The sequence below is a fragment of the Papio anubis genome, chromosome 12, assembly GCF_008728515.1.
Source record: "Papio anubis isolate 15944 chromosome 12, Panubis1.0, whole genome shotgun sequence".
NCBI lineage: Eukaryota > Metazoa > Chordata > Mammalia > Primates > Cercopithecidae > Papio > Papio anubis.
The window spans coordinates 5505578-5760173 of NC_044987.1; the positions used below are offsets into that span (position 1 = coordinate 5505578).

The following is a 254596-nucleotide window of genomic DNA, read 5'->3' on the forward strand; positions in this document are numbered from 1 at the left end:
ATTTGAGAAAAATGCCTGTAATTTTGTAAGTAGTTGAATGGTCTCTAGTACTTTAAGTAACTAGTCATTGTTGAGTCCCATTTTTACTCTAACACTTTCTGAGAAATAGCAGACGAGCAGGCCTAATAAGATAAGTAGCCAGTTGCTAAAATTACTTCAGTCTCAAACCAACTTCAAAGTAGAGTGAACTATGCAGGTAAGGATACCAGTAAGTAAACGGCAGATTGAAAACATTGGATTTATTTACATTTCTTCAAGTAGTTTTGTGGGAGAAACTCTACTGAATTCATGGAATACCTTGAGCTTTTCAAGCCTGAAAAGTTAGTACAACCTTTTTTTTTCTTTTCGTTTTGCATAGCCTTACCCCTATTGATTTCATCCTGGTCTCTTCCTGACCTCTCCCCAGACTTTTCACTGAGGGGGAGTCTGCTTAGACCATTTGCTTTCTCCCCTGATTGTTCATTGAATTTACATTTAGAATTTTTATTTGCAGTATCATTAACATTAGGAGGAGGTCCACTAACAGTGGTGACCAGGAGTATGGTTATGTATAGTTTTTATATGTATACAGTTTATATGTATGGTAAGACCACAATTTTCTAAGGTCCTAAAATATGTAAAAGTAATATAGTGGATGCCTTCTGTATCTCAGTGACTATAGCATATTTAATCAAAATTTTAACTCAGGAAATATTATTTCCTTTAATCTAACATTATATATAATTTATATTTATAAATTATATATAATATATTATATATATTTATATATTATAAATATATATTGTACATGTATACATAAGTATATATGTAATTTTATATATGTAATTATATATGCAATTATACATATATAATTTTTTTTAGATGGCAGTCTCACTCTGTCGACCAGGCTGGTGTGTAGTGGCACAATCACAGCTCACCACAACCTAGAACTCCTGGGCTCAAAACAAGCCTCTCACCTCAGCCTCCTGAGTAGCTGAGATTACAGGTGTGCACCACCATGCCCAGCTTCTTTTCTTTTCTTTCTTTTCTTTTCTTTTCTTTTCTTTTCTTTTCTTTTCTTTTCTTTTCTTTCTTTCTTTCTTTCTTTCCTTTCTTTTTCTTTCTCTCTCTCTCTCTTTCTTTCTTTCTTTTCTCTCTCCCTCCCTCCCTCCCGCCTTCCTTTTCTTCCTTCCTTCCTTTTCCTTCCTTCCTTTCCTTCCTTCTTTCTTTCTCTCTTTCTCTCTCTTTCTTTCTTTCTTTCTTTCTTTCTTTCTTTCTTTCTTTCTTTCTTTCTGTCTGTCTGTCTGTCTGTCTCTCTCTCTCTCTCTCTCTCTCTCTCTCTCTCTTCTTTTCTTTCTCTCTTCCTTTTCTTTTCTTTCTTTCTTTCTTTTCTTTCTTCCTTTCTTCTTTCAACAGGGCCTTTTTCAACCTGGTCTTAAAATCCTGGCCTTAAGGGATCTTCCCGCCTCAGCCTCTCAAAGTGCTCAATTGCAGGGTAAGCCACGACACCTGGCTCAGCATTATGTTTCAGAATTCTCAATCTTCATTATTTTTACAAGAGCTTTTACTAAATCAGTTGTGATATAGTTAGTCACTAATTTTCAACACTATACTTTTACCTTAATTAACTGTAGCCCATTTTTTTCTTTCAGTTCTACAGATTCCTTTTCAGATAGAGATACGTTTTTAATATCCAATGTTCATTTAAAAAGATGACTAATTCTGATAAGTTTTATTCATGTATTACTTTACTGGTTGTTTTTTGTTTTTGTTTACTACATGTACATGTTGTATAAGTTGCTAGAAAAATTATCACTTGCCTCAGATTTTATTTAACCAACATATGTAATAGTTTTGATTTACTTTATCTGTAGATTGGAGGCAAAAACGAGTAGTCACTTAGACTGATAAGATGGTTGCTTAGCCAGTGAGAGGGATTTCCTGAGATCACTAGATTCGAATGTATCTGATAAAGCAAGTGTTTTTGTTATTTGTTGAGTCTGCCAGTGGAATTCTGAAGTTGATACAACTTGCTTGTTCTGTGTGCCCATAGCTAGGTAGATGTATGAATTGTTCTCTCTAGCCTCTGACTACTTTAATTTCATCCTTGCACAGGGGCCACGCTAATCTCTGTATCGTTCTAATTTTAGTATATGTGTTGCTGAAGCAAGCACTACTTGGATTTCATTCAGTAGAATCTGCTATGCTGGTAGCCTGTTTTTTTTTTTTTTGTTGTTGTTGTTGTTATTTACCCCTCCTTGCACAAGAGCACCTTGAGCTCCTTAATGTTAGAGCAGAGTATTTCTGAGTTGGATTTGTGACTTTTTGACAAAGGAAGCAATGAGACAAAGTGATGTGGCTTATGAATTCAACAGTAAATATTGGGTTGGTGCAAACCTTGTACTTGTAGATATTGTGGGTATTATATCTCTTTATTAATGTGGTTTAAATATCATTGATTTTGGTTCTTCATAGGTTAGGATGGGAAACATTTAGAAGAGAATTGACTTAATTCGTGATATATAAATTTATATAATGATTCTGAGATCTCGATATGAAAAGAATCTTTAATTTTTCTCATTTATATCACATACATGATTTTATTTTTTGCCTTTGCTTTTTTCATATTCTCTCTAATTTTGATTTATCTTGGTCAGTATAAGAATATTGCCTTCTTTATGCACATTGCCTTCATTTATTTTTGAACATACATTTCCTATTCCTGGTACCTAGATTTTTCAGTTGTTCAATCCTGTGTATTTATTCAGTAAACATTTTCATTGACTTCTGTGGTGTATAGGGTAGGAAAAACAGCATCCACCTACTCAAGAGAAGAGACTGTAGAGTGGATCTTTTAATTCATGCTGTTAACTTCTTTAAAACTAAAAAGTTAAAGTGAATACATTTTTATGTTAGAAAGTTAAAAGTATGTAAATAAGTTTAAAGAAGGAAGTAAAAATCATCTGCAGTATCTTTGTTATTTAGTTTTCCAGACTTTCTTCTTTGCATGTGTGTATTAAAAATACTATTTTTATTACCAGTATATATATGTGTGTGTGTGTATATGTATATGTACATGTTTATGTATGTGTGTGTACACACATACACACACACACACATATATATATATAAAAAAAAGAGAGAGAGACACACACACACAGACAGACAGACAGAGATAGGCTCTTGCCCTGTTGCCCAGGCTGGAGTGCAGTGGTGTGATTGTAGCTCACTGTAGCCTCAAACTCCTGTGCTCAGGCGATCCTCCCACTTCAGCTTCCTGAGTAGCTGAGTCTACAGATGTGCATCACAATGCTTGGCTAATTTTTAAATTTTGTTATAGAGATGGAATCTCGCTCTGTTGCCATGGTTGGTTTTCAACTCCTGGCCTCAAGGGATCTTCCTGCCTTGACCTCCCAAAGTAGTGGAATTACAGGTGTGAGCCACTGCACTTGGCTGTGTTTTTGTTTTTTTGTTTTCATTTAACCACTACATGTAAATGTTGTATTTTAGTGGCTGTTTACTTAGAAAAATCATCACTGGCTTCAGGTTTTATTTAACAATTATATACAGTAGTTTTGATTTATCTGTAGACATAAATAGTAGAATCACACTCTGTAGGGTTTTCTGATTTTTTTTTTTTGGTTACAGATATCAGGCTCTAGGGCAGTGGTTAAAAATTGTCTGGTGGGCTCTAGTTAGGTATACTGTAACAGTATTTTTCTACAATATTTACATGAGATGATGATTATAGAATGTATAATAATGAAAGGTCAGTGATCCAGTGAAAGCATAGGCTGAGATTATATATTTGTTGAAAGCAGTTTTCTACATTAATAAACATTACATACTTTTCAAACGTGAATAGCAGAAAGTATACTTATAATCTTTGCTTATTACAGTGAAAGATACAGGACTCAAAAACAGAAGACCATGTCAGTTGAATTTTGAGAGTTCTCATTCATACAGTTATGAAATTTCCACTTACTGTCACTTATTAAGAGCACTGGAAATGACATGTTGAATTGTCTTTTGATCTGATTTTATATGTACTTACTTTGTAATCCTTGTATTAATGTGATGAAAGAAGAATATGAATTTCTGTTGTAATTGTTAATTTGCCATACTTCACATTCATGGAAGGAATTCAGATAATTAGAAAATAACTTAATGGCTTAATAGGTACTTCTTATTTTTTAGATTAATACTCTCTTTTTAAGAATAATAAAAATTACAGAGTGATTATGTTTTATAAAAGCCAGAGATCAAAGATTTTTTTTCAATTTTTCTGTAATCACAGTAATGAAAACATTTTCTGATTCAGGGACAATAATGATGACAATGACTATAGTTTATTGAGGACTTTGTACTGTGTACTACTATAGTTTCATTATATGCATTGTTTCTATTTTATACATTAACATCATAAGGGTATTTTTTTTTTCTGTTTTAGAGATTACCAGACTGAGACTCAATTTAAGTTGCTTGTTGTATTGGTCCATTTTTATGCTGCTGATAAAGACATACCTGAGATTGGGTAATTTATAAAGAAAAAGAGGTTTAATGAACTCACAGTTCCATGCGGCTGGGGAGGCCTCACAATCTTGGTGGAAGATGAAAGGCATGTCTTATGTGGCAGCAGACAAGAGAAAGAATGAGAACCAAGTGAAAGTGGTTTCCCCTTGTAAAACCATGAGATCTTTTGAGACTTATTTACTACCATGAGAAAAGTATGGGGGAAATCACGCCCATGATTCAGTTATCACCCACTGGGTTCCTCCCACAACACATGGGAATTATGGGAGTTACAATACAAGATGAGATTTGGGTGGGACACAGCCAAACCATATAATTCTGCTCCTGGCCCCTCCCAAATCTCGTGTCCTTACATTTCAAACCAGTCATGCCTTCCCAACAGTCCCCCAATGTCTTAACTCATTTCATCATTAATTCAGAAGTCCACAGTCCAAAGTCTCATTTGAGATGAGGCAAGTCCCTTCTGCCTATGAGCCTGTAAAATCAAAAGAAAGTTAGTTAACCTCCTGGATAGCTGTTCCAAATAGGAGAAATTGGCCAAAATAAAAGGGCTACAGGCCCCATGTAAGTCCAAAATCCAGTGGGGCAGTCAAATTTTAAAGCTCTAAAATGATCTGCTTTGACACTGTGTCTCACATCTAGGTCACACTGATGCAAGAGGTCGGTTCCGGTCTTGGGCAGCTCTGCCCCTGTATCTTTGCAGGGTGTACAGTCTGCCTCCTGGCTGCTTTCACAGGCTGGCATTGAGTGTCTGAAGCTTTTCCAGGCTCACAGTGCAAGCAATTGGTGGATCTACCGTTCTGGGGTCTGGAGGACAGTGGTCCTTTTCTCACAGCTCCTCTAGGCAGTGCCCCAGTGGGGGCTGTGCATGGGGTCTTCAACCCCGCATTTCCCTTCTGCACTGCCGTAGCAGAGGTTCTTCAGGAGGGCCCCGCCCCTGCAGCAAATTTCTGCCTGGACATCTAGGTGTTTTCATACCTAGGTATGAAATCTAGGTAGAGGTTCCCAAACCTCAGTTCTTAACTTTTGTGCACCTGCAGGCTCAACACCATATGGAAGCAGGCAAGGCTTGGGGCTTGCACCCTCTGAAGCCATGGCCCAAGCTGTATCTTGGCCCCTTTTAGCCACAGCTGGAGCAGCTGGGACGCAGGGCACCAAGTCCCTAGGCTGCACACAGCAGGGGGGTCTCTGGGCCTGGCCCGTGAAACCATTTTTCCTCCTAGTCCTCTGGGCCTGTGATGGGAAGGACTGCCACAAAGATCTCTGACATGTCCTGGAGACATTTTCCCCATTGTCTTGGCGATTAACATTAGGCTTCTTGTTACTTATGCAAGTTTCTGCAGCTGGCTTGACTTTCTCCTCGGAAAATGGGTTTTTCCTTTCTATCGCATGGTCAGGCTGCTAATTTTCTGAACTTTTATTCTCCGTTGCCCTTATAAAACTGAATGCTTTTAACAGCAACCCAGTCACATCTTGAATGCTTTGCTACTTAGAAATTTCTTCTGCCAGATACCCTAAATCATCTCCCTCAAGTTCAAAGTTCTGCAAATCTCTAGGGTGGGGCAAAATGCCACCAGTCTCTGCTAAAATATAGCAAGGGTCACCTGTACTCTAGTTCCCAACAAGTTCCTCATCTCCATCTGAGACCACCCCAGCCTGGATTTCATTGTCCATGTCATTATTAGCATTTCGGTCAAAGCTATTCAACAAGTCTCTAGGAAGTTCCAAACTTTCCCATGTTTTTCTTCTGAGCCCTCCAAACTGTTCCAGCCTCTGCCTGTTAACCAGTTCCATAGTTGCTTCCGCATTTTCAGGTATCTTTACAGCAGTGCCCCACACTACTGGTACCAATTTACTGTATTAGTCTGTTTTCATACTGCTGATAAAGACGTACATGAAACTGGGTAATTTATAAAGGAAAGAGGTTTAATTGACTCACGGTTCCACGTGCATGGGGAGGCCTCACAATTACAGCAGAAGATGAAGGAAGACCAAAGGGACATCTTACATGGCAGCCAGCAAAGAAAGCATAAGAACCAAGCGACAGGGGTGCCCCTTATAAAACCATTGGATCTCGTTAGACTTATTCACTAGCATGAGAACAGTATAAGAGAAACCACCCCCATGATTCAGTGTTTCCTACCAGGTCCTTCCCACAACACATGTGAATTATGGGAGCTACAATTCAAGATGAAATTTGGGTGGGGACACAGCCAAACCTTATCACTTGTCTAAGACCACACTATTTGTAAATGACAGTTGATATTTGAGTCTAAGCTTGTTTGACTTCAAAATACAGTACCTCCATTTCTGGTTTTCTGGTTTTATAAGAACAGCTTTTTGAAAGTGATTTTTATTCATATACCTTGCAGTGGCGATGATGTATTTTTAAGATAGCCATTTTAACTTTTTTATAGAAGTATCATTTAGCTTTTTTGAACAGTTCAAAGTTAGATCTCCCTTTGAATACATGTGTTTAATGAAGCTAAATCTACTCTAACATGAAATGTTCAATTTTCTATTCAAGTAGACCTTTTCTGTTATGTTTAAAGTTACCTGTAGAGAGTCATGTTAAATTAGTTGGATTCTTTGTTTTTGATATTTTAATGAAATAAAATTGCCGTGGTATGTATAAGACTTGTTTCCCCTTTAGATACAGTTGTGAATTAAAGCAAATCTCAATATATAGTGATACAGAATACATCAGCGTTCCATAATAAAGAAGGAAACAGTTGTTTTTTCAAAGTTAATTATTTCAGTGGAGGAAACAGCTACAAAAATGATTGTTACAAAAAATCTAAATTTTGAATGAATGCATAGATAGTATAAAAATGAATAATGATGAATGGCATTTTTACATTATGTATATTGTGCTTCATACGTTTGGAGGAAAATCTTCAGTCATTGGAAATATTTTAGAAGGATGCTTAATTTTTCTTTCTGATACAATTATATGATATATACATATAAATTACACAGAACACACATATTCACATTTAGAATACAAAATTTGCTGATAAATTTTATATGTATATTTAGATTCATATTCATGAAGCAGTCTGTGGACAAAGCTTGGTGCCCAATTAAGGAGACATTATTGACCCTTTGGCTATGTGCCATGCATTGTATTGAACAGTTTTGAAAAAAACAGTTATAAGATTATGATGGGAGAACAGGAACAATGAAAGAGGCATCAAGATCTTGGTCCTACTGCTTTACAGTTGTTTTGCTGTGTGATATCCTGTCCATACCCCTCCCCGATAGTGAACCCAAATGTATACTGCATTCAGCCATGTAGATACAGGTATTGGGTGTAGAATTAGATGTAGGTCAGCATTTCAGCAGTATCATGGCCCATTCCCCAAAGAAGAGAAAATAAAAAAACTATGAGATCAGAGACATCTAGGCTAATGAGTGGAATGTGGACCAAGATGCAAACCACATAGTCTTCCCACAGAAGTAACATTTCATATGGTGTAGTTAGGTTTGGATTTTTGAAAAGTATTTGTATTTTTTTTGAGATGGAGTCTCGCTCTGTCACCCAGGCTGAAGTGCAGTGACACATCTTGGCTCACTGCCTCCCAAGTAACTGGGATTACTTGCATGCACCACCAAGCCTGGCTAATTTTTATATTTTTAGTACAGATGGGGTTTCACCGTGTTCGACAGGCTGGTCTCGAACTCCTGACCTCAGGTGATCTGCCTGCCTTAGTCTCTCAAGTGCTAGGATTACAAGCGTGAGCCACTGATCCTGGCCTGAAAAGTATTTTAATGCAAGCTTATGAACTGGATAATTCTGGAGAAATTATTATGCTAAGCCTCGGTTTCTTCACCTGTGATATGATGACTCCTGCCTCATGAGGTGGTTGTGAGAATTAGATGGTTCGTTACGTTTGGGCCTTAATCTAATGCTTGGCACGTAGAATCGGTGCTCAGCATATGCAGTCATCGCTTGGTATTCATGGGGAAATCGTTTCCAGGACACCCTGTGGATACCAACATCTGTAGATACTCAAGTCCCTCATATAAAAGGGATCACTTATAATAACTAACAATGTAAATGTTATGTAAATAGTTGCCATACAGTATTGTTTAAGGAATAATGACAAGAAAAAGCCTGTACATGTTCAATACAGATGCAATCATCCCTCTTTTTTCCCTGAATATTTTTGATTCAACCAAGAGATTGAATTCATGGACGTGGAACCCATGCATACAGAACCTGTGGGCCAACTCTGTTTGCTGTGATTGTTACTACTTACCACTGCTACTGGGAAAGTAAGCACTTTTGACAGTGTTTCTCTTCGAAAAGATTCATTCTGACTTGCAATGTTTAAATTGTTGCTGTAAGAATGCTTCTCTCTTTGCTGCTGTGGGATTAGGTATTTCCCTTCCCCTCAGGTCCCCTACCTCTTGGAGGCAGAAGATGAGAACCAGCTAGTTCGAAACTACTGCTGGTGACTCCTTTGGTTTAGGTCAAAGACTTCAGCTCTATAAAAGCTTGTTGAGAAAGTGAAGGCTGATCAGAGTTTAAACAAATCAGGAAGAAAAGGAGTTAAAACCACCTTGTGGTCTTCAGCAGTATCTCGTCGTCTCTCACACTCTAGTAGCCAGAGTGATGGACTCTGCTATGTTCCATCCCTGCCCCCGCTGCTAACCATCACCTGTTGATTCCGCTGAATTTTCATTTACTACTGGAGAAGGGAACAGAAAACAGAAACACATGTTGATTTTGAATTTAAAAACTTTTTTTTTCTTTTTTTTTGAGATGGAGGTTCTCTTTTGTCATACAGGCTGGAGTGCAATGGTGTGATCTCGGCTCATGGCAACTTCCAGCCGAGGCGGGCAGATCACTTGAGGTCAGGAGTTTGTGACCACCGTGGCCAATGTGGTGAAACCTCTCCTCTCCTAAAAATAAAAAATTAGGCAGGTGTGGTGGCGGATGCCTGTAATCCCAGCTACTCGGGAGGCTGAGGCAGGAAAAACATTTTTAAAAAACTTCTGAGGACAGAGTCAAAGCAGAATAAGCCTTGGAAGATGTATACATCAAACTGTCCTTCAGTGTCCTGTGTAAAAATGCCACTCACCGTTCACTTTTTCACTTTTGAAAGCCTTGAAGTGAGGGAAATCAACCATGATAATGAAAGAACAAAAGAATGATTAAAAGGAAAGATGAATAGGATTCATGAAAACACTTTGAGGCCGGGCACAGTAGCTCATACCTGTAATCCCAGCACTTTGGGAGGCGGAGGCAGGCAGATCATTTGAGATCAGCAGTTCGAGAACAACCTGGCCAATGTGGTGAAACCCGTCTCTACTAAAAATACAACAACAACAACAACAAAAATTAACGGCTGTGGTGGCACATGCTTGTAATCCCAGCTACTTGGGAGGCTGAGGCGGGAGGATTGCCTGAACTGGGAGGTGGAGGTTGCAGCGAGCCAAGATTGTGGCACTGCATTCCAGCCTGGGTGCAGAACAAGACCCTGTTTCAACAAACCAACCAACAAACAAAACAAAACAAAACACCCCCCCCCCCCAAAAAAAAAACACACTTTGAAGGAGCTGGAATTGTTTAGAAGAAAAATAACTAGATTCTTAATGAAATAGTATTTTAAAATCCAATTCTTTACTGAAGGTCATGAAAGATTCTATTTAAAATTAGTTAATATTTTGGTAAGGATTATATGTGCATGACATAGTGAAAAACTATTTTTTTATTATTATTTTTGAGACAACTTTCACTCTCGTGGCCCAGGCTGGAGTGTAATGGTGTGATCTTGGCTCACTGTGACCTCCACCTCGCAGGTTCAAGCGTGTCTGTCTTTTATTCCTCTTCTCCAGCTATCTGTTTTCCTCCTTGGAGACAACTACTGTTACTGTTACTGGTTCTCTTCTTCCATAGATAGTCTGCATTTGTTTCTCCTAATTCCTCATTTAAAACACAGACGGTAGCATAGCATACTGCACATACTGTCCTATACTTTTGCCCCTTTCTTCTTTGCCTTAACAGTATTCCTTAGGCTTTGTTCCATATCATGACCGGTAGGGCTGCCTTGTTTTTTCATATACTCACTGTGTAGCATTCCATTCTCTGGGTATTCTGTAATTTGTTTAGTTTTCTGTTCCTCAGGAAGTTAGGTGGTCTTCGCTATTCTATTTTGCTACTATAATGTCTACCAGAATGAATGTTCCTGTTTGCCTCTTACTTCTACTTGTCAAAGTAAAATAATTTCCTGAAAGAGAAATTGTTGGGCAAAACGATGTGCATTTTGCATTTTGGTAGGTTTTGCTAAATTGCCCTGAACACAGGTTGTACCAGTTTAAACTCCCACCAGCAGGCATGTTTCTTTTCCCGTGTCCTCTTTCAGTTTGTTAAAACTTCTTCAAAGCTTTGCCTCTGTGATAGATTTTTAAAAAATCATCTTATTGTGTATTGTTTTACATTTCCAAGTGAAGTTAAGTACTTTTAACATCTTCTAAGTTTCTTTTTTATTTATCTCTGAATATTTATGTCCTTTGCCTATTTATCTTTTGTGTTCTTGGGTCTTAGAAATTTGTAAGAACTTTTTATATTTGAAATAAATAAACCCTTTGTGATATGTTTCAAATATTTTTTTCTCAACTTGTTTGCATTTTGACTTTGCTCATAATGTTGTTGCTGTTCTTGGTTTAAAAAATTTTATTTGAAAAGTTTTTAAAATTTATATATATATTTTTTGAGACAGAGTCTTGCTGTATTGCCCAGGCTGGAGTGCAGTGGCATGATTATGGCTCACAACAGCTTTGAACTCCCAGGCCCAGGCGATCCTCTCACCTCAGCCTCCTGAGTAGCTGGGACTACAGGGTACACCACCACACTTGGCTGCTTTTTTAACCCCCATAGAGATGAGGTCTCGCTACGTTGCCCAGGCTGGTCTTGAACTCCTGAGCTCAAGCGATGCATCCACCTCAGCCTCCCAAAGTGTTGGGATTACAGGCGTGAGCCACTGTGCTTGGGTTTTTATTTTCAAACATGAAAATTCAAGAAGACATCAGTGGATGTCTTTTTAATTTTTAAGTTAATCAGATACAATGGAAGGTAAGGGCTTTGCAGTTTGTTGCTGCTCAGTAAAAGACAAATAGCCATGAATATCCAACAGGTCAATAGTTTCTGTCAACATGGCTCTTTTCTAAGTAACAGTTGTGTTGTTGACAGTCATGGATGCTATATTTCACTCATTTCCCAGCAAGTCATTTTATTGCCACCGTGACTGTTTGCAGTTTAAATGTGTAAAAACTTTGCATGCTTTTTTTTTTGATGTTATTGTCAGCATCTTTGAACTTGTGACACTTAAACTTTTTCTTTCGAGGATTGTGGACAAGCCCAGCTTTTATGTCTCACTCTGGATACTTGAGCAGAGATGCATATGGCAGTCCTTTCTGAGAGGAAGGAAAGATGGGTATAATATTGGAAAGCACGAACCTAGGCAGGTCCCTAGAGCATACTTATCTTCTCTGCTTATTGTGAGCCTCCTTAACTGTGAGATCTGTAACTGTGCTTCTCATGTGCTTGGCCCGTGGATGGTGTTATTCTTTCTAGTTTTCTGTTTACCTTTCTGGAGTCTGAGATCAAAAAAGGGACACAAATAAAGCTTGCAATTTGGGAATACCTATTTTTAACTTACTAAGTGGAAACTTTGAGAAAAGTCATTATTACAGAATAATTAGTAAAAAATCACCTTCATTTGGATTCTGCTTTTGGTTATGTAGGTCATGCAGCTTAAGGCAGTGGGAGGGTCTAGGTGTCACCCAGTATGGCAGTCAGACGCAGTGACTGTGCTGCCTGTGATTTCCTGTCTGTACCCTGACTGTAACTAAACCAGCACCAGTACCTGTCACTGGGGTACCAGCCACACGTCTGAGTATACATAAGTAGAGCTGAACAGCCTGAATATTGGTGCTTTTTATTCCATGCCTGGAGGTCTAGTTGTGTTTTTCTTTTTTAAATACAAGATGGAGACTGAAAGTGAGAGTAGCACTTCAGGGGATGACAGTGTCTTCTGGTTGGAGTCTGAAGTTACAATCCAGGTGACTGACTGTGAAGAGGAAGAAAGGGAAGAGAAGTTCAGGTAATTATGGAATTCACAGTTCCTTTGTCCTCTTCACTCCCTACCCCCACCCGCACCCCTTTTTCTTCTCTGCATTTCAGTCTCTTTTCCAATAAGACTTTCTGTTTTCTGGTTGAAGGTTTGGAGCTGAAGGGAGCAGGTTTTGAGTTGTATATAGCACTCCTCATTCCACAACTTGCCCTGAACTTGTAAAATGCATTTTACATGGCTTGTTAGAACACCAGGAGGAGAAGGTGTTAGACAGGTTTTGTAGTAGCCTTTCAGGAATTTCAAGTAGAGACTCATAATGAACTACTACCCCTTCCTGTATCTGATTTGTATCAAATAGATTTGATCTGAATTTGTATCTAATAGATTTTTCTTCCTCTTTTTCTTGGAATGTGGTGTATGCGTATGTGTGTCTGCGTGCCTGCCTGCTTTGTTGGCCTTATGCATGGGTATGAAAAATTTTGATTAAGTGCAGATTGGTTATTTTGTGACTTTGGTCCTTACCCTTGCCTCTGATCTTATATCTGACACCCCTCTTCCCCCAAATCTCTTTTGGATTTTGAATCTCTGGTAGTATTAATAACTTCATAATTGAAGTTTTTAGACGATGCCTCCTGATGAAGCAACCCTCAGTTTAGTGTCAGTGGTGAAGAAAGATGTCTTAACCAGTTTGTGAAAACAGAACCAATGTTTCATTCATTCTGTTGTACTGTTGCAAATTTTAAGGGACTTTATTCTGTCTTTTCTTTTTCATTCAGAGTTAGCAATTTAATACTTTTAGAGCATCACAAAATCTCTTGATGAAGTTTGAAGTTTGCACCGCATATTATCACTGCCACTCACATGTGCAATTAAACATCTTTTATAAGTTTACCTATGAGAACTTGGATAGGTGAATATACTATTTTCATCAGATACTGTCTTTGTGTTTAATGCTGAAAAAGAGTTTCTCCTTTTCTCTAGTCAAAGGATTTCTTTATCCACAAATTTTATTTTTTAAAGTCTAGGTTAAATGATGGAAGGGATTGAATATTGGGAACTCTTGATAACCCTCACTAAATTTTTTACTCAGGGGTTCAAATAAATGAGAAGTATATTTTAAATTTTAAAAGAATAATTTTCAGAGTATAAAAATGAATTATTTTATTAGCATATGATTATTTTTTGTCTGAACTTTCTCATTTTCCCATAATTTTATTTAGCCTTTCAAATTTGAGTAAGTCCCTTCCCTTCCAAGGTATGCTAATTGTTAGTCACATCTTCTGCTTTTTAATATGGTTTGTGTCTTGCTAACAATGAGTAGGAATAAAGTATTTGTTTTGTTTGTAATAAAACTTTTTGACCTGGTGTTCAAATTGTGGAAGTTATTTGGGTATTTGTCAAAGGAAGAAACCACTTGGAACTTATTTTGTTGTTGTTTTTATAACAAATTTGGTACTGTAATCCTAGATTTACTTGTTAGTCAGTGGGCGTCTCTCTCGGATTTTCTTTTGACATTTAAAAGCAAATTTGTGTAAGACTGAGCTCTTCTTTTCCTTGGGAGTATGTGACAGCATTTTCATTCTGAGAAACTGAGCTAGTGATGTGTTGTTTAAGGAAACTGTGATACCATAGGGCATTTGTCTTCTGTTTATAATTGTATTTCCTATCTGAATAGCACCATGGCTCTCCTCAATCAGTTACATCTTTGCAATTTGATCTTATTTTATTTACAAATGTAACAAAGAGGTGTGGGCAAGGCCCAGTTTCATGTAGTGTTTCTCACACATTCAGCAGTGAGGCATGAGGAAATGTGGCAGCAGGGTGGTTTCACAACCTGGTGGTGGCTTCCTGCGAGATGCCTTGCAGGAAAATGGATGTGTGGGTGTGGAAGGGGAAGGATCGGATAGAACTTGCAGCTGTAACCTTGGGAGGACCAAATAGTAGACTCAGTGTGGTATGACAGTTGTTTTTGTAAAATTAATGTAATAATTTAAAAAATGTCTTAATGTGTTTTTGTAAAAATCTCTGCTAATATATGTGACACCAAGCTGTTGTATTGGTTACATTTCCATTCACGTACACACACACAACTAATGAGATGAGGGCAAAAGGTTGTGCACTTTTCTTTTTCCCTGAATAGCTTCTAAACTACATTTTAAATACACTCCTAAAAGCCTGCTCTTGTGTAAGTTGAGGCACCATGGCTAAGAGAGTAAAGTCATACCGCACCTAGAATGTAGGCTTCTGGTGCTTCCAGGTGCCATCTGCTTTAGGAGGAAGTACTCTCAGAGACAAGTTAATGTTTGTCCAGTAGCTTTTGAAACGGCATTTATTTTTGGGCTCAGTTGGATGAAAGGATCCTTTTTATTACATTCTTGCACTATGGGAAGTTGCCAGTCTCCTTCATGGAGGTAGTTTAAACTTGTCTGCCATTGTCTCGCAGATCTCTCATTTTCTGATATCTTACTTGTAGTGTGAAGCTAGTAATCGGTATTATTACCTACCTTGTCATTGTGGCAAAATAGTTATTAGACTAGAGTATTTAGCCCTTACAATAAAATAGTTCCTAGAGATCATTAGAAAAATCCATCCCTGGATAAGAAGGAGGAATATAAGTCAGAAAACAAAAAACATACATGTTTTAATTCTATCAAGAAAGAAAAACATTATTTAGAAATTGTTATATGTAATGTACTAGGCCATATATATGCCTAGTATATCATATCTACAGTATATCAGTTAACTGCTTATCACTCCTGTAAAGCAGGTATCATTGTTCCTGTTTTCTCTATGAGGAATTTATGGCTCAGGGAGTCACATAGCCACATTTGTCATGGTAGAGCAAAGTTTTGCGTGTGGTGGAGCAGAAATTTGAACCCAGGTGTAACTGACTTTGAAAGCGAAGACTAATGAAAGAGTTTCAGGACTATCTGCTGCTAAATGCTGTTTTCTGCTAACTGATAACTTACAAGAGGCTACAGCTGATATCTCAGTTTTGAAGTTCGTTTTTTTTTTTTTGAGGAGGTTGTGAGCACCAATGATATATACATTATGTGACCATCCTAAAAATGAAGTGATGAACCCAATAAAGTGACTTTTAAAAAATGTGACCTCAGCTGGGTGCGGTGGCTCACGCCTGTAATCCCAGCACTTTGGGAGGCCGAGAAGGGTGGATCACGAAGTCAGGAGATCAAGACCATCCTGGCTAACACAGTGAAACCCCATCCCTACTAAAAATATATAAAAAAAAATTAGCTGGGCGTAGTGGCGGCGCCTGTAGTCCCAGCTACTCTGGAGGCTGGAGCAGGAGAATGGCATGAACCCGGGAGGCGGAGTTTGCAGTGAGCCGAGATTGTGGCACTGCACTCCAGCCTGGGCGACTGAGCGAGACTCTGTCTCCAAAAAAAGAAAAAAAAAGTGACCTCTAGTACACCTAGGAATCATGAAAGGTTCTAGTTGTTTGGCATTTGAAGGTAGAAATGTTTATCGTATGGTTTTGTTTAGACTTCCCTAATATCACATTATGGGCTGATAGCCTGGCAAATATGACATATAATTTGAAGCAGCTAAAGAGATGATATAGTGTATAATTGAACCATATTTTTGATCAGGATCTGTAGATGCCCAGATTGCTGATCTTCACGTATATCTCCATTATTAAGGCAATTCATTTTAAGTGACAAGAAACCTCTGACTCTAGTTAAACTGGATTATTTGGTGAACATATTTTAATTTGGGGGGACAATGCCTTCATTCATTTATAGCATTATAGAACTAATGATACTTCATGCACTTGATTGGTTGGTTGGTTGCATTATTCATCCTCTACCTCAGGGGTTCCCAACCCCTGGACCATGGGCCAGTTATCTGATTTGGAAGGATGCCACAAATTAGAAGCTACTCAGGCAGTCTGAGTAGGTAATAAGGGTCTTTACTATGGTATTATACATCTTCTAGGCTCACAATAGCCTTGAACTCCCAGGCCCAGGCGATCAGATCGGATCTAGATGATTTCTTTTAATGGCTCATTTCCCCTGGAAGCCCATCAAACAATTTCAAGATTTTCTGTTTTTATTACTATGCCTGTTCTTTTATCTTGTGCACAAATTCTTGATATCAGTTTTCCCAGCCAGTTTTAATGATCCCAGAAGTATAGAGAGGGAATATTAACAATTAATTGAGGTTGGTCTTGGTGGCTCATGGCTGTAATCCCAGCACTTTGGGAGGCCGAGGCAGGCAGATCACCTGAGGTCAGGAGTTTGAGACCAGCCTGGCCAACATGGCGAAACCCTGTCTTTTACTAAAAATACAAAAATTATCCAGGTGTGGTGGTGGGTGTCTGTAATCCCAGCTATTTGGGAGGCTGAGGCAGGAGAATCGCTTGAACCTGGGAGGTAGAGGTTGCAGTGAGCCGAAATCATGCCACTGCATTCCAGCCTGGGTGATAGAATGAGACTCCATCTCAAGAACAAACAAACGAACACACACAAAAAAACAAAACAGAAAAACCCAGTTAACTGTATGTCCATACCAGTATCACACCCAGACCCATTTTATACTGTGTGGCTTTTCAAAGGCATCTCATCTTTAATAACCTGTTACTTATGATGTCAAAAAAGATGTATATTTTGCCCAAAAAGATATAACTTATATTGCTTTGTAACCTTGAAGAAACATCTAGGATTTAATTTAGCTCGTAAAATGTTATTTTAAAAAATTATTTTTAATTTTGGGGGGTTCCTAGTGGGTGTATATTTTTATGGGGTACATGAGATGTTTTGATACAGGCACACAGTGTGTAATGATCATATCATGGAAGATGGGGTAACCATCCCCTCATGATGGGGTATCCATCCCTGCAAGCATTTACTCTTTGTTTTATAAATAATCAAAGTTATTTTTCAGTGTACAATTTTAGTTATTTTTCAATGTACAATTAAATTATTATTGACTATAGTCACCGTATTGTGCTATCAAATACTAGGCCTTATTCATTTACTCTAACTACTTTTTGGACCCATTAACTATCCCCACCAACCCCCCACTATCCCCCCACCACCCTTCCCAGCCTCTGGTAACCATCCTTCTACTCTCTGCATCCGTGAGTTCAATTGTTTTGATTTTTAGATCACACATATAAATGAGAACATGTGATGTTTGTCTTCCTGTGCCTGGCTTATTTCACTTAACATAATGACCTCTAGCTCCAACCATGTTGTTGCAAAGGACTAAATCTCATTATTTTTATGACTGAATAGTACTCCATTGGGTATAAGTACCACATTTTCTTTATCCATTCATCCGTTGATGGACGCTTAGGTTGCTTTCAGATCTTGGCTATTGTGAACAGTGCTGCAAGAAAATTGGGAGTGCAGATCCTCTTCAGTAGACTGATTTCCTTTCTTTTGGGTATATGTCCAGCAGTGGGATGGCTAGATCATATGGTAGCTCTAGTTTTAGTTTTTTTTGAGGAACCTCCAAACTTTTCTTCATAGTAGTTGCCTAATTTACATTCCTATCAACAATGTGTGAGGATTCCCATTTCTTCACATTTTGCCAGCATTTCTTATTGCCTTTCTTTTGGATATAAGCCATTTTAACTGGGGTGAGATGATATCTCATTGTAGTTTTGATTTGCATTTCTCTGATGATCAGTGATGTTGAGCACTTTTTCCTGTGCTTGTTTGCCATTTGTTGCTGTCTTTTGAGAAATGCCTGTTCAAATCTTTTGCCCATTTTTAAATTGGATTATTACATTTTTTTCTACAGAGTTATTTGGATTCCTTATATATTCTGGTTATTAATCCTTTCTACCATGGGTAGTTTGCAAATATTTTCTCCCTTGCTGTGGGTTGTCTCTTCACTTTGTTGATTGTTTTCTTTGCTGTGTAGAAGTTTCTAAAATACTCTTTTAACACTAAGTATAACATTCACCCAACATACTCTCATCAGTGAATTTAATAGTGATCAGCAGAGTCTGATGTGAACCTCCCTTAATCGCAGAAAATTTCAGGCAGTAATGGAGGCTAGCCATTAGGCTGTCTTCATAATCTGCGAAATGAATCTGTCTTAACCATGGGGCATGCCAGTACAAGGCTTTCTTGGTATTTTAGTAATTAAGCCCTTTGGGATGGAGTCCAAGGTGGGCCTTTCTTGTATCTATCAGTATGAGTATTTGATGTTCACGAAAGGCCCTAGAGTACAGAAACTATATAAACCTGTATAAAAGTTCCTGGTTATTAGGTTGTTTAATTAAAGTTAAAAAGTTTAAACCCAAACTTAATTTTTCTAACTCTTGCATTTCACTTCGGCACTAAACTCCCTTAAGTAGTCAGTGGGACTTTCAAAAATAAATGGGAATCCCTGAAACATTTAAAGCTCTATTTATAAATTAGTCAATTTTCTTTTTTTTAAAATTAAACATGTCAAGTGACTAGGTTAGCAAGGTAATAATCAGAGCAAGCAAAACCTTCCCAGATACTTAATTTTGGAAGTTTCACTATACTTTTCTTTACATTCATGATTAATTTCCCTTTCCATGTTCTCATAATCATACATGTATTTTCTGTATTTGAAAATAAAATAATTTCTTTCACCCAGGTTTTCTCTCTCTCTTTCTCTCGTTCTCTCTCTCTCTCTCTGGTTTTCTCTCTCTTTCTGTGTATATGTGTTTGTGTTTTAAATCGTGGTTCTTTTTTCTCTACTTCTCTTCCTCATAAAGTAAGATCTTTAGGAAACTTCAGCTTCCTCCTCTCAGTCTCATACTTCTAGATGAGACTTTTGAAACTCTTTTTCATCCATTCTGCCTCAGTTTAATGTTTTTTGTTTTTTCATTCAGATTTAATTATTTGTGTCATTGTTTAGTGTTTATGTTGCTTCTTCTCTGTATCACATTCTATCTTAATGTATCTGTTTTGAATCATTTGTATTTGCTTGATATCTTCAGTATTTTTGCTCAGTTAAGTTCTCTGGGTGATGTTCTCTGATTTCTTATATAAGTTTAAATACCAATCTGTTTTTTTCTTTTTCTTTGTAGGTAACATGTTCTTTTTGCCTGAATACTTGTTAAGAGTTTCTTTTTTATTGTTAGTTGTGTATATTTTGTTATCAGTTCTTTAGTTTGGAACTTAGTGAGTTGTTTGGAACTTAGTGACTTTCAGTCTACAGAGTCAAACCTTTGTGTTAGTGAAGAAATTTTGTTGTTTCCTATTATTATTGCCTTTGCCTCTATTAAGTCCCCTTAATCTTTTACGATATATATTTTTTTACATTTTACTTTGTGAATTGAAGTTTTTTTTGTCCTTGTTCTCTTAGCTCACTAATTTCATCTTTTTTTAATTGTTCAAATTCAATTTGAGTAGAGAAATTATTTTTAAGGGTTCTTCACATATAGATGTAGAAACCCAAGGTATTTGTATAATATTAGGTTATTTTCTTTCTTCTTGAGCTTTGGAGCTTTATTCATTCAGTGTACATGTTCTGTTTTATTCTGACTGTTCAGAACCTATCTTTTAACTGCTAAGCAAAATATCTGCGCTTCTTTGCCCTTTCCCCTACTGTGTTTTCTTCAGTAGCCCTATGATGCATATGGCTCTGCCTTGCTTCTTTTAGGGGCGCACACCCATATTAGGAGCCCTCGTCCTTCTGGTCAGTTGTTAAATTTCTTTACAGGTTAATTTTCCAGTTTTTGTTAGTATCCTGGGGGCAAGCATCTCTCTTGTTGTGGAGAGGAGAGGGGTGGGGTATAGCCCTTGAACTTCTGTTTTTCTCTTTAGGTTAGTATGATCCCACTTACTTTTAAGTTTTTCAGTCTTTTTGTCTTTCAGAAGTATATCAAAGTCTGATCTCTGGCCTTCTGGTGCCATCCATACCATTCTGTTAAGGATTTATTTTTTCCTATTTAACTTAATGATTTTTGAGATACTTGGAGAGATTTGCTTCCTTACATATATGCAGTCTAGGACTGGAAGTCCACTGGGAAGTTTTTTTCATAGATTTTGAGGGGAAACTTCTCTGCAGGGAACATTCACTGAGGTAGAATCATGGTGCCTTTCATACAATTTGGTGGGTCTTAGGAGTGTGAATGGCTGCTTCAGTGTCCTCTTCAGGATGGCGAGTGGGGTCTTCCAGGAAAAAATAGTTTTCCACATCTGGAATGACCAAGATATGGTCAAGCATTCCACTTTTCCTATCTGCAAAACAAGGCTTAAAATAGTGTATCAAACAATAACTAGTGAGAAGATAGAATGGAAGAAAAAGTGCCACTTTCAAGAGCAACAAGGAAGATAAGATACCAGAAAAAAACTTAACAACAAACTCTGAAACCTACATGATAAAAATGTAAAACATCATTGAAGAACATAAAAGAAGTTTGGAACAGTTGAATAATATGCCTTGTTCATAACTGGAAATATACAGCACCATAAAGGTGTTAGTTTAAGTTAATTTATAAATTTAATGCGATGATAAGAATCCTTTTTAAAAAACTAAATTGGTCTTGGCTAAATAATTTAACCAAGAAACTGTGTAGGAAAAAGAAAAAGAACAAGGGTAGTGGATATAGAGGACTTTTGCAACCAGATGTTGTAGTGTGAAGTCTTAGTCTCAGTAATTAAAACTCGTTGGTTGTGGGACATGAAGAGAAGGTATTATGGGGTAGAATGGAAATCCTAGAAATATACCCACATTCGTAGGAACATTTAGGTATGGTAAAGATGACTTCTCAAAAGCCGATGGAGATAATATGTACTATTCAGTAAATAGTTTTGGAGAAACTGCATATTCACCTGTGGAAATAAAGAAAATAGGAATCCTACCTCATACCAAGGATGAATTAAAAATGATCAAAGATTTAAATGTACTACATGAAAACATAACAATTTTTAAAGGAAGGCTGGGTGCAGTGACTCATGCCTGTAATCCCAACATTTTGGGAGGCTAAAGTGGCAGGATCCCTTGAGGCCAGGAGTTTGAAAACAGCCTGGTCAACATAGCAAGACCCTGTCACTACAAAAGAAAAATTAAAAACTTAGTCTGGCATGGTGGTACATGCCTGTAGTCCCAGGTATTCAGGAGACTGAAATGGGAGGGTCTCTTGAGCCCAGGAGTTTGAGGCTATAGTAAGCTATGATTACACCACTGCACTCCAGCTCTGGTGACAGAGTGAGACCCTGTCTCAAAACAAAACAAATCAAAAAAGTTAATAGAAAGCATAGAGAATTAAAACAATTTTTTTCTATAATAGGAAGGCATTTTTAATTATGATTTAAAGCAGTTAAAAAAAAAAAAAAAAGCCATGAAGGAAAGGGTTGAGAAATGAGGCTACATAAAATATAAAACATCTACATTACAAAAAACAAAATAAGCAAGGACAAATGACAACCTGGGAAAAATACTTGGAACTCATATTACAGATGAAGGATTAATCTTAATATACAAAGAACTAAAAATGGTTAAGAAAAAGTCCAACGACCCAATAGAAAAATGGGCTAATATATAAAAAGAATTTTTTTTACTGTTCAAAATTTGTTTTTCAGATAACTTGTACATATATAGAATGACATAGAAATGTATAAACTTATTGTAGCATTGTTTGTAATAGCAATAGATTGGAAATAATTTATTCAAGTATCCATCAGTAGGGGATTAGTTAAATAAATTATGGAATAACTACACAGGGGAACATTATATAGTTGTAAAAACATCAAAGAAGTTCTGTGAATTGATATGGAAAGTCTCCAGGAAAAGTTAGAGGAAAACAAGGTATACAACAATGTGTAAACCGACTAAGGAGCAGCATATTTACACGTTGCTTTTATACTCTGTGTGGATGTATTTTTTTCATTCATATGAATAATTTATGTATATACAGCTATAGTAGTAAAGTTTGGAAGAATATATAGGAAATTGATTACCTTGGCAGGTAGAGAATTTAATGGGTTGGAATTGGGCAGATTGGAGACAGGGATGGAAATAATTTTTCTTTATATACCTTTTTGATTTGTGTATGATTCAGTTGTAATACCTATGAAGAATTATAGTATATAAGACATTTTGAGTGGGAAGTGACCAAAACTGAATTCCAACTGGCTTCAGCAAACCTCTGTTCCATCGTCACCACCAATATAACTGTCCCCATCAGTGTTAGAGAGTTAGTTTCTTTATTTTCTAGGAATTCTGGGAATATTAGATTTATGTAAGTGATTATTAGTCCATAGAGGCTAACCAGAACAGAGTTCCTGTATTTTAAGAGGCTTTGCAATCTAATTTATTAATATCCTCTGAAAGTAGGAAAATTTATTGCACCCTATGATAGCAGATAATTGCTTTTATCAGTTCCAGGCACACACAACGCTGGTAGTCTCAGATTTATATCATCAGCCATGGGTAAAATGAATAGAGAACACCAAACTGAGCACTTAGGACATGTCTCAAAGAGCTGTTCCCTCCAGTGGAATTGAGGCATATTTCTACACAGACAGACAAAAATTGACTACCAAACCAAATTCTCCGTTGCTGACAGAGAGTAGATATCAAAATGGTCTGACCATAAGACGGACTTCAGCCATTGTTGCCACCAGTGGATAGTAGCTATTGCAGAACCGGAACCAAATTTGGCAACGAACAAGAAATAAAAACAGATTGGAAGAATAAAAAGAGAAAGACATGCTGCTTGGAATTTATTCCAGGGACCAAGAGAAGAGATGCCTGGGAGTGAACAGTCCCTGAGGGGCAGTTCCTGGGCAATACGCTGTATTTGTCTTGAGAAAGAAATGTGCTTGGACTTCTCTGTGGAACTTCAGCATTGTCAAGAGTAATTTTTCATAAGTTATGAGCAAGAATCTCATGCAAATAAAATGAATACATGACAGATATTTACATAATTTCCTAATGAAGGAAACAGCAAGATGATGAGGCTGGTTCCCATAATCTTTCAATTTGGGAGAAGTAGTTTTCTCTCCTATTTTTCATTTTCATTGAGTGCATTCAGGTTTAAATCTGAAGATGTTTTACAGAAAACTCTGGTAAAAAATACAGCAGTAGGTTACTTAGGTTTTATGGTTGGCAGTCCTTAACTACAGCTTTTTTGTTAGATATGAAACTACATTCAAACACCTTAAGGATAAAATTTGTCCATAATTTTAAAAGCATAGAACAAGAGAGTCAAATAAATGGATACTAAATTTCTTATGGAGTTGATTCATCATTACATGGCCCATAATGTATATAAATATAATTTTTACACCTCTTAAACTGTGTAACATTTACCAATAAGCTTTTACACTTTGAGGCATAACACATGTAGTAAAGTCTACAAATCATAAATGTACAGCTTGATAAATTCATACATAATATATACCCAGATAATCACGACCCAATCAAGGTATAGATTATTTCTACCACGCCGCAAAACCCTTGTCCCTTCTAGTCAGTACTTCTCCCAAAGATAACTATTATTCTGACTTCTGTCACAGTAGATTAATTTAGCTTGAACTTAAGGCCAATAGAATTATATACCATGTACTCTAATGTCTGATTTCTGTTGCACATTTATGAAATTCATCTACTTTTTGCAAATTCCTTTTTATTTATGAGTAGTCTATTGTACAAAAAATATTGAAAGTATATCTTGTGTTGTTAATATATTTTTTGCCTTAATAAATAATTGTACATAGTGATATATGTAAATACACTTGTTTTTTTACATATTGACCATGTAAACCAGTGATCTTGCTAACTTATTAATTTTAAATTGCTTATAGAGTCTTTTAGATTGTTTATTTACATGTCATGTCTTCAAATAAAGAAAAATGTTTTCCTTTCCAATTTTTACATTTTTTCTTGCTTTTTTCCCCAAGTGAATAAGACCTCAAGTACAGTGTTGAATAGAAGACCACATTCTTGTTTTGTTCATGATCTCAGTGGGAAATCATTCAGTATTTCAGTGTTAAGTGTGATACTTAGCTGTATTTGTGTTTTTCATTAATTTTCATTAAAATATTTTAAAGAATTTATGAATAGGTATTAAATTTTACCTATTGAAATTATATGTGATGGATTACATTTATTGATTTGTGTATGTTGAACCAGGCTTGCATCCCAGGGATGAAGCCAACTTGATCGTGGTAGATAAGTTTTTTGATGTGCTGCTGGATTTGATTTTCCAGTATTTTATTGAGGATTTTTGCATTGATGTTCCTGAGAGGTATTGGCCTCAAGTTTTCTTTTTTTATTGTGTTTCTTTCTGGTTTTGGTATCAGGATGATGCTGGCTTCATAAAATGAGTTAGGGAGGAGTCCTTTTTAATTGTTTGGAGTAGTTTCAGAAGGAATGGTACCAGCTCCTCTGTGTACCTCTGGTAGAATTTGGCTGTGAATCCATCTGGTCCTGAGCTTTTTTTTGTGGTTGGTAGGCTATTAATTACTGCCTCAATTTCAGAGCTTGTTATTGATCTATTCAGGGATTCAACTTCTTCCTGATTTAGTCTTGGTAGGGTGTATACATCCAGGAATTTATCCATTTCTTCTAGATTTTCTAGTTTATTTGTGTAGAGGTGTTTATAGTATTCTTTGATGGTAGTTTGTATTTCTGTGGGGTCAGTGGTGTCCCTAAACATTTTTTATTGTGTCTATTTGATTCTTCTCTCTCTTCTTTATTAGTCTAGCTAGTTTTTGTTGTTGTTGTTGTTGTTTGTTTGTTTATTTTCAAAAAACAGCCCCTGGATTCCTTGATTTTTTTTGGAGGGGTTTTCATGTCTCTATCTCCTTCATTTTTTCTCTGATCTTAGTTATTTCTTGTGTTTTGCTAGCTTTTGGATTAGTTTGCTGTTGCCTCTCTAGCTCTTTTAATTGTGATGTTTGGGTGTCCATTTAAGATCTTTCTAGCTTTCTGATGTGCGCATTTAGTGCTATACATTTCCCTCTTAACACTGCTTTAGCTGTGTTCCAGATATTCTGGTATGTTGTCTCTATTTGTTCTCATTTGTTTCAAAGAACTTCCTGATTTCTGGCTCAATTTCCTTATTTACCCAGGGGTCATTCAGGAGCAGGTTGTTCAATTTCCATGAAATTGTGTGGTTTTGAGTGAGTTTCTTAATCTTGAGTTCTACTGTGATTGCATTGTGGTCTGAGAGATTGTTTGTTGTGATGTCAGTTCTTTTGCATTTGCTGAGGACTGTTTACTTCAAATTATTAATTGTAGTCATTTTTAGAATAAGTGCCATGTGGCACTGAGAAGAATGTATATTCTGTTGTTTTGGGGTAGAGAGTTGTGTAGACTTCGGAACCAAAAACAAAACCACATAATTATCTCAACAGATGCAGAAAAGGCCTTTGATAAAATTCAACATCCCTTCGTGTTAAAAACTCTCAATAAACTAGATACTGATGGGACATATTTCAAAACAATAAGAGCCAGTATCATATTGAACCCACAGCCAGTATCATATTGAATGTACAAAAGATGGAAGCATTCTCTTTGAAAACCAGTACAAGACAATGGTGCCCTCTCTAACCACTCCTATTCAACATAGTATTGGAAGTTCTGGCCAGGGAAGTCAGGCAAGAGAAAGAAATAAAGGTTATTCAGATAGGAAGAGAGGAAGTCAAGTTGTCTCTGCAGATGACGTGATTTTATATTTAGAAAACCCAGTCATCTTAGCCCAAAAACTCCTTGAACTGATAAGGAGCTTCAGCAGTCTCAGGATACAAAATGAATGTGTAAAAATCCCAAGCATTCCTTTATATCAACAATAGCCGAGCAGAGAGCCAAATCATGAATGAACTCCCATTCACAGTTGCTACAAAGAGAATAAAATACCTAGGAATACAGCTATCAAGGGATGTTAAGGGCCTCTTCAAGGAGAACTGCAAACCACTGCTCAAGGAAGTAAGAGATGACACAAATAAATAGAAAAACATTCTATCCTCATGGTTGAGAGGAATCAATATTGTGAAAATGACCATATTGCCCGAAGTAATTTATAGATTCAATGCTATTCGCATCAAACTACCATTGACATTCTTTACAGAATTAGAAAAAACTATTTTACATTTCACATGAAATCAAAGAAGACTCCATATAGCCAAGACACTCCTAAGCAAAAAGAACAAAGCTGGAGGCATCTCGCTACTTGACTTCAAGCTATACTACAAGGCTACAGTAACCAAAACAGCAGGCTACCAAAACAGACATATAGACCAATGGAGCAGAGCAGAGACCTCAGCAATAACACCACACATCTACAACCCTCTGATCTTCGACAAACCTGACAAAAAGAAACAATGGGGAAAAGATCTCCTATTCAGTAAATGGTGTGGGGAAAACTGGCTAGTCCTATACAGAACACTGAACCTAGACCCCTTCCTTTCACCTTATATAAAAATTAACTGAAGATGGATTAAAGACTTAAAGGTAAAACCCCAAACCATAGAAGAAAACCTAAGCAGTACCATTCAGGACATAGGCATGGACAAAGACTTCATAACAAAAATGCCAAAAACAATTGCAATAAAAGCCAAAATTGACAAATGGAATCTAATTAAACTAAATACCTTCTCCACAGCAAAAGAAACTATCATCAGAGTGAACAGGCAACCTATAGAATAGGAGAAAATTTTTGCAATCTACCCCTCTGACAAAGGTCTAATATCCAGAATTTACAAGGAACTTCAAACATATTTACGAGAAAAAGACAACCCCATCAAAAAGTTGGCAAAGGATACGAACAGACACATCTCAAAGGAAGACATTTACGTGGCCAACAAACATAAAAAAAGCTCAACATAACTGATCATCAGAGAAATGCAAATCAAAACCACAGTGAGACACCATCTCACACCAGTCAGAATGGTGATTATTAAAAAGTCAGGAAACAATAGATGCTGGCGAGGCTGTGGAGAAATAGAAACACTTTTACACTGTTGGTAGGAATGTAAATTAGTTCAATCCTTGTGGAAGACACTATGGCAATTCCTCAAGGATCTAGAACCAGAAATAACATTTGACCTAGCAATTCCATTACCCAAAGGAATAGAAATCATTCTAATATAAAGGCACTTGCACACATATGTTTATTGCAGCACTATTTACAACAGCAGAGACATGGAACCAACCCAAATGGCCATCAATGATAGACTGGATAAAGAAAATGTGGTACAAATGTACCATGGAATACTATAAAGCCATAAAAAGGAATGAGATCATGTCCTTTTCAGGGACATGGACAAAGCTAGAAGCTGTTATCCTCAGCAAGCTAACATAGGAACAGAAAACCAAACACTGCATGTTCTCAGTCATAATTGGGAGTTGAACATTGAGGACAGATGGACACAGAGGGGAACAACACAGATCGGGGCCAGTTGGGGGGTGGAGGGTGAGGGGAGGGAACGTAGAGGACGAGTCAGCAGATGGAGCAAACCACCATGGCACATGTATACCTATGTAACAAACCTGCACGTTCTGCATATGTATCCTGTTTTTTTTTTTTTAAGAAGAAATTAGAAATTATATATATATATTTCCCTTTAATAGTGTGGTCAATTACAGGGCTTGATTTTAGAACGTTAAATCAATTTGCATTTTGAACTAAAACTCATTCGGTCACTATCCTTTTTGTATATTACTGGGTTTGATTTTATATTTTGTTTAGGAGTTTTATAACTATGTTCATTGTATCAACCTATAATTTTCTAGTAATGTCTAGCTTTTGCTGTAAAATCTGGCTTGGCCTTATAGGATAGATTGGGAAGTGTTCCTTTTATTTTTATACTTTGGAAGAATGTTTATACAATTGTTATTTTTTGCTTGTATGTTTAAAAGAATTCAGTGAATTCATTTGGGCTTGGAGTTTCTTTACAGATTAATTTTGTTTAATAGCTGTAGGACTGTACAAATTTTTTTGTTTATTGTTTCAGTTTTGGTGAATTGTGTTCTTCAGAGGATTTGTTCATTTCAATTAAATTCTCAACCACATTGCAGTAAAAATGTTCATAGTTAGCCTCAGAATCTTTCTTTCTTTCTTTTTTTGAGACAGAGCCGCACTCTGTGGCCCAGGCCAGAGTACAGTGGCGCAATCTCGGCTCACTGCAAAGCTCCGCCTCCCGGGTTCATGCCATTCTCCTGCCTCAGTCTCCTGAGTAGCTGGCACCTGCCACCATGCCCGGCTAATTTTTTGTATTTTTAGTAGAGATGGGGTTTCACCATGTTAGCCAGGATGGTCTCCATCTCCTGACCTCGTGATCTGTCCGCTTCAGCCTCCCAAAGTGCTGGGATTACAGCCGTGAGCCACCACGCCCGGCCTGGCCTTAGAATCTTTTTAATGTTCACAGGCTTTCTGTTTATGGCTCCCTTTTTATTATCTCTATTGTAGATTCTCCATTTTTTTTATTGATCAGACTTCTAGGGATTGTTCATTTTATTAATCTTTTAAAGAATCAACCTTTGGATTTGTTTTCTTTTATACACTTACTCTCTATTTTATTGATTTGTTATTTAAACATTTTAAGATACTTTCCTTGAATTAATTTACTATTGTTTTTCTAGCTTCTTGTGATAGAAGCTTAGAAGTATTAATTTTTCAAGTTGTCTCATTTCCAATATGCATTTAGAGCTATGAATTTTGCTAAACACCCCTTTAGTTGTATCCCACACATTTTCATCTATTGTATTTTCGTTATCATTCACATAAAAAGACTTTCTAATTTCCATTGTGATTTTTGTATTTGATTTATGAGTTATTCAGTATTGTGTTTCTTAATTTCCAAACACTTAGAGGAATTTCTAGTTATCTTTCAGTCATTGATTTTTAGTGCAGTACTGTGGTGGTCACAAAATGTGATTCATTATTTAATTTTTTTGAATTTGTTGAGACTTGGTCTTCTAGCATTTAGTCTATTTGTAAATGTTTCATACATGCTTGAAAAGAATGTGAAAGAAAAAAAGAGTTTTGTAGTTGTTGGGTTTAGTGTCCTGTGTTAGGTTCACATTGGAAAATTGAATTGTTCAAGTCATATACTTATGGTTTTGTCTGCTTATTCTATCAGCCATTGAGAGAGAGTTGCTAAAGTCTGCAACTGTGATTGTGAATTTATCTATTTTTTAGTTCTTTCAACTTTATGTATTTTGAAGCTGTGTTATTTTTTGCATACAAATTTTGTTTACAGTTTATTGCATATAAATTATGTTAACCAGTTAATTTGATGCTTTTATGAAACGTCCCCCTTTATCTCTAGTAATACCTTGTGCCTAAGGTCTACTTTGCCTGATGTAATATAACTACACTAGCCTTGTTTGGCTAGTGTTTACATGGTATCAATTTTTGTAATTCTTCCATTTTCTACCTTTTGGTGTTGTTATATTTAAAGTATGTCTCTTAGGATATAGTTGTTGCTTTTTATTTTGAGACAAGTTCCTGCTCTGTCACCCAGGCTGGAGTACAGTGGTGTGAACACAGCTCACTGCAGCGTTGACCTCCTGGGCTCAGGTGATCCTCTTACCTCAGCCTGTGGATTTGCTGGGACCACAGGTGTACACCATTTCACCTGGCTAATTTTTTTTTTTTACTATAAGTTCTAGGGTGCATGTGCACAACGTGCAGGTTTGTTACCTATGTATACATGTGCCATGTTGGTGTGCTGCACCCATTAACTTGTCATTCACATTAGGTATATCTCCTAATGCTATCCCTCCCCACTCCCCCCACCCCACGACAGGCCCTGGTGTGTGATGTTCCCGTTCGTGTGTCCGAGTGTTCTCATTGTTCAGTTCTCACCTATGAGTGAGAACATGCGGTGTCTGGTTTTTTGTCCTTGCAATAGTTTGCTGAGAATGATGGTTTCCAGCTTCATCCATGTCCCTACAAATGACATGAACTCATCCTTTTTTATGGCTGCGTAGTATTCCATGGTGTATATGTGCCACATTTTCTTAATCCAGTCTATCGTTGATGGAAATTTGGGTTGGTTCCAAGTCTTTGCTATTGTCAATAGTGCCACAATAAACATACATGTGCATGTGTCTTTATAGCAGCATGATTTAAAGTCCTTTGGGTATATACCCAGTAATGGGATGGCTAGGTCAAACGGTATTTCTGGTTCTAGATCCTTGAGGAATCGCCACACTGTCTTCCACAATGGTTGTACTAGTTTACAGTCCCACCAACAGTGTAAAAGTGTTCCTATTTCTCCACATCCTCTCCAGCACCTGTTGTTTCCTGACTTTTTAATGATTGCCATTCTAACTGGTGTGAGTGGTATCTTATTGTGGTTTTGATTTGCATTTCTCTGATGGTCACCTGGCTAATTTTTGTATTTTCTTTTTTTTTTTTACAGATGGGGTCCCACTGTCTTGCCCAGTCTGGTCTTGAACTCCTGGGCACAAGTAATTTGCCCATCTTGGCCTCCTGAAGTGCTAGGATTATAGGCATGAGCCACTGCACCCAGCAGTTGTTGGTTTTTAAATCCATTCTTATAGTCTTTGTATTTTAATAGGGATCTTCAAGTCCTTTTACTTTTTTTAATTAATAGAATTCACATGCCATGTGATTCACTTTTAAAGTGTACAATTTAGTGGTTTTTAATATATTCACAAAGTTATACGAAAACCACCATTATCTAATTCTAGAACATTTGAGAAAGAAATCCCTTACCTGTTAGTAGAATTCTCCATGTCTCCATCTCCCCAGCCTCTGGAAACAACTAATACACTTTTTATCTCTATGGGCTTGACTATTCTGAAAATTTCATATATAGAGAATCATATGATTTGTGGTCTTTGGCAACTGACATTTTATTTAGGATAATGTTTTCAATGTTTATCCCTGTGGTAGCATGAATCAGCACTTCATTCTTTTTTAATGACTGAAACATATTTTATTTTGTGTACCTAGTGCATTTTGTTTATTTATCTTTCAGTTGCTGGGCATTTGGATTGTCCCTGCTTTTTGGCTATAATGAATAATATTGCTATGAATATTCATATACAAGTTCTTGGTAGACGTATTTTTATTTCTCTTGATTAAATACCAAGAGTAGAATTGCTTGGTCATTTGGTAATTCTCTGTTTAACATTTTGAGAAACTGCCAGTCTTTTCCACAGTGGCTGTGCCATTTTACATTCCTTCCAATAATGAATGAGAGGTCTGATTTCTCCATATCTTTTCCAGCTAGTCTGCTTGCTTTCCAAATTATTAATGTGCTTGGATTTAAGTTTACCATTTTAATATTTGTTTTTATTTGCCTTGTTTTATTATTTCTTATTCTTTATTTCCTGCCTTCTCTTAGATTAATATGTATGTTTTATTATTTTTTATTTTTCAAAATTCTTTTCCTTTTCCTCTATCAGCTTTTTAGTTATACATTTATTTCTCATTCTTTTAGTGCTCACTATAGAGACTGCAACATATATTTTTGACTTATTTAGTCTTCCATAAAATAGAACTTTTTTCACTTCTTAACCAATAGAGAAATCCTAAACTGTTTGACTGAATGTACATTTCTTATCCTTTATGTTTTTAATGTTTATATATTGTAAACTTCATAAGACATTATTTTATGTTTATATAGTATTTATATAGTATTTACTTATATTTCCCCGTTTTTGTCCTTTGTTCTTTTCATGTGTTTCTGCAGTTTTTGAATCAGTTTTCTTCAATTTGGAATTTTCTTTACTATTTCTTTTATTGCAGGTCTCTTGGTGGTAACTTTTTTCAGCTTTCATTTGTAAATAATTTGTTTTACCCGCTTTCAAGATGGTTACTTTGGTGAGGTAGAAGATTCTAGGTTGGAAATATTTTTCTTTTAGCACACTGAAGGTTCATTGCATTGTTTTCTTTTCCATTGAAATGTCTTCTCACATTGGTATTGCTTCTTGGAAGTCAACTTTAAAAAATTCTCTGGCTGCTTTTAAGAATTTCTCTTTGTGTTTGTTTTTTAGCAGTTTGACTGTAATTTACCTATGGTTTTAATTTTTTAAAATTCTGCTTGAGATTTATAGAATTTCTTTGAATCCTTAGTTTGATGATTTCATCAGTTTTGAAAACTTTTTAGCATTCATTTTCAAATATTGCTTTTGTCATATTCTCTTTTTTAAAAAAATTATCTCCCTTATCTCTGTCATCAATTTAGACATATTTGAGATCTTTTTTTTAAACCAAGTCTCTTATCCTTTATATTATTATGTGTGTTTTCTCTTCCTTTTTTCTCTGTGTTCTTCAATGTGGATATTTTCTACTAAACTACGTTCCAGTTCACTAACCCTCTCTTTAGCTATGTTTATTGTTCCACTAAATTTGTCTAGTTAGTTCTTAATTTCAGATACTGTATTTTTCAGTTTTAGAATAAACATTTCATTGTATGGATTCCAATTCTCTGTTGAAATTCATCATTTCTCTCCTTTTTTTTACTTTCATTCAATTGAACATATAAATCATAAATATTTTTAACAACTTGATAAAAACTTATCTAAATTCTTATGTATCCCTCTTCTCCCCATACTGTGTTCCAGAAAAGTAACTGCTTGTCATCCATCTAATCTCAGAGAGGCTTGTGTTTCCATAGTGTGTAAACTAGTTGGTTGCCCTGAGACCTGAGTTTTCTGTTGTGTCCTAGAGAAGTTAGGATTTCCAGATAATCTATTTTTTTTTTTTATTTATTAATACTAGGTTAGGAGTGATGCTGTTTACAGTTTTCTGCATCATAGCCAGAAAATCACAAATGCCATTTGAAAGTCTCTTTCTGATAATGCTAAGATCTGAATGAAATGTGAGTCTTTCTGGTTTGACTTTTTTCCCTCAATTTTCACTAGTTCTTGTTTTTTTTTGAGTGTGCCTCATAATGTTTATTGGATACTAGATAATGTGGATGAAAGATCTGCAGAGAGTCTGGAGAATGTTTTTTCCTCCAAAGACAGTTAATTTTCCTTCCCGTGCTTCTGATTCTGTTAAGGCTTGGTTTGGGGCTTTGTTAGAATTTTTCTATTGCTATTTTGTCCATACTCTTAAGGCGTGGCTTTTTTAGAGTCACATCTAAGAGCTCAGGGATTTTTCAGTGCTCCTCCATCTTGGCAGTGCTTGCTTGCCAGTCCATCTCCTCAACATTAATGGGCTGCTAAAATGTCTGCTTGCCTCTTTACTTGGTTTGGTTTGTTTTGGGTTTCTTGGCATCCTGTCCTACATATTTGTAAGCTTAGGAATCAGTTAATAATTTGAGGTGAATTTTACTGTAGATTCCTGGGCTCTTTCTTTTTAGGTCTTTTTTGGGGGCATTTTGCCCCCGGAATTCCTCCCTGTTTTGGTAATCCCAGCCTCCAACCTCTGCCTTCTCATCCCACTAAGATTACAGTTATTATCTTGGTCTCTATTTCCCATGATTGATTTGAAAAATTATCTTATACCAAAAGAAGGATTAAATGTGGAATTTGCTTGATTGGGCTTTCCTTCTCTCAAAGTTTGTAGCCCTGGAAGTCCCGTCTGTATTGGTTGCTTTCTGTTGCCTTCAGATAAGCTGTTTTATATGTTTTGCCCAGCATTCATAGTTGTTTTCATTGAAAATGCTTATTTATTGCACTCTGCTCCATTGATTGGAACCAGAAATACCATGTCTCTTGTTTTTTCTGAAATGATACCAATGCTTAGCACAGTTCTGTAAATATTGATTCAGAGTAACTAATTGTTGTTGCAAATCTTTTCAAGGTTCAAATTGTGTTGAACTGATAAAAATCAGTTTTTATATAATAACCATGGACCATAAAGGTTAACTAGCTATAAACCTTATTTTATCTTCTGGAATAAAAGCAGGTGTTTGGTACATTAGGAGAGACCTCTGAAAGCCAGAGTAGAAATAAAGGATCACTGCTATTCACTTAAGCTCTTTTAGCTAAACTTCAAATCTGACTCGTAGTTTTTCTGCTCTTTCAGTTGTGATCATTGGAAGACTTTCATAGAATTGGAAATTCTTATCTGAATCTTTCATGTTTTGATCTCTAGGAAGATGAAGTCCTCAGTACATTCTGAAGAAGATGATTTTGTTCCAGAGCTACATAGAAATGTACACCCTCGAGAGCGGCCTGATTGGGAAGAAACTCTTAGCGCAATGGTAAATCAGTTTTATACAATTGTTCATATATACATGTATATGTATATATAGCACTTATATAAGGAAAAGGAACTGAGGACACATTACACAAATTTTGTTGCTTTGTTCATTTATTCAGGAAATGTTTATTGAGTGAATACTGTATATTTGGCACTGTTGTAGAGTCTGTGGGCAGAGTAATAGGGTTACAGAGTGGTAAAAATACAGTGTGAAAGGATAGGTGCTAATTATATAGAGTAGTCACAGATGGCCTCTGTGGGAAGATGAGGTTTGATCAAAGACCTGAAGGAGGTGAGGGAGTGAGTAGTGTGTTTATCTGAAAACACATCATTTTAGGCAATGGAAGAACAAGTTACAGGCTGTGGCATAGGATTAGAGAACAAGTTGGAAGACACACAAATAGCATAGTGTGGCTGAAACTGGATGAGAAAGAAATGAGGTCAGAGAAGTGGTTTGGGTGGGTGGAAAGCAGATCATGCAGTTTCTTGTACTTTATTGATGGAGACTTTGGCTTTTTATGCTGAGTGAGATGAGAAACCATTGGAGGATTTTTGGCTGAGCAGTGACACAGTCTGACTTAAAATGTTAAGTCTCAGGTTACTCTGAGTAGGAGGAGGCAAAAGAGGAAGTAAAGAGAATCTGTGTGTTATAATTAATAGGTAAATAGTGATGGTAGCTTGAACCAGGACGATAGCACATATGGTGAGAATTGGTTACATGCTATAGTTTTACTGATAAAGCCAGCCGTTTTGTCAATGAATGGGTAATAAGAGTATGAGATAAAGATATATTAAGAATGGCTTCAAGTTTTTTGGCTTCGTCCACCTGAAGGATGGAATTTATAGTACTGAGATGCTGGAAAAGAAGTTTTTGTTGGGGGATAGATGGAAAAATCAGCAGTGTAGTTTTTCACATGATACATTTTAGATACTTATTTAGTTTATTAAAACTTTTTGTAACAGGTCTATTAATAAGAATGAAGAAATTCTTCTTTTGTGGGAGAGGACGTTTTACTTAACTGGTTAAGAGTCAGCATTCTCTGTCAAAATAAAATGCAAATGTTCATCTATCAGTTCTGATCTGTAATGATATTTTACTTATTTCATTTTTGAAAATGTCTTTCACTCAAATAGGCACAGCAAATACTGACATAAATTCACAAACATTTTAATTGAACATATTTGTCACTAAGAAGGCATTTATAGAGTTCTGTTAGATTCTCTTCTTGATACTTGCCTTTTAGTATGTTATTACATTTTCTATTAGTCAATTCCAATTAAAGATTAGGTGGAAGTTCTCAGTTGCACAGTTAAATGGAATCTGCAGTATGGAAATTTACTTTGCATTTACATGTGATCTGAAAAACCCTACTGGACCTGTAGTTTGAGCTCAGAAAAAAATATTCACTACCCATTTATATGGGAATGGCAATCTCCCTTCTTGTTTTAATATTTGATAGTTTGGGATGCATGGACAGTAGCTTGTGATTACTTGTGATTCTCAAAATACTAGTCGTCATTAAGATGACTTTATTGTCAGTGTTTCTTGTATATAAGCTATGTTTTCTCTTATAATTGTACATTAAGTTCGCCAAGAAATATCATCAAGTCTGCAGTAAAAACTAATTAGCAAAGTCATTTAGTATTCCATAGTAGATGTCAAAAATGTGTATATCTAAAGCCTTTTTGTATTCTACACATATTTTTACCAAAATTGGTTATAATGTATCTTAGCAGATTCCACTTCAGGTTGTACTGAATTAATGTTTGCTCAAGTTATGTGAGAATATTCTTGCCTGTAGTTGTCTCATGCAGACTGTTCATAGGAGCTAATTCTTACCCACTTCACACTCAATATTGACTCCTCAACAGCAATAGCAATATTGGTTCCATTTTTTGACTTATCAAGAGTCAAGGAAAACCACTTAAAATCATTTGCCTTGTTTTTTAAGTGACTGTTGATTTGCTTCCAATGTCCTCAACTTTTAAAAAATATTATTATTATGTGTAATTTATTTTAGATTTTTAAAATAATACTTTTAAGTTCTGGAGTACATGTGCAGAACATGCAGGTTTGTTACATAGGTATACATGTTCCATGGTGGTTTGCTGCACCCATCAACCTGTCATCTTCATTAGGTATTTCTCCTAATGCTATCCTTTCCCTAGCCCCCAACCCTGTGACAGGCCCCGGTGTGTGATGTTCCCCTCACTATGTCCATGTGTTCTCATTGTGCAACTCCCACTTATGAGTGAGAACATGCAGTGTTTGGTTTTCTGTTCCTATGTTACTTTGCTGAGAATGATGGTTTCTAGCATCATCCATATCCCTGCAAAGGACATGAACTCATCCTTTTTTATGGTTGAACAGTATTCCATGGTGTATATGTGCCACATTTTTTAATCCAGTCTATCATTGATGGGCATTTGGGTTGGTTCCAAGTCTTTGCTATTGTGAACAGTGTTGCAGTAAGCGTATGTGTGCATTTGTCTTTATAGCAGAATGATTTATAATCCTTTGGGTATATACTCAGTAATGGGATTGCTGAGTTAAATGGTATTTCAGTTTCTAGATCCTTGAGGAGTCGCCACACTGTCTTCCACAATGCTCGAACTAATTTACACACCCACCAACAGTGTAAAAGTGTTCCTATTTCTCCACATCCTTTCCAGCATCTGTTGTTTCCTGACTTTTTAATGATTGCCATTCTAACTAGCGTGAGGTGGTATCTCATTGTGGTTTTGATTTGCATTTCTCTAATGACCAGTGATGATGAGCTTTTTTCATGTTTGCTGGCCGCATAAATGTCTTCTTTTGAGAAGTGTCTGTTCATATCCTTCGCTTTTTGATGGGCTTTTTTTTTTTTTTCTTGTAAATTTGTTTAAGTTCCTTGTAGATTCTGGATATTAGCCCTTTGTCAGATAGATTGCAAAAATTTTCTCCATTTCTGTAGGTTACCTGTTCACTCTGATGATAGTTTCTTTTGCTGTGGAGAAGGTCTTTAGTTAAATTAGATCCCATTTGTCAATTTGGGCTTTTTTTGCCATTGCTTTTGGTGTTTTAGTCATGAAGTCTTTGCACATGCCTATGTCCTGAATGGTATTGCCTAGGTTTTCTTCTAGAGTTTTTATGGTTTTAGATCTTATGCTTAAGTCTTTAATTCATTTTGAGTTAATTTTTGTATAAGGTGTGAGGAAGGGGTCCAGTTTCAATTTTCTGCATATGGGTAGCCAGTTTTCGCAGCACCGTTTATTAAATAGGGAATCCTTTCCCTATTGCTTTTGTCAGGTTTGTCAAAGATCAGAGGGTTGTAGATGTGTAGCATTATTTGAGGCTTCTGTTCTGTTCCATTGGTCTATATATCTGTTTTGGCATCAGTACCATGCTCTTTTGGTTACTCTAGCCTTGGAGTATAGTTTGAAGTCAGGTAGTGTGATGCCTCCAACTTTGTTCTTTTTGCTTAGGATTATCTTGGCTATACCGGCTCTTTTTTTGGTTCCATATTAAATTTAAAGTAGCTTTTTCTAATTCTGTGAAGACAGTCAGTGGTAGCTTGATGGGGGATAGCATTAAATCTATAAATTACTTTGGGCAGTATGGCCATTTTCACAATATTGATTCTTCCTATCCATGAGCATGGAATGTTTTTCCATTTGTTTGTGTCATCTCTTATTTCATTAAGCAGTGGTTTGTAGTTCTCCTTGAAGAGGTCCTTCATATCCCTTGTAAGTATTTTATTCTCGTTGTAGGTATTTTATTCTCATAGTATCATCATCCTAGGTATTTTATCATCCTAGGTATTTTATTCTCTTTTAGCCATTGTGAGTGGGAGTTCACTCATGATTTGGCTCTCTGTTTGTCTGCTATTGGTATATAGGAATGCCTGTGATTTTTGCACATTGATTTTGTATCCTGAGACTTCACTGAAGTTGCTGATCAGTTTAAGGAGATTTTGGGTTGAGATGATGGGGTTTTTAAAAATATACAGTCACGTCATCTGCAAACAGAGACAGTTTGACCTCCTCTCTTCCTATTTGAATACCCTTTATTTATTTCCCTTGCCTGATATCCCTGGCCAGAATTTCTAGTACTGTGTTGAATAGGAGTGATGAGGGAGGGCATCCTTGTCTTTTGCCAGTTTTCAACGGGAATGCTTCCAGCTTTTGCCCATTCAGTATGATATTGGCTGTGGGTTTGTCATAAATAGCTCTTATTATTTTGAGATATGTTCCATCAATATCTAGTTTATTGAGAGTTTTTAGCATGAAAGGGTGTTGAATTTTATCAAAGGTATTTTCTGCATCTATTGAGATAATTGTGGTTTTTGTCATTGGTTCTATTTATGTCATTGGTTCTGTTGCGATGGATTATGCTTATTGATTCGCGTATGTTGAACCATCCTTGTATCCCAGGGTTGAAGCCGACTTGATCATGGTGGATAAGCTTTTTGATGTGCTCCTGGATTCGGTTTGCCAGTATTTTATTGAGGATTTTTGCATTGATGTTCAGCAGGGATATTGGCCTGAAATTTTCTTTTTTTGTTGTGTCTCTACCAGGTTTTGGTATCAGGATAATGCTGGGCTCATAAAATGAGTTAAGGACGAGTCCTTCTTTTTCAGTTGTTTGGAATAGTTTCAGAAGGAATGGTACCAGCTTCTCTTTGTACCTCTAGTAGAATTTGGCTGTGAATCTCATCTGGTCCTGGGCTTCTTTTTTTTTTGGTTGGTAGGCTATTAATTACTGCCTCAATTTCAGAACTTGTTATTGGTCTATTCAGGGATTCGACTTCTTCCTGGTTTAGTTTTGGGAAGGTGTATGTGTCCAGGAATCTATCCATTTCTTCTCGATTTTCTAGTTTATTTGTGTAGAGGTGTTTATAGTATTCTCTGATTGTAGTTTGTATTTCTGTGGGATCAGTAGTAATATCCCCTTTATTATTTTTTATTGTGTCTATTTTATTCTTCTCTCTTTTCTTCTTTATTAGACTGGCTAGCAGTCTATCCATTTTGTTAATCTTTTCAAGAAACTAGCTCCTGGATTCATTGATTTTTTTAAAGGGTTTTTTGTGTCTCTGTCTCCTTCAGTTCTGCTCCTGTCTTACTTATTTCTTGTCTTCTATTATATCTTGAATTTGTTTGCTCTTGCTTCTCTAGTTCTCTTAACTGTGATGTTAGGCTACCAATTTTAGATTTTTCCCACTTTCTCCTGTGGTCATTAATGCTATAAATTTCCCTCTAAACACTGCTTTAACTTGTCCCAGAGATTCTGGTACGTTGTGTCTTTGTTCTCATTGGTTTCAAAGAACTTATTTCTGCCTTAATTGTGTTATTTACCCAGTAGTCATTCAGGTGCAGTTTGTTCATTTTCCATGTAGTTGTGTGGTTTTGAGTGAGTTTCTTAATCCTCAGTTTTATTTTGATTGCCTGTTGTCTGAGAGACTGTTATGATTTCCATTCCTTTGCATTTGCTGAGGAGTGTTTTACTTCCAATTATGTGGTCAATTTTAGAATAAATGCGATATGGGTGCTGACAAGAATGTATAGTCTGTTAATTTGGGGGTGGAGAGTTCTGTACATGTCTATTAGGTCCGTTTCGTCCAGAGCTGAGTTCAAGTCCTGAATATCCTTGTTAATTTTCTGTCTTGTTGATCTAACATTGACAGTGGGGTGTTAACGTCTCCCACTATTATTGTGTAGTAGTCTAAGTCTCTTTGTAGGTCTCTAAAAACTTGCTTTATGCATCTGATGCTCCTGGGGTTTATGTGTGGACATCCTTTTTGTTGATGTTGATGCTATTCCTTTCTGTTTGTTAGTTTTCCTTCTAATAGTGAGGTCCCTCTGCTGCAGGTTTGCTGGAGTTTTCTGTAGGTCCACTACAGACCCTGTTTGCCTGGGTATCACCAGCAGAGACTGCAGAACATCAGAGATTGCTGCGTATTCCTTTCTCTGGAAGCTTCATCCCAGAGGGGCATCTGCCAGATGCCAGCTAGAGCTCTCCTGCATGAGGTGTCTGTCGACCACTGTTGGGAGGTATTTCCCAGTCAGGAGGCATGGGGTTCAGGAACTCACTTGAGGAGGCAGTCTGTCCCTTAGCAGAGCTCCAGCGCTGTGCTGGGAGATCCGCTGCTCTCTTCAGAGTCAGCAGGCAGGAACGTTTAAGTCTGATGAAGCTGCGCCCACAGCCCCACCTTCTCCCAGGTACTGTGTCCCAGGGAGATGGGAGTTTTATCTATAAGCCCCTGACTGGGGCTGCTGCCTTTCTTTCAGACATGTCCTGCCTAGAGAGGCAGTCTGGCTGTAGTGGCTTTGTGGCTCTGTGGTTGGCTCTGCCCAGTCCCAACTTCCTGGTGGCTTTGTTTACACTGTGAGGGGTAACTGCCTATTCAAGCCTCAGTAATGGTGGACGCCTCTCCCCCTACCAAGCTCGAGCATCCCAGGTCGACTTCAGACTGCTCTGCTGGCAGCGAGAATTTCAAGGCAGTGGATCTTAGCTTGCTGGGCTCCTTGGGAGTGGGATTGGCTAAGCTAGACCACTTGGCTCCCTGGCTTTAGCCCCCTTTCCAGGGGAGGGAATGGTTCTGTCTTGCTGGCGTTCCAGACGCCACTGGGGTATGAAAAAAATACTCCTGCAGCTAGCTGGGTGTCTGCCCAAATGGCTGCCTAGTTTTGTGCTTGAAACCAAGGCCCTGGTGGCATAATCACCTGAGGAAATCTCCTGACCTGCAGGTTGTGAAGACCATGTAAAAAGCATAGTATCTGGGTCGGAATGCACCCTTTCTCACGGCACAGTCCCTCACGTCTTCCCTTGGCTAAGGGAGGGAATTCCCTGGCCCGTTGCCCCTCCCAGGTGAGGCGACACCCCAGTCTGCTTCAGCTCACCTTCCGTGGACTGCACTCACTGTCTAAACCAGTCCCAGTGGGATGGGTTGGGTCCTGCAGTTGTAAATGCAGAGATCACCCACCTTCTGCATTGATCTCACTGGAAGCTGCAGACTGGAGCTGTTCCTATTCGGCCATGTTGCCAGCCACCTCCCAATGTCCTCAATCAACTCTTTAAGCAACTATTCTCACCAGTAGGTTTAAACCAATTTGTTTTTTTCGACACATTTCTTTCACTGCTGCAATCAAATATGATTTGATAAACTCACCATTGGTAAATGACTTTCCTTGCTTGCTGATAAATGTACTACTAGGAAATGTCCTTAGGTTGCAATCTTGTTCTTTTTGTGAAGAAATTCTGTGTGGTGATGTACTCGGTTTCAGAATTTTCTAATTTTTCAGAGTGTTACTTTCCTGTGAGTTGAGAATATTGTGATGAGTGCATAGTTTGGTAATGTCAATGTATATTCCATTATTTTAGCACAGCTGTGGTGTCATTGTATGATAAACACAGTGTTTTGAATCTAATTTGATAACAAAATAATAGATATTCACCTGTGCCTTAAAAGTTTGACACTCAAAGTATACCTCTCTCTTTTCTTATTTTTATTCCTATGTATATGTATTGGTAATTTAAAAAAATATGGTATGATAATACACGTGGAAATTGAAATGCTGTTCACTTATAATTTGATAACATGATTTATAGTGTGCCACGCAGCAGTGAGAATTGATAGGAGAGCCACATATGGTCTTTTTTGCAGCTATTCACCTCTGCCATTGTATTGTGAAAACAGCTGTAAATAATCCGTAACAAATGAGTGTGACAGTGTTCCAATAAAACTTTATTTCTGTATACCAATGTTTGAGTTCCATGTAGTTTTCAAATGTCAATAGTCATTCTGTTTTTTGACTTTTCCCCCAAACATTTATAAATGTAAAAAGTACTGTTAGCTCAAGGGCTATACAAAATAGGTGATGGACTGGATTGACGCTTGATTTTTCAGCTCCTTATCATACAATTTTTTTAAAAAAAATTTATTTCAGTAGTTTTTGGGGAACACGTGGCTTTTAATTACATGGGTAAGTTATTTAGTGGTTGTTTCTGAGTTTTGGTGCACCTGTCACCCTAGCAGTGTACATTGTACCCGATGTATAGTCTTTTATTCCTCACTCACCTCCCACCCTTCCCCTCCAGTGCCAAAGTGCATTATATCAGTCTTATGCCTTTGCATCCTCATAGCTTAGCTCCCACTTATAAGTAAGAACATAACGATACTTGGTTTTCCATTCTTGAGTTACTTCACTTAAAATAATGGTCTCCAAATCCATCCAGGTTGCTCTGGATGCCATTATTTCATTCCTTTTTGTGGCTGAGTAGTATTCTGTAGTGTATATATACCACGTTTTCTTTATCCACTCATTGGTCGAGGACCAGTTAGGCTGGTTCCATATTTTTGCTGTTGTGAATTGTGCTGCAGTAAACATGCACGTGCAAGTGTCTTTTTCATATAATGACTTCTTTTCCTCTGGGTAGAGATCCCCAGGTGGAACTGCTGGATCATATGGTAGTTCTGCTTTCAGTTCTTTAGGGAATCTCCATACCATTTTCCATAATGGTTGTACTAGTTTACATTCCCACCAGCAGCATAAAAGTGTTCCCTTTTTACCACATCCATGCCAACATCTATTATTTTTTTATTTTTAAATTATGGCCATTGTTTTAGAAGATGGTATCTCAGTGTAATTTTAATTTGTATTTCCCTGATAATTAGTAATGTGGAGCAGTTTTTCATGTGTTTGTTGGCCATTTATCTATCTTCTTTAGAGAACTGTCTATTCATGTTTTTTGCCCATTTTGTGATGCAATTGTTTGCTTTTTTTCTTGCTGATTTGTTTGAGTTCTTTGTGGATTCTGGATATTAGTTCTTTGTCAGATGCATTATTTGTGAATATTTTCACCCATTCTGTGGGTTGTCTGTTTTCTCTGGTGATTATTTCTCTTGCTGTAGAGAAGCTTTTTAGTTTAATTAGGTCCTGTCTATTAATTTTTGTTTTTGTTGCATTTGCTTTTGGGTTGTTGGTCTTGAACTCTTTGCCTAAGCCAATGTCTAGAAGAGTTTTTCTGATATTATCTTCTAAATTTTTATGGTTTCAGTTCTTAGACTTAAGTTTGATCCATCTTGACTTGATGTTTGTATATGGTAAGAGATGGGGATCCAGTTTCATTCTTCTACATTTGGCTTGCCGATTACCCCAACACTATTTGTTGAATAGGGTATCCCTTCCACACTTTATGTTTTTGTTTACTTTGTCCAAGATCAGTTGGCTATAAGTATTTGGCTTTATTTCTGGGTTCTTTATTCTGTTCCATTGGTCTGCATGCCTGTTTTTGATACCAGTACCATACTGTTTTTGTAACTATAACCTTGTAGTATAATTTGAAGTTGAGTAATGTGATGCCTCCATGTTTGTTCTTTTTGCTTAGTCTTGCTTTGTCTATGTGGGCTCTTTTTTGGTTCCATATGAATTTTAGAATTGTTTTTTGTAGTTTTGTGAAGAATGATGTTGGTATTTTGATGGGAATTGCACTGAATCTGTAGACTGCTTTTGGCAGTATGGTCATTTTCACAATATTGATTCTACCCATCCATGATCATGGGATGTGTTTCCATTTGTTTGTGTCATCAGTGATTTTTTCAGCAGTGTTTTGCAATTTTCCTTGTAGAGATAGTTCATCTCCTTGGTCAGGTATATTCCAAAGTTTTTTTTTTTTTTGGCAGCTGTTGTAAAAGGGATCGAGGTCTTGATTTGATTCTCAGCTTCATTGCTGTTGTTGTATAGCAGTGCTACAGATTTGTGTATATCAATTTTGTTTTCTGAAACTTTACTGAATTCATTTATCAAATCTGGGAGTTTTTTAGATGAGTAATTAGGATTTTCTAGGTATACGATCATATCATCAGCAAACAGTGACAGTTTGACTTCCTCTTTACTGATTCGGAAGCCGTTATTTCATTATCTTGTCTGATCTGGTTATGACTTGGAGTGCTGTGTTGAATAGAAGTGGTGAAAGTGGGCATCCTTATCTTGTTTCAGTTCTCAGGGTCAATGCTTTCAGCTTGTCCCCATTCAGTACAATGTTGGTTGTGGGTTTATCATAGTTCGCTTTTATTATCTTGAGGTATGTCCCTTTTATGCCAGTTTTGCTGAGGGTTTTAATCATAAAGGGATACTGGCTTTTGTCAGATTCTTGTTCTGTGTCTATTGAGATGATCATATGATTTTTTCTTTTAAATTCTGTTTATGTGGTATATCACATTTATTGATTTGCATGTGTTCAACCATCTGTGCATTCCTGCTGTGAAACCCACTTGGTCATGCTGTATTATCTTTTTGATATTCTCTTGGATTTGGTTAGCTAGTATTTTGTTAAGGATTTTTGTATCTATGTTCCTCAGGGATACTGGCCTGTAGTTTTCTTTTTTTCTTATGTCCTTTCCTGGTTTTGGTATTTGGGTGATACTGGCTTCATAGAATGACTTAGGGAGGATTTCCTCTTTCTCTGTCTTTTGGAATAGTTTCACTAAGATTGGTACCAATTCTTCTTTGAATGTCTTGCAGAATTCAGCTGTGAAAACATCTGGTCCTGGACTTCTTTTGTTGGCGTTTTAAAAATTACTGTTTAAATCTCACTACTTGTTATTGGTCTGTTCAGAGTTTCTGTTTCTTCCTGGTTTAATCTAGGAGGGTTGTATATTTCCAGGAAGTTATCCATCTCCTCTAAGTTTTCTAGTTTGTGCACATAAAGGTGTTAATAGTAGCCTTGGATGATCTTTTGTATTTCTGTGTTATCGGTTGTATTATCTCCTGTTTCATTTCTAATAGACCTTATTTGGATCTTGCCTCCTCTTTTCTTGGTTAATCTTGCTAATGGTCTATCAATTTTGTTTGTTCTTTCAAAGAACCAGCTTTTGGCTTCATTTATCTTTTGTGTGGTTTTGTTGTTGTTTCCATTTCATTTAGTTCTGCTCTGATATGGGTTATTTCTTTTCTTCTGCTGAGTTTGGGTTTGGTTTGTTCTTGTTTCTCTATTTCCTTGAGGTGTGACCTTAGTCTGTTTTCACTCTTTTAGCCTTTTTGATGCGGACATTTAATGCTATGAACTTTTCTCTTTGCACCGTTTTTGCTGTATCCGAGTCTTTGACAGGTTATGTCAGTATTATCATTCAACTCAAAGAATTTTTAAATTTTCATGTTGATTTCATTGTTGCCTCAAAGATCATTGAAGAGCAGATTAATTTTCGTCTGTTTTTACAGTTTTGGGTGTTCCTTTTCGAGTTAATTTCCAGCTTTGTTTTACTGTGGTCTGAGAGGGTATTTGATATAATTTGGATTTTTCTTAAATTTGTAGAGACATGTGACCTATCATTGGTCTGTCTTGGAGAATGTCCCATATACTGATGAGAAGAATGTATATTCTGCAGTTGTTGGGTAGAATGTTCAGTAAATATCTGTTAAGTCCATTTGTTCTAGGGTTTAGTTTCAGTTTATTGTTTCTTTGTTGACTTTCTGTCTTGATGACCTTTGTAGTTCTGTCAGTGGAATATTGAATTCCCCTGCTATTACTCTGTTGCCATCTATCTCATTTCTTAGGTCTAGTAGTAATTGTTTTATAAATTTGGGAGATCTAGTGTTAGGTGCATATATATTTAGGATTGTGATATTTTCTTATTGGATTGATCGTTTTATCATTATATAATGTCCCTCTTTGTCTTTTTTCTAATGTTTTTGCTTTAAAGTCTGCTCTTTCTGGTATAAAAATTGCTACTCCTCCTTGCATTTGGTTTCCATCTCTGTGGAATATCTTTTCCTACCCTTTTACCTTAAGTTTTTTTGAGTTGTTGTCTTAGGTGAGTCTCTTCAAGACAGCAAATAATTAGTTAGTGGATTTTTTTTTTTTAATTCATTCTGCCATTGTCTATCTTTTAAGTGAGCATTTAGGCCATTTACATTCACTGTTAGTATTGAGATGGGAGGTACTCTTCTATTCATCATGCTAATTGTTGCCTTAATATGTTGTTTTTCATTATGTTATTGTCTTATGGGCCCTGTGAAATTTATGCTTTAAGGAGGTTCTATTTTGGTGTCTTTCACTGTTTAGTTTCAAGATCTAGAACTCTCTTTAGCATTTCTTGTAGTGCTGGCTTAGTAGTGGCAAATTACTTCAGGATATTTTTGTCTGAAAAATACTTTATCTCTTCTTCTTTTATGAGGCTTAGTTTTGCCAGAGATAAAATGTGTGGCTGACAAATATTTTGTTTAAGGGAGCCAAAGATGGGAACCCAGTCTCTTCTGACTTACAAGGTTTCTTCTGACAAATCTGCTGGTAATCTGATAGGTTTTCTTTTACAGATTATTTGATGTTTTTATCTCACAGTGCTTAAGATTCTTTCATCTTAAATTTACGCAGGTGATTTTTTTGTGGTGAATATTTCAGGTGTTCTTTGAGCTTTTTGTATTTAGGTGTCAACATCTCTAGGAAGGCCAAGGAGGTTTTCCTCAATTAACCTTACAAGTAAGTTTTCTAAACTTTTAGATTTCTCTTCTTCCTCAGAAACACCTGTTTTTCTTAGGTTTGGCCATTTAACATAATCCCAAATTTCTTGGAGGCTTTGTTCATTTTTTTATTCTTTTTTTTTTTTTTTTGTCTGTCAGATTGGGTTAATTTGAAAGCTAAACGTTAATTTAGGTTAATTTTCTTCAAGCTCTGATCTTCTTTTTTCTCCTTGTTCTCATCTATTGTTGAAACTTCTCAGGGCATTATGTATTTCTCTAAGTGTGTCTTTCATTTCCAGAATTTGTGATGGTTTTTTCTTTATGATACCCATTTCTCTGGAGAATTTCCTATCTATATCCTGTATTTTTAAAAAAATTTCTTTACATTGGCTTTCACATTTCTCTGGTATTTTCCTGATTAGCTTTACAATCAACCTTTTAATTTTTTTTTTCCTCTGGCAAATCAGAGATTTCTTCTAGGTACAGATCCATTGTTGGGGAGCTGGTGTGATCTTTTGGTGGTGGTATAGAATCCTGTTGTGTCATATTCCCAGAACTACTTTTCTGGTTCCTTCTCACTTTGGTAGACTATTTAAGTGGAAAGGTATGGAACTCAAGGCTTACTGTTCAGATTTCCTTGTCCCATGGGGTGATCCCTTGATGTGGTATTCTCCCCCTTTTCTTGAGGATGGGACTTCCTGAGAGCTGGACTGCAGTGATTCTTACTTCTTTTCTGGGTCTAGCCACCCAGCAGGACTCTAGCACCAGGCTCTGCTTTGGTGCTAGGGAATGTCTGCAAAGAGTCCTGTGATGTGATCTGTCTTCAGGTCTCCCAGGCATGGATACCAGCACTTGCTTGGATGCAGGTGGCAGGGGAGTGAGGTAGACCCAGTCTTTGGCTGTAGATATGTTTAGTGTGCTGGCTTTCTCGAATGCTGGTTATGCTAGCAGTAAAGTTGTCAAATGGAGAGACTCAGGACCACTGGTTAGCCAGGATGTTGTGGGCAGTGGAATTAGCTATTGTCGTCTTCTTCCTGGTAGCAGGATTATTCTGTCCTAAGTTGCTCTTATGGCCCAAGTAGATTGACCTCCAGGCTGTAGGTGGTGCTTTCAAAAGAGCACCAGCTGTGGCAGTAGTAGGGGGATCTATGCTTGCCCTATGTCGGCCACGGTAAGGATTTTAGTTTGTCAGGTGATGGATGGGGCCATAAAGCCCCCAAGAGTTTCTATCTTTTGTGTTTGGCAACCATGGAAAATAGAGAAATACCATCAGGTTGGGGCTGGTTTAGGCAGGTCCACGCTTAGATTTTCCTTGGGTGAGGCTTGCTGTGGCCACTGTAGGGGATTGAGGGGGTGGTTCTCAGGCTAATGGGGTTATGTTCCAGAGGGGATTTTGGTTGCCTCTGTTGTTTCATACAGTTTTTCAGGGAAACGAGTGATAGCTGTAGCAAGAGGCCTTACCTAACTCCCTCATAGTTGGTGAGGCTGGCCTGGCTCCTGCAATGCCTGGCTCAGAACTTGCCCCAGGCTGTGAGCTTTCCTGCTGAGAAAGCAAGCACAGCTTTCCCGCCTCGCCCCTCCCTGTCTGTCAGCGGAGGCTCCTGCACTTGTATCTGAAGCAATTTCTGTTTGCCCTCAGATTCTGCTCAAAGAAATTCACGCTCAGTCAGAATTACTACTTATTTCAGTTGGAAGCTTTCTTCGTCCTGTGACCCCTCCCTAATTCTGCTGGCTGCTGTTCCTGAAGGCCCCTGTGAGATATGGTCAGGGATGGCTTCCCTGGGCTTGAGCTGGAGACTGGGAGTACATGTAAGGCACTTCCTCTCACTGCTGTTTCCAGTTTTATGTTTTGCATGAGTCCTTAAATTTGTTTAAGCTCTAGGTGAGTTTAAATTATTTTCCTGTAATCTGGATTTATAGATTCTCCAGTGGGGTTGTGTGTTCAGAGGCAGGTTTTCTCCCTCTCATACTTTGGGAACTCAGTTTTTTGCCTGTCCTGTGGAATTTGCAGTGGCATGCTGCTTCATTCAAAGATCTTTGAATTCTTTTGATTTTCCTGGTACATTTCTTTGGTGGTTCTTGGAACAAAAGATCATGGTAAAGATGATGGTGCTCTCCACACATTGTTCTCTCTGTCCAAGTGGGAGCTACACGTTAGCCCTGACTCCTACCTGCCATCTTGTCCCTAAGTCTATTCATATAAGTAACTTAAGATGTAAGGCTTTCCTAAACCTTTCAGATGGGAAATAGTTTTATTTCACTTCTGATAGTATGCTGTTCCTGTCTGTATCATGATGCTTGCCTTTGTATTAATCTAGTTGAATACAAATGTGTTTGTCTCCCTACTAGGTTGTGAACTCTTTGAGGAAGGGTAGGGGTCATCTTGTTTTTTCATTTTATTGAAGGATAAAGTTTAAAAGAGAATATAATCATGACTCTCATAGAAATATAGAATGAGCACAAGCCAAAGATATTTAACTTATTATTAATGAAGGAACCAGTCAGTTGTTAAAACTGGTTCAAAGGAGAATTCAAAAATTACCATCTTCTTATAGAGCAACCATTCTAAAATGCATACAATCTGGCAAAACTGTTCTGTTTCACTGGATAAAGTTTGCATTTCTGTGGACAGGAATTATTTGTATTACTCTCATTTTTCTATAAGGCAAGTTCCATCTCTACAGAGTTGTAAAATAGCTGAATCAAAAGACAAACAAAATCCCATACCCCTGTGGAATCAGGTAATCCTCAGAGGTGCCAGCATTCCAGGGAAAGAACGTTCAGTAACTTTTTTGCCTCTTTTTAAATCCCCCACTTTTCCTACAATTTTTAAATCTTCAGTAAATCTGCATTGAATTTATTCAATGGAACAAAGGTGACATTAGTGTTTCATGTGGTGGTCTGTTTACTCTGTATTAAAATGTCATGCTGTATACATGTAAAATTACTGATTTCACTTCTGGAATCCACAGTGAGTTGTCTAAGCACTGATGGAAATTACTATATAATACATTTTAATATCTCATTATATTCTTATTTTATACTCTTACTAATTTCTTTATGTGTAAGCTCCTTGAGGGCAGGTGCCATAATATTTCTTCCATTTAAAAAAAAAAGCATCACTCTCAATAAATAAGTGCATTGCTAGGTTGCAAAAGTGTGTAGTTGAATGATGAAAACAGTATAAATGAGATTAGAGCCACAATTTTACTACCATTTGTCTCAAAAATCATATTGATTTTAAGCAATAAGTAAGTTTGGGACCCTTTTTTCTCAATAATAATCTAAGTGAAATATAACTTTGAGAATGAAAATTTTTATTTAGGGAACTCTTTATAGAGTATTTACACTCAATTCCATTTGGTTAATTTTTTAAATTACTTCAGAGATAAAAGGGCTTAAGTGTTAAATTTTTATTGATTTGTGTTATGACACCAGAATATTAGTTTTTAAATATACATATCTAAAAAGGAGCCAGAATTTTGGAATTGTTAAAAATTTAAGGAGTTTTATATTTATAATAGTCATTTAAAAATCAAAACAATGGTAAAAACCTAAAATGGTGCTCTATTGTTTTGTAATTTATGGTTATGTACTTTTCATAAATCTGTAACTAGATTCAGTATTTCAAGAAATCTAATAAAATGCTATAGTGTTTTTGAATTGCTAAAAGTAGAATATTTACAGTTTACAGTGAAATTGTTTATCAGTTAAATATTAGGCTCTTTCAGAAAATAAGATATTAAAAATGAGAGAGAGAGAAACCGCAGAGAGTACTGAACTCTATATATACTAACGTATGTGTAGCATATACAACGTGGATATGCTGGTGATGATTCATGTCCTGGCCAAGACAGAGCAGAGCACTGCAAGATTTCATTGCTCTAATTCTGAATGGCACACAGTTCAAAACTTACGAATTATTTCTGGAATTTTTCATTTTATATTTTTGGACTGCAGTTGACTGTGGATAACTGAAGTCATAGATAAGGTGAAATTTAGACTGGTTCTTTTTACCCATCACCTTATAAAAACATTTTCAGTTTGAATAAAAGAAAAAGTATTTGCAAATGTGTTTTAAATCAGTATCCTTAGCTCTTTTATTACTGCGTGATGTTTAACTGTTTATTTTGATTGATGAGTGAATTTTAATTCAGAGGACCTAGTGATGTTTATCATCTCACAGTCTTTAAAAGGGGAATGTTTTATGTTATGTTGCTTTGTGAACCATCACAAATGTAACCATTGATTAATATGCAAAGCCCAGGTTTTGAATTTTTGCCAGTTTGTTCAGAGCTCTTCAGTAAGCAACTGTTAAGTCTGTCTCTGTCCTATCCTCTCCCATGGTACGTCCTCTCTGGCTAAAGATTCTGTGACTTCTCTGGCATGAATCAACTGGTATTAATTATTGAAGTTATTTAATACATTACTGAGAGCTCTGTGATATATATTAAGTTGGAGTCTATGAAATTGCTACTTTTATAGGTCAGAAGTTTTAACAATTGGCAGTTTCATAATGTAAAGCCTATAACCGTTTGAATTGTTGAACCATTGCTTAAGCATGTGACTTTATTGTTAATCATTAAACTGAAAACTATGTTTCAAATATGTCTTTAAGTTGTTAGGTGATCTGGATGTTACTTTTATTGATACAATTTGTTGTATAGCTTTTCAAAAAAATTTTGAAACTTACAAGATATTCAAGGAAAAAACTACATGAAACATGCAGGTGGAGGGATAATGGTTCTTCTAGGTCTCGATTGGAGTGTCATCGTGGTCTAGGATCTTGTTACTCCTCTAGTAGAAATTTTTCCAAATATCTAGTTTGTGATCTTTCTTTTCTTCTACCCTTCTTCTGTTCATACTCTTTTCCCAGAATTTATATCATTTATATTTATAATATATCTTTAAGTATTGCATGAACATTTTTGCTAGTAAATCTAATGTATACAGAATTCAAGTGCAGAAAGAGATCTGTATCATTTTCTAGCAGCACTGAAGACCAACAATAACTTACCATAATAAAGTACCTGTAAAGGTAATGTTCTTACAGTTTCATAGGAATCTTTGTATAAAATGTCTGGTAAAATTATATACATTGTTGGAACTCTGTATTTTTAGTGAGCCTTCTGAATATAGGAGTATCTTTAATGCCTTTATAAGGGAATGAGATGAAGGAAAGGATGAATCTCAATTATACAAAAGTATAACATTTAAAGGCTTTGCTAATATGTAAATGTGTTAATTTTAGGTTGATTAACCAGCTGTTGCCTAGCAGAGGAGTTGTGATTATTATACTAATGGTGCTTTCTAATAGTTTTTTCCAAATTGTTTTAAATATCACCTCTGAATAATTTTTTTCCTGTGGTTAATTGGCTCTCGGAGGAGATATTTTCTAGAAGCGAAGTTTAAGGCAACACCCTTGCTGCAAAAGAGCTAGTTTTATAATCACTTTCAGAAATCATGATTTTTCCTTCAGTCTTCTCATACTGTTGTTCCTACTCACAATAGAGAATTGAATAAGATTAGTGATACAATTTACTCTTGGGGCTTATTTGATGGCTGTTTCTGTGTTTGTGAATTACCAGCTACTGAAATTTACCTGCCACCTTCTTTGATTCCTGTTTCTGGTTTTTAGCACTTCCACATTGGTGGTGCTAGATAACACATTGGAGGATGTGTTCCTGAGCCTGGTCTGTGGTGCCCAGATATTAAGACGTTAGGAAATACTCCCCATTTAGCACTATTTTTAGTTCTGAGCTCTTGAGTTTTCTTACATGTGAAGTGTTTTTTTAGTAAAATTGCTAGGCTGTTATTGAGTCTGATGGAGGTGCATAATGCTGAAAATAATTTTAAGAGAAACCACTAAGCAGTATTCACAGATTCAATTTAGAAAGTGTGTGTGTGTTTTAAATAATTATTGCCATTCTATGGAGAGCCTTATCTGAACTCACAATATATAAACTTATAAAAGCCTAATTATTTTTTTCCTTATTACTGTACAGGGATGATTTTTCTAAGGCCCTGCAACAATTTTGAATAAGTGAAGAAAATTGTAGTCTGTTTTTAGCATTAAGTCTATTTTGTTACATCAAAATTCTTTTGAAAACATTCAGACGTGTAACTCAGTTACTTGAGTTTCTTTGTGACATACTTATTTTTTCAGAATCACTTTAGTAACATTATTGTTCAACATAATATAACATAGTTTTAATAAATCTATCTTTCTGATGGTACAGTAGTTTCCTTCTATCCAAGGGGGCTATGTTCCAAGACCCCCAGTGGATGCTTGAAACTGCAGATAGTAATGAACACTGTATATACTGTGGGTTTTCTAGTACATATATACTTGATAAAGTTTAATTTATAAATTAGACACAGTAGGACATACATAAACAACAATAACTAATATAAAATAGAACAGGTATAATGATATACTGTTCACAATTTCATGGATAGAAGGTTCATTCTTTCTGTAGATCTCAGCAACCTCAGCATATGATTTCTTTTCTTTCCTTATTGAGACCTTCACCTTTTCACTCACAGAAGCACTTTCCAGCTCCTCTTTGGCATATCCATAATGGCAGCATCACTCCTCTTGTGCTTTGGGGCTACTATTAAGTCAAATCAGTGTGACTGGAATGCAAGCACTGCAATACCATGGCAGTTGATCTGGTCACTGAGATGACTGCCAAGTGAGCCACAGGTGGGTAGTCCACAGCGTGGATGCACTGGACAAAGGGATAATTCATGTTCCAGGCGGGATGGACTGGGGCGGTGCAGGACGGTGTGAGATTTCATCACACTGCTCAGAACTACATGCAGTTTAAAACTTAGAAGTTGTTATTTATGGGAATTTTCCATTTAGCATTTTTGGACCAGGGTTAACCCATGGGTAACTGAAACTGTGAAAAGTGAAATAACAGATAAAGGAGGACTACTTATTGCGATAATTATTATTAGATTTCCCCTGCATAGTCTCTGTTCTTTTTAAGAAAGGGGACAATACTTAGACCAATTGTAAAAGCTTTTATAGACATGCCATTTCAGAAATTCATTATGTGTGTTTCCTATGGTTAAACTGGCAGGCAACTGGCAGTCCTGTTTGCCTTTCTTGACAGCACAAATTTTGTATCAAAATCTCATTTATTCAGTTGATCATATATATATATATATATATATATATATATATATATATGCAGTTTTACCAGCATATAGACAGCTGCTATTTTTTTTTTTCTATTTCACAGGCCACACTTTATTTCCCCTTCATCACTATATTTTAAGCAGAAATGATATTTTGTCACCATTTCAAGAAATATTTATAACATTAGTCTAAAACTTCTATGACCTCAGTTAAATTCTAACTGCAAATAATAAAGATAATGCAATAAATAAAATTTGAATCTGTTAAAAATGTGAGAAGTAGCAAAAAGTCACCTTTTCCTCAGAATTAATTTCAGATGCTTTTTGCTAGCCTTATACAGAAAGAACACTTTGTTCAAGTCTTATTATATTTTCCCCATGCATATATTAGTGGCTTTTTGTTTTTTCCTTTAAGAAGCACCTGGTCCACTTTGATAGTAGCATATACTTAACACTGATTGCATTTTGATGTCCTTTATGAATGTGTATTTGGTGATATTATTTCTGATTTTTCCATGGCAATTTCAGATCTGTTTTTATTGTTCTTAATTATTAACAACTCATTTTGATTAGTAGTTTGCCTTTTGTGACAGTACAAATTTAGTATTGAAACCTTGTTTATTCAGTTGATCTCATGTATATAAATATACATATGTATGTTATTTGACTATGGTGCTTTGTCAAAGTATGAGAGCATTTTATGTAAATGAACCTGTGCTATATATGTAATTATGTCTGTACCATTTAGTAGTTAATGTCATAGATCTGGAATTGGGACATCCTACCTTCTGTCTGCTCTGTTCTCTGCTGTAGGAGGCTGATCCCAGCAAACAACATTTCTCAGGCTTCTTTGCCAGCAGGCTTTTGGCTAGGTTTGGCAAATGGGAAGCACACGTGGAAGACTGGAGGGCAGAAAGAGGGGAAGAGCCCTCATTTCTTCCTCTCTTTTTCTGCTTTGAGAGGGGTCTCCCCTACCACTCAGATAGCTTATATCAGATAACTCATAATTTGGCTCAGTGATTAACAAAAAAATCTTTTTTACTGCTATAACATCGGCACATTTCTTCATAGAAGCATTTTTATTCTTGTTCTTTCCTAACTGACTATAAATATGAATACCTAGCTTAGCACATTGTAGTTATATAGATCATCTAATCTCATTGATTTATGACAGGTTGTTTTACATTTGCAAATGGTTGCTGTAAGTAATATGCAGAGGAGGAAGAAGCTAGCTTGTTACTTTCTCTTTCTCTCTTTCCTTTTTCTTTATCTCTTTTGCCCTCTCCCTTATAAAAATAGAACATATAGAAAAGTGAAAAGAAAAAGAAAGAGGCTTTCCCATAATCCTATTTCCCATGGTGGTGAGATTATTTTGGTATAGGCTTTTGACAATGCTGAGGGGTTTTTTAAATTTTATATTATTTTTATTTTTAATTGTGATAAAATATGTATAATATAGCATTTACCATCCTAAACATTTTTTTTCTTTTTTTTATTATGCTTTAAGTTCTAGGATACATGTGCACAACATACAGGTTTGTTACATACGTATACATGTGCCATGTTGGTTTGCTGCACCCATTAACTCATCATTTACGTTAGGTACATCTCCTAATACTATCCCTCCCCCATCCCCCACCCCACGACAGGCCCCCGTGTGTGATGTTCCTGCCCTGTGTCCAAGTGTTCTCATTGTTCAGTTCCCACCTATGAATGAGAACATGTGGTGTTTGGTTTTCTGTCCTTGCGATAGTTTGCTCAGAATGATGGTTTCCAGCTTCATCCATGTTGCCACAAAGGACGTGAACTCATCCTTTTTTATGGCAATGCAGAGAGTTTTTAACAGAACATCCGTATAAGCACATTTTTCTTATACAAATGTCTTCAAATGGTTAGTTTCAAAGAATATTGCTTTGGTAATATATTCTCCTTTCCCATCATGTCTGGGAATATGATTTTTAAAGTAATTATGGACAATATACAATTTTATATTTCCTTGCCTTTCCATTTAAACATAAGTATTCTTCCTGGTTATTAAGGTGCTGTGCAGTGCAGGGAAAACTGCGTATTCCCTATTGTATATTATGGGAGGTGTCATAGGTAAAGGAATTGGCAGTTTCACTGGAAGGAAAATATCTCTGAAAGAGACTGGCTAGTGGACATAGTGGTAGACACCTTGGAAGGGGAAATTAAAAAACGTTGCCATGGAAAGGGAGAGGAATTAAATTTTCCTCCCTTTAGGGGGAAAGAGTGGTTGTCTTGAGGGCTGCAGAATGGGATATGGAACAGATTGTAGACTTCACACTTAAAATGCGAGATTGCCAGGGAGATAGGAGAGCTGGTTATTGAACTGTGTCAGATCTGTGTATCTCCCTCCAGTTACTTATCTCACCTGCAGAATTTGCTCCTTCCTCCAGGATTTGCTTTCAAGTGCATAGCTTACCCCTTTGAGGAAGCCTTAAGAAGGTGATTTGGAATAGTACTGAAGTCATTGCATTCAGTGGGGTCCTGGGAGTGCTGGGAGGCAAAAGCTTCTGAGGCTTTACAACCCAAGTCCTGGGAAGAAAGAGTTTTACTTGCATGAGAGATAAAGGAGCATATAAAATCTGAGATCACTCAGAAAGTCCTAAGGTCTTAGATGTTGTTAGTATTTGTTTTTTGTTGAATATGTATAAGAAGTTATCACAAGCTTAAGGGCTTAAAATAATACCCATTTATTATCTCACAGTTCTGCAGATTAGAAGTCTGGGCAGGCTGAACTGGGTTCTCTGCTCAGGGTCTCCTAAAGCAGAAATCAAAGTATTGGCTGGGCTGGGTTCTCATCTGCAGATTCTGTTGGCAGAATCCAGTTCCTTAGGGTTGTAGGTCTGAGACCCCTGTTTCCTTGCTGGCTGTCATTGTGGGAAGTGTGGCGGCGTAACTTTTAGGGGCTGCATGAATTCCCTCTCATGTGACCCCCTCAGGCTTCAAAGCCAGGGGTGGTACTTGGTGCTTCAAATCTTTGACTTTCCCTTCTGCTACCAGCTGGAGAAAACTCTACTTTTGAAGTGCTCATGTGTTTAGATTAGGTCAATCCAAATAATTTTTGTATTTTAAGATCGACTGTCCTGGGATTTTAATTACATTTTCAGCCTCTATTCTCAGCAGTACCTGGATTGATTGAATAACCATGGGGTGGGAATCTTGGGGGGTAGGGGTGACCCTCTTTAGAATTTTGCCTACCACAGTCTTACATGTTTTCTCTGTTATTTATACTTCATAATATGTTTAACATGTGATAACATTGATGTATTAGTTCGTTTTCATGCTGCTGATAAAGATATACTTGAGGCTGGGAAGAAAAAGAGGTTTAATGGACTTACAGTTCCACATAGCTGGGGGGGCCTCAGAATCATGGCGGAAGGCAAGAAGGAGCAAGTCATGTCTTAACATGGATGGCAGCAGGGAGAGAGAGCTTTTGCGGGATAACTCTTTATAAAACCATCAGATCTCGTGAGACTTATTCATTATCACGAGAACAGCACAGGAAAGACCTGCCCCCTATGATTCAATTACCTCCCACTGGGTCCCTCCCATGACTTGTGGGAATTGTGGGAGTTACAATTCAAGGTGAGATTTGGGTGGGGACACAGCCAAACCATATCAATTGACATTTGTCAATGGAAATTACAGATATTCTAGTAATTTTAATTTCACTAATATGTCATAAAATCGATTGGGCAGGGGAAGCATATATACAATCTGTTGTTGATGTTAAATGAAAATGTTGATAAACGTATTTAATGACTACACAGTACTCCATGAAATAGGACATATTATTATTGTTTAATTAATAAGACTTTGAGTTTTGTTATATATTTTTCATTTAGATGAATATCTTTATGATGAGTTTTGCTTTTTCTTTTTACTACTATGTTATAGGGAATTACTTAACTAATTAATATAGAGATTCCCATATTACTTGCCAAAAGGGTTTTATTGATTCATATTCTAATAAGTAATGTTTAGTGATTTTTGTGCCATTGTTTTCAGTCTTACAAAGTTTTAAAATACAAAATTTTGATAAGAGGAAAGTATTTCTCATTGTTCTAATTTTTTATTTTTAAAACTTCATTGTTTTTGAACTTTTTCTACACTGTTTTAGACATAGTGGGTTTTGTGATAAAAATCCAGTTTAATTCAAATTCTGTGATTAACACACTATGCAAATCTCTTCTTTCTTGGTCTTAGTTTCCTCTTTACAGTGGAATGTCTAAATGAGATGTCTTTCAGCTCCATGATTATGTTGAACATCTCTCCGTACCCTATTTTGTTTTCTTAGTTAAAAATTGGTAATGCTCATTGGTGTTCTGTTAACACCTGTCAGGATGGAGTTTATAGTATTTTGAAAGGGTTAGACACATAAATAATATGGAGAGGGTGGGCTTATGGTGGGGCTGACTGTAGAAGTAGCCAGCTTTATGGTTCTGTATCAGAACACAATGTGTTAAACTACTTTTATGTCAGTTTACAGTTACCCAGTCAATGTTAGCACTTTGGATATGGGACCAAGATAACACGGTATTTGAAAGATTCTTTAAAGATCTGTACAGTGGAGGAATGGTAGAATATTTTTTTGGATTAGGAAACAGTGAAGTAGACAGAATAAAACGTTGCCAATTCCTAGTTTTGCAAGCTTTCCATATCAAATTGTATTTTCCTGAAATGGATGAGCTGTTCTCTATGTGGTTTAACTGGTTCAGATTATAGGGATACAAATATTTCCCTCTTAGAGATGCTCTACTCTTTAAGACTGCATTGGTTTTTTTTTTTTTTTTTTTTTTTTTTACCAGTAAGAGTATACTTTTGGCTTATATTAAGCTTGTGGTAAACTATAAACCTCAGATCTTGTTACATGAATTCTTGTCAAACAGTTTGCTCCCCATCCCCATATTTATATAATTGAATTTTGAATTTAAATTCAGGGCTTCAATTTTTATTCTTGCTACAGTTCACATTCATTTGGTTTGTCTTGGCAGCTTTTAAAAATCTCTTTGAATTCTGTCACTCAGAGTTTGTGAATGTCCATTTCAGTTTTCTTTTATCTATAAATTTGATAAATGTATGTCATATATTTTAATGTGCTTTTATTAAAATGTCGAGAAAAGAATAAAAAAGCCCTGTGATATTCTGCCTGTTTCCTGCTGCATGTTAATGTACAGTAATTGACAATGAACATTCTTCAGTATTTAATCAGCTTCAAATTTATTTAACTGTGTTAATATTGAATTCTCATTTTATAATCTTACGCACAAGTGTATCACAAAATACTATATGCCGTGCCATAATCAAGATTTAATACATCATCTGCATGTGACTATCCACTGTCATTCTAGCTGCCTTATTTAAACACACAGACACACACCCTCAAAAAAGAAATGAATATGGATTTCTACTTAATTTCTTTGATTTCATATTTGTATCTCTTATACTTAAAACCTTAGTTTTTAGTGACATTAATAACTATTTGTTTGCTTTAATCTTCTACTTTTAATAGTTTCAGAATAATAATGTCAGTATTCCGAAACATTTTGCTTCCTTTCATCTTTACGACATATCCCACTAGGAATATATTATTAGTACTTTTCTTCACTGTCATTTGAGGTAATTCCTCTCTGTGTGCTTAAGGCACCAACTTATAATTAAGTTCATTTGTTTTATTTGTTTTTTGATCTTAGGGATTGCCCTTTCATCCCATTTTAATTTAATTTAATTTAATTTTACAAATACTTAAAACACTTACATGACCCCAAAATCTGAACTACAAAACTGAGACATTCACAAAAATCTTCCATCCCTGTCTCTTTGTTGCCTCCTAGGTAAGCATCTAAATTAGTTTTTAGTTTATCTTCCCATTGTTTTAAGTGTAAGAAAACACATATGTATATTTTTTGTATATTTACAGTCTTTTAGTTAAAGGTAACCTGTTTTTGTACCCTGCTTTTTTTTTTTTTTTCATCATATGTGCTGATGACTACTTCATAGCAATAAATTGAAATATTCCTCATTCCTTTTATAGCTGTGACTATTCCATTGTGTGGATGCAGTATAGTGTATTCAACTGTTTTCTTTCGATGGATATCTAGGTTTTTTTCACCCTTTAGTTACTAGAAATAGTCATGCAGAGAATAACCTTATACCTATGGATGCATATAGCATTTTATACTTTTGTTAGTATAAGAAGAAAATGGTTTTAAAAAATCATTGTTAGTTTGATAAGATGTAAGAGAGAGCAGAGGTAAATATGTTTTCAATCTACTACTGCGAACCAAAAGTCCTGCTAGGTAGTTCTTATCGTGAATGGGTGTTGAGTTTTATCAGACAATTTTTCTATTATCTATTGCAATAATCTAATATTTTTTCCTCATTTTAATTGTAATTAAAGACTTAATGATAATAATTGATGTTCTATTAAACCATCCTTGCATTCTTGAAACAAATTTAATTCACTTATGATGTATATTTTTAACACAATGATAGATTTGATTTATTATTCTATTTGGCTTATTTTTTTGCATTTGTGTTTAATAAAATTAGCCTGTAATTTTCCACTTTCTTGCTGTTGTCTCTTTTTCCCATTTAATTTTATTTACTTTGTTATTTAGGTATATCTTACATACAGAGAAGTCACACATCTTACCTTATAGCTTTATGACTTTTTGCTTATGTTTTCTACTTATATGACCACCACCCAGATTTAAACATGAAACTTTTCCTGAAATTCAGAAATCTCCCTTGAGTAGCTCTCAGTTATTATCTTTCCCACCAAAGGTAACCATTGTTTTTATACGTGAAATCCTGCAATATGTAGTTTTTGTGCTTGGGTTCTGTTATGTGTGTAATAGAATCTTATTGTAGGCTTTATTTCTATGATGATTATTTATGTTTGGCGCCATTTCATATTCTTATTGACCCTGAGATATCCTCTTTTGTAATGTGCTCATTCAAGTTTTGCCCTTTTCTTCTGTTAGGTTGTCTTTTTTTAAGTTAATGTTTAGTAGTTCTTTATCTATTATGGGCACTAGTCATTTATCTGAGACATATCTTCCAATTTCTTCTTTTAGACTCTGACTTATCTTTTTGAATGCTTAATTTTATCATTTGGTAATCAGAAATACTTAGCTTTAGTGAAGTCCACTTTATTAAATTTTGTAGGGTGTCAGAATAATTGTTTTTTCTGTGTGCGTCCTTTTAGGAAATCTTTGCCTATCCCAATGTCATGAAAGTACTTTGTAGAAGAACATGTTCACCTTTTATGTTTGGGTCTGTGAACTATTTAAAATTGATTTTTTGTGCATGATGTGAGGTTTGGGTCAAGATTCTTTTATTATTATTATTATTATTATTATTATTATTATTTTTGAGATGGAGTCTCGCTCTGTCCCAGGCTGGAGTGCAGTGGCGCGATCTGGGCTCACTGCAAGCTCCGCCTCCTGGGTTCTCGCCATTCTCCTGCCTCAGCTTCCCGAGTAGCTGGGACTACAGGTGCCCGTCACCACGCCCGGCTAATTTTTTGTATTTTTAGTAGAGATGGGGTTTCACCGTGTTAGCCAGGATGGTCTCGATCTCCTGACCTCGTGATCCGCCTGCCTCGGCCTCCCAGAGTGCTGGGATTACAGGCGTGAGCCACCATGCCCGGCCAACATTCATTTTTATTCATGTAGAAATCAGATTGACTTAGTACAGTTATTGAAATGGCCGTCTTTTTTCTGACTTAATTGCAGTAGTGCCTTTGTCATGAGTCACATAACCATATTGTTGGCTGCTGTCTGAATTCTCTGTTGTGATCTTTTGGTTCATTTTTCTAGACTTAGACCAAATACCACACTGTCTTAGTTATTATACTTTTACAGTAAAACTTGATATCTGATAGGTAGTGTCTTCCAGCTTTGCCCTTCTTATCTTGGTACTTCTGTGTCTTTTGCATTTCTATATACATTTTTAGAATTAGTTTCCCAATTTCTGCAGGTAAGTCTACAGATAATATTGGGGAAGAATTGACACCTTGACATTATTGTATCTTCTAATCTATGCAAATGAGGCACATGTGCATGTATAATATATCTATTTAGATTGTCTTTAATTTTTGAACAATGTTTATAGTTTTTAGTATAGAATTCTGTCTTAATCTGTTCTGGCTGCTATAACAACATACCTTAGACTTGGTAATTTATAAACAATAGAAATTTGCTGCTCATAGTTTTGGAGGCTGGGAAGTCCAAGATCAGTCCAGCAGATTCAGTGTCTGGCAAGGGTTTCTTTCTTAGAAGTGGCACCTTTTATGTGTTCTCACATGGTGGAACACAAAACAGGCTCCCACAACTCATGCCTCTTTTATAAGGGCACTAATTCCATTCATGAGGGCAGAGCCATCATGACATAATCGCCTCCCAAAGGCCTGACCTCTTAATACCATCACCTTGGGGGTTAGGTTTTAATATACACATTTTGATGGAACACAGATGTTCAGAACATAGCAAGGTCTTTCACATTTTTTATTAGATATGTTCCTAGGTATTTGATGTTTTCTTCAATGCTATTATAGTTGGAATTTTACAATTGGCTTTAAAATTTTATATTCCACATGTTTATTGCTAATACGTTTCAAATCTAGTTAATTTTTGTGTAGTTTATGCCTAGAGACCTTGACACATTCTTTGATTAATTCTGAGTTTGTGAATTCTTTCAGATTTCACATGTGCACTATCTTTTATTTCTTTTACTTTCCTGATTGTGCCGGTGAGGCACTCCAGAATAACGATGAATAGATGTGGTACATACATCCTTCTCTTGTTCTTGATATCAAATTTGAAACTTTAAATATTTAATCATTAAGTACTATAGACCTTTAGTTTCTTTCTGGATACTTTTCTTAAAACTCACATTAAGGATGTTCTGTCTATTTTTTAGTGTGCTGATTTTTTTTTGTTTTTAACGAACAGGGTTTGGAATTTTTTCAGGTGTTTGTACTGCCTCAGAGATGACTATGTGATTATTTGTTCCCCTACAGTCTTGGGATGTTCTGCTTGATCATAGTGTTTTATCTTTTTTACATACTCTTGGTTCCAATTTACTAACTTCTCGTATTATACTTAAAATTATTATTTTATACTTCAAGTAGAATGTAGAAATCCTACCACCATCTAGGTTCCCTTATCTACCATCCTTATGTTACAGATTTTATATGGATCACATAAACTTTCATCAGACAGTTTTATAATTTGTGCTTTCAAGTGGCACGTATATTTTAAAGCATTTAAGTGGAGATTAATAATCTGTTATATTTACCTAATTATTCACCATTTCTGTTCTTCCTTCTTGCCAGAAGGGCCAAATTTCATTTAACCTGAGTTATTTTCCTTCTACCTGAAGCGCTGCTTTTAGCATTTCTTTTAGAGCCTATCTACTGGTGACAAATTCTCTTAGTTTTCTCTTATCTTAGTATGTTTTTATTTTTACGTCATTTCTGAAGGATATTGTCACTTGACGCAGATTTCTGGGTTGAGAGTTCTTTCCGAATTGCATAGGCATTGCCCCACTGTCTCCTGGTTTCTGATGAGAAATCCACAGTCATTTAAATCCTTATTACTCTATGCCAATATATAATGTATCTTTTTTGTTTCTGGATGCTGTCAGAATGCTTACTTTATATTTGGTTTTCAACAGCTTGATTATGATGTTTTGGTTTGTAGTTTTCTTTGATGTTACTTGTTTTGTTTTCTGTGATCTTGAATCTGTAAATGTATATCTTTCAATAAATTTGTAATGTTTTCAGAAATTTCATTTTTTTCCCTGTACTAGTGTGTTTTTTCTCACCTTCAGATACTTCAAAGACATGAGCGTTAGATCTTTTGATATTGTCCCTTAGCTATCTTTAGGTCTGTTCATATTTTGTCAGTCTTTTAAAACAATTAACTATCTTCAGATTGCATAATTTTTTGTCTGTTGTCAGATTCACTGAATCTTTTCTCTGTTACTCTTCCTCCTGCTCACTCTTCCCCTGGCTCTAAACATGTAAGACGTGCCTCCTTCCTCTTTGCCTTCCACTATGATCGTAAGTTTCCTGAGGCCTTGCCAGTCATGCTTCCTAAACAGCCTGTGGAACCGTGAACCAACTAAACCCCTTTTCTTTGTAAATTACCCAGTCTCAGGGTATTTTATTATGCTAAGCCAGTATTTTTTGAGATGCTGCATTTCTCTGTTCTAAAAATTGTATTTGGGTTTTTTTATAGTTTTTATTTTTATTTTTGTAAGAGTATTTCAGTCTTTCCATTGGTTCCAATATCTAATGCAGTGTGTTTATAATACCTGTTTTAAAGTGTTTGTCTGATTAGTCCAATCTGTTTCATGTCAGATTTGACATTTCTAGGTTGTATTTTCCTTTGGAAATAGCTCATATTTGTCTGGTTTTTGATATAGCTAGTATTTTTTAATTATGTCATGGACATTCTGAATATTATGCTGTGAGACTGACTCCTTGTTGAAATCCTCTGGAGAATGTTGATTTGTGCTTTAGTAGACATCAGTCTGGCTGGGTTCAGATTGAAGTTTCATCTAAATTTTTATAGGTGGTGGTTTCAACATCAGTTCAGTTTCATGGGGATCACTGTGGTCTTATCTTGTGTTTTTTTTTTTGCCCGGATCTTGCTCTGTTGCTCAGGCTGGAGTGCAGTGGCATTGCTCATGGCTTTCTGCAGCCTTAACCTCAGGCTCAAGCAATCCTCCCACCTCAGCACACTGAGTAGCTGTGACTACAGGCACATGCCACCATGCCTGGCTAACATTTACATTTTTCTGTAGAGATGGGGTCTCCCTGTGTTGCCCAGGCTGGCCTCAAAACTCCTGGATTCAAGCGATCCTCTTGCCTTGGCCTCCCAAAGTCCTGGGATTACAGGCATGAGCTACTGTGCCCAGCCTGCTGTTTTTTTATTGGGGACTTTGCCCATATTCTCTGGCTCTCCAAGACTGCTTTTCCTGTTTTCTTTGGTGGGAAAGATAAAGTTCTCTAAGAGTTTTAAAACTCTTGCACTGAGCATTAGCAAAAATAGCTAATGCCTGGTAGGCTTAACACCAAGGTGGTGGGTTGATAGGTGCAGCAAACCACATGGCAAATGTTTACCTCTGTAACAAACCTGCACATGCTGCACATGTACCCCAGAACTTAAAATAAAAATAAAAATTAAAAACCAAAAAGTCTTGCCTTGCACCATTTTTCCTGATTTGGGCTGCTGTTGGGTCTAAGTAATGGAAGAAAAGAGAGAAAATAATACCAAGGGTTATCCCCACAGCCTTTATACAGTAGGGTCTTCCTTTATTGTTTCTCTACTCAAAAATGGGTTTTCACTGAGGCTCTTAAGTACCCATACCACCACTCAACTGGTGATATGGTTTGGATTTGTGGGCCCACCCAAATCTCATGTCAAATTGTAATTCCCAAAGTTGGAAGAGCAGCCTGGTGGGAGGTGATTGAATCATGGGGAAGGATTTTCCCCTTGCTGTTTTCATCATAGTGAGTGAGTTCTTACGAGACCTGGTTGCTTAAAAGTGGTTTTGGGTGGTTTTTTTATTGGAGACTTTGCCCACATTCTCTGGCTCTCCAAGGCTGCTTTTCCTGTTTTCTTTGGGTGGTTTTCATATCTGGGGTTAACTGGTTTTATAAAATGAGTTTGAAAGACATCATTCTTTTTCAGTTCTATGGAATATTATTATTCCCTCATTTCTCATTGTTTCCATAGTTATCGTAACTATTCCAGGCGAATGTGGAACCAGCTAAAGTTCTATAAAAATTCCCCTTGACCTTTTTACTGTTAATTTTACCACACACACACAAGTGAGTAAAACGCACTAATGTTTGTCCATTTGATGTCCTGTATACTTCTGTGAAACCACCACCCACACCGAGTTATAAAGCATTTCTTAGTAAGGTTTTTTCGTATTTCTCACCAGCCAGATGTAACACAGTTCTTATTTCTATGAATAATTTTACCTCTTCTTGAGCTTCATATAAAGGTAATAATACAGCAAGATTTTTTTTCTTCTGTCTTCTTTCATGTGCTGTAACAACTGTTAGATTTATTCGTGTTGTTTAATATATTAATAATTATTTTTCAATCACAGAATTCCATTGCATATATATATATATGCCATAATTTATTCACCGATTCTACTCTGTGTATTTTTAATGTTTCTATTTTTAGTGGTTATGAATAAGCTTCTGTTAATATTTATGTGCAAGTTTTTGTTGTACATATGAAATAATTTAGGGGGATACACATTTGGGAGTGTAGTCATAGGATCATGGAGTATGGTTAGTGGGAATTACCAATTAATTATCAAACGATTTCCCAAATGGTTATGCTGTTGTATACTCTAACCAGCAATGCATCTTTGCCAACACTGGTATTCTATTTTATTTTTAATTTGGGCTTTTTGGCAGATGTGCACTGTTACTTCATTGTGGTTTTATTTTGCATTTTCTTGATGAATAATGGTACCGAGTAGCTTGATTATTGACTATCAGTATTCTGTTTTGTGAAATACCTGTTGAGATTTCTTTTTTCCCAGTTTAAAAATTGGATTATTAGTTATTTTGTTACAAGGAGTTCTTTATATATGTTGAGTATAAGTTCCTTGTTTGTAATTTTGATGCCATTGAATGTATTAATTTTTTTCTCTTCAGAGTTTTTTTTTTTTTGCTTCCTGTTACTTAGCTCAGATTTATTATTCTGTGTTTATTTTTAGAAGAATTATTATTTTTCATATTGAATTTCCATCCTGAATTAATTTTTGCATATGAAGATGGAAGTTTTATTCTTAATTTTTGCATACTTTTAGAAACTGCGCTGTTCCCGTTTATTGGCAGTGCTGTTCTTTTGAATTGCGTTGGCTCCTTTGTCATAAATAAACTTTTATTGTATCCGTGTGGGCCTGTTTTGGACTGCATTATATTTCATTCATTTGTTTGTCCTTAACTCTGGTGGCACTTTGTCTTACTGAGTATTGCTTTTTAATAAGTCTTGAAATTAGAAGGTCTAAGTAAGGCCTCCAACTTCGAGGTTTATAATTAATGGAAAGCTATTAAATATCTTGGCATATTATGTCCTACAAATATGACTAGCTTTAACTTAATTAAAAAAAATTGAAGATAGAGAATATAAGATGAAAACAGTGTTACACACAATAATAACTACATACCCACCAAAATGTGAAATTAGGTTCAATTCTTTTATCTTGTTAATTTTAAAACAAAGGTGAAGAAGTACCTATCAGAATGAAAAAAGTAAAAAGATTCAATAGTATTTGATGTTTGTGAGGTGGTCAGAAAGTAGGCACTCTTACGCATGCTTGGTAGCAGTGTGAATTAGATCAGGCCCTCTGGAAGATCATTGAGCAGTGTGCTTCAAACAGTAAGGGTAAAATATTTTTAATCATAAAATTAGAGCTATTAAAATGACTCTTTGTTAACTGTAGACTTTCATAGATAATAATGTCATCTAGGGGAATTAAAAATCAGAGATAAAATCATTATGTACTTTTCTAGGGTAGTTAACAATGCTCAGTTTCTTTGACTGTTTTCCTTGAAGGATGCTAAATTTTAGTGTTGTAATGGGGATTGTGGATGTCAAATGTTAGTAAAGTATGTACGCATGTTATTCCATTGGCTTCATGCTCAAGAAATTTACCCTCTTGATGAATGGAAAAGTCTTTTATTAGAGAACACTACATGGCAGTTTGCATTAAAAGATGAAGAAAAATATAATGAAATGCTCCAATATACTGTATACAGGATAAATCCTTTGAAAGATTAATGAAGGAAAGTATCAACATTTGGCAAAATTATCAGTATAGGATTAAATGGACTAGGTGGATTTGAATTGGATTTTGAGGATAAAGTTGTATAGGCAGGGATAATGAACATGCTGAATTATATAGTGTAAACAAGTAGGGAAGAGTGAGGAGATAAAAATTGTTATTGAATCCGTTAATTTCCTTAATCTTTTGGTCTAATTTTCTAGGATGCCAGTTAATCGTTAGAGATAGACACATAGAGCGTTTAAATGTAAATGGTGTGTGCTTTTCTGAACATAAGTTCAGTTGTCGTTTGAGGTCTTTTGAATGTTCTGTTGATGAATGGTGCTGTTACTGTGTTGATGATATTATAAACTCTATTTTGGAAGCATAATTAAGTGATAATTATAACATGAAAAAATAGGAAAAATTATTTTTATGAATGAATATCAGTTAATGAACTATTTTCTAAAAAAGAACTTCCTTAATCTTTGGTTTGGAGCAACAGAATAAATAACTCAAGTATGTGCTCTCAATAGAAATTTAAGGTAATTTATTTTATTTTTAAAATATGTAGATGAAAATATTAGTTCATCAGGTGATCGAATAATAGTACAGTATTTTCCTTTCAATTCCACTGGCTTCATCTTAAAAGAGTAAATGATAAAACCTTGTTATGTTAAAGTGTATTATATTTGTTCATTCACAAAAATATACTGAGAGCCTAGGATATTCCTGGAACTTTTCTGTGCTGTAGGAAAATATTGCTGGACAGAACATACATGGTCACAGGCTAGTTGAACTATTGATTCAGACATATTTTCGTGAATCCTCTGAAGCTTTTTGGACCCTTGTTTGGTTCACTGGCCTAATTATTATCATTTTGTCTTTTTAGGCAGAGATTTTCCTGTCAGACCCTTTTGCGTAACCTGTGGATTTACCTTTGGGTCATGTTTCCATCTACAGCCCAGTCAGTTGTGGTTGCAGAGGTGTGTGGTACATGATGTTCCTCCCTCGTGCGGATTATAGGCTGGGCAGGTTTTCTTGTTTTCTCCTTAGACGTGTTTAGGAACAGTGGCCTCCCTAGCTAGCACATAGCTTGCTAACGTTTCAATTTCCAGTCTACCAGTTACATCATCTCCATTTATTAACTCAGTCTAGTGGATTCTTTTTTATTCTTTTATATTTTTAAGTCAATTTATGAACAATGCAGAATAGTGAAAAGCCACCTTATCAGAAATGTTAATAAGAATTTAAGCTTGGCAAACCTGTTATGTCAAGTAAATTTTGGTGCACAAACATCATAAAAGATGAAAGAGTATTGTCACACTTTCACTTTTTCTTTTAAATGGCAAAACCAGATGATCCAGGTTGTTGCAGAATATTGCATGAAAAAGTACTTTCAGTTGAATGACCAATTGGAGAATACTGTATTTCCTTTTTTGTCCTTTGAAATATCTTGTTCACTCAGTTCTTAATACTGTATTCATCTAGGATATTATAATTAGTCTGATGTATCATGTATGTGATTGTTTTGCCATCTTTATTAGAGTCTAGAGTGCTGTTGTCTCTTTGTACCCACCTTTTCATGTATCTATTCATTATAAGATATCTTTCTTTGTCAGTGTTTTTCTCTTTTCTATAAGTGAAAGAAAACGAAAACGATTGAATTAATGAATATGTTAAATGAAAGTGAAATGGACTAGAAAGATGGTGTCTCCAAGCTTTTTAAATACCTTCTTGAAAGATGAGGCGATTTGGGCAACACAGTATAAAAACTGGATGATAATTTATTTCACTACAGCACCAACTTTGTAGGACAGGGCTTTGGGAACTTTACCTTGTTGGGTGCCTGTTTTTGCAAATCAAGTTTTTTTGGAACATGGCTGTGTTTGGTCATTTACAAGTGGGTACTTTTACACTACAATAGCAGAATTGAATAGTGGCAAAGATAATGTGGCCCACAAACCTAAAGTATTTACCAGCTGGCTCTTTAAGAAAAAGTTTGTCAACTCTTTTTCTAGGATATTATCTCATTTTCCCTTTTTTAAAATATACTTTTTATTTTAGTCTTAAATTTTTTTTTCTAATGTGATAGGGTATACTTGGATGCTGATCAGTACTGATGAAATAATACCTAGGATTATGAAGTAACTTTGTTTCAAGATAGAGGAAAGATAAGACAAGATATTATCTTATATTTATAAAAAGTTTCATTGAATCCATATGATAGCTGTGCAAGATGGAATGAGTTCTGTTTCATTACTAAAGAATATAATAATACTCTGTTTTCTTTGGGAGACCTATAAGAAGGAATAAAAATACATCTAAGAAGGCTTGATCATGAAATATCAACCCTTATAAATAGTTAAATTTGCTAAAAAACAAAAAACCCTCAAAAAGAAAAAATGAACCCAGCACGTTGTGATGACGTAACAAGGTTTCATTCTCATAAATTCATACATTGTTACCTCATATCTTTGAAAAGTCCTATTTTAAAAAAAAACAAACATGTATCTAAACTGTCTGGCTTTTTTTTTTTTTTTTTTTCCTCGCAAGAAAGCATTACAGAAGTTAAGGTTGTGATTCTCCGCCCAACTTACTTTAACTGCTTATCCCACATTATTCTCGCCTATTGAGTCAGGTGGCATGGGCTATCATAATTCAGCTTAAGTTTTTTTAAATTATAAATCATAGGTATTATAGCACAAAATTTATTTTTAAGATAGATATTTGGAATTGACTTTTATTTTGTCCAGAGTGTTAAGAACTTTTTGATTTTTCATTTTGTTTTTTTTAAAATGATATACCTGATTGTGTCACTGAAGTGAAGAATTCACCACTGTGAAAACTATGATAGACTAAGGAGTAATTTGGAAGTATTTATATACATGTCATGTTCAGATTTTGGTGTGAGAAATACATGTTTTAATCTCTTAATTTCTATGTTTATATTAACATTTTAATATTTATTATTTTAACCAAGGTTATTTTATTCCAGCAACTTTCAGGGGAAATTTTAATTCATATTGAGATATATAATAGCTGGTTTTGAAATCTGATTACAAAATCATGAAGGTTCTTATTCTCACAGAAAAATTTCCCTTATACAGTAAAGCTGAATATTTAAATCAGGTGAATAATTTATATTCTTAATAATTAAAACTCAAGTAAGTCATAATTTTAAGATTATCAAACCAAGATATATTTTGTAGGTAAAAAGTCAGAAGAACTATTAACATAAATCATAACCTGCTTTTTAAAAAAGTATAATACTAAAGGAATAGTCATAAATATTTTGTCTTTATTTTTTAAGGCAAGAGGCGCAGATGTTCCTGAGATTCCTGGAGATCTTACTCTTAAGACGTGTGGCAGTACAGCCAGTATGAAGGTTAAGCATGTGAAAAAGTGAGTACAACTTTACAGTGGGTTCTAAATGAATTCCTATGAATGGAAATCAGTTCTTTAGTTCTCTTAAAACTTTTATTTAGACTTTTTACAAAAATATGCTGTTACTGTGCAATTGTTAATCCTTAAATTATGACTCAGCAGTGGAATAGGCCTACAGATTATCCACTCATCTAAAATATACTTTATTTTTGTTCTTGAAGCAACTTATGTCATTTTCTGTTATGTTACAGTTGTTTGATAGGTACAATCTAACCATGTCATTCTTGGTACACTTAGTGCATGCTCTCATTCATTCAGAAATACCAGCTTTATTGTCTGAGTTATGAGATTATTAGATTTCAGGTTTGCCTTTGAGGAGCATGAAGTAGATGCCAAGAGTTGACTATTAAGTGAAATACAGGTTGAGCATCCCTAATCTGAAGCTATGAAATCCAGAGTGCTCCAAAATGTGAAACTTTTTGAGTGCCAACATGGTAGCACAAATGGAAAATTTCACACCTGACCTTACGTGAGTGTTCGCAGTTAAAATTTTGTTTCATGCACAAAATTATTTAAAATATTGTATAACATTACCTTCAGGCTGTGTATAAAATGTATATGAAATATAAATGAATTTTTTGTGTAGACTTGGGTCCCAGCCCCAAGATATCACATAGATACAAGCAAATATTCCAAAATCTGAAAAAATCTGAAATCCAAAATTCTTCTGGTCTCTGTGTCATTTCGAATAAGGGCTATTCATCCTGTACCTGAAGCTAATCAGTTTTAAACAGGAAAACCATCTTTTCACTTGGTAGAGTTAGATAGCCATGCTTCATGTGTAAGCAGAGAAAAGACAAGGATAAACATGTTCATTCTGCGTCCAGGTCCACCACTCCAGGACTGATGGGCTGTGACAACATTCACAGGTAAAATCTGGTTTCGTACTTTGTGTTGGGAATGCTGCTCTGGTTAGAAGCTGGCTGTTCACAGTTTCCATAACATTTGCTGAAAATAACAGTGTTTCTTTGGACATTGATTTGGGTCAACAATAGGAGATATGGTGATGCTTTTTTTATTTTTGGTTTTGTTCTGTACACTAAATATAATACTCATCTGATTCAGTGTATTTTTAAGAGGATTTGTGTGGATATGTGTGGCTCATGCGCATGTGCTTACTAAATATTTTTGCTTGCATGAGCTTTTAAATCCATTGTATTTTCCCCTTAAACTTAGTAATTTTTACTATTTCACTATCTTGTTTTTTATTTATTTCATGTGTTTCAGGTTACCCTTCACTAAAGGTCACTTTCCGAAGATGGCTGAATGTGCGCATTTCCATTATGAGAATGTTGAGTTCGGCAGCATACAGGTATATTGAAATATTTCTTACATCCTGATTTAAGATTTACATATCTACCTTTATGTCTATATGCTTATCTGTATATCTGCATCTAATAGATGACACTTTGAAGTAGTTTTTTTTAAATTGATGTCTGATTGGTTGAGGTAAAATCTTCTCTTCTGTTGACAAATACTTGATGTCACGTTGACATATAAAAGTAACCATCACGCTAACATGTATCAGTTAAGGAAAATCAGTCCTGTCCCCCTCTGTTTTCCTATATCATGTCCATATGTCCATGGCTTTGTGTAGTGACTTTCTATTCTGACCTTATGTAACCTTGTCTTAATTAATTGTTGTGCACTTTGATACTTGATAGATTAAAGTGTTCTCACTTTATTCTTTTTCAGAAATGTTTTTACTGTTACTGCTTTTGCATTTACATACAAATTATTGAATCTAACTTGACATCAAGCTACATACTTTGCTCTTATTATATCATTGGCAGCTTAATGTCCTTTGTACATTATATCTGTATTAATGTGAAAAAACTATTAAAAACTTAAAAAATAGCCAGATTGTGGTTATTTAAAAAATTATATTTTCCCAGGGGAACAGAAACCACTCTTTACATTGTCTTTTCAAAATAGGCTAATAGAAAAAAAAAGTCTTGATTTCTACACACAACATGGAGAGGTAGTCCACTTCCTGTCCTTGCCCTGACCACCGTCTGTCCAGAAGAAGACTCATGAGACATGATTGATTTGTGTCACAGTGTGCTACTTTTTGTAATTTTATTTCATAAACAAGTGAGATGAATTTGATCTATAGGATTTATGAAAGTGAAGGACATTTCTATTTCAAATAAATTGACAGTTTAAAATAGCACTAGAGATTTATAATGCTGTGACATCAAACAAAGGATATTTTGTTCCATTAGTGTGTATGTCCTTGGGACTGCAGTTATCATGATAAATTTCTTAGGTCAGGAAGAGCTGATTAAGAAAACAGTAATGAGTACATTTTTCATTTTGTGACTGTTAAGCATTTGATGTATCTGTTTGAGTGATTTAGTTTACTCAGCTTGCAATTCAGCTAAACTATTTTCTACTTAATTTATTTTGCTTTTTTTTTTTTTTATCTTTACAAGATTGAATGAGCTCTTTTGGAGGCGGTAAACATTGTAAGGAGTTTTAGCAAAGTGAAAAGAAATAGGACGCTAGAGATCTAAAACCAAAGAATATTTAAATGTTAACATTATATGAAAGGTTAGGAAATCTCTAAAGCATCTGATTTAAAATAAAAACAGAGCTATTATTGGTAAGCATTGTATAATGAAATAGAAAAAGCACTGACCTTAGTTCACACACATAGATTCTAATTTTCTTTTTACTTCTTAGGAAGTTTATGACCTTGGGCAAGTAGCTTAGCCTCTTTGGTTTTATTTCCTTTATGAGGTGAATGAGGTTGTGCTAAATAGTATCATAGTTCTAAACTTTTATTATTTTATATTTAAAGAGTTTATAATGGCTGCATTGAGGATGTGGGTAGGGAATAGACAGTTGTTACTCAGCTGCGTTTGGCTCTCTTGAGATTTTGTTAAATGCCTGTTATTAGAGTCCAGTTCTCTTAATTGGAGGACTGTGTCTCATTTTTATGGGGAGAACACATTAGGGAGACTTTCTACCAATGAACAGACCTGTAATCTTCATTTTAGAGGGTCATACCATGTTTCACTTTCTCGATTGCACTTACTTCAACCCTGTAAAATTCCATTACTCAGGCAGAAGAGGGAAAAAAGATATGATACTAAGTCAGTGTGTGACCCTGCATATATGAGGTGTATGAGTGAGATGTTTGAGGATTGTATTGATTGACCACGAGGCCTCTGGAGTATGGAAGATAGGGGTGGTTCAGAGGAAACCAGCCCAGCTGCACCTTGCTGGGCCACACCAGAATCATCTTTCTCTGTTGACTGTGCTCTATTTGGCGCACCTTTCCTGCCAAGTTTTGTCCTGCCTCTGTTCTGTGTCTTTGGAGACTGGCCTCTACATACCACGTCTACCAGTTTTGCTTGCCTTCTGTTTCTGGATGAATTCAGCCCATGTCAGATACCATCAGGAGGAAAACATTAGTTTTCATTAACTAAGTTGTGTAGCAAAAGAACTGTAATAGTATCCTGACTTGACTTACATGCTTATGTTTTTTTTAAATCTTGGGTTGCTGTTCTCTCTTTGGCTAGTATAAGGTTTTACATTTTGATGGACCTATTGAATGCCATTTAAAGAAAAAAAACAATAATATTAACCTCTAAATAATCCTGCGTTCTATCTGCTACAAGCAGTTAAAGTTCATATGTCTCAGTTCTTATTCTTTATCATTTTATAAACATCTTGCTTTTTACACAGGTAAATATTAGCACATTTGATTCTAAACATGTTTATGGAAAATGAATCCTTTATTTTCAATATAAGGTTGGAATATGTTCTGAAGAGAAAACAAGTAAGACAACTTAGTAAAATGTATCAATAATAGATCATCAGTTGTTCGCTGGGCAGCTCTAGTATAAATCAGTAGGTTGTTCATACTGTCACTCGGCCAACTTGGTTGTTGCTTTTCATATGTACCAATTCTGGAACATTCTGCAGTGACATACCTTCTCTTTTTTACTCTGATCTTAGAAATTTCTCTTTGATTTACAGATTTATTGTCTTTGTGTTTACAGCTCTTCCTTCTCTTCAGATCTGAAAGTTGGTAATTGCCATTGGCCATCATATCCTAGTATGACAGAGATGTTAACGTCTTCTACATTTTAAACATCCGGACAAAATAATCTTTAACTTTCGGGCTTTTAGTTCTGGAATGAAATAGTTATTTTTTATTTTATTTTATTTATTTATTTTTTTGAGACAGAGTCTCGCTCTGTCACCCAGGCTGGAGTGCAGTGGCCGGATCTCAGCTCACTGCAAGCTCCGCCTCCCGGGTTTACGCCATTCTCCTGCCTCAGCCTCCCAAGTAGCTGGGACTACAGGCGCCCGCCACCTCGCCCAGCTAGTTTTTTGTATTTTTTAGTAGAGACGGGGTTTCACTGTGTCAGCCAGGATGGTCTCGATCTCCTGACCTCGTGATCCGCCCGTCTCGGCCTCCCAAAGTGCTGGGATTACAGGCTTGAGCCACCGTGCCCAGCCAAAATAGTTATTTTTAATCCTATATGTTAGAAATTCCAATGATCAATTTTGTTTAGTCTGAAAGACACAGTTGCTTAAAAAACAATTTAGACATAAGTCAGTACTTTTACTGGGTCAGTACTGTCATTACCATATAATGATATATAATGTACAAAGGACATTTTTATGATCTCTCCTTTGAATTCCAGCCTTGTATATCCAGCTGTCTTCCCTGCATCTTCACTTGGATGCCTAATAACAGCACAATCATTGTAGCATGTCCAGAACAGTCTTTCAGACCTGCTCTTTCTGCTGACTTCCCATCTTGGTAAATAGCAATTCTATCCTTTCAGTTCCTGAGGCCAGCCAAGAACCGTGGAGCATCTTGGACATCTCTCTTTCCATCAGTCTTCACATCCAGTCCATCAGCAGGTTTTTTGGCTCCATCTTTAAAATAAATCCAGGATCTAACCATGCCCACCTGCTTCTCTGCTATCACCTTACACTAAAGCATTGTCTTTTGGGAGGATTATTTCAATAGACTTCTGTAGTTGGCACAGCAGCAAGAATGATTCTTTTCAATGTAAGTCCAATCATGTCACTTTTTAAAAACTCTCCAGTTAGTGTTCATCTTATTCAGAGTAAAAGTCAGATTTCTTAAACTTTTCTACAAGGATTTACAGAATGTACCCTTACTTTTCCGACCTCATCTTTCTTCTCTTCCCCTTGGACAGGGTGATCCAGCCACAGTGGCCTCTTTGTTTTCTGCCAGTATGTGTGCCCCCTTCTCAGGGCCTTGGTACTTTTTGTTTCCTCTACTTAAAGTGCTCCTTTAGGAGAGCCACACACCTTGCTGCCTCCTCTTTTAAAAGTACTTGCTCCAGCGCTGTCTTCCCAGACTGCACCTTCCTTACATAAGATTGCAACTCTAGTAAGCGGCTTTCCTCATCTCCCTCTCGTTTATTTCCCTCCATACCGCTTAACACCATTCGGCATGCTAAATATTGTATTATTTATTTTCTTCCCCTCAACATCTAGAACAGTGATTGACACATTAAAAACTACTCAATGAATATTTGTTTAATGAATAATAGATGAATGAGATGAATGGATGCATGAGTTTATATTTGAAGAAGAGATACAATTGGTTTTAAAAATGCTGTTTTACTGTTTTGTTTTTATTTATCATTTTAAATTTGTTCTTATATGATAAGAATATATATTCCTTATGAGTGTTTATTTATTATAAAACAAATTATGTAACCATCCTGTTTAAGTCTCAGTTTGGTTCCTTCAGTTGTAATGTGTGGTATAGGACAGATATTATGCTGAGGAGAAAGGTGCTGGTGTGGTGTAGAATGGGTATGGCCAGCTGCTGCAATTAGCCTGGGTCTTGCTTTCCTTATCTTCACACTGAAAAGCAAGTACGGTTACTAGATACACTAGAATACTAGGTGACAGCTAATGTTCCTTCAAGCTAAGAAATTGTAGATGAACTATGAGTTCTGATTCAGGTTGTGATAAGGTGAAGAGGAAAAGAGATATAACAGCACAGGGGAGGAGAAGTTGTATCATGCCATATTCTTATTTTAGTCTGCTTCCATAGAGCTTGAATAAACTATTAATATCTGTAAAAATTAGTACAGATAATTGCTCATGTCATAGAAGTAGCTTGTTGAAACATCTTTATATTCCTGGGACACGTTATGCTGAGTTATATATATATATTTAAAAGTAAATTCCTTTTTTACACTCTACTAAGATTTTATAATTTCTGCATCTGTGTTTATTGGTGGAGTTAACCTGTGTGCTATACTTGTCCCACTAGCCTAAGACTGGGGAATTTCTGCTCCCCTGTCCCATTCTCCACCCCTTTAAAATAAATGTACTGGAATATTTTGTGTAAACGAAATTACCTGTTCTTTGAAGGGTTAGTAGAATTTTCCTGTTAAAACCTTTTGAAACCGGTTCCCAATTGGGGACTTAATCTTTATCATCTTTACTTACCATTTCAACTTACGATTTGATTATTGCTCATTAGGTTCTTTTGTATCTCCTTAGATCAATTTTTATCGTTTATATTTTCTTAAAAATTGTTCATTTAATGTAGCTTTTTAAATTCATGGATTATAAGTTGTACACAAGATATTATTAAGTCTTGGTCTTGTCAAGGAACCAGCTTGTGGTTTTACTGATCAACCAAAGTTTTTTTTTCTTTACTTTTCATACCAATAATTTCTAAGTATAACTTTTCTTTTGTTTCTTGAATTGAAAGTTTAGTTTTTCGTATTTTTTTTTTCTAGAAAAGAGTTGAGAATAATGTGTATTGCCTACTAGGATTTGCTTCTCAAAAACTAGCTTTGTCATAAACCAACTTTGTCAAATATTAATATTACACTACATATACTACTTAATCTCTTCTTTAGAGAAATAGAATGTAACAGGTATTGTTAATAATTCATTTGTTTTTAGGTATTAATTTTTTAATAAGTGCATTTAAGTTTGGATGTTTTCCTGTGAATAGCACTTTGGCCAAATTCTACAGGTTTGATTCATAAATGTCGTATGTTTAGTTTAGAGAAATTTAAATTTCTAAAAAAAGATAAACAATGACTAGAAGGGGCTTTTTGTTTTGAGTAAAGCCACATGTAGTTTAAAATTCTGAAAATTTATTGTTATTGCACTTATTTTCCCTGTTGTATTATTCTGCAGTCCAAAAACAAAGATTAATTTACATTTTACAAAATATTTTTTAGTAAGCGGAGGGGGAAAGTCTCTTGTAGCAGGCAAAGAAATGACCGGTGTATTGAGTCTGATCAGTTTGAGGCGGCACTGTTCCTGTTGTGCTTTGTGTTGTACCGCCATCTAGTGTGTAGGGTGGCAAAAGGATATGTTTGATTTATATTTTCTTTATCATCTGGTTATCTGAAGTTATCACTTGATGTGTTTCTTTTTATCCAATTTCATACAAAACATTAAGTTAAATTAACCTGAATGGTAGAGTTCAGGTTTTTGTACAAATAAGAAATAGGAAAAGTATGAATTTAATATCTGTGTCTTGAGCTTTCTACACACAAGCTGCCTGCAAGGGGCTTGAAAATGCTGTCGTGGCTTTCTGTCATTGGATGCATTTCTGCCTTGATATTGGGAAATGCGGAAAAAAGTAGTAAAGTTTGACCTGAGTGTAGGAATATTGAGGGTTAATAATACAAACAATTTTAAAAGCCTGAAGTTCCATTTAAAATGAAGTAATCAGAATTGTAATAAAAATACAAGCCAGTATTTATTGAATATTTTGTGTGAGCCAGGCATTATATCAAGTACTGTTTGCACATTGTCTCAATTATGCTCCACAACAATTTCAGGTACAGAAATTTAGCTGAAAAGAGCTTAAGAACTTACTCAAGTTCTACTGTTTTGCAGACTGTATTCGAATCAAGGCAGTCTGACACTAGAGCCATTCTGCGTGTTCTTTTGTATTGCTAGAACAGAATAGACTGACTCAACTAATATTTTAACAAAAAGAAATAAACGATGATTCTGGAATATCTCGCATCTTTAATGTAGTTGAAGGTTAAAAAGTATGATACATAATATTGCAGTGTAACCTTAAGTAATTTCCAGTGTGATCTTAAGTAAATTCTTAATGTCTCTGGTCGTCAGTTTCCTCATTTGTAAAATACAAATAAATGTATCTATTCTAACTGTATCACAAAGTGCTATGGGAATTAAGTGACATAATTGACATAAGTGACTTTTTTTTTTTTTTTGAGGCGGAGTTTCACTCTTGTTGCCCAGGCTGGAGTGCAATGGCACGATCTCGGCTCACCGCAACCTCCGCCTCCCAGGTTCAAGCAATTATCCTGCCTCAGCCTCCCTAGTAGCTGGGATTATAGGCATTTGCCACCAGGCCCAGCTAATTTTTGTATTTTTAGTAGAGACGGGGTTTCTCCATGTTGGTCAGGCTGGTCTCGAACTCCCGACCTCAGGTGATCCACCCGCCTCGGCCTCCCAAAGTGCTGGGATTACAGGCGTGAGCCACTGCGCCCGGCCTCATAAGTGACATTTTAAAGTGCTTTAGAGAAAGGCAAAAGTTCTAGGGAAGCACTTAGGTAAAGTCAAATAATCACCTTTAAAATGTGGAAAGTCATACTTGTCCTGATGACCAAAGGACAGTGTTGTCAGGATTGAGGCAGTGGATACTGACTTCACCAGAGTACTTCCTATCAGTTAAGCTTTCATCATTAATAAAAATAAATTAATGAAAAGGTTATCTCTCCCCATTTTGTTCAGACACTTGCAGTTTGAAAAATTGACTTGTACATATTTTCAGTTTAAAAAAATCTTACACAGAAGTACTATTACTACATGTGTAATCATTTGAAATAAAAGCCATGCTAATTTTATTCTCACCCTGGCCACAAAGTTTAGTTTTCCTCAAAAGAAATAAAAATCTTAACCTTACTTTTCTGCATGTTCTGCAGTAATACTCCCTCTTATACAGGGAAATCATTGTCCTTTCAGGGGAGGATTTGAAATGAAATGTTCAGATAGTGAGTTACCAGTTCCACTGTCATCTAAGTACTGGATTTTCACTGTATCTCATTTGAGATTATTCAGTCCAAGAATCAGATGTGTAAAAGTGGTTGGACTGTGAAAAAATATATCTAGAGTGGAGTCAGTCATAATTTACAGGCAGCTCACTTATAGTATTGTTGAATCTGAAACCGTGAAGAGTCTGAGATGTTTTCCTACTAGTAAGCTAACAAGTTGGCTTGCCACAATTACAGACACACTGCGCACATCCTCACTCTCTTTCTCTTTCTCTGTCACCACCCTTTCCCCCAGCAGAAACCTGAAGTCTCTGGACCAGAAATCAAGCCCTTGTTTACTTGAAAAGTAACATATGTTGGTTCCCTAGGCCCTAGTTCTCCATAAAGTGATGTGGTGACAACCAGAGATACCCTGTGTTTACAAGTGGGATTTGGTACCACAAGAGAACTCTGCACTTAGGAAACTTGAAGTTTATACAGGATAGCTGGCATTCCTGCCCATTCTCCTTTCTCAGGATGGAGAGAGAGAGACCTTTGCTCTGGAATGTAAACAAATATCTGGGAAAAAGAAGCAAAGATCTGTGTTTCACAAACACCCTGGAATGCAAACATGGCTTGGGGGAGAGAGAAAACCTTTATCTCTGGAGGGCTCCATCTTTAGGGTTACTGGGTTAAGTTCAGTCCCTTAGCCCAGGTGCCAGAGCTCCTTGCTTAGAAAGCCCCGACCATGCTGAAATGTAAAAATATGTATGAAGCAGTTTCCTGACAAATATATGTTCTTGAGTGAGAGCATCAGTAAGAAGAGGGTTGTGATTCTGCTGTTGTGTTATTTGGTCTCATTTTCCAGGTATTTTTCTCAGTGAACTGATGGTGATTCTAGTGTTTAAAGATGAGCACATCAGTTGCTTTATCTGATACTCAGCTGAGAAAACAGTGCTCTATTCCAATTCTGGAAAGAAAAACTGTTAGGTCTGTTAAGATGCTTATAGGTCTCTAGCTTTTTCCTGGTAAATCTGAAGGGTAATTTTGCCTTTTATTGATTTTCACCTTATGTGCTGGAAATTAGAACTAACTTCACTTATTAACCATGTAAGATGTAATTCTACTATAGAATTATTCTTCCTCTTGGCATCCTGAACTCAGTAGTTTTAAAGTAGTGTTTTCAGTGTCAAGTATTAGGAGGTTGAAGGTAGGGTGGGTGGACCACCTAATATCATACAACAGAAATTATTTTTTGTGTCTCCACGTCTGCTACACAGGCTGTGAGGTGAAAGAAAACTTGTTTACAAACCCCATAGGTATGACACAGTGAAACTGCAGCCATTACAGAACTACAAAAGATGAATAAAAGAAAAGAACTCTTTCATTTGCAATCTGTTGATTAGGCTTTGGTGAATGGTTTCTTCTGTGGGTGGGTGGTATATTTTTACCCTGTTCTATGCTACTGATTTCCATTTTCCATATGGAGAAAGAACTTTTCTGAACATTTGAAGACTTGCTGAATAGAGTTGTATTTTTAAAGATCCTAACAACACTAATTGTAATTGGTTTCCATGGTGATAGAAAAGTGAGCTCAATACAGGAAAAATAACTCCAAAGATAGATTTGGAAGAAATTTAGAAATACGGGATTTGGAAATCCTGTTTGCCATTTCTAATAGATGAAGGACTGAAATATTATTAAATTGAAAGAAGTGAAAATTATTTAAATCACTGAGTTCATGTCATAAATTTCTACAGGCAAATATAGTTCAGTCCTTCATAGTGTATAGTCTTTGTACATATAGTTCACATACTGCATAAAATACGTTAATATTCAGACATGTGTATAGGGTGTATTAAAACCCACCGTTCACTTAGCGTAGTTTTATTGAATATCTTCTATGTGCTAGCCACCTATGTGAGTACCACTGATGAAGTAGATAATCTTTCCTCAGAGAAAACAAGTAATATACCAATAAATTCAAGAGAAGAACGGTGTTATAAATGTTGGAAGAGTGCTTATAGGTATTCAGGGGCGAGAGAGATTATGTCCTGTGGCATTCAAAAGTCTTCACCTTTATTGAAGATTGAATAGAATTTGGATATGCAGAGATAATCCTTAGCAAAAGGAACAATGCTGGAGACATCACACTACCTATCTTCAAAATATGAGAAAGCCATTGTAACCTGAACAGAGTGCTGTTGGTATAAAAACAAACATGTAGAGTAATGGAACAGGATACAAAACCCAGAAAGAAATCCACATGTTTACAGCCAAATTTTTTGTATGAAGTTGCCAAAAACATACATTGACAAAGGATACACCCTCTTCAATAAATGTTGCTGGGAAAAGTGGATGTCCACATGTAGAAGAATGAAACTAGACCCTTATGTCTCATCATATAAAACAGTCAACCCAAGATGGATTCAGGACTTAAACGTAAGACCTGAATCTGTAAAACTACTAGAAGAAAACAGAGGAAACACTTCTGGATATTGGTCTTGGCAAAGATTTTATGGCTAAGACCTAAGCACAGGCAACAGAAAGAAAAATAGACAAATGATATCGTATTAAACTAAGAACCTTTTGCACAGCAAGGAAACAATCGACAGTGTCTGAAGAGACAACTGGTAGAGTGGGAGGAAATATTTGTAAATGATATCCCACAAGGGAGTTATACAAGGAATTCAAACAACTCAACAGCAAAAACAAAAACAAAAACCAAAAAATAAAAAACACAAATCTCATTAAAAAGTGAGCAAAGGATAACAATAGAGTTTTCAAAGAAGATATACAAATGGCCAACAGATACATGAAAAATACTCAACATTACTAATCATCAGGGAAATGCAAATCAAAAACCACAATTAGTTATATTATCTTACTCCTGTTAGAACGGCTAGTTTTTAATAACAAAAAATAATAGATGCCAGTGAGTATGCAGAGAAAAGGGACCTCTTAAACACTGTTGTCAGGAATGTAAATGAGTACAGGCACTATTTGAAACAGTATGGAGATTTCTCAAAAAACTAAAAATAGAACTACCATATGATCCAACCGTTACACTACTGCATATGCATCTAAAGGAAAGTAAATCAGTGTATCAAATTGATACCCGCGTTCCCATGTTTATTGCAGCACTATTTACAATAACAAAGATATGAAATCAACCCACCTGTCTCTCCACAGACGAATGGTAACTATGTGTATATACATATACACACACCATACTCTCTCTATATATATGCAATCGCATACTCTTTGGCCACAAAAGAGAATGAAATTCTGTCATTTGCAGCAACATGGATGGAACTAAAGGTCATCGTGTGAAATGAAATAGTCTAGCCACAGAAAGACAAATATTGTATATTCTCACATGTGGAATCTAAAACACTTGATCTAATAGAGGTAGAGAGTAGAATAACAGTCTGAGAAGGGGCAACATGATGAAGAAGTTTGATTAATGGGAAGAGACACGCAGTTAGATAGAAGGTGTAAGTTATAATGTTCAATACCAGAGTAGGATGACTATAGTTAACAACCATGTATGTATATTTCAAAGTAGCTGAAAGAGAGATCTTGAAATGTTTCCAACACATAAAAATGGTAAATACTTAAGGTGATGGAAATCCCAAATACCCTGATTTGATAATGACGCTTTCTGTGCTTGTAACAAAGTATCACATGTAACTCACACATATGTAAAATATTATGTATCAATTTAAAAATTGTACATTCAAAGACACTATCAAGAGAGTGAAAAGAATCCATTGAATGGGAATAATGCAAATCATATATCTGAAGCAAATTATATGTAGAACTACTACAACTCAACAACAAAATATCAACAACCCACTTCACAAATCAGCAAAGGGTTTGAGCAGATATTTTTCCAATTTTTCCAAAGAAGATATGGAGGTGATCAACAAACATATAAAAATATTCTAGTCTATTCATTATTGAAAGGTCGTATTGAACTCAACTAGTGCTTTTGTAGAACTGCTTATTTCTCCTTTCAGTTCTGTCATGTTTGCTTTATATATTTTGGTGCTCTTTTGCTTCTAATTGTTTCTAATTGTTATATGTTCTTGATGAATTTTCTCATTTCATCAATATATAATGTTCATTTTTGTCTTAATGTCTATTTTGTCTGATATTAGTATAGCTACCCAGGTCTTTTTGCTTTTCATCTACATGGAATATAATTTTTCATCTTTTCATTTTCAACATATTTGTATCTTTGGATCTAAATTGAGTCTCTTGTAGAAAGCAAGTAGTTGGATTGTGTTTGTTTTTAATCCATTCTCCATCTCTGCCTTATGATTGTAGAGTTTACTCTATTTACATTTGTAGTAATTACTCTTAAGGAAGGACTTACGCCATTTTGCTGTTTGTTTTCTATATGTCCTACAGTTTTTGCCCCTATTTTGGCTGTTACTGCCTTCTTTCTTATTTAATTGAATTAGTGACATGTTTTGATTCTCTTCTCATTTTTTCCTGTGTTCATTCTATATGGCTGTTTTCTTTATGGTTACCACAGTGATTACATAGAACATCTTAAAATTATAACAGTTTATTTTGAATTTATGCCAACTTAACTTCAATTCCATATGAAATCTCTTTTCTTTTTTATTTTGAAACAGAGTTTTGCTCTTGTTGCCTAGGCTGGAGTGCAGTGGCATGATCTTGGCTCAGTGCAACCTCCGCCTCCCAGGTTCAAGCAATTCTCCTGCTTCAGCCTCCCAGGTAGCTGGGATTACAGGCATGTGCCACCACATCTGGCTAATCTGTTATATTTAGTAAAGACGGGGTTTCTCCATGTTGGTCAGGCTGGTGTTGAACTCCTGACCTCAGGTGATCCGCCTGCTGCGGCCTCTCAAAGTGCTAGGATTACAGGCGTGAGCCACTGCGCCCGGCCCAAAACCTCTACTTTTATACAGCTCAATTGCCTCATTAAGTTATTGATGCCACAGATTACATCTTTATATATCATGTGCCCAATAACATATACATTTATGCATGAGTCTTTTAAATAACATAGAAAGCAAAAAGTGGGGTTCTAAACCAGAGTTTCAGTATTATTGGTGTGTGTTTGTCCATGTATTGACCTTAACTGGAGATCTTTCTGTTTTCATATGGCTTCAAGTTACTGTCTGGTGTCCTTTTATATCAATGTTAAGAACTTGGTTAGCCTTTCTTGTGGGGTAGGTCTAGTGTTGGTCAGCCCTTTCAGTTCTATTTTTTGGGGGAAATCTGTGAATGTTTTAATTTCCCCTTTATTTTTGAAGGATAGTCTTGCTGGATATAGAATTGTTAGTTGACTAGGTTTTTCTTTCAGCAGTTTAAATATATCATCCCTCTGCCTTTTGGCCTCAACATTTCAGCTGAGAAAAGAGCTTATAATGTTTTTGAGGATCACTTATATGCGACCAATTGCTTCTTTTTTGCTGCCTTCAAGAACTTCTCTTTGACCTTGTCTTTTGAAAATTTTATTATAGTGTGTCTTGGTGTGGAACTCTTTGGATTTTGGATGTGCACATTTACGTCTTTCATCACATTTGGAATGATTTTGGCCATTATTGTTAAAAATAATATTTGCCCCATTCTCTCTTTTTCATTCTTAGATTTCCATAATGCAAGAGTTGGTCCATTTGATGGGTCCCATAGGTTTTTTAAAGCACTGATTAATTTTTTAAATTATTTTTTCTTTCTGTTCATTACATTTTATACTTTTACTTCTCTTATCTTTAAGGTGATGGATTCTTTCCTCTTCTTGCTCAAATTTGTTGCTGAGCTATCTAGTGAATTTTTGTTTTCTTTTTCAACTTTTATTTTAGATTCAGGGAGTATATGTATAAATGTATTTATTACCTGGGTATATCATGTGATGTTGAGGTTTAGGGTCCAAATAATCCTATCATCCACGTACTGAGAATAACACCCAAAAGTTAGTTTTTAAATCTTTTCCCCACTGCCTCCCTCCCCTATCTGGTAGTCCCCAGTGTCTTTTGTTACCATCTTTATTTCCATAAGTACCTGATGTTTGGCTCCGACTTATAAGTGAGAGCATGTGATATTTAATTTTCTGCCCCTGTGTTAATTTGCTTAGGATAATAACCACTGGCTGCATTTATGTTGCTGCAAAGGATGTGGTTTTTTCTTTTTTATGACTGTGTAATATTCTGTGGTATGTGTGTACCATATTTTCTTTATCCAGCTCACTTTTGATGGGCACCTACGTTGATTCCATGTCTTTGCTATTGTGAATAGTGCTGTGATGAACATGTGAGTTCATGTGTCTTTTTGGTAGAACAATTTGTTTTCTTTTGTATATATATCCAGTAATGGGATTGCTGGGTCAAATGGTAGTTCTGTTTTAAGTTCTTTTAATCTCCAAACTGCTTTCCAAATGGCTGAACTAATTTACATTCCCAACAACAGTATATAAGCAATTCCTTTTCTCTGCAGCCTCACCAACATCTGTTGTTTTTTGTCTAGTCAGATTTTAACTTTAGTTACTGTACTTTTTGGCCCCAGACTTTGTTTTTTTTAATACCTTATAGCTTCTTATTAATATTCTTATTTGTTCATACATCCGTTTCTTGATTTCTCTTATTTCTTTGTCCATGGTTTCTTTGAACTTTTTGAATATGTTGTATACAGTTTATTTAGAGTCAAGTCCTATATATAGACTTTTCAGGTACAGTTTTTGTTGATTTACTTATTTTTCCTCTGATGAATCCATGCTTTCCTGTTTCTTTGTATACCTTGTGACTTGTGTGGCATACTGTACATTTGAATATTATAATGTAGTAACTATGGAAATTGGGTTCTCATCTATCCTTGGAGTTTGATTTTTTTTTCATTGTTCATGGCTGCAGTTGTGTTTGTTCAGTGATTTTTTTTTTCCAAACTGTTTTAGTGAAGACTATATTCCTTGTCATATGTATTCAGTAAAGTCTTTCTTCTTTTAGCTTGTGCTTAGGTAGTGTTTTGTTAGGGATTTTTTTTTTTTGAATGCCAGGAGTGGAAAATAAAAGTCAATGAAAAAGCTTCTTTCTCCAGTCTTTATATGTTGTTTCTGTACTGGAATACTCACTCAGCACCTAGCGAGGCTGTTTACAGGTCTGCCTTAGTCTTCCCTTCATGTTACGCTTATCCTAGAGGTCAGCTAGAGGTGAAAACTTCGGGACTTCTTAGCTTTTTGTGAGTATGCGTCCTACCCTGTGCATGTGCATGCTTTTCAAAATACTTCCATATACCCAGGTACTTTTGAATGCTGTCATTTCCCAGAGATCCTCTCTACTCACCTTTCCCTCCTAGATTTTGGGTTGTCCATTTTATGTTTCAACTATAATTTTTTGCTCCGGATAGTTGTAGAGTTTTCATTTGCCTTACTGTATTTTTAAGCAAGGTTTAATGCTTTTCCTTCCTGAATGAGTTCCATGTTAGGTGAAATGTAGGTAAGCACCTTGCATCAGTTCTTCAGGTAGCCTCTAGAAAGGTTAGAAGAGACAAACAACAGTTTGTGAATAGGGTCTTTCTGTTCGTTCTTGGCCCAGTGAGGGTTGGCATCATCAAGACTACTGCTGAGCCAGAGAGTTTTGGGGTAAGCACAAGTAAAAATGCCACAATGCTTTCCTATTTTGAAGTTGCTTTTTCCTTGATTCAGTGATCTCTTGGTTATTCTAAACCCTATAATGTTTTCTGGAGTACTGAGAAAGTTGACTCTCAGAGATTGTGCTTGGTTTTTGTGATTTTTGGAGGGACTGAAGCTTGGAGCCACCTACTTTACCATTTTATTGCCACTGTTTGGCCATCTTCTTTCTCTTTTAGTTTTTCTTCTTATCTCCTTGCTTTTCTATTTTTCTGAAGTGTTCTCTCTCCTTATGCCTTCCTCCCCATTTCTACCTAGAGAGATTAATTTTTATTTCTAGTCTTAATTTATTTTAAAGTTATTGACATTTAAAATTTTTGTCCTCTTCCTTTTGGTTTGGAAACCAGAAAATAGAAAATACATATCATTTTTTCTATTGTTTTTGTGGCTACAACTAAAATCATAACTCAAATACGTAATTTAAAGGCTAATTTTTTTCAATATCTCTAACTGATTCTGTCAAAGTATCAGCATTTAGAATATTTTAACTGTGATCACTCTTTTCTCCATGTTAGTGTTGTTCATGATGATAATTCTAACTTTTTATCTTTTGTAATTAAATGTTATTTTTATAAACAATTTGTTTAGATTTATAAACTTATTTCTTGCTCAATATTTCTACCTTATGTCTCAGTTTATTCTTTTAGAATCCTTTTTCTTCTAAAGTACATATTTTAGAAAAAATTTTTGGTGAGGTTTTGTTGGTGGGAACTCTTCAGTTTTTGTTAGTCAGAAAATACTTTTTTTGGCTCTTATTTTTACATGATAGTTTAGGTACGAATAAAGTCTTGGTATATCTATTTTCTCAGAACTTAAGGATATTCTTAAACTGTTCCATCTGTTACTGTTGAGATGTTAGGTGTTTTATAGTTACTTAGATATTTCCTATTTCTGGAACTGTTTATTCCTTCCTGCAGTTCTTGGTTTTTATCTGGTACCATTTCTCTTTAGCCTTAAGAACTTGTTATAGTTTTTTTGTTGGACTAGTCTACTGGAGACAAATTCTTTCAGATTATTTTTATTTGTGAATGTTTTTATGTTGCTTAATTTCTGATGGTTATTTGCATGAATCATATTAATAGTATTGACAACATTTCTTTCAGCACTTAAAAGATGTTTTCTTTTTGTCTTCTCCTCTTTCTTGTTTCTGGTGAGAGGTCAGCTGTTATTTATACTTTTCCCCCATGAGTCATGTTTGTTTTTTCTTTATAGATTGAAAGGTTTTTTCTTTATCTTTCCTTTTCAAAATTATAATTATGATATGTTTAGTACTGATTTATTCATTTAGTTTGGGGTTCACTGAGTTTCTTAATTTTGAAGCTGATGTTTTCACATATTTTGGAAGGTTCTCATCTGGTATCTCCTAAGATATTCTGCTTCATTCTCTCTTATCTTCTTCTGATACTCCAATTATATTTGTGGTTATCTGTTTGACATTCTCTTAGGGAGCTGAACTGTATTGTTATTTTTGTTCATTGTTTTTTTCTCTTAGTGATTCAATGTGGATACTTCTTATTGACCTGTTTTCAAGTTCACTGCTTCTTTCATTTAACAGTTTGCTGTTAATATCTGATATAAAAAAACATTTTTGGCATTTTCTATGGAATTTTTTTCGTAGTTTCAATCTCCGCTGGATTTCCCATATTTTCTTTTGACTACTCTAAGTACCACACATATGTGGAATCAAGTGTCTGTCTTTTTGTGATTGGTATATTTAACATTAGCACAGTGTTCATCCCTGTTGTAGCGTATGTCCGAATTTTTTTCTTTTTAAAGGCTGAGACTGAATAATATTTCATTTTGCATGTTGGTGTACATGTGTAAATGTGTGCACCACATTTTGATTATCCAGTCATCTGTTGATGGACATTTAATAATTCTCCTTTTAAGTTTTTTGAGGACCACCATTCTGTTTTCCATGGTGGCAGTACGAACACCACCAATAATGCACAAGGGTTTCAGTCACTCTAATTTGAAACCAGCACTTGTTGTTTTCTGTTTTTGGATAATAGATGTCCTTATGTGTGTGAAGTGGTATCTCATTGTAGTTTAGATTTGCATTGGCTGATGATTAGTGATTTTGAACATCTTTTTGTGTGCTTTCTGGTCATTTGTATATCTTCTTCAGAGAAATGTCTGTTCTCCAGTACTTTGCCCATTTTTAAATTGTTTTTGTTTTTGTTATTGTTGTTAGATGATAGGATAGGAGTTCTCTCATTTTGAACCTATGGGTCTCATTGCATGTGAGATTGGTGTCTTGAAGACAGCATACCACTGGGTTTTGGTTCTTTATCCAGTTTGCCACTGTGTGTCTTTTAATTGGGGCATTTAGCCCATTTACATTCAAGGTTGGTAGTGGTATGTGTGGATTTGATCCTGTCATCATGATGTTAGCTGGTTATTTTGCAGACTTGTTTATGTGGTTGCTTTATAGTATCATTGGTCTGCTTATTTCAGTGTGTTTTTGTAGCAGCTGGTAACAGTTTTTCTTTTCCATATTTAGTGCTTCCTTCAGGAGCTCTTGTAAGGCAGGTCTGGTGTTAACTAATTCCCTCAGCATTTGTTTGTCTGAAAAGGATCTTATTTCTCCTTTGCTTGTGAAGCTTAGTTTCACCAGATATGAAATTCTGTGTTGGAATTTTTTTTAAGAATGTTGAATATTGGCTCTCAATATCTTCTGGTTTGTAGGGTTTCTGCTGAGAGGTCTGTTGTTAGTCTGATGGGCTTCCCTTTGTAGATGACCAGACCTTTCTTTCTAGCTGCCTTTCACATTTTTTCTTTCATTTTGACCTTGGAGAATCTGATGATTATGTGTCTTGGGGATGATCTTCTTCTGAAGTATCTTACTTGAATTCTCTACATTTCCTGAATTTGAATGTTGGCTTCTTTAATTAGGTTGGGGAAGTTCTCATGGATGATATCCTGAAATATGTTTTCCAATTTGGTTCCATTCTGTTCATCTCTTTCAGGGGCACCAGGGTGGTTGTAGATTTGGTATCTTTTACACAGTCCCATATTTCTTGGAGGTTTTATTTATTCGTTTTCATTCTTTTTTCTCTATTCTTGTCTGTCTTATTTCAGAATGCCTGTCTTCAAGCTTTGAGATTCTTTCCTCTGCTTGGTCTGTTCTGCTATAAATACTTGTGATTGCATTATAAAATTCTTGTAGTGTGTTTTTCAGCTCTATCAGGATGGTTACATTATTTTCTATACTGGCTATTTTGTCTGTCAACTTCTGCATTGTTTGTCATGGTTTTTAGCTTCCTTGGATTGGGTTTTAGTGTACTCCTGTAGTCCAGTGATCTTCATTCTTATACATATTCTGAATTCTGTTTCCATTTCAGGCCAGTTCAGGACCCTTACTGGAGAGATGATACATTCGTTTGGAGAATAGAAGGCATTCTGGCTTTTTGAGTTTTCAGGGTTCTTGTGCCGATTCTTTCTCATCTTTGTGGGCTTATCTACCTTCAGTCTTTTAGGTTGCTGGCCTTTGGATGTTTTTTTCTCCCTTTTATCCTATTTGGTGACCTTTAGGGTTTGATTGTGTTATAAAGGGGATTCAGCGGATTGGCTTCATTTCTGGAAGTTTTTTGGGGGGGCCAGTGCTCTGCTTCCAACTATATTGCACCCAGACTTTGTCCTTTGTCTCCTTGAGGTTAGTTAGGAATTTACTGTGTCAGTGGAGGCCAAAGTGCTCGTGGACTGCTGGTCACTACACTCCAATGGGTGGTGACGGTCAAAGCATTTCATAGTGTGGTGATAGCAGGGTCCATCCTTGTAGCAGCAGCTGCAACAGAGTGCTAGTGGATGCCAGCATGCTTGCCTTCCTGTGGGCGTTCACCACAGTGGCAGAGGCAGCACAGCTGTGGGATGCGTGGAGACCCCTTGTTGGTTACTTTGCACACAGTTGTGCTGGAGGTGGTGTTGGCTTGGGAGCTGGTGGGTGCGGCTCTGGGTGCCTTCTCTGTGCCCCATAGCAGAAGTGGTTGCTCAGGTGGGAGAGGATTCACTGTTCTCTGTGCAGTGTTAGTATAAGGGCAGGGTACAGGCAGGGTTGGGGTTGGCTGGTTCTGCCCGCCAAGGCTCCATCTACAGTGGCGGTCGGCAGGTGGAGGTAGGGTGGATTGCACTCTTGTTCACTGGTGGAGAAAGGAAAGCAAAACCTGCCCACACTGACATATACCAGCAAAGTGATGTGGGGAGTTGCCATGGCTTCAGGGGAGGCTGACATATGGGGAGGGAATGTGGGCTCATGCATGGTCATAGGTGCCGCCCCACTGCAGCTCTCCACAGGTCAGCATGGTCCACCAGTGCAGAAGCTATGATACAGCTCCCAGGACATGCGAGGCTGGCCTGCAAACATGTGTGGCCAGGCTGGGTCCTTGGGAGAGGCCAGCACACCAAGGGATGGTCAAATTGGACCAGCCCCATCTGATGGGCAAGACTGTCTTGCAGAGATCAGGTCTAACAGTTCCCCTTGAACTAAAGTCACCTGTGGTTGCAAGTTGAGCCTAGGAGCATGGCCACTCCTAAATGTGCTCTGCTATGGATGCTCCTGCATCAAACCTTCTGGGCTCCACATCAGCTGGCTTGCTGCCCCTACCACTTCTCTAAGAAGCTCTCCCTGCCAATTCAGTGTCCATGGTGGTTGGCGGGGGGGGGGGTCTCTTCCTGCCAGGGTTTCAGAGGCCTGTGGCAAGTGCAGGTTGCTCCTTACCAGTTCAACTCACCTGTTCCCCTGGAGCTGTTAGGATCCAGGAATGAGTCCTGGTGCAGTGCACAGTAGGGCCATGCAGGATTCCCAGCTTTCTCCCCCTTCAGCCCAGCTTCTGTGTCTTCCCTGTGTACACTCTTGATGCCTTGCCTCTGAAGATTTATTAGAAGCACACCAGTCAGCTCAGTCTCTCGGTGGGAGCTCTTTCACCTGGCTGCATCTAGTCAGTCATCTTGCTCTCCCCCACCACTTATAATTGTTGTATCTTCTTTGTGTATTGAACCTTCTATTAATATATAATATTCTTTTTTGTCTCTAAACTTTTTGGTTTAATGTCTGTTTTATTTATTTTTAGTGTAGTCACCTCCACTCTCTTTTGGTTTCAATTTGCATAGAATATCTTTTTCCATCCTTCCACTTTCCATCTATTTGTGTATTTGGGTCTAACGTGTATCTCTGATAGCCACCGTATATAGTAATGCATCACTTAACAGGGTTATTTTCTGAGGGATATATTATTAGGTGATTTTGTAGTTGTGAATATCTTTAAAATGTACTTAGAGAAGGTATAGCCTACTATATACCCAAGCTATCTGGTATAGCCTATTGCTTCTAGGCTACAAACCTGTTCAGAATGTTACTCTACTGAATACTATAGGCAGTTGTAACACAATGGTAAGCATCTGTGTATCCAAACATGTCTAAACATGGAAAAGATATAGTAAGAATGTGGTTTTGTAATCTTATGGGTCCACTGTGATATATGCAGTTCGTCATTGACCAAAATGATGTTATGGTGGCACATCACTGTAATTGAATTATGTTACTTTGTTATTCTGCCAATCTCTGTCTTTGATTATACAGTTTATTTCATTCACATTAAAAGTAATTACTGATAAGGAGGAACTTCTCTCGTTTTTCTATATGTTTTCTTTGTGTCTTATAGCTTTTTTGTTCCTCATTTCCTGCATTAATGCTTTTTAAATGTGTTTAATTGATTTTTTTATTGTGAAATGTTTAGATTTCTTTCTTATTTTCTTTTGTTCACATTCTATAGCTGTCTTTTTGTGGTTGCCATGAGGATTACATTCAACATTCTAAAGTTATAACATTCAAATTTGAATTTATGCTGGTTTAAATTTATTAACATAGAAAAACTCTGCTCCTATAATAGCTCCAACGTCTCCTCTTTTGGTTGTTGATTATCACAAAATCACATCTTTATACATTTTTCTGTTCTGAAACATAAATAAATAATTTTTAAAATGTATTATTCTTTGAAATGATGTAGGAAAGGATGTGGAATTACAAACCAGAGTTAAAATAATGCTAGCTGCACTTTGGGAGACTGAGGCGGGTGGATCACGAGGTCAGGAGATCGAGACCATCCTGGCTAACACAGTGAAACCCCAGTGAAATCAGTAAAATAATACAAAAACTTAGTTGGGCATGGTGGTGGGCGCCTGTAGTCCCAGCTACTCAGGAAGCTGAGGCAGGAGAATGGCATGAACCCAGGTGGTGGAGCTTGCAGTGAGCCAAGATCGCACCACTGTGCTCCAGCCTGGGTGACAGAGCAAGACTCCATCTCAAAATAATAATAATAATAATAATAATAATAATAATAAATAATAATAGTAATGCTAGCCTTTAGACTAATAATTTTCTTTTAAGTATTAGTCTCTGAAATCATTTAGATAAAAAGTAGAGTTACATATCATTGTACAGTAATACAGGCTTTTATAATTGTCCATATATTTATCTTTATTGAGTTCTTTCTTCTTCATATGGCTTTGAGTTAGTAGTGTTTGTATGTATGTGTTTTAATTTATTTTACCCTGCAGGACTTCCTTGAGAATTTCTGTGTGGCAGGTCTAGTGGTAATTGACTCCCTCAGCTCTTCTTTATCTGGGAATATCTGAAGTTGGGTTTTTTAAAATCTGGGAGCATCTCCCTTACTTTTTAAGGACAGTTTTGCTGGTTATGGAATTAGTGGTTGCCAGTTCTCTTAGCACTTTGAATATATTGACCTGCTGTTTTTTGACCTTTAAAGTTTCTAATGGGAAATCCCCTAATCTTATTGATGATCCCTTGCAGGTGTTGAGTCACTCCTATATTGACTCTTTCAAGCTTGCCTCCTTATCTTTGTATTTTGAACATTTGGTTATCAGGTATCTTAGTGTGGGTCTCTCTGAGTTTATCTTACTTAGAATTCATTGAGTTTCTTGGAGGTTTATATTCATGTCTTTTATCAATTTTGGGAAGTTTGGGGCCATTATCTTTTCAAATAATCTCTTTGCCCCTTTCTGTCTCTTTTTTTATTCTGGTACTCCTACATATGTATGTTGGTTTGCTTGAGGGTGTCCCATGGGTCCCTTAGGCTCTTATTACTTACCTTCAATCATTTTTTCTTCCTATTACTCAGATTCAGTCATTTCTATTGTCTTATCTTTAAGTTAACTAACTCTCTTTTCTGCCTGCTCAAATCTGCCTTTGAATCCCTCTAGTGAATTTTTCATTTCAGTTTTTATACTTTTCAGCTACAAAATTTGATTTTGGTTTCTAGGCTTTTTACCTTTTTATTGATATTTCTATTTTGTTTATATAATGTTTTCTTGACTTTTTCCACAACTTCCTTTAGGTCTTTGAACATCTTTAAGATAGTTGTTTGTCTTGTAAACCTACTATCAGATCTTTTTCAGAAGCAGTTTTTAATTTCTATTTTTATTTAAAAAATTTGTAGAGATGGTGTTCTATGTTACCCAAGCTGGTGTTGAACTCCTGGCCTCAAGCTATCCTCCTGCCTCAGCCTCCCAAAGTACTGGATTACAGATGTGAGCCACTGTGATTCATTTTGATTAATTTTTACCTTTGAAAGGTTCATACTTTGTTTCTTTATATGCCTTGTGATTTTTTTTTTTTTTTTGAAAAATGGACATTTGAATCTAATGATGTGGTAACTCTGAAAACCAGATTCTCCTCCTTCCCCAGGGACTGCTGTTTTTATTGTTTTTGTTTTTTTGATTGTTATAGTCTATCTCTGTGCCAAAGATCAGTCTGAGTTGGAACTTAATGTCTTCTTTGGTCTTTCCTAAGCCTGTACCTTTCTCTGAGCATATGTGGTCACTTTCTGATTTTCTCTATAGGTGCAGTTGCTTTTGAATGTCCTAGTCTATTATATTTTCCCGAAGGAGGAAAAAGAGAAAAATAAAGGGGGACAGGGAAGGAAGAGGGTGTTGGCCCTTTATGTCTGCTGGAAGTCACTTTAGCCAGAGGAGCATGGGCCTGCAAACAGTGGAGCTAGGTGTAATGGACACATAGCTATTTGCACCTCTGCAATTCAAAGCAGTGATCTGCAGTCATAGCATAGATCTCTGAAATTTGGAGGCAGTGTTCTTTTTGTCTATCTTGGCTCTTGTAAGGTATGTGTATGCTGCTCCAGGAGTATGTGCATAGCTGCCTGCTATAGGGGTGGCGGGGGTATAGGGAGTTGTTATTTTTTAAGTGCTGATGTTGACCAAAATGAACTACAGTTTCCCATACAAGCCTTCCCTTGAAAGTTGCAGGCCTTCAGTAGATACCAGAGTTGTTACAATAGTTACACACCAGACAGATTCTGCCAGTGCAGTTATTGTCTAGGTGGAAAGATGGATTCCTGATGCTTCTGAGTCTGCCATTTTTCCAGAATCTTCTCTTTCTCCTGTGCTTTTGCATATTGTTTGCCTATTGAACTGTATTTTAGAATCTCTATTATATTTAATTTACATTATCTTTCTTACTATTTTTATATCTGGCCCAATTCTGTGTCTGCTTTATTTTACCCTTGCTTCTCGTGACCTCATATGTCACATTTGCTTGCTTATCTGTGTGTTTTGTAATTATTTCATGTGAAATATATGAAAAAACAGCTGAGACCAAAGTCAGTAAACTTACCTTCAGGAAAGGGCTTATCTCTTCTTCTTTCAGTCTGTTGAAGTGAGGTGCTGCATCAGGCTGATCTCTATTTGATACAGATCTGGTCTTTTATGACAGCTTTACTTTGATTGAGTTTATTACTACTTTAAATATTTTGAAGTTAAGGTTCTGAGATTTCTTTCACAAGGAAAATTGAAGAGTGGTGAGATGCTGAAGATATCTTTGTGCTTTGCTATGAAGCCCCAAATCTTCTGAGCTGAGGGAGAACATGTTTTCTTTCTCTGCTTGCAGCCTGGTCGCTTCTTCTCTTGTCTGTCCAGTTCTTTCCCCCAGCACTTTATGCCTCTGGTGAGCACTCTTGCCCTTGCCCTACCCAAGAGCTTTGAGGGTAGCTGTGAAGGCCTGCTGCAGTTTCTCCCAGCTCTTCTGTGCCACCTCCATCCTTCAGTTGTTAAGTGTCCTGAGTGCTTTCAGAGGGGTATCTCCCAGTTCTCTTTTCCCCTCTGTTTCACTGCCATGCTCCCAGTCAAGGGAGGTTAGCTGCCTTGTGCTTGGGGAGGCTTCCCATACTTCAAGGTTCATTCTCTCAGTTCTCTTCCTCCCCTGCAGCCTTTGGTTTACTCACCCGATGCCCCTGGTGTGTACCTGTGGGAATCAGCTGGTGGGTGAGTGTCAACTCTCTGCTACAGGGTGCTCCTTGTAATTTTAGTTTATCACTTTAGTTTATATGCAGTCACTCAAGGTTTGGCTGGTTTCTCCTTACCCCGTCTAATAAAGATTCTTTTTTCTCTTGTATCTCTGCCAGGCGTCCAAGCACATCTTTGAGTCTCTTCTGTCTCATGAAAGTGTTGTCACTTTCTGAAAGCTAGTTCATGTAGGTTTCTTTTCACCCTTAATTATTTGATTTCTTTTAAAAACTATGCTTTTGTCATTAACCTGGCTTTTTTGGGCTACTGGGAGAATGATTGTTATCTTGTGAACAACTTCTTAGTATCTGAAGTTTAAAAAAATACTTTGTGATACCACTTTCCTCAATAGAGAATATATCTCCGTCAACCTTGTATTTCATATAGTATGAATTATAATGGTACATTACATTTATTAAGTATTAGTTACCTGGGTGGACACTGTCCATGCATCATCGCATTTAATACCCACAAACTTGAAAAGACATAATATTGTGTCATCCTCAATTTCCAGCTGAGAGCCTAAGCAGGTAGGTCAATATTACATAGCCAATTATAAACACATTTGTCTGTCTCTGGGACCACGTTTGCAAATTGACATCCAAAGATGGGGTAGGTGTATAACGTAAGTGAGTAAAGCAAGTGGGGAATAAGAAAAATAACAAAGCAAGTAGCATGATGAATGACAGTTAATACTCAGCCTAGATACTAGCAAGAAAACTAGAGGGTAGTCAGCTCTGTGGCAGACTTTCTTGGGGAATATATACCTCATTTAAAGGTGATGGTCATTTCTCAGCTGTAGCTGTTGTTGCCCATGTGAGAATGTAGGTCCAGTCTTCCCAATTTTCTGATTTTTCAGTAGAAGCCAGAAATCTGTATCATGAAAAATACGTGTTGGTAGCTGGTTTAAATAAAACTAAAATCCAGTCTGCAGACCTACATGGTGAATTTTTTTTTGAAATTTTAAATTTCAAATCTTTGTGGATACAGAGTAGGTTTATATATTTATAAGGTATATGAGATGTTTTCATGCAGGCATGCAGTGTGTAATAATAGCATCATGGAAAATGGGGTATCCTTCCTTCAAGCATGTATCCTTTGTGTTACAGACAATCCAGTTATACTATTTTAGTCATTTTAAACTGTACAATTATTATTAACTATTGTCACCTTGTTGCTATCACATATTAGGTCTTTTTCATTCTTTCTATTTATTTTGTACCCATTAACCATCCCCACCTCCTCCTTACCCCACTACGTGGTGATTCTGAAATTAAACATGTCCATAGACCCAACCTGTTACCTGAGCAGCCAGTTTTTTATCTATGTAATAAGGTCTGAGCTCGTTTAAACTGTTAAGTCATACTATCTCTCAGTGCTTAGTTTCATGTATGTACTAAATAGATTAAGGAAGTGAAGACCCTTAGATGTAAGCTACACTATATTTTATCTGAAACACCAAGTCCTTCATTCATCTGCCTTAAGCAATAAAGTTCTTATATAAGGTATGTCTCACATTAAGCTGATGCTCACCTGGAGATGATGCTCCAGGTAATATGAATTCTTAGTTTATTCTTGTTCACTAATAATGACTTTCTTTCCCTCTCCTCTTTTTTTTCTGTGATGTAGCTTTCACTTTCAGAAGAACAGAATGAAGTAATGAAAAATGGCTGTGAATCTAAAGAGCTGGTCTACCTCGTGCAGATTGCTTGTCAGGTGATTTTGTGAATGTATTCTCCATTTCATATGAAGTTAAAAATTAGGTTGAGTGATTATTTAGATTTCTTTCTATAACGTGATTTGCCTAAAGGATTATAATCCACAGAAAAATACTTATATAATACTGAAATGAGATTGTGCAATAATGATTATTGTAAGAAAATAAATGGTATTCTTTTAAAACAGAAATAAGTGTATTCGTACAATACTACATGGAATGTGGAGTTGAGCATTGCAACTTGTATGTCTTCTCTTTGCACTTTTAGAAAGTTCCTAAGGCTTTTGACACTTATGAGTAAATAACAATGACTGTGGTAATCAAGATGTTTTCATTCTTTCCCACAGTCACGTTGGCATTTCTGCATGTACTCAGAGTTGAAGTCTTCTGTTTAGTAGAATTAGTTTTATAGATATTTAATCCATACCCTTAAGTGAAAATACCTTTATTAAGACTAAAGGAAAGATATTTATTGATCATTACATTAAGTGATTCAGCTATTGATCACATATTATAGCAAAATAGTAGCTTATGTTGTCTCTGCTTCAGATGCACACTTTTTCTAACTGAGACATTAAGTTTCTCTTTGGTGTGACAATAGGATATGTGCATGTTTTTGTTGTTATTTCTTGACTTTTAATATTAGAACTTTTTTGAAGGTAATGACCATGACTTGCTCTTAATGAGACTTAAAATATGTCCTTTGTAGCATTGATTATTTCCCCCATCATGTAAGCACTTAGTATAGTTCTTTTATTCACTTATTCTACATTCTTTAAGCTTTTTGCCTACTGGTGAATTAGTCATTGTAAAGAAAGTATTTAGGAGGAAAGCTTTCTTCTATACAAAGTTTTCAGCTATCTTTGGGAGACAGTAATATATGGGCATTTATATTTTTTCTCAAAAAGTATTAATCATGTACCTGAAGCTAAATGATCCAGAAAAGTCCAGTGCTTTCATCATGTGTGATATACTGAAGTTTTTAGTTGTGGTCACCTTAAGGAAAACCTTCCAGAATTAAGTGCGTTTCTTTTTAGGAGTCAGAGTATAGGATTGGAAATCTAATTTTAGCTTGTATATAAATAAGTAAGATGGCCAAATTCACACATTGTTTATGTATGTTTTATTGCATGTCACCTCAGCTTCTTTGAGAATGTAGGGAAGCTCTTAATTACTAAGTTTCATGCCATATTTCATAAAATGCTTCCATTTGGTGAGTTAATTTTTAAGTGAAAATATTGAGTGCATTTATGATAAGTTATTACTAATAGATGGATGGAGATCATATCTTTTTTATCTAGAGTACATCGTTGGTGTGTCAGGAATGAATTTCTTAATCCCTCTACAACCTAAGACGTTTTAGTGTCTCTTTTTCTCACCATTAATTTCCATATGCTTCGAGAATGCAAATGTTCTTATTCTTATGAACAAAACATAACATCAACAAAAATTAAAAAACATCTGTGCTGTTTTTAAAAATGACCTTCAGAAGGCAAGCATGGTATTTTGGTACCAAATATTATAATGTATAATTGTTACTTGATTGTATATTCATGTGCAGTATTGGTGACCTAGATAGATAGTTCGTTTCCTGGTATAACTATCTCGTCAAGCTTCTTAAAAAATTTCATACTACTTGGTATGCCATTTGTTATATCAAAGTAGTAACTAAGTGCATTGTAATAATGCATTTGTACCTGTTCTTTGCCTCATTATATGTAATCATTGATATATTCCCATGGCCTACCCCTGTATTCTTGCCATATTGTGTTAGCCATAAAGCATATTAAACTAGAATCATACTTTTTTATAACTAAGAGAGAAAAAGATGTACAATTAGACCTTCCAATTTTGCAGAGGAGGAAACTGAGGTCCAAATTACTGAAGTGGCTGTCCTAAGCGATATTGAATGTTAGCAGTGGGGACTGTGAGGATTTCAGTTTCTTGACTGCCACCTTTTTCTGTGTCTATTTCAGTCTATAACAAAATTTGAGAAATTGCTTCATCTTCAGATAAGACCACCATTATACACTGATGTAATCTGTTTCAGAAGTTATTTACAAATTCTATCTCTGTCAGTTTCTACTTTTTAATAATATCACTTGACATTCTTTTTATTTAACCAAAATTCTTGGTCTTTCATCTTAACCCTTTCTTCTCTTGTTCTGTTAGCTTATAAAAGTGACAAATTGATTGACTGTAATCGTTTTTCTTTCTGTAAGTTAAGTGATACTGATTTCTTTCAGTCTTATCTTGGAAACTTTGAAATGTGTCTATGCCTGCCCTTAAAAGTTTTTATTTCTTTCTAAATTGTGAGCCCAGAAATGTAAACTCTCTTCCAGTTTACATTTGGAACCTTCAAATCTAGAACCCCTACGGGAGCGCCCAGGCCAACTGGGGACTGAAATCTTAGTGATAGTAAAAGTATTTAAACAGCTGATACAGCATGGACCCAAAGCAATAGAACAGATACTAGTTATACAGATCTCATTTACCTGTCTTGGTGTGTCTTAGCTGAATATTAGCCGTGGATAAAATGCTCTTTAAGCTGTCTTGAATGATAAGGCTGTAATGCTGTGGTGAGCCCGCAACTCCCTCCCTTTCATAGTAATTAATTAGAATTACATGTCGTGCTGCAGATATCCCCTCTCTTATCTTTTTATTCTGTTCTCTCAGTAAATGAACAAAAGTGTCTGTTTAGAGAACAAACAGACCAGCTGCTGTGGATGAGGAACCTTCTCAAGAAAGTTAATGTATTTAGGTTGAAATTCATGGAAATTAATAAAAATTCTCGTAATCTCAGGAATATGTCATAGTAGATATGAAATTTAATAATTTTAAAAGGCCAAAATTAGATAAACCCTGACACTAATTATACTGAGCCCCACTACACAGAATAAAACGTTTTATGAGTTTAACATCAGTGTTACTAGGTCCTAAAAGTATTCTATCTTTTATTGCTTTATTCTTTAGCAAATAAGCATCAGCTTTTAAATGTTCATTTTAAAACGGCAAATTTAAGCCCAGCTGTGGTGGGCATTTTTTTCTACATGTGCTGTAATAAAAGTCTTGTTTTGATCTTTTCCTTCTGTAAATCTAGTTTTGTTGGTATAAGAATAATGGTTGCTTAGTAAAATACTTAGGATTTTAATGTTTCACTGTCAGTTTTATAGTAGTTGATGTTAATGGTTCCTATTTAAGTAAAAAGTGTATTAACTACCTTTGTATTTTAAGCAGAATTAATCAATATTTAATAGTTTGATTTTTCTGAAGATCAAGTATTTTATAAATACATACAGTAGCCTGAATGCTCTTATGTCATGGTAGGTGGGGTAATCACTTGGTTTCAGGGGAATGCTTCCTTGCCTCAAAATATCTCCTGTGTTCTAATGTTCTCTTGCTTGAAATTCCATCATCAAAAATGCATTCCCTGGTATTAAATAACTCCTTTTCCATTCAGGGCATTAGAAAATGCTGTTAACTACAGGAGTGGGAGTAAATATTAACGTTTATAGAACATATGTATATGAACAAAATATATACGCAGATTGCCAGGACTTTTATTTAAACCTCATAATGCTTCTGTGAAAGGTAGCTGTCATTTATTCCCGTTTCATAGATGAGTAAAGTGCTGTTCATTGATGTTGAGTAACTTGCATACATTTCTGTATTTAGGGTAGGTCCAGGCTGAGATTTAAATCAGGTCTTTTTTTTTTCCCTCTGTCTTTTCATTGAACTTCACCCATTTAAAAAGATAATTGATAGCCTCCGTTGTTTTTCAGATAATCCCATAACAAAGGGACTTCCAAGGACATGAGCAAAGACTGTTCTTAGAACGGCAGTTATTTCTAAAATTTGTCCATTTCTTTTCCATTTTTATTGTTACCAAGCTAGCTCCAGCATGATCTCTTGTTTGGGCTGATGTTTGCATCCTATAGTCTATTATAACCTTATGAACTGCCAGAATGGTGTAAAATGTAAATCAAATCTTGTTACTATCATGGTTAAAACTCTTGAATAGATTCCTACTGCATGTAGAACTAAACCCAAACTGCTTACCAGGGTCTATGAGGGTCCTACACAATCTGGGTATCCCTGCCTCCTCTGTATCATTTCAGGACAATCCCTCCTCACTCCCATGCTGTGGTCACACCAGTTTTCAGGCAGTTTGTAAAAGGGCCAAAGTTTTTTTCCTGTAACAAGGCCTTGAACTTTGATCATCCCATGACTCTGTTCACACCGTTGCCACATCTGGTAGCTTCTCAGTCTTTAGGACTTGATTTAGATACCACCTCCTTAGAAAGGCTGTTTCTGACCCTATGCGAAGTAGATCCTTATTTCTTCAGAGTATGAAACTATCATTTTATTTATGTGTTTGTTTACTTTAAAAAGTATTTGTTTTCCTCACTAGAAACAAATTCTAAGAAGTCTGGTTTATTGTTTATCATTTCTGTATCGCACCTCTGGTGCTTACTACAGTGCTTAGCACCATGTGAGTGGTCAGTAAATAACTAGTGAATAAACGAGTGAAAGAGGAACAAATTCTTTTCATAGAAATCTGATCCTACATACATTGCATACATTGGGATATTTTTTTCTCATTCTGCTTCCTCAGCCTTATCAAGAATTGTTGATTTTTGTCAGCTTGTATAGTAGTAATTGGTAGTAAGTAGTAATGCTTGCTCCTTTTTTTTTTTTTTTTTTTTGGAGACCGGGTCTCTCTCTGTCACCCAGGCTGGAGTACACTACAGGCTCGACCTCCCAGGCTCAAGTGATCCTTCTGCCTCACCTGGCTAATTTTCTACTTTTTGTAGAGACAGCGTTTTGCTGTATTGCCCAGGTGGTCACGAACCAGCTCAAGTGATCCACCTACCTCTGCCTCCCAGAGTGCTGCAATTACAGGCATGAGCCATTGTGCCCAGCTGGTAGCAATAATTCCTAAGATTAAGAATTAGCAAATTAAAATTTCGGCAGGAGTATATAAGGAAGAGATTTTGATTTATTCCTTTACACAGTTACTGAACTTTAAAAATACTCTGTTTATTCAGTCTGGAAATTGATCAAGGCTCTATTTTATTTATTTATTTATTTATTTATTTATTGAGATGGAATTTCACTCTGTCGCCAGACTGGAGTGCAGTGGCGCAATCTCGGCTCACGTTAACCTCCAACTCCCAGGTTCATGTGATTCTCCTGCCTCAGCCTCCTGAGTATCTGGGATTACAGACACACGCCACCATGCCCAGCTAATTTTTGTATTTTTAGTAGAGACAGGGTTTTACCATGTTGGCCAACATGGTCTTGAACTCCTGACCTCATGATCCACCCGCCTCGGCCTCCCAGAGTGCTGGGATTACAGGTGTAAGCCACCGTGCCTGGCCAATCAAGGCTATATTTTTACATATGAAAGTACTTTACATTTAAAGTTCTTGTTTTATATCTGCTGAAAATACAAAATATTTACTAGTTTTATAGTTTTACTCAGCGAATTTAATGTAGTTTTAGATGATTTGCAAGTTATGTGTTAGAGTTTTAATTTTATAAGTGGAGATGTATATAAAAGATCAGACATTTTGCTGGCCTAAAAATATGTTTAAGAAGTTGAAAGAAATCACTTCATGAATATATGAGGAACTGCATTTTGAAATCTAATTCCCCGCATTAACTTTTTGAAGCTCTGAAGGCATTTGTGTGGTTGGTAGTTGACACTTTTTTTTTTGAGTAACACTGCTTAGATGGAAGATGATTATTTTTCAAAAAATCAGTAACTTTTTATTTTTCAGACAAGTTTTGCATTCACAGCAAAATTGAACAGGAAATAATAGAGTTCCCATATGCTCCATGTTCTGACACACATGTGACATCCCCCACTGTTGACGTCCCACACCACAGTGGTACATTGGTTATCATTGATGAACCTACATTGATACATCATTATCAAAGTTTATAGTTTACATTAGGGTTTACTCTTGGAGGTGTATTTTCTGTAAGTTTAGAAAAATGTAAAATGACATGTATCACCAGTATAGTATCATACAGAATAGTATTATAAAAATCCTCTGTGCCCCTCCTATTCATCTTTCCCTTTGCCCTAACCCCTGGCAACCGCTGATCTTTTTACTGTCTCCATAGTTTTGCCTTTTCTAAGATATCACATAGTTGGAGTCATACAGTATATAGCCATTCACTTAGTAAATATGCATTTACATTTCCTACATGTCTTTTTATGGCTGAGAGTTCATTTCACTTTAGCACTGAAAAATATTCATTGTCTGGATGTACCACATTTTATTTATTCATTCATCTACTGAAAGACATCTCAGTTGCTTCCGGGTTTTGGCAATTATGAATAAAGTTGCTGTAAACATTTGTACACAGGTTTCTGTGTGGACATAAGTTTTCAGCTCATTTGGGCAAACACCAAGGAGCATGATTACAGGATTGCATGGTAAAAGTGTTTTTAGTTTTGTAAGAAACTGCCAAACTGCCTTTGAAAGTGACTGTGCCATTTTGCATTCCCAGCAGCAGTGAATGAGAGTTCCTGTTGCTCTATATCCTTGCCAGCATTTGTTGTCAGTGTTTTTGGATTTTGGCCATTCTAATATGTTATGTAGTAGCATTTCATTGTTTTAATTTGGAATTCCCTAATGACATATGATGTTGAGCATTTTTATATGCTATTTACCATCTGTATATCTGTGTTCTTTGGTGAGATGTCTGTTCAAATCCTTTGCCTGTTTTTTAATTAGGTTGTTCATTTTCTTACTGTTGAGTTTTATGAATACTTTGTATATTTTGGTTTACAGAGCTTTATCAGTGTGTCTTTTTTGGTTTTTTTCTTTTTTTTTTTTTTTGAGACAGAGTCTCGTTCTGTCGCCCAGGCTGGAGTGCAGTGGCGCAATCTCAACTCACTGCAAGCTCTGCCTCCCGGGTTCACGCCATTCTCCTGCCTCAGCCTCCCAAGTAGCTGGAACTACAGGCGCCCGCCACCGCACCTGGCTAATTTTTTGTATTTTTAGTAGAGATGGTGTTTCACTGTGTTAGCCAGGATGGTCTCAATCTCCTGACCTTTTGATCTGCCCGCCTCGGCCTCCCAAAGTGCTGGGATTACAGGCGTGAGCCACTCTGCACCCAGCCTAGTATGATTTTATTATAAGTCTTGAAGTCTAGTAGTGTCAGCCTTCCAACTTTGTTTTTCTTTTCTTTCAGTGTTGTCTTGGTTTTTCTGGGTCTTTTGCTTCTCCATAACACTTTAGAATCACCTTATCAGTATCAACAAAATAACTTGCTGGGATTTTTATTGGAATTGTATTGAATCTGTAAATCAAGTTTGGAAGAACTGGCATCTTGACAATATTGCTTTCTTATTCATGAACATGCAACATTTCTCCATTTATTTAGATCTTTGACATCTTTCACCAGAGTTTTGTAGTTTTCTTTTTGTAGCTATTATGTGTATTTTGTTAGATACATAGCTATCTGTGTAGTTTGGTTTTTTATTGCTACTATAAACATTAATATATTTTTAATTTCAAATTCCCCTTGTTGTGTGTTGGCTCATGCCTGTAATCCCAGCATTCTGGGAGGCTGAGGTAGAATTGCTTGGCGACTGAGGCTAGGAGATTGATATCGGGGCAACATAGTGAGATCTCATCTCTATAAAAAATTTAAAAATTAGCCATGTATGTTGGTGCATGCCTGTAGTCTCAGCTACTTAGGAGGCTGAGGCAAGAGGATCGCTTGAGCTCAGTACATTGAGGATGTAATGAGGCATGATTTTCCACTGCACTCCAGCCTGGATGACAGAGTGAGACTTTGTCTCTAAAAAAAAATAATAATGAAACCAAACAAGATTTCTCTTGCTCATTGCTGGTATGTAGGAAACTGATTAGCTTTTGTGTATTAACCTTATATTCTGCAGCATTGCTGTAAATCATTTATTAGTGCCGGGAGTTTTTTGTCAGTTCTTTTGATTTTCTACATAGACAGTCCTGTCATCTGCAAATAAAGTTTTATTCCTTTCCTTGTGTTTCCTTTTCTTATTGTTTTAGCTAGGAATTCTGGCACTGTTTTGAAAATAATTGATTATGGAACATCATTGCTTTGTTTTTGATCCAGGCGGGAGAGTTTCAGTCACCATTAAGTCTGATGTTAGCTGTAGGTTTTTTGTAGATGCTCTTTCTCAAGTTATGGAAGTTCTCTTTATTTCTGGTTTGCTGAGAGTTTTTTATGAATGGGTGATGGATTTTCTTAAATACTTTTCTGCATTTATTGGTGAAATCATGTGATTTGTGTTCTTCTTTAGCCTGTTTATGTGATGGATTACATTAGTTGATTTTCAAATGTTGAACCAGCCTTGCATACCTGGGATAAATCTCACTTGGTAGCGGTGTATAATTGTTTTTATATGTTGTTGGATTATAGTTGCTAATACTTGAGGATTTTTGCATATGTGTTCATGAGAGATACTTGTCTGTAGTGGTTTTTTTTTTTGTCTTAGAATGTCTTTGTCTGGTTTTGGTCTTAGGAAAATGTTGGCCTCCCAGAAGTTAGGCACTTCTCTCTGTATCTGTCTTCTGGAAGAGATGTAGAGACTCGCTATAATTTCTTTCTTAAATGTTTGATAAAATTTACCAGTGAGTACATCTGGGCTTATTGGTGTCTGTTTTGCCAAGCTATTAACTGTTAATTAGATTTCTTAAAGGCCTATATTTGTTTCTTTTTGAGTTTTGGTGGATGTAGCTTCTTAAAAATTGGCCAGTTTCATCTGTGTTACAAATTTGCAGGGATGGAGTTGTTCCTAATATTTGTTATTATTCCTTTTAATGTCCATGTGATCTGTAGTGATGGTCCTCATTGATATCTAATGTTAGTAATTTGTGTATTTCTCTCTTTTTTTTTTAAGTTAGTCTGGCTAGAAGCTTCTCAGTTTTATTGATATTTTCAAGCAATTAACTTATGGTTTTGGTAATTTTCTTTTTTCAGTTTTGTTGATTTGTACTCTAGTTTTTAGTATTTTCTTCTTCTCTTTACTTTGGATTTAATATGCTCTTCTTTCTCTAGTTACCTAAGGCAAAACTTAGATTACTGTTATTAGATGTTTCTTCTTTTCTTTTTTATTTCAGTAGCTTTTTGGGGAAGAGGTGGTGTTTGATTATATAGATAAGTTCTTTAGTGGTGATTTCTGAGATTTTGGTGCAGCATCACCTGAGCAGTGTACACTGTGCACAATGTGTAGTCTTTTATCACTCACCTTCTTCCCATCATCCCCCTGCCAAGTCCCCAAAGTCCATTGTATCATTCTCACGCCTTTGTGTCCTCATAGTTTAGCTCCCACATTGTACAAACATACAATGTTTGGTTTTCCATTCCTGAGTTATTTCACTTAGAATAATGGTCTTCAACTCCATCCAGGTTGCTGTGAATGCCATTATTTTGTTCCATTTTATGGCTGAGTATTATTGCTTGGTATACCACATTTTCTTTATCCACTCATTGATAGATGGGCATTTGGGCTGCTTCCAGTTTTTGCAGTTGCGAATTGTGCTGCTATAAACATGTGTGGGCAAGTGTCTTATAATGACTTATTTTCTTCTGAGTGGATACCCAGTAGTGGGATTGTTGGATCAAAAGGTAGATCTACTTTTAATTCTTTAAGGAATGTCCACACTGTTTTCCATAGTGGTTGTACTAGTTTATGTTCTCACCAGTTTTCCCTTTTTACCACATCAATGCCAACATCTGTTATTTTTTTATTTTTAAATTATGGCTATTCTTGCAGAAGTAAGGAGGTATCACACTGTGGTTTTCATGTGCATTTCCCTGATATTTAGTGATGCTGAGCATTTTTTCATGTTTGTTGGCCATTTGTATATCTTCCTTTGATAACTGTTTATGCCCTTAGCACACTTTGTGGTGGAATTATTTGTTGTTGTTGTTGTTTTGTCTTGCTGATTTATTTGGGTTCCTCGTAGATTCTGGATGTCAGTCCTTTGTCTGATGCATAGTTTGTGAAGATTTTGTCTCACTCTGTGGGTTGTTTATATACTCTGCAGAAGATTTTTAGTTTAATTAAGTCTCATCTATTTATCTTTGTTTTTGTTTCATTTGCTTTTGGGTTCTTGGTCATGAAGTCTTTGCCTAAGCCAATGTCTAGAAGAATTTTTCCAATGTTATCATCTGGAATTTTGGTGGTGTCAGGTCTTAGATTTTAGTCTTTGATTCATTTCAAGTTGATGTTTGTATAAGGTGAGAGATGAGGATCCAGTTTCATTCTTCTACATGTGACTTGCCAATTATCCCACCACCATTTTGTTGAATAGGGTGTCCTTTCCCCACTTTATGTTTTTATTTGCTTTGTCAAAGATCAGTTTGCTGTATTTGGCTTTACTTCTGGGTTCTCTGTTCTGTTCCGTTGGTCTGTGTGCCTGTTTTTATACCAGTACTATGATGTTTTAGTGACTGTGGCCTTTTAGTGTAGTTTGAATTTGGGTAATGTGGTACCTCCGGATTTGTTCATTTTGCTTAGTCTTGCTTTGACTATATGGGCTCTTTTGTGGTTCCATCTGAATTTTAGGATTTTTTTCCCTAGTTCTGTGAGAAATGATCATCGTGTTTTGATGGGAATTGCATTGAATCTGTGGATTGCTTTTGGCAGTATGGTCATTTTCACAATATTGATTCCACCCATGAGCACGGGATGTGTCTCCATTTGTGTGTGTCATCAGTGATTTCTTTTGGCAGTGTTTTGTAGTTTTTCTCATAGAGATTTTTCACCTCCTTGGTTAGGTGTATCCCTGAGTATTTTATTTATTTATTTTTTTGCAGCTATTGTAAAAGGGGATGAATTCTTGATTTGGATTCTCAGTTTGGTTGCTATTGGTGTATAGCAGTGCTATTGATTTGTATACATTGACTTTGTATCCTGAAACTTTACTGAATTCATTTAGCACATCTCAGAGCTTTTTGGATGAGTCTTTAGGGTTTTCTAGGTATACAGTCATATCACTGGTGAACAGCGACAGTTTGACTTCCTGTTTACCAGTCTGAATGCCCTTTATTTCATTCTCTTATCTGATTGTTCTAGTTGGGACTTCCAGTACTATGTGAAAAGAAATGGTGAAAGGAGGCATCCTTGTCTTGTTCCAGTTCTCGGGGGAATACTTTCAACTTTTGTTCAGCATAATGTTTGCTGTGGGTTTGCCGTAGATGGGTTTTATAAGGTATGTCCCTTCCATTTGCTGAGGGTTTTAATCATAAAGCAGTGCTGGATTTTGTCAAATGTTTTTTCTGTGCCTATTGAGATGATTGTGTGACTTTTGTTTTTATGTTTATGTTGTATATTACATTTATTGACTTGGGTATGTTAAACCACCCCTGCATTTCTGGTATGAAACCCACTTTATCATGGTGTATTATCTTTTTGATCCTCTCTTGGATTCAGTTAGCTAGTATTTTGTTGAGGATTTTTACATCTGTTCTTCAGGGATATTGGTCTGTAGTTTTTGTTGTTGTTGTTGTTGTTGTTGTTATATCCTTTCCTAGTTTTGGTATTAGAGTGATACTGGCCTCATAGAATGATTTAGGGAGGATTCTCTCTTTCTCTATCTTTTGGAATAGTGTGATTAGGATTGGTACCAGTTCTTTGAATGTCTAATAGAATTCAGCTGTGAATCCACCTGGTCCTGGACTTTTTTTTCTGTTGGCAGTTTTTTCTTATTACCATTTGAGTATTGCTGCTTGTTATCGTTATGTTCAGAGTTTCCATTTATTCCTGGTTTACTCTCGGAGGGTTGTATAGTATATTTCCAGGGATTTATCCATCTCCTCTAGGTTTTCTAGTTTGTGCACATAAAATTGTTCATAGTATCTTTGCATGATCTTTTTATTTATGTGGTATTAGTTGTAATAGCTCCCATTTTATTTCTAATTCAGCTTAGTTTTATCTTCTCATTTCTTTTCTTGGTTGATCCTGCTAATGGTCTAGTGATTTTATTTGTCTTTTCAAAGAGCCAGTTTTTTCTTTTCTTTTTCTTTTCCATTTTTTTTCTTGTTTCAATTTCATTTAGTTCTGCTCTGATCTTGGTTGTTTCTTTTCTTCTGCTGGGTTTGGGTTTGGTTTGTTCTTGTTTCTGTAGTTCCTTGAGGTGTGACCTTAGTTATCTATTTGTGCTCTTTCAGACTTTTTTGCTGTAGGCATTTAATGCCATGAACTTTCCTCTTAGCACCACTAGTGCTGCATCCAAAAAGTTTTGATAGGTTGTGTCTCTGTTATCGTTCAGTTCAAAGAATTTTTAGATTTCCATCTTAATTTCATTGTTGACCCAACAATCATTCAGGAGCAGATTATTTCATTTCCAGGTATTTGCGTAGTTTTGAGGGTTCCTTTTGGAGTTGATTTCCAATTTTATTCCACTGTGGTCTGAGAGAGTACAAGTTATAATTTCAATTTTCTTAAATTTGTTGAGATTTGTTTTGTGGCCTATCGTATGGTCTATCTTGGAGAATGTTCCATGTGCTCATGAAAAGAATATATATTCTGCAGATGTTGGGTAGAATGTTCTGTAAGTATCTGGTAAGTCCATTTGTTCTAGGGTATAGTTTAAGTCCATCATTTCATTGTTGACTTTTTGTCTTGATGACCTATTTAGTGCTGTCAGCAGAGTATTGAAGCCCCCCACTATTAATGCATTGCCATCTGTGTCATTTCTTAGGTCTAGTAGTTATTATTTTACAAATTTGAGAGCTCTAGTGTTACATGCATATATATATAGGATTGTGATATTTTCCTGTTGGACTAGTCCTTTTATCATTATATAATGTCCCTTTTTGTCTTTTTAAGCCATTCTTTAAAGTTTGTTTTGTCTCATATAGGAATAGCTACTCCTGCTTGCTTTTGGTGTCCCTTTGCATGGAATATCTTTTTCCACCCCTTTACCTTAAGTTTATATGAGTCCTTATACTTAGGTGAGTCTCTTGAAGACAGCAGATACTTGGTTGGTGAATTCTTACCCATTCTGATATTCTGTAATCTTTTAGGTGGCGCATTTAGGCCATTTACATTCAACATATCAAGATATGATGTACTATTCTATTCTTCATGCTAGTTTTTGCCTGAATGCCTTATTTGTTAGTTTTTCATTATATTACTGTTTTATAGGCCCTGCGAGATTTGTGCTTTAAGGAGGTTCTATTTTGGTGTATTTTGGAATTTTGTTTTAAGATTTAGAACTCCTTTAAGCATTTCTTGTAGTTCAAGCTTGGTAGTGGTGAATTCTCTCAGCATTTATTTGTCTGAAAAAGACTTTTTTTTCCTTTCATTTATGAAGCTTAGTTTTTCTGGGTACAAAATTCTTGGCTGATAATTGTTTTATTTCAGGAGGCTAAAGAGAGGCTTCCAATCCCTTCTAGCCTGTAAGGTTTCTGCTGAGAAATCTGCTGTTAATTTTTTGCCTCACAGCTCTTACGATTCTTTTCTGTAGAAACCCTGATGACTGTGGGCCTAGGTGATGATCATTTTGTGATGAATTTCCTGGGTGTTCTTTGAACTTCTTGTATTTGAATGTCTCGATCTCAAGCAGGGCCAGGGAAGTTTTCCTCGACTGTTCCCTCAAATATGTTTTCCAAACCTTTAGATTTCTCTCATTTCTTGGGAATACTAGTTACGTTACGTTTAGTCATCTAACATCATCCCAAACTTCTTAAAGGCTTTGTTCAATTATTATTTTTTTTCTTTGTCTCTGTTGGATTGGGTTAATTTGAAAGCCTTGTCTTTTAGTTCTGAAGTTCCTTCTTTTACTTGTTTGAATCTATTGTTGAAACTTTCCAGTGTATTTTGCATTTCTCTAAGTGTGTCTTTCACTTCCAGAAGTTGTGATTTTTTTTAATTGTGTTATTTCTCTGGGGATTTTTTTGTCCATATCTTGTATTATTTCTAAAATTTCTTTAAGTTGGTTTCACCTTTCTCTGGTGCCTCTTTGAGAAGCTTAGTAATCAACCTTCTGGCTGGGCACAGTGACTCACGCCTTTAAACCTAGCAGTTTGGAAGGCTGAGGTGGACAGATCACCTGAGGTTAGGAGTTTGAGACCAGCCTGGCCAACATGGTGAAACTCTGTCTACTAAAAATACAAAACCAGGTGTGGTGGTGTGTGCCTGTAATCCCAGCTACTCGGGAGGCTGAGGTGGGAGAATCGCTTGGACCCGGGAGGCAGAGGTTGCAGTGAGCTGAGAACGTGCCACTGCATTCCAGCCTGGGTGACAGAGTGAGACTCTGTCTCAAAAAAAAATAATAAATAAATAATTAACCTTATGAATTATTTTTCTTGAAATTCAGAGAGTTCGTTTTTGTTTGGATCCTTTGCTGGTGAGCTGACGTGATCTTTTAGGGGGTGTTAAAGAACCTTGTTTTGTCATCTTACCAGAGTTGTTTTTTCGGGTTCCTTCTCATTTGGGTGGACTATGTCAGAGGAAAGATCTTGGCTTCAAGGTCTGCTGTTCAGATTCTTTTGTCCCACAGAGTGCTCTCTTGATGTGGTGCTCACCCCCTTCCCCTAGGGATGGGGCTTCCTCAGAGCTGGACTGCAGTGATTGTTATTGCTTTCCTGGATCTAGCCACCTGGCGGAGTTACCAGGCTCCGGGCTGGTGCTGGGGAGTGTCTGATGTGATCCATCTTCAGGTCTCTCAGCCGTGGATGCCAGCACCTGCCACGGTGGAGGTAGCAGAGGAGTGAAGTGCGCTCTGTGAGGGTCCTTGGTTGTAGTTCTATTTAGCTTACTGGGTTTTTCGAATGCTCGTTATGCTAGCAGTGAAGTTGTCACATGGACAGATTCAGGTCCTGTAGTTAGCCAGGTCTTACAGGTCGTGGAATTAGCTGTCGTTTTCTCCTTTCTTGGAGCAGTGTTTTAATGAGTTGCCGTAATGGCTTGAATTGGTTTGCTTCCAACCAGGCGGTGGCGCTTTCAAGAGCATCAGCTGTGGTAGTATAGAGGGGGTACAAGCTTGGCCTCAGGGGCCTAAGGTCTCCTGGATCCCTAGTTTGGTTTTTCAGGTGAAGGGTGAGGCCATGGAGTTCCCAAGAGATTAGGTCTTTTGTCTTCAGCTATCAGGGCAGGTAGAGAAAGACATCAGGCGGGGGTAGGGTTAGGCGTGTCTGAGCTTGGGTGAGAGTTGCTGCGGGTGCTTTGGGGGATGGGGTGTGATTCTCAGGCCATTGGAGTTATGATCTAAGGGGGATTATGACCGCTTCCGCTGCATCATACAGGTCGCTAGGGAAGCTGGGGAAAGCTGGCAGTGACAGATTTCATCCAGCTCCCATGCAGCCAGGAAGGCCAGTCTCACTCCCACTGCCCCCCATCAACAGTGCCAAGTTTATATCCAGGCAGCTGGTGAGCAGGGCTGAAATCTTGCCCCAGGCTACAAGCCTCCCTGCTGAGAAAACACTCAAGGCTTTCAGGCTTCCCCCCCCCCCCCCCCCATCTACCTTGTCTTCTGTACTCCTATCTGTACTTCCTGTTTGCTTCCCCCACCCAACCTGGATTCTGCCCAGGAAAATTTGTGCCTCGTCAACGTTATTACAAAATGGAGCTGGAATTTTCCTTTTTCCTGTGGTCTGTCCCCAGTTCCACTGGCAGCTCTCCCAAAGAACCCCTGTGAGGTAAAGTCAGAAATGGCTTCCCTGGGCCTCCCTAGGGACCAGGAAGTGCCCAGTAAAGTGTCTACAGGGCTCTTCCAGCTGCTGCTGCTACTTTTGTATTTCACTCAGCTCTCTAAGTTTTTTTCTGCTCTAGGTAAGGTTAAATCTTTCTTCCATGATCTGGATTTTCAGGTTCCCCAGTGAGGAGGTATGTTCAGAGGCAGACTTCCCCATTTCACACTTTGGACACTCACTGTTTTTCGGCTGTCTCATGGAGTTTGCAGCAGCAAACTGCTTTTTTTCCAAGGGTTTGTGAATGCTTTTGGTTTTCCTGGTATGTTCCTGTGATGGTTCTGGGAGCAAAAGTTCATGATGTGAGTCTCCACATGCTGTTCTGTCTGTCCAAGTGGGAACTGCAAGTTAGTCTTGCCTCCTAGCCACCATTGTTCTCCTCTGTTCTTTTCTAATGTGTGCATTCAATGCTATAGATTTTTCTCTAAGCACTGCTTTTACTGCCTCCCACAAATTTGGGTAAGTTGTATTTTCATTTTTATTTGGCTCAAAATATTTAGTAATTTCTCTTGAGATTTCTTATTTTACCCGTGTTTTATTTAGAAGTGTGTCATTTGTGGTCTCAGTACTGAAAAGAGGTCCTGATCCAGACCCCAAGAGAGGGTTCTTGGATCTTGCACAAGAAAAAATTTGGGGAGAGCCCATAACGTGAAAGCAAGTTTATTAGGAAAATAAAGGAATAAAGAATGGCTGCTCCATAGGCAGAGCAACAGCATGGGCTGCTCGTTGGCTATTTTTATGTTATTCCTTGATTGTATGCTAAATAAGGGTTGGATTATTCATGAGTTTTCTAGGAAGGGGGTAGGTAGTTCCCAGAACTGAGGGTTCATCTCATTTTTAGATCATATAGGGTAACTTCTTGATGTTGCTGTTGCATTTGTAAACTCTTGTGGTGCTGGTGGGAGTGTCTTTTAGCATGCTAGTATATTATAATTAGTGTCTAATGAGCAGTGAGGGTGACTAAAGGTCACTTTCATCACGATCTCGGTTTTGGCGGGTTTTGGCCGGCATCTTTACTGCATGCTGTTTTATCAGCCAGGTCTTTGTGACTTGTATTTTGTACCGACCTCCTGTCTCATCCTGTGACTTAGAATGCCTAACCTCCTCGGAATGCAGCTCAGTAGGTCTCAGCCTCATTTCACCCAGCGCTTCTTCAAGATGAATCCTTCTGGTTCAGACTCCTCTGACACTCTGAGAGCAGACATATTTTGAATTCTATTTTTTAAAAACTCGTTATGGTATGTTTTATGCCCCAGAATGTGGTCCCCAAGATACAGTGACTGTTCCATATGAGGCTCAGAAGCATGTGTAATCTGTTGTTGTTAAGGTATTCTATCAATATCAATTATATCCCGTTGATTGATGGTACCGTTAAGTCAACTATTTTCTTACTGATTTTCTGCCGACTGGATCTATTCATTTCTAATGGGGGGGTGTTAAATAATTTCTTATAGAGGGTGTTAAATAATTACAACTATAATTATTTCCCTTTGCAATTTAATCAGTATTTGCCTCACAGTACTTTCATAGTCTGTAAGCACATAAATATTAAAGATTGTTTAATTTCTTCTTGGAGTATTGATCCATTTGACATTACTCAGTGCCCCTATTTATCCCTCATAACTTTCTTTGCTCTGAAGCCTGCTATGACTGAAGTAAATATAGCTATTTTTGCTTTTTTAATTAAAAAATTAATATGGCATATCTTTATCATTTTATTTTAATCTATCTTATCTTTAAAGTTGATTTCTTTTAGACAGGTGGGTCCTGTTTTTGATCCACTCTGACAATTCGTCTTTTAATTGGTATGTTAGACCATGATGTTTAAAGTGATTATTGATATAGTTGGATTAATATCTGTCATTGTTTGTATTTATTGCCTTTGTTCTTTGTCCCTATTTTTGTTTTCCATACTTTGTCTCCTTTTTGTGTCTTTTTTTCCAACTTATTGTGGTATATATATAATTATCAAATAAAAATTACATATATTTAAGGGGTAGAATGTGATATTTTGATATGTGTATGCATTGTGCAATGATTACTGCAGCTAAGTTACATATCCATCAGCTCACAGTTGCCTTTTTTTGCGTGTGTGGTGAAAACATTTATGATCTATTCTCTTTTTGTGTTTTTAATTGAGCATTTTATATGTTTCCATTTTCTCTCCGTATCAATTACATTTAAAAAATTTTTTTTAGGCCAGGTGTGGTGGCTCATGCCTGTAATCCTAGCACTTTGGGAGGCTGAGGCAGACAGATCATGTGGTCAGGAGATCGAGACCATCCTGGCTAACATGGTGAAACCCTGTCTCTACTAAAAATACAAAAAATTAGCCGATGTGGTGGCATGTGCTTGTGGTCCCAGCTACTCGGGAGGCTGAGGCAGGAGAATCACTTGAACCTGGGAGGTGGAGGTTGCAGTGAGCTGAGATCACACCTCTGCACCCTAGCCTGGGTGACAGAGCGAGACTCCGTCTCAAAAAAAAGAAAAAAACAAATTTTTTTTTTTTTTAGTGGTTGCACTAGAGGTTGTGGTATACATTATAACTAATCCTAGTTCACTTTCAAATAATTACACTGCGTCATGGATTGTGCAGGTGCCTTGTAATAAAAATTATTTGTAATTCCTCTCTATCCTTTGTGTTATTACTGTCATTCATTTTACATATAGAAATCATACATAAATATATATATACACATGCCCCCATACCCATATATATATGTAAAACACACATAGTCAAGTACATTGTTGTTGCTATTATTTGAACAAACTGCTATCTGTTATATCAATTAAGAATAAGGAACCAAAGTTGTATTTTACCTTCACTTATTCTTCTCCGTTACTTTTCCATTCTTTATATAGCTACAGGTTTCTGATCTATATCATTTTCTTTTTCTTTAAAGAACTTCTTTTACATTTCTTACAGAGCAGATCTGCTGGCCACAAATTTTCTCAACTTTCCTTTGACAAGCTTTATTTCTCTTTCACTTCTGAGGGATAATTTTGCAGAGCACAGAATTCTAGGTTGCTGGGTAGGGGTTATTTTGTTAACACGTAAAACATTTACTCTACTCCCTTCTGTGGTTTCTGAGAATATGTTATGTAATTCCGATTTTGACGCTCTATAAAGGTGTTCCCCCGCACACTTCCAGCTTCTTGCAAGATATTTTCTGTATCTTGGATTTTCTGAAATTGTTTTGAGGAGAGTGATGCAATTTATCCTGTTTTATGGAAATGAGAGGCCATGCAAAATATACATTTTGTATATTTTGAGCTGAGCCTCCAGGACCAGTGGTTTGGTGTCTCAGTCATTATTCTAGAAATACTACTGGTTTTGCTCCTTTTTCCATTTCTTCTCCTTCTGGTATTCTCAATATGTATGTATCATGCCTTTTGTAGTTTTCCCACTGTTTCTAGATGTTCTCTCCCTTTTCTTCAGTCTTTTTTCTCTTTGCATTTCAGTTTTGGTTGTTTCTACTGTGATATCCTCAAGCTCCAATTCTTCCCTCAGTTGTGTCTAGTCAACTAAGGAATCCATCAAAGACAGTCATCAGTTCTGTTTTTGATCTCTAGCATTTCTTTTTTATTATTTGTTATAATTTCCAATTCTCTGCTTACATCTGTTCTTGTATGTTGCCTACCTTTTCCTTAAACCTATTAGCAGATTAATCATGGTTCTTTTAAATTATTGGTGTGATAATTCCAACATTCCTGCCATCTTTGACTCTTCTTCTGATGCTTCTTCAGTCTCTTTAAACGGTGTTTTTTTCCTTTTAGTTCCCATTGTGATTTTTTGTTGAAGGTGGACATAAGGTACTGGGTGAAAGAAGTATAGTAAATAGCCTGTTAGTAATGTGATGGTAAGGTGTGTGTGGGGGGGGAAGCATTCTATAATCCTGTGATTAGGTCTCAGTCTTTTTGTGAGCCTGTGCCTCTGAACTGTGAACTTCACACGTGAATCTCAGTCCACAACCCTCCGTCCTGTACCTTTAGGTAGGACAGGATGACTGGAGCGGGCTGGAGTTTGGTATTCCCTTCTCCCCAGTGGAAAGCTCAAAGAAGCTGGAGCTGGATTTTCTTCTTACTCCAGAAAATGAGGCTGTGGTAAGAGTTTTTCCTGAGGGCAGACTTTGTTAAAAGCATAGTACTTGGGTGTGTTTCGAAAGTTTATTGTCTCCTCTGCCTCTTAAGAGCACAAGGAGATTTTTTTCAGATATTTACTGTGAGGACCTAGTAGAGCTCACAAAAGTGTGTGGCTCCCCAGTGACTGGGTTCTAGAGTTTTTAATGCTCAGACTTGTCATCCCTGAGCCTCTAGCAATTTATCAATTATAGGTTAAGTTTTTCTGCCCTAGCACTTGTTCCCACAGAGGTTTCTGCTTGTGGATTTCTGCTCTGGGTAAGTTGCAATTCTTTATATTTACCTGTCTGCCTCTAATTGGGAAGGGGGATAGTGATTTGTTCTGTGACCCCACTTCTGTGACAGATTTAAGGAAGATCTGTCGATTTTCACTTTGTTCAGCTTTTTACTTGTTAGGATGGAGTGGCGACTTCTGAGCTGGTTACATAAGAGACCAGTAACCAGAAGTCCAATGATTACTTTGTAACTAGACAGACATTGATCACTTCTGAAATGGAACTGTATCAGGAATGTATTTTTGAATGACCTCTCATTTCCATGTGGTACTTGGTAACATAAAACCAAATGAACTAGAAGTTGAGCTGGCAGAACAAATAAAAAACGTATAACAATATATTTTCATACCTCTTTTAAAAATATTTTTTAAATACCTCTATCAGAAGAATACCTGAAGCAAATAAGACAAGCACATTTCTTTTTTTAGTGATTCATATTCTGAAGTTATTTATTTTTTCCACCTTAAATACTTATTACTTACTCCTCCTAACTACAACTTTGTACCTATTGACCAGCATCTCTTCACTTTCCCCATTCTCAGCCCATGGTAACCACCATTCAGCTCTGCTTCTGTGAATTTAGTTGATTCAGATTCTACATGTGAGACCATGTGATATTTGTCTTTCTTTGCCAGGCTTATTTTACTGCACATAATGTCCTCCAGATTTATCAGTGTTGTTGCAAATGACAGGATTTTCTTTCAGGCTGAATAGTATTCCATTGTGTATGTATACCACATTTGTTTTTATCTACTGATCCATTGATGGACACTTAAGTTGATTCCATAACTTCGCTGTTGTAAATAAGGCTGCAGTGAACCAAGGAGAGCAGATAACTTTTTGACATATTGATTTCAAGTTCTCAGGATATATATCTAGATGTGGGATTATTGAGTCATATGGTAATTCTATTTTTAGTTTTTTGAGGAACCTCCATATAGTTTTCCAAAATGGCTGTACCAATTTATATTTCCAACAAAAGTGTATGGGGATTCCTTTGTTTCCTTTTCTCTACAGCTTTGCCAACACTTACCATCTTTTGTCTTTTTGATAATAGCCGTTCTGACAGATGCAAGATGATACCTCATTGTGGTATTAATTTGTACTTCCCTGACTAGTGATATTGAGCATTTTTTCATAATATCTGTTGACCATTTGTATGTTATCTTTTAAGAAATGTCTGTTCAGTGCTTTTGCCCATTGGTTAATTGGGGGGTTTTTTTGTTTGTTTTTTTCTGTAGAATTCTTTGAATTTTTAAAATATATTTCAGATATTAACCCCTTATAAGATGTATTTTTTCCCGATCTGTGGAGGTTTTCTTTGCTCTGATAATCATTTTCTTTGCTGTGCAGAAGCTTTTTACTTTGATATAATCCCATTCAAGACTAATTTCTTTTTGAGGTCTTTTAAGCAGAAAATTCAATATCGTGTATTAAACCATTTAATAAATAACATCAGTATACATTCAAGGAATTTTCTTGACTGTAACTCACTGTTACAGCTCTCAAAAGGCTAATAGTTCCATCAAATAATTTGATTAAACATACAGTTATACTGTAGTTTGATGTTATAAGTTGTAGTAGTATACAATATACTCAGTAGAAAGGTTGGCAAAAATATGAATAGTTTTTTTACAAAAGAAGAAATAAAAGTGACTGAGAAATATGAAATTGTGTTTAGCTTCATTAAGTCAATAAAAGGCAAACTAAGAGAAGATACAGTTTTTCACCTACTGGAAAATTTGTAAGTCATTATTTTTAGTATTTGTGAGGATGCATTGAAATAGACCCAGGCAGTAAAAATTGGTACAGCCTGTCAATTTTTAGGAATTTTGTGTGTATTTATTTTAACTTTTCATTTTACAATGATTTTAGACTCACAGAAAAGCTATAAAAGTAGTACAGAAATATCCAATTTACCCTTAACCTAGCTTCTGCTAATGTCACATTTTTAGGAATTAATGCTAAGAAAGTATAAGACATTGCAACATAAATTTAAATACAAATCTGTTATTTATAATCTTGTTATCAATTATTGTACTGTCATCTTAGAACTCCCAAATCGATCAGTTTGGAAATTTAAACACCTTTTTCAGAATCAATCTTTATTAGTGGAGGCATTGTTCTAGTGTTAACAATTTAACCAAACTAGTATTTGCCTGCTACACTCCATGCATGATAGATACATGAGCAATATAGCATACAAAAGTTATTTTTATTCCAGACAGCTTTAACAGTGAGAAAAATACCAGTAGTGGTAACTGATATTTCATGAATGGTTTCCAGGGAGTCTGTTAAGCACCTTATGTGGATTGTTTCACTTACTCTTCTGACAACCCCGGGTGCTATTAGCCTCCCCATTTTACAGATGAGGAAACTGTGTGGAATAGTTATCTGTGGTCAAGTGACTAGCATGTAGCCTAGGGTAGTATAAATTCAGATCCTGCATTCTCAGTTACTGGCTGCTATTCTCATTCTTTCTTTTTTTCTTCTCTCTTTCCTCTGTTTCACACTTATGTAGCTCTAGAAATCTATTATGTAAGACAAGGGGAAAATGATATTCCAACTAGCAAAGATTACCTTATAATACACCAGAGCACTCTGTATTTCCTAAAGAGTGTTGACTGAAAAAGGATTAGAAGCAGAGCCAATTTCTCTTCTACAAGCACCAGGCACCAAAAAATGTAGGACTACATTTCAGTGATCTTGACCACTTCTTCAAAAGGAGTAATAAATGTGAGCCTACCAAATTGCAGGTCATTTCTATTCTCACCTTTAATACCATGGAATAATTGTACACATGCTTGGAGTTGAAGCTTAATTTTACATCTTCTTGTGAAATGGAGCAGAAAAACAAAACATAAATGAATGATCACCAGGGCATGCTGAATTATTCAACATGATAATGTTAAATTTGAGATTTTATTCTCCAAAGCTAAAGCTGATGGTTCAGCCAATATGGAAAACAGTCTTTGATTTCTAAAGATCTATTGACTTGTAGCTGAGTGAAACCTCGATGTGCTGAAAAGTAATTGTTAGGAATGTTCTTTTGTCTTTTGAGTTGTTGAGCATTGGTGACTGCTTGCTTGTTCTTCTAAATATCCTGAGAATTTGTTTGGAAACCTTGTTTTCTACTTTTGGTAGATTCAGCCCAGAATAAGTTCTCCAAATTAATAAAGAGTAGTAATAGCTAGCATGTATTGAGCTATTTCTATCTGCCTACTACTAAGTACTTTACATTGATTTATTTGATTTAATCCTTAAATAACCAGGATTCACAATTGGGACATTGTGGTCCTAGAGCCAAGCTATTAGCTATGTATTTATTTCAGGAGTTGGTAAATCTAAATACATTAAGTATCTATACAGGTAATGTTAGTTAAAGAAAATGGCTGGGTGTGGTAATGACATTGGCAAACTTGTGCTTGCTGTGCTATACCTAAATGTTTTCAAATACAGTTTTAAAAACACTGTAGGCCAAACCCAAATCAGAAGATATAATGGATAAATTTGAAATACTATGGGTGATGGCTGTAAGGCCTTCTTGTTCAGATGAAAATTTAAATTATTTTATTGGATACTTATTTTCATACTTGTTCTTTCACGTATCTATGTGAAAATTTCAGCAAACTACCTAATCTGTGATTATATTCATGAAGAAGGAAATAAAGTTTTATGTTCCTTCTTTTTGATGAGGTACTGTAAATTGAGGGGACAGTCTCAGACTTGGATCCAGTGTTTTACAATACATGTCAATTATAAAGATTATTTTTCCAATATATTAATAAACAAAAATCTTCTAGAAGTCAACACATAAAAGTCATTGTAATAGAGAAAATGAACAGGATTTTGGTAGTAATAGGCAATTCATACAAAAAGAAATCTTAGTAACAAATGAAAAGATGCTATGCTTCACTCAAAATCAAGGGATTGTAAATTAAAAGAAGATACCATTTCATCTCTGTCTTATTAGCATACTGTAAATTCTGATGATGCCAGGAATTGCAAGGATTTGGGGGCAGTGGGAACTCATATACTACTGTTGGGTGAATAAATTGGTGTTACCACTTTGGAAACCAGTTTGGCAAATTTGAAATAAAATGTTGCTTGTACATCATAACTTGGCAGTTCCCAGGAATGCTTTGGGTAGAAGGTAGTGATAGAACTGAGAAAATAAAGGAGTTTGCTTGAGCAAAGCATCAGAGAAACAGCTAACATGACAGGAAGAACAAACAGCACTTAAAGAATCATGAAGGCAAGGAAATGAACATTCAGCTCATGAATCGAATACATGCAAATCATTCAATATAACTGGAAGCCAAGAAAGGGCATGGAGGAGTAGCCAGTGAGAGCAGTCTGGAAATAGACAGGGCCCAGATGATAAAAGCTGTGATATGTGGGGATAGCTTGCGTTTAATCCTGTAGACCAGTGGCCCTCAATTCAGGCTGATCATCAGAACTAACTGGATCCCTTTCCAGACTTAGTGAATTAGCATCTCTTAGAATATGGATCTGAACACTGTTCTTCAAAAGTCTCAGTCACATTGCTTCTCTGCCTTTCAGCCAAGGTCAAGTGTAGAAGTCTCAGCCACATCTATTATTTCATTCTTAGAATGCTCTGAAAGAGGGAACTGGTAATGGCTTTTTGTCTATGTCCATGGAGAATTACAGCCCAAAGTGGGATTATGCAAGTTTATCATGTTAGTTTTTGATATACTTGTGATTAGAAATCAGCACCCTCTCATGAGGTGATACCCTCTGTTTCCACTCCAGTTGTCTGGGGCAGATGGAGGAACTGGTTACTCTGAAGGCTTTTTCTTTCAGACCCTCCAGATTTTTATGAGCCGAAAGACTCTGTGTAAAATTAGATTAAATTGCAAAACTACATGCTATACAGTTGGGATGTGCTCATCATTACTCACCACAGGAGCTTTTGAAGGACTTGCTGTTGCAGTGTGAGCTGATAAACTCCGTATTTTGTAGTTGGGTATGCAGGGGAGGAGTTCAAAGGCAAAGCATATTAGTAATATTTCAGGTAAGAAATGATGATGGTCCTTACTGAAGCTTGGGCTATGGGACTGAACAAGAAATGATAGATTCAAGAGAAGATTAGAAGATGGTATCTAATAAGTATCCTTTCAGAATGTGATTTTAAAAAATGAGCTTGTGAGATTGGGCAAAGAAGGGAAGAAGCCCTGAGAGGCAGGGAGAGCTGAGGTTTCTAGATGCTATGTGAATATCAAATGTTTATAGAGGAAGACTTCATTAGTTTTGATTTTTGAGTATATTTCCGATCTCAGTCACAGAAAATGTTGGTAGTAACAAATCAAAAACCTGATTTTATTTTTCTTTAATTTTGGTTAATATTCTCCTACCCAAAGTTATTTTATGTTTTTATTTTTCTTTTTGGTAGATTTAAGATCACATGTTATCTTAACCAGTTAGCAGTTATTGTTCTGAAAGTGAGGCAGTGGATTTTGACCAGCAGTAGGAACAGGGTTGGTGGAGAGTTCTGTCTTATTTTCCATTATTGGCCTTTTAATGTAATATAACTCATTAGAGTGTTTCGCAGTTTTAGCTATTAACTATCAAGTTAATAGAAACTTCTCATTAGAAAATATAAAATCTCATGAATAAAATAACATTATAGAATAAGGCCTGATTCTTAAGTATTTCCCAATAGAGATGAATTATATGAGTTTCTTTTTTCTACCAATAGGGAAAAAGTTGGATCGTTAAAAGAAGTTATGAAGATTTTCGAGTACTTGATAAACATCTTCATCTATGTATTTATGACCGAAGGTTTTCCCAGCTCTCAGAGCTTCCCCGTTCTGACACCCTGAAGGACAGTCCAGAGGTAAGCATTTAGTACTTCAGTACATTTAGTACAGAGGTAATCACTGTATATGAGTTTGCAGAAATTTTTGTCTGTATACTAAACAAAAGCTTATATTGAACACTCAGGATGACTCCTGGGACTACTTGCCTGTTTCATAACTGAAAAGTTAGTAATGTTAAATATAATGTTTAGAATTATGTTAAATAATAATGTTTAGAATAAGAGTAAGTTCCGTGCATAATTTTATAAGGGAAAACAACTCATAATATATAAACAAGCAATATATATGAGCAAATCATTCTCCAGAGATCACATAAAAATGGAAGCAAAAATATGGAAAAACGTTGCCTTTCATGATCAAAGAAATCCATATTAAAACAGTGTTGTTTGAGTAGTTTATGATAGCATGCTGGGTGTATGCATCTACCTTCACCCCTGCAAAAAATGTCTAGTAAAAACATAAAAGATTTCTAAACAGAGGTTCTTTATAGCATCATTACACCAAAAGTACCATCAGGGAATCAAAAATTGTGAGGAATCTTTAAAAGCAGATGGGATAAGGTTTATGGGGAAGAGTAAATATAGCCTAAACATGTAAGTGCAGCATGACTGCAAAGCATAAGGAGACTAGAAAGTTTACACATAGAAACTGAAGAAATAAAATAACCGAGAGGTACAAACAAGGCTTTTTGAAGGATGATTACTAATCCTCTGAGAGAAAATGAAGCTGTCACATCCATGAAATGGATTTAAATAAATAAAATCAGAGATGTTGTAAACGAATATAGGATCATTTACATTAATTTTAATAAGAGCAAACCTGAATGACTGAACTCCATGCAGAATGTACCCAGCTGAAGAGAAAATCAGGGAGTTGGGTGATCAAACCAAGTCATTTATAATAAGAATACAACCCCTGGAAGGGACAGAAAGTTAACAAGTTGTGAGAGAACAGTTGGGAGTCATGGAGAATAGGTCCAGAGAGGTTTCTGCTGATGGGAGTTATAGGAGGAGAGAGTGGATGCAAGGAAATAATGAAAAATTGGTGTAAACCACTCCCCCCACCAGATCTAAATAAAGCAATGTTCTGAGATTTAGTGGGTTCATTAAGTGTTAAAATATAATGGACACTGCAGCAGGGTCTCAGGAGTGTCTTAAAACACGGATCTCTTTGTACCATAGAAAGTCTAAAAGTCCCTTTATCTGCATTTCTCATTTCTGCTTCATTTCATTTTTTTCCTATTGCATTTTTTTCTCTCAGATTATCCTAAAACATGGCCACCACCAAGAGGTCCCAGGTTTTTATCCCCTTTTAAGGGAGCAGCCAGACTGAGCTAGAATCTGTGTCCTAATTCCTGGATTAACTCTTGATTGGTCCAGCTAATATTGGGGCATATTCCTGGACCAGTCAGCTGAACCATGGTGTAGGATCACATATGAACATGGCTGCTCCGGCCACAGCCACGTGCATGGAAGATGACAGTGGGTCTTGGGCAAAAGTGTTTCTAAGGAGTAGGGGAAAACTGTAGGATCACATATGAACATGGCTGCTCCTGCCACAGCCACGTGCATGGAAGATGACAGTGGGTCTTGGGGAAAAGGGTTTCCGAGTAGTAGGGGAAATCTAGGCAGAAAAGCCAAATATGGATCTGCTATAGTTATCTTTTTGCATATTCAGTACAGAAATAGAAAGTGATGAAATTAGAAACCATGGAGTAGTACGATCGCTGGTAAGGGGCTAGAAGTTGAAGCTCTGCATGAGACAGGGCTGAGTTGCTATTAAGTGCCCATAGTGCTACTGGTAAGTTTCTGTGAAGAATCCTCTGTAACTATTAAAATGCCTAAAGATCTATAGATTTTTTTCTTCCAGAAACCATCAGTTTTCTCTGCCAGAGAGCATAGTATCTTTCCTCAGAGTTACACTGAATCTTTTTCTTTTCAGTCGGTCACTCAGATGCTTATGGCTTACCTGTCACGCCTTTCAGCTATCGCTGGCAACAAGATCAACTGTGGGCCCGCCCTTACCTGGATGGAGGTATTTCCTAATTCACTTTTCGTGAAAAATGTATATTTAAATTATCTACTTAAGAAATTTGATATTAACATAATTTTGATAGCTATTGAGCTTCAGGAATCAAAGACATGGAGTGTATTCTCATCGTCTGGGAGGATAGATATGTGATATAGGAAATATTTTTTCATCTCAAATCTTTCTTTGATAATCTTGGAAACTAATCTTAATATATTTTATGAATATCAATGATACCTGTTGTTTTGGTGTTTAATATACTAATGTATATATTCAGTACTTTTTTTTAGTTGACTTAGTAATTGAAAATGTTTTTCAGTTATTTATGAGCAAGGGACAACTTCCTAAAGGGTCCTCTTTCAGAATAACTGTTGAGTGAAACGTTATTCAGTAAATAGATTACATATTTATTCTTAATTTGCATATGTAGAGTTATATTGTTTTCTCCTCCCACTGGAAAATGGGAATGCAAGATGGAAAGTGGAAAGAATATGGAACTATGGGCCAACCTGCATTGAGATCTTGGAAAAACTATTGAATCTCTTATAAATTACATAGCCTCTTTCATCTTTAGCATCCTCACCTTTAAATGATGATAAGTATTTTTTAGAGTTGTGAGGATTAAATTAAACCATATATGTTATAGGCACAGCACAATGACTAGCATATTTTAACTACCCAGTAAATGGTAGGATTTTTTTTCTTAAAGACTCTTTGGGTTATTGTATCTCTAAATTAAAATGAATTTCTCCTCTAGATAGTCAAAGAAGCATTTTCAGGTCCAGTGTCTTTATCTCAGAGTACATTTTCTTTGTGATAGATTGATAATAAGGGAAATCACCTTTTGGTTCATGAGGAGTCATCCATCAACACTCCTGCTGTTGGTGCTGCCCATGTTATCAAGAGGTACACCGCTCGAGCCCCTGACGAACTGACCTTAGAGGTAAATAACTGAAGAGGTTGTTTGTTATTTGGTTCCTGCTACCTTTCTGGCCTCATCTTTGACTGTTCTTAACCGTTTCCTTAATTTAAAAAAAAAAGAAAAGCACCAGGTTTTTCCATAGTCCTTTATCTTTCAGCCAGTAATATCTTCTATTTTTGTTTAAATGACAGTACTCATCCTTGAAAACTGAGGTTAAATGTCTCCTCTTTTGTCTGGGAAGTCATTCCTGATCTCCCTCCCCTCACTCCATGCAAATACATACCTCCCAAAAACCTGAATTGAATGTCATTCTGAACTGTGCTCATGGCTTATTGCTGACACATCACTTACTACATTTAATCATGATTGTTCTCTTTGTCTCAGTGAGCTTTTTGAAAGCAAGGTCTGTCTTTTTGTGTTTTTGTACCAAAAAACAATACCCAGTGGCACTTTTTTTTCCTATATTGTTGAAAGATTGAGTTAAAGAACAGATAAAAGGTGAAATGAATACATCTTGCTGTCAGATATAAAAGGAGGGGAATTAAATTTTTTCCTCTAAAAATATATATTGGCTAATGAGGAAAAAAATGCTGACAGTTAATTAAATTTAAGAAATAATAATATAACTTTTTACTGCATAGAATCTGAACTGTTTTCAAACTTTTAAGTTCTGTACAGAAAGAAATGTAGGTCTTGGAATGATGATGTCAGCATATATGGCTTTACGAAATGGCTTATACATGATTTGAAAGATCAGTTGTGAATATACAAAAGAAAAATTCCTAAAGCTCTATAGTATATGTTAGTAACATTGCTCTGAAGTTCTTAACTATGTTTTATCATAGATATCAGCATTTCTTTTGATTGAAGAATATAACTTCTGTTGAATATATTATTAAAAACTATTGTAATTTTTATATTTATGATTTTATATGAGTTTATATAAACTCGCTAGTTTTTCTTTTACAGTGAAGAAAGTTAGCTCTTTAGTGGATATAATTATATTTTACTATCTATTGAAAGAAGTGTAGTTGTCATCAAATTTTGTACTTACTAAGCATAACCCATCTTAGGCCCTTTTCTATATGATTAAATAAGATATGTCAAGAGCTCAGTACAGTGCCTGGCACAGGGTAAGCACCCACTAAATGTAATATTAAGGGAATCTGTTATTGTTTCTAAGCATGAATATTTAAAATTATCTTTTATAAGTGAATCTGATCACTCTTAGTGACAGCAGTAACAATATTTTAACAGAAGTGATGATAATGGTGTGATGCCTAACATTTAAAAATCTTCTGCTATTAATCTGGCTTTCTGAAGTTACTGCACATGTGTTAGTTGAATCACAGTCTTTGTGTTGCTTAACTTTTTGTAGACCTCTTTCTCACAAATCATAATATAATTAAATTGTTTTTAAAAGGAAGTAGTACTTTTTTTGGAAATTACTGGCCAGAGCATGAATAGTAATTTACCTTTTCATACAGTTCAGATTTAAATTCTAGGTATAACAATTGGTTTAAATTTTAACTAAAACCATTTTGCTTAAAATGTTGATTCTCCTAGGTGGGAGACATTGTTTCCGTTATTGACATGCCTCCGAAAGTGTTAAGCACATGGTGGAGAGGCAAGCATGGATTCCAGGTAGGCAACAACAAATTAGGTGTGGGAAAATTCAAAGAAAAGTTTCCTTTATGTTTCAGTAATACTTTTGTTTACATGTACTGGTAATGGACTTTGTCATCAGAAATTTTATCTGCAACGATAGAAACTGCAGATGGTAATGATAATAGATTTAGATTTCCTTTTCTAATTACTATTTTGGTTGTTTCTTATCTCCTTTATCTTTAAATGGTGGTGTAGCCAAAATATGAATAGAGTCTCAGACCTGATGGCCACTTTTCGGTTACAAGACCTGGGGAGTGACCTTGCTTGGGTTTTTAATCATGATTCATATATATTTCCTTTCTGGAATTAAGTCAGTTTCATTAATATTTTTCTATAAAAAGGCATTGTAACTGTTTTGTAAACTTACTTTTAATTACAGAACAACAACAGAATCTAAAGCAATCTCATTTCTTTTTCTATATTCAGTAGTCCCTTATCTGCGGTTTCCCTTTCCATGGTTTCAGTTACCTGAGGTTAACCAAGGTTCGAAAACATTAAATGGTAATTCCAAAAATAAATCATCGGTTTTAAACTGCATGCTGTTGTGAGTAGTGTGATAAAATCTCTCCCTGTCCCACCCAGGACGTGAATCATCCCTTTGTCCAGCATATCCACACTGTAGATGCTACCTGCCCCATTAGTCATTCCGTAGCCCTCTCAGTTATCAGGTTGACTGTTGAGGTATTGAGGTGCTGTGTTCAAGTAACCCTTATTTGACTTAATTGTTTTACTCAATTATTGGTTACTGTAATGAACTCTTACTGTGCCTAATTTATAAATTAAACTTTATCACAGATATGCATGTATAGGAAAAAGTATCCTAGGGTTTGGTACCATCTGTGATTTCAGGCATTCACTGAGTGGTCTTGGAACGTATTTCCTGCAGATAAGGAGGGACTACTTTGTGGCTAAACAGTTTGGGACCTGATAATGGCATCTGTTAGACTGACTTAGCAACTAATTTTTATGAGGAGTCTCTGAAAATGCCTTAAAGTTGTATCCTTAATATATAGCCTGTGGCTTTTTGTGGTCTACTTACACAAGTGTTACTAAATACTACATAATAAAATGCTCATGCGATGTTAGAAATTTGATAAGCATTGTATAAATACTTTGAGTTCTAACTACATATTAAATAAAAATGAATTATTAGCTTTACAATAAAATATATTGTATTAAAACATAGTAATACAATTTAAAACATTATAAAATGGTAGATAAGAGTGTGGGCTCTGGCTCCAGATTGTCTGGGTTTTAATCCTGTGTTATCTCGGGCAAATTATTTAATTCTCTGTGTCTCAGTTTCCTCATTTGTAAAATGGGGATTATGGGACTATTGTTTGCCTCACATGGTTATCTTGAAGATTAAATATGTGAGAATAAAAATAGAACGTACTTAGACCAGATCTGATGGATTTTTTTTTAATCAATAAGTGTTGATTTTTAAATTTAAAGAATTCTGGTTTTTATTTTATAAGTTTAATTTTATCTATCGCTTTCCCTAGTATGAAAGCATCTATAGTAATTTAATTTGGTTGTTAAGACCAGAAAAACCCTATCACATTACCCTACAACTCTTCTTGTTTGTGCTTTTGGGATCCTCTTCCATCTGTGCTCTGATTTCTTAACAGTTATGAATAATAAGTGCTTTTGATTAAATATAAAACTAAATAGAAGACTACAGTTATCTTTTTCCTATTAAGGGGTCAGTTCTTCATGTCAGTGGAAATGAACAATAGACTTTAGGGTCTCAAAGATGATCAAAAGATTAATTTGGCTTTAAAATAATAGTTATGTTGTGGTCTTGATGTTACTAATAACTTTCTTCTATCTATATCTATCTATCTCTCTCACCTTAGGGAAGTCATTTGCTTTGTTTGGACTTCAGTTTCTTCTTAAAATCAGAGGGTTTCATTTACAATCTCTCTATTCCTTCTCAACATTTAAATTCTATGATTGTCTTCCCTTTGTTTGTGTAACAAGTATTTATTGAGTACTGATTCTCTGCTACGTGTATAGCTTTATACCCCAAAGTGTTGTTGAGACTCACACAGTTAGTTTATTGCCTAAACAAACTAATTCTTTTTCAAAGTGAGTGTAAATTAACTAGTCTAAAACTAGTTAAACATTAGTTTATTGCCAAAACAAATTATTGAAAACAAAAATGAAATTTCTAACTTCAAAGACTGATTTGTAACTGATAATGAAAACTCTTTCCTATAGGAATGCTGTTTTTCATCTTGATTGGTCTTAGAAAGGCAGTCGTATCTCCATGGATCGTGTTGGCGTGTACCTGTGAGAAGAGGCATTGATGTGGGGGGTGCCCGTGCAGCCAGGAGCAAGTCTTTAAATGTTACTGCCAAACTTTTTTTCAAAAGAAATTCAGGCTGGGGGCAGTGGCTCACACTTGTAATCCCAGCACTTTGGGAGGCCAAGGTGGGTAGATCACGAGGTCAGGAGTTCAAGACAAGCCTGGCCAACATGATGAAACCCTGTCTCTACTAAAAATACAGAAATTAGCTGGGCTTGGTGGTGCATGTCTGTAATCCCAGCTACTTGGGAGGCTGAGGCAGGAGAATCTCTTAGAACCTGGGAGGTGGAGATTACAGTGGGCCAAGATTGCGCCAGTACACTCCAGCCTGGGTGACAGAGCAAGACTCCGTCTCAAAAAAAAAGGAAATCAGTATTTTAAGGCAGGAATCCACAGTTAAGCGTTCCTTGCTGTTTCTGCACAATTAGTCCGTTTCTAAGAGCACTCATGGTTAATTGCAGGGACAGGTGTGAAAGGGGAGACATGCTGAGCCTCTGTTACCTGCAAAGTATAGCTCAGTACTTTACATGCAGTGTTTTCTTTAATTTCACAAAGCTTCTAGGTAGTTACTCTCCTCCCGTTTTATGGGGAGAAAACAGTGTTCGAGATGTTTAATAAGTAGTCAGGATGCTAAGTCAGTAAGTGAAGGGAGTAAGGACTCAGATCTAAGTCTGCTCCATCTCATTGCCTGAAGAGCACTAAGCATGATTTCTGCATTCACTCTCAGATTATTAACGTTCTTCCCATCAGTTTTCTACCGTATAAAAAGGAACATCTTTCCTGCTCAGCCAGCGAGCAGTATAGTGTAAAGATTAGCCAACTACGGACTGCAAAGCATGTATGATTACTGGTGGAAACATTGCTGTTACTGCGTGTTATGTTTTTATGTGATAATTAATCAATTGTATGCTGGGGAAAAGCTCTTCAGACTGTTCACGACGTCCCCTACCTTTGTTAGGTATTTTTAAATTGGAAGCATGTGCCCCTCCTGGGAGATACTCTGTTGAGAGAGGAAGACAATCATGGTAACTGTAAATCAGACGTATTTCCACATCCTGATTTTCAAGTTTAACTGAAATAATAGCTTAGTTCGGTGGTTTTTATACTTTTTATTTTAATCCAGTGGAATTATTAATCAAATAGAATCGTGCGCAGAACCTCAATGTGAGAAAAGGTAACCATGGAGCTACCCTGATTGGTTCAAGTCAGAAACGCTGGGCCTTATCCCCATGCAGCCTGCCTGACTGGCCTCCTTCAGGCCTTCTGCAGCAGCCCGAGGGGCCTCAGTAGGGGTGAAAACCATGAGTTTAGCTTACTAGCGGACCTCACTCTGTGTAGTAGATATATCAAAAGCTATTTAAAAATTTTAATTTTAAAAAGCCAGCCAACAGTCTAAAGTTTATTAGAGAAACATGTTCTTTATAAGGAGATTTTTTTGTGACTCCTTTTAGAAGGATAGTATCTGGAGTTTTTAAATTTCTCTAATGTAAATTTTGTCTGAATTCTTGGTACTTTCATATATTCTGATGTGGATGGGGGATATAATTTCAGAAGGCAAATAATCATATATATGTGATTGTATATGATATATATATAGTGTTATGTGTGTGTGTGTGAATTTTTTTTTCTGTTATTGGGCATAACAGGTGACCCACTGATACTTTTGTCAGTGGGAGCTGTTTCTAGGGTTTGTTCATTCCTTAATTGGTCTGTTAGGTACTGTGTTCATTTGCTAGGACTACCATAATAAAATACCACAGACTGGGTGACTTAAATATTAATAGCAAATATATTTTCCTACAGTTCTGGAAGCTAGAAGTTAAGGTACCAGAAGGTTTATTTTTTTTCAAAAGGCTTCTCTCCTTGGCTCGCAGATGGTCACTTTCTTGGTGTGTCCTCACATGGCCTTTCCTCTCTGTGTTTGTCTGTGTCCTAATCTCCTCTTCTTGTAAGGACATCAGTCAGATTAGATTGGGGCCACCTCATTTAACCTAATTACCTCTTTAAAAGTTCCCATCTCTAAATATGCAGTTGATCCTTGAACAACATGTGTTTGACCTTTGTGGGTCCACTTATACACACATTTTTTTTTTAACCAAACACTATTGAAAATACGGTATTTGTGGGATGCAAAACTCTCATATTCGGAGGGCAGGCTTTTGGAATATGACGTGGGATTTGAGTTTGTGTGGATTTGGCTATATGAGGGGCTTCTGGAACCAGTCCCCCCCAGGTATGCTGAGGGATGACTGTAGTCACATCCTGAGTTCCTGGGGGTTAGGAATTCAACGTTATGAATTTTGGGGGAGAGGGGCACAATTTTTAGCCCATAATAGATGTCAACCAGTCCTGAATGGAGAAGTCGGTTGGGCCACCTTTAGGGCTGGCCTGAAGGCACCTCAGGGACTCTCTTACATAGACTTGGTGGAGAACAGGTCCCTACCTGAGCCAGGCTGGTTCCAGGCTCAGGGCAGGCAGGACATGGAGGACTAGCAGACCTCAATACTCTCCTTGGGGTCTCTCTGATAAGTAGGGAGTTCAGGGCTCAGCAGAACTCCCTGGAAGGTGCAGGAGGGCTTCCTGGAGGAGGTTACACTGGAGCACAGTGTTGCACGTGTCTTCTTCCGAGAGGATGTCCGCATGACCCACTGATGCTTCTGTCAGCAGGAGCAGGTGCACAGGCCAGGCGGGGAACAGCATGCACCTCGGTCAGCCAGCTCGCCTGGCTCTGGTTACATGTGAACCTTGTAAACTGGGCTCTGGCTGCAGAACACAGAGGAGGCAGTGTCTTCCCTAGCAGTGTAAAGGAGACAAGGGCCTCGTCTTGGTGTTGGCTGTCACCAGTGGTGTTCCTAGGGATTGAGATGATTTAGTGCAGGACTCTCTCAGGAGAGAAAGGGAAGAGGAGCAAGGATGCGGACTACTGCTTCCTACGATGGAGGCCGAGTGAGCTGAGGTGTCACCTGCTTGAGCGCTGCTGCAAAGCTTTCTGAAGCTCTTTGTTGATACCCAGGCCCGGTGTGTCTGCACTTGCAGCTCTGCTCAGCTCAATGTGTTCGTGGCATGTTATCTGGACTCCTCTTTTCTTTTGTCAAGGTCACGTTGTGTGTGTGTGTTCTCCTTTCTGGCCGGCTGTCAGGGCATGACAAGGCACAAGTCTCTGTGCAGAGATCCTTCCTTAATATTGCTGTAAACTGGTGCTATATAGTTGCTGTACTATGATTTTAATATTATTTAAAAAATAGAGCTGGGTGTGGTTCCTCATACCTGTAATCCTAGCACTTTGGGAGGCCAAAGTGGGAAGATCGCTTGAGCCCAGGAATTTGAGACCAGCCTGGCCAACATGGTGAAACCTCATCTCTACTAAACTTATGAAACTTACCTGGGCACAGTGATGCATGTCTGTAGTCTAAGCTGCTTGGGAGGCTGAGGCAGGAGGACCCCACCTGAGCCTGGCAGGTGGAGGTTGCAGTGAGCCAAGAGCCAGACCTTGTCAAAAATAAAAATAATAATCAATAGACTTGATTTTTGTATAGTTACAGATTTGCAGAATAATTGAGCAGATAGTTCAGAGTTTCATGTAATACCCCTGCCCTCTTCCCTCCCCATACCTTCCCCTGTTATTCACATTTGCTTTACGGTACATTGAATAGAATCAGCAAAATGCTGATCTTTACCAACCATCAGCTGATTAGCTGAGTTTACCTACAGCACTGACTTAAGCAGTGTTTCTAGAAGAGTGGTCTTAAGGAGCACCAGGGCCAGAATCACACAGATAAAAATACAGTCTCAAATCATACCTTGCAACTGTTGAAACAGTTCTGGGGCTTGCTTTTTGTTACAATTAACGACCCAATATTGAAAACTATTATTAACTAAAGTCCATTGTTTATATTAGACTTCACTTCTTGGTGTGCCTTCTCTGGGTTTTGACAAATACATAATAGCATGTGTCTACCATTATAGTTTCACGCTGAATAGTTTTTTTGGCCTAAAAATCTCCTGTGCTTCTCTTATTTATCCTTTCCTGCTGAACCCTTCACAGCCTGTGATCTTTCACTGTCATGTCTTTTCCAAAATATCTCTATTGTTAGAATCATATAGTATGTAGCCTTTTCAGACTGGCTTCTTTTACTTAGTAATACACATCTAAGGTTCCTCTGTATCTTTCTCTGGCTTGATAGCTTCTTTTTTAATCACTATCTAATATTCAGTGTCATGGATGTGCCACAGTTTGTTTATATATTCAAGTATTGAAGGACCTCTTGGTTGCTTTCATGTTTTTAGCAGTTATGAATGAAACTGCTAAACATCTGTGTGCAGGTTTTTGTGTGGAACGTAAGTTTTCAAGTCTTTCGAGTAAATACCAAGGAATATCATTGCTGGATCATATGGTAAGAGTATGTTGAATTTGGTGAGAAGCCACAACACTGTCTGCCAAAGTGCCTGTATCATTTTGCATTCTTACCAGCAGTGAATGAGAGTTTCTGCTGTTCCACGTCCTCACCAGCATTTAATAATTACCAGTTTTAAAAAATAGCCATTCTAATAGGTCCAACAAATGAAGTTAGTTTGAGGAATAGTGTTTACCAAATGTATTGAAGGGTGCTCTTCTGCTTTCTTCATTTTGTTACCAGTATTTCTTTTTATTCTCCCTTTGCCACTGACTCTTAAACTTGAATGTTTAAAGGAGGCTATGTTTAAACATCAAATCCCAGGACCTAAGCCCCTAAATGTTGTTTCAGTAGTTGTGGGGTAGGATACAGGACTATTTTTGTCCATGTGTGCTGCAGGTAAATTCTGCCAGTCACCTGCATTTTGCCAAGTTCTATTCCAAGTATTATACTAGCTCAGACCATAATTTAGCCATGGGAACAGAAGGATAAGTTCATCCATGTGTTTAAATTATACTGTGACTCTCTTTCTTTTCTTAAACTTCTGGGAGTAGGAAGTGTGAAATTATATTAACTACAGTAATTTGAAATTCTGATCTCTGTGTTTTTTATTTGTCACCTAAGGAGTATATTGAATCTCTCATCTTTGTTTTCTGAGGTGTTTCATCATATACTTCAGAAAGTAAAAGTAAAAACTCTTCCCGTTTTTCTTTGTTTTTAAACTAACTGGCATTATTATTAGATTTGTGTTCTTGTCTGTAAATGATTGTTAGAAATGTGAGGTGATGCCTCAGAGAGCCCTTTTTTCTGGGTAAAGGCATTACACAAATACAACATGTTATCATATTTTAGGATTGTTTGTTTTGTGCAGTGTCTCTCAGAGTTTTATCTAGGAGCCACTGGTATCTGAATGACCTGAGAAATGTGATAAAAATGGATATTGATCATCAGAATCTTAGGGGATGGGGTCAGGAGTCTGAATTTTAACAAGTTTTTCAGATGATTATTATGCACAGAACATGAGAACTGCTGATCTTGGCTCCCATTGTTTATCTTGTGTGCGGATAAAGGGAGCAATCAAACACAGTTTAGAAACTGTGTTTTGTTTCTCCCTCCCCTCAGAAAATCTTCTGTAAAGCACATCTGGGACACAGTTAATCTAATGGCCAGAATCTCATTTAGAGAGCAATGGAATTTTATATACCTACCCCATGTTCTCTTCGTTTTCCATTAGATGATCAAGGATCACCTATTTTGTTTTTCAGTTATCCCCAAATATTGTGAGTTTTTGTGCACAAATATCAGAGAAGCAATTCTTGGACAACACAGTTTTTTTACCTCAAGAGTATAATGTGGCTTCAAGTAACTTAGTTTTAGAGAATTCATCTTTATTTCACAGGGCAGATATTCAGAAACCTTGTCTTGTATAGTAGTTTAATGGATTTGCTTATATCTCTGCTTGTTTATGTAAAAACCATCATATTCATGTAATACCCTAGAATCCAAAGCTGCATCTTTTCATTACTCAAAATCAAATAGAGCAAAATGTTTACTCTCCAGTTAAGTAATGGGAAATCATATTATACTGTAAATTTTCATCTGTAATGTGACATAATTTCAGGAGAAGGGGAATTATGTGATAATGCAAATGAAAGAAATTGCTAACATTTATTTAGTACTTAGGTGTGCTTTTCGAAGTGCTTACCACTAACCTTTAATTCCACAACTTTGTGAAGGTACTATAATGATCTCATTTTAGATGAAGAAACTAAAGCACAAAAGGTTAAACAACTAGCCCTTTGTCATTACACTGTATATTGCAGAGTTTCTATTGAAGCCTATACATTTTAGGCAAAGAACAGATCATGGTAATAATTTAATGAATAATAGTGGCTCCGCTTGTTTACTTGTATGAATCATAGATTTTTGTACAGTGGAAGATGATAGTGGACCATCTGGTTCCAAACTGTCATTTTAAAATGGTAGAAATCTGGAGACAAAGAAATTTAGATAAATTTTTCTGTTTCACAAAGACAGTAAGTACATGGTATAGCCAGGACCAGAATACAAGCATGATGACTTTTAATTTTGCATTTCTTTTCCTTTTGGAACGTAGAAATATATACATTTCTTAAATTATGTTTTATTTGTTGTTACTTTTTCTTTTTAGTGCCATTAGATACTATTGATGTTGGAGATAAATTTCCTGCTTGATAGCTTTTTGTTAATTTATAGCATCAGAATATGTCTTACCAACTGATGCTTAAATACTCAATTTTATAGAAATTCTTGACAAAATGGCTATGGCAGTAGTTCTTAATCTTATTAAACCCTACACCCTCTCTTTATGACAAGTATTTTCTAAAATCGTTTCTTGTCATTCTAAAATGGAATGTACAAATTATATAACTACCTCCATTAATGTACACTTTAAAAAAAGCCAGCATAAATTTTTAGATATAAAGGAGAAATAAAAGGAAAGCCATTTATGTATTTAAAATACACAGTATGTTTTTAAATATAAATACTTGGTACAACTATGAGAAGACCTCGTTATCCTAAATGTAGTCCACAGACTCGCAGCATTCACTTCAGTCAGAAAATATGTAAAACCCATGTATAATAGTACTAAAACCAGGAAATACTTAGGACTGTATCTGAAAAAAAGGATGTGAAAGAGCTATATACTGAAAACTACAGAACATTGCTCAGAGACATTAAAGAAGATCCAGATAAATGGAGAGAGATACTGCATTTATGGGTTGGAAGACTATATATTTTTCAAGATGACATTTCTTCCCAAATTGATCTAAATCAAAATCCCAGGCAGGCACTTGTGTAGAAATATACAAGCAAATTAAACAATTCAAATGGAAATGCAAAGGACCTAGAATATAATAGCCAAAACAAATTTGAAAAAGAACAGAGTTGGAGAACTAACACTAACTGAAGATTTACTACAAAGCTACAGTTTCAAGAGAGTGTGGTATTGGTGGAAAGATAGATAAGTAGATCAGTGGGAAAGAATAAACAGTCCTGAAATACATACATACAGTTGTACCCATGGACAACTGACTTTCAGTGAAGTTCAAAAGGCAATTCAGTGAAGAGATATAGTCTGGTTTACAAATGACAGTGGAACACTTGGATATCCATATGTCTCCAACATAAACTTTATTTCTTTTACCATCTACAAGAATTAACTCAAAATGGATAATATACCCAGATGTTTATGAAGTATAAACTATACAACTTCAAGAAGAAAACGTAGGAGAAAACTCTTGTGGCTTTGGATTAGGCGAAGATGTCTCTCTCTCTCTCTTTTTTTTTTTTTTTGAGAGAGAATCTTGCTCTGTGACCAGGCTGGAATGCAATGGCCCAATCTCGGCTCACTGCAACCTTCGCCTCCTGGGCTCCAGAGATTCTCCCACTTCAGCTTCCCAAGTGGTTGGGACTATAGGCGCAGGCAACCACAGCCAGCTAATTTTTGTATTTTTAGTAGAGACAGGGTTTCACCATGTTAGCCAGGATGATCTCCTGACCTTGTGATCTGCCCACCTCAGCCTCCCAGAGTGCTGGGTTTACAGGCGTGAGCCACCGCACCTGGCCCATATACCTAAATGTTTATAAAGTGTAAACTATACAACTTCAAGAAGAAAACATAGGAGAAAACTTTTGTGGCTTTGGATTAGGCAAATATTTCTTAAATGTGACATCAGAAGAACAATTCATAAAAATAATTTAATTTCATCAAAATTTAAAACTTCTGCTCTTAAATTTGCAAGAAAAAAAAACAGCCCCATCAAAAAGTGGGCAAAGGATATGAACAGACACTTCGCAAAAGAAGACGTTTATGCGGCCAACAAACATGAGAAAAAGCTCATCATCACTGGTCATTAGAGAAATGCAAATCAAAACTACAATGAGATACCATCCCATACCAGTTAGAATGGCAATTATTAAAAAGTTTGGAGACAACAGATGCTGGAGAGGATGTGGAGGAATAGGAATGCTTTTACACTGTTGGTGGAGTGTAAATTAGTTCAACCATTGTGGAAGACAGTGTGGCAATTCCTCAAGGATCTAGAACCAGAAATACCATTTGACCCAGTAATCCTATTACTGGGTATATACCCAAAGGATTATAAATGATGCTACTATAAAGACACATGCACACGTATGTTTATTGCAGCACTGTTCACAATAACAAAGACTTGGAACCAACCCAAATGTCCATCAATGATAGACTGAATAAAGAAAATGTGGCACATATACACCATGGAATACTATACAGCCATAAAAAAGGATGAGGTCATGTCTTTTGCAGGGACATGGATGACACTGGAAACCATCCTTCTCAGCAAACTAACACAGGAACAGAAAACCAAACACCTTGTGTTCTCACTCATAAGTAGGAGTTGAACAATGAGAACACATGGACACAGGGAGGGGAACATCACATATGGGCCTGTTGAGGGGTGGGGGACTGGGGAACAGATAGCATCAGGAGAAATACCTAATATAGATGACTAGTTGATGTGTGCAGCAAACCACCATGGCACATGTATACCTATGTAACACACATGCACGTTCTGCACATATATCCCAGAACTTAAAGTATAATAAAAAAATTAATTTTTAAAAAAAATGTCTGCTCTTCGAAAGACATATTTACTAGTACAAAAAGACGTATCACAGACTGGGAGAAAATATTTGCAGTGATTATATCTGATAAAGGACTTGTGTCAGGACATACAAAGAACTCTTACTGGGCAAGCTCAGTAGCATGTGCCTGTGGTCCCAGCTACTTGGGAGGCTGAGGCAGGAGGATTGCTTGAACCCATGAATTTGAGGCCAGCCTGGGCAACGTATTGAGATGCTGTTTTTTAAAAAACAAAAACTCTCAAAATTAGAGAAGAAAACAATTCAATTTAAAAAATAGGCAAAGATTGGAGCAGATACCACCAAAAGGATATATGAATGCAAATTAATACATAAATAGATATCCAGCATCAATAGTCATTAGGGAAATATAAGTTAAAACAACAATGAGGTATTGCTTCATACTTATTAAAATTGCAAGGATGTGGAGAAATTGGGATTCTCATACAGTGCTGGTGGGAATGTAAGATGCCACAACTAATTTGAAAACAGTTTAGCAGTTTCTCAAGTTAAACACTCAGTAAGTCATCACTTAATGTTGTCAGTTGGTTCTTGGAAACTGCAACGTTAAGCAAAATGACATACTGTCTAATGAAACCAATTTTATCATAGGTTAATTGATATAAATGAGAATTAAGTTCCCACAGCACAAAGTAAGTCAGTTCACAGTTTCCAAGAACCTGTCCATGATGTTAAGGGAGGAATTACTGTACACTTACTACATGATCTAACTGTTTAGAGAGAAAAAAGCCTGTGCCCATATAGAAACTCATACGTGAATGTTCATAGCATCTTTATATGTAATAGTTTAAAACTGGAAACAACCCTAATATCTGTCAGCAGCAGATTGACAAGTGGTGGTGTCCATACAATAGAATATTACTTAGCAGTGAAAGGAATAGACAGTTGATCAATACAGCAACATGGGTGATCCTCAAAAATATGCTGCATGAAAGAAGGCAGACAGAAAAAAGAGTATATTACATAAGACTTCACTTATGTAAAATTATAGAAAATGGAAATTAATATATAGTGATAAAAAGTAGATGAGTAGTTGCCTGAGGAGCAGGGATGGGAGGGTAGGGGGAAGGAAGGATTACAAAGAGATACAAGGAAACTTTTGGAGTTGATGAATATATTATAATCTTGATTGTGGTAATAGTTTCATGGGTGTTTTATCAAAATGTGCATTTTAAATATGTGCAGTTTACTTTGGGTTAACTACACCTCAGTTAAGGTGGAAAGAAAAACTGCAGGAGCATTCTTGACTTCATGGTGTTCATGCATCCAATCCAGTTGATCATGTCTGTCTCTTCTACCTCTGTGTTGTTTACATTCGTATACTCTCCTTGCTTCCTCATGCTGTTGTCATGCACTGCAGGTTTCATTCTCTTTCCTAGCCTATTTTTGCAAATTCCTAAAGTGCTGTACTGCTTCTTTCTTCCTCCCTTCCTTACACCTTGAAAGGTATACAGTGCTAATACTTTTCCTTTTAGAACATGCCTATTCCTGCGCTTTTTCTGCTCAGAATTTGTCACTTTTATTTCCTACAGAAGGAACTTAAAATTCCTTGTCACGATATACAAGATCATCCAGGATCTCTGAGTTTATTCTTATTTACCAGTTTTACTTTGCACTGCTCTATTTTAGAAACTGGATGTTCCGCCACATGTAACTATTATTTCCCCCCTTAGTACACAAGTTGCTCTTTTCTGCTCTTGTGTCTTTTTATCTATGTGTCTTTCCACTTACAATGCCTACTCTATCCTTTCTTACTCCTTCCAGGGCTGAAAGGTATTACAAATTAATTAAAACTTTAAAGCAGCTGTAATCTAGTTTGTCTTATTTGATATTGTATTATGGCAACTGGGAAAAGAAATTTAATCGCCCCAGCTACTTGCTGTACAATAAACAATTATGTTCAGTACTCAATATTATGCTTAATATTATCATTCCACTGTTCCTCCCAGTTTTCGCCCATCAGTTACTTCCTGCCCTCACTATCCTCCTTTTCCATTGCAGATTCTAGAGCCATGATTACATTCACCTATCACAAATATATTCTTAAACCCTTCACCCTTTCATTCTTCTCTTTTATCACTAGTGGTCTCTGTTTGGCTTAATGAAAAAAAAAAATACTACTCCTTACTTAAACTTTCATTAGTATCCGATTTTCTTTTTCCCGACACTTTTCTCTTAACTGACTTGACACAGTCTCCTTTACCAGGACACCCTGCTCTACTGGACCTCTGACGTTTGGAGTTGGACTGCCTTCTTATTCTACGCTTTTTGTCCTTTGCTATCTTACTTTCTCAACTTTAAAAACCATATTTATGCCCAGCTCTCAGATTTATACCCTGATCTTTAGCTGTGTTTTTGACTCTCAAACCTGCATATCCGGCTGCAAGAGTAATTTTTTATTTACATGGAAATTAGGGAGTTGACATTGAAGGAGACAGTATAAACAAGGCAAAGAAACCAGAAGCAATGTTGTGCTTTTGGGGACATACAAGGAGAGTGGGAGGTGGGGGGATTGGTAGGAATATCTCAAAGAGCCCAACGCAAGAATTACTAGGCAATAAGTAAATGGAACCAGAACTAAAAAGAAAGGACCTGAGGAACTTATTTCCGGTTTTTGCTTCCTTTGGTGTGTAGCAATTGTTATTTCTTTGTCTCTTCTCTTCTTTGTTTGGAAAAATATTTCCTAATTCTGACAATTCAATGGAGATAATTAAAAATTGGGAACTAGTTCCAAAATTATAGCAGACAAACTAATTGACTCATTGACTTACCGTACGTCTATTTGATCACCTGTGCTGGGATGGTGTTAGCAGGCCGTGGGAGTCAGACTGGGCAGAGACTGTAAAGAAGATTAGGTTCTGTAAGCATGTTTTGGGAGTGGGGAGAAAATAATTAGCATTTCTAGACAATAGACTATGAATTTGTATTGGTTCAAATCTCCTTAGTGATGTGATTTTTTTTTTTTTCTGCAGCAGTACACAGACATGCAAATATGGTACTGTATTGATTTAGTTGTGGTGATTTGCTGAATTGGTTTGGCAGGAAGTTAATATTGCAAGGAAATTAAGGGTACTGATTTAAAACAAATGCTTAATCACAGGATCCATATTGGATTGCAAACAAACAAAACAAAAAACCTGGAATTGGGGGGATAAGTACCTTAGGGGGGAAATATGAAAGGGATGGGATGTCTCTGTTTGAACTTTCGTTGTTATAGAATATCGACACTAGAGACCTGAGAGGATAGGAAGTTGTAGTCAGAAAATGAAAAACTGGAGTTTTAACACTCTGAAGCCAAATAATTCCAATTGAAAAATCTGTGGTATGTTTTTAGGAGTGAGCAGTGCTTCTACCAAGTTTAATTTTAAAAAGTTTGGCTATGCCAACAGTGCTAAAGTTTCACTAGCCATAAATTAAATAAATAAACCAATAGCAGAGAGTTTTTTTTTTTTTTAAGTCAGCAATAAGCACATGATTGTTATGTTGAATTCCTTTTTAGGTTTTTGTTGATTGCTTCAAAGAGACTATAGTTAGGATTAGGTTCTGTTGTTAATTCTACTGTTTCCAAAGCTCCAGGCTTATTTTATTGCAGTAGTTTCTTTTCTCATATTCCCTTTAAGTTACACCAAAGTATTTTTCAGGACACACACTCACTTTTGAAGCCAAACCAGGTTTTCTTTTTAGTTTGAGTATCCCCCAAGGTAGAAGGAGATCAGAAAAACCAGATTACAGTTCGTTCCCTTTACATCTCTCCTGGTTCTCCTAGAGTCAGAGGGTGAGCCATATGCTTGCTAAGCCACCAGAAACTGATTTACCAGAAGCTGTTAGAGGTGGACAGGCGCAGGACGAAGTGTATGGATATACATCAGTGGTCAGCTGGAGCCAACTGTGAAATTTTGTAGGACAGTTGTTAAAAACAGCCATTATTAAAAATTAAGATATGTACATTTACAATGAAATGAATTTTATTAAAAACAAAGGTAATAATCAAATATTTTTGTAATTATTTTACCGTTTATGCTCTTGAAGACCTTTCCAGCTACTCTCTCTGTATGCTATCAATACTGTATAACTGAGTGCTCTTTTGCTTCTCTTTCCAATTTTGTGTTCAGTTGTATCAAGTTGGTAGCTTGAAACCAGCCATGATGGGAGTATTTATACTGTGAACACTGGAAAACACTGGAAATCAAGGCCTTTCCTCCATGGAGAACTAGTTGTTAAACATTTATCAGCACACCATGGGATATACTAGCATGTCTGGTGGCTTTTCACTTTATCTCAAAGACTTGAGTGAAAACTGTCAACAGGAAGGTCTCTTCTTTTCAAGACCATTCCTAACCTCTTCCAGCCTTGTCTCTACATTGTTCTTTTCCTTCTATTACTATGTTTTTATTACCTACTTCTTTACCATCATGGGCCCTCAATGCTGGCTTTTTCTCCATCTTCCATTCTGTTCCTAGAGTTGAGTCTCATTTTGACCCCTGCCAATATACCCAATTCTGCTCTCCCTTTCCAGCCGTGTACATTAAAGCTTTAGAAATTGCCACAGCTGCAGAAAGAATAATATACAAAACAAGATGACATAGTTAATGGATCATATTTCCAGAGTTCCAGTCACTTTTTACCGTTTGACATTTTATCAAAGTGGTTACTATTTGGTGAAATCTTAGGTGAAGTATTCATCAGAAAAGTGTAAATGTTCATTAACTATACTTTTAAGGTTAGTTCCATTCTCGTGTGTAGTATTTTCAACAGAACACCATTTTTTAAGATGAAAATTTTGTGATGGTAAAATAGAATCTGTTTTCCTTTCACAAATTCATAAAACTGACTCTTTTAAAGCCTCCTTGATGGTTAGGAGTGATTTTGGCTTCAAGAAACAAAAAACTGAGCAGAAAAGATGGTGGATGTCTAGTGCTGAGTCAGCAGCTTAATGATTCTCTCAGCCTTTCACTTATGGTCAAGTGAAGACCACTACAGATCTAGTCATGACACCTGTGCTCACATGCTCACGGCACAGCGAAGGAGACAGGATGGTAGCAGAGCTGTGTTTACATGTGTCGTGGCTTCACCTGAATATAGGGAGTCTGAGAAACTGTATAGTTTAGCTAGTAGTGATACTACACTTATGATAAAGTAAAACAAGAGGGCAGGGATTGGAGTTAGGTATTAGGTGAGCCTACTGTAGATCTACCTCTATATAGTATGCAGTAGCATTTCCCTGTATACCTAAACCTAATTCATTGTGATGAATTTAAAAGGTGAAAATGTAACTAATGTATGTGATATAGTTCCCTGAGAAGTACATTAAGCTTTCTTTGTTCAGTCTTTGTGAGGAAGTGATGGAAAACTTTTTTTTTTTTTTTTTTTGCCAAAAGATATTTGAACTTAGAAACTAGGCTAGTTACTTTCACATAAACTCTTGAGGTGTAGGTAGTGTTATCCCTAACGTTACAAATTAGGAATCTAAGAGATGTTAAGCAGTTCGCTCTACATCACAGAACCTAGTGAATGGGTGAGTCAAGTTTAGAATCTGGACTTTTCTCATAGGCAAGTTGCAGATGTTTATATATTGAAATGAATTAGAATGTTATAGAAAGAATGATATTTGAGAGTCAGGAAACTGAAGCAGATATACACAAAAGGTGTCATTATGTGTAATATCCATTTGATGGAGGAGCTAGAGCCTTCTAGCGGTTCTGGTAGCCAAATACTGGGATAATAATAGCATTTTACTTATACATTAACCCATTTATGCCTAGTGTTTCATTATTGGAACACTAAGCCTGTGGGAGTTATTTCTATCCTACTGCTCAAGGTCATTGCCAAGGTCTGATTTTTCACAAAAAAATTTTGCAACCTCCACCATAAATGGGTTAAAGCTTTAGAAATTGCCACAGCGGCAGGAAGAATAATATATGAAACAGGCTGCCGTGATTAATAGATCATGTTGTTACTAGACCATCAGTTAACAAACCAATGCATTTTACTCTATGCATTTTATTTATACTAATCCACTTAATTCTCATCACAACCCTTATGGAGATAGGCATTGTTATTACCATGTTTATACAAAGAGACTAAAACACAAGGAGGCTAAGTTACAGACCTAATCTAGTAAGTGGCAGACTTAAGATTGAACCCAGATACTTTTTTTTGTAGTCATGTGTTAGCCACTTTAATATAAAACGTGATGAAAACTCAATTACAAGAGTTGAAAAGGGCATAGAAAAACCAATGAGTGTCCACTTTATTACAAGTTTTAAAATCTGAGACTCGTTTAAAAAAAAAAAAACAAAAAAAAACTTACGTGTTAATTTCAGCTGAGGGTTAATTTTTTTTCACAAACTAAAAATTACTGTATGGGAAGATCAGTGTAGCAAACAGTACAGTTTACGAACCTAAGCCACTAACTTATTGTTAGTAATCATGGTAAGAAACATAGCCAAAGACCAGCTGATGCCTCAGTTAAGTTTGAAAGAAGCTCTGCCTAAAAAATATGCAGGCGATTCTCCTTCAAGAAATTTGCATAGAGGCCAGATGTGGTGGCTCTTGCCTGTAATCCCAGCACTTTGGGAGGCTGAGGTGAGTGGATCACCTGAGGTTGGGAGTTCGCAACCAGCCTGACCAACATAGAGAAACCCTGTCTCTACTAAAAATACAAAAAATTAGCCAGGCATGGTGGTGCATACCTATAATCCCAGCTATTTGGGAGGCTGAGGCAGGAGAATCGCTTGAACCTGGGAGGCAGAGGTTACAGTGAGCCGAGGTTGTGCCGTTGCACTCTAGCTTGGGCAACAAGAACAAAACTCCATCGCAAAAAAAAGAAAAGAATTTCATAGAAATAGAAAATGTTAGAGCCTTTACCACAAGTGAAATTGCAAAGCCTGAACGTATTCAACTCAATCCAGAGAGCACCAGACATTAAATTGGGACCAAGGTAGAATTGAACGTTTAATTTCCAGCCCTGCGGCTTGGAGAGCACTGTCATTTCAGACGTGAAAGCCAGCTGCAGGTGAGCTCTTTTAGAAACACGAACTTTATACTCCATACATTCTGAAGCAAGGCAGATATTTCTACATTGTTTGAATTTCAGAAGGATACCTCCAGGCATCAGGGTCTCTTTCAGAGTCACTCTTGAAATAGTTACATCTTCCCAGCCTTGGGAACCACCTTTTTGCAGTTCTCTAGCCTTTGCATGCACTGAAGCACACCACTTTGTGGAATGACTTTTAACATTAAATCCATCATGGCTTAAGTTCATGAAGCAGCTATTTCCAGGGCACCTCCCATCTCCTCGGCATGAGCAGTTTCCCAGTTACTGCTTCATCCCCCCAACCCCTCTTCATGAGAGTCTCCAGAGCTCATAGCATCAAGGTCTCCATTGCTGGGACTCAAACCAGAGACTACATCTGGAAGCTCCACTTCTCCAGCTCTCTCTGCTGGAGACCAAAGTGACAGTTTGTTGCAAAGACTTGTAAAAACAGAGATTACAAATGCATTTTTGTATACATTTGTTTAATTTAGAACCTGGGGCTTTTGTAATCATTTTCCAAACCCTTTTATGAAGGGTGGAACACTTACATGAGGCTACATTGGTAACCATGCCCCATATCCCTTCTCATAACTGACTTGTGTAAGAAAAACAATGAAGATTTTTTTAAAGTTGACTCCTACCTGGTTCTAATCAGTCTTGGAGGAATTTCTACTCATTTAATAAAATAGGGAGTTGAGTAGAATATATTAAAGAATTTCACCAATAAAACAAATACCTAAAGCATCATTTTGGAAGGCAGTGCGTAGGAATCCCAAAATCACATCTTGTGAACAAAACTGATAATCTGATAATGATACCTCATCTCTACAAAAAATAAACAAAATTAGCCAGGTGAGCTGGTGCATGCCCAGAGTCCCAGCTACTCAGGAGGCTGAGGTGCAAGAATTGCTTGAGCCTGGGAGATTGAGGCTGCAGTGAGCCTAGATTGTGTCACTACTTCAGCCTGGGTGACAGAATGAGACCCTGTCTCAAAAACAAACAAAAGAAACTGATAATCTGTTAATAACCCTTTTCAGCTCATGATAACCAGTTTATATCTTCATAATTTTAAGAACTACCATAGAATATGGATCTAGAAATTGAAATAAGAATGTAGCAAATGAGTATGTGAAAATAATTTCACACAGATGGAAATTATACAGCTCGGAACTTGATGATGAATCATACTCTTGGAAAACTATTCCATTCTTCCCCAGAGTCTGTCAACAGAGGGATATACAAAGTGATGTAGTTTTCATATTTCAGCTTTAACATCTGCTGCATGGCAGCCCATTTATATTTTTATCTAAGGAAACATCTATAAATATTGATAAAGATTTCCTTTTTGCTTTTGTTTCCAGGCTGTTTATCTTGGTATTTATCCTTTTGGCTATACAGTATCTCTAGATGATCTGGAACTCAGCATTTTCCTAATACGGCTTGTTAGAATTCCAAAAACAATGCCTGCGGTTCCGCTACTAGGTCACTGTGGTGTGTTCCTCAAAGCCAGAGTCTGTTGACACTGCTGAGATTGGCTGTTTTCTTCTTTCTTGCTTTCCCTCTTATCCATGCACTACTAGTTTTTAAAAGCATTGAATACCAAGATTTTAAATGAGATATTATTTTACACATTTATTTCAGTCATGTCTTCTTTTTTTTTTTTTTTTTAATGAAACCTGGGGGAGAGTGAAGAGAAAGTTCACAAAAAGTTTGAGTTGTGGCTTAGTGTTGATTTAAAAAACCCATAGAGAAGACAATAAACATAAGTTGGCAACAGATATCAACATAACTGGATTGAGATTTCAGTAAAGCGCATTATTAAATTATGACATTTGACCTACTTGCATGCATAGCTCATTATCAGACTAAATATTTTAATTCATGTAAGAAAAGATTGGGAAATTAAAAACTAAAAGGAAAAAAGCAGACTTAGATATTTGGACAAATAAAACAGATAACTCTATGTACTCATAGCAACAGATTGTTTCATTATTTGTTTGTGTAATAGGCATCATGTGTTATTTAGAGTCTTGGAATAATAGAATCATTTGGGAGGGGCTGTAGAATACATTACTGGAATTCAGTTGGCAGTGTTCACATATTGGTCTGTTTGCTGGTTTAGAATCCTTTCTTTGTTGCTTTTCATCAGGTGGGACTCTTTCCTGGACACTGTGTTGAGTTAATTAACCAAAAAGTTCCCCAGTCAGTGACCAACTCAGTGCCAAAACCAGGTGAGTACATTTTTTTCACTAGTGTAGTTATTTTATAAACTGCTTGAAGACACAGATTTTCTGTCAGTCAAGTATTTAGCTTGTTTTGCTGTTTTTGCATTTATTGACATAATACTACATTCTTAATTTTATGTGATTTTGATTTTTAAATGTATTCTTATTTCTCTGTTGATTATTTTGAAAAGGTTTACATGCATTCAAATTTTTAGGCAATTTTAAAGAGCTGTGTGCTCCATTAAGCTTTGTCATTATTGACTTTTATAGTTGCATAATAGCAGTGTAACTTATTAATGAATAAAATGATAAAAAATAGGTTTAAAGAACTAACATGGGCCGGGCACGGTGGCTCAAGCCTGTAATCCCAGCACTTTGGGAGGCCGAGACGGGCGGATCACAAGGTCAGGAGATCGAGACCATCCTGGCTAACACGGCGAAACCCCATCTCTACTAAAAACACAAAAAATTAGCCGGGCGAGGTGGCGGCGCCTGTGGTCCCAGCTACTCGGGAGGCTGAGGCAGGAGAATGGCGGGAACCCGGGAGGCGGAGCTTGCAGTGAGCTGAGATCTGGCCACTGCACTCCAGCCTGGGCGACAGAGCGAGACTCCGTCTCAAAAAAAAAAAAAAAAAAAAAAAAAAAAGAACTAACATGGAAATTGTAGGATTAACTGGAAATTGATAAATGAAAAGTAAGTATATTTTAAAAGGGCATATGAGCATCAAAACTATTTTAAACAGCATTTCTTATTACTTATATAGTATACTTACAGTGCTACATAAATATGTAGAATATATTACAAATAAAGCATTATTGAAGGAGATAAAAATCAAGAAAATGGGAATTTTGGTATTTATTGAGGTGATTTAGTTTTGGGAAGATTCAACAGAATGCCTCGTCTGGAACTTTTTGATGATGTCAATTAAAAAAAAAATACAAACAAAGTCTAAAACATTTTGAAGAGAAGAGGGAGTCATCCAACTTATTTTTCCTAGCTATATTACATTTCTTCTGTCCTTTCCCACCTCCCAGTAAAAGGAGAAGAAAAAATTTCTGGGCCTCAGAATTTATTTGAACTGTTTTCCTTATAGTAGTATTTTCTAGTTTTAGGACCTGTATGTAAGAGTTAAAGGAAAAAAAAAAGTTATTCTTTGCTCTTTTGGTATTTTCTCACTTGTGCTCCCAAAGCTTACATCAAACAATCTTTGCTAATAGTATTTAAGTAAAGGGTAATAATACCTTTCAAAGCTTATTTCTTCACAGGAGACTAGGGAGTCATTGTTCCCATTTCTCTCATTGGAATTTGTTTATTTTAGACTGACTTTATTGCTCAGTAGAGGAAATGCTTCAAAACAGTGTTTTCTGCAGTTCTGCTTGAGTCAGGATTCTCAGTTCTTTTCAAAGCAATTTTATCCGTCTTGGGTAAACTTTTTTAAAAAACTCCTGAGTGGGTACTTGTTCGGTAAATCTTCGTTAGTAACTGTAGATTTCATTCTTTTTAAAAATATGGCATTATTTTAAACTTAACTTTTTGAAAACTCAGCTTTATTGAGATAAAATTCACATATCGTGCAATTTACCCTTTAAATTGTGTAACAGAGTTGTACAGCCATCACCACAGTTAATTTTAGAGCACCTTCATCACTTCATAAAGAAATCCCTTATCCATTAATAGACACTGCTCCCTGCATACTACTCCCAGCCCTAAACGACCACTTGTCTACTTTCTGTCTTTATTGATTTCCCTATTTTGGACATTTTGTATAAATGGAATGATACAGAATGTGGTCTTTCGTGATGGGCTTCTTTTACTTAGCATAGTGTTTTCAAGATACACCTGTGCAGTAGCGTGTATCAGTACTTCTGTTTTAATTCCTTCTTTTTTAATGGCTGGATAACATTTCATTATATGCATACACCACATTTTATTTGTTAATTCATTTGGAGTTGTTTCCATTTTTGGCTACTTTGAATATTCATGTACAATATTGTATGTGGATGTGTTTTGATTTCTCTTGGGTATATGTCCAGGTGTGGAATTGCTGGGTCATATGGTAACTATGTTTAACCTTTGAAGAACTGTCAGCTGCACCATTGGTGTAGCTGTACCATTTTACAGTTCCACCAGCAGTGTATGAGACTTCCAGTTGTTCCATATCCTTGTCAACACTTGTTTTTATTTGGATTTTTTTGATTATTGCCTTCTTAGTTGTGAAGTAGTATCTCACTGTGGATTTGACTTGCATTTTGCTTTTGGCTAATAATGTTTAGCCATTTTATATGTCCTTATTGGCTATGTGTTCATCTTCTTTGGAGGGTATCTATTCATATCCTTGCTTATTTTTTTTTCTTCTACCTTTTTCTTTCTTTCTTTTTTTTTTTTTTCTCGAGACAGGGTCTTTCTCTGTCACCACAGACTGCAGTGCAACGTTGTGATCGTAGCTCACTGCAGCCCTCAACTCCCGACCTCAAATGATCCTTCTGACTCAGCCTCCCGAATGACTGACATTACAGGTGCACACCATTGTGCCCAGCTTATTTCTAAATTTTTTGTAGAGACAAGGTCTTGCTTTGTTGCCCAGATTGGTCTCAAACTCCTGGTTTCAAGTGATCCTCCCACCTCAACCTCCCGCTTTTGCCCAGTTTTTAATTGGGTTATTTGTGTTTTTGTTACCGAGTTGTAAATGTTGCTCATATATTCTAGATACAAATTATTTACCAGATAATAGTGATTTGCAAATATTTTCACCTGTTTTGTGGTTCATCTTTCACTTTCTTTGATAGTATCCATTGATGCATACTTTTGATGTTTCTTTTGTCATTTATGCTTTTGATTCCTTATTTAAGAAGGCTTTGGCTAATCCACAGTCATGATTTACTCCTATGTTTTCTTCTGAGAGGTTTATAGTTTTAGATGTTACATATTAGTTTATGACCCATTTTTTAAAGTTAATTTCTGTGTATAGTGATGAGGCAGGGGTCCAACTTCATGAGGTTATCCAATTGTTCTAGCACTGTTTGTTGAAAAGATTATTTCTTTCCTGTTGAATTATCTTGATACCCTTGGAAAAATAAATTGACCCTAGACACAATTGACCCTAGGTTTATTCCTGGACTTCCAGTTCTTTTCCAATGATCTATATGCCTTTTTTTGTTTGTTTTTTTTTGAGGCAGAGTCTCACTCTGTCACCCAGGTTGGAGTGCAGTGGTGCCATCTCAGCTCACTGCAACCTCTGCCTCCTGTGTTCAATCAATTCTCCTGCCTCAGTCTCCCGAGTAGCTGGGATTACAAGTGTGTGCCACCACACCCAGATAATTTTTATATTTTTGGTAGAAACAGGGTTTCATTATGTTGGCCAGGCTGATCTTGAACTCCTGACCTCGTGATCTGCCCACCTCAGCCTCCCAAAGTGCTGGGATTACAGGCGTGAACCACCACGCCCAGCCTCTATGTGTCTCTTCTTATGCCAGTACTACCCTGTTTTGATTACTGTTGTTTTGTAGTAAGTTTTGCAGTGGGGAATATAAGTCTTCCTACTTTTTTCTTCTTTTTAAGGGTTGATTTGGTTTTTCTGAGCCCCTCGGAATTCCATATGGGTTTAGAATCAGTTTATCAGTTTCTACAGAGTAGGATGGGATTCTGATAGAGAATATATTGAACCTGTAGATCAACTTGGGATATTATTAACAATATTAAGTCTTCTAATCCCTGAACATAGGATGTTTTTCTATTTATTTAGATATTCTTTTGTATTTTTAATTTTTTTCTTTAGAGACAGTGTCTTGCTTTGTTGCCCAGGCTGGAGTGCCATGGTGTGATCGTAGTTCACAGCTCCCCAAACTCCTGGGCTCAATGCGTCTTTCCACCTCAGCCTCCTTAGTAGCTAGGACTACAGGCATGTGCCACTGTGCCAGGCTAATTTTTTAGTTTTTTGTAGCAATGTCTCACTATGTTGCGTAGGCTGGTCCTGAACTCCTGGCCTTAAGTGATCTTCCCGCATGAGCCTCCAAAAGTGCTGGGATTATAGGCATGAGCCACTAGGCCCAGTCAGTTTAGACATTCTTTAATTTGTTTCAATATTTTGTAGTTTTCAGAGTATAAGTTTTATATATCTTTTGTTGAGTTTCTTTATAAATATGTTCAATTCTTTTTAATGCTATGGTACTGGGAATTTTAACATTTCATTTTCTTAATGTTCATGGGAAGTCCATAGGAATATAATTTTTGTATGTGGATGTTATATTTTGAAGCCTTGTTGAACTGTTTATTAGTTCTAACAGTTTCGTAGTGGATTCCTTGGGATTATCTGTATACAAGATTATGGCATCTGCAGTAGGAACTTTTTACTTCTTCCCTTCCAATCTGGATGTCTTTTTTTTATTCTTGCCCAGTGGTCCTTGTGAGAACCTCCAATACAATATTAAATATAAATCTCAAGTGCAAGCATCCATGTCTTGTTCCTGATCTTAGGGGAGTGCATCTAGTCTTTTACCATTAAGTAGGATATTAGCTGTGGGGGTTTCATAGATGTCCTTTATCAGGGTTGAGAAAGTTCCCTTCTGTTTCTCGTGTGCTAAGTGTTTATAAATAGGGTGTAGGAATTTTTCCGAAGGCTTTTATTCATCTATTGAGATTATCATGGGTTTTTATGGTCATTATTTTGAAGTTACTAAATTCAGCATCAAACATTTAATTTCCTGCACATTATTTTTATCCATCTTTCTGTGGTGTAAGCTTAACTTATATTAGTTATGTCTCATCTTTGATAGTATTGACTCAGATGTACTATAAACTGAGTTTTTAAAACTTAGCCTAATATTGGCATTAAAATAAACTGTATCGATGTGCTTTCTCTTTCTCTTTTTTTCTTTTTTTGAGATGGAGTTTCGCTCTTGTTGCCCAGGCTGGAGTGAAATGGCACGATCTCAGCTCACTGCAACCTCCACCTCCCGGGTTCAAGCCTCAGCCTCCCCAGTAGCTGGGATTACAGGCATATGCCACCATGCCGGCTACTTTTTTGTATTTTTAGTAGAAATGGGTTTTCTCCATGTTGGTGAGGCTGGTCTGAAACTCCCGGCCTCAGGTGATCCACCCACCTCAGCCTCTCAAAGTGCTGGGATTACAGGCGTGAGCCACCACACCCGGCCCATTCTCGTATTTTGAATGGAGAAGTGACACTTCAAGTAGGGATAACCTCCAGAAAGTTAGTATTGGGAAATTAGTTATTGATCAGTTACTGATAGCTCTGGAAAACAGGTTTGTATTTGTAGACCTGCATAGCATTGTTATTTCTAAATTAAGAATGACCAAGAAAAACCTCGTATACCTTCAAAAGCTAATATTTTGTCTTTTGTGAGCAGCATTGCAGAGTTAGCATAAGGAAATGTGCTTTTTTTTTTTTTTTTTTTCTTTTTTTGACGGAGTCTTGCTCTGTCACCCAGGCTGGAGTGCGATGGCGTGATCTTGGCTCACTGTAACCCCCGCCTCCCAGGCTCAAGCAATTCTCCTGCCTCTGCCTGCTGAGTAGCTGGGATTACAGGCACATGCCGCCACGCCCTGCCAATTTTTGTATTTTTAGTAGAGGTGAGGTTTCATCATCTAGACCAGCTGGTCTCGAACTCCTGACCTCGGGTGATCCGCCTGCCTTAGCTTCCCAAAGTGCTGGGATTGCAGGCATGAGCCACTGTGCCCAGCTAAAATGTGCATTCTTAATACATTTTGAAAAGGATAATGTGAATTCTGTCAGCCTTGGGCTTGTTTCACACTTTAAAACTGTCTTTGCCTACGGTATAAACAACTTGAATGTTCTATTTATTTTTAACATTGCCATCTGTCACTGTTAGATGCCAAATCTGAAAGATACAGCTATAGTTTGAGACTGAAAATTTGAAGTTCCCTATACTATTACACAACAAGGGTAACATAGGAAAAATATTCTCTTTGAATCTGTTCTTAAATGTTCTTTCTTAATATGTTCAATTATTTGTATATACAGAAATAAAATTAATCACCATATCCTGACCAAGATAGAAAGTATCCATGGTACCTTAGGAAAAAGAAGGTAAGAGTTTGAGAGAGAGAGAGAGAAGAGGAAACAAAAAAGGTGGAAGCTTATCTGTAAGAAATTGTCATTTCGTTCAATCACCATAGGTCATGATATAGTGGAAGATGAGGTCTAGGTGGGGAAAGGTGAAAGGGGAAGCACATGTTTTTCTTTGTGTTTGTTTTGCTTGCAAGTCACTGAGGAGCTATTTACTGACACTTTTCTTAAAGGCTTTATGTTCATAGCTGTTCTCTCTTCAGATATTTCTTTTCCCCAATTCTCTTTCACCTCTCCTTTACTTATCAGTTACATTATTTGATGTTGCCTCACAGATCTCGGACTCTGTTCTCTCTCTCTTTTTTTTTTTTTTTTTACTCTGTTTCCTTTTTCATTTCTTTACTTTTTTTTTTTTTTTTTTTTGAGACAGTCTCGCTCTATCTCCCAGTCTGGAGTGCAGTGGCATGATCTCCTGTTTTCTTTGTCTCTCTTTTTTTGTTTTCAGTTTGGATACTTTCTATTATCCTATCATCAAGTTCAGTGATTCTTCACTCTGCTATGTGTAGTCAGTCTTCTCTTAAGCCCACCTAACACATTCTTCAATTCTCGTATTTTTCTTTTCTCGAATAAAACTAGGTGGTCTTTTTACAATAACTGCTATGCTGGAATTCCCCATCTTTTCACATCATCCACCTTTTCCACCAGAAAAAAAGAAAGAAGAGGGGTAGGGGGTAGAAGAGAGAAGAGGGAAAGAGTGGGAGAAATGGAGAACAGCGAAGAAAAGCCAGCAGAGATTTTTGAGGCATTAACTTATGGAAATAAAAGACTAGTGAGTTAGACAACCTTACCTCTGAGGACAGTTAAAAATTTTTGACAGAGGTATAAAAAGTATCTTTGAAGCATTAGAGAGTCAATAAAACCATAAGCAGTTATTGTGCTAAGGTGAAACAGAAGGAAATCTGAAGGGTGACCCCTGCATATAGAGACATTATTCCCCTAGGATATCTGCTGATGGAGTAGAGGAGGTCGCCATAGTGCTAGGGGAACAAAAATTAGAGGGCAGAACCCATCAAGACAGAATTGCTGAAAAATGCCCCAAGCTTTGAGTTGGAATCTTTGTAGAAATTGATGACTGATTCTAAGATGTATGTGGAAATACAGAGCCAAGAATACCCAAGACAATTTAGAAGAACAGAAAAGTGGGAAACTTACTGTAGTGTCAAGATATATTGTGAAAGCTTCACTAATTAAGACATTGGTATAGATGTACAGATAGACCAATAGATCAGTGGAACAGAATAGAGTCCAGAAACAAACCTGTGTCTATATAGATACTTGATTTATGACAAAGGTGGCATTGGAGGGCAGTTTCAAAAGAACAATCATTTCAATAAAAAGTACTGAGTCAACTGGACATCTGAATATAAAGAAAAAGAAGCCTGATGATCTTTATTTAACCCCATACACAAAAATCCATTCCAGGAGAATTACAAATCTGTATGTGAAAGAGGAAACAATAAAACTTTAGAAGATAATACTATAGAATGTCTTTATGACCTTGGCTTAGACATAGTATTAATTATAACTGAAAAGCTTAATAATTAAACAATTCAAAGTAATAACTTTATCATAATATGCCATTAAGATAGTGAAAGGGCAAATCACAGTGTGGGAAGGTATTTGCAGAATGTGTATCTGACAAAGGACTTGTAAAGAATCTTTAGGAAAATGCAGATCAAAGCCTTATTGACTCTTCATTACATACTTACCAGAATAATTAAAATTTAAGGGTAACAATATCTGAGTTTGGCAAAGATACATATTAATAGGAATTCTCATATGCTGATGGTGGGAGTATTAATTTGGGACAATCATTAGCATTATCTATTGAAGTTGATACACAACTGTAACCCAGCAGTTCCACTTTTAGATATATATAGAGATTCATGTACACAGACGAAGACACATGCATAGAAATGTGGATAGCAGTTTTATTTCCGTTTGTTAAAAACTGGCAAAACTTACGGGTGTATACAAGGTGGAATGAATAAATGAAGGTATATACAATAAATTCCTCTACACCAGTAAAAATGAATGAGTTAAAACTATTTGCAACAACATGATTGAATCTCACAAAAAATAGTATTAAAAGTCCTGATGTACACACTTACACTGTAAAGTTTCATGTATACATTTACAGAGTTCAGAATCCTAAGAGTTCAAGACTGCTCTGTGGTATTAGAAATTAGGATAGCAGCTACCTTTGGGGAGGAAAGAGGAGGTCAATGATTGGGATGGGCAGGAGAGAGGATTCTGGAGTACTGGTAATGTTCTGTTGATCCAGGTGGGAATTATACAAAAATGTCCTGATGTTGAGCATCTTTTTGTGTGCTTATTGCCCATTGTCTATTTTCTTTGTATTAATGCCTATTTAAGTCTCTTGCTCTTTTTAAATTGGTCACTTTGCATTTTTAAAAAAGATTTCACCCATCCAGATGAATATTCTTTGCAGCATTGCTTTAATACACAAATGTTGGAAATCGTATTTTCAAAAAATACTTTTGGTACTTTTGTACTGTAAAATACTTTGCAACCACCACAAAGTAAGTAGAAGCCTACGCAGTAAACCAGGGGATTTTTTTTCTCTGATACATTGTTAAATGAAAAGGCAAATTACAAAACAGTAAAATCGCATTGTAAATTCATAGAAAGAGGATCTAGAAGGCTACATACGTAACTGGAAAGGGGAATGGGATTATGGAGACAGTAAGAAACATTTCATTTTTTCTCCATTTCCTTCTATATTTTTTTATAATTGAATGGGATCATTCCCTTGGCCCCTTCTCAGGACTCACAGGTCAGGGGGAGCATGCAGGTGAGTGGGTGCAGAGGCCAGGATGAGCACTTCTGGGCAACTGGTAGAAGCAGAACTCTGTGCAGGCCCATGGCAGCATCTAGAGGTTACCCATGACTCCTGGAGCCCCAGAGGGCGTGTGTTACAGTGTGCTCTTTTAGCTTTGCCGTCCATGGGTGGCTTAAACGTTAAACAACTCAGTGGAGGGTCAGTGTGACAGCCTCTTGCACCTGTATCCAAGTCCTTGTCTGGGGTCCAGGAAGAATCAGGACGTGCAAATGAATTGAAGGGTGGTGGTGAATGGAGAATTGTATTGAGTGGTAGAAGTGGCTGTCAGAGGGATGGGGAGCTGGAAAGGGGATGGAGTGGAAAGGGGTCTTGCCCTGGAGTTCAGCCGTGCCCAGCTGAACTCTCCTCCAAAGTCCTGCCGTCAAGCCATCCCTCTGAAGTCAGGCTGCTTCTCAAACATCCGGCTGCTGCTTTCCTTCTCTGCCATTCTGCCGCTCTGCTGGTAGGGCCTGGGGTTTCTATGGGCACAGGATGTGGGACGGGACAGGCCAAGGTGGTTTTGGAAAAGGCAACAATTGTGGGGGTGGGAAACAGGAATGCATGTCCTCACTTTGGGTCATAGGTCCAGGCTTGAGGGTGTGACCCTTGCCAGGGACCACCCTCTTTTACCCAGTGTTTCCCTTTCTCCGGCATGTATCACAATGAGCATGTATTATTTTGTAGAATACGAAGAAATAGATTGTAATCTCCTGTTAACTGAACCCTGCCCAAATAGGTAATTTCCAAGATCCTTCTTAATGCATCTACCCCATAAAATGGACACTAGTGACACTAGAGTGAATGCAGATGTTTAATTTATTTACCTGTGTGAAAAGCAGCAGGGTTAAAGGGACAAAAGTTCAGGCAACCTTGGGTTCAATCCCTATGCCACATTTTACTGTCTGGGTATACATCATTTGGCTTCTCTGATTTTCAATTTCCATATCTAAAAAGTGAGGCAAGATTATTATTTCAAAGATTAGGGATAAGGTACTTAAGACCCCTGGATACTTAATGAATGTCAACTGTTATTTATTGATTTATGTTTATTTACTACGTTATTTAAATTCATGAGTATCAGAAACTATACTTAATTTATATAGGTACTTATTTAAGATACTATTTATTTGATATAAATCTACATGCCAAGATATCACAGTTGTGTTAGTCTGTTCTAGCGTTGCTGTAAAGAAATACCTGAGATTGGGTAATTTATAAAGAAAAGAGGTTTAATTGGCTCACAGTTCTGCAGGCTGTACAGGAAGCATGGTGCTGGCATCTGCTCAGCTTCTGGGAAGGCCTCAGGGAGCTTTTAATTATGGTGTGAAGCGAAGTGGGAGCAGGCACCTCACGTGGCAGGAGTAGGAGCTAGAGAGAGTGGCAGAGAGTGCCACATACTTACACAGCCAGATCTCACGAGTATTCACTATGCAAGGACAGCTCCAAGCCATGAGGGATCTGCCCCCATGACCAAAACACCTCCCACTAGGCCCCACCTCCAGCATTGGGGATTACGATTGAACCTGAGATTTGGGTGGGGACAAATATCTAAACTATCATAGTGCATGACTGAAACAAATTCATTACAGTAGTTTTCACAGAACCATGGTGGGGGAAGGAGTTTGCATCACAGATTTCTGTTTTTTTGAAGATAATTTTTTTCCGGGTAACAGATATACATTAAAGGTGAGACTTTTTTTTCTGTAAGACTAGTTAAGAGCATGTGTGAGAAGACAGAAAAGAGTAGAACAGGGAAATAGATCTGTAACTGACATGGGTACAATCAATTGAGATAACTCAGTACCTTTGGACCAGCCGGGCTTTTATTTGTAGTAGTGTTTCAGGAAACCAGTCCTCTAGTATCTTGCTTTTTATGTTATTTTACTTTCAGTATTACCTAATTCCAGTTGTCTTGTTTTAAATTTTGACTTGCTTGCTCCTGGATTGTTTCTATTTTCTTTCTTGTTTCAGGTTCCAACACTTTTTGCTCTTTTGTAGCCATGTTTCTTTGCATGTCACTTTAGTAAGAAGTGACCACACATTTATATATCAACTAAAAGAGGTCCAGGTTTTTACTTACTCTCTTGGGAGTATTGCACTGAATATACTTCCCATTGAACAAATGCTTAAATGTGTTAAGAATCAGATTGTTAAAATCCCTACCTTCAGAAGCACTGATATGAGAGTCAAAGGAGTACTAAACTGCTAAAATGTCTTGGGAAGCTTTCTCCCCAAATACATTGCAAAGGATAGATCAAGATAATATTTTCTCACTCTGTATCAGGGGAAAACAGAAAATTTATAATACCATGTATTTATAAAGTGCTTTAGGGTTTATGAATACTTACATTTCCACTGTTTAAATGGGACATGAATCTGGTCACAACCGTGTGAGCTTGCTAGGGATAGGGAATGTATTTCCATCCCTCCCCTTCCTACCCTTTTTAACAAATGGGGCAACTGGAAGCTTAAGACACTTGCCTGAGGCTTCACAACTAGGATTTACTGAAATGTCCTGACACCTAATAGTAATCACAGCCAGCACTTACATAGTCCTGTGTGCCAGGCCCTGTGCCATGCACTTGACGTGGGTTAACTAACTTGTGTGCAATTAGTTAATTCAAAACCCAGAATTCTGCCCACTGTAGAGCATTGAATAGACATAAAGATTTTTGTTCTCTCTGTCAAAACAAAAATTTAATTCCTTTTGCTTTTATTATAATAGGAATAAATAAAACGTGTTTGCATTTTTATAAGGCCTGTATAAACAGAACAGAAATTAGGGCAAAAGATGGGCTAAATTGAGGTTAAAGAGAATTGCTTACAGGAACCTACTTAATTTGCTAATTTTGTTTTCAGTCATCATCCTTCCTAATGCTGCTTTAATTTTAAAAAATCTTTTAATTTTTCCTCACTATGCATAAAACATATCCCCAAACTCTATTATATTGTAGCATTTCCAGTCATTCTTTTCCATTTTCTTAGTATAGTATTTCTCCCTGTATACTTGACTGGAATCTCCTTGTGTTTTCTGAACATGGCACGTGGCTTCATAGCTTTCATTTTGCTCCTGCTGTTCCTACACCCTGAAATGCCTTCCCCATTTTGGCCAGTTGAAATCCTCCTTATATTTCAAGACTCAGGCCAGAATCCGCTTCTTCCATGAAAGTTTCCCTGACCCACACCCTAATCCCATCTCCTCTCCACCACTAGTGCAAATTTAATAGCAGTTATTTCACATATTCACTAAACTGTACTTTCTTCATAAGTGACAAACATGTCATTCATCTTCATCTCCTCCCCAGGCAGTGTGTATAGTGGTTACACAACTAATGCCTGTTGAATTAATCCATCCTAGTACTTATCAAATTAAAATTTTAGAGTACAACTTTCATCCTGTAACTCTTATCTTCAGAAAATTTGGGTGAATTCCTCCCTCTATGCCAGAATTAGATAGAAAATTTTTGGTGTAGAATTTAAGTTGTTTCACAAATACTGGAATGAACTTATCTTTGTAGCCTTCCCCCCACCCCATTTCTTACCTACATTCAGCTTCACTAACATGTTGCCTTTCTCTTCTCCCAAGGTACTCTGGGCTTCCCCCTTCCCTCACCTGTGACTGACTTATCATTTTTTTGTGTGTGAAGGTTCCCTAGGCCACTCTTTGACAAACTTGAATTTGCATTCAGCTCACCTGAGTGCACATTCATTTCTCTCAAAAAAGTTTTGAGTTTGATACTTCACTTTCTGTGTGTCTTTTTTCCCCACTACATGGTTTTGTTTGTTGGCAGATGTATTTTATAGTAATTCGCATCTTTTATATGGATGCTCCAAAACAGTTCTTGATTGATAATTATAAGCATGAACAGTTTTCAATATAGTTACCAAAAATGTTTCCTAAACGCATATGCCCTTTAGTCAGTGCTGGGAGTAGCCCCCTAATCAGTCTTTTTCTTGCCCTAAGTAAAGAGACTTTTCCGCTTTCGGCCATTTCCAATATTCATTCATTCATCGATCAAGAATTTATTGAGTGCATACTAAGTGCTATGGCTAAAACATGAACACATCAGACAGAAATTCCACCATTTTGGTGTTTGTATTCATGTGTGACAAGAAGGGGAGAGGTAAATAAATAAATAAACAATATAGTATGATAGATGAGGGCTATGAAGAGAAATAAAGCTGAGAGAGGAATGCCAAGACTAGGAAGTGCTGGGATGTGGCTTATGTGGGGTTATAATTTTCAAGGGAGAGTAGGGTAGTCCTGGAATGGCTCATTAGAAGCCTCCTTTTAAACAAAGACCTGAAGGAGATGAGGAGGGGAGATCTGCATGTATCCGGAGGAAGAGCTTTCCAAAGATGGAACAGCAAGTGTAACGATACCGAGTTGAATGTGTGTCAGTCTTGGTAAGTGGTCAGGAGGAAGGCCACATTGGCTAGAGCAGCGGGTAAAGAGATGAGATGAGGTCAAGAGGGGAGAGGGGTCAGATCTCCTCTGGGGCCTGGGGGCCACTGTAGGGGTTTTGGCTTTTATTTAGAATTAATTGGGCAGTGGAAGACATTGAGCAGTTTTTGTTTGGTTCGATTTATCTTGTTAAAAGGATCACTTTGCTTACTGTGTTAAGAGGAAAGGCAGAGATGGGTAGAAGAAGAGGGGCTGGCAGTGGCTGTTGCAATGAGCCAGGTGAGAGATGATGGTGACTTAGACCAGTATGGTAGCTGTGTAAGTGATGAGAAGTGATCTGCTTCTGGATATATTTTGGCCACGGAGCTGGCAGAATTTGCAGACATACTGTGAAGGGATTGAATCATTCAGGTAATTTTTTTTTCTTTTTCTTTTTTCTTGTTTTTTTTAAGATGGAGACTTGCTCTGTCACCCAGGCTGGAGTGCAGTGGCACAGCTTGGCTCACTGCAACCTCCACCCAGATTCAAGCAATTCTCCTGCCTCAGCCTCCCCAGTAGCTGAGTTTACAGGCATGTGCCACCACACCTGGCTAATTTTTTATTTTTAGTAGAGACAGGGATTCACCATATTGGCCAGGCTGGTCTCAAACTCCTGACCCTATGATCCGCCCGCCTTGGCCTCCCAAAGTGCTGGGATTACAAATGTGAGCCACTGCGCCCGGCCCCATTCAGGCAGTTTTTATGATAGAATGATTAGAATGAAGCCATTGCCTTTCCAGTGAATTCTCTTGTTGCCTCTCCCACCCACGCAAAGATACATCCTAGTCCAACATAGGGGGATAGCCACCAAACGTTTTGTTAAATGTGAGAGAAAAACAAGTGACCTCTCCTACATAGTCACTAGATGGCACAGCATCTTTTCAGTCAATTATATTTTTTAACTTTTTATTCTGAAATGATTGATCTCAGAGGAAGTTGCAGAAATAGTACAGAGAGATCCCCTGGGCTCATCACTCAGTTTCTCCCAGTTGGAATGTAACTATATAGTAGTACATTATCAGAACTGGGAAACAACATGGTCACAATACTGTTAACTAGATGCAGACCTCACTCCAAATTCACCAGCTTTGGCAGCACTCATTTTCTTACCATGTATTTTTATATGGCATTAGAGGACAGCTTTTTGGGTTTCAGGTGAGAATTATTGTCATTAATTATGTAAATCTCCCACACACAGGCCAATGATTGTGGAATACAGTTATTCCTATCAATGTTTATATGTTGATATATAACATATATTACTTAAATAACATTTTATATATAATATAATATATATTAACATATATATTACATAACACATATAAACATGGATGTTTATATGTTACGTAATATGTGGGGCTTACGGATTGTTCTAAATATTCCCAAATGACTTTTCTACAGTAAAAATGTGTACTTTCTTTTTTATCACTCTCTTCCTTCATCTCTCCTCTTCTTTCTCTCTTTTCTTCCTCTCTCTCTTTTATCTTTCCCTTGCCCTCCTTTGCTGTCTTTAGTGGTAAGGAAGAGGTTGGGAGGGAGGGATGTTATTCATTTAAAATTAAAGAAGAGTGGCTTTGCCTTCTCCAATAGGAGTAAATTTTAAGAGCTTTATTTCCTATTCAGCTAAATTTCTAAATCCATAGATGTTCTATTGGTAAAGATTAACATGTTTTGTTCTTGCCACATATTGGAATTCTCTATGGTCTTTCTTATTTTAAAATCACATAAATTTATTTTTTTGTTGTGGACTACCATTTATCAACAATTCTATGTTCAGAACGATGTTCAAAGAGGAAGGAAGGAATAAATTCAGTCAACAGCAGAAGATTTTGGTGCATGATGAATCCTCCCTGGATAGATAGCTCGTCTCTTGCCAGTTACTATTATGGGACCTTCGCAAATTGCTTATTAATCTCTCTGCCTTAGTCTCCTAAGACTATTAATAATAGAACTGCCTTCATTAGATTAGGATAAAAAATGTTTTTAAATACCTAGAATTGTGTGGCACATAAGTGCTATAATGTTATTTTGTAAATTAAAAAATACCTGAGAGTAGAATTTACGTTAATATTAGTAAAAAGTCATTGGAACAGCTTCCGGTCGCGGGACACCGGGCGTAGAGGGCGGTCGCGGCGGGCAGTGGCGGCAGAATGTTGGCTACCAGGGTATTTAGCCTAGTTGGCAAGCGAGCAGTTTCCACCTCTGTGTGTGTACGAGCACATGAAAGTGTCGTGAAGAGCGAAGACTTTTCGCTCCCAGCTTACGTGGATCGGCGTGACTATCCCTTGCCGGATGTGGCCCATGTCAAGCACCTGTCCGCCAGCCAGAAGGCCTTGAAGGAGAAGGAGAAGGCGTCCTGGAGCAGCCTCTCCATGGATGAGAAAGTCGAGTTGTATCGCATTAAGTTCAAGGAGAGCTTTGCTGAGATGAACAGGCGCTCGAATGAGTGGAAGACGGTTGTGGGCACTGCCATGTTCTTCATCGGCTTCACCGCGCTCGTTATCATGTGGTAGAAGCTCTATGTGTACGGCCCCCTCCCGCAAACCTTTGACAAAGAGTGGGTGGCCATGCAGACCAAGAGGATGCTGGACATGAAGGTGAACCCCATCCAGGGCTTGGCCTCCAAGTGGGACTACGAAAAGAACGAGTGGAAGAAGTGAGTGAAGCTGGCCTGCGCCTGCCTCTGTCACCTCCATGCAACTCCATGCCTATTTACTGGAAACCTGTTATGCCAAACAGTACTACTGCTAATAAAATGACCAGTTTACCTGAAAAAAAAAAAAAAAAAAAAAGTCATTGGAACAGAAAATATGTAAATATTTTCCGATTCATTTGTTTCTTCAATAAATAAATAATTGGGTTAACACAGTTCAGTATTATTAGTTAATAGAAGTATTGAATCTCAGTATTTATATTGTATTTTGCAAATAACTAACAAGAATCTTTAAAGCTTTAAAAAGTCACAAATTGAGATTGAATGCCAGTTTGATAATAGTTGCCAAAGATTTTCACTTTTGCTAATGAATGTCTCTGGTAGAGGAAAATAAGTGCCTTGGTACTCCATGGGTGAAGGAGGGTTACATATTTGACCTCTGTGTAGTGTATGAAGGAGAAGGTTATACTTGGGAAAACTTCTTTAATTCTGGATTTCCCATTCTGAAGAAACCTTTTTTATTTTTTTCCCTAATAATTGCATAAGAGATTGTCTTAGAATTTTTCACACAGAGACTGTGTAAGTTGATACTTAAAAAAATGTGTTAATGGAATAACAATCTTAGCTCAGTATCAGCAAAGATATTAAAAGATTTGTTTTCTCAGCCTATCCTGTTGTTTTAGTGATTCAGCCTTTACTGGCAGTACTTCCTACTTGATCAATTACTTTTCTTATTTTAAAGGAGCCTAAAGTGCCATCATTTTTATTGGATACACTGTCTCCCACCTACTTAGCAAACAACTGACAAGCAATTAACTTTTTAAAAGAGAAAAGACAATTTAATATCAATTTCATATGTTGTTTTCTGAGCAGGAAATGCTCACCTGTGTGGGGTTGATGGGTGGAGCTCTTCTGGTGAAGCCTGTTCTGCAAGTGTGAGTTTAGGCTGGGGCGTTTCTGTGGTGTTGCAAAGCAGTATGTGCTGAGAGAGGAGGATTAAGCTCCTGGAGGCAGAGCTCTCCCACACACTTGCTGGCTTGCTGGGCTCCACCGACTGGACTGAAAACAGGGCCAAGAATCGTGCTGCTGCAGGGGTCCTGAAAACAGCTGGAACCTGGCAGTGATGTGGGACCTCACTTGGAGTTAACCTGTGGTGGTGAGGTTGGAACCAGTGTGATTATGATTTATTTTCTACGCTCATGTACGGAATGCAGAGCTGTTGTATCCTGATGAATCTACTGCTAAATATAGTCATTTGGAATAATTTTAAGTATTGATCTTAAAACTTGTACCACAAGAGGTAAGGAGATCTCAATCAGTCATTTAAATATTTGACTCAAACAATCTTCAGAATTTTTCACTGAAACTATTTTTAGATTATATTTGGGCATATGCTACCTTGGTTGCTCTTAGGTGAATGGTTAATTATTTAATTATTTAGAAATTCAGCAATTGAACATTAGTATTTGTCATGTTTGTAGAGAGGTGATTACTTTTTGAAGTAGGTTTTGCTGATTGTACAACACAGATGGTTATTTTCCCAGTCGGTTTCAAGAAATATCTTTTTTTCTCCTATTTCCAATTAGCTTATTTCTTGTTTTCTGTGCGTTAGGTTAATATAACAAAAATTTTTATGATTAAAAGAACCTGCCTTTATTTCTTAAGCTGCCAGCTTATATCATATTTTTAATTTTTTTCCTGGTAGGTTAATAATATTTCAATTATTGATTAATGGAAATGGGCAGTGCTAATACACTTAAAATAATTTGGTAGGCTGTATAAAGAGGCTCCTTAAGTTTGCATAAGGAAGTAACCTTTCTGGCCTTTTCCCTTCAAGTATAGTGCTTCCCCCCTTCATTGGTATTGGTATTGGAAAGGATAACCATCTCCATCCATAAAATATTTTGTATTAAATCTCAGAGATTTTACCACTAAGATGGTATTCCATATGTATATGGTGTTTCTTTAGACCTCAGTAATAAATGCCTTTCATTAAAATAACATGGAGACCAGAATTTTCTCTGAATCACAAATCAGCCCTTAATAGGGCTGATTAGTATGTTCAGCTTCTTAACAGAGGTTGAACATTTTTCTTTCCAGTGCTTAAATGATATCAATATTTTAATTTTCAAAACCATAAACGGGGGAATTTCAGAATTTACAGCTCTTTTTCATAGCTTTTTAAAAAAGCATCTACTACTCATATAATAATGGTTTGAACTACAATTTCTCTTTTAAAAAAAGAATGCTATATGGCATTTAGTGGAAGATATCAGAAATCTAAAATGTCTTAGGTTAAGTTTATATTTAAGAAAATTATAGGAGGAAGGACTAGAAAGTGATGTCATGTTCTCAGTCCTGAATCCAGGATAGATAGCCAGATTCCATGTTCTGGAAAGCTGAGTCAGTTTTCTGCTTAGCCCTGTACCGCAGGGATTCTCAAAGTTTTCAGATCAAATGTAACAAGAAATTGTAGTAGTAATAATAGCTCCTATTTATTGACACAGAATTAAATGTTTGGCACATACATTTCATGTAAGCATCATAGTAACCCTAGTGAGAGCTGTTGTTAGGGTCATTTCCATTGTGAGTGAAAGAATTGAGACTTAAGTAGGTAATTTGCTCAAGATCTTGCAATTGGAAAGTGATTAGGGACTGAATTATAACCCTTTGGTCTGATTCCAAAGCCTATTTCTTTTAACAAAAACTCATTGTCAGTTCCATACTCACCAAATATAGAACCTTTCCCCTCTACTTCCTGCAAATCAAAACAAAACCCACAAAAACCAAAACCACCTATGATAGTATCAGAGTTCCACACCAAACTTCATAGCTTAATAAAGTGCAGAGAACTATGTAACATTAAAGTATGTATGATTACATTTTAATATGACAAAACTTTATCTCAAAAGAGAGTTTTTACACCGTTAAAATTAAGGTTCTAAGTTTTCTGATTTCTAGAACTAATGTATGTTTTGGTAGTCCTGTTACCTTTGATGTACCTGAATTCCTAGGAATATGTGTTTGTTATATTAAATTTTTGTAAGAATACACAAACATGTCCTCCTGAAATAGTACTAGCTTTTAAGCTTCTTATCAAATAGTACTAGTTCAGCCTGGAAAAATAAGAACCTAGACAATTTAAAATTTCTTAACAGGTTTTAAAATCTGTATTCTGTATATAATATCCCATTCCAATGTTAAAACACTTTAAGTGTCAGGAATTTATATCTACTTCATGTTTTTTCCTCCTGCTTCTGGTAAAATGCAAATCTTCCTTTTGTTCTGTTTTTAGAAATGAAGTTAGTCATAGTCTCTTATATAATAACTGAGGTGGTAAAGTCAGCAAGTTAAAAATACTTCTTACTTTGATTTTGTACCAAGTTGAGAAACAGAACCAATCATATTTATTATTTTAAATTTGTAATTTAAATTTTGAAATAAAAATTAGTATCACTTTTAGCAGGAAAAAGGTGTCGCTTATTTATGTCAAGGTAAAATAACATAACCTAAATTTGAGCCTTCTTTGATATTTGTAACTGAAATCTGAAGCTTCTAGAAAAGTCAGTGTATAATGTAGATAGTAATAGTCTTATCTTAACCATATGACCATTTTCCCAAGGGAACTATGATTTGTAAAGGTCTAGCATGAGGTTCCGTTTTGTAACAGTTTTTGTACTCCTCTAGGAAGGGCAGCAGCCTAGTGGTGTTGCTTTGGTTTCATCTTTAACCCTGGAGAAGAGATACAGTTTTATTCAAATGTCCCAATATTTTAGTTAACCGTTGGTATGCCATTCAACATGAGTTGTGCTGATATTCTGAAGAAGCAGTTTATGGCCCATTTTCTGCTCTCTTTTCTCTCAGTGAATTGTTTTTACCTCTTCTGTGTCTAAAAGATTCTTTTCTAAAATCTACTACAGATTTATTTTCTAGATCCTTTGATGTCATTCATTTGCATTCCAGTCAGTAATGCCTTTACAAATGACTACTCTTCTCTCATAATTAGATGGAACCCTGTTTGACTTATGTAACTGTTAGTAGCTTTCCCGTTTTTCAGTTGAGAGCCATTACTAGTGGTGCTATTTTAAATGTAGCCTTGCATGTATATGAATTTCTGAGATACTTGGTTTTATTCCTTTGAGGTTAGAATGTTCAGACAGTAAACTGTTTCATTTAATTCCTGATCCGGCCCCAGATATCTTTTCTGTGACAGCTCTTGGCAGCTGTTGTATACATCAGTTAAAGAACTGTGGTTTTTCCTATTCCAAAATTGTTTGTGATAGATTGATCAAAAATGATTCTGTACTTTCTTACTTCACAATCGCTTTGCAGTACATTAAAATTCAAGACCCAATTTATCTAAAAATTTTTTTGACATATACTTGGGATAGGGGTGGGAAATGAAGCCCAAGGCTGAAAAACTGTTACATTCCTGATTTTAAAAAAGTGGTTCCTAGAAAGACAGTGAGAATTTTTTTTTGTGAGCATCAACCTGATAGATTATAAGTTTTCTGAAGTTCAGAACCTACAGATAATATTTACCTTATTTTTCTTTTACTGCAGTAAACTCTTGAAACCTATGTCAAAAAATAATTTTTATAAAGTATATGACATTTTATAATAAAAAGAGTATTATAAGTGACCATTGTACTGTTGATCAAGGACTTGCAAGCAAATAAAGAAGTAAACAACAATGTACCATATGGCGTGACCAGCAACTGTGAATGTCCTTAACAATTAAAGATAGTACAAGCATCAAGTCCAAGAAACAGTTATAAGCATGTTATGTAAATTAGTTATGTACGGACTCCTTATTACTACTAAGCATTCATCGAACTAAATAATTAAAATTAATTTAAAAAGTGTTAAACCTAATATGCTTAGTAACCTTTAACAGTGATTTTTTATCTTAAATTTTTATACCAGCCTTCTTCCAAGATGATTTAGAGAGCCTAATTTTTTTTGACAGAGCTCTCCAATTACGTTTTAAACAATGTCCTTTTTTTCTCCTGATAAATTCCCCGAAACTAAAAGTATGTTTCATAGATTTTAGAGCTTTGTATGCTATTCACACTTCATACATTCTCAGAGTACTTTATGATTTCTCAGGTATTTTCATTAAAATCTAGAATCATATTGCCTGGTTAAACTTTTCATTTTTCATATTATTAATCTGAAGTCTAAACTGCTTAATTTCCTTTTCTAAAATCTTACAGTGAGTTATCAGCAGAAATCGGGATTAAAACCCTGTCTCCACATTCTTGATCTGGTACTTTCTCACTAGCACATGCCTTAGCCAATAATGGCATGATTGGATGAATGACTTTAATTAGACTATATGTCATCTTATTGGAAAACAATAAAAGCTTTCAGTTACTAGGTCATTGGTTCAAGGATGTATTTTTAAATCTTCAAATAGGATTGCTAACATTTTATGCTTACTATATGTTTTTACCACATATACAACTATGTATTTAGATATTGTAGGATATTACTAAATAAACTAAAGAAAGTGAATTGAAATATGAATAATAAATTATCTTGATAATTAGAACTAGATATATAGAAGGGAGGAAAGGAATAAAATTTCATTATTCTGATAACTCTTATTACATTTAAGTTATTACACAGAATGTGATGGGAGATAATTAGAATTTATTTAATATACCTGTTCTTTTGATATCAAGTTTTAAGGAGGTAATTCTGATGATTAGAGACTTGTTTATATTTCGAATGTAAATTATTTTGAGTGTGATGTTAACACAGACAGATTAAATTAGTTAATACATGTAAAGCCCTGGCACACAGTAAAATAGTAAGCACTCAATAGTCATTACGTATGCAATAATTATTGTTATGGTATTACTGTAGCGTCTAGATTTTCCTTCAAGTTTTGTTGACTATCTGGGTTAAGATTTACCTTTTCCTTCATGCTGCCTTTGTAGGACTGGGAGCAGGTCAGTGGGTGGTGCCAGAGAGAGGGCAGATCTATCGCAAAATAGATGGGAAGATTTACAGAAATAAGAATAGTCAGTGACAGAATTTCTTCAGCCTGTCCTTATTTCATCAAACAAAACTTACTGGGTTTACTTTGCAAGAAACTCCTTTACTCTAATTTGAATGATATTTTTTGTAAAACTGGAAAAACCCATCATCAGAGTTATTCATGTGTATTTTGAGTCATTGGCTTAAAGAACTTCGTTTATATCATTAGTCATAATGGTATGAAAGCATTAATTATGTTAAAGCCTTTTTATGTTATAAAAAGGAAAATTTTCAAAAGGGTGTATTTTTCTATAGAATACTTGTTATATTTCTATATTATTGGAAAAAGTATTTGTTCAGTTCCTTTAATGTTTACATTGCATACTGAAATCTTGCCCAACTACCTACATATTTTTATTTAAAAGATTTGTAGAGTTATTACTCTAGTGAATCACAGATTAATTTGAGTCCAGTTATTTGTAAATAAAGCTTTGTTGGTTAAGCTTACACTAATTTAACTGATATACTCAAGGCTGTAGACTAAGATTTATATCACATATTTCCCAATATGAATGCTAACTAAACTTTTTCAGAAACTTTCTCAGTTGCCTAAAGATCCTTTTAGGACAAGTAACAACGCTTACTAAAGATAAGTTTATTTTTACAATTCTTGGCAATATTCCTTTTAATAAATTTGAAAATACTCAGTACACAGTTCACTTCAACTATTTACTTAAGACTCTAAATGTAAATCAATGTCATTTTTCGTTTGCTGCTATTTAAGGCATTTGCTGATGCCTATTGTAGTTTTTCCATAATTTGTCTGTGCTTTCACCCAATACAGTTCTTCTGTGTTTGTCTTCCTTTACTAGAAGTTCACGTCTAATGTGTTTACAGTATTCTTACATTTATTACAGTTGCTAAGATGGAACTTTGCCCTGGCTTAAGGCTATTATTTTTTTAAGTTGCCACTTGCCTTTTCAAGTCTATTGCACTCATTTATATCACTGCAAAGGATACAAGGGAGGTAGGAGTATAAAAGTATTTAAAAATATAAAAGCATAAAAGCAAGCCTTCTGCACGTTCTGCACACGTATCCCAGAACTTAAAGTATAATAAATAAATAATAATAATAATAAAGTCAGAAGCAAGAAAAAAAAGTAGTTACAAATTTAGTGTACCTCATTCAAAACTTAAGATAAACTAAAATATCAGCTTAATAGATGGAGAGAAATCATTTGATAAAGGTCAACACTTGTTCCTTTTATATATCTTGGCAATTAGGACTAGGTAATTTCTTTATATTTGAGGTTTCTACCCAAAAAACCCAAGTGAATTCTATTCTTATTGGTGAAACATAAGAAATAATCTATTTAAAGTCAGGAACAAAATAAACATTTATTGGGGGTCCAGTGAAGTTAGACAAAAAGAATTAAAAGGATTGGAAGGGAAGAATCAAATATATATTATTTGCAGATTTATAAATCCAGATGATTCTACAGTCAAATTTTAAGAAATAATAAGGTTCAGCAAGGTTGCTGAATAAAGGATAAATAATACAAAAACAGTAATAGCACATTTATTAAGTTTTGCTGTCTAGCACTAAGTGCTTTACAATTTTAACTCATTTAATTCTCACAACAATGCTGTTGAGCAGTTTTTTTTTTTAACTTTTTTTTTTTTTTTTTTTTTTTTGAGACGGAGTCTCACTTTGTCGCCCAGGCTGGAGTGCAGTGGCGCAATCCCGGCTTACTGCAAGCTCCGCCTCCCGGGTTCATGCCATTCTTCTGTCTCAACCTCCCCAGTAGCTGGGACTACAGGTGCCTGCCACCATGCCTGGCGAATTTTTTGTATTTTTAGTAGAGATGGGGTTTCACCATGTTAGCCAGGATGGTCTCAATCTCCTGACCTCGTGATCCGCCTGCCTCGGCCTCCCAGAGTGCTGGGATTACAGGCATGAGCCACCACGCCCGGCCCCTTTTTTTTCGTTTTTGAGACCTGATCTTGCTCTTGTCGCCTAGACTGGAGTGCAGTGGCACGATCTCAGTTCACTGCAACCTCCACCTCCAGGTTCAAAAGGTTGCAATGAACCTGCCTCCCAAGTAGCTGGGATTACAGGTGCCCGCCACCACACCTGGTTTATTTTTGTATTTTTAGGAGAGACAGGGTTTCGCCATGTTAGCCAGGCTTGTCTCGAACTCTTGATCTCGTGATCTGCCCACCTTGGCCTCCCAAAGTGCTGGGATTACAGGCGTGAGCCACCACACCTGGCGTAAACTTTTTCATAGATGAGGAAAATGAAGTACTGATAATTTAAATATTTGTCCATAATCATACCGTTAGGAGCTGCAGAGGCAAAATTGGAACCCCAAGGTCTGACTCCTGAGTCTACCCTTTACAACCCTGCTAATTGCATTTCTGTACACCAATAATAAATGATTAGAAAATGTAATTTAGAAAACTCCATTTTATAACATCAAGAAAGTCATAAAGCTCCTAAGACTATCTATAACAAAAGTTCATAAGACTTTTATGAAAGGAAATTAGACACATTTATTGAAGGACATAAACGAATTATAAATAAGTGGAGAGATCTATTGATGGAAAAGAAGACTCAATATCATAAAGAAGTCTGTGTTCCTCCAAAATAATCTATAATTCACTGCAGCTTCAATGAGATTCTAAAAAGTTTTTTTCTCCTTCTAATTTGACAAGCTGATTCTAAAATTTATGTGAAATGGGAAACAGCTAAAAATAAGGCAGTTTTAGAAAATAATAGTAAATGAAGGGACTCATCTTTCCAGTTATTAAGACTTACAGATTAAGAAAGTGAGGTATCGATAGAACTGAGAGAAATGAGAGAACTCAGAAACAGACATCTTACATGCTATATGCATTTTTCACATAAGATAGAATCAGTCTTACAATTCAGTGGTGAAAGGGTTATTCAATTAAAGGTGACAGAATAGTTGGTTATATATATGGAAAAAAGTATGTATCTCTCCCTAAAATACATGAAAAAACAAAAGTTTTTAGGAGAAATAGGACAATATGTTTATGATTTGTAAGGAAAATATCTTAAAAGTACAGAGTGATTCCTGTACCTAAAGACATTTTAAAATTTGTACAAGAAAAGACAAGCCATAGACATGGAGTCAGTCTTTATAATATGTAAAGTATTCGTTTCTATATTATGTGAAGAATTCTTATCAGTAAGACAAAGAAAACAAAATAGAAAAATGGGCAAGGATATGAACAGTTATTTCGTTGAAGAAGAAAACTGAATGGCCATGTGAAACACATGAAAACAATGCCTGTTCTGATTAGCAGTCACAGAAATGCATATTAAAGTGAAATATAATTTCAGAAATTTGGCAGAGCTAAGTAGAACAAAGATATGAAGAATGAGGACTGAAAAATGCATCTAATTAGAGTGTATATTGATAAATCATTTTAGATAATATTTTAGCAAAGTTGAAATATGGTCGAAAAGTAGCATATTCTACAACCCAACAATTTTCGTCCTAAACATGAGTACCAGAGAAGTCCTGTCACTTGTGCCCAGGGAGACACCAGATTATACAGTGCAGTCATGATTGTAAGAACAAACACTTGTAAACTCTGATAGCAGGAAAATGGAAATATAAGGTGTGGTGCATACTTAGAAGAGAATATTGTAATGTAGTGTAAGTGATATACTGAGCCACAAGTGCCATGGATAAATCTCAGAATACACAGTTTTGCAGAAAGTTTGATATCAGATGATTCCATTTCTGAATTTGAAAAACATGCAACATGTTAGTATTGTTTATGGCTACATACACATGTTGTTACAGTGTAAAGACATGGATGGAAATGATAAATGCTAAATTCAGGATACAGGTTCTCTGTAGGAGAACAGGATTGCAGAAACAGAGTGGCTTCAGCTATATCTGTTATACTTAAGGGAAAATAATCTGAGGAAATAATGTGGCACAATGTTAAGATGTGAAAAACCTACATGATGGGTACATGGGTATTTATCATATTATTCTCTTAAATATTTCTGTGTAGTCAAAGTATTGAGCAATTTTAAGAAATAAGTACATTGACGTTGGGCTCTAATACTTTCTATCAGTTCCTTAGCTCCTGATTTTCCAGGGCAGTCATACCCCAGGCCTATGTCTTCTGGTCGTGTTTTCCAGTTAGTCTGTGCTAAAACTGGTCTCTAGAGACTTATGTGAATACAAAGCTAATTAAGCATTAAGCCAGTAGGCTTTTAAATAGTAGTCAGGTTAAAACTAGGTATAATACAATAGGAGTTTTGTTTCAGCACTTTTTTTTATTCTTAACATTTGTTATATTTTCTTTTGAAGAGCAGAATTTTCGGAACATTTTTAGTTCATTAAATGGATTTGATAGTTGTCTAGAGAAAAATTCTTTCTTCATATTCATTAGTGCGAATAGATACATTGTGCTTTAAATAAAAGCAATTTATGGAATTTTAAATTAAAATTCAAACTTTTTAATATTTGTTTAACATAAAGTACTTTAAGGTATGCAGCAGAGACTGAGAATGATAGAATTTGTGAGATTATAAGAGAACCTTAAATATTACGTAGTGCAGTTGCCTGTATTTGGATTCTCCTTGCTTAAATTTCTACCAAGTGGTTATCTAATCTATGTTTGGGAACTTTGAATGAAAGACAGGATATTGTATACAATGTGTAAAAATCCACTGGACGTGTTAAACATTACTCTCATATTTTATTATACCTTTGGTTTAATCAGAACAATCTGCACAGGTATTATATATTCCCACCAATACATTCTAATTTTGTCTGCTTGATGTTGTGAATTTATTACCTTTCCTAAAACTTGATGTATATAATCAAATAAACTTAATGCTGAGGCCATTATCTTGGGACAAACCATGTTCCTATACACCCTCAGAAATTAAGCCGAGATTTGTCTTAAGTCAGTCTAGAAGATTTCTGAGAACCAATTCCTAAAACTTTAGAGAAAGTATTATGAGAAAGCAAGAATTCGTTGGGATTGCTGGGGAAGCATTATACTGGTATAATTAAACAGCACTGCCCTGCCTCTTCATGCCAAGGTTCACTACGGCTTAATGAACTGCATGTTTTTTAGTATCTCTCTATAAACTGGCTATTGGTATCATAAAGATTTACCTTGGAGATACTAGGTTGTGTGTCATACTGCTAAGGCTTTTAACTACTGGAAAGACTGGACTGGTAGGGTTTGTCTTTGGTTTAAAAAAAGATTGCAAATATAAAGTATGTCATGTCTAAATAACATTGTGGCACAAGTTGTATTTTAGCCCTCAAGTGGGAAATTTGAATATAAAGTAGTATGGTTTGCTTTTGTCTAAGTATTGTTTTGCATTTTATTTTTTATACATTTTATCTGTAGAAATACCATCGGTATCATTTTAGTGTCTCTAATCCAGGATGTTTGGTGAACCTTAACCCTCACAGCCGTGCTTGCTAGTGTTCTTCTGTAGAAATGGGTTTGTAAGCACTTAATCATCTAACCCTATACCCTGCCTTCGTCAGTAGAAATCTTCTGATATAATTGATAGTATTAGATACTTTGCTCGTCAAAAGGTAGTAACTAGTAATATTGAACAGGAAGGCAACAGGTGGGGATCAGTGCTCGTGTCCCAAATAAGCTCTTTTTGGTTACTTGAATGTCTAAGAAATGGGAAGAAAGTTTAAAATGAAGAAAACTAATTTATAGTTTTGCTCAAACTCTACTAGGAGGCTACTGTGTAACCAAAACAGCATGGTACTGGTACCTAAACAGAGATATAGACCAATGGAACAGAACAGAGCCCTCAGAAATAATACCACACATCTATAACCGTCTGATCTTTGACAAACCTGACAAAAACAAGAAATGGGGAAAGGATTCCCCATTTAATAAATGGTGCTGGGAAAACTAGCTAACCATATGTAGAAAGCTGAAACTGGATCCCTTCCTTACACCTTATACAAAAATTAAGATGGATTAAAGACTTAAATGTTAGACCTAAAACCATAAAAACCCTAGAAGAAAACCTAGGCAATACCATTCAGGACATAGGCATGGGCAAGGACTTCATGTCTAAAGCATCAAAAGCAATGGCAACAGAAGCCAAAATTGACAAATGGGATCGAATTAAACTAAAGAGCTTCTGCACAGCAAAAGAAACTACCATCAGAGTGAACAGCAATCCCACAGAATGGGGAGAAAATTTTGCAATGTAGCCCATCTGATGCTGGCTAATATCTGAATCTACAAAGAACTCCAAACAAATGTACAAGAAAAAACCAAACAACCACCAAAAAGTGGGCAAGGATATGAACAGACACTTCAAAAGACATTTATGCAGCCAACAGACACATGAAAAAAAATGCTCATCACTCACCATCAGAGAAACGTCCCACAATGAGATACCATCTCACACCAGTTAGAATGGCGACCACAAAAGTCAGGAAACAATAGGTGCTGAGAGGATGTGGAGAAATAGGGAACACTTTTGTAAACTGTTATGGACTGTGAACTAGTTCAACCATTGTGGAAGAGGAGGCATTCCCTCAAGGATCTAGGAACTAAAAATACCATTTGACCCAGCCATCCCATTATGGGTATATACCCAAAGGATTATAAATCATGCTGCTATAAAGACACATGCACACCGATGTTTATTAATGGCACCATTCACAATAGCAAAGACTTGAATCAACCCAACCAAAGACAGACTGATTAAGAGAATGGCACATACACACCCTCATGGAATACTATGCAACCATGCAGCTGGAAACCATCATTCTCAGCAAACTATCACAAGAACAGAAAACCCTCAAACACCGTGACAAGTTCTCACTCATAGGTGGGAATTGAACAATGAGATCACTTGGACACAGGAAGGGGAACATCACACACTGGGGCCTATTGTGGGAGGGGGCAGGGAGAGGGATAGCATTAGGAGATATACCTAATGTGTAAATGATGAGCTTAACAAGCAGCACACCAACACATGGCACATATATACATATGTAACAAACCTGGACGCTATGCAATATGCACCCTAGAACTTAAAGTATACAATTAAAAAAAAAAAAAAAGTCAGGAAACAACAGGTGCTGAGGATGTGGGAGAAACAGGAACACTTTTTACACCCGTTGGTGGGACTGTAAACTAGCAATAAACCATTGTGGAAAACAGTGGTGATTCCCATGATCAAGAACTAGAAACACCACTTGACCCAGCCATAGCCATCCCATTACTGGGTATATACTCAGTTGATTAAATCATGCTGCTATAAAGACACATGCACACATATGTTTATTGCAGCACTATTCACAATATCAAAGACTTGGAACCAATCCAGATGTCCATCAGTGATAGACTGGATTAAGAAAATGTGGCACATATACACCATGGAATACTATGCAGCCATGAAAAAGGATGAATTCATGTCCTTTGTAGGGATATGGATGAAGCTGGAAACCATCATTCTCAGCAAACTATCACAAGAACAGAAAACCAAACACCGCATGTTCTCATTCATAGGTGGGAATTGAAAAATGAGATCACTTGAACACAGGAAGGAGCACATCACACACCGGGACCTGTCGTGGGGTAGGGGGCTGGGGGAGGGATAGCATTAGGAGATATACCTAATGTAAATGACGAGTTAATGGTGCAACACACCAACATGGCACATGTATACATATGTAACAAACCTGCATGTTGTGCACATGTACCCTGGAACTTAAAGTGTAATAAAACAAAAATAAGAAAATAAAATGAAGAAAACTAATTTAAGAGATTTATATATGGAAGTGTTATTAGATCCTCAAATTTGAGTATAATTAAATTGAATATTTTTATTTATATCTCCAAGGCAGTGAAATTAATCTATCTTGATAAATAATTGATTATTTAATTACGTATGCCAGAACTTCTCACTGTCTGCCACAGTGAGGAGGAGTCCAGTTAAAATAACATCACCAGCAATGCTGAAACTATGCAGAACGCAGTTTAATCTTCCTTTGAAGGCTTTTGGAATCACTTAAGACTATGTCTAGTCACCATTATGAATATCCATTATTTCAGTGTCTCAGATTGGGATATACATTGGCAAGAAGAGACCATATCCACCCCTCCCACTCACACACCCAGTTTAGATGTTTTGTGGAAAGGTAACAATGCAAAAGGGCCATTCAGAGTAAAAGCCAGAGCTGCATGTGTATCAGCACAGTTTCCCAGAGCCCTGGAGTGCCAAATGGGGGCACAGAGTTGCCAGTGACACCCTCCATTATCTTAATTTTATGCCCTAGTGCAACTCTTACTTAATTAGGCCTTGTGTCACTATTTAGGAAAAATAAACATGAACACTCTTTACCCTAACAGGAAAAGATAGCCATGTTTCCTTGTTCTTGATCTAAACTTGCCAAACCAAGAAGCAGAGTCAGTTACCTAATGTCCTTGGAAGTCAAGTTGTACACAGGCTACCTTTGACTAATGAGGTGTTATTGTGTGGGAGAGTTTGGTTGGAGGATCATAATTATAAATATGTTCCCATTGACTTACCACTGAATTGTGAAGATGTATGTTTATTGGTCAGTATATAATTCCAGTTATAAAATTGCTAATCGATGTGAAAGAAACAAATGTGTTCTTTACTGTTGAGAAGCCTAGTTCAATATGGCACACTACTGCTGCAGTTTAAAAACTGTTCTCCCTCCATTTGTGTTGAAAATGGTCACTTGTTCCTTTCTTTCTTTTGGATACCGTTACTATTGACTCAGGATTTTTATTTATTTGATCTTTTATGATCAGTTATAACCATTCTTTATGATGCGTGAATCATCCCAGATCTGCCCACACGAGTCTGACTCAGCCCTTGTCAGGGATCCCTCAGCTGTGGGCATCCCCTTGCTTTCTGTTACAAGCTTTCCATTCTCATCTTGTGCTTTGCCTGCTTCTGACTTGCATTCGGGGTTTGTTTTGATAAGGAATTTTATTTAGCCACTAAGATCTGAGACCAGAGGTCTTCACTGCAACCGATATATCATTATTTCTAAGCCTTTTAAAGTGGATAGAGCTTCAGGAAAGTGTGTGAGTGTTTTAGTCATGAGTTCATGTTGATGTTTCCAAGTCAAAGTTAACATTACAGGTTTTTCTTCCTAACCTTTAGATCTTATAATTGTATCTCATTTTCTCTCACATGGAAAATCTTTGTTTTGTCCCACAATATGTATAAAGTTATTTCCAAATTACATTACCAATATTATTGCCAATAGTAAAGGAGGTGGATGGAGTTAAATATTACGTCGCAGGATTTTTTTATTTTGTTTTTTGGTTTTTTTGTTTGTTTGTTTTATCCTTAGAATATATCCCACTAAGCATGTGGTCCTTTTTTGTTTGTTTGTTTTTGTTTTTGTTTTTGCATTTTTTATTTCCATAGGTTTTGGGGGAACAGGTGTATTTGGTTATATGTGTAAGTTCTTTAGTTGTGATTTGTGAGATTTTGGTGCGCCCAACACCTGAGCAGTATACATTGAACCCAATTTGTAGTCTTTTATCCCTCACCCCCTTCCCACCCTTTCCTCTTGATTCCCCAAAGTCCACTGTGTCATTCTTATGCCTTTGCATCCTCACAGCTTATCTCTCACTTATGAGTGAGAACATACGATGTTTGGATTGCCATTTCTGAGTTACTTCACTTAGAATAATAGTCTCCAATTCCACCCAGGTTGCTGCAAAAGCTATTAATTCATTCCTTTTTATGACTGAGTAGTATCCTGTGTGTGTGTGTGTGTGTGTGTGTGTGTGTGTGTATCACAGTTTATCCACTTGTTGATTGATGGGCATTTGGCATTTGGGTTGGTTCCACATTTTTGCAATTGCGAATTGTGCTGCCATAAACATGACTGTGTAAGTATCTTTTTCATATAATGAATTCTTTCCCTCTGGGTAGATACCCAGTAATGAGATTGTTGGATCAAATGATAGTTCTACTTTTGGTCCTTGAAGGAATCTCTATACTGTTTTCCATAGTGGTTTTACTAGTCTGCATACCTACCAGCAGTGTAGAAGTATTCTCTCTTCGCTGCATTCAGGCCAACATTTTTTTTTTTTTTTTTTTTTTTTTTTTTTTTTTTTAAACAAAATGGGAGATATTACAACTGACACCACAGAAATACAAAAGATCATTCAAGGCTACTATGAACACTTTTATGCACATATACTAGAAAGCCTAGGGATGATGGATAAATTCCTGGAAAGATAAAATCCTCCTAGCTTAAATCAGGAAGAATTAGATACCCTGAACAGACCAAAAATAACAAGCAGTGAGACTGAAATAGTAATTTTAAAAAATTACCAACAAAGAAAGTCCAGGATCAGACAGATTCACAGCTGAATTCTACCAGACATTCAAACAAGCATTGGTACCAATTGTATCAACACTATTCCACAAGCTAGAGAAAGAGGGAATCCTCCCTAAATCATTCTATGAAACCAGTATCACTCTAATACCAAAACCAGGAAAGGACATAACTGAAACATAAAACTATGAACCAATATCCTTGATGAAAACACATTAAAAATTTTTTAACAAAATTCTATCTAACCAAAACCAGCAACCTATCAAAAAGATAATCCACCATGATCAAGTGGGTTTCATACTAGGAATACAGGAATGGTTTTACTTATGCAAGTCAATAGATGTGATACACCACAAACAAAATTAAAAAACAAAAATCACATGATCATCTCAATAGATGCAGAAAAAGCATTGGACAAAATTCAGCATCCCTTTATGATTAAAACCCTCAGCAGCAAAACTTGCATGCAAGGGACATACCTCAATGTAATAAAAGCCATCTATGACAAACCCACGGCCAACATAATGCTGAATGGGGAAAAGTTGAAAGCATTCCCTTTGAGAAGTGGTCCTTTTTTTTAATATTTTAAATTTAGTTTTGAACGTGTAGAAAGAACATTAACGTGTAGAAAGAACATTAACGTGATTCAGAAGTCAGGCTATATAAAAAAGGTATACTCAGAGACGTCTCACATCTTATTCTTACCCTTTTCCCTTTTCTCACCTATTGTTTTTAACCCATTTTTATTAGTTTCTAGTTTATCCTTCTAGTGTTTCTTTTTGCAAAAATAAGCTCACGTGTACATGCATATTTGGGTGGATGAATTTGTGTGTGATGTGTATATTCCTCATCCTTTCTTATTGTAAATATGCTGTTCTCTGCTTTGCTTTTTTCACTTACTGTATCCTGAAGAGTACTCCCTATCAGTAGGTAGAGATCCTCCTTAAAAATAAAAAAAAGCAAAAATTAACCAATAATACTCTGTGCGGATGTATCGCAGTTTATTCAACCAATTCCCTATTAATGCTCTTTTGCGTTTCTAATAAACATATTTGGTTATTTTTAAAGTAACCCAGTGTTTTAAAATGTTTTGACATGTTTAAACTGTTTATTTGTAAACTCTCTATTCTGGCCTATGATCCCAGCCTTTGCATACCCCTTAAGCCTCATTTCATACCACTGTCCCCTGGCTCCCTACCCCTCTCATGGCTTCCAGCTCAGATATGACTTCCTCAGAGAAACTGTTCCTTACCTCTCTGTTTAATGCAGTTTCTTTCAAGTCACTAATACATCAGCCTGTTTATTTTTTTATTAGCCACTATAAATAATCTGATATTACTTTGTTGCCTTCATTTAGGCAGTATCATTTAGTGGATAAGAGTTTGGGCTATATGCTAATTGCCCTGATTTGGAATCCCGGTTATGTGACAGTGGGCACATTAACCTAGCATTCTCTGCCTCAGTTTCTTCATCTAAAAATGGGTATAGTATTAATATTTTCCTAATAGTGGGCTGTGAGAAATGAATGATTAATAAATATAAACATTTAGGTAGTTATTTGTACATACTAAGTGTAAAATAAATGCTGGCTGTATCCATATTACTATTTAATCATTCATTGTCTGCCATCAGTAAGCTCTGTGACAGCAAGGACCTTGTCTCTCCTGTTCCCCATCATAATCTCATGACTTAGAGCAGTTCCTAAGTTATGGTAGGCACTTACACATTTGTTGCTAAATGATTAATAGTTAATATTCACTTTCCATTCCTTTGAAACATTCTTAGAAATATGTTACTTAAAGAATGCTTTCTTATATACATCATATGCAGTTACCAAATTTGACAGTTATTTTCATCAAATTCAGCATCAAAATATAAATGCCTACTGTTAACATGTATTTTGGAAGTTCTGGACAAAATCTGAAACACAAATCAGAAGCTTTTACTATCAGACAAAAGCTAGAATGGCCATATTTACTTTGACACAGTTACATATCCATGAAATTCAAAAGAATCAACTAATATCCTTCTAAAATTATTGAGAGTTTAGTAAATGATGATATGTGAGCTATACATTAAGAAATTGTTTTCTGAGAATAGAGAACTCAGAAGTAAGATTGCACGCCTACAACCATCTGATCTTCAACAAACCGGACAAAAACAAGTAACAGGGAAAGTATACCCTATTTAATAAATGGTGCTGGGAGAACTGGCTAACCATATGCAGAAAATTGAAACTGGACCCCTTCCTTACACCTTATACAAAAATCAATTCAAGATGGATTAAAGACTTAAATGTAAAACCCAAAACTATAAAAACCCTAGAAGAAAATCTGGGCAATACCATTCAGGACATAGGTATGGACAAAGATTTCATGATGAAAACATCAAAAGCAATTGCAACAAAAGCAAAAATTGACAAATGGGATCTAATTAAGCTAAAGGATTCAGTACAGCAAAAGAAACTATCATCAGAGTGAACAGACAGCCTACATAATGGAAGAAAATGTTTGCAATCTATCAATATGACAAAGGTCTAATATCCAGAGTCTACAGGGAACTTAAGTTTACAAGAAAAAAAAAAACCCCATTAAAAAGTGGGCAAAGGACATGAACAGACACTTCTCAAAAGAAGACATTGATCCCGCCAACAAACATCACTGATCATTAGAGAAATAGAAATCAAAACCACAATGAGATAGCATCTCACGCCAGTCAGAATGGAGATTATTAAAAAGTCAAGAAACAACAGATGCTGGCAAGGTTGCAGAGAAAAGTGAACACTTTTACACTGTTGGTGGGAATGTAAATTAGTTCAACCATTGCGGAAGACAGTGTGGCAGTTCCTCAAAGATCTGGAAGCAGAAATACCATTTGACTCAGCAATCCCATTACTGGGTGTATACCCAAACACATGTAAATCTTTCTGTTTTAAAGATACGTGCACCCATATGTTCATTGCAGCACTGTTCACAATAGCAAAGACATGGAATCAACTCAAACACTCATCAGTGAGAGACTAGATTTTATAAAAAGGGGTACACATACATCATTTTATGCAGCTATAAAAGGAACAAGATTATGTCCTTTGCAAGGACATGTTTGGGGGTAGAAGTCATTATCCTCAGCAAACAAAGGCAGGAACAGAAAACCAAACACTGCATGTTCTCACTTATAAGTGGGAGCTGAACAGTGAGAACACATAGATGCATGGGGGAAACAACACGCAGTAGGGCTTGTCGAGATAGTTAGGGGGAGGGAGAGCATCAGGAAGAATAGTTAACGGATGCTGGGCTTAATACTTAGGTGATTGGATGATCTGTGCAGCAAACCATCATGGCACATGTTTACCTATGTAACAAACTTGCACATCCTGCACATATACTCTGGAACATAAAAGAAAAGTTGAAGAAAAAAAATTGTTTTCCAGCATACTAGTAATTACCAGTTAAGGGCATAATTGAAGCAAGGTATTATTCTACTAAAGCAGAAAAAAAATTAAGTTACCTAGCAATATTGCTAATAAGAAATATGTGGAATGAATTCTTTATGAGGAAAATTAGAAAAATCTTTTGAGAGATAATAACAGATTTAGAAAAATTATGACATACACTTTCCATGTAGAAATATTGAATATTACAGAAATTAAAATTTTTCCAAATTATTATATAATGTTAAATTGTTACAAACCAAACTTACTAGTTTTCTGGGGATCTTGTCAAAATTATTTTAAAGTTGGTATGGAAGATGTTTACAAATGAACATGGCCGGGCACAGTGGCTCAAGCCTGTAATCCCAGCACTTTGGGAGGCCGAGACGGGCGGATCACGAGGTCAGGAGATCACGACCATCCTGGCTAACACGGTGAAACCCCGTCTACTAAAAAACACAAAAAACTAGCCGGGCGAGGTGGCGGGCGCCTGTAGTCCCAGCTACTCAGGAGGCTGAAGCAGGAGAATGGCGTAAACCCGGGAGGCAGAGCTTGCAGTGAGCTGAGATCCGGCCACTGCACTCCAGCCTGGGCGACAGAGTGAGACTCCGACTCAAAAAAAATAAATAAATAAAAAATAAAAAAAATAAAAAAATTGAACATAAATGGTTTGATGACCACTCTGTAACAAAGATTCATTACACACAATCTGCTAGCAACTAGAGGAGAATAATTACACCAGCCTGTAACTTTTAATGTAGTAATATTGTATGTGACAAACTTCTGAAGTTAACCTTTACACTATAAATGCCTCATTAGTAGAAAAGTGAGCATGTAATTTAATTTTACTGTGAGGAATCTCAGATACAACAGAGGTTATAATTTACCCAGAGTTTCAGAGCATGCATGTCAGAAATAGCATCAACATTATATTGAGATTGCAAATAAGTTTTAACAGGTGGTATAGAAAAGGATAAAGGTTTTGCATTTAATCTGGGTTATGGTCTAGGATGACGGCTTTGTTGTACTTTGTCCAAGACTTTTACTGGTTTTAGCCTGGAAAGTTCCATGTCTCAGGAAACTTGTCAGTCATGGACTAACCAGGATGGTTAGTCACCTTGTGTAGTCTATAAAAAAGACACAAATGTCTGTAAATAATGTTTTCCGTAGAATGAAAAGAAATGGATGGCAGATGTCTAATCTTGTGTAGAATAGCCCATCTAGTGTTCTATCTAGGCCATAAGTTACTCTAGGCACACAAGGTTCCCTCAGGAATCCTCATCCGTTCAGGAATGTTAAGGTTTGGATTCATTCACGACTGTATAGTAGGGGAGGAGCAAAGCAGGATGGCCAAATAAAAGGCTTCACTGATTGTTTCCCCTTCAGGAGTACCAAATTTCACAATTCTGCACACATGAAAAAACACCCCCATAGGAACCAAAAATCAGGTGAGCACTCATAGTACCTGATTTTACCTTCCTATTGCTGAAAGAAGCACTAGAGAGGGTAGGAAAAACCAGTCTTAAATCACCTTTGCCACCCCCTACCCTGTCCCCCGGTAGTGGCCCTGTGGCACAGAGAGAGAATCTGTGCTCTCTCTTAAGGGAGAACTTAAGGATTTTGAGACTTTGTCTTGAACTCACTGCTGCCCTGTCACAGTGGAAAGCAAAACCAGGTTGAACTTAGATGATGCCCATCCGTGGAGGGAGCATTTAGACAGCAGTAGACAGAGGGAAAATCTCCTATCCCAGCGGTCAGAACTCAGCTGCAGCTAGCCTCACCACTGCAAGCTAAAGTGCTCTGGGGCCTTGAATAAATTTGAAAAGCAGTCTAGGCTGCAAGGACTGCAACTCTTAGGCAAGTCTTAATGCTGAACTGGGCCCAGAGCCAATGGACTTGAGAGGCCAGTGACCTACTGAGACACCAACCAGCGTGGCTAAGGGAGTGCTTGTGCCACCTCTCCCCTTACCCTAGACAGGACACTTTGTGACTCCAAAACAGATCCCTTCTTTCTGCTTGGGAAGAGTAGAAGGAAGATTAAAGAGGACTTTGTCTTGTATCTTGGATACCAGCTCAGCCATGGTAGGAAAGGGCACTGATGAGAGTTGTGGGGCCCCCATTCCAGGCCCTAGCTCCTGGGCCACATTTCTAGATACACATGGGGCCAGAAGGGAACCCACTGCCTTCAAGGGAAGGACTGTCTTCGCAGGCCCCATCACCTGCAGACTAAAAAGCCCTCGGACCCTGAATAACCAGCAGTGATACCTGGGTAGTATGCCATGGGCCAAGGGTGAGACTCTGAGGTAAGCTGGCTTCAAGTGAAACCCAGCTCATTCCTAGCTGTGGTGGCCATGGTGAAAGAGGGGACTTTGTCTTGCACCTTAGGTACCAGCTTGGCCACAGTGGGATGGAGCACCATGCAGACTCTTGGGGACTCTGATTCTAGGCCTTGGCGCTTGGTCAGCATTTCTGGACCTGCCCTGGGCCAGAGGGGAGCCCACTGCCGTGAAGGATGAGTTCCAGGCCTGGCAGTGTTAGCCACAAGCTGACAAGAGCCTTTGGGCCTTGAGTGAACATCAGTGGTAACCTGGCAGTACTCCCTGTGGGCTTGTGGTGGTGGCCATGGGGTGGCTCCTCTGCCTGTGGAAAGGGGAGGGAAGAGTAGGAAGGACTGCATCTCATGGTTTCAGTGCCAGCTCAGCTGCAGTATAGTAGAAAAACCGGTAGATTTCTGAAGTTTTTGAGAGCAGTCGCTGGCTCCTGGACAGCATCTCTGGATCCGCCTAGGGCCTGGGGGAACTCACTGCCTTGAAAGGAATGACACAGCTTGGCTGGCTTTACCACCTGCTGATTATACAGTCCTTGGTCCTTGAACAAACACAGGCAGTAGCCAGGTACCAGTTACAGTGGGCTTTGGGCAAGACCCAGTGCTATGCTGGCTTTGGTTTGACCCAGTGCAGTCCCAGTGGTGGTGGCCACGGGTGCTTGTTTCACCCCAGCTCCAGGTAGCTTATCACAGAGACAGAGAGAGACTTTATTTGGGAGAAAGTAAGAGAAGAAAACAAAAGTCTCTGCCTGGTAATCCAGAGAATGCTTCTGGATCTTACCGAAGACCACCAAGGCAGTACCTGTACAAATTTGCAAAAACTACAGCATTATTGAATTGGGGTGTCCACTAATTCAGATACAGCTTGTATTGTGATGCAGATCACAACACCCAACTTCTTTTGAATACCTGGAAAGCTTTCCTAAGAAGGACAGGTACAAACAAGCCCAGACTGTGAAGAGTACAATAAATACCTGACTCTTCAATGCTCAGACACTGACAAACATCCACAAGCATCAAGACCATCCAGGAAAACATGATCTCACCAAATGAAGTAAATAAGGTACCAGGCACCAACCCTAGAGGTGTGTGACCTTTCAGACAGAGAATTTGAAATAGTCATTTTGAGGAAACTCAAAGAAATTCAAGATAACACAGAGAAGGAAGTCAGAATTCTATCCTGTAAGTTTAAGAGGTTGAAATAATTAAGAAGAATCTAGGAAAAGTTCTGGAGTTCAAAAATGCAGTTGAAATACTGAAGAATATATCAGAATCTGTTAATAGCAGAATTGATCAAGCGGAAGATTAGTGAGCTTGAAGACAGGCTGAAAATACACAAAGGAGACAAAAGAAAAAAGAATGAAGCATGCCTGTAAGATCTAGAAAATAGTCTTAATTGGGCATATCTAAGTTACTGGCCTTAAAGAGGAGGTAGAGAAAGAGACAGGAGTAGAAAGTTTATTATTCAAAGAGATAGTAACAGAGAATTCCCAAAATGAAAGATACCGCTATCCAAACACAAGAAGTTTACAAAACACTAAACAGACTTAACCCAGAAAAGACTACCTCAAGACATTTTAATAATCAAACTCCCAAAGGTCAAGAATAAAGAAAGGATACTAATAGCAGGAAGAAAAAAGAACATACAGTGGAGTTCTAGTATATCTGGCAGCACACTTTTCAGTGGAAACTTTAAGAGAGAATGAATGGCATGACATATTTACAGTGCTAAAGGAAAAAAACTTTACCCTAGAGTACTATATCTGGTGAAAATATCCTTCAAACATGAAGGAGAAGTAAACACTTTCCCAGACAAATAAAAGCTGAGGAATTTCATCAACACCAGACCTGTCCTACAAGAAATGCTAAAGGGAATACTTCAGTCGGAAAGAAAACGACATTAATGAACAGTAAAAAATTATATGAAGATACAAAACTTACTGGTAATAGTAAGTACACAGACATGGAATATTATAACACTAACTTTGGTGTGTAAACTGCTCTTAAGTAGAAGACTAAATGATGAACCAATAAAAAATAATAGCTAGAACAACCTTTCAAGATGTAGACAGTACAATAAGATATAAATAGAAAAAACAGAAAGTTAAAAAGCAAAGGATGAAGTTAAAGCATACAGTCTGTTAGTTTTCCTTTTGCTTGTTTGTCTATGCAGTGTTATCATCAGCTTAAAAATGGGTCATAAGATAGTATTCGCAAGCCTCATTATAACCTCAAATCCGAAAGCATACAATGCATACACTAAAAGTAGAAAGCTAGAAATTATATCATATCACCAGAGAAAATCACCTTTACTAAAAGGAAGACAGGAAGGAAGGAAAGAAGGAAAAGAAGACCACAAAACTACCAGGAAGCAAATAACAAAATGGTTGGAGGAAGTCTGAACTTATCAATAATAACATTGAAAGTAAATGGCCTAAACTCTTCAATAAAAGACATAGAGTGGCTGGATGGATGAAAAAACAAGACCCAATGGCCTGTTGCCTATAGGAAACACACTTCATCTATAAAGACATACAGAGACTGAAAAGAAAGGGATGGAAAAAGAAATTCCATGTCAATGGAAACCAAAAAAGAGCAGGAGTAGCTATACTTACATGAGACAAAATAGATTTCAAGACAAAAACTATAAGAAGAGACAAAGAACGTCACTATATGATAACAAAGGGGTCAATTTAGCCAAAAGATATAACAACTGTAAATATATATGCACCCAACACTAGAGCACCCAGAAATATCAAGCAAATATTGTTAGAGCTAAAGAGAGAGAGATCCCAATACAATAATAGCTGGAGACTTCAGCATCCCACTTTCAGCATTGTACAGATCTTACAGACAGAAAATCAACATAGGACCTAATCTGTACTATAGACTAAATAGACCTAATAAATATTTACAGGACATTTCATCCAACAGCAACAGCTACAGGATACATATTCTTCTCCTCAGCATGTAGATGATTCTCAAGGATAGACCATATGTTAGGTCACACAAATCTAAAAGTATTCCAAAAAAAAAAAAAAGAAAACATTGAAATGATATCAAGCATCTCTGGCCACAACAGACTAAAATTAGAAATCAGTAACAAGGAATTTTGGAAACTGTACAAACACATGGAAATTAAACAGTATACTCCTGAAAGACAGTGAGTCAATGAAGAGATTAAGAAGGAAATTGAAAAAATTTCTTGAAACAAATGATTATAGAAACAGTGTATCAAAACCTATGTGATACAACAAAAGCTGTACTAAAAGGGAAATTTATAGCTATAGGTACCTACATGAGAAACAAGAAAAACACCCTAGCAATGTATTTTAAAGAACTAAAAAAAGCAAGAATAAACCAAACCCAAATTAGTAGAAGTAAAAGCAATAATAAAAGATCAGAGCAGACACAAGTGAAATTGAAAAGAAAACACCAAAGATCAACAAAAGAAAAAGTTGGTTTTTTGAAAAGTTAATCGAAATTGACAAAACTTTAGCTAGACTAAGGAAAAACAAAAAGAAGACCCAAATAAAATCAGATGTGAAATAGGAAACATTGCAACTGACACTGCAGAAATTCAAGGGATCATTAGGGGCTATTATGAGCAACTATATGCCAGCAAATTGGAAAATCTAGAATAAGTGGATAAACTCCTAAACACGTTCAGCCTACCAAGATCAAACCATGAAGAAATCCAAAACCTGAACAGACCAATAACAAATAATGAGATAAAAATTATAATAAAAATCTCCCAGCAAAGAAAAGCCCAGGACTCAGTGGCTTAACTGCTGAATTTTACCAAACATTTAATCAAAGAACAACGACTACCAATTCTACTGTATTCAGAAAATAGAGGAGAGAATACTTCCAAACTGATTCTACAGAGCCAGTATTACACTGATACAAAACCAATGACACATCAAAAAAAGAAAACTACAGGCCAGTATCACTGATGAATACTGATGCAAAAAAAATCTCAAAATACTAGCAAACCAAATTCACCAACACATTAGCAAGGTCATTCATCATGGCCAAGTGGGATTTATCCCAGGGATGCAAGGATAGTTCAACATACACAAATCAATACATGCGATACATCATATCAACAGAGTGAAGCACAATACCATGTGAACATTTCAATTAATGCTGAAAAAGCATTTGATAAAAATTCAACATCCCTTCTTGATAAAACCCCTCAAAAAATAGGTATAGAAGGAACATGTTTCAGCATAATAAAAGCCATATACTACAGACCCATAGCCAGCATCCTACTGAATGAGGAAAAACTGAAAGTCTGTTAAGATCAGGAACATGACAAGGATGCCCACTTTTACCACTCTTCTTTAACATAGTATTGGAAATTCTGGCTAGAGCAATCAGAAAAGAGAAAGAAATAAAGAGCACTCAAACTGAAGAAAAAGAAGAAACCAAATTATCCTTGTTTGCAGATGACATGATCTTATATTTGGAGATCCTAAATACTCCACCAAAAAACTATTTGAACTGATAAATTCAGTAAAGTGGCAGAATACAAAATTAACATGAAAAAATCAGTAGCATTTCTGTATCCCAACAGTGAACAATCTGAAAAAGAAATCAAGAAAGCAATCCCATTTATAATAGCTACAAATAAAATAAAATACCTAGGAATTAACCAAAGAAGTGTAAGATCTTTATGATGAAAACTGTAAAACACTGATGCAAGAAATGGAAGAGAACACAAATAAATGGAAAGGTATTCCACGTTCATGGATTGGGAGAGTCGATATTGTTAAAAATGTCCTTATTACCCAAACCAAACTACAGATTTAGTGCAATTCCTATCAAAATACCATGACATACTTCACAGGAATAGAAAAAAATATAGTGAAATTTATATAGAACTAAATAATAGCCATAGCAGTCCTAAGCTAAAAGAACAAAACTGGAGGGATCACATTACCTGACTTCAAATTATATTGCAGAGTTATAATAACCAAAACAGCACGACATAAAAACAGACACATGAACCAGTGGAACAAAATAGAGAACCTGGAAACAAACCCACACACCTACAGTGAACTCATTTTTATCAAAGGTGCCAAGAGCATACACTGGGGAAATAACAGTCTCTTCAATAAATGGTGCTGGGAAAACTGGATATCCATGTGCAGAAGAATGAAACTAGACCCCTCTTTCTCACCTTATACAAAAATTAAGTCCAAATGAATTGAAGACTTAAATCTAAGACCTCAAATTATAAAACTACTAAAAAAATTGGGAAAAATCTCCAGGAAAATTAGAGGAGAAAAGATTTCTTGAGTAATACCAGACAAGCATAGGCAACCAAGGCAAAAATGGACAATGGGATCACATCAAGTTTAAAAGCTTCTGCACAACAAAAGAAACAATCAGTAAAGTGAAAAGACAACCCACAGAATGGGAGAAAATATTTGCAAACTACCCATCTGACAAAGGATTAATAACTGCAATATATAAGGAGCTCAAACAACTCAAAGGAAAATAATAATTTGATTAACAAATGGGCAAAAGATCTGAATAGCCATTTCTTAAAAGAAGACATACAAATGGCGAGCAGATATATAAAAGATGCTGAACATCATTGATCATCAGAGAAATGCAAATTAAAACTACAATGAGATGTTATCTCACCCTAGTTAAAATGGTTTTTATCCAAAAGACAGGCAGTAACAAATGTGGAGAAAAGGGAACCCTTTTACGCTGTCGGTGGGAATGTAAATTAACACAGCCACTATAGCGAACAGTTTGAAAACCTAAAAATAGAGCTATTATACAATACAGCAATCCTACTGCTGGGTATATACCCAAAAGAAAGGAAATTCGTATATAGAAGAGATATCTGCACTGCCATGTTTGTTGTATCCCTGCTCACACTAGCCAAGATTTGTAAGCAGCCTAAGTGTTCATCAGCAGATGAATGGATAAAGAAAATGTGGTGCATATACACAATGGGGCAGTATTCAGCCATAAAAAAAAATGAGATTCAGTCATTTGCAACAACATGGATGTAACTGGACGTTATTATATTAAGTGAAATAAGCCAAGCCCAGAAAGATAAACTTTGCATTCTCACTTACTTGTGGGATCTGAAAATCCAAACAATTGAAATTATGGAGACAGAGAGTAGAAGAATGGTTACCAGAGGCCAGAAAGGGTAATAAGCCGATGTTGGGGGGGAAATAGGGATGGTTAACAGGGACAAAAAATAGAAAGAATGAGTAAGACCTAGCATTTGATAGCACAACAGGCTGACTACAGTCAAAAATAATTTAAATGTACATTAAAAAATAACTAAAATACTATAATTGGATTGTTTGCAACACAAAGGATAAATACTTGAGGGGATGGATACCCCATTTACCCTGGTGTGATTATTACACATTGCATGTTTGTATCAAAATATGTATCCATAAATATATATACCTACTGTGTACCCATGAAAATTTTAAAAATGTATAATAGGCCTCAGTAAGACTCTCAGTAATCATCTGCAAACTTAGTAGGTGGATTGAGGCCATCCAGCTTAGTCTTCTATATAACAACTAATCTTTGAGTTCATGATATTGTTGTATGTTGACTTTTAGCATAATTATCCCTTTAAGCTGTACTTCTCAGCAAAAGTCATTTTTAAGGGATTTGTTCACTTTCCGTTTTTTTCAGTTGTCTTTCTAATGTATCAGTCAGTGGAAATATTTTTTCAAATATTAATTTAGTCACCTTTTTCCTTGATCTATAACGGATTTAAGATGATATACTTAGTATACTATAGATGAATGTTAATGGAAGATCTGATGCTTGTGTGGGTGTGTGTTTTGTATTTATATAGCCATTAGGTTGACAAGTGTGTTCTGTGTCATTATGGGATTGTCCTCTTTGCAAAATGAGAGTTTTCTTTTTTCAGTTATATTCAACAGATTACAAGTACTATGATAATTTCTAACCATCAAGTAAAATAATTTAAAAATTGACTAGAAATGCAAACCACTTTTACACCATTTTAAGTCTTACTTACTATAAAGATCTCCAAAGCAATACATTCAGTAAAACTCAGGTTCCTCTTGTAATCCTGTAACATCCTTAAGTATGCATTGGGAAGATGACTGGTTTACCAAGCTTGATTCAAACATCGTGGGTTACAACACTTAAATTTGCTTACAGTCTCATAAGGTAAGGTGGTGAGAAGATATCGGGGGAACCAGCCCCGAGTATTTTAATGTAGGTTCTTTTCTATTTTCCCTAAGTGTTGGCCAGTCTGAGAAACAAAGGGAAAGAGTACAAAAGAGAGAAATTTTAAAGCTGGGTGTCCGGGGGAGAAATCACTTGTCGGCAGGTTCTGTGATGCCCCCTGAGCCGCAAAACCAGCAGGTTTTTATTAGCAGTTTTCAAAGGGGAGGGAGTTTACGAATAGGGTGTGGGTCACAGAGATCACATGCTTCACAAGACAATAAAATATCACAAGGCAAATGGGGGAGGAGCGAGATCAGAAGACCAAGGCGAAATTAGAATTGCTGATGAAGTTTCATGTCCTGCTGTGCATGCATTGTCATTGATAAACATCTTAACAGGAAACAGGGTTCAAGAGCAGAGAACTGGTCTGACTAAAATTTGAAATTCCTGACTAGGCAGGAATTTCTTAATCCTAGTAAGCCTGGGGGCGCTGCAGGAGACCAGGGCATATTTCATCCCTTATCTACAACTGCGTAAGACAGACAGTCCTGGAGCAGCCATTTTAGAGACCTCCTGCTGGGACTGCATTCTCTTTCCCAGTGCTGTTCCTTGCTGAGAAAAAGAATTCAGTGATATTTCTCCCATTTGCTTTTGCAAGAAGAGAAATATGTCTTTGTTCTGCCCAGCCCCGCAGGCGGTCAGGCCTTATGGTTATCTCCCTTGTTCCCTGAAAATCGCAGTTATCCTGTTCTTTTTGGATACTCAGATTTCATATTGTTCATACACACATGTTTTACAAACAATTTGTGCAGTTAACACAGTCATCACAGGGTCCTGAGGTGACATACATCCTCAGTTTATGAAGATGATGGGATTAAGAGATTAAAGACAGGCATAGGAAACCACAAGAGTAATGATTGAGGAAGTGATAAATGTCCATGAAATCTTCACAATTTGTTTTCAGAGATTGCAGTAAAGACAGGTGTAAGAAATTATAAAAGTATTAATTTGGGGAACTAATAAATGTCCATGAAACCTTCAAAATTTATGTTCTTCTGCCATGGCTTCAGCCGGTCCCTCCGTTCAGGGTCCCTGACTTCCCGCAGCAAGAAGAAAGTACAAAATTATGATGTTATTTATAACACAACTCTTAGCTAAACTTCTGCTGAAATTTCCTAAAGATTATAAAGTATGTTTATAATAGATTATTTTGCTGTCAGCCTCTTGAGATATGCTGCTTTTTATGCTAAGTAAAATGTAACCTCTTGCCACAACTCAGATCTTTTCTCTTTATTGATTTCTAGTGTCTAAAAAGCACGGCAAGCTCATTACGTTCTTACGAACATTCATGAAGTCTCGTCCAACAAAACAGAAGCTGAAGCAGCGGGGAATCTTGAAAGAGAGGGTGTTTGGTTGTGACCTGGGGGAGCACCTTCTAAATTCTGGTTTTGAAGGTAAAAATAAAATGTGCAAGCTTATACTTTGAGTTTCTGACCTCTCCATATTGGTTCTCTGTGACCAATTATGGAGTAGATTTAGGCAAATGATAACTGTTTCATTTCAGTTCAATGCATGTATTAAGCTTTCTCAGGTACTCAGTTCTGGGTAGAGCTGAGAATGAAAAGTCTATGAATGCACTTTGGCATCAGAGATGCTCATGTTCTGTTCCAGAAGAGTAGGACATTCACACGAAATATATTACAACCACCCTGTTATTTTGCCTTACTTTCTATTTCTCCCTAGATAGCTTCTTCAGCCAGTTTTGCCACCCACATTTTATCCTAAAATATTTATCTAATTATTCTTATGGAAAAAAAGCTGTCATAGTTTTGAGACATAAAATGCCAAAATCAATCTTCCAATTTTTTTGTTTTTAAAGAGACAGGGCCTTGCTTTGTCGCCCAAGCTGGAGTGCAGTGGCGTGATCATAGCTGGCTGCAGCCTTGAATTCCTGGGCTCAGGCAATCCTCCCAGAGTAGCTGGGACTACAGGCATGTGCCACTACACCTGGCTCATTTTTATTTTTCATTTTATTTTTTGTAGAGAATCTGTATTTTATTTTTTGTAGGAATCTATATTCCTTTCTTTATAAATTAAACTATGAATCAAGAATTTAGTTGTTGGATGGTGGGATGGATAGGAGAGAAAGAAAAAAAGGAGTTTTCCTTTTATATTTTAAAATAGCACTTTCCTCCAGCATCTCCTTCAGAAATGCCAGAAGATGAAGGCAGGATCTACCTATGATGTTGTTTTTTTTTTTTTTTTTTTTTTTGAGGCGGAGTCTCGCTCTGTCGCCCAGGCTGGAGTGCAGTGGCCAGATCTCTGCTCACTGCAAGCTCCGCCTCCCGGGTTTACGCCATTCTCCTGCCTCAGCCTCCCGAGTAGGTGGGACTACAGGCGCCCGCCGCCTCGCCCGGCTAGATTTTTTGTATTTTTTTTAGTAGAGACGGGGTTTCACCGTGTTAGCCAGGATGGTCTTGATCTCCTGACCTCGTGATCCGCCCGTCTCGGCCTCCCAAAGTGCTGGGATTACAGGCTTGAGCCACCGCGCCCGGCCTCCTATGATGTTGTTAAACACCAGAAATAGGTGATTGTGAAATTCCAAATTAATATGGGAAATACCCATTGTGCCTTTTGAGAAGACCATTAGTGAAAAACAATGGTAAAGTAATACTAATAATACTGAGTTGATAGTATCAAGTTCAAATTAAGGTCTTACTCATTGTTAAAAGAATATCAATGGACTTAGGAATTTAATGCAAACTGTACCATGTTTCTTGAGCGAGTAGACAAAATGTTATTTCAAACAGATGTTATTCCCAAATTAATACCAACTTAATGCAGATCCCTAAAAAACAAAAACAAAAGAAAAAACCCCTGAGGATTACTTTTGCAGCTAAATGCACATGGAAAACTCAACCAGTGACAATGTCAAAGAAAAAAATCAGTGATAAGATGGGAGTTTTACTAGTTTTACTATGTATTAAAACAATACTCAAAACTAGAAAAGCAGAGTTTTCACTGTGTGCGGTAGCACATGCCTGCAATCCCAGCACTCTGGGAGTCTGAGGCAGGCAGATAGCTTCAGCCTAGGAGTTCAAGATCAGCCTACACAACATGGCAAGACCTGGTCTCTACCAGAAATACAAAAACTAGCCAGCGTAGTAGTATGCAGCTGTAATCCCAGTTACTTGAGAGGCTGAGATGGGAGAATCACCTGAGATTGGGAGGCAGGGGTTGCAGTAAGCTGATTTCACGCCACTCCACTCCAGAGCAAGACCTTGTCTCAAAAAAAAAAAAAAAAAAAAAAACTTTTTTTAAAGGCAGAGTTTTGTGCAGAGAATGAAATGTGAGTGAAACAGCTTAGAGTGTTCAGAAATAGTTGTTACTATACATAAGAATCCATTGTGAAAAAAGTATGGTTTTAGAACCTTGTCACATGGAAGAGCTATTTATAATACATATTGAGATAATTAAATAGCAGTTTTGAAAAAAATTCACGCTTCATCATACTGAAAATAAACTTCAAATGTATAAGTTAACCATTTTAAACTTATAAAATTGCCAATGTGAACTGATTTTGTTTTGAGATAAAATAGCTTTCTCAAATTTAAACAAAAAACATAAAGAGATGCATATATATATATATATGCATTATATATATATATACACACACACTTTTCATATAATGAAAAATAACAATGTAGAGGGAGAGGTACCATAGACCAGGAAATATAATCATTTTTTGGATATGATGAAATGCTGCTATTATAGTGTATGAGAATATCGTTTCAGATTTTTTAGAAAATTAAAGTTCCTGAGTAAAAGAATGGAGAAAAGATACAAACATTACACAGAAAAATGTTTATCATTATTTGTAATCATGGAAATGTATCTTTAGGCAATTTTGAAATACCATTTTACTTTGGTAAATATTAAAATAACAAAGCTATTTTTCTAAATTATGATATCCAGTGCCATAAATATAGCAGTGATTTTTACCAGTAGGTTCAGAATCGTTGGTTTCAGGAAGTTCTGAGTTAGCACTACCTTTTTGGAAAACATTTGACATTTCATAGCAAGACACTTTATAGTGTTCCTTTCATCTAACGAATCCATCCTTAGGGACTTATCTTAATGTTATAATTAAATAGAAATAAAAGTGTTCATCATAGCATAATGTATGAGAACAAAGAAAATGAAATACCCAACTTTGGGAGAATGTTCTTTTTTGAAATGGGGTTTCACTCTGTCATCCAGACTGGAGTGCAGTGGCACAATCTCAGCTCACTGCAACTTCTGCCTCCTGGGCTCAAGCTGTCCTCCTGCCTCAGCTTCCTGAATAGCTGGGACTATAGGCATGCACCACCACACCCAGCTAATTTTTGTATCTTTTTTGTAGAGGTGGGATTTTGCCATGTTGGCCAGGCTGATCTCGAACTCCTAGACTCAAGCGATCCACCCACCTCGGCCTCCCAAAGTGCTGGGATTACAGGCATGAGCCACCACACCCATACAGGGGAATGTTCTATAAATGCTGAAGCTATTAAAAATTTTAAGTTTGGGCTGGGTGAGATGGCTTATGCCTGTTATCCTAGTATTTTGGGAGGCCAAGTTAGGAGGATCGCTGGAGGCTGGGAGTTTACACCAGCCTGGGAAGCATCGCAAAACCCTATTTATACAGAAAAAAAAAAAAAACAGAACGAGCTGTGCATGGTGGCACACACACATACTCTTAGCTAGTTCAGAGGCTGAGGTCAGGGGATTGCTGGGCCCCAGGAGTTGGAGACTACAGTAAGCTATCATCCTGCCACTGCACTCCAGCCTGGGCAACAGGGCAAAACCCTGTCTCTAAATAAATAAATCAAATAAGTTTGAATACAATGTAGGAACCTGAAGAATATTATCTATAAATAGTAGATACAACTTTTGAAAGTGTGGATACTTAGGTAATATGAAAAATGAATATAATTATAGTAAAGTATTAGAGAATATTGTTTAGATTTTTTTTTTTAGTTGTCTTGCTTTTTCAATTAAAAAAATTAGAGGAAACAATGAGATCACTTGGACTCAGGAAGGGGAACATCACACACCGGGGCCTATCATGGGGAGGGGGGAGGGGGGAGGGATTGCATTGGGAGTTATACCTGATGTAAATGACGAGTTGATGGGTGCAGCACACCAACATGGCACAAGTATACATATGTAACAAACCTGCACGTTATGCACATGTACCCTACAACTTAAAGTATAATAATAATAAATAAATTTAAAAAAAAAATTAGAGGAATATTGGAAAATAATAATCCTGGAAGATTAATCCCTCTTTGCCAAGTTAAACTCAAATGACTAGAAAAAAAATTAACTTGTGACATTAAAGTGTAATTGAAATTCAGTAAACCTTAGGAGCCAGAAACCTCAAAGACTGAGGTCAGCTGTATTATACTTGGCATATTAAAATAATTTCCTGTTTCATCAGGGTTGGTAATAAATGAATAAATATTCATAAGAAGGATATTCATTTGTGAATATTCAGATGAAGCCTAAATTAGCAGGAGAAGGGAAACCTTTGAAGTTTATTAACTAAAATTTTAATTAGGAAATAAAACTTTTTTAATAGCGAAGTGATTTAGTAGTTTGTCTTTGATTTAATGAATATGTGAGGAATTTCAGTTTTTTCGGATTTTAAGACTTCATAGGGAGCTGGGTGTGGTAGCTCATGCCTGTAATCTTAGCTCTTTGGGAAGCTAAGATGGGAAGAGCACCTGAGCCTAGGAGTTTGAGACCAGCCTGGGAAACATGGCATGTTTAATGCCCTGTAACATGTTAAACCTTGCTTAGATGTGATCATTAATATGAAAAAGAGGCCTGGCGTGGTGGCTTACTCCTGTAATCCCAGCAGTTTGGGAGGCCGAGACAGGCAGATCACCTGAGATCAGGAGTTCAAGACCATCCTGGCCAATATGGTGAAATCCTGTCTCTACTAAAAATACAAAAATTGGCCGGGCATGGTGGCATATGCCTGTAATCCTAGCTACTCAGGAGGCTGAGGCAGGAGAGATTGCTTGAACCTGGGAGGTAGAGGTTGCAGTGAGCCAAGATCTCACCATCACGTCTGGGTGACAAGAGCAAGACTCTATCTCAAAAAAAAAAAGAAAAATTGAAAGAGCGTTTTCCAGTTTGTCCTGCCATGCTCATTAGCTTTCAAATATCAATTCAATTTTAGTTGTACTTAGAAGTTTCAGTTATGTTTCCATTCTTCATAAGGTTGATAGGGGAGGACAGAGGCTATTATATCACTTCTTTCTGAAAAGTAGCAGGTTAAACTACAGTATTTATCTGTTGCCTAATTATGATAAAAGCTATTTGAGTGGAACAGTTTTTTGGTATCATTGATTTTTTTTTTGTAGAGACACTGTCTTTACAAAAAAATTTTTTTAATTAGCTGAGCATGGTGTCACGTGCCTGTGGTTCCAGCTACTTGAGAGGTTGAGGTGGGAGGATCTCGTGAGCCCAGGAGGTCCAGGATGCAGTGAGCCATGATCACACTATGGCACTCCAGCCTGGGCAACAGAATGAGACCCTATCTCAAAAAAAAAAAAAAAAAAAAGACTTCATATGTATTGTCACATGGCCTATAACCACAGTTATACCATATGTGTGCATATATTTACACATACATATATAGAGAGAAGGAGAGACCATTTTAAAGTCTAAAACAATTAGAATTTGATATGTATTTTAAACTCTAAAATAATTAGAAAAAAATGAGGAAAAAATGATTATATACATAATTGTGAGGAGAGATGAGACACATACAGTGTATATAATATTGATATGTATCATATAATTGTCTTTCTCAAAGTTTAGACTTTAACATAGTGTCTTTACCCTAAACAAAATTAACCTTGCACTAGATTTTTCTGAGAAGGAAGCTCATATCAAAATTACATTTTATGTGCTTGCTTCGACAGCACATATACTAAAATTTGAACAATACAGAGATAAACGTGACCCCTGCACAAAAATGACACACAAATTCGTGAAGCATTCCATATAAAATAAAAATTGTTTAAAAATTATGTTTTGGTAAGTGATTAATTCTCTGAATATTTCCTAGTAAAAAATCAGCTTTATAGAGAGATTATCCTGTTATACTTTCTGAACTTCTGAGTACCTCTCTGTTGGAGCAAGTGACAACTTGACCTGTGTCTTCTGTTCAAAATGTTGTAAGAAGTCACAAGGAACCTGACAAGGCCATTGTCTTTTTATTCTTTTTTGTGTGGTCCCTGGTGCTCAATCAGGATTCAGGATGATCATACAGAGTTTTAGCTATCACAAACCAGTGTTTATAATTGAGTTTATTAAACATTATATCACAGTTATTTGTGGAACTGATTGTTTAAAAATCTGCCCACAAAAAAAAAGAAATAAATAAAAATCTGTGTACATAGTACCTGTTTTGAGCATAGATTATACTAATATGTCATTTACTTTGGCATCTTTTTGTTTTGTTTTGTTATGGAGTTTTGCTCTTGTTGCCCAGGCTGGAGTGCAATGGCACAATCTCAGCTCACTGCAACCTCTGCCTCCCAGGTTCAAGCGATTCTCCTGCCTCAGCCTCCTTAGTAGCTGGGATTACAGGCACCCACCACCATGCCTGGCTAATTTTTTTTTTTTTTTTTTTCTGTATTTTTTGGTAGAGACAGGGTTTCACCATATTGGCCAGGCTGGTCTTGAACTCCTGACCTCAGGTGATCCACCTGTCTCAGCCCCCAAAGTGCTGGGATTGCAGACATGAGCCCCTGCCCCCAGCCTACTTTGGCATCCCTACCTGTAGCTTTAAAATGTTTTTGTTGTTGTTGTTGTTGTGACGTTAATGTCTTTTTCTGGTATCATTGATTTTTTTTCATAAGACTTAGTATTTTTTTTTTCTGTACATATTTAAAACTGAATTTCATTAAAAATTTGAATTGAGATCACTAAAACAAAATAGTGAGAGGTTTATAGAAAACTAGGTCAAATTATGTCTGGTACAAAATATTACAAATATTTTGGAACCCTCGGAGAGGACTCTCTGTTGCCTGAACATATTTCTGTGTTGTAGTATATGCACAAAATTTTAAATCAGAGAACAGTAGAAAAAGGCAAGGCCCAAATAACCCCAGAAATTAATCCTTTAGGTAGTCATATTAGGTAGAATCATGATGCACATTCTAATAAGTAACACTGTACTCGTGTCCCTTTAGCCTGGAAACCACTTCCCTGAAACTGAACTGAGCTTTTTCATCTGTATCTGTAATGCTTTCATGATGCCTGGAAAATGGAACAGACTTAATAAATACATGATTGATGAGTGAGTGAGCGAGTGAATGAATGAAGAGAAAAGAGCCGAAACGAAACCAAAACTGTCAAGAAAAAATAATCAAAGATCAATTCTTGTCATACTTATTTCTTACTTCTTTTAGCTATATTCTAGTTTTAAGGATCATCGATTTTAATTTAAATATATACTTCTTATTCTGTTGTCATATGATGATATTTTTAAAACTAAGAATGTAAAATCAAAGTAAATCAGAAGTGTGTTATGTGGAGAATGTGGGAATGATTCTGAAAATCGTACCGTCTTTTGGAGGAAGCATTTTGGAGGTTTCTGATGTTATATTTTGACTGGGTCATTATTTGGTGTGCATTTGGCTGGTTCGTTAGATGGTTTGGGGGTAGCTAGCAAAGTGCCTTTTTTTAAAACTAGGATTTTTTTTTACAAAACATCATATATTGGATTCCTATACTGCTTTCCTACTCTTTCATGCAAAAATAAAACAGATCTTTTCTCCTTTTTTCTTCAGACATTGTTTTTCAGTTTCTGCTCTCTTCAAGATTCAAGTTTATGCTTTTCTTTCATTTTGCCACCCATTTATATTAAATGACTCATTTGTCTCCCTTAAGCTTATAAGTAATAGTTATGTAATTTTGTTTATTAAGCTGATTATGTGATTGTTGTGTAGACATTCAGTCCTTCTACTCAGGGAACACAAAATATAAGGAAACGATTCAGATGCTTGCTATGAAGTAGTACGTGTGTAGATACTTGGTCATATCAGGAAAAGACCTCTAATTCTCCATATTTTCAATGTTTTCCTACTTATTTGGAAGAATAAACAGATATGAATCTAATAACATACAGATATACACATCCAATGAAAATTACCGATACTTTTTTTTTAATAAATGGTAGCTTATTTTTATGAAAAATGTATGTGTGCTGGGAGAGCCTGATAATATGGAAATAAAATCCTGTGCTCTGAAGGGTTTAAACCTTCTGTGTACCTGGGTGAATCATCATGCTAATTTGGAGCATATATGATGAGAAGCATCTTCTCAGTGCTTTACAGGAAAGAATTTTAACTATTTTCCTAAGAATGATGTTAATTATCCCAGTAATCTCTAAATATACCCTTTGAAGCAGGTGACTGAAATATTCTAGCCCCAAATTTTATTATTCCACTTCCAGTTTTTAAAATTGAAACCTGAGACACCAAGGTTATCATTGGTGGGACAATGTTAGAAATAGAACCCAAGCTTTTATAAAGATACTATGTATTTTGCATATCATTTCAACACAAAGGTTGCTTCTAATGTCAATTAAATCCACAAGAAGTACCCAGCAATTCTACCTGCCCTTCATCTTTACTACATAAACATAACCTTTTCTTGTTACTGAAAGTCTTGAATATTTTTAGAGGCAGAAAGCATATAGTTGAAAATGTATTCATATGAACAAGTTCCATATGAAAACTATGGTTCCTTTCCAGCTAACTTGACCAGATAATGACTATTTCAGGCTCTCGGGGCACTGGTAAATTAATTCACTTGCTAATTTTACACATTGTGTCAGGACAGTGTTCCTGAGTTTTAAATGCACAAAGATGAATGATGCATGGTTTTGCTTCTGAAGAACCTGCAGTCAGAAAAGGGTAATAGTTGTATAAACAAATAAATGATAATTTGAAATATTGTTCTATGAGCATATGGAACACAAAGCTCAGCCACCTCTACTGGTGGGTATTCAGTGAAGGCTCACTTAAAAGTGAGAGTTTAGGCCCGGCGTGGTGGCTCACGCCTGTAATCCCAGCACTTTGGGAGGCCGAGGCGAGCGGATCACAAGGTCAGGAGATCAAGACCATCCTGGCTCACATGGTGAAACCCAGTCTCTACTAAAAAATACAAAAAAAAAATTAGCCGGGTGTGGTGGCGGGCACCTGTAGTCCCCAGCTACTCGGGAGGCTGAGGTAGGAGAATGGCGTGAACCCGGGAGATGGAGCTTGCAGTGAGCCAAGATCGTGCCACTGCACTCCAGCCTGGGCGACAGAGCAAGACTCTGTCTCAAAAAATAAAAATAAAAATAAAGAGTGATAGTTTAGCTGGATTTTGAACAATAGACAAGAATTTTCTATATGAAGAGGGTTATGGGAGAGAGTCCAGCTAGAGGAAATTGTTTTGTGAAGAAGTCATAGGATGATTGGTTTGTATGGCAAAGGGTAACACTTCACTTGGCCTAGAGTTGTACACCATGGAATACTATACAGCCATAAAAAAGGATGAGTTCATGTCCTTTGCAGGGACGTGGGTGAAGCTGGAAGCCATCATTCTCAGCAAACTATCACAAGAACAGAAAACCAAACACCACATCTTCTCACTCATAAGTGGGAGTTGAACAATGAGAACACATGGACATAGGGAGGGGAACATCACACGCCGGGGCCTGTCATGGGGTAGGGGGGCCGGGGGGTGGGGGGCTAGGGGAGGGATAACATTAGGAGAAATATCGAATGTGGATGACAAGTTGATGGGTACAGCAAACCACCATGGCATGTGTATACTTATGTAACAAAACTGCATGTTCTGCACATCTACCCCAGAACTTAAAGTATAATAAGAGAAAAAAATATATATATAGTGTGTATATATATATCTTATCTATATAGCTATCTAGTATAATAAAAAAGGTGTGTGTATGTGTGTGTGTGTGAAATAAAACAAAAGCATTGGCTCTGTACTTGGACTGCCTGAGTTGGAATCTCTCACTTCTGCCACTGTTTCCTGCCTGCCCTTGGGTAAAACTTACTCTAAGATAAATTTTCTTCTCTGTAAAACTGGGAATGTGGTAGTACTTTCCTTGTAGGATTTCTTTGAAAATCAGAGAGTATCCGTTGTAAAGTTCTTAGCATGGCATATATTTAATACTTAATACTATCAACTGCTGGTTTTTGTTTTCTGATTTATTTTTAATCAAAGATAAAGAGGTTAAGTTTTAAATGTTGTTATAGGATCTGACAGAATTTAAAGATGGACTTCAGGAAGGACAGCAAAAGTCAGGAAAACCAAGGAAAAGTTGATTGTAATAACAAAGGAATGACAATATACTGTTAATGAAATACATTCACTAAAATTATCTAATTAAAATGTCTTATTTGCTTCATTTGCCACTCTGAATGTTTCATCTCTAGTATAGTAGCTCTTTGCAGACCAAATTTTCCAAGCATTTCTTTTCAAGAATTTTAACTAACCCTGTCAAACGATCATACTAAAGTCTGTAAACTCATCAATCTGCATTGCAAAACAACTAACATTAAATTCTCAGCTATTATAAATGTTTGAATGGTTATGAAATTTTGTATCATATACTTTGAAAATTCTGTTCTATCCTGCATGCCCCATCATAGCTGTCCAGTGTATATTCATGGAGCTAACCAGAGAGAGTGCCCTTTGTCATGAGCTGATAATATAAAGGCAAAATGTCAGTAAAGTTAATGTAAATATGGCCAGGAAGTTACAAGATTCCATCTATTTGAAATTGCCTTGGCCTTTGTATTATATTGGTGCTTTGTTTATTGAATAAAGTCAGAATTTGCATTAACTATGAAAATATAGAAGATACTTTTTTAGAAGCAAAACTTTGCAGCACTTACAAGCAATTATATTGTTGAGATTTAACTTTATATATTCATTTGCTGTATCTGAAAGTCAGCTGAACAGCTGTATTTGTTAAAAACCTGGCATGGTGTTAGGACTAAACAGTTCACTCTACTGTGATGTGTAACTGTAACATGATCTAAATGAGTCTACTGCAGAAGAGAGACTGTCCTAATGTATGAACTCTTCTACTCAGTTAAATATCATGGCACAGAACCAGTCTTGATTATTCAGGAATTAGTTATCTAGTTTAGGTTGGAAATTAAATAAATATACCCTCATCATTTTTTGTAGTGGATTAATTTTTGCCCCTTTTAACTTTAATTTACAAATTTTATTTTGCTTTTGTGAACTAAGACTATCTTATTTTTTGGCGACTTTGGTTCCAATGAATACTACCAATTTAATCTATTTCTTTAAAAATTCTCTTTAGTGCCCCAGGTTCTTCAAAGCTGCACAGCCTTCATTGAGAGATATGGCATTGTGGATGGAATATATCGCCTTTCTGGTGTTGCCTCCAATATCCAGAGACTACGGTAAAATGTTACATGGCACTTTTTCACTCAACTAATTAAAATGAAAATATTTTAAAATGGATTCACTTACTTTGATAACCTATTTTCATTAAAGATAATTTAGATAAAATAAGAAACAATATCTGTGTTATTCTGTGTATACTTTTCTAAATGGCATTTTTTTCATCTAGAGTCAGAGAACCGTGCACCTTAATCTCTTCAGTACTTGTAGTTTGTCTCTTTATAATGTTTGAAGATTTTAGCAAATTGAGTTTGAACCAATGACAGCCATGAGAGAGAAAATTTGCATTATAATAGAATTATTCTTTAGGTGTTAATTAAAATGGATGGGAATGGAACAGTTTCTAATCTCCTTGGACCCTGATTCTGTGTATATGTTCAAGTATGCATCTCTACATATTTCACGTCCTCCCCAAATCTTCTCTGAAACAAAAACAGTGACAAACTCTGTGCCAGCAATATTTTATTTTTGCTTAATCTCTTGAATTCTAGATTATTCTTGATATGCCATTACCCTTTCTTTTTTACTGTAGTACATGGTAACTGCCATTATTCTGTAGAGATTTTAATATTTTAATGGATCACAGAGCCCATCTCAGTTTTGGGGAATATATGGCTTGAAAAATACATAAATTAGTTCTTATACTAAAGACAGTTTCAGTTTAAGACAAAGTAAATCTCATATTCATATTGTACACACACATTAATCCTCTAGGTGGATGATAAGTGGTCTCATGCCTGTGGATTAGTATTAATTAACCTCCTGGAGAGTGAGCTTAATCTCCCTTAATGTTCTGTGTACAACTTTTATTTTACTCATTCTAATGATACACATTTTCATGCCTATTAAAATTTGTTGTTAGCTAGGAGTTGCTTTATGTTGTTTCTGACTTTTTTTATCCTGCTTCAGGAAAGCATTTCTGTGTTGTACAATTTCTATCTGAGGAATTTCTGTTCATAATTTTTCATGGATCCATTGCCATTCAGTGCTCGTCTCTGGAATTGCCAAAATATTGGATATTCAAGTCATTAGCAATTAGGAGTCCTGTTTTCAGACTGTTGTACTATAAGAGCTGTTCATTCATATGTATCTCAGAGGCTATTGTTCATTTTAATATTAAAGCTGTGCCCTTAATTTCCACATGGAAAGATATCCGTCTTGTACTAAGACATCCAGTTATTGCTGAAGTCCAAACACAACTTAAATGAAATATAATAAATGGAAGATAATTGCAACTCACTGAGATAGAGCTGAACGCTTTTGGGGCTTATGCTTTCTGTTTTTAAGACACGTATTTGCTCTCCTCAATCAAACGATTTGCTTTTCTTCTTCTATGTCAGCCATGAATTTGACTCTGAGCATGTCCCCGACCTGACGAAAGAACCATATGTTCAAGACATCCATTCTGTGGGCTCCCTATGTAAGCTGTACTTCCGGGAACTCCCAAACCCTCTGCTTACCTACCAGCTGTATGAGAAATTTTCTGTGAGTACAGGCTACTTTTGAATCTAATTCTTTGTGGAACTTTGCTGTGCTTTTGTTCAAAACACGTGACCATTGGTTTGGTCACATGTAAGAAATAGTTCTGTGACCGAAATGACTCCTTAAAAAAAAGAAATATTGCCAGCTAGTCAGGGGTCTTTGCTGTTTTCACATTGTCATTCTTGTGCTTTCTGACTTTGAGCTGCTAGTCTTGTCACCCTTAATACTGATTACCATCAAGCCTTTTTAAAATTAGTTTCGTAGACCTCAGTGTTCACACTATGCGGAAACCATTGACTTCCTTAATACAATGTTGTGTTTCCTCACCATTTCACATCCAAGAGCAAAGCAAGTTGATCTCAGAGTGAAAACTGAATTGTAAGTGAAGAACTTTCATTTTTACCAACAGAGCTCACTAGTTTATTTTGTACTGTAACTGTTCTAGGATGCAGTTTCAGCAGCAACAGACGAAGAAAGGCTGATAAAAATCCACGATGTCATCCAGCAGCTCCCCCCACCACACTACAGGTCAGCCACAGTGGGTAAATACCAGGCAGAGGTAGAAGTCAGTTGACCTGTAAACGTTTTTTTTTTTTCCTTTGAATTTCTATTTAAACTTCCTTGGAGTTCTAATTAAACTTCCATTATATATATATACACACACACACACACACACACACACACACACACACGATGTATGTGTACATATATATATGTGTGTTTATGTATAGATACTCATTTGTCCTTAGATCCCCAGGGCCTGGCACACTGCTTAGCATTCTATAGGTACTTAAAGGTTGAATGAATGAGTGAATGGATGGACAAAAGGATGGCTGACTAAACTTGGGGGTTTTTTGTTTGTTTTAGTTCTTCTTTGGTTTTATTGTTGTTGCTACTTTTTAAAACCTAATTTGATTTGTGTGTTAGTTTGGACTCTTGGAAATATTTGTGCTATGTCTGAGAAAGCCGGAATAAAATTGAAGGTTACTTTGCCAGTTAGAAAAGGAAAATAGTAGAAACTAGATTCTAGTATGCAAAGAAACAAAAGATACATTTTAAAATTCCAGTTATTGACAAGAAATTAAATTCAGCAGATGTTCTAGTAATATGCAAATTAAGTAATTTATTATTTTTTTTTCAAAATGACATTGCTTATATATATGTTTCAAAAATCAGCACTATAGGCCAGGCGCCATGGCTCATACCTGTAATCCCAGCACTTTGGGAGGCCGAGGTGGGTGGATCACCTGAGGTGAGGAGTCTGAGACCAGCCTGGCCAACATGGAGAAACCCCATGTCTACTAAAAATACAAAATTAGCCAGGCATGGTAGCGTGTGCCTATAATCCCAATTACTTGGACGCTGAGGCAGGAGAATCACTTGAACTTGGGAGGTGGAGGTTGCAGTGACCTGAGATCGTGCCACTGCACTCCAGCTAGACAACAAAGCGAGACTCCATTAAAAAAAATTCTAATTGTGGTTTCTGTTTAATGTTTATCACCTTTGCACCATCATAAATGTCAAAAAATCATAAATTGAACCGTTGTAAGTTGGAGACTATCTGTATACAGTCTTTCTAAAACATAAGGTACTTGAGGTCATGAATTCTGTCTTGTTTATCACTGTATTTCCAGAATAGAGTCTTGCAGATAGATGTTCAATAATATACACTGCATATATATTTTATATCTTCTGTACACTATTTTATAGCTTGACTATAGATACTTAAATGTATATATATCCTAATATCCTCTTTGCCTGTCTTCTAATATATATTATATTACTTACCATGCATATATGCCCTACCTGGATTTTATACCTTGTCTGCTATTAATATGTACATATATATCTCCTGCTTTATAATGTAGACAATATTTTGTGTAACTCTTTTCTTCACTATAACTTATATGTGTGTGTATCTCCTACTTTATATATCTTTTGATGGACTTTTTATCCAAAATTTTAACATCAACATTTCTGAATTCCTCAGATGTTCTTGAAAAGCGTAACTTTCAATTGTGTTCTCTCATTTGGATATGCCATATGTTGTTTAACCTTTCACAGTTTGCATATTTAATCTATGTATATGGTGGGGTCTTTTCTTTTTCCTTTTTTTTTTTTTTTTTTTTTTTTTTGAGGCTGGGTTTCACTCTGTTACCCAGGCTGGAGTGCAGTGGCACAATCTTGGCTCCCTGCAACCTCTGCCTCCCAGGCTCAAGTGATTCTCCCACCTCAGCTCCCCAAGTAGCTAGGACCACTGGCACAAACCACCATGCCCAGCTAATTTTTTGTATTTTTGGTAGAGATGGGGTTTTGCCATGTTGCCTAGGCTGGTCTCAAACTCCTGAGCTCAGGCGATCCACCCACCTCAGCATCCCAAAGTGCTGGGATTACATGTGTGAGCCACTGTGCCCGGCCTTCCTTTTCCAATTTTGAATATTACTATGAGGGTCATCCTTTTACGTGGAATCTAGATTATGTTTTTTTATTACAGGATAATGACCTGGCAGTGAAATTCTGGAAATCTAAATTTTATTCTCAATATTAGACTACAATATCCAAATTACGTTCCAGGTTGCGAAGTTTTACGCAATTCGCACTCTCATCTGCTGAATATAAAAGTGCTCATTTTATGGAATCCTAAAATTCTACATTAACTTTTAAAAACATCTTTATAATTAGATAGGCAACCCAAATAGATGTCTTTGGTTTTTTAAATTTGCATTTCTTATAAAATACATTTCTGAAGTCCTTTAATCATTCCCTTCATTCACCTTCCTCGAGTAATAAAATTTTACATGGTTTTCTAAATACATTTCTCAAGCTTCTCACCTCTGTCATACCCAGGCCAACCTCACTTTGGTTTGTCTTTCCTTACTTAATTATATACAGGAGAGACAGAGAATTACCATTTTAACTGTAAAGCAACTACAGTGCCCTTGAATATGCAGGCACTTTGGAACCACTCTGACCTTGATTTGAAATGCAGCACTACCACTGCTATTCTGTGGAACCCCGGCAACCTTGACTTTGTCCTTGGTACAAGGGGAATGGTAATTCTGTGCTTGTTAGAGCTCTTACGAGAATTAAATGAGACTGCTGGTAAAAGCCTCTTGAACAATGCCTAATGCCGAGTCTAACTATTATATTCCTTTTCCTCTCAAATTCATGTTAGGTCCGTCTGAATCTTTGTGGCTCATATGTAGACCACATTTTATCTTTTATTACTGTTTCATGTAATAAAGCCTTGTATTTCTGTCTCCCATTCATTGTCTCTATTTTTTTTTTTTTTTTTTTTTTGTGAGACAGGGTCTCACTCTGTCACCCAGGCTGGAGTGCAGTGGCATGATCATAGCTCACTGCAGCCTCAGCCTTCCTGGGCTGAAGCAATCCTCCTGCCTTAGCCTCCCGAGTAGCTGGCACTACAGGTATGCACCACCACACTGAGCTAATTGTTTTTATACTTTTTGTAGAGATGGGGTTTCACTGTGTTCCCCAGGCTGTTCTTGAACTCTCAAGTTCAAGTGATCTGTCTGCCTCAGCCTCCCAGACTGCTGAGATTACAGGCATGAGCCATCACACCCAGCCCATTGTCCTTAATAGTTTTACCCTGGGTACTATTAGGTAGGACACTTTGAGACATGCTAGGTGATAGATAATACCTCTGTGTATGCATGCACGCACGCACACACACACACACACACACACACACACTCGGCACTTACCTGGTTTAACTTACATTTAAGCTGATAATGTTTTCTTCTCAGAAATACTCTTCCCTGTTGTTTAATCTCAATATATATGGAATTGTTTAAGTAAAGCAAATTTTAAGTAGTCAAGATAAACCAGAATATGAGTATTTGAATTAGGCTCTTTATTTCAAAAGCATATCCTTTGCTCAAATGTTTTCCCCTTGATGCCTATTGGAATTTTTCTTTTAACTGTTTTTAGACTTTTGAGACATTACTGTTTTCTTTCATAGAAGTGTTGAGGTCCTTTCCTGTTAGTGTGTCTGCTGCAAGTAAAATGGCATAACTTCAAAATGTTATTTGTTCCAGAAACTAGCTTTGGTGAAGGATTCACTTCTAATAAGTAATACTTCAACCTGTTAAGCAGGAAAAAAGTTTGCTTGGGTTTGTATGGTCCCTTTCTTCATTTTGCTATTGCAAACTTAGAATTTAATTAGTAGGTTTTTATGTTCTATATTGCTCCATCATGTTTCTTTCTGTTAATATGTTGTATTTTATTTTCAGAACACTGGAGTTCCTGATGAGACACTTGTCTCTTCTAGCTGACTATTGTTCCATCACAAATATGCATGCAAAAAATCTAGCAATTGTTTGGGCTCCAAACCTGTTAAGGTAATTTGCATTTCACTTGTGACTTTTAGTACAACTAACCCTAAATAAAAGGCTGATTCATCAGTGTTCCTTAAGGAAATTTTTAAAAGATAAAACAAATCTGTTCTTTTTATTTGCGTCTCCCTAAAACAGGCAACTGGGCCTTACCTAAGGGACAGTAAAAGTATGATTTCTGGGGGCTGGGCGCGGTGGCTCACGCCTGTAATCCCAGCACTTTGGGAGTCCGAGGCGGGCGGATCATGAGGTCAGGAGATCGAGACCATCCTGGCTAACACGGTGAAACCCTGTCTCTACTAAAAATACAAAAAATTAGCTGGGCGTGGTGGCGGGCACCTGTAGTCCCAGCTACTTGGGAGGCTGAGGCAGGAGAGTGGCGTGAACCCGGGAGGTGGACCTTGCAGTGAGCCGAGATCGCGCCACTGCACTCCAGCCTGGGCGACAGAGTAAGACTCGCTCTCAAAAAAAAGAAAAAAGTATGATTTCTTCCTCTGTTTGTCTGTGATTTACACGTTTAAAAAAAGAGGCCCTTTACGAGTGCTATCTTTACAACTCTGTGGTGAAAATGTTTACCTCACAGATCAAAACAGATAGAATCTGCCTGCTTCAGTGGAACAGCAGCTTTCATGGAAGTGAGAATTCAGTCTGTGGTGGTTGAGTTCATCCTGAATCACGTTGATGTGCTCTTCAGTGGCAAAATCAGCATGGTCATGCAAGAAGGGGCAGGTACGACTCAGATGGGTTCTTTCCCTACCAGGAGTGTGTGTCTGAGCTTCCGAAGAAGTGGAAAACCACACATTTCTTACCACAAAAAAAAACATGTCACTGGTATAAGGCAGCTAATAATGTATCGCTGCTTACCAAAATGCACAATTTGACAGTTATTTTGTGTATATGTAGTGAATACTGCATATTAGACCTATTTTGATCTAAGTTCATGACACATTAAAAAACTTGTCATTCATTATTGATGTGTATTAAAGTATAAAATGGAACAGAAGAAGAAAAATTCCTTCCAAAACTAAAAATATCTGAGCGATTGATCACTTTTCCTCATATCTTTTAAGAAAGGAAAACAGTTATTAAAGAGTTTTATGTGTGTGTATGTGTGTCACTGGTATGTCATCTTCAGTTTTTTATTTAATATAAAGCTTTTCTCATATCTTTTAAGAAAGGAAAACAGTTATTACAGAGTTTTATATGCATGTATGTGTGCCACTGGTATGTCATCTTCAGTTTTTCATTTAATATAAAGCACTATGGGTTTTGCTATTTAAAATACTTGAAGAAAATTTGAAACAGCAGATAGGTAGATAGATGGAGAGAGAGTTACTAACAAATTGAATCCACTCACACATAGTTGACTCTCTTCATCACCTTCCTTTTCTTTTTGAAGCTTCTCTGTCAAGGCCCAAGTCCCTCTTGGTATCCTCTCCATCCACCAAACTGCTGACACTGGAAGAGGCCCAGGCACGAACACAAGCTCAGGTCAATTCTCCAATTGTGACGGAAAATAAGTATATTGAAGTAGGAGAAGGACCTGCTGCACTTCAGGGGAAATTTCATACCATAATTGAGTTCCCACTTGAAAGGTAAAATGTGTTAAATCCTATTTTAGGATATGATTTTCATAGCTATGCCCTATTATTTTCTTTTAGTTGGCTTTTAATTTTGTATTTTAGTATTACTCTATCGAATTCTAGGCTAATCCCAGAGAAACCTGTTTATTCGAATATGGATGATACTTACCACTTCATGGGGAATGATACAAATGATTCTTGCTTTACAACATCATGTAATTTTATAAAAGAAGAATGTCAGTTGTATAGGGAAAATTGTTTGGAAAATTGAGGATATATTGTCACTATATAGGGTTGATTTTTCTCTCTGAACTATGTTGTTTATAAATTTGTTTAGAAATAAGCTGTGTTGAACAGTTTATTCAGAAAGTCAGGAATGGACAGTGACTTGTTTGACATTGGTTCCACATTAAGGTTAGAAGAGATCAATAGTGTGGTCTCCCAACCAACACCATCAGCATCACCTGGTGATAATTATTAGAAGTGCACATTGTCCAGTTGTCCAGTCATACCCCAGACCCGCTGAATCGGAAACTCTGGGCGTGGGACCCAGCAATTGGTCATTCATCTAACTTTCCAGGTGATTCTGATGTCTGCTAGGACTTGAGAACCACTGCAGCAGTTCACTCTTTCAATGTCCCTTCCAGCTCTGAAATTCTGTTACTCTAAAGAAATGGTAATAACATGGTTTCTGTATCTTCTTTACTAGGTTATAGTAGGAAGACTAATGTATGTAAAAGTTATTTTTGATGTCTCTGCTACTCCTTTGGCTATTACACATGAATGTAAGGATTTTGATTCTCTGGATTGGGTAGTACTAATATAACTTTAGAATTTGTTCTTCCCGTATTTTAGTATAATTCCTCTAACTTCCTTTCACTTCCTGTGACTAAAAACATTCTGTCAACGAAAAGTCGGAACATACTCTTTTACTTTGTCATCCTGAGTTTGTCTTCAGCATCTTGATTTTGTATTCTAGTTCCATAATTTTTTCAAAGATTTCTTTATGGAGTAGTAGTTAAGAGAGTAGATATTGGGATGTAGATAGGCCTGGGTTCCAATTCTGACTCCATCATTTAATAGTTTTATAATGTTGAGGAAGTTTTTTGAACTTCTTAGTGTCATAATCTCCTTGACTGCAAAATGAGAGTAATAGTACCTACCTCATGTGGTTATATCTGATTTAAAGGAGATATTACATATAAGGCAGGTAGCACAGTGCCTGGCATTCGGTATATGTTTGTTATTGTTCTTAATCCTTGTCTTATTTTTTTGCCCTTAGTCTCTACTCATACCTAAAATCATTTTCTTTAACTCTGTATTATTTTTGAACACTTAATATTTCCCATTCCCAGAGACATCTTATTCCCACTTATTTTGCAGTTTGTGAGGTTGGATCCAAATATGAAGACATGTATAAGAATGATCTTTGTGAAAATAGTTACTACTACTAAAATCTGCATGTTTAATATCCATTTTCTGCTTTGGCTGCACTGTGTAGAGTGTGCTGTCTGGAAGGTAGATGTTTGCTTACTATTTCACTTATGCCTCTCCAGGCTGTTTGGTTCTTTCTGTCATGTGTTCATTTCTTTTCTATAAGAAAAGACAGACCCATGGCTATCTTAATATTGATTGATTATTTTCTCTTTCATAGAAAGAGGCCTCAAAATAAGATGAAAAAGTCTCCTGTGGGTAGCTGGCGTTCCTTTTTCAACTTGGGGAAATCATCATCTGTTTCTAAACGAAAGCTGCAGCGGAATGAGAGTGAGCCTTCAGAGATGAAAGCCATGGCTCTGAAAGGTGAATGCCCGGGAGATTCTCACTTCTGCCGCTCTCATGATGGTCTTTGGTTGCTCTGGGCACATTCTTCACATATTGTGATGATCTGCTTCCGTAACATGTTCATAGTTGTGTCACACATATGGAGTGTCTTCTTTCACCAATTCTTTATTCCTAAACTGAAAAGTAATATTACATAAATGATATATAAATATGTAGAAGTATGCAATTTCTTTTCTTAAGGAAACTATATATATATAGTGTAAATGTGATTAAATTCCCATATACCTTGTATATTGTTGTAAATAAATACTGCTATGGTATCTAAATTTATCGATCTATATTTTTACAGATCTAAAAAAATTTCAAAACTGTGTTTCAACATACCTTTCAAGTTTATAACTCTTAACTAGAGAAGGTATTATTTATTAGGAGTCTCATTAATAGAGTATTTTATTAGATCAAATAAATCTATTACTGTTGAAAAACTGCTCCTTTAAAAATAGTTTAAAAGCCATGTTCTATTGATAGTGACAACTTCTGAATCTAGGAAGGATAGTAGTACTTTCTTCTTAGGTAGTGTTTGAAGTATAATGTTCAATTCATTTAATTCGTCGTTCAGTTTGCAATCATGTAGAGCATGTGCTAACTATTTTGATAGCAGGCTCTGCTGATAGAAAATTAAGGTAGTCTGCCTTCCAAGTCAAATTGGGAAGTCATACGTGTAAGAAACTGAATTATTAGCGCAGAATCATAGTTATTGAAATAGTGGTTTAGGCTAGGTACAGTGGCTTACACTTGTAATCCCAACATTTTGGGAGGCCAAGGCGGGAAGATAGCTTGAAGCCAGGAGTTCAAGACCAGCCTGGGCAACAAAGTGAGGCGTTGCATCTACAAAAAAAAAAAAAGAAAGGATAAATTGCAAATAAGCGAGGCTTGGTGGCACACACCTATAGTCTCAGCTACTCTAGAGGCTGAGGTAGGAGGATTGCTTGAGCCCAGGAGGTTGAGTCTGCGGTGAGCTATGGTTGTGCCATTGCACTCCAGCCTGGGTGACAAAGCGAGACATTGTCTCTTAAAAAATAAAAGAAATAGTTACATGAGATAGTTATAGTAGGAATTGTCAACTCTTGTAGAGAAGGGGCTAGTGATTAGAAAATACAGCCTTTGATATGGGTTGTCAAGGAGAAGTAGGGATTCACCTAACTGACAAGGGACTAAGAATGGTATTTCAAGAGATGGGAGCAGAGTGAAAAGAAGCCAGCTGAGGGCTGAATTTTGGAGAGAAGCAATGTTTAAAGGTGGGAAAGGAAGAGCTGTCATGAGAGGAGAGTAAGAAGAAATTATTATAAAGGTAGGTAGAGAAAAAAAGATGCATGCTATCCTTAGCAGGGGAAGAGGGGGTTAAAAAGAAAGCATTCATAGTGCTGCCAGGGGGTTAAAGAGGACGAAGATATTTAGCGAATAAGATTCACATATGTACGTAAAGTTACCTGTGTTCATATCCCAGAGTTCCCGTAACAAATTACCACAAGTCGAGTGGTAAAAAATAAACAGATCCTTTTTTTTCCCCTCGTGGCTCTGGAAGCTCAAAGTCTGAAATCAAGGTATCAGCAGGACTGTGTTCTCTCCAAAGGCTCCAGGGAAAAATCCTTCCTTGCTTTTCCCAGCTCCTGGTGGCTCCTGGCATTCCTTGACGTGTGGCAGCATCCCTCCAATCTCTGCCTCCATGTCCACATGGCCATCTCTGTGTCTCTGTGTTTTCTTACAAGGACGCCAGTCATTGGGTGTAAGGTCCACTCTACATCCAGTATGATGTCATCTCAAGATATCATATTGGTCTTTAGGAAATGTGAAAGAAAGAAGCATCTTAGTTAATCTCTATGCTCAAATTCATAATCCTTTAGAAAAGAGATTTTTCACACGGGAAACCATTTAAGAACAGGGTAACACACTATATAATAGAATACTAAATTGCTATCAAAATGTACAGCTAATCACTCTCAAAAGTTTACATGTATCAAGAAAAACACTGATCCCATTAACCACATATGTAACAAATAATAAATCTTCACACTATTTGTTTTTTATTCTTCAGGTGGCAGGGCAGAAGGAACCCTCCGTTCAGCTAAAAGTGAGGAGTCTCTTACGTCTCTCCATGCAGTTGATGGTAAGACTGAAAACATCAGTCATTTTGTTCTATAATGTATTGCATAAAAGAATACTGCAATTGAGTTTATTTTTATATACCTGTGCTTAATAAGTAGGCTATTCATTTCCTAGGAATACTAGTATCTATTTAGTATTACTCAGATTAAAATTCATTGATGCTTTCACATGGTAGCAGTCTTTAATCTTTTCATTTTTGGCATGACTGCTATTCAGTTTACATAAAAATAGCTGAAATATTTCAAGTTAGCCATTCGTATTTATTAATGTCTAGTGAAAACTTGTGTTATTACTATTTCCTTTAAATTTTACAATGGGAGCATAATTTTATAAAGTGTATAATTAAGCAGTTTTGATATTTAGACCAGTAGTCTTTTGTCTTGCAAATGGCTTAACCTGGTCTTAAATTTCATAGATTGGATTGATTACGTGTGGTCCTCATTTACAAGGATAATTAGTACTTGGAGAAGGCAACTTAAGATAAATCTTTGGCCAGATGTGGTGGCTCACGCCTGTAATCCCAGCACTGTGGGAGGCTGAGATGGGTGGATCAACTGAGGTCAGAAGTTCCACACCAGCCTGGCCAATGTGGCGAAACCCCATCTCTACTAAAAGTACAAAAGTTAGCTGGGCATGGTGGCAGGCAGCTGTAATCCCAGCTACTTGGGAGGCTTAGGCAGGAGAATCGCCTGAACCCGGGAGGCGGAGGTTGCAGTGAGTCTAGATTGCACCACTGCACTCTAGCCTGGGTGACAAGAGTGAAACTCTGTCTCAAAAAAAAAGAAAATCTTTTTAAAATAGGGACTAAAATTTCATGGTTAAGGGTGAAAAGAGGTTTGACTGCAGTGTAACTTAAAAAACAAAACTAAAAAATTGTGCAAATAAGTTTATTTTCTCTCTTATTTAGCAAAAGTTAGATTATGGTTATATCTATGCACTAATTTTTAGAATAAAGAATTAAATGTCAATTTGGAAGAAGCTTTTTTTTTTAATAGAACTGTAATAGCATAATAGGACATTCTTCATTTATTTGAATTGAGTTTTGCCATTGCAGCAGAATTATAAAGAAAGTCCTTTTAAAAAAACTAACCAGCCGGGCACAGTGGCTCACGCCTATAATGCCAGCACTTTGGGAGGCCGAGGCGGGCGGATCTCAAGGTCAAGAGATCGAGATCATCCTGGCCAACATGGTGAAACCCTGTCTCTACTAAAAGTACAAAAATTAGCTGGGCGTGGTGGTGCTCGCCTGTAGTCCCAGCTACTCAGGAGGCTGAGGCAGGAGAATTGCTTGAACCCGCGAGGTGGAGGTTGCAGTGAGCCGAGATTGTGCCACTGCACTCCAGCCTGGCGACAGAGCAAGACTCTGTCTGAAAAAAAAAAAAAAAAAAAAAACAGGAGCTACATTGATTTCCAAAGGGCTTTTCTTAATCCAGTGATACGCAAGAACAAGTGAAATCTTGCTCTTTTGAAATATCCTGAAGTATCATCATCTTGGTCAGCTTTCTCATCTTCATTTAATAACTCTTCTAACTGCCAGATCCTCACTGATCAATGGCTTTGCTTTTGATTCCAGAAGTTCTTCCCCATCACTTTATCCGAGTGTCTGACATCATGTGAATTTTCCAAGATTTTTAATTAAACTAGTTGAGATAACTTACAAAAACAATGCAGCAAGCTAGGTAGATACTAGTGTTAAGCAGAAGATGTTTGTAAGGAATTAATTTTATGAGTAATCAGTACATTTGTGAATATATATATATATATATATATATTTTTTTTTTAGACAGAATCTTGCTTTGTCGCCCAGGTTGGAGTGCAGTGGCACAATTTTGGCTCACTGCAACCTCCAACACCTGGTTTAAGTGATTATCTTGCCCAGCCTCCTGAATAGCTGGGACTACAGGCATGCGCCACCATGCCCAGCTAACTTTTGTATTTTTAGTAGGTACGAGGTTTCGCCATTTGGGCCAGGCTAGTCTCGAACTCCTGACCTCAGGTGATCTGCCTGCCTCAGCTTGCCAAAGTGCTGGGATTACAGGCATGAGCCACTGTGCCCGACCAATATATTTATATTTATTAAGATAGTTTCTGCCTCTTTAAATTACTTTTTAACTATGGCAATTAAAATAATCCTAATAGAATAGTTTCTTTTTTTTACCAGTTTGATATTTAGCAACATTGTAAAATTATGTAATACTCTCTGCCACTCTTGAGGACTCTGCTTGGGAAACTTAAAGCCTATTCTTAAGGGAAAAAAAAAATGAGGTTCTTGTTTAGTATCTGAAAGGAATTTTTTACTAAATATATGTAAATACTTTATGGGATTGTGAAGATTTTTTCATTGAGAAGTTCAGTTTATTTAGAAATTTGAATATTATAAGGATGTTTCCCCACAAAACAAAAAACCCATTTTGCTATTAAAGATTCGAAACGCCACTCAAAGTGATTAATTCCTCCTCATAAGTCATATGAGGGCCAGTGATAAAATAAGAGACAAAGAAATGAAAAGCTTGCCCAAAGTCACACCAAGAATCAGTGTTGGATTAGTAATAGAATCCAAGCATTCTGAGGTATTTTTCCTATCCAGACCATGAAATACTGCATTCACCCTCTGATTCTGTCACGTGTTCGCTATTTAGCATTTGGTTTGGGAGTTCTATTATCTCAAGTTTAAATGATCTGTGTGCCCTGAAAGAATTTTCAGAAAGAAAATGAGAAGTAACACTTCCTTCACCTAGACAGTAAGTTACTGCTGTGCTGAGTAGGTGACTTACCACAGCATTGTGTATCTAGGATGTTCATACTTTGACATTGTTACTCATTTTTTCCAGGTGATTCTAAGCTCTTCCGACCCAGAAGACCCAGATCTTCCAGTGACGCACTGTCTGCCTCTTTTAATGGAGAAATGCTGGGGAATCGCTGTAACTCCTATGATAATCTGCCTCATGACAATGAGAGTGAGGAGGAAGGAGGGCTGCTTCATATCCCAGCCCTTATGTCTCCTCATTCAGCTGAGGATGTTGACTTGAGCCCACCAGACATTGGAGTAGCCAGCCTGGATTTTGATCCAATGTCATTTCAATGTAGTCCTCCTAAGGCCGAATCAGAATGTCTGGAGAGTGGTGCTTCCTTTTTAGATTCACCAGGATACTCCAAGGATAAAACAAGTGCCAATAAAAAGGATGCAGAAACAGGTGGTAGCCAATGTCAGACTCCAGGAAGCACAGCAAGCTCTGAACCTGTCTCTCCTCTTCAGGAGAAACTGAGTCCATTCTTTACCCTGGACTTGAGCCCAACTGAAGAGAAATCATCTAAGCCATCCTCCTTTACGGAAAAGGTCGTCTATGCTTTCTCTCCGAAGATAGGACGGAAATTAAGCAAATCACCTTCTATGAACATATCTGAGCCAATTTCAGTGACCCTACCACCACGGGTGTCAGAAGTCATTGGTACAGTCTCAAATACCACAGCTCAGAATGCATCATCTTCAGCCTGGGACAAATGCATTGAAGAAAGGGATGCCACAAATAGATCCCCCACCCAGATAGTAAAGATGAAAACAAATGAGACAGATGCCCAAGAAGGATGTGAATCTGAAGTCCAGCCCCTGGACCAGGTGGCTGCTGAAGAAGTAGAGTTACCAGGGAAAGAGGATCAGTCTGTCTCAAGCAGTCAGAGTAAGGCTGTAGCTTCTGGACAGACTCAGACAGGTACCGTTTGTTTTCCTCCATTCTTTCTTTAAGTTAAGAGGGATCTTCAATCCTGTGTGCCATCTGTGCCTTTTAGGAGAGAAATTTGTCCACAGCTAGCCTTTAATCAAAGAGAATGCTTTTCTGGGTGGTGCTGATGGCTCAAAGCCCTAAATTAAAAGCAGTCAAACAAAACTCCCCAAAAGGGCCAATGGTCCTGCTTCAAATCTTCACAAAAGTCCCCTTATCTCTTTGGACAGTGAGAATTCGTGGATAATTTTTGCACAACTGCGTAGCTCTTGATTCTGTTTTCTCTTCTAATAAAATATCTTTATTGTAGCCTTCCAAGTTAACAAGCCAGCCTACACCATCAAATGTAAAAACTGTTCATAATAACAGTCTGTAAGCACTTGAAGCTTGTTTTCTAAGCAATCTTTTCTGAGCCAGGTGAGGGATCTGCTTTTTTTCCCCCATCTCTGTAGCAATTCAAGAAGAGATTGCGGTCTTTATACACTGTTTGTTTTAGTTTTCCTTCTGCACCAGATGTGTTTTCTACAGCATTTGCATGTGGGATAGAAGATCATGGATTGCCATTTTGAAATATGGAAGGCACCTATTTTTTAGTGATCACATGGGGAGTGTTTGGCTTTCCATTTAGGATAACGTAAGCTACCTTTTCACTCTCATTTTTTTTCCCAATTTCCCACTAGGAGCAGTTACCCATGACCCCCCTCAGGATTCCGTTCCTGTCAGTTCAGTCTCTCTTATCCCACCACCACCGCCTCCGAAAAATGTTGCCCGAATGTTGGCGCTAGCATTAGCTGAGTCCGCACAGCAAGCCTCAACTCAGTCATTGAAGAGACCAGGGACCTCTCAGGCTGGGTATACAAATTATGGAGATATAGCGGTGGCTACAACTGAAGATAATCTGCCCAGTTCTTACTCTGCAGTTGCTCTAGATAAGGCCTATTTCCAAACCGATCGACCAGCAGAGCAGTTCCACCTCCAGAATAATGCACCAAGAAACTGTGACCATCCTCTACCAGAGACAACAGCTGTTGGGGATCCTACCCATTCCAACACAACTGAATCTGGGGAGCAATATCACCAAGTAGACTTAACAGGGAATCAGCCACATCAAACATATTTATCTGGGGACCCAGAAAAGGCCAGAATTACTTCAGTTCCCTTAGACTCAGAGAAGTGTGATGATCTTATAAGTTTCCCTGAAGACCAGTCTGGGAAGAACAGTATGCCAGCTGTCTCCTTCTTGGATCAGGTCCAGTCTCCACCCCGTTTCTACAGTGGAGATCAGCCTCCTTCTTACCTTGGTGCAAGTGTGGATAAACCCCATCACCCTTTAGAATTTGCAGACAAATCTCCTACGCCTCCTAATTTACCTAGGGATAAAATCTTCCTTCCTTCTGGGTCCCTTGCAGACAAATCACCCACACCTCCTAATTTACCTAGGGATAAAATCTATCCTCCTTCTGGGTCCCCCGAAGAGAATACCAGCACAGCCACCATGACGTACATGACAACTACTCCAGCAACAGCCCAAATGAGCACCAAGGAAGTCAGCTGGGATGTGGCTGAACAACCCACCACTGCTGATTTTGCTGCTGCCACCCTTCAGCGCACGCACAGAACTAATCGTCCCCTTCCCCCTCCACCTTCCCAGAGATCTGCAGAGCAGCCACCAGTTGTGGGGCAGGTACAAGCAGCAACCAATATAGGATTAAATAATTCCCACAAGGTAAGAAGGGGAAGATATCAGTGAGATGAAATATACTATTACCAAAGGTATGTCACTTTTCAGCAGGGTGTGTTGTTACCTTTGAGTCAGACACAACAATTGCTTTTAAGCCCTATGGCTGGTTTCCATGAAATAATTCCCATTTGAGGTTGGAGCCTGCCGTTACCTTGATGCTGGCTTTTCCCGAGGAAAGGGAGTAGCTCCTCCATGACTATAGCTTAACTGTACCTGCTCCCTTTTCTTCTAAAGTGTCTTGGTAGTTTATTCCTAGTAACACAATAAACTAGTAAAACACTAGTTTATTCCTAGTAACACTTAGTAAGACAAAGTGGGCTTTAAGGTTGTGAGTTTGTTTTTTTTTTTATTCCAACTCCATCACTGACTGATTGTGACTTTGGGCAAGTCATTTACCTACTCTCTGCCAATTATTCACAGTTACACAATGAAAATACTTCATTCTCAAAACATCCGTAGGACTGTCTGCCTTGCAGACTTTTTGCAAGTGTAGAGATTATAGTACCTTGGGATTTTTGTGACTTTCCTAGCATTCACCAGCAGTTTGTCCCATAGTCAGGCACCTGTTTCAGTGAGAGAATGTAGTGTGCAGAATGCTAAGGTTTCTTTCTGAATTTCCTCATATTTTAAGAAGTGCCACAGGTTGTTTTTCTTAGTCACCTTGAACTATTAATAGGACTTCAGATTTTAGACCTTAGTGGAGGATGCTGTGTTTACTGCTTCTCAAGGATAGCATGTTTTCAGTATGAGGATTATCTTTGGCCAGACTAAGGTGGAATCAAAGGTAGGGGAGAGGCAGTAGCCTCTGATTTGAATATTGCCTTTCCCTATTTTTGAAGGCCTAAAGCTGCTCACTGTGTACAACTGTGAATTTCAAAAGTCTCTCCAGATGATAGAATTAACTCTTAATTTAACAAAATGTCCTTGGTGTTGAGACTGAGCTAGACTAAGAGACTGGGTATGTATTTTTAAGCTCTACAGTATTACTTGACTAAACCTCTCTTGGTTTGTATATTAAAATCATGCCATAGGCCACCTCGCCTCGCATTTAAAACCTCTCATAAATTAGAAAACTTTGAATGGTTCTCCAGAGAGAATACTATATTTATACAAAATAGCAGCACCAGCCTTCTTTTCCTATCAGTGGGTACAGATTCATTGCAACCACATGGCTTGGGAAAGTTCAAGCTGCTACCCAACCAGCCTCAATTTGTGAGTTACAAATTTAATAGTACTTGATTCATAGACGGAACAAAAAATAGACCCATAGTATTATCGTCTTTCAATAGGTTCAAGGAGCAGTTCCAGTTCCAGAGAGGCCACCTGAACCTCGAGCCGTGGATGACCCTGCGTCTGCCTTCATCAGTGACAGTGGTGCAGCTGCTGCTCAGTGTCCCATGGCTACAGCTGTCCAGCCAGGCCTGCCTGAGAAAGTGCGGGATGGTGCCCGGGCCCCGCTGCTGCACCTGCGTGCCGAGTCTGTCCCTGCACATCCCTGTGGCTTTCCTACACCACTGCCCCCCACCAGGACGATGGAGAGTAAGATGGCTGCTGCCATACACTCCAGCAGTGCAGATGCCACCAGCAGTTCAAATTATCATTCCTTTGTCACTGCTTCATCCGCCTCTGTGGATGATGCGTTGCCTTTACCACTTCCTGTCCCACAACCTAAGCATGCTTCTCAGAAAACAGTTTACTCCTCCTTTGTTAGGCCCGATGTCACCACTGAACCCTTTGGTCCAGAAAACTGTTTGCATTTCAGTATGACTCCAAACTGCCAGTACCGTCCCCAGAGTGTACCTCCACATCACAGTAAATTGGAGCAGCACCAAGTGTATGGTGCCAGGTCAGAGCCACCAGCCTCCATGGGTCTTCGTTATAACACATATGTGGCCCCAGGAAGAAACGCATCTGGACACCATTCCAAGCCATGCAGCCGGATCGAGTATGTGTCGTCTTTGAGCTCCTCTGTTAGGAATACCTGTTACCCTGAAGACATTCCACCATACCCCACCATCCGGAGAGTGCAGTCTCTCCATGCTCCGCCGTCTTCCATGATTCGCTCTGTTCCCATTTCACGGACAGAAGTTCCCCCAGATGATGAGCCAGCCTACTGCCCAAGACCCCTGTACCAATATAAGCCATATCAGTCCTCCCAGGCCCGCTCCGATTATCACGTCACTCAGCTGCAGCCTTACTTTGAGAATGGCCGGGTCCACTACAGGTATAGCCCATATTCCAGCTCTTCTAGTTCCTATTACAGTCCAGATGGGGCCCTGTGTGATGTGGATGCCTATGGCACAGTCCAGTTGAGACCCCTTCACCGCCTTCCCAATCGAGACTTTGCTTTCTACAATCCTAGGCTGCAAGGAAAGAACTTGTACAGTTATGCTGGTTTGCCTCCACGTCCCCGGGCCAACGTGACTGGCTATTTCTCTCCCAACGACCATAATGTAGTCAACATGCCTCCGGCGGCTGATGTGAAGCACACCTACACCTCATGGGATCTTGAGGACATGGAAAAATACCGCATGCAGTCCATCCGGAGAGAGAGCCGTGCTCGGCAGAAGGTGAAAGGGCCTGTCATGTCCCAGTATGATAACATGACCCCGGCCGTGCAGGACGACTTGGGTGGGATCTATGTCATTCATCTGCGTAGTAAATCAGATCCTGGGAAAACTGGACTTCTCTCAGTGGCAGAAGGAAAGGAAAGCCGCCATGCAGCCAAGGCCATCAGTCCCGACGGAGAGGACCGCTTCTACAGGAGGCATCCCGAGGCAGAGATGGACAGAGCCCACCACCACGGAGGCCATGGTAGCACGCAGCCGGAGAAGCCATCCCTGCCGCAGAAGCAGAGCAGCCTGAGGAGCAGGAAGCTTCCTGACATGGGCTGCAGTCTCCCTGAGCACAGGGCGCACCAGGAAGCAAGCCATAGGCAGTTCTGTGAGTCAAAGAATGGGCCCCCTTATCCCCAGGGAGCTGGCCAGTTAGATTATGGGTCCAAAGGGATTCCAGACACTTCTGAGCCAGTCAGCTACCATAACTCTGGAGTGAAATATGCTGCATCCGGGCAAGAATCTTTAAGACTGAACCACAAAGAGGTGAGGCTCTCCAAAGAGATGGAGCGACCTTGGGCTAGGCAGCCTTCTGCCCCAGAGAAACACTCCAGAGACTGCTACAAGGAGGAAGAACACCTCACTCAGTCAATGGTCCCACCCCCTAAACCAGAGAGGAGTCATAGCCTCAAACTCCATCACACCCAGAACGTGGAGAGGGACCCCAGTGTGCTGTACCAATACCAACCGCACGGCAAGCGCCAGAGCAGCGTGGCTGTTGTGTCTCAGTATGATAACCTGGAAGATTACCACCCCCTGCCTCAGCACCAGCGGGGAGTCTTTGCAGGGGGCGGCATGGGGACGTATGTGCCCCCCGGCTTTCCCCATCCACAGAGCAGGACCTATGCTACAGCTTTGGGTCAAGGGGCCTTCCTGCCCACAGAGTTGTCCTTGCAGCATCCTGAAACGCAGATCCATGCAGAATGAGCCCTGGAGCAATAGAGTTGAAGCAGCCTCTGCTGGACAGTGGACTGTTCTATTTTTTTCAATAACCAAAAAGATTAAAAAAAAAATACTATAAAACCCCTGGCCACATTTAAAAAAAGATAATAAAAGGAAACACATCACCATCTTTTTCCCCTTCCCTGCTTCATTACCACCTCTTCCATCTATAGACTTTGTCATTTTTGTCTTTAGAAAAGATCTGAAGGATGGTAAAACCCCGTGCTGAAACCCAGTAGAGAAACCTGTCGCAGGACACAGATCTAGGGCTAGCTTGAAAGAGCCTGAGGACTGCCTTTCACTGAATTCGAATTCAGCGTTGTCCTTTCTTCTTAGTATTTGCTGCATAATTGAGAGCAGCTCACATCGATGTCCTGGTAGGGCTTCTGCATTCCCTGTTGTGTCCCTGCTTCTCCATCAGTAGCTGCACAACTTGCCCAGATTGACACACTCTTCTCACTTCAGTCGCCCCATCTGAGAAGGAGCTTGTGTTCAGTTAGAGTCGTCGAAAAATCCCTGATCCTTCAAGATCAGTCAGTCAGACAGCAACATTATAATTAAAAATAAGAAATTAAGACTTTAAATTAAACATTTGGTAGAACACCAGACCACTTAGACTCAGGCTGAACCATACTTTTTCTATTCTTATTTTCCATCCTTGTTCCTCACGGTTCAATGAATGGGCTCATATCATGACAGAAGGGATTTTTAAAAGTTAGTATTTAAGGAAACTTCTTAGGTGGAAGATAGTAAAGTTCTTATTGTCAGTGAACTTTGTTAGCACCAGAAAACTCTTATTGATGCTTTTAATGCATTGCCTGCCTTCAGGTTTTCTTCTTACCCCACCCCTCAATAATGTTTGGTGAATTGTAATTCTAGTAAAACATGTCATACCATTGGTTTTCCTAAATTATCAGCTTTCTTTCATTAAAAAAGCCCAGCATGGTTTGACTGGATAGACACACATAATTTATTATGAATATAAATTTCCGTGTTTGTTTCTGTTTCTAAACCTGAGTACAGGATCCCTGGGAATTTAAGTAGCTACAAATTATCTATTATTAGACTGCAAGTTCCTGCAATAACTGCTTAGTACACAGCCCCATTTCATCAGTGGAGTTCTGGGCAGTTATCATTGCTGTCCTAAGCCATTACTGTCATTTGCTTACTCTGTACTTGTGTGGTCACAGTCGTGTTGTAATTACCATCTACACCAGCATTTCAGGTATAGCTCTTTATAACTCTGGAGACATGTTAAACATGTTTAACACCTGCAGCTTTTGAAAGTTGCATTCCTTATTAGAGTAGGAACTCTCTAGCCCAACCCCATTCTATGTTCTCAGCTCCCTCCACCCCATAAAATACATCAGACTAGCAAGGCAGTCCTATGTTTACAAAATGAGTTTAGATTGTCATTTCGTTCCATAACTCTTAATAATACTCAAGTTTTATACATTCACATATTTTAAACGCTCAGTCTATAGAAGACACTAGGAGAATTGCATTCCATTTATTGGATGGTTGCTGCTCTGGCTTTTTAGAACTTGAAATTAATTTTTATTTAGAGCAGAGGAGGAAATCTTTTAAGAGGCTAAAATCATGCTGCTATTATTGCTGTGAAATTGTATAAAGATTAGGATTCATGCCAGTTTTTATTTTAAAAAATAATGTGCATTTTAAGGGTTTATATTTAGAAAAAGAAATAAAATGTTTTAAGAACAACACATTGATATGTGGGAATATTCTATAAGGTTTTCTTTTGTTCCCTTAGAATTCACAGGAGGGATGCAGTAAAAACCGTAGTAGAAACCTTGAAACAGCCATATGTGAAAAGGTCTGGAAATTGAGGCCTCTACATTAAAAGTGCAGACCCAACTGGTATGTAGTCAAAGTGCTAGGAAACTTGTTAGGATACTTCCCTTTGGCACAAAAACACCCTGGGTGCTACATACAGGAGTTTGACCTTTGGTGAATATGTGGCACTAATTTTTTTTACCTTAACCGTATTTTTGTCAAATAGGCAACCCATTGCCCCTTGGAGACCTCACCAGCCCTGTAAGTTCTCACCAGCAGCATGGAGGTTAGGAAGAGGGGCTGCTGTGACCAGGAGACACACATGGCTTCAGTAACTGAGAGCCTGAAGGAAGTAACCCAGGGAGTCCGGTCCAGTTGTAATATTTGTGGATTTGTTGTCGCACACATTGTTTAGTCCTGAAACTAAAGCCTTTTTTATAAATAGTAGGGTTAATTCCTCAAAGCAATTTCTTTATTCATAAATGTCCTATGGGTTTAGAAATATCAGGTAAATATTTCGAATATAGAATGATGATTGCAATTACTGTTATAAGCGTGAAACACAAACTTTAGATCAAATCTAGAGTTACTTCATTTAATGCATGCTAGCAGCAGCCTTAACTTTGGATTCAGTTATTTGAGAGACTTTTCCAGCATCTTTCCCTTTCTAACGTTGTGGGGTGGAAATCGGACGGCAAATCACTGTGAGCCGGATACCTCAGCACAGTCCACCGTGTGTGGCTTCACAAATAGAGTAACTGAATGTTATTACTTTCCAATTTTGACACGGAGCATTATGATCAAGGAAGTGGAGCTGCCTTATACATTAAACCCATAATTTAATCCTGTTGACATTTTCAGAGCCCTGCCTCCGGATTTTATCTTTTTGGCAAAATTCTGATTCCACAGTTTGGTCTGATTGAAATAAATATTCCCTGGACGTCTGGCTAAAAAATTTGCTAACAATCCCAGAGGTGCCATTTTCTTACTAATAAATTTCATCTGAGCCTTATTTCTTACTATATTCAATTTCCTTTCAAACATACAAGTCCCTGGGATGGTCCCACGTGTAGGGCCTGCACGTTTCTTACAATGGCAAAGCATTTTTTAAAATTTAGGGTCAGGTTGAAAAATTCTAGGACTAATTCTGTAGAGAGGAGGGACTGTTACTAATGTGAGTGGGGACAGAGGAGTAGGTTACCACATTTGGAGCAGTAATAGACGCAAACGATGTAAATTTGAAATTTGCCCCTTTAGTTAAAGAAGGAGCCTGCAAAGTTCATTTCTCTGTTTTCAGCCCTGTCAGTCACCCATTTAGTATGTTGGCAAAGTATTGCTTGAGCAGAATGTGTAAGAAAGTAATAATGAAAGTAAAAGTATGTCAGAGAGTTACTTCTGCCACATGGTTAGAGGCATGTGATTTTCAGCACTGTGTGTTACAGAAATGTCAGGAATGGTGTATTATAACGTGTGCAAGATAATGTCAGTGTGCACAGAGGGTTTTTCCTTATCTGATTAGTACTGTTAATGTTCAAAGAATAAAAATGGTTTTACAGTTTAGATTCTGAATAGCAAAACCTGATTTTTCAACCATGACCTGCATGAGAGAAGCATCCTAGGAAGTCTTAGATCATACTTTTGAGTTTTTAATTTTAATTTATATAGTGTTTTTTTATGTCTTAATATTTTTGTGAACTGGTGTAAATTGTTAATGCATATAAGCTTGTGTATTTTTGTAAATAGTTTTGTGATTTATTTCTTGCCCCATATGTAAATATTTAGAGTCTCATTTCTTGCAAACTTATTTGAAGCTGAGTTGTGGGTTTGGGTTTTGTTTGTTTCTTTGGTTGTGGGGTGGGGTGGGGGGTGGCAGGGGAGGGAAGAAGGGATTTTTTGTACCTGGAGATGGAGATATCTTGTGGTTTAAAGCAAATGTCCCACTGAAAGCGATTCGAATATCAACAGAATTATTTCAGGTTAAAACAGACTGCTTTGTGTATGTGTTTCCTTTTTGACCTAATGTGAATTATAATGAAATAGTGGGGGTAATTGATTTGGGGAATTAGGACCAAAGGCACATGTTTTTATGACACATCCTATTATGCCCAGTGGTCCGTTATTTGAGGAAAGGGGTTAAGTGTCTCCTGTTGTTACCTATTTGCCACCTTTTGCTGCCTGGCCACGTTTCCCCCAAGTCAAACACTGTTCCCTGTAGAGTGGTGGAGGCCTCTTGATCTGTCCTGGAGAGTCTGGGCTGACTTGCTGCTTCCTGCTCCTGAGGGGGTCCGCGCTCTGCTCTTGCAGCCTGGTTCCCAAGTGTGCACTTCTCAGGAAACTGAATCAGCTTGTCTCAGGATCCTTCAAAGGGAATTCTGAATAAAACCATTTTTTACACATTCCAAGGACACATCTTGGACATCCTGTTTTCTCTTAAGGGTGAAATGACCATGAAATAATCATGCCCCAGATGAGGCCACCTGCTCGCAGCAAACCCAGATCAAGTGTCAGTGAGACAGTGGCTGTAGATGTGAACCAAGTACTGCAAGTGACCCAGCTGCCCAGCAGGGCTCCAGAGTTTCTTCTGCTGCCACAGTTGTCAAAATAAATACTTAAGTATCAACCAGGACTTGAAGGTGAGGCGGGGAGAACCCTCAGTATTCAGCTCTTGAATATTGGTTTTCCTACTGAGAGTCAAATTGCAAATCATTCTTCATTTTAAGATGTTAGGCCCTGTTTTTTTTTCTTGCCAGCAATAGGGAAAGTTGTCTGTTTATTCCAGATGGCCCTAGTAAGTCAACCGTCTTTTCTGTGCCTGCATAGCATGCTCCAGACTTCAGCAAAGATACAACATCTGCTTCAGTAAGCATCCTCAGATCTGAATAAGTGTTCCCTTGGAAACTGCTCAGATGGGATGAAAGAAAAGATACAACCACAGCTCCACTGGGTCTTCTCAGTTTTCAGGACTCTGCTTTTCATGCTAACTATTTCGTCACCAAACTTATTTTACACTGACAAAAATACGGTACCTACCTCTTAAAATGTGTATCACTGAGGAATCAGTAACACATACATTCGTGGTGGTTGAGATTTTAGCTGTGGTTGTACAGGAAGAGGCACATTTTAAAGTAACACTGACTCCCCATCCAATAAAACCTTGGGCATCTGGGAACACCAGAAATAAGATATTTTAGTTGGTCATGTTTTTCATACAGTTGATAGTGCACCTCTGAAAAAGTATAAGGTTTAATTTTATTTTAGACCTTTAATCAAAATACTTCCAGAATATATTTCCAACCACAAATGTTGCTGCCAGTGTAGTCTCATCACGTGTGTCAATAGATGACCGCACCACACACAACTTAGGGATATCCTCAGGGCACTGAGAGAAGATTTGCGTTTACACCAAGTGGTTTAACACCAGTTCTTTTTATATTTTTGTACCCCTTTTTTTCAGTTTTGTATGTCTTTGCTGCTGTCACTTTTTGTTACTGTCTAGGAACTACCTATAAACCCTCCTCTTCCTTTTTCTCTTTGTAATTCTAATCTGGGGAGCAAAAGTAGTTCTGAACTGGAGTCCTGAAAGGTTATCCTGAATTGTGTGGCCTTTGCGTTGTCTATTTTTTGTTACTCCGAGGCTCTTGTTCTTTTCTCCTAGCAATGGGCTTGGATAGCTCAGTCTCAGAAAGATGTTCGTGTGTAAGATGCTCAGAAGGGAGAATGAAGCAAAAGCTGTAGGAGTTCACCCTGCATTTGACAGTCTGCGAGAAAGCGATGTGATTAGATGCAACAGCATTTCTGTTAACTGCAGAGCGTTTCTCCTCGCAGGAGAATGGTAGGCTCGAAGACAGTTTGAGCATCCACAATTAAGAAACCAGAATATCATGCAGACAAAACAGTGTCAGCTGTCACCAAGTCATTTGCAATTCGTGTTCTTAATTCTCTAAAACATTTTGAAAAGCATCCTAGATTTCTCAGCCACTAGTTATGTTTTAAGCTCAGCAAGTAGTTCTCAAACTTCAGAATCCATTTAGAACACCTGGAGAGCTAGTTAAGATTCTTGAGCAACCACCAGATGGTCTGATCCATTGCGTCTGGGATTGGACTTACAAATCTAGTTTTGGTACCCATGCCATGTACCTGGTGCACATGGCTGAGAAATACAGATCTAGGCAGCGTATTTAATGTGCTTGCAGAGGGAGCCGTCTCTTGTTCATTGAGGTTACCACCTTTTCCCATTCACACTTTGGTTCCCCTTCACTTTGGTGACAGAAATGTGTCATTAATTTCTCTCTCCTCTTGGTATAAATATTAAGCCCCAGACTCATTTGTAACGATGGCATGCAAAAATTAAAACCAATTGAACTGAACAAACTATAGAAAATGCAGCGTTCTTTAAAAAGGAGGTAAAATACTGCTGACTGAATAATGCCTCCTATTATATGCTTATATTGTTAAGACAACCTGAGACATTTGGTCTGGTTAGGGAAGTGTAGCTAATTCATATTTGCTTTTTGACAGCTAACTTTTTCAAATACTGCACTCTGGCTGGGTGTGGTGACTCATGCCTGTAATCCCAGCACTTTGGGAGGCCAAGGTGGGCCGATCACCTGAGATCAGGAGTTCAAGACCACTCTGGCCAACATGGTGAAACCCTGTCTGCTAAAAATACAAAAATTAGCTGGGTGTGGTGGCACACCTATACTCCCAGCTACTTGGGAGGCTGAGGCAGGAGAGTTGCTTGAACCTGGGGGGCAGAGGCTGCAGTGAGCTGAGTTCGTGCCACGGCACTCCAGCCTGGGCGACAGAGGGAAACTGTGTCTCAAAAACAACAACAACAACAAAAAAATCAAATACCGCACTTATGGAAAACAAATAGCTCATAGGACCAAGTGATGTTCCTTCTTTTCTCACCAAAACTTTTACAAGAACTATCGTCATGTAATTAGCTTAAGTTTTTTTCATTGTTTATCAATTCTGGGCAACGGTATAGCAATGTTTTTAACAGCAGTAACGAACTATGCTTACTATAGTGCCAGTTGTTGTGAGCCTTTTGCATCCTGTTAACTTATTTATTTCTCATAACCCATCAGTTTGCTGGAGTCAAACCAGGCATACAAAGGTTCAACGCTCTGCCCAGTGGCATCCAGTGAGTAATCCGTGTGGAGCTGAAAGTCACACCTGCACACACTGACTCAGAGCAGACTTTAGAGTTGGCTGGTTGACTCTGGACTGCTACTAACTCTAAAACGTCTACTGACCCACTAAACCCTCTAAAATTATTTCTAAAACTCTGATGAAGCCCTGACTTCCTGATCTCTAAAGTGGGAATAATAGTACTTATGAAGGGTTGCTGTGAGGATTCAGTTAGATAATAGATGTTTGTACAGGGCTCAGCAGGAGAGCAAGTGCCAAATAAAAGTTACCCAGAACTTATACTTTGAAATGGTGCAAGACCATGCCATAATAAAAGGGAAGAGAGCTGTATTATGCTGGTATCATTAAGCATTTAACCACTTTCAATTGTATCATTAAGAATTTATTAAGGGTCAACCTTTCTGAAAAAATAAACGGGAAGTTCTCCCATGGTTGGATCTCGCAGAAAGAGAGCCTTGGCAGTTAAAATGGGACTTCACAGGGAATCCTATAGCATGATGTAGTAGTGGAGAAGGTCCTTGCTTACCATGAAGTCTGAATAACAACCATAAAATCTTGTGGGATTATTCAGTGGAAACCGTTATCCAGATAGCACCGATTATGACTACTGAACTGTGTCTACATTTCAGAACAATGTCTAGTGCTAGGCTGTCTATTCCATCTGTCAACTTTCCAGTTCAGGGAAGTGGTCTCAGGAGCCTCTCTGAGCCTCACCTTCTCTGCTAGTGGTGGTGCCTTCTGCGGGTATCGCGTTCTCGTATTGCCCTAGTTACTGATAGGCTCATTCGATACGCGAGATGGCAGGAGTAGAAGCAACATGGTGAATTTCTGCAAAAGAAGTGATGGGGGAGAACAGGCCTGGTATTTTACAAAACAGTTGCTAAAGAGAGATGGATTTGACTGGCTCTCCATTTCTGGATAGTGAAACTTGGTGAATAATGAAGTTTTGTTTTGTTTTTTGAGACACAGTCTTGCTCTGTCACCCAGGCTGGAGTGCAGTGGCACGATCTCGGCTCATTGCAACCTCTGCCCCCAGGTTCAAGTGATTCTCCTGCCTCAGCATCCTAAGTAGCTGGGACTACAGGTGTGTGCCACCACGCCTGGCTAACTTTTGTATTTTTAGTAGAGATGGGGTTTTGCCATGTCGGCCAGGCTGGTCTTGAACTCCTGACTTCAAGTGATCCGCCTACCTCGGCCTCCCAAAGTGCTGGGATTACAGGTATGAGCCACTGGCCCTGGCCTCATTATTCTTAAACACATACATTTTCCTGGCTCAAGATCAGTTAAAGCAAAATGCATTTCCAGAGAAAAGAGCATAGCAATTGCACTGATAGTAGCTAATATCATTAAAAATTTGTTGATCGATGATCATGTACCAGGCTATCCTAAGTATTTTGCATATATTAATATTAACTCATTCTAACAATTATGTGAGGTAACATTTTTTCTTTTATTGCCACTTTACAGGTAAATTAAGCCTAGAAAGTTGTCAGTAATGTGCCTGAGTGTATATCTCCGAGGTTAAGTGGGATTCAGGCCCAGGCTCTATGACCCCAGAGCCTGCAGTTTTTATCACTGTTTTACTGCATGCCCGCTGTGTATCCTTAAAGATCATGAACCCCTAACATATAGTTGTGCCTGCGAGGCTAAGACACTGTATTGTTGATCTGCAGGGAGTGCAACTCCTCCCATTAGTCAGGTAAGGCTAGGGTTATGCTGTAGTAACACAACCAAAATCTCAATGCCATAGACATAAAAAGAGGTGTTTTTCCTGCTCAAGGCAAACCTGCTGCAGGTCCAGGCAACCTTCCTGGGTAACAGTCCTCTGAGCAGCCCTTGGCATCCCTTACCCCCATCACCTAAGACTGAATTCCTGGGATGGTGTGGCATGGGAGGAGAACACTGGAGGAGCTTGCCTGAGTAGTTAAAATGTGGTCCAGAAGTCACACACGTCGTTCCTGCTCACAGCTCATCAGATAGAATGAGTCTCAAGGCCGTGCCAGTACAAGCAAGGTGCGAGTGAAAGGCAGGAGACCACCTGTCTGGAAGGAGAGCAAAGCTGGGAGCAGTGCACAGCATGGAGGTCTACCTCCCACTCCACTCTCGACTCAGGTTCTCCCACGACATCTGTCACTGACAAGGGCGGCAGCATGCGGAAGAAGAGTGCTTTAGCTTCCTGCAGCAGAAAGCGACAATTAAGCCCCAAAGACAAGCTTAAAGACTAGCGGTTTATAGGGCAAAAGAAATTGAGGGGCAGCATAGGTCGCCAGATGAGGTGTCACTCTTGAGACCTCATAATGGCAGCAAAAGGTTGGTCCTGCATCCACAAGCTTCTAACCATATATTGGAGAAGAAGCTTCTGGAAATAAAGAGAGGGTGTGTCTTGCTCCAGCTGCAGAGATGTGGAAGATATGCAAAGGGACAGGGGATGTTCAATGAATGCTGCTGAGAGTCAAGTACAGCCATCCTCCCTCTCTCTGCCTTGTCACTGCCGCCTCATCAGCCTCCTCGTCCTCCCATAAACATGCCAAGTCCACTTCCACCTCAGCCTTCGTGCCGACTGACACTCCTCCCCCTGGGGTGCGTAGGCCCCAGGTGTCTATGTGGCTCGCTCCCCCACTTCAAGTCTTTGCTCAAACACCACCCCCTTAGAGAAGACTTTCCTTGACCATCCTATCTCATGTAGCATGTCATTACTCTTATCCCCTTGCTTGCTTTTTGTTATTTATTTTTTATCTATAGTTTCTCTGGAATGTGAACTCCAAGAGGACAAGAACTTTGTCTTGTTCATTTATATCCTAGTGCCTGAAATAATGCTATAGCATAATATGTGCACCAACCTTTCCTGAAGGAGTGAGCTGATGGTCCCTAGTATCCATGTGCAGGTGACTTTCAGCTCCACACGGATTACTCACTGGATGCCACTGGGCAGAGCATTGAACCTTTGTATGCCTTGGTTTCATCTGCAAACTGGTGGGTCATGAGAAAGAAATGAGTTAACAGATGCAAGAACTCACAACAACTGGCACTATAGTAAGCATCGTTCATTACCGCTGTTAAAAACATTGCTATACTGTTGCCCAGAATTGATAAGATACAAAAAACTGAAGCTAATTAGGTGATGATAGTTCCTGTAAAAGGCAGGTGCTGGGAACCCCTTTGTACTGAGTGTTGAAATATAACAGGGCATCTTACTTCAGTAGCAAGGATGAATCCCATCATTTGTTTGGTTTACTTTCATATGTTACAAGCACCTGGACTACTGGTGTTGGTTGCTGGTTACAGAAGCAAAGACAAGTAGGCTTACATGATCTAAAATGCAACTGCCAGAGTGACTAAACACTGGTAGAATTAGTCATAAAAGGAGATCAGTTTCGAGCAGTGCTTGGAAAGTGGGGAAGGGGTTAATTGCAGGAGAGGAAGGCTGATATTCTAGGTGTCCAGGAAAGACTTTTTTCCCGTACTCACATCTACCCTACAAAGCATCTTAGGGTGTGGAACTGAGAAGGTGTCATGGGAACTCTCTTCCAGGCCACAGCAACTTTGGAAGAGAAGGAAGAATGAAGGTTTGGATCGTTTACAACAAGCATGTAGGACCTATGTACTAAGATAGGAAAATCTAGGAAAATATGAGTGAGTGAGTTCCTGAATGATCTGCTTCTCTAAGTTACATGAGTTTTAGAGAAGACAACAGTGATGTTACCTAGACCCTATAAAGTTACTGGACTCCCAATACCCCACATGCCCTTGAATCCCAGGAGCCACAGTAACCGTCTGAAAGGAGTGGCCATGACAGGATTTCACCGTTGCCGGGTCCGGCAATAGAGATGCCCCCCTTCCGGAGTGTTCCTCTCGGTACCACTTTGCAAGTATTTTACTTTGATTATGGTGGGAGATGGTTCTGTTCCTACCAGTGTTTTGTAATTATTAGGTTCCTAAAGGCTATACTAGCTCTCTTATTTTTATGACCCTTCTCTAAAAAGCTAAAACATGCAGGCGTAGCTTCCTTGAGGCTAGGAAAAAGCATCCAACATTGGACTCAAAAAATACTTTGCTACACGAATTACAAATGTGCGTTCCCTAACAATGGCCTCTCCCCCTCTCGGGTCATCTCCTTGGCTTTCTGGGATGATTGCCTCTTGCAACGAAGGGCACCTTTGGTTCCCTACCTTAGAGAATGTGACTGACTGCTGGTCCAAAGCCGTCCGTTTTGTCCAGTGAGGCACCTGACAAGCTCCTCAGCAGCACATGCAGCTAACCTATAACTCACGTGGCAGTGAAAGAGGAGGCTCGGGAGGGAAAGGAAAAGCATGAGAGCCAGCCCAGATATAAGCAGGGCTCACAGAAGAAAATGACTTAGGCTTGTTCTGATGGACCTTGAGCAGTGGAAGCAATCAGAGATGGGTGACCATCAAGCAAGGGTGTTGTAGGGGATGGAAACACAGAATGGGTAATTGGAGCAAACCTGGAAGTCCCTCCCAAACCTTGTGTGATGTTCGTGGAGCCATAAGGAAATGGCCTGTGCCGCCCGGAGGGGAGCTCCCTGCCCAGCTGCCCGGCGCACACAACTCCTCCCCACTGGGGCACCGTTCTCCCCTCTCGCTCCTCTTGGCACCTGCCCCTCCAAAGACTTCCAGGAGCCTTAAATTAAATCCAAATGGTTCACTTTGGCCTGTGAGATCTGCCTCTCTGATTTCATCTCCTCTTCCAGGTTCCCGTGCAAGCCGTGCCCTCTGCCTCGAGCGCTTTTCCTAGCCAGGCGAGGCTGCTCCTCCTCCGTGTCTTGCGTCAGAGACCTGCCTTGATGACCCAGTTTGATGTAGTCACTTGATCACCTCACCCTCTTCATTTTCCAAACAGAACTTCTCATTCAGAAGTTATTTTTATTTATCGGTTTATCTATTAATTGTCTCTATCCTTTCGCTAGCTCATAAGCTCCATGAGAGCTTGATACATGGCATGCGCTCACTTATGTTTGTTTAATACATGCACCCATACATAAAGCTGAGAAAGGAAGGGGTCGCTGGAAACAGTCACTTTAACAAACTTTATTATTTTGCCTAAGCTCAGCCTTTGGAAAGGAGAGGAATGTCCTTTGTAACCACAAGAAGTCCCTTCGGTCTCCATGCCTACTGCACAGAAACTGGTATTTTTAAGAAGCCGCCAGATGGTGCTAGTGATACGCTTTTTCCTCACCAGTGTTCCTGTTGATGGGAAAAATTCACTGAGCTTCCCAGTGAGATAGGAGAGGGGATGGAATAGGTGCCTCAGTGTGATTCTTCCTCATCTCTTTTCACCCCACTTTTACAAGGGTAGTTTTAAGGGCAGTGACCAGGCAGCAAATGCTGGATGCTGATCAGGACAGCTGATGCGCTGCCTTTTTTTTTTTTTTTTGGAAGTTGCCCTGAAAAAAAGAAGGCTAAGATGAACAGGTTGGATAAAAATCGGAAGAACTCAAGCGGTGGTGTGCTTTCATTATGAGACTCCATGATTTCTAAGGATGATTTCATGTTTTTAAATTCTCAAGTATTGTTTATTGACATTTTTAGAACACGGTAGGCAGCATCTAGACCCTGGCTTTTCACTTTCAGATGCTAAGTCCAGGCAGGGCTTCAGAGCCCCAGCAGAGTTTCCAACCCTGGACGCTTCCGAGGCCCGCACAGAGCTTTTCAAAAATACAGATTCCCAGGCTTGCTCCAGCAAAGCCATTGTGTCTTCGTGGGCCCTGGAATGTGTATTGCCAACAGAATTTCCCAGGTGATTCCATTCCATCCACACATTAGGAGCCACTGTTCCTGGGGAAGATCGATCTCTCCAGGCTCCCTTCTAGGACCTGCCACTTCTGCTCACTGGTTCTGGGCTTGAACCTGGCCCCAGTCAGAATCATCCAAGTTTTGCTTCATGGAACTTCATTGTTAACGGGAATCTCTCCAACCCACCCCTCCCCGGAAGGTGGCATGATCCCATAGGTTTAGAAAATAAGGGATTAAGCTGGTTGGCTTTGAACTGCGTAATTAATTTCTTAGATATCCACGCTATACCATAGTACTTTCTCAGAGGAAGCATACAGTAGGGATCACAGAACACTTTATTCACAGAGCAACTCCTCAGAACAATTTCAGGGGCCTGGCGCGGTGGCTCACACCTGTAATCCCAGCACGTTGAGAGTCCGAGGTGGGTGGATCACCTGAGGTCTGGAGTTCGAGACCAGCCTGACCAACATGGGAAACCCTGTCTCTACTAAAAATACAAAAATTAGCTGTGCATGGTGGCGGGTGCCTGTAATCCCAGCTACTCAGGAGGCAGAGGCAGGAGAATTGCTTGAACCTAGGAGGCGGAGGTTGCAGTGAGCCAAGATGGTGCTATTGCACTCCAGCCTGTGTGACAAGAGTGAAACTCCATCTAAAAAGCAAACAAACAACAAACAAAAACCAAAACATTTCAGGATACGTCATGTAGTTAAAAATAACCTGGACTAGGTGTCAGAAATTTTTGGTTTTGGTCATAGCTTCCTTATTAAGAACCATGTGACTCTTCTGTTTGTACCTGCTGGATTCCACATGGAATTGAGGAAGCTGACCACGTGACTTTGGTAAGTTACTTCTTTTCAAAGCCTCTATGCCCTATCTGTAAAATGGGGATAGTAACTGTGTCATGACTCCCACAGGGCTGTTGAGGAACACATCAAGTAACCTGTGAGAAAATGCTCTGAGAAGAGTGAAATACTGCACAGTGGAAGGTAAGGTCATGGCCAGTGGGATGTGAGAATTAGTCCAAAGCACCATAGGATTGAAGGTTTTCACACCAGCACAGCCACCACCTGTAGCACAGCTTTTCTGTAATGAAAATAATACAAGTAATTAGTTTTAAAAGTCAAATCGAATCACAAGGCTTATGATAAAACAGCAGGTCCCATTTCTCACTTTCTATTGCTCAGAGCCAAACTTTTCAAACTCTTTTGGATGTTTCTTCTGGTATTTACCACCCTATGTCTAGATAATGTGCTAGTTCTAGATTTTTCCATATTAGACGATCTGTACTGACTTCCTAATAAGGAGGAAGAGGGTAACACTTCGCTAAAGCAGGCCACTGCCCTCCACATCCCACCAACACACACAGGCTTCCCCAGCCCCATTTTCCTGTGCTAGTCAGTCCAGAACCCTTTAATCAATAGTCAGGATTCGTTCTGTGCCAATTCCTCCATCCTCAGCCTCTGCTGTGGAAGTGTTCATTTCCGCCCACTATCAGGGATCTCTGTTTCTTTGTGTTCTTCCTCTTAGAGGCAGGTAAGAGAGCGCTCTCCTGGAGTGCTGATGCTTCACCCTCCTGCCAAATCCAGAGTAGCTCTTCTCTGGGCCTGAGTCACAGCTGGGATAACTGTGGGGTTCCCTTTACCTCTCTGGAGAGGAATCCCTGGTTTCCTGGATCCCGTTTTCCTCTGTCTTATGTCATTCCCTCTTTATAGTGCGAAAGGTGCAAGGGAAGTAATTTTTGTAACCTTTCATGTCTGCACATACCTTTTCACCCCGCTGCTCTTACATTCTTTGATGGTTTGGCTTAATACAGAATCCTAGTCTGAAAATCATTTTCCCACATAATTTTGATGATACTCCTTTTTGTCTTCTGCAGCCAATCTACCTGTGGACAAGTCTGATGCCATTCTGTTTCTTGATCCTCACATGTGAACTACTTTCCCTTTGGAAACTCTTAGATCTCTTTTCTCCTGGTGTTTCTGTGTTTTAGTGATGATGTTTCTTTGCGTGGGTCTTTTTGCACTAATAGTGCTGGGCACTCAGTGGCCCCATCAATCGGTCTCCAGTTCTGGGGATTTACAGAATTCTTTCCTTGGTAGTTTCTTCTCAGTGAGCCTTCTGAACAGCAGCTTAATTGGATGCTGGAAACTCATGGGCCACTGAATCTACATTGATCCTCAGTTTCTCTTATCTTTTTTTCCTATTGTCCATGTCTGACATTTTGTTTTACTTTCTGGGATATTTACTCATTTATGAAACAACCCTGATATGGAATTTGTTTACATCTTCTATATTTTTAATTTCCAAGAATTCTTTCTTGATCTTGGAATGTTCTTTTCTATGTTCTTGTTTTGTTTAATGGATCCAGGCAGTACTTTTCTGAGATATGAGAGGGAATTATTACTATTATTCTGTCCCCTGCATTTTTATCCCTTAATTTCCTTTGCATCTGTTTTTGTTTCTGTTACGTATGTCAGAAATTTTCCTCATGTCTGACAATCAGTGGCTACCAATTCAAATTTGAATGATACGCCCATGTGCATGCACGCACACACACATGCACACGCACACACGCACACACACATGCATGCGCACACACGCACACACACACATGCACGCACACACGGGGACACACGCACACGCACACATGTGCACACACGCACGCACACACATGCACACACACGGATTCACACATGCACACACGGACACGCACACATACACACGACACACACACATACACACGGACACACACACATGCACACACACGCACACATGCACACACACGCACACATGCACACACATGCACACGTCCACATGCATACGCAGACACATGCACACACACACATAGGCACCTGCGTGCACACACATGCCACACATGCACACGTGGACACACACACACATGCACACACACACACAAGCATGAACACACATGCACATACATACACTTGCACCCACGCATGCACCACAGATGCACATGCATGCACAGATACACACATACACATGCACACATGGACACTCATACCCACGCATGCACCACACATGCACACATGCATGCACAGATGCACACATACATACACACGCCCACAAGCACACACACATACTGTCACACACACAAGCACACGCACACACACACACACACAGCTGACTGGAAGCTGTGTTGAGCAGGCAAGGCTGCTTAGCTAGTGAAGCATTGTTGTTGGAAGAATCATGGCCCCCAAAGATGTCTATGTTCTAACGCTCAGAACCTGTGAATGTTAGGTTATGTGGCAGAGAGAGGAATCAAGGCTGCAAATCAGTTCATTTTAAAATAGGGAGATTATTCATGGGCTCAATGTAATCACAAGGATTCCTAAAAGTGGAAGAGAGAGGCAGAAAAAGACAGAGAAGGAGATGTGAACTGGAATCCAGGTCAAAGTGTTGAAGGACTCCACTTGCTATTGCTGGCTTTGAAGATGTGGAAAGACTGCCATGAGCCCAGGAATGTGGGCGGCTTCTAGAAAGTGGTAAAGGCAAGAAAATAAATTTTCCCCTAGACAGTACAGAAAGGAGCACACAGCCAGTGGACAACCTGATTTTAGCCCAGTGAGACTCGTGTTATACTTACGAAGTTTAGAATTGCAAGACAATAAACGTGTTTTTAAAACCACTAAGTTTGTTACAGCAGCTACGAAAAACTAATACATTTGCAGGTCAGGGACCCACAAGTGTTACAGCCAAGGAGGTAGGGAGAGTCAAAGCAGCCAGGAAAAGGTGCTTGAGACCTCAGCTGGGGAGAAGAGCAAGAACTCCCTGGACTTCAGCAGATTTCATGGCTAGGTCCACGGTGTCTGCTGCGTCTGTCTGGGGAGTTCCGCTGCCTTCTCAGCAGCCCAAAGGGCATAGGGGGTTCAGATTCTAATCCTGAACGTACTTGACTTATTTCTCCAGTAATTTTTTCAGGGCCTACCTCAGGCCTCAAGCTTTGCAGAAAAAAAAAAGACAAGAAACCTTTAGAATCCACATGCATTCTGTCTCCTGGTCTGTTTCTATGAGTTTGGCTAGAGATCGCTCCACCTGATTGAGGCCTTAGCAGAACATCATCCAGTTTCCCCGTGCTTCTTAAGGGTTTGGATTAGGGAACAGAGTTTGCCGGCTTTTTCATCTTGAATCACTTATGGGTGGATATAAATGACTCTATGTATTTCTAACATTTTGTCTTTTTAAAATTAATTTTTAAATTAAAAAAGCCAAATAACTGGAAGCAGTTTGCATACTTGTTAAACTATAAAGCATAAGTAACTGAATACTATGAAGTTATGACCAATTTAAAACAAGCACATTAGCTAGGACAATTGAAGTTGTTTGTGTGTTTTTCCAACAGCTCATCTTTCTAACCCCTCCCACAACCCAGTATTTATCCCTTTTTTCCAGATTCACCCTTTTTTGTAAAAACTTTTGTATTATAGAATATAATATGTTGAGAAAGTGCCAAGTAAGGCTTATTCCAAAGTGAACACCCATGTGGCCATCATGCATATCAACAGAAACATTCTTGCACCCAGAAAACCCTTCGCATTGCCCTTTCCACTTCCATCGCTCATTATTTAATTTAATTTAACAGACTCTCTTCTGTATTTTACATTGTTTTATCTTTCCATGTTGTCTTCTGGGTATTTTCCATCAGTCTACAAGTTCGGTGAGTTGCCTGTTACTCATTTTTTCAGTGTTTGTCTTTTTTCTTAATCTCAAGGAGTGCTTTGCCTAAGAATATGTAAGGAAGGATAGGCACCTTTTGTTCATTTCATGTGTTGCGAGTATCTTCTCCCAGTCTGTGACTGATCTTTTCACTCTCTTAGTGAGATCTCTCAAGCAGCAAAGTCTTCACTTTAAAGTATTTAGATTTATCCAATTTTTCCTTTATAGTTGGTCTATCTTTGAACTTCCACTTTGGATCATTTCCTTTTGCAAGGACAACATCTTCTTAGAAAGTCCTTTAGTATGGGTCTGCTGTTAATGAATTATCTTAGTTTCTGTTTATTTGAAAATGTTTCTATTTTATTTTATTTTATTTTATTTTTTGGAGACAGGGTCTCACTCTGTGGCCCAGGCTGGAGTGCAGTGGCACGATCTCAGCTCACTGCAACTTCCACCACCTGGGTTCAAGCGATTCTCCTGCCTCAACCTAGCTAGGATTACAGGTATGTGCCACCATGCCCAGCCAATCTTTGATTTTTAGTAGAGATAGGGTTTCACCATATTGGTCAGGCTGGTCTTGAACTCCTGACCTCAGGTGATCTGTCTCCCTCGGCGTCCCAAAGTGCTGAGATTACAGGTGTGAACCACTGTGGCTGGCCAAAAGTGTTTCTATTTTGAATTCATTCTTGAAGGTCATTTCCATTGGATACAGGCTGGCTCTTATTTTCTTTCCGTTGTCTTCTAACTTCTGTTGTTTCTGTTGAGAGTCAGATTTAAGTCTAATTGTTACTCTTTGGAAGGTAATTGTTTCTTGTTTGTTTGTTTGTTTTTTTGTTTTACTCCCTCAAGCTGCATTTTAGATTTTCTCTTTGTCTCTTGTTTTCATTATTTAGCATTTTTACTATAATGCACATAGATATGGAGGTGATACATATATGCATGAATATTATACATATATTTTAAATGTTTTGGCTTAGAGTTGTAGAACGTCTTAAATATGTGGTTTAATATTTTTCAGCATTTTTGTAAAGTTCTCAGCCACTCTTTAGATGTTGTCTCTGCTTCATTTTCATTCTCCTTTCCTGGAATTCCAAGTATATGTATGTTGGATTCTCTTACTATATCCTCTCTATCTCTTACTCTTGTTAAAAAGAAAACATTTTGATCCATTTCACAGAGTTTCACTGAGCCAAGAATGATTTGCTTCGTTGTGAACTGGGCAGCCCTCAGAACATGAGGAGGTTCAGGGAGCTCACTCTGCAGTGTCAGCAGGATTTGCTTCGTTGTGAACTGGGCAGCCCTTAGAACATGAGGAGGTTCAGGGAGCTCACTCTGCAGTATCAGCAGGATTTGCTTCGTTGTGAACTGGACAGCCCTCAGAACGTGAGGAGGTTCAGGGAGCTCACTCTGCAGTGTCAGCAGGGAATCTCTCTAGACAGAAAACCCCAAGTGAGTTACGGTAACAGTTTGATTGCTGATGGCTTGGCACTTGCCTTATTTGAAAGTGGCCTGATCAGTTGGCTGCCTGTGACTGGCTGAAGTTATTGGCTGACACCCAGCTGTTTGTTATGAAATGCTCCTAAGTTAGTTGCAAGTTTGTTTACATACTAAGTTAGGTTGCAATTTTTTATGTAGGGACTTAAGAAAGGAGTCAGCCTCAGCCCAAATTTAATTTAATTTAACATTCTGTCTCCTGTATTTTGTCTCTCCATGTTTCATTCTGGGTGTTTTTCATCAGTCTACAAGTTCAATAACTATTTTTAGATTTATTTATTTATTTTAGACGGAGTCTTGCTCTGTTGCCAGGCTGGAGTGCAATGGCACAGTCTCAGATCACTGTAACCTCCACCTCCCAGGTTCAAGCGATTCTCCTGCCTCAGCCTCCTGAGTAGCTGGGACTACAGGCGTGCACCACCACATCCAGCTAACTTTTGTATCTTTAGTAGAGAGAGGGTTTCACCATGTTGGCCAGGATGGTCTCGATCTCTTGACCTCGTGATCCACCCACCTTGGCTTCCCAAAGTACTGGGATTATAGGCGTGAGCCACCACACCCAGCCACATCCATTGAGTTTTAAAAGTAGAATCTGTTTTTCAGTTCTGAAATATTCTTTTTTTACATATATAGTTCCAGTTCTCTGCCAAAATTCTCAATACTGTCTTTGTCATCTTAAACATGTATACATGGATGTTTATTTTTATTCTTATTTTTTTGAGACAGAGTTTTGTTCTTGTTGCCCAGGCTGAAGTGCAATGGCGTGGTCTCGGCTCACTGCAACCTCCACTTCTCAGGTTCAAGCGATTCTCCTATCTCAGGCTTCTGAGTAGCTGGGATTACATGTGCCTGCCACCACACCTGGCTAATTTTTTTTGTATTTTTAGTAGAGATGGGGTTTCTCCATATTGGCCAGGCTGGTCTGGAACTCCTGACCTCAGGTGATCCGCCCGCCTTGGCCTCCCAAAGTGCTGGGATTACAGGCGTGAGCCACCACACCCAGCCACATAGATGTTTTAAAGACCATGTCCAATAGCTTTTATTTTTTGAGTCCTTGTAAGGCTGTTTCTATTGCCTGTTTTCTCTTAGCTCATTTCCTTTTCTTGTTGTGTGCCTGTTATATCTCATTGTGTGCTGAACATTATTTTTGAAACATTGTTTGTTAAAGCAATTTGAGGGCTAGGGTAATATCACCTTCCTCCAGAGAGGATTTCAGCTTGCTTCCGCCATGCATCTCAGGATGCATAACACTGGGAGCTATGCAGAGGATGACTCCAAGTTATCCTTGGAGATACCTTCCTCCAATTTCAGAGACACAGGATAACTCTTGGAGTTACCTCCTCCAATTTCAGAGATTGAGAAAGTTTGAGGCTGAACCACAGTCTCCTTGAAAGCAGTCTGCTTCGGTTCAGTTCGCTCCGAGGGTGCAGCTTTTCCATGATCCCACCCAAAAGGAAGAGGGTTCATCAGGCCACCAGCCACACGCAGGCTCACCCTGCGCCAGGGGGCTCTGCACTCCATGGCGGGTGCACTCAGCCCCGCAGGCAGCCACCCGCCTTTCATCCAGCTCCTCTAGAACCCACGCAGGCCTCAGGTGGAAAAGTGGTCCTGGCTGCTGGCTCTTCTCCCTGGGCCTCTGGTCTCGCTCCTAGATCTTTCCCTAGTAACTCATCATTATCTTGTTACCACACTAACAAAAGCTAAGAATGCCTTCAAGAGCAATTTTTAAAAGATCTTATCTACCTCTTTAATTTCTTCTCAGCTGGAGGGTTGTTCTAACATGCTGAATTCTGCATGATCGGGAGCAGAAGTTCTCTTGGGACTTTCAGCAAAGGGGCTCTGACCACTAGCATTTATTCTTTAACACGTAATACCAGGTCATTGTCCAGGAGACCGGCGTTGCAGCTGAGAATACCCTTGGTGGAGGTGAGGGTGTTCAGTGTGCTGGGAAGAGATTCTGAAGAAACTCTGAGTCACGGTCAAACTTCAGTTGCAGCCCTTTGGTTCGGAGATTGGCTCAGGAAAAAATCTTGTTATTTTGTTTATGTATTTTTAAAAGGCTTTTAATGCTATATATTCTATAGGGTTCTTTCAACCGGAATTGTGTCTATAGGGATACATTTCTCTTCAAGTTATAAAAATGTAGTTAAATATCTTCTAAAAAGAGAAATAAACAGCCCCAAAACATATTTTAGATTTAGATTTCCCAACTCAGGCAACTTGGAAAATAACTAAAAATATTTCTGTGAACTGAAACCTGCTCTTCTGAGCTCACTGGTGTAACCAGACTCGGTCATGACAGTGCGTCACTGGGCTTCCTCTGGCTTTCTGGGCCAGGGCTCCAAATACTGGGAGTTTGCCTTCTTAACCTCGGAGAATGTATAATCTAGCTAAAAGCAGACAGGTGAAACCATCTAAGGTGATAAATATGCATAAGATGGTGTAGTGAAATGTACATATTTGATAGCATTCAAATCTTCTAATAACAAGAAAGAACACTTATGAATTATTCTGCTTCACTGACTGCTTATTTATCATTAACGCTACAGTCAGTGCGTTATTGGAGTTGTTGACTACCTTTGGCTTCCTCTGAGACATTTTAATGTATATGTACAATCCAAAGAGTTTTATTTATTAATAACCACTAGGACCTATAAACGTGGTGTAAAATAACAGGCAAGAGAGTAGGCCCAGGAACCAGACTGGCTGGGTAGGAATCCAGGCTGGCTACTTACTAGTGTGGTGACCTTGGTTAAGTCATTTGACCTCACTAGCCCTCTGTTTGCTGTTCTGTAAAATAAGGATAACAACACCTATCCCGTGACATGTTTTGCAGAACAACTGGGTTCATATACATAATGCATTGAGAATAAGGTCTGGCACGTGGCGAAGCACTCCATATAAATTCTTACTCTTCTTAGGCAGGCATCCCCAAGCCCTGGGCCACGGACCGGTATGGGTCTGTGGGCTGGTAGGAACTGGGCTGCAGGAGGTGAGTGGCAGGTGAGCCAGCAAAGCTTCATCTGTATTTACAGCCACTCCCCATTGCTCACCTTCCTGCCTGAGCACCACCTCCTGTCAGATCAGGGGCGGCATTCGATTCCCACAAGAGCACACGAGAATTCTATCCTGAACTCCACACGTGAGGGATCTAGGCTGTGAGCTTTTTATGAGAATCCAATGCCTGATGATCTGTCACTGTCTCCCGTCACCCCCAGATGGGACCGTCTAGTTGCAGCAAAACAAGCTCAGGGCTCCCACTGAGTCTACATTAGTGAGTTGTATAATTATTTCAGTATATATTAGAATGTAACAATAATAGAAATAAAGTGCACAATAAATGTAATACACTTGAGTCATCGTGAAACCATCCTCCTCCTCAGTCCATGGAAAAATTGTCTTCCATGAAACCAGTCCCTGGTGCAGAAAAGGTTGAGAACTGCTGTTCTTAAGGTGCAATTATGGTTAAACATTTACCATGGGGAACTGAAGTATAAACAGGAGTATACTTTGTGAATTATTACCAACAACATCCACATAAAGTGGGAAAGGGGAAAATCCATTTTATTCTCAGCCAAGAGACATTTAAAGCACATACTCTCCCTGCCCCGGCTCAAATGGGAGGTGTAGAAAGCACTTTCCTCTTTGTCCTTCCAGAATCTCTTTTCCATGTGTCTTAAACTCACAGCTGAAAAGGTCAGCTGGTGGCATTTCTTTCTGGAGGCAATTTTGCTGAAAGCATTTTTCACCTTCTCAGTGTGCAGGGACTGGAGGCTCAGTGAAGAGGATACAGCTATGTCCACGTCATGTCAACTCTCACTGATTGTAGAGTTGTTCTCCCACCCAACTCAGTCCTCTCTCCCTTTACCCCTAACAGGAACATTTAACTCTGGTTACTGACTACATCTGATTGTGATTTTTGAGCACATTTATTAAATAGCCTGGGATAATACTTTTTTTTTTAGATGGATTATCGCTGTGTCGCCCAGGCTAGAGTGCACAGACACAATCTCTGCTCACTGCAACCTCTGCCTCCTGGGTTTAAGTGATTCTCCTGACTCAGCCTCCTGACTAGCTGGGACTACAGGCATGCACCACCATGCCCAGCTCTTTTTTTTGTATTTTTTGTAGAGACACGGTTTCGCCAGGTTGGCCAGGCTGATCTTGAACTCCTGACCTCAAGTGAACCACCTGCCTTGGACTCCCAAAGTGCTGGGATTACAGGCGTGAGCCACCACGGCCGGCCCTGGGACAATACTTGAATGGAGCTCCATGGACTGATTACTACCCACCAAAACGTTCTGTCCTGTTGAAATATAAATGTATCTGAAGCAGACACACAAAAACATGCTTTCCCACATAAGCTCCCACGCACTGGGCAACTTCCCTTCTGCCTAGTCCTTTCATGTTGGTGTTCTTGAAGCTTTTGGCTTCAGTGCCTTTTCTTCGCTCTCACTTTCATCCTGAGAAATTGCATCTACCCCAAGGATTTCCTTTCCCACCTATTTGGATCTTTTGTTCGCAACTTTCTCTTAAGATCCAGGCCTGTGGATCCTACTTTCTGCTGGACTGCTCCCATCTGGAGATCCCACAGGCCTCCCAACTCAGCCCCTGTTTCTGAATCCCCTAATTATCCTCTATCTACTTGGTCACTCAAGCCAGAGACTTGCCCTGGCCTCCTTGTCTCACTCTACCCCGCCACTGACGATTGAGATCAGCTTGTCAAGGTCTGCCACCTGCAGCACTACAGCAATTGTTTGTCTGGACTCCAGTTTTTAAAATCCGTCCCACAAAACATGACTGAAGTGGCCAATCTGATGATGCCATCCCTTGGCTTAGATTCTTCAATTAACATATCAATCAACGAAATATGCACAAGAACCTCCTAGAATGGAAGTTCCTGGGCCCCGCTCAGAAAGATTCTGATTCAGCAGACCCAGAATGGGGTTCAAGAACCAACACATTTAACACTCAGACTGCTCTTGGGCAGGTGGGCTGTGGGCTCGTTCTAAGATGCACAGCACTGCAGGATGCTCCAGCCCCTCAATGTGACCCAGATGCTCACCATCTTCTGGCGTGCATACACCTCTATAACCTCATCCATGTCTAACCTCTTCGTGTCCTAAAGTCCAGCACGCAGGGTCAAGGACAAGGGTGACATTAGGCCAGGCCTGGGAATGCCAGAATCTTGGCCTGCTGTTCATTCATCGTTGCTTTGAGGGTCTAATTGGAGGAGCTCTGCCCTCAAGCTGTAACAGGCAAAAGTAAGAAAAGTAACCCATTGTTAGTAGCTCAGACTATGCCCAGTACCCTGGAATTCGTGGTTCTCTTATAAAAACGGAAATGCTGAGTATGGTTTAGCAGAGAAGAACTGGCAGGAAGCAAGACTTTCCCCCTGTGTCAAGGGGTGGGAATAGGCCAAGTCTACAAAGCTGACCTGAATCTATTTGTCCAACTGGTGAGCCTGTCCGGCCTATCCCCAGGGGCCAGACCTTGCCCTCGCCCCAAGCAGTAGATGCGAGAGCAGAGAAGGATGATCAAGCCTATCTAAGGAGACAGGTTCTATAGAAGTGTTCTGATTGCATGGGAGCAAATTTTAAGAGAAGTGCCGTGCATGGATAACAATATTCAAGCCACAGTAACTGCACACTGGTAAATTGTGGTTAAACTTGGTGCAAAAGTAATTGTGGTTTTTGTCATTATTTTCAAATGGGTCTTAAGAAGGAGTGTTGGGGGCCAGGTGCAGTAGCTCATGCCAGTAATCCCAGCTCTTTGGGATGCTGAGGTGGGCAGATCACTTGAGGTCAGGAGTTCGAGACCAGCCTGGCCAACATGGTGAAACCCCATCTCTACTAAAAAATACAAAAGTTAGCCGGGCATGGTGCAGGCACCTATAATCCCAGCTACTCCGGAGGCTGAGGCAGGAGAATTGCTTGAACCCAGGAGGTGGAGGTTGTGGTGCCCTGAGATGGCGCTCCAGCTTGGGTGACAGAGGAAGACTCTATCAAAAAAAAAAAAAAAAAAAAAAAAAAAAAAAGGATTGCTGGGAGAAGGCTGGAAGCCCAGGGAGGAAGCAGGGATTCCCTGCCCAGCAATGATTGTTCCCTGGTTGCTGGAGGAATGATGGAATCAGAGCCATCCAAAGACCAAAGCTCCGCACCTCTTGCTATCCCAGATTCTCTGGAACACCAGGAAGAAAACATATTTGGACAAAAATTGTTCTTTGCAAAATTAGAACTTTTGATTCTGGAATGAGATGAGGAAATATGTCTGTATCTCAGAGAGACAATGAATTTTTAAAAGGAAATCGGGACCATTTCTCAGGGTGAGATGTCTTATCCGGTTAACTACGAGCCCCCCAGGATTTCTACTCAGTGAGGGTTCATCACATCAGGTTTCTAGTCTCTACAATAAAGACAGCCAGGGAGAAATTACCCAGCACTGGGAATAAAGAGCTCCAAAATAGAAGCAGCTTTTGAGGAATTTGGAGGGATAAAAAGGAATAGTATGTCTGAAAGTTGGCAACATGTAAAAAGGCTAAAAATGACAATTCTGCCTGTGATACTATCTCTAGTGGGCAACGCTTCATTCAAAAGGCAGGCACGTCTCCCCTCCAGGCGGGAGTGGGAATCTCACTGGGGAACCGGGAACTACATTTGAGCTGATGCAGACTTAGGGTCAGCTGGACAAGGGAGCCCTGCACCCAGACACAGCGGCGGTCACCTCACCTTGCACTGTCTTTGTCGGTCTTACAGGCATCGTCTTTCCCAGCCTCATTTGAGCCAGGATCTGACTTGCATTTCTAGGTCAGGCCTTGCCATTAGGGAGAGATGAAGTCAGCTGATGAGCATGCCCGCCTTGAGGAAGGACAGAGTGGGTAGCAGAGTGTAGGAAGTCGGAAAAAACAATGTGCCAGGTAAACACCTTCAAGTCAATTTCGAGAGGCTGGGTAGAAACCGCCAGGACTTCGGGGGGCCCTGCCTCGCGGGTCTCCCTGCGCTCTCACACTTTGGCTTGATATAATGCCACCTT

The 254596-nt window shown here is 37.5% G+C and overlaps 2 protein-coding genes, 1 long non-coding RNA gene and 2 other non-coding genes across 10 annotated transcripts; 3 read left to right on the plus strand and 2 right to left on the minus strand.

Moving 5' to 3' along the window:
- Positions 1–2048: 2048 nt before the first annotated feature.
- On the minus strand, positions 2049–2153 carry LOC116269857. Its single transcript, XR_004177674.1, has one exon. It is a non-coding gene; the product is annotated as a U6 spliceosomal RNA (small nuclear RNA).
- Positions 2154–11469: 9316 nt separating this feature from the next.
- Positions 11470–232476, plus strand: ARHGAP32 (Rho GTPase activating protein 32). 6 transcript variants are annotated; one of them, XM_009187662.4, is made up of 23 exons: positions 11470–12623; positions 34576–34684; positions 71411–71502; positions 72372–72413; positions 72772–72856; positions 99130–99216; positions 125057–125194; positions 127119–127211; positions 128026–128148; positions 129694–129771; positions 150369–150450; positions 197102–197251; positions 208207–208309; positions 209651–209795; positions 210238–210320; positions 214046–214153; positions 214731–214876; positions 215547–215742; positions 217385–217530; positions 219608–219679; positions 222510–223388; positions 224078–225123; positions 226428–232476. In XM_009187662.4, the coding sequence occupies exons 1-23, from the start codon at positions 12466–12468 to the stop codon at positions 228678–228680; spliced, it is 6414 nt and encodes a 2137-aa protein (XP_009185926.2). In that variant the 5' UTR covers positions 11470–12465; the 3' UTR covers positions 228681–232476. The 6 variants fall into 6 exon arrangements, with proteins under 6 accessions (XP_009185926.2, XP_003911000.3, XP_009185928.2 ...); XM_009187664.4 differs by lacking the exon at positions 11470–12623 and adding an exon at positions 30957–30971 and having other exon boundaries at positions 226428–228680; XM_009187663.4 differs by lacking the exon at positions 11470–12623 and adding an exon at positions 68990–69083 and having other exon boundaries at positions 34616–34684; positions 226428–228680.
- On the minus strand, positions 12513–113706 carry LOC108582090. Its single transcript, XR_001895298.3, has 3 exons — positions 113636–113706; positions 98268–98373; positions 12513–12590 (listed from the first exon to the last, which is right to left on the minus strand). It is a non-coding gene; the product is annotated as an uncharacterized LOC108582090 (long non-coding RNA).
- LOC101003461 lies at positions 165908–166625 on the plus strand. The gene has a single exon (XM_003910952.5). The coding sequence runs from the start codon at positions 165984–165986 to the stop codon at positions 166344–166346; it is 363 nt and encodes a 120-aa protein (XP_003911001.2). The 5' UTR covers positions 165908–165983; the 3' UTR covers positions 166347–166625.
- LOC116269855 lies at positions 202756–202859 on the plus strand. Its single transcript, XR_004177673.1, has one exon. It is a non-coding gene; the product is annotated as a U6 spliceosomal RNA (small nuclear RNA).
- Positions 232477–254596: the final 22120 nt, after the last annotated feature.

Coding starts and splice junctions, on each gene's coding strand:
- ARHGAP32 (XM_009187662.4), top strand. CDS start 12,466: ATGCCTGGAGGTCTAGTTGTGTTTTTCTTTTTTAAATACAAGATGGAG. Junction 217,531..219,607: donor GAAAGCCATGGCTCTGAAAG/GTGAATGCCCGG, acceptor TTTATTCTTCAG/GTGGCAGGGCAGAAGGAACC. Junction 223,389..224,077: donor TTCTGGACAGACTCAGACAG/GTACCGTTTGTT, acceptor ATTTCCCACTAG/GAGCAGTTACCCATGACCCC.
- LOC101003461 (XM_003910952.5), top strand. CDS start 165,984: ATGTTGGCTACCAGGGTATTTAGCCTAGTTGGCAAGCGAGCAGTTTCC.